The sequence below is a fragment of the Schistocerca nitens genome, chromosome 3, assembly GCF_023898315.1.
Source record: "Schistocerca nitens isolate TAMUIC-IGC-003100 chromosome 3, iqSchNite1.1, whole genome shotgun sequence".
Lineage (NCBI taxonomy): Eukaryota > Metazoa > Arthropoda > Insecta > Orthoptera > Acrididae > Schistocerca > Schistocerca nitens.
Genome location: NC_064616.1, coordinates 327,807,843 through 328,096,200, shown reverse-complemented (window position 1 = coordinate 328,096,200; position 288,358 = coordinate 327,807,843). Strand labels below are relative to the sequence as shown.

Sequence of the window (288,358 nt, the reverse complement as noted above, 5' to 3'; positions counted from 1 at the left end):
AAGGTTTCGTGAAAGTATGTCACAACGACCTTTATGAGTGGTTTTTATTTGTAGTAATGTATGTGTAATGAAATTAAGGCGTCAGCTCGAGGTAATGACTACAGCAGCGCCACTCAATGTCAGGCTGTCAGATCGTAAAGACTGGCAGCAGTGGTAATCCTCACGAAAAATTCTGAACTGTACTGAGGTGTCTTGAACAGTAATAGGTAATCAGGCCTCAAGAAGACTTAGACTGACTATAACTAGATCTTGGCCCTTGGGAGTTAGTGCAACGGGCAGTGTAAAAATCAAATGGCTCTGAGCACTAGGGGACTTAACATCTGTGGTCATCAGTCCCCTAGAACTTAGAACTACTTAAACCTAACTAACCTAAGGACATCACACACATCAATGCCCGATGCAGGATTCGAACCTGCGACCGTAGCGGTCACGCAGTTCCAGACTGCAGCGCCTAGAACCTCCCGGCCACACTGGCCGGCAGGGGCAGTGTAGCCCTTGGACTAAAATGTTTGGAGACTCCTGATCTAGAGCATGGTAAAGCATGTATATTTGTTGTAGCAATGGCGTACAAGTGGAATCCCACTTTTCACTACACCATAGTGAACGAAAAGGAAACTAATTAGCAAAAATGGTTAAAATGGCTCTGAGCGCTATGGGACTTAACTTCTGAGGTCATCAGTCCCCTAGAACTTAGAACTACTTAAATCTAACTAACCTAAGGACATTACACACATCCATGCCCGAGGCAGGATTTGAACCTGCGACCGTAGCGGTCGCGCGGTTCCAGACTGTAGCGCCTAAAACCGCTCGGCCACCCCGGCCGGCAAACTAATTAGCATATGTCACGAAACAGCACCGAAGAGATACATGTCGCCCTTGTATATGAGTTTGTCATATATGATCTAACAAAACCTGGCAGAAAAAGCAAAAGTCTCACGAAGCAATCTCCAAAGATTAAGCTTCCTAAATACAAAAATCTTCTGAACCTGCATCCATTTAATACGCGTCTCAATCAGCGATTCTTACGCTCGCTTCCATATGAAAAAGGACAGTCAAGAACAACAGCTAGGACTGACCCGCTTGAGGTACTGGAACCAGATGGTGAGAAAGACTTTCTGGAATCGGATTATGTATATAAACATCTGTATTTGGTAGCACTATATTAAATGCTGTGTCAACAAAATGCATTGTGTTCGTGTAGGCTCATACTGACATTTTATGTTGTATATTATGTAGATAACCTTTTTATGACACATGAGAAGAGGGAAGTAACCAGGATGTTGAGAAATACTTTCAGTAACGAGGTAAGGCGGTAACAGTATTCTTTCTTATTTTATTTCAATGTTATAAGCACAAAAAGCAATCATTCATGTAAGATTGTATAAGTGTTTTGTTATGATAACTGAATAGATAACAACTTATAATAAAGCATTATAGAGAAAGCATACATCACATTGTTCCTAATTCAAAATATTTTGGAAGCAAAAGGATACAAATGCGCACAGACTTTTGCGAATTATGATATAAAACTGATCGTCTATATTAACCTGTTATTCAAACATGCTAAGGGAAGATGCTACAAAGAATTTTTATCTCAAAAAAAAAAAAATGGCTCTGAGCACTATGGGACTCAACATCTTAGGTCATAAGTCCCCTAGAACTTAGAACTACTTAAACCTAACTAACCTAAGGACATCACACACACCGATGCCCGAGGCAGGATTCGAACCTGCGACCGTAGCAGTCCCGCGGTTCCGGACTGCAGCGCCAGAACCGCTAGACCACCGCGGCCGGCAATTTTTATCTCAAACATACACAAAAAAATGAATATTCACTTTGCGATCTAAAGGCAATTCTCAAACCTTATGAACTTTAACTTTAGTTTTCTCCAACTATAATAGTTTTCTCAAAACTACAAGAAGAGTACTTATACCACTTTGCTTCGGACTCCCATAGGGAGTGTCACATAAGATGTCACGCCCATTTTATTTCGTGAACGTTTCCCGATATCGAAATAAAGTTTTTGGCAAATGATAGTACTCTAAGGGGCACTACTTTGGTATGTGATATGGTGTTAACTCTAGTATCGATCGAAATATTGAAGCAAGTATGGTTTCTTTAAATAGAATGATGTATATTTCTTAACGGCATCCGAAAGCACTTGAAAAGACGAGTACGGTGATATAATGCTTGTTAATGTTGACGTTGAAACTTGTAAAGGAATCCGAGAAATATTCTGAAATTCAAGGGGAAGCCGGGCGGGACCGGTTATTACGTTGTAAACACGTTCATGCCAGGCTACGTAGTTGTATCAAGCCTTTCGACTGCACTTGTCTGCACTACAGAAATAGCGGGATTAGTCAGAGGAATGTCATTCGCATCTTACATCGACATAAATTGCACGCTTATTATATGTTACTATGTCAGGCACTCGGGGGATTTGATTCAGGAAAGTCTATAGAATTTTGTTGGTTTTGTCTGCATCGTTTTGGAAATGACACTACATTGTTGCCGACAGAGCAATGTTTACGAACCACATTAATGTAAATGTACCTAACGTGCGCTCTTGGGCAGCTGAAAATCCACGCTGGCTTCGTCAGATACAACAGCGACCGTGAAGCGTAAACCTATTGTACCGCATCATAGGAAATTCCACTGTGGGACACAAATTTGAAATAGTTTTCCTAAGCCCCGTCTGACACTCCAGAAGCTAGCAAATTCCTGAGTTCCATACACAAAAGCTACAACTGACCCTGTATCTATTTCGTACGGGCAATGAGGTTTAATGTTAGTTGCGTAGGTCTGTCTTGTTGCATATAACGACGGAACGTCACTTGAGAGCTCTGCTTAGCGGTGTTTACACCGCAATAGCTGACTCTGGCCACCATCGCTTTCCCACTGTAGTACATTTCGAGGTTCTTTTGCGAAGAGTTTCAGCCTCAGAATTAACAATCAAATTACTATATTCGGCCTTTCAAGCACTTTAGGATGCTGTTAAAAAAACTATATCCTCCTGTTTAAAAATTCATACTTGTTTCAATACCTCGATTGATACAAGTATACCAAAGTACATGCCTCTTAGCGTACTAAATTATTTGCCGAAAACCTCGTTTCGATACCGGATTATTCTAGTGTGATATTCGTTTTATCGATAGGTATTGACAGGGACAGTGAAACACCAAGAATAACCAGTACTTCTGCAGAAACAGCACTCTCCTGGCCTGCGCTGTTACCACCAACCATCCACAGCGCTACCGAGTTGTTGCTGGGGATGCTGTTTATTTTTCGTGTTCTACTGCCCCTGTTGAGACACATCGAGAAAACGAATATCGGACTAGACTCATTTGGGAGCGCTCTTTCGAACTGGCAGCTAAAATTCCGATTTAAAAATAGTTTTGTTTGTAATGGGAAACAAACCGACGCTTTCTGTTGTTACTGGGCGTCGCATGAAAGACGAGATGAGCAGCAATTTTTTGGGCTGACTCCAGCTATGCGATGTAAAAACGAAATTGCAAATATCTGCCGAAACACCAGAGAAAATGCGCCTCACAACTCTTAGGAGTGACACCCGGTGTATGTGAACTATGACTTTTATTCTTAAATTTTAATAGCACATGTCCAATATCATTTTAAAAGTTGTCCGTGGATGAATACGACAACAACTACTACTATTTTCTCTTTGACACTGTAGAACGCATGATTTTATTAGATTTACGTTTTCATAAATGCTCTGGCGTTCTTCGGTATGAATCTGTTGAATGCTGTTCCCAAATGTTCTGCGTTCAGTCTTAGAATTTTGTTATGATATTTATACTTTAATCTCTGATACCGATACGTATAAGTCTGTAACTGTCTAGATAAGTTAATTCAAAGATCGGTGGAAGGTTACAACATAGCATCTCAAATTTTATCATGGCTAGTAAAGCACTGCGATATTTCAACCAATCTTCCGTTTGAGAACAGCTTTACTTACTTCCAATGATGGCGGAGAGAAAATCTGAAATTAAACTTTCTTTTGCTCCCGATCTGTACTTCACATGTATCGCATGTCCCCATTGGTTCTTTATACTTAGTGGTTCAGTTTAACGGCTCTCGGCGTCAATACTTAAACGGATCTTGATCTTCTCTTCTGTGAGTGAAAGGCTTCCTTCAAAAAAATCTGCCCTCAATGAGAAAAATTGTATATGCATAATCATTTCACGCCCGTTGCCCAACTAAACGATACATTTTGCGGGAATTATTCGCAAATGAACGAGTTTTTGTTGTGTTGTTACGTTGTACGGAGCAGAACATCTGCGATGTAGAATCAATGTGCACTCCTTTTGGTTAGCAACACCTATTGCCGGGACGGGAACCGGAAGAGCAGAATCTTGATATCAGAGGCTTTGGCTTAACTCGAGCGACCTTACCACTGATCTGGCTTATCTGGAAGCCCCTGCGTGTTAGCGTGGAGTATATCTCGAATCGATCCTCGTGACAGGAAGCGTGCTGCGTGACACACGTTATCTGTCGGCGTGCCTCACAGGTGACGTTAGTGAGGTCCTATCTCCCACGCAAGTCGGATAATCACCGTTTCCAATATATTCTTCTTCCGGGAAAGGCCGCGAGACGTGTATCGAGTCAGACATCTAAGTACAATTATTTAAAGATTAAAACAACTATGACATCACTTGTACGACATTCGTAGTATTTTAAAAATTTGAGCGCGTAGGCTGTCGTTTTCGTAGTTTTTGGTAATAGTATGAGATTCTGCTAGAAAGATCCGCAATTCACGTAGTAAGCTGTTTTCTATTCCGCGTCTCAGAAATTTGATATCGCACTATGATGTGGAATGTGTTAATTTACAATTATAAGACACTTTATCAATAAAAAATATGGAAACAAGCTAACCATTTACGTGACTGTCTTTAGCAATATCTTAAGCTACGCACTATTTGCATACGACGATTTACATTTAACTCTATTTGCAAGCACACGATTCTGGTTCGATTTTTTAAGAAAAGTAGTCACTAAAAATATCTGAATTTTTATATGTGACGGGGTAACATTTTAACTTCGTAACGTACACCTTACATTATCATTGTTTAACATGGTCAGTATGAAATTTCACTGTAAGTAAAGCAAGCGTGCATGATACGCAAGTGCTGTACTGAAAATGTGTGAGTCCTTTTCAACTTAGCGCTCGCTAAGTTTTAGGCCATACATTACACCGTCGAAATTTAGCTGAAGGCTCGAAAAACGTTTTAGCTTCGAAAAGACATTGATGTCTATATCTGTTCATGAGTGGGGGCATGTGACGTAAAAGTGTTAGTACTGTTATGGGTGTCCGCAGAATTTGATCCAGGGGAGGAGGGAAGGGCAAGAGTCTAAAATTACCTTTGCCGTTTTTTATATAAATATTTGAATGTGGTTGGATGGCTGTATAATCAGCTGAAACTGGTTAACATTTAATGTTACTAATTTGCAATATTGACTATTAAAAGATTTTATTCAAACAATTTTTATAACTTTATGTACAAAATTAAGGTCGTTTGCCTCCATCCTGTCTGTGTCAGGAACTAACACGACACAACAACTCACTGCGATCAGCCACGTAATGCTAGAGTTGGCTACGTGAAAGATTTAGCTTCATCATGAGAAATCAGTTTTAGGAGTGAGTTTTGTAATGAATAAAAACTCTGCATTCCAGATTCCAGGGAGGGGGGCGGGGGGAACAGTGTTGCAGAATAACTGTTGGCTTCTGCTCTCCACAGCCATTGTAAGTTCAATGCCGATGGTTCGCCAGTGTTTACAAAGATAGTTGTTCGATGTTTTGCAGTTTCTGTTTGAAGAACTAAGTAACATCGTCTAGGAGATGATAAAAAAATCTCTTGGATGTCTGTTACAAGTTTCAACCAGCTTCTCTGTTTGTTGACGAAACATCTACAAACTGGATTAAGAAAAGCAATACGCACTACAGTTTCAAGAATTGAGAAGAATTTTAGCTTTCAGAAAAATACTGAATCGGAATGAAGAAAATAGGCCTAGATTTAAATAGCATACTGAAGTTACTGAGTAGCCGATATTGATGAATATGCACCCGTTTTTCTCTTGTGTCTAAACCTCAAATCCTTCATTAAGAGTTATACGCAATCCTTTCCAGGCATTCGCAGTGGCGATACGATCCATGTTATGTCTGTAGTCGTTTTCTGTACAATTGGCTTTTCCTGTATTAAAGCATTTAGTTCCTTTTGTGTCGATACCAACGGCAGTTTACCCACAAAAGCTATACACAAACAATAAAAAACACAAGTAGTGGCGAGTGTGTAGTTCGCCAAGTGCTCCTCGTCCAGCTTTCGCGGCGTTGCTAGAAGACCGCCACTGTCTCACATAGGCCATGACAGGCGAACACAGCTGTTTTGCCATACGAGGACCGGCCTCTGCAATGCCAAATCACGGCGACGTACGGTCGCCGCACGGCAATTGCTGTCTCCCCAACATGTGTCTTAGAGTGTCAAAGCTCCCATTTAACTTCGTGGGTTACCGAGAAGCCAGCGATTTGCCGTACTGGCTGAAACCGTAGCGTGTGAAACAGATTAACGCTAGGAGAGACTAGGTCAGCTGCGGTCCGAATGGAAAGTTACAGCAGATGTACGTCAGATGTTGTGTCCCATCCCAAACTATAAGAACCTAATACCAGACATAGTTTGACGAAATGGAGACCCTCGAAATTTTGCTGTGGAGAAGCCACACTAGCAGTTTTTCAGTATGTCACCACCAGTGAAAAATTTTAATCGCAGGGAATGGGTCATGGGAGGTGGCTAGCCCTTCCAGATAATCACATCTCGCCCCTGTAAGTGGAGATGGAGCGTAGTGGCGTGCTAAAGACATTTTGCACTTAGAATCGAAAGGAGGGGTTTGATAGAGATGGCAGGGGCAGCACTAACTCTCTGCGCATTTCTTTACTGTTGGGATTTAATGCGTGCCACATCGTGACGTGCAGAGATGAACAATATGCCCTCCGGGCCGGAGGAGCGCTGTGGAACGAGGCACCACCACATAGGTCGTTCCATTAGGACGCAGGAGCCGGTGTCCTTTTACAACCGGGACAGGGAACTCAGGGCGGAGGGAAAGCAGGGGAACAAGTTTTTTGTGGGCAGATGGACAGTCACCAGGCCAGCGCCATTCCACAGACTGGCATGGCCTATGACAATACGGCAGGACGCAGTTGCGGTGAAAATGAAATGAAATGCTGGTATGGCATTTTTGGTCTGGAGGTCCCATTCGGGTTCGGCCGACAAGTACAAGTCTTATTGCAGTTGGCACCACATTGGGCGACTTGCGGCCGATGATGAGGATGAAGTGATGATGAGGACAACACAACAGCTAAAACTAAACTGTAACCCTCCACTAAGTCCCCCCCCCCCCCCCTCAACATGCGGGCCACGTCGCGCGCCCTCAGATGGGTGAGAAAAACTTGTCAGTGTTGTGAGGGATTTCAGAGAATTCTGCTCTGGGGGTGCAAAAGCGTAGGCTCTGGGTGCATACAACCTCGTTAGAAAGCGTACCAAAAAACACCACCGACTGTGACCTTATTTCATGCAACGAGAAGAAAGTAAAATTTCTTTCGTTTTGGTTTTCACATGATGGCTAAATCGAACTGGTGAGAAATACACCGTCTGTCACTGTAGACGGTCTCTGCAGTAAATCATGTGTTCCACTTTTTAGACAAAGAACGGCAGTAAAGAATATGAATGGGGGCCGAGTTTTGATGGAGGCACTGAAGGGAAGATGAAAGACATTACAGAATTATATTATTGGCCAGTGTTGGCGGTAAATCAGGTGACTGGCTAGGAAATTTTAGAGGCACAGAGAAAACTGTCACCAGACATGGAGGAATGCACTTCTTTGACGATTCGGGTTTTTGGCATTGGAGTAGATACATTTGAATCTTAGGAATTGGGGAATGATATTCAAGTGGAACATTCAGCGTCGAACTTCAGACCTGGAGACTCAGAGACAGACGGATTCAGAGGAGCCTATGCCTGACCTGCAGACACGGAGGCCCCCTCGCGTTACGCCACTACAGTTCGACATCAGCCATTGATGCTTTTATAAGATTACCATGCAGCACCAGCACGATGCGGATGGATATGTGCAATAATTTGTTAATTGGGATGGAAGCGGTGACCTCTCTAATAGTCGCTCTGCCTCAGTACAATGCTTATCTTCATTCATTGTTAGCCTCACCCCTTGCAATCACTGCATACCTACCACATAACTTCGTGATTTAGTGACTATGACAGAGAATCCTCGTAACCAAATTGCCTACCCCGTCTATCTGAGGGCCTTGACAACAATTAGTTACCGCCGACCGGGGCGGCCGAGCGGTTCTAGGCGCTACAGTTTCGAACCGCGCGACCGCTACGGTCGCAGGTTCGAAAACTGCCTCGGGCATGGATGTGTGTGATGTCCTTAGGTTAGTTACGTTTAAGTAGTTCTAAGTTCTAGTGGACTGATGACCTCAGTAGTTAAGTCCCATAGTGCTCAGAGCCATTTGAACCAATTAGTTACCGTCATTGATGTAACTGCTGAAAGTACGAGTTCATGTTGCACACACTGGTTCAGTGAAGTGCGCCGGCGTCCCATCACTCTGGAACTACCTCCTCCGTCTGATAAGTAGGAGTACCTCCTCTGCGGCTGGTCCCAGCGGAAGTTCGAGTCCTCCCTTGGGCATGGGTGTGTGTATTTGTCCTTAGGATAATTTAGGTTAAGTAGTGTGTAAGCTTAGGGACTGATGACCTTCGCAGTTAAGTCCCATAAGATTTCACACACACACAATACCTCCTCAAATAACGTCAACAATTGCTCTTGCTACAAGAGCCTGTAAACTGACCACCTGGGACAAGGAGGCAACATTTAGTGCCCAGGCAGATGGCCGACCACAATTCTAGCCCACATATTTACCACAAACTGTACTAGATTTTCATCCATCCATACATACAAGTAAGGACAATTGAGCCTTGTCCATAAACAGAACATCAGGAAACTGAGGGTTTTCATTAGTCTGTTGCAGAACCCGGCATACAAATTCAAGCTGAGGTGTATTATCATCTGTTCCCAGGATCTATGTTCTGGTAGGATGAAAAGAATGAAGCAGCATTTCACGCAACACATTCTATACCAAACCATGGTGAAAACCGAACTCAGTAGCAATTCCTCGCATACTTGACAGGCCTGTTCTCAAGAACAACAGCATGTCCTCCTCAAAGACAGTTGTACAAACTATCTGTTAATAGCCTCCATTGGGCCTACATACTATCAGTGAGTTGTTATTGCCCAGTAGAAAGTGGATTGCAGCAGTATGTCCAATAACGCACACGGCTTCATGCAAGGAAACGTTCTCGGTACATTCGCTGGGCTCTTGCATCGTTGCTTTCAGCTGCAACGGTAAACAAAGTATATGTCTCGCTGTTCTCTCAATGTAACGTACTGCGACCGTAAAGCAGGCACCGCAGCGCTACATGCTGTTTACTGGGTCACAGCGAACGTCAGGACGTCACAAAACCACGCACCTCAAACCATCTTCGTTGCAACAGACTTTGAAGAAGATGATTTTTTTAAATCTCTTTCACCACGGCCATGTTTACACTTGCTTATTACTCATTTAATATGCGTTTTCGACACCTCGTTGCTTAGCTAAATATATTGTTGTTGGCTGCGTCGTAATATCTGTTGGTCTAGGCATTCAAATTTTGAACACCCTGTGTAGTACCTGGCCACTCGCCTGCCCAATACTACCGGAGGGTACATAAGCGGCCGGCGGGCTGCCGTATTCCTAAGTGTCCTCCACCGAACCGAGACACACAAGGCGATCCCAATTCTGGTCGTACACAACCCATGCTTGCAAACAATACAGACGACAACACCAATATTCCGCTCTGTGTGCACGTGAGACAACAGTAGCAACACATCGTTTTATGTACATGCCAGACTCAAGTGGGCTCCACGAGAGGCGCCAATGTCGCCGGCTACTAGCGTGTGCAGCCGATCGCGGCGTTGCGACCACGGCACTATGTTTTATCTGCACGCCATGAGACCTACGTCCGGTGCCACGTGACACTTACGGGAATTCTTCCGGTGGATTGTTCAAGAAGCTGCCCGACCACTATCTGACAGCACTTGCTTAGGTTCCGGGCTGAAGGGGAGACGGAAGGCAAGTGGGCTTCAAAAATGCGATTTTTAGATTTTAGCACATTTGAAATGCCTGGTCTTTCCTGTGTGAAACAGTTTTTGTTTTATATAAATACGACAATTTTTTCGTGAGATGTGGTGGTTTTCCTGACGTTCTGTGCAATCTGGGGATGGTGACAGCAAGGCTTATGACTGGGTATGTGCACAACAACCCTATGGTCCTAATGTCACAATTTCTAAATTGGAGTGCATTGGGCATGTCCAGAAGAGAATGGGGTCCAGGTTGAGAAGATTATTGAAAGAAAAGTCAAAAATAGTGTTGGGAGATGGTAAGGAGATAGGTGGCAAAGGTCGCCTGACAAATGTTGAAATAGATAGAGTACAGAATTATTATGGCTTGGCCGTAGGAAGAAATGTAGGGAATTTAGGAAACATGAAAAAAGCTGTATGGGCTATCTTTTTCCATAAGCTTTCCACAAATGAAAATCCAGTACATGGACTTTACTCGAATGATCCTGACACTTGGTGCAAGTAGAGAAGAAGTGCTAGATATGATCACAAATATTCTTTACCTGCATCAGTAATGAATGAAATTAAACCCATATTTAGAGACCTTTGTTGAAGAAATGTCTTCATTGGAAAACCCAAAATTTAAAAGAATGTGTGAAGTCTGTCATTTGGAACCGGTTACTGAAAACTATATTTGTTCAGCTTACAACTCTCAAATTTGGTGTTTGTGATACTATTTTACGCTTCAATGATGGTGTAATTAGAAGACGGGATGTTTTGGAATTATTGGGCATAAAATCTAGTGGAAATACTGCAAAATATTTGGTGCAAATAGATAAAGAGAGAATCCGCAAAGCAAGTATTGCTAATTTAAAATACATAAAAGAAGCCAGACAGAAAAGAAGAGGGACCAAGAGAAGAAAAGATCAGTATGATTCAGATGATACTCAGTATGGTGCAGGAAAATTTTAGTGGTAAGTAATTCTCATCAATAACTATACTAGAAATGCAATATTAAAGTTTAAATGAATTTTTCTCAAAACTACATTTTATTAATTTCAGGTACCATTATTTGATAAACTAATGGGGTCAGAAACATGAAATTTGGTCAATTTGTACTGCAGAAGGCAATAAGTTATTACAAGTAAATTGAGAACTGCCAAACAATCAACTGTTTTATAATAATTAATATGCAAAAAAATTAAATTTTACTAGTGAAAGAATAAAAGTTTTTTTTCTTCAAAACCATTAGAGGTATTATGTCCATTTTACTTGTAAATTGAGGCATATATGTTATATATATGCAGTAAAAATTTCATTGTTTTATCACGTATAGTTCTTTTGAAAAGTGTACCTATTCAAAGGGTAAAATAGCATTGGCGGAATAGGTATAAAAATTGCCTTCTGTCTCCCATTAACGCCGGCTGCTCCGTGCAGCTCATCTGTCGGTAGTGTCCTTCAGCAGCAGCCTTCAGCGCCGCCCAAATCTTCAATTGGATGTCGACCCAGCGCCGGCCATGACTCCTGCTATGACACTGACCTGTCTGCACCTGACCCAGCCACACGCCAACCCGGACCCCAGCCAGACCACCGTCTAGGACATCGACCACGAGTGGACCAGACATTGAATGAGGTCACCGAGCAGTACAATAGTGAGAGACTCAATCGCGAGAGATATTATCTTTTGTGGCGGCGTTCGTAGCGACAAACTATTCGCTGTAGAAACGGCTTACGAAGTCACCGCCACACTTATAATAGCGGGCCGACCGGTCCGCTGGAACAGTGAACAGAAAGATGAAAACCCAAACACTCTGATTAAATAAAAGTCGGTACTTATCTTTATTAACGAAGATACAGAAACACAGTAGTGAACTCCGTGTCTACAGAGATCTGTCTAGTTCGAGTCGGAGCGGCTAGTTCAGCGTCGGCTGACGACAAACAACAACTCTGCTGCGATGAACACACAACTGACCAGCAAGTACACAATTCGGTGGCGAGTATACAACTGAGCGGCGAGTACAGAACTGTCCTAGCGCTCGCGACTCCAGCGCTTAAGAAGCCAGAAGCCAGCGGTGGCGCGCGCAGACTTGCGGCGATTTCCTGTCTCGCTGGCGCTGCTTATGCGGACGGCGTCCGGACTTTGATGCTGCCAACCTTTTGGCAGCGGGCTCGGGTGGCATTACTGGCTAGGATATAACATTATCATTCTCCCAGAAGTGGGTATTATGTTCTGTTTCACGTCAGATGTGTGAACTATTCATTGTTATGTTTACCATCAAAAGTGTTTCTCTCACTGTAACCTAGGGGCAGACTTTGTTACATGCTGTCCCTGCCACCTCATAACGGACCAAGACATAACACCTTGATAACAAAAAAAAATGGTTCAAATGGCTCTGAGCACTATGGGACTCAACTGCTGAGGTCATAAGTCCCCTAGAACTTAGAACTACTTAAACCTAACTAACCTAAGGACAACACACACATCCATGCCCGAGGCAGGATTCGAACCTGCGACCGTAGCGGTCGCGCGGTTCCAGACTGTAGCGCCAGAACCGCTCGGCCACCAACGGCCGGCCCTTGATAACAGCTTCATCTGCGAAGAGCCTCTTCGACCTGTAAACGTTATCCTCTAGGTCATTCATATATATTGTGAAAAGTAATGTTACTAAATCACCCATTGGGGTATGTCCAAAGGTACTTTTACGTCTGAAGATTTCTGTCCATTAGGAACGACATGCTGTACACTGTTTGCTAAGAACGCTTCAGTCTAATAACAAAAATGGTCTGATATTCCATGCGCTCATATTTTATACATTAGGCGATAGTACGAAACTGTATCGAACGTCTTCAGGAAGTCATGAAAAACGGCATCAACCTGGTTGATGATTTCTATTGGCTTCTGGATCTCGTGGACAAACAGTGTGAACTGGTTTTCACATGATTGCTGTTAACGGAATACATGATTATTCCTACAGAGGAGATTTCCGGTCTGCAGAAATGTCATAACAGGTGAGCATAAAATGTGTTCCAGAAATATACAACTAACTAACGTGAGTGATATAGGTCTTGCGTCTTTTCGACGACTCTTCACGAAAACTAGAATTATCTCCGAATTGTTGCAAAAGTTGCAACACTTCTCTCCTACAGCGACCTACATTACACCGCTACTTGAAGAGGAACAAGTTAGTTTGCATACTCCATGTAGAATGGCATAGGTCTCCCTCAGGTCCAGTTACCTTTCCCCTGTTGAATGATTTCAAATGTTCAAAATGTTCAAATGTGTGTGAATTCCTAAGGCACCAAACTGCTAAGGTCATCGGTCCCTAGACTTACACAATACTTAAACTAACTTAAACAAACTTATGCTAAGAACAACATACGCATCCATGCCCGAGGGAGGACTCCAACCTCCGGTGGGAGGGGCCTCGCAATCCGTGACATGGCGCCTCTAACCGTGCGGCCACTCCACGCGGCTTTGAATGATTTCAGTTGATTTTTTATACCACGTTAACTTATTTAGGTATCTGTCATTTAGACGTTCGTACGACTATTTAAAGGGGGAATCGCTGTACGAGCATCCTCGGTGAAACCATTTTGGAAAATGGAGTATGGTATTTAGGGCTTCTCTCCGTCATTCTACTTGCATGGTGACGGGAGTCCGGACAGACCTTTGATCCGTTTACTCATTTAGCATGAGACCAACATTTCTTAAGCTTTTCTGTCAGATAAGTAGATATAATTTACTTTAATACTAGTTGAATGCTTCGCGCATGGCTCCCCTTACGCTAACTTTGGCTTCGTTCAGGTTCTGTTTGCCTGTGAGGCTATGTCTACGTTTACATCTGCAGTGAAGCTCTCTTTGCTTTCAGAGCACCTTCGTAATAACGCTGTTGAACCACGGTGGGGCTTTCCCAACACTCACAACTTTGCTCGGCATATAACTGTCTAGGAAGTGTTGTACAATATTATTGAGCTTTGTCCATTTATGCTCAACATGTTCATTGCTGGAGATTAGTGTTACTCACTTATACAATATTATTGGCATATACATTCATATACTTTTTAATCTTTGCACATACTGCAATATAAGGATTATTTTTTCAGAGCCGCTTTGGATACTACTTTATGCTTGTGTTTTTGTATCGACGTGGATGTAAAATGCCACATAGCTTTGCACAACAAAATCTTTGTACGGCTTTGAACTCTCGCTGAAGCTGTGTTGACTATCTGTGTAGTATTAAGCTATATGATGGTGGCCTAGTAAGCCGAAAGCCGTTTATTAACGAAATATTAAATAAATGTTATTGTGGAACATAAGTACTGTATATTCAAGTTTTTAATTGATATTTCATGTTCACAGCCCAAGTAGTCTGATATATGATTTCTGTCGACTTGCTACGTAGACAGTTCTTGCTACCTTTCTTTAAATTTCTAGTTGCAACCGTATTAAATGACGCTATAACGGCCTTATAATCACGGATTCACTGTTCTCAGTCAACTGAGTCGAAAAGTTTGGGTTTGTTTGTGACTAGGTGAGTTAACATGTTACCTTCACGAGTAACTTCTCAGATTAATTGCTCAAGGTAATTTTTGGATAAGGTATTTAGAACAAGTTCGCACGATTCACTGTCCCTACCACCTTTCGGAATCACTTGAGTCTCCCAGTCTATAGCTGTTAAGCTGAAATCTCCCTCTAATACTGAAATATGGCCAATAAATTTTCTCTCAACTTTCTCCAAGATTCTCCTCTAACGTACCGTCACTTCTGCTCCAGCTGCAGGGGGGCTCTGAACGTACCCAATTACCATGTTTCACCCACATTTAACACTTAATTTAATCCAAATTATCTTGCATTCGGAATCTATACTAACCTCACTAGATATTATCGTAGTATTAAGGCTATAAACACGCGGCCATAAACGGCATTCATACTATCGTTGCAATATACATTTCAATCTGAATTTACAATTTTATTCCTAAAGCATTAAATTTCAGCCCAGCACTATGTGGCCATTATTACCGTTTATAAACGAGGCAAGTGCGGGGGCCTTTCCACTGACACTTCTATTGTTGAATAATACTATATCAACATTTTATTTGTCCGATCTTCCATGACGAATGCTACGCTCTTTAATTAATGAAGCTATTATTCTTCTTTGCCTGAAATCACAACGTGTCCAGTTGGGCATGTCGAGGGATTTCTCTAGCCAAAAAACCCATGTGGTGTGCACGCCACATTACCCTGTTACCCTACGAGCCGCTTCCTGCACTACCTATAATGCACACCTGACCTATTAAGAGTCTTCCTACAATTCTCCTCCAGATAGAAGAGGTCAAGAAATCCGTATTCAAAGTCATTACGGAATCGTCTGAGCCTCTGGGTTAAACTTTCCACTAGTCTACAACCCAAAAGACAATGATCGGTTCTTGGAACGATGCTGTAAAACTAGCGCTGCTTCCATCTCGCAAGCGCAGCTAGTTTTCTTCATCAAAGCAGGCTGGCTGCCTCTACAGGAACCGAGGGTCGCCTGTGGACCCTAACGGTAGGCATCATTCGTGTCGATATGAGCCACGATTTGCAGCCGAGTGCACCCAATGTACTCAATTGCCGCCAGCAGAGCCTCCACATCATTTATGAGTCCCCTGGAAAACATATCGAGTGGGCAATGACCTTCGTTCCCGACCTGCCTGCTATTTTCCTAAGGGACCCCATCACCTGTAAAACATTGTAGCTCCCACTGACCAGCTAACTCAGTCTCTACCATTGTCCGGATTTTAAGGAACATCAGCCCCAGTCACAACAGATGAGGCGTTCAGTGATAGCTGTAGTGTAATTTCAGCAGTTGGCACTATCTCAAACCTGTTTTCAAGACATACTGGGCAATAGTGCTGCCAGTAGCTACTTTCGCCTTCCGCCCAGAGAATCGCGACCCCGCTCCTTTACGCCATTTACCATCTGGCAAGTGTCTACTGACCAGGACGAGCGAATCGAAAGGCACTGCTACATCAGGAATCCCAAGCGACGCTACATGCAGCAGAGGTGCCAAAGCATTCGTTTTAGGTGCTTCAACGCCAGCGCAGCCGGGGGTGGCAACCCGAAGCCAACACAGCTTCCAACAGTTTCTGGACAGTGGCCAATCCTCCTTGCATCGGTACAAAACAGACACACTCCCCCTCCATCTTTGAATTATGTTCGTCTATACAACGAGGAATATAACACTAACATACAGGGTGTTTCAAAAATGACCGGTATATTTGAAACGGCAGTAAAAACTAAACGAGCAGCGATAGAAATACACCGTTTGTTGCAATATGCTTGGGACAACAGTACATTTTCAGGCGGACAAACTTTCGAAATTACAGTATTTACAATTTTCAACAACAGATGGCGCTGCAAGTGATGTGAAAGATATAGAAGACAACGCAGTCTGTGGGTGCGCCATTCTGTACGTCGTCTTTCTGCTGTAAGCGTGTGCTGTTCAAAACGTGCAAGTGTGCTGTAGACAACATGGTTTATTCCTTAGAACAGAGGATTTTTCTGGTGTTGGAATTCCACCGCCTAGAACACAGTGTTGTTGCAACAAGACGAAGTTTCCAACGGAGGTTTAATGTAACCAAAGGACCGAAAAGCGATACAATAAAGGATCTGTTTGACAAATTTCAACGGACTGGGAACGTGACAGATGAACGTGCTGGAAAGGTAGGGCGACCGCGTACGGCAACCACAGAGGGCAACGCGCAGCTAGTGCAGCAGGTGATCCAACAGCGGCCTCGGGTTTCCCTTCGCCGTGTTGCAGCTGCGCTCCAAATGACGCCAACGTCCACGTATCGTCTCATGCGCCAGAGTTTACACCTCTATCCATACAAAATTCAAACGCGGCAACCCCTCAGCGCCGCTACCATTGCTGCACGAGAGACATTCGCTAACGATATAGTGCACAGGATTGATGACGGCGATATGCATGTGGGCAGCATTTGGTTTACTGACGAAGCTTATTTTTACCTGGACGGCTTCGTCAATAGACAGAACTGGCGCATATGGGGAACCGAAAAGCCCCATGTTGCAGTCCCATCGTCCCTGCATCCTTAAAAAGTACTGGTCTGGGCCGCCATTTCTTCCACAGGAATCACTGGCCCATTTTTCAGATCCGAAACGATTACTGCATCACGCTATCTGGACATTCTTCGTGAATTTGTGGCGGTACAAACTGCCTTAGACGACACTGCGAACACCTCGTGGTTTATGCAAGATGGTGCCCGGCCACATCGCACGGCCGACGTCTTTAATTTCCTGAATGAATATTTCGATGATCGTGTGATTGCTTTGGGCTATCCGAAACATACAGGAGGCGGCGTGGATTGGCCTCCCTATTCGCCAGACATGAACCCCTGTGACTTCTTTCTGTGGGGACACTTGAAAGACCAGGTGTACCGCCAGACTCCATAAACAATTGAACAGCTGAAGCAGTACATCTCATCTGCATGTGAAGCCATTCCGCCAGACACGTTGTCAAAGGTTTCGGGTAATTTCATTCAGAGACTACGCCATATTATTGCTACGCATGGTGGATATGTGGAAAATATCGTACTATAGAGTTTCCCAGACCGCAGCGCCATCTGTTGTTGACAGTTGTAACTACTGTAACTTCGAAAGTTTGTCTGCCTGAAAATGTACTGTTGTCCCAAGCATATTGCAACAAACGGTGTATTTCTATCGCTGCTCGTTTAGTTTGTATTGCCGTTTCAAATATACCGGTCATTTTTGAAACACCCTGTATGAAGTTGCTAGATGCAGTCCAAGTACTGCTGCTAGACTGGTTCTGATTACCATTACACTAGAAAGTCAGCTTAGGCGACACTACGGCTCAAAAAATATACAGACACGTAGAATAATTTAATCCATGCTATTCGACACAGTGAAATACACAGACACTATTCATATCTTCTCAGAAGCACGTGAGATCAAAGACTAAACTAAATCCTGTGTAGTAGCTGAAACAGCTGCTGCAGTTGGGGCGTTCTTTTGACTCTGCAGATGCGACTCAGCTGCAAGTCAACAACAGCTGATCACATACACACAACTGGACACGCATTAAACGGGATTGAGGAAGACTTTAAAATAGTTCACACTGAAAGTAAAGAAAAGAAGACTGAGCTTCTTGAGGAGTTAGAAATGGTTATTAACGAAAGTAATCACCAGACTGCCGTTTACATACAAACAGGGGACTCAATGCTAAATTTTAAAGACCTTTATAAAGTTTCTGTAACATGATTATGAAATAGCGTTCCTTTAGTGCTTGACAGATATAATGGACAATAGTAATAATCATAAAACTTCAACCCTTCGGGTGTTATCTGTAGGACTGCACAAAGGGCAAGTAACATGTTGGCAATAGCAACTCTGCTGACTTGAGTGTGCCGGAAACTTAGTGTATCTGCGACCGCAGCAACGTACAGCAGCTGCTGGTCGGTTGGAGAGCTTCCATGGTGGTGTGGTCCGAGCCAGCAGCTGATGAAGAAGTCCAGACTGGTGTGTAAGTGCGAGTTGCGGTGGGATTGGCAAAACGGACTAAATAGGACGATTACTTAGTAAGGCGAAGACGTTTTTCCCTAAATATTTTTATTGTGACGGCTGCTGTGAGTGTAATCGTAGTTTTGGTGAGATTATTTCAACACTGACGACACGAAGTTGGGAGTTATGAAATTCGAAACGACTTCTGTTATGTGAACATTGCTATAAATTGCATAAGTGCAACCGGAAGGTGGCACACTAAAAGTCTGCCCGTTTTGCATTAGAATCACGTCCTTTTTTCCCTCGAATATCCCATTAAACGCTCGTAAGATCGTTTCTTCTGGTATCGAAGTGAAGTGATATGCAACACAGAGGGTAGGATATCAGCAAACGTCGGCCCATTTCACAAAAAAGTTACACCGTTGCTTTCTATTGATGCTTCAAAGGCAATACACATATAGCGTACATTATTCGAAGCATGTACAGCGCAATGCGACTTCAGTACAAGTATGAATGCAACGTTAAAAAAATGTTCATTTTTTCGCACTTCGCCACGAATGTGACACCATCATTATTGATATTGTTCCTTTCCTGATAAGGTAGTTTTACTGTAGTGATACAAGTGTCTGGTAGAAAATCATCAGACGAAAGTGACATGACCTGAATACAGTACGGTGAGACATCTAATCTGTCATCTCAGCTAATTATTTTAACGCAGCTTCTCAACGACTGGTGCTCTGGTATGATGTTCAACAGTCTCGTAAAACTTTGAAGCTTCGTTCCTCGAAATTCTTGAGAAGTGCATCGTGCTAGAGCAGTGCTTGTTGCATATGACTGTCAGTACTGGGTGATCAAAAAGTCAGTATAAATTTGAAAACTGAATAAATCACGGAATAATGTAGATAGAGAGGTACAAATTGACACACTGCTTGGAACGACATAGGGTTTTATTAGAACCAAAAAAATACAAAAGTTCAAAAAATGTCCGACAGGTGGCGCTTCATCTGATCAGAATAGCAATAATTAGCATAACAAAGTAAGACAAAGCAAATATGACGTCATTTACAGGAAATGCTCAATATGTCCACCATCATTCCTCAACAATAGCTGTAGTCTAGGAATAATGTTGTGAACAGCACTGTAAAGCATGTCCGGAGTTATGGTGAGGCATTGGCGTCGGATGTTGTCTTACAGTATCCTTAGAGATGTCGGTCGATCACGATACACTTGCGACTTCAGGTAACCCCAAAGCCAATAATCCCACGGACTGAGGTCTGGGGACCTGGGAGGCCAAGCATGACGGAAGTGGCGGCTGAGCACACGATCATCACCAAACGACGCGCGCAAGAGATCTCTCACGCGTCTAGCAATATGGGGTGGAGCGCCATCCTGCATAAACATCGTACGTTCCAGCACGTGTTTATCAGCCAGGCAGGGGATGATGCGATTCTGTAACATATCGGCGTACCTCTCACCCGTCGCGGTAGCAGTTACAAAACCAGAATCACGCATTTCCTCGACAGTTCTAGGATTTTCGGTAGCCCAAATTCTGCAGTTGTGGGCGTTGACAGGCCCTCGGAGCGTGAAATGAGCTTCGTCGGTCCACAGCACGTTACTCAACCAATCGTCATCTTCCGCCATCTTTTGAAACGCCCACACCGCAAATGCCCTCCGCTTCACTAAATCGCCAGGTAACAGTTCATGATGCCGATGGATTTTGTACGGATAGCATCGGAGGCTACGCTTAAGTGACAACGAAACAGTAGCGTACGGAATGCCGGTGCGACGTGCGACTGCACGAGCGCTGACTTCCCCGTGCATAGACGAACCCCCTACAGTCTCCATTTCTTCCTGAACTGTCTCAGCAGCATTACGCCTTGTGCTCGGTCGGCCACTACGGGGTCTATCGTCTAAACAACCCGTGGCTTCGAACTTCGAAAACATTCTCGCCACAGCTGCATTTGTCAACGGACCTTTACCCGTTCGAATCCCCTTCCTATGGCGATAGGATCGTAACGCTGAACTAGCACATTCCCCATTCTGATCATACAGCTTCACTAAAAGCGCCTTTTCAGGGAACGTCAACATGCTGCGACTGTTGGTGCATCTGATTCTCTCTCTTTCTTCTTTATTGTATTTCAATTCCCCATCGGAGCGGGCTGGCAGCAGCATATGCGCTGCTCTTCAGCCGAAAGACATAGAACAAACAATAGAAGACATTTAAAAATAACAAGGGAGAGAATAGGGTGAACATAGATATAAAAAAGGGGAACATCATGGAAGGCAATAGACAAAAAACGGGGTGACTGTAAAATGGAGATAAAAAACTGTTTAAAAGTGGCACACACAAAAAGCCACACACTGTGACAATTAAAAGAACACAAGGCACAGTATGACTGGAGCATAAAAGGTATCGACGGATGGCGTAGCACATAACAAACACTGACGGCGAACCTCAAGGCAGCACACAATTAAAATTACACCTCTTGACGCATAGGAGAAACAGCACTAAACACAACACTGATGTGGCACACTGACGATGATCAAAACGGAGGATCTGCCAGGCGCAAGGAGATGAGGGACACTGGAAGAAGGGAGGGAGGGGGAGAGATGGGGGAGATGAGTGGGGGCGCGCTGAAGAGGGCCAGGTAGGGAGGGATGTGGGAAGGAAAGAGGTAAGTATGGGGTGCAGGGTCTCAGGGGAGGGGGGGGGGAAGGAGGAAAATGCGCTCGGGGAGAAGGAGGGAAGAGGAAAATGGGGGCTCTGGGGAGGGGGTGGAGAACAAGGCCAGGTTATAGTTGGAAGGAAGGGTAGATGTCACAGCGAAGTTCGTCATTCGGGAGGGGGAGGCGCTGGAAATTGCCCTGATGAAGGAGATGGAGGGTGTGGAGGTGGAGAGAGGGAGGGATACAGCGGTAGAGGCGCGGCAACGGGCGGGGGTGGAGAGGAAGGAGGAAACCAGATGGTGGGGGGGATCAAGCCTGCGGACAATGTAAAGGATTCGGAGATGTTGGAGGAACAGGAGGAGGTGGGGGAAGGGGATCAGTTCATACAGGAGCCGTGTGGGGGAAGGAAGGTGGATATGGAAGGCAAGCGGAGCGCATGGCGCTCGAGGATTTGGAAGGTCTTGTAAAAGCAGGCAACGCTGGCATAACCGAGGATAGGTCGGATGAGGGATTTGTAGGTGTGGAGGATGGTAGAAGGATGCAATCCCCATGTCTGGCCAGACACTAGTTTCAGAAGGCGGAGGCGGGAATGGGCTTTCTGCTGGACTGTCTGGAGATGAGGGGTCCAGGTGAGGTGTCGGTCGAGGGTGAGGCCAAGGTATTTCAGGGTGGGGGTGAGCTGGATGGCACGACCATAAATGGTGAGGTAGGAATCATGGAGGCGAAAGGAGCGAGTGATGCGGCCTATGATGATTGCCTGGGTTTTGGAGGGTTTGAGATGGAGGAACCGCTGGTTACACCAAGTGGTGAACTGGTTAAGGTCAGTTTGGAGGGTATGCTGAGACCGTTGAAGGGTAGGATAGAGAGCCAGGAAGGCGGCGGTGTCATCAGCATACTGGAGAAGGTGGACTGGTGGGGGTGGCTTGGGCATATCAGCCGTATACAAGAGATAAAGGAGAGGGGAGAGGACAGAACCCTGGGGGACGCCAGCCGTGCGATATAAGATATGGTAGTTGGTGTTGTGGAGGGTGACATAGGAAGGACGGTGTGAGAGGAAGGAAGCGACCAGATGGACAAAATTGATAGGCAGGGCGTAGGTTTGGAGTTTAAAGAGGAGACCGCGATGCCATACACGGTCATAGGCATTTTGGAGGTCAAGGGAAACAAAAATGGCGGAGCGACAGGAGTTGAGCTGGAGGGACAGAAGGTGAACGAGGTTGAGGAGTTGGTCTTCAGCAGAGAAGGAGGGTTGGAAGCCACACTGGGTAAGGGGGAGGAGGTGGTGGTGAGCAAGGTGCTGATGAATACGGTGGCAGAGGATGGATTCAAAAACCATACTGAAGCTTCTCTCTCTCATTACAGCTCCTTTTATACACGATTGTCATGCGCAGTCACTGACGATTTGCTGTCCAGCGCCATCTGTCTGATATTTTGTGAACTTTTTTTTTTGTTCTAATAAAACCCCATCTCATTCCAAGCATGTGTGTCAACTTTTTCCTCTCCATCTACATTATTCCGTGGTTTATTAATTTTTCAAATTTATACCGACTTTTTGATCACCCGGTATATAGTACAGTCGTGCGGAAGATGAACAAATCGGTGCTCTTTTGGGTTTATCACTCTCTTGTAAACTTTAATAGCAGCACAAATTCCATATGAAGAGGCAAAATTTAGTTGTAGTACTTGATTGCAACTATCCTAGAGGGTTGGATCCCCTCCTTCGAAAGCGTCAGATTGCAAAGCCTGGGCTACTCTCAGGGTGGAATCTCCGTCTTCGAAGATTGTGTCTGTCTCTCAGTCGGTCTGTCTGTCTGTCTGTCTGCCGGCCCACCGCTTGCTGCTGTAGCTGTTCGTCCGTTCGCCTGCCTGCTCGCCGTCCATCGTCGTCGTCGTCGTCGTCGTCGTCGCCGCCGTCGCTGTAGCCGCCGCCGCCACCGCCGCCTGCTGCCCGTCCGTCCGTCCGTCGCCGTTCGTCTGCTATGGGTACTCCCACCTCCACTGTCATATACACCTCCCCCTCCCCCTCTCTTACAGTCACTTCCTGGAGTGCCGCCCCTGGTCTCCCTCCTTACACCTCTCCTCCCCTTCCCCCACTTACCCATCCCCCTATCTCCTCCCCTGCTGTATACCCACACCTCTACACCCATCCTCCAACCTCCACATCCTCAACAGCTCCCACTACTACCCCCGCCCTCACGTACACCTCTGTTGCCGCTTCTGCTGCCGCCCCTCAGGTGGTCGGCTTCCCCTCTCTCACCCACCCCGTCGCTTCGTCATCTGCATCTCCCGCACGCATCAAGTCGCGCCGAGCCACCGTCACCACCACTGAACTGCCTGCTTCTCCCGGCACCTCCACTACGCCACAGGAATCTGCCACCCGCCACCTCCCTCTCCTCCCCGTCCCTCTCCCCTCCTCCCAGCCTCCAGTCTCCAAAAAACCCCAAAAGCGCGTCATTACTGACTCTGCTCCCGCCAGTTCCCACAAAAAGTCAACACCACCTCGCCCTCCTCCTGTCGTCTCCACGGACACCACCCCTCCTCCAGCCACCCATACCCCGGCCCCCAACCTCCACACATTTGTCCTGTCAACTCCCGGTCCTAAGTTCCCCGACGCTCGTACCCTCACCGTGGAGATACGAAAGTACGTACCTGGTGCTCACATCTCCCAACTCATTCCCCGCGGGGACTCAGTCCTTATCAAGTCCCCATCCACATCCTTTCACACGGACCCCCTCCGTAAACTCCCACGAGTTATATTTGGCCCCCACGCCTCTCTGACACCCTTCCTTTCTGCTTCCACTCCTCGTCAGCCCCAGCCTCCCCGTCGCCCCCCCCCCCCCCCCACCTACACCACTGTGATCACCGAGCTAGGGCCGGTGATCATGCAGGATGAAGTGCTGGCAGAACTGAACTCCCACCCGGACTTGGAAATCCGCTCTGCCCGCCGTATCCACAATGCCTCTGGTCCCACCTACCTCGTGTGGGTCTTCTCTGAGTCCGCCCCCTCCATTGACCATCTCCTCACCCAGGGTGCCTTGATATACCACCGTCGCCACCCTGTTGAATCCTCCAAATCCCCACCCCAATCCTACCGTTGCCAACGGTGCCTGATGTACAATGACCACCTGACTCCCAATTGCAAAAACCCCCCCACCTGTCCCCATTGCAAGGCCTCCCACTTTCTTAAGAACTGCCCCAACCTCGCAGCTCCTCCTTCCTGTAACACCTGCAATGGCCCCCATCCCACCTACTCCCACAAGTGTAAAGCTAAACCCCCTCCAGCCACCCCTGAGCTTACAGTCCCTGTTCATCCCGTCAATCCCCTGTCCATCCCAACAATTCCCTCCGTCCACCCCCCACGGCTGAGACATCATCCGGTTCCTTACCGTTGTACTCCAAAACATTCACCCTTTTCAGCGCCCCCACACCTTCCAACAAATCTCCCTTGCCGCTCGCTCCGTTTTCCACCTGAACACCTTCGCCACTTACTCCCACAACCAAGCCCACTTCACCTTCTCCTGCCTCGACACCCTAGTTTAAGCCTCTTCCCTTGCCCCCCTCCTTCCCGCCATGGCCCGGCACAAGTATCGCATCCTCTTCCAGAACATTCGCTCCTTCCACTCCAACAAATACCTCCTCATGCACACCCTCTCCCACCACCAGGTCGACACCTTCCACTTGAACGAAACCTTTCTCCAGCCCCACCATTCTATCCGCACCTCTCCCTATATCCTCCACCGCACTGACGCTCCTGGCCCTCGTGCGCAGGGTGGAGTCACGATTGGCCACCTTAAGCATATCCCCAACCAGCCACAACCTCTCCTCAATGATCCCACTGAACACCTTATCCTCAGCGTCTTCTTCCCCTCCCTCACCATTACCTGTGCCACCATCTACGTCTGCTTCACTGCTCCTCTTCCTTATGACTTCATATCGCACATTGACTGCACCTTCTCCACCTATGTGATTGCCGCCGACCTCAACATCCATAGCCGCACTCCTGCCCCCCTTCGGCGGTGGCATCAGTTCCTCTCCACGATCCAAGGTGACCTTGTTCCCCTTCCCCAGCACACCCGACCCGTAAGTGACACCACCCCCCGATGCTGTCATTGCCTCCGCCAACCTCCTTGGGCGTATTGCCGTCGCCGTCCTTGACCCCACAGGTAGCGATCACCTTCCTGTCCTTCTCAACATAACATCTGCTCACCGCCCCCCTCTGGCTCCGCACCCCGCATCCCCTCCCAAGGTCGTCCATGACTATCACCGTGCCAACTGGGATGCCTACCGGGACTCCATCTCCACCCAGGTCGAAAGCCACCCTCTTACTTATTGCCACCCTGACGACATCATCCACACTTCATCCTTCCTTCAGAAGGTAATTACAGATGCCGTGGAGGCCCATGTTCCTACTAAAACCATCCACCCACACCGTCCCACTCTCCCTCCGCGGGCTGTCCTCCTCCTCCGTGAATCCCGCCACCTCTATCACTCCTTCCTGTGCTCTCGTGACAGGTTCCTCCGTCTCAAACCCTCCAAAACCCAGGCAATCATCATAGGCCGCATCACTCGCTCCTTTCGCCTCCATGATTCCTACCTCACCCTTTATGGTCGTGTCATCCAGCTCACCCCCACCCTGAAATACCTTGGCCTCACCCTCGACCGACACCTCACCTGGACCCCTCATCTCCAGACAGTCGAGCAGAAAGCCCATTCCCGCCTCCGCCTTCTGAAACTAGTGTCTGGCCAGACATGGGGATTGCATCCTTCTACCATCCTCCACACCTACAAATCCCTCATCCGACCTATCCTCTGTTATGCCAGCGTTGCCTAGATCTCCGCCCCCACCTGCTTTTACAAGGCCCTCCAAATCCTCGAGCGCCATGCGCTCCGCCTTGCCTTCCGTATCCACCTTCCTTCCCCCACACAGCTCCTGTATGAACTGATCCCCTTCCCCCACCTCCTCCTGTTCCTCCAACATCTCCGCATCCTTTACATTGTCCGCAGGCTTGATCCCACCCACCCTCTGGTTTCCTCCTTCCTCTCCACCCCCCCCCCCCCCCCCCCGCCCGTTGCCGCGCCTCTATCGCTGTATCCCTCCCTCTCTCCACCTCCACACCCTCCATCTCCTTCATCAGGGCAATTTCCAGCGCCTCCCCCTCCCGAATGACGAACTTCGCTGTGACATCTACCCTTCCTTCCAACTATAACCTGGCCTTGTTCTCCACCCCCTCCCCAGAGCCCCCATTTTCCTCTTCCCTCCTTCTCCCCGAGCGCATTTTCCTCCTTCCCCCCCCCCCTCCCCTGAGACCCTGCACCCCATACTTACCTCTTTCCTTCCCACATCCCTCCCTACCTGGCCCTCTTCAGCGCGCCCCCACTCATCTCCCCCATCTCTCCCCCTCCCTCCCTTCTTCCAGTGTCCCTCATCTCCTTGCGCCTGGCAGATCCTCCGTTTTGATCATCGTCAGTGTGCCACATCAGTGTTGTGTTTAGTGCTGTTTCTCCTATGCGTCAAGAGGTGTAATTTTAATTGTATACTGCCTTGAGGTTCGCCGTCAGTGTTTGTTATGTGCTACGCCATCCGTCGATTCCTTTTTATGCTCCAGTCATACTGTGCCTTGTGTTGTTTTAATTGTCGCAGTGTGTGGCTTTTTGTGTGCGCTACTTTGAAACAGTTTTTATCTCCGTTTTACAGTCACCCCGTTTTTTGTCTATTGCCTTCCATGATGTTCCCCTTTTTTATATCTATGTTCACCATATTCTCTCCCTTGTTATTTTTAAATGTCTTCTATTGTTTGTTCTATGTCTTTCGGCTGAAGAGCTGCACATATGCTGCTGCCAGCCCGCCCCGATGGGGAACTGAAATACAATAAAGAAAAAGAAAAAAAATTGCAACTGTATCCGTGATTTCCTCTTGAAAAAGCCACAGTACATAACAATCGACGGAAAATCATCGAAGAAAACAGAAGTGATGTTCGGCATGACCAAAGGGAATTTTATAGGCTCTCTGCTGTTCCTAACCTACATGAACGATTTAGGAGATAATCTGTGTAATCCTCTTAATTGTTTGCAGATAATGCTGTCATTTACCGCCTAGTAAAGTCATCACAAGATCAAGACCAATTGCAAAATGACTTAGACACGATGTCTTAATGGCGCTAAAAGTGGCAATTTTTTCTCAATAAGAAAAAGTGTGAGGTCATCCACAAGAGTATAAAAAGAAATCCATTAAATTTCGATTACACGATAAATCATACAAATTTAGAGGCTGTCAATTCGACTGAATACCCAGGAACTACAATTACGAACAACTTAAGTTGGAAGGATCACGTAGATAATGTTATGAGGAAGGTAAACCAAGGACAACGTATTATTGATAGAAGAGGATGCAACAGCTCTACCAAAGAGACTGCCTACGCTATGCTTGTTCGTTCCTGCAGAATTGTGCTCTATGGGATACTTACGAGATATTACTGACGGAGGACATCAAAAAAGTTCAAAGAAGGGCACTCGTTTTGTATTATCGCGAAACGGGAAAGAGTGTGTAGCGGACTGATAAGCGAGTTGGGATGGCAGTCATTAACAAAGGCATTTTTCGTTTCGGCGATATCTTCTCACGAAATTTCCATTACCAACTTGCTCCACTGAATGCTAAAATATTTTATTGTCGCCATCATACAAAGGGAGAAATGAACATCCTAACAGAATAAAAGAAACGAGAGCTCGTACAGAACGATTTAAGAGTTCATGTTCCCACGCTCTGTTAGGAAGTGGAACTGTAAAAAAGGTGTCTGAAGGTGATTCGAAGGACCCTCTGCGAAGGATTTGAGTGTGAATTGCAGAGAAGTCATTTAGAAGCAGATGCACCTTATGAAGGTGTCACACTTGTTGTTCGAACTCCTGTAATGTCCCCAGAACGGTTAAATGGCATGTGCTACGTCACGAGTACTGATTAAAGATTTAATACTAAACCATTCTGTCACGACATCCTGAATATTCGGTGTTCTCAAAAGAAGATTTCTACCGCCAGCATGTTCAGGACGTCGTATCCGCGTTTCTCGGTGACATCGATGAAGCGCAGTGACGGTTACGTCGTGTATGTCTCACACATGCTCGTAAATACTACGAGCGTCTCTTTCATTGCCTCTCAGCTCATTGTTAAACTCATAACCATGTTGGTGAGCTCAGACAATTCATAGTCTTTAATGGACTCAGAAATCTCAAATGCAAACTCAAAACTAGTAAGAGACGCTGTACACTTAGGTTCAAGACGGCAACTAACTGCGAATTGGATACAGTGAGTACGTGCTGTGACCAATGTTCTTCACCCCTGCAAACAACACATAAGCGACGGGTAAGGAAGGACGCGGTACTTACTGTAAAATAAGAGGTCAGAGTATACGATACATGTGATTAGTGAACAACACAATACACTGTAATTTTATTATATGTCTTACGTGTTTGATGACGTCTTATTTTTCAACGTAGACCATTTATTTTTAATGACATTTGATACAGTATATAAAATACTGTAGTAAAATTTTGTTCAAGCTTTATTGTTCACGAAGTAATCATGAGTTAATCATTAGTTTATAGTATAAGATGGGATAATGTGTTTTGTATAGATTAATTAGAACTGATGAATGGAACTGCCAAGATTGTTGGCAAATAAAATATTTATTTAATTCTAATGGAAATATACATATTGGAAATTAATTGTTAAAAATACTCATCATGTAACATTTGATACTGAAAGACTATATTTTACGAAACTAATTGTGAAAGATGTATTTATGTGTTATGCTGTGCGTCCTATCAGGCACAAATGATTTTGTACAGATTATTAGTCACTGTAAGTTGTTTAAAATATCAGTTGTAATAATACCTAAGATTTATTACATTGTCGTAATGTTTTATAACTGACGGCGGCTGCGTCCACATGGCCTTGTCCTTGTGTGTCACTACTATTATTAGTAGCAGTGATAGTATACGGGTAAGTGCTGTTGAGTACAGTTTGTCTTAATAAATGAAGGAATGAGTTAGCTGGCAGGTGTGGCCTAGCGGTTCTAGGCGCTTCAATCTAGAACCGCGCGACCGCTACGGTCGCAGGTTCGAATCCTGCCTCGGGCATGGATGTGTGTGATGTCCTTAGGTTAGTTAGGTTTAAGTAGTTCTAAGTTATAGGGGACTGAAGACCTCAGATGTTGAGTCCCATAGTGCTCAGAGCAATTTGGACCATTTGAAGCAGCGAGTTATAAGTTGCCATCAAAAGTTTCTGTTTCTACACCGTACATGCAACATAGCGCGACTACGATGAGGGTATGTAAGCACCGACATGCCAACAATGGAGTAGAGTGGCTTTCGTGTCTTTCCAAAGTGTGTGCGGTAAATGCGGCAATTTGAGCTATGGCCACTAATAATAATCTTGGCTGCCGAAGGACAAACACAGTTAAGCATCTATCGGAAAATGAACAGTGTGTATGGGGCAGCATGACTGTCGAAAATCACTGTTATGGAGAGATGCGCGAAGTTCCGTGCTGGTCGCAAATCGACATAAGACGCCCACATCACAAGTGTCATAACGCAGAAGTTACGCCCACTCAAGCGGGAGACACTCGAGCACCCGCCCTATAAGGCTGATCTCTCCACATGCGTTTATCACGCCTTCGGTCCCTTAAAAAAGGTCTTCAAGAGTAGATGATTCCTGTCGGACGAAGATGTACGGCACACGATCTTTAACCAAACGGATAACTTCAACCGTGTGCTTCGATAGGATGATTGCCTCAATGCCCATGCCGATTTTGCCTGATTAGCATACCGATTGTAAACAGGACGGCCTTCGAACAGAAACTTTTTGATCACCCCTTATATTTGGAGGCTTTTGAGTTAAACAAAATCCTCACAACCAAATAAGAATATGAAAAATTCCGAAAAATTCACCTCAGAACTCTGGAGTGATATCGAACAATCTTCTACACCTCCTGTTTAACAAATATTTAGCAACATTTCACCACTCAAAATTCAATATATCATTCTTCAACAATCACGATATTAAGATGTGCTCACTGTAAATATTTAATATTTTTAACTGAAATTTTGACTAAGTCTCGACTGTTTCGTGGGTAAGAGCGTTCCATTACCAGTAAATGGGCCTCTGCTTAAGTTATTTAGTGAGGTTTTGAGACACTACATATCCACTGCAGCATAGTTCGTAATAAAAGGAAGGAAGATGAGGGATTAACGCCTCATTGATGACAAGATCGTTAGAGACGGAAAACTGGTTCGGATTGGGGAGCTTTGGGGAAGGAAATCGGTCGTATCATTTTCAAAGGCAACGTCCCATCTTTGGCCTGAAGCGATTGAGGGAAAGCACCCCAAACATAAATATAGATGTTCCCGCCCCAAATGCAAATAAAGTTCCTTACTACAGCGAAATCTTCCTCTGCAGCATCCTCCGTTACATGCGGAACTGCGACACAACAGATAAAGCGACAACTGTTGTTAGAATGGCATGCCAAGAAAGACGATATTTCTCAACGCAGGGCTCTTACAGAAAAATTCGACTGCGAGAAGTATTAGAAAATATGAAGTTTCACAGTCAGCAAGGTTTAAAGTATGCCTTACCCGTCGGAAATTAGCGGACAAAAGAATAAAATCAAAATTACGTGTGACATTTTAAAAAATGAACCAAAGAGTTTTGCCAAATTCAGAACATGTACGAAAATTTGGTTACTCTGTTACATGGAAACAGATTGTAGCGGTATCAACCGACAAAAGCGGGTATAGCGTCCAGATGTTGATCCGTTCCTCCTGGTAGTTTTAAAAATTATCGAGCTGTATTTGAGACTGTTGCTGAGAACTGTATCCATCGTAATTTTATATAAAACGTTCTTCCCAGTTTGACTTCCGTGAAATGTATTATTTAGCGCGGATTTCCAGATATTTTGAGAAATCTTTTGTTTACGTGAACCTCAATGAATTACTGGAAAAATTATGGCGGTATTCCATCAAGGAAAAGCGTCACGACTGATTGGGATGGTACTCAAATAACAAGAAATGAAGAGGTATCACTGTTTCATGTGCAACAGCAATTTCTCAATGGAAAGGAAAGTTCAGTGCAGAATATTTCAAGGATCGTTCTTGACCCACTACTTTTCTTGATTTACATTAGTAGTCTTCAGTTGTAACTAAGTGAACGTGCACATACGCACGCTGACAATACAAATAGAAATATTCTTATCTCCATAATGGGACACTAGCGAACTAACAAGAATACTGGTGTTCACAAAATTGATATGACATTAAATCTTTCAAACATATACCTTAAGGAAATCAGACAATCGGTAATAGCCTACTCGTAAAAGTCCCTGAAAAGGTGATAGGGGGGGAATGACATTAATGAAATTTTATATAAATAGAGAAAACTGCAACCAGTCACATTTTTGAAATTTTTATTTATTCCACAATCGGTTTTCGAACCTATTCAGGCTCATCTTCAGATGGTTCACAGTAAATTATATTACACGACTATTTCATAGCTGGGAATAAAACAGTTATCTAACTTTCTGTACACCATCTGAAGATGAGTTTGAAAATATTCGAAGAACGGTTTAAAGAACAAACAGGCATTTCAAAAAAGTGACTGCTTGCAGTTTTCTGTATATATATATATTGAATGAACAGTAAGGTCCACCTAATGAAACATTACCTATGAAATTTCTGGCATCCTGACCTCAGAAGCTGCGACATTTTAAATGATTATCGCTGGAGTAAGTATTGCCGAATTTCAGTTTTATGTCTACGTACTCTACCTCCTATGCTGCTTTTGTAAGAAAAATGGACAATGTTCCAAATGTTCCAAAAAGTTCTTAATTATCAAGAAGAAGATGTAACGAACATGACGTCGAGCACGGACAACGATTACTCAATAAGCTGAAATCTTCTATTTCCATACCTTTTAATTTAAAAGGCCCATATTACATAATTACAAAATACTTTTGGCGTTGGTAATTGAAAACAGTTTTTGGAGTTCTGAGGTTACCAGAAATAAAATCCAGGGCTCGAAAGGTTACCTACAACTCGTAAAAAAGCGAGACTGCAGTAGTAAAAGTCGGTCACGACAGGGAGGCATTAACTGCGTGGAGACCGATACAGGTTTATGGGTTTGTAACCTATCCCCAAGTTATCCAAGCCACATACTGAACAAGGAGTAAACTACGTCGCTGATGACATTGTAATTTTATCAGGGGTAGCAGTGGACTTGGAAGAACAATTTACCGGAATGGATAGTGTCTTGAAAATACATTAAAAATGAACTTGAATGAAAGTAAAATAAAGAGAATGGAGTGTGGAGTTAAGTCAGTTAATCAGTACAGGAAACGATAGCTCTAAATAATTGACGAATTTCTATATACACTCCTGGAAATTGAAATAAGAACACCGTGAATTCATTGTCCCAGGGAGGGGAAACTTTATTGACACATTCCTGGGGTCAGATACAGCACTTGATCACACTGACAGAACCACAGGCACATAGACACAGGCAACAGAGCATGCACAATGTCGGCACTAGTACAGTGTATATCCACCTTTCGCAGCAATGCAGGCTGCTATTCTCCCATGGAGACGATCGTAGAGACGCTGGATGTAGTCCTGTGGAACGGCTTGCCATGCCATTTCCACCTGGCGCCTCAGTTGGACCAGCGTTCGTGCTGGACGTGCAGACCGCGTGAGACGACGCTTCATCCAGTCCCAAACATGCTCAATGGGGGACAGATCCGGAGATCTTGCTGGCCAGGGTAGTTGACTAACACCTTCTAGAGCACGTTGGGTGGCACGGGATACATGCGGACGTGCATTGTCCTGTTGGAACAGCAAGTTCCCTTGCCGGTTTAGGAATGGTAGAACGATGGGTTCGATGACGGTTTGGATGTACCGTGCACTATTCAGTGTCCCCTCGACGATCACCAGTGGTGTACGGCCAGTGTAGGAGATCGCTCCCCACACCATGATGCCGGGTGTTGGCCCTGTGTGCCTCGGTCGTATGCAGTCCTGATTGTGGCGCTCACCTGCACGGCGCCAAACACGCATACGACCATCATTGGCACCAAGGCAGAAGCGACTCTCATCGCTGAAGACGACACGTCTCCATTCGTCCCTCCATTCACGCCTGTCGCGACACCACTGGAGGCGGGCTGCACGATGTTGGGGCGTGAGCGGAAGACGGCCTAACGGTGTGCGGGACCGTAGCCCAGCTTCATGGAGACGGTTGCGAATGGTCCTCGCCGATACCCCAGGAGCAACAGTGTCCCTAATTTGCTGGGAAGTGGCGGTGCGGTCCCCTACGGCACTGCGTAGGATCCTACGGTCTTGGCGTGCATCCGTGCGTCGCTGCGGTCCGGTCCCAGGTCGACGGGCACGTGCACCTTCCGCCGACCACTGGCGACAACATCGATGTACTGTGGAGACCTCACGCCCCACGTGTTGAGCAATTCGGCGGTACGTCCACCCGGCCTCCCGCATGCCCACTATACGCCCTCGCTCAAAGTCCGTCAACTGCACATACGGTTCACGTCCACGCTGTCGCGGCATGCTACCAGTGTTAAAGACTGCGATGGAGCTCCGTATGCCACGGCAAACTGGCTGACACTGACGGCGGCGGTGCACAAATGCTGCGCAGCTAGCGCCATTCGACGGCCAACACCGCGGTTCCTGGTATGTCCGCTGTGCCGTGCGTGTGATCATTGCTTGTACAGCCCTCTCGCAGTGTCCGGAGCAAGTATGGTGGGTCTGACACACCGGTGTCAATGTGAGTCTCACGGGAAGCGTGCAAGGGATAAGTCCCTGCAGTCGCGCTATTCATCTGTGTCCTCGGTGGCTCAGATGGATAGAGCGTCTGCCATGTAAGCAGGAGGTCCCGGGTTCGAGTCCCGGTCGGGGCACACATTTTCAGCTGTCCACATCGAGGTATAACAACAACACCTGTCAGCAGCTGAGGTTGTCAGTTAGTCATCATTTATTTCAGGGAAAAGCTGCACGGTCATCAACAATAACAGTTCTTTCGAGAACAAGTTACTGTCTTTGTATATCTATAAGGTACAATACATATGTAGAATTGTGGACAGTTGGGAATGTGAGTCTCACGGGAAGCGTGCAAGGGATAAGTCCCTGCAGTCGCGCTATTCATCTGTGTCCTCGGTGGCTCAGATGGATAGAGCGTCTGCCATGTAAGCAGGAGGTCCCGGGTTCGAGTCCCGGTCGGGGCACACATTTTCAGCTGTCCACATCGAGGTATAACAACAGCACCTGTCAGCAGCTGAGGTTGTCAGTTAGTCATCATTTGTTCTTTTTTCCATTTCCAGGAGTGTACGTACAAATGGCTCTGAGCACTATGCGACTTAACTTCTGAGGTCATCAGTCGCCTAGAACTTAGAACTAATTAAACCTAACTAACCTAAGGAAATCACACATGCGAACCTGCGACCGTAGCGGTCGCTCGGCTCCAGACTGTAGCGCCTAGAACCGCACGGCCACTCCGGCCGGCGATGTACGTACGGCAAAATAAAGAAGCAGAAGTACAGAAGATATAAAATGTAGACTATTAGTAACGAGGAAATATTTCCTGAGAAAATAAATATTTTGACATCGAACATAAATTTGAATGTTACGGAGTCTGATCTGAAATCATTTATTTGGAGTGTGGCCTTATGCGGAAATGAAACGTGGACTATAAACAATACCGTCAAGAAGAGAATAGAGACTTTTGTAATGTAGAGCTGCGGATGAGCACTGGAGGTTAGATTAGTAGTTTGGATGACTAATGAGGAGGTGCTGAATCGAACTGAGGAAAAAAAAATTGAGATATAACTTGACTAAAAGTAAGGATAGGTCCATATGACAGATCCCGAGCATTATAACGCTGTTAACTTGGTAACGGATGGAAGTGTAAGTTAGGGGCTTAAATTTTTTTTGAGAGAGGCGTAGGATTAAATAAATGAAACGGGTTCAAATAGAAGTTTGGTGTTGTAATTAGACAGATACAAAAGTAATTGAACAAGATAGAGTAATGTGGAGAAATGCATCGAACCAGTCTTCTGACTGATGACTACTCAACAACATCATCGTCGTCCACCTGAGTTTCGAAAGTTATGCTACATCTATGAAGGTCAAACTCTCTGAGAAGGTTGCATCTCAAGAATATAGCTTCAAAATGATTAGGCCCCTTCTCACATTCGGCACGGTGGACGTGAATGTCGTAATGTCGCATACAGTGGAAGGTGGTTACAAAAGAGAAGATCCTTTTCTCTTGTCTACGAGTCCACCTAATCTGATCTTTCTTTAGTTGTTGTAAAGGAATCTTGTACGAAGTCATATCTGTGAGACACTTCATCGTATTAAAAATTGAAAAGAACTACTGGCAATATCTTGTTCAAAATATGCCAAGGTTGTCAGAACGCATACAGCAGGACTTCTACGACACTGTCTTGCTTGCGTCTAAGCTCAGAGTTGCTGTGAATACAGGAAATAGTCTACTGATGCTGCGAGAAATGCTGTCATGCTCCACTGGCTTTCGGCTCCTATTTCGGTTCAAAAAATTTGAAAGAGGCACTTCTACACAGTGGTTTCGTATCTTAATTTGCTAAATTTGTTCCTCACAGTAAAAGTTTTCTGGGTATGGTACCACGTCATAATGTATAAAACTACTGCCGCCGGAGACAAACCAACGTTTCGGCCACGGTTGCAGCGGCCTTCTTCTGGCTCTGGCCGCAGGAACCTACGCAATTAAACTTATTCCTATTCACCATGACGAAAAGTTTGTTCCACCGTTGCTGACTGCTTGTGAAGCGTCAGGTAGTGTTTGTGTTGCTGTGGTTGAGTATCAAAGGAAAACATGAGAGATGAAGAAGTCCGATTCCAGACTATAAGATAATTGGAAAGGAGCGATTCGCAGTGCTTAGCGACCATATCTATTGGAAAGACCTTCATTAACATACACTAATGAACCAAAACACTGGCCACAAGTAGGGATATCCAGTGAGTTAAGCGACTCTGACAAAAGGAAGGTTGTTATGCTCCGGCGAATGAGAAAGAGCGTATCGGAAACGCCGTACGTGGGGTGAGTGGACTGCTGTGGCCTATTGTGGGGTCGTGTACCACTGCAGGCTACGGCGAGGACAAAGCCTCTGCGTCGTTTCTGGGACCCCAGTTCAATATAATACAATACCATGTTAAACTTCAGATAAACAGAGTATAGGTTCTGAAGAGCTTTATTCCGTATCGTTCGTTACCTCTGTGCTGTGACCTTGTACCTTGCCTTACAGTTGCACTGCTTGGTATATACTGATGAGCCGTAATATTATGACCTGATTAATACCATATTGGTTGACCTCTGGAACGCAATACAGAGCGAGTCTTCATCAAGTGGATCTGACAAGTCCTTAATAGTTTTCCGGGGGTATGTGGCACAAGACGCATATGCACAGGTCATATAATTTTCTTAAATTACGGGTCGGTGATTTGTGGACTTGATTCTGGCTCCCAATAGCATTCCAGATATACTCCATTCGCGTCAGACCATCCAAATTTGGGGTCCAAGCCATCAACGCGAGTTCAGTGTCATGCTTTCCAAACCATTACAGCACGCTTACGACCGTGTGACATTCGTTCCCAGCCGCTGGCTCATAAGCATTTGTTCATTTTCAAAGTCGTTTATGTCAGTGGCTTTCTCTATTTGTGACCTGTATCGTTGCTAGAATAATTCCCCGTCCATCTCTGCTGCGCTTATATACTTCGCTGATGTGTACTGCGCTTTCAGCGGTACTAGGGGGCATTCAATTTCGCTGTAGGTAGGAGTCAATAATGTATTGTCTCATCAGTGTATCTTATAAGCGGTTCCAACTAAGAACCTCAATCGTCACATCTGCATTTTGAAGCATGATACCTATTTAGCTAGATAAACGCGATCAGTATACAATGCAATTTTGCGCGCTTACTAGACGCATCAAAGAGGGGAATAAATTTCTTTAATGGAAGCCGTCGGTAGCGGCGAGAGGGCAGGAACGTGCGTGCGACGGCGAAAAGCCGGAAACTGAAGCCGCATGCCACGAACAATGGCCGCCTTTCATCACACGACTCCCTTCAGCTGGTTCATTAATCGTCCGTTAGTTAGACCGCACTGCTGCAAGGTGGCTCGTGACTGATTAATTCGCCACGTGATGCACACACAGTCGCACCGCAACACCGCACAAGTTGTGTTCGTTTACGCTATTGTGCTGTGAAGCGGCAAATTTCGTCACTGGAAGCAGGAAAGACTAGGGTTTCACGTCCCGTCGACGACGAGGTCATTAGAGGCGTAGTGCAGGCTCGGACGGGGAAAGGGTAGGGAAGGAAATAACACGTTCCCTTTCAAAGGTATTAGTGCTGCATTCGCCATAAGCGAATTTTGGGAAATCCAGGAAAACGTAAATCTGGAGAGCTGGATGGAGATTTGACCCGCCTTCCTCCCGAATAAGAGTGCATTGTCTCACCACTGCACTACCTCCCTCGGTTTGTCACTGGAAGTTGGACAATTTATGGTCAGCTCCATGGCAAGGAGCTGTGACGTATGAGAGCCTGCACACGAACTGCAATCATATTGGTTGCTAACAAGATGATGCCGTTAATAATGATGATGACAAACGTACCCATGTTGTATGGAATTTGTTGGGGTCAACGACTGTATTACAAATTGATGAAATAAATTTATTCCGCTATAATCACTTTAGTCACTTTTTACCAATGTTTATTAGCATGACCCGTTTCGGCAGCATGCTGCCATCATCAGGCACTTTACAGTTATATGTACATTACTCTGATGTGGGATGCGGTCTCTTTGCTGGGTGTTAGGTCATGTAGTGGAATTTGACCCCATACAGAAAAATTAATTTATTTTAGTATATATTTAACGTGAGTTTTATGTTTAAATCATCTCATTGATGTCCTTACTTACATTGATCAAAGTACACGTTATCAGGTTGCCAAATGCTAGGCTAGAAAGTAGTAGTGCACACTTCTTCAAAAATTTCGTTATATTGATATAAAGAGACTTAGTTAACAGGGAAAAAAGTCGTAACAACACGGAATAACAAAGAAATATTAAATAATCATACTACGTAATATATGACATACACAAATGTGCTTGTACAGGGTGTCCAAAAAAAGTGTCGAATACTCCAGAGTAAGGCACGACGTACTCTCTGAAGTATACGCGGTTGTTGTTGTTGTACCTGCTGGCACGCATTGAAGGCGCGACCCTGTAGTGTCCTTCAAGCGTCCCGATAGCCAAAAGTCTCGGGGACAGAGGTCTGGGGAACGAGCAAGCCAACAAACCAACAAACCAAGGTGTGCCCCCCACCTTCCCCCCCCCCTCCCCCCCCCCCCCCCGCCCCCCCTGGGACAAATCCAGCGGTCCTGCAATGTCTGCGTCAGATGTTTGCACACGTTGTGACGAAAGTGTGCTGGTGCGCCATCATACATGAACCACATTTGTATTCGTAGCTGCAATGGCACAGCCTCTAGCAAGATAAGCAATACATTAATGAGAATGAGCCCCACTGAATCTTCGTGGTAGCAGGTATGGCCCGATTAATCTATCGCCAAGTACGCCTGCCCATACATTGACTGAGTATCGGTGTTGACGTCCTCTTTCCTGAATTGCTTGGGAATTTACATCTGCCAACACATGCTGGTTATGGAAATTCACAACACCATCTTTTGTGAACCCTGCCTCATCGCTAAATAAAATCTTGGATGTGAACAGTGAAGCTGTGGCACACTTCTGCAACAGCCATTGACAGAACCGCCGTCTGCCATGATGACCCTGTGGCCTTAGGGCCTGAACGCGCTGTGGTAATCGTCGCATACTGGTCCCAGATGTTTCTTGTATAAAAATGGGTTTTTATTATTTCTGTTATATTAGCAACTGATGCAATATTAACAACAGTACAACTGAAATAAGTTTATCTTAGGGGTTAAGAGTCTTTGGAATGTACACGACAGAACGTGGAAGTGCCAAGTGATGGTGTTGTGCTCTCTATGTGCGAGAAAATACATATTTAGCAAAAATATAAGTGAGGACATCACTGAGATGATCTGAACATGCAATTCACTTTAGGTACACACTGCACTGAAATAAATTAATCTTTCTGTACAGGGATAAATTTCAGTACGTAACCTGTCCGGAACACCCATAGAATAGACTGTATCACACTTAAGATCAATTTACACGTAATTTTATTTCTGGTACAGGTTTAGGGTGCAGTAATAATTTATTTATTCGAAGTGATTATGAAGTTCCACAACGAGCTCGTTTTAGCGATTTTTTTTTTTTTTTTTTTTTGCCATTATCAAGCGTAGGTCTTAGCTGTTATGACGCAGTCCATGTTGCATCTTGGAGCGTATTTATCTGTTGTCTTTCCATTATGTTATGATCACGTTATTTCTATGTACTTTTATTTATTTGATCTCGGTAAAATTATTTTTGACATCTTTTCAACAGCTCCGGCACCATTGATTGTAACATAATTATAGCCTTGTAAATATATAGCACCATTGGTGCCGGAGCTGTCAAAAAACTGTCAAAAATAAATTTACCGGGTCACACAAATAAAAGTACATAACGTGATAGTAACTTGATAGTAAGATAACAGAAGGAAAACTGATATTTATGCTCCAAGATGCAAAATGGGCCGCGTCATATCAGCTAACACGTACGCTTCATAATAGCAAAAACGCCGAAACGAGCTCATCGTGTAGCTTTGTAATCATTACAAATAAATAAGTCAACAGTACAACAGAGACCTGTACGAAAAATAAACTATGTCGTTCTTCGACCTTATGAGGCCTACCCCCCCCCCCTCCCCCAAAAAAATGTACTTGTAACTTTAATTCACATAATGACAGTAGCACGCTGCCAAAATGTGTCCTGTTAATAAATATTAGTAAAATGTGACTTAAGGAGAAACAAATTTTTCATAAATAATAAATATGATACATTTATATGAATGCGTAGTGGCTGTTCTTTTGGACATATCTCGCGAACGTGTACATGATAACAAAAAAGTGTGAGAGAACGTAGTCGGCTCATAGGTGCCGAAACATGCCTAGATAACAAAAGATTTGGAGATGGACGGTAATTTATATTTCAAATTTTATGTGAATGTGCTCGGCAGTAATTTTTTCATGTCCATTATAATTATCCGGGCTGTTATGCCGTGGTCGGTTGATGAATTCTGTGATTATGTGTCAATTCCCAACGTTTCGTCTCCGGCTGCGGGAGACATCTTCAAGGGGGTCCATAGCTCGATGGGTTTGAATCCTTGTCCGGCAACCAATTTTCGCTCGGCGCCGCTGTTTCCTCATAATTGTCCTGATACAGCTGACATCAGTAGTTCCTTATCTTTCCTATCGTTTAGGCGCGATGGGTAGCCGCGCGGTCTGGGGCGCCTTGCCACGGATCGTGCGGCAACCCCCAGTCGAAGGTTCGAGTCCTCCCTCGGGCATGGGTGTGTGTGTTGTCCTTAGCGTAAGTTAGTTTCTGTTAGATGAAGTAGTGTGTAAGCCTAGGAACCGATGACCTCAGCAGTTTGGTCCCATAGGAACTTACCACAAACTTCCAAAAATTCCTAACGTTTCTGCGCCCTCCAACTTCAACTCGCATAAGATTATGATACATATTGCGCAAAATTTGTTGAACCTCAGTGAAAGTGTTTTTACACACACAACAAATGCATACATTTTCCGAAACTATTAAGACCGTTTGTTTATATCACTCAGGCCAACTATGGATGTAATTTATTCTTATGGTTTATTTTGTGCCGAATCCTAATACGGTAACAAATAAGCCATGTCGTCCACCTTTTATTACGATTTAAGAGAATGGTAAGACTGTCATTAATCCGAAGATTAGTTTGAACATCAGAGTGCTTTACTAGGCATAGTCCTGACGGAAGTGGCATGTCATTGCAGTCTTTTCCTGTTCCACTCGCAAATAGAGCAAGGGGAAACAACTGTCTATATCCCTACATACGAGCCCTAGTTTCTCTTACCTTATCTTTATGGTCTGACTTACCCCAGTTCGTTATAGGGGATTTATAGTTCAAGGTGAACCTCGAATCATGATGCAACTCGGCTTTTTCACGTCGACGAACATTGCCACAAGTGAAAGAATTGACAGATAAAACTCCTAGGACTGACTAGATATCGAACCCGACGTCTTCAGATATATATTCTGACACTTTACCACTGAGCCATTGACCCGTAATGTTTCTTTTAATTAACATTAAATACTTCAGAATCAGTTTTCTTTTAAAATTTAATGTTATATATTTCACACAATACACAGTCGAAATTTCGGTGGCAGTGATTGCACTCGTTGATGTATATCGTTACTACTATGACAAGCTTTTTGGCACTTCTCCTAGTCGAAGAACCTCACGGGTGACAAAATAAGTTACATTTAATGAAACATTTTGTGAAAATCTTCTGCATCTACATTTACACACACACTCCAGAAGCAACCGTATGGTGCATGGCGGAAGGTATCTTGTACCACTACCACTAATTTCTTTTCCTGTTCCACTCGCAAACAGAGCAAGGGGAAACAACTGTCTATATCCCTACATACGAGCCCTAGTTTCTCTTACCTTATCTTTATGGTCTTCACGCGAAATGTACGTTTGCGGCAATAGAATTGTTCTGCAGTTAACATCAACTGTAGTTTCCCTGACTTTTGTCAGTAGTATTTCGCGAAAAAAACGGTTCGTTCTCTGCAGGGATTTCTATTAGAATTCATGAAACGTCTCCATAATACTTGCGTGTTGATCGAACCTACCGTTAACATATCCAGCAGCACACCTCTGAATTGCTTAAATGTCTTCCTTTAAGCCGATCTAGTAGGGTTCACAAATACTCGAACAGTACCCAAGAATGCGGCGCACTAGTGTTCCATACGCGGTCTCATTTATATATGAACCACAGTTACTAAAATTCTCCAAATGAAAAGAAGTCGACCATTTGCCTTCCCTACTATCGTCCTTAGATGCTCTATCAATTTCTTATCGCTTTACAGAATTATACCTAGATATTTAAGCGACCAGACTGTGTCAAGAAACACACTACTAATTCTGTATTTCAATATTACGAGATAGTTTTTCTACTCATCTGCATTAACTTCCATTTTTTATTACAATTTCAGAAAAACTGGATGATGTATTCAAGAGATAGGGCATCACAAATTGAGCAAGTCGATAACGGGTTGGTCCACTTCTGCCCTCATAAAAGCAGTCATGCGGCTTGGCACTGATTGGTAGAGTTACTAGATTTTCTCCTGAGGCGTACTGTGTCAAATTCTGTGCAATTGGGGCCTTAGATGGTCGAAATCCTGAGATGGTAGGAGGGCCCTGCGCAGAAGTCCCCTATTGAAGAGAGAACCGACTACGTTGCTGGTCAAGAGTTTGGCAAGCACGCAGACAAGAAATGGAAACTCTCGCTTTGGTGGACAGGAATTATCTAGCTGAAATATAAGCCCAGGATGGCTTGCCATGAAGGACAATAAAATGAGGCATAAAATATCGCCGACGTGCCATTGTGCTTTAAAAGCGCCGCGGATGACAACGAAAGGAAAAAAAAAAATGGTTCAAATGGCTCTGAGCACTATGCGACGTAACATCTGAGGTCAACAGTCCCCTAGAACTTAGAACTACTTAAACCTAACTAACCTAAGGACATCACACACATCCATGCCCGAGGCAGGATTCGAACCTGCGAACGTAGCGGTAGCACGGTTCGAGACTGAAGCGCCTAGAACCGCTCGGCCACATCGGCCGGCCACAACGAAAGGAGTCCTGGTATGAAAAGAAATTGCACCCCAGAGCATCATTTTTGCTTGCTGGTCCGTATGGCAGGTGACAGTAATGTTGGTATTCCACCGCTGTCCAGGACGTCTCCAGACACGTATTCGGCCTGGAATCTCATTGGTTGGAATAGAATTGTCTTCAGTGTTGAGTCCCACTTCGAATCGAGCCTGGATGGTCAGCGAAGCCGTGTCTGGAGACGCCCCAGACGGTGATAGGATACCAGCCTGACTGTTGCCCAGGATACGGCCCGACAACCAGGAGTGATGGTCGGGGGTGTCATTTTTTTTTCACAGCAAGACCAATTTGGTGGTTATACGCGGCACCCTTCCAGCACAGCTTTACCACAAAGATATCTACGCCCCGTTGTGTTGCCCTTGATGGCAAACCATCCTGAGCTTACATTTCAGCAATTTAATACCACCCGCACACGGCGAGAGATTCTTTTGCTTGTCTTTGTCCTCGCCAAACCCGACTTTGGCCTCCGAGGTCACTGCATCTGTCTCCAGTGGAGAGCGTTCGGAGCATTATGTGCAGTGCCCTCCAACCGGGTCGGGATTTTCACTATCTAACGCGCAAGTTGAACAGAATTTGGCAATATATTCCTGAACTGGACATCCAAGAACTGTGTCAATCAATGCCAAGCCGAATAACTACTTGCATAAGGGCTAGAGGTGGACCAACGCGTTATGCACTTGTTCAGTTTGTGAAAATCTTTCTCTTGAATAAATCATCCGTTTTCTCTGAAATTGTAATCACCTGCTTGTCTGCACCTGTGCATCACATCTACTTATTTCTGTTCTATTCGGATAACTACTTCGTGGCAGGTCTTTTTTTTTTCTCTCTGACTGCATGTAGGAATAAGAGAGGTCTGATCACGGCTCCCTTGGGTTCGTAATAAACGTGAACATAGTCCGTAGTAGGCTGTAATGCGATTTTTGTTTAACTGTGCGATTAGCTAATTTCGACTACGCATCATTATCAAGCACATTTGTAACACCTGTATATCATGACATTTTCAAATCACTCTTACTTGCAAATAAAAAGTAGCCATATTCCGTCATTTATCAATATGGCTACTTTTTACTCCAAATTACAGGTAAAAAGTGGCCATATTCTGTCCTTTATCAATATGGGTAATTCTTACTTGTAATTAAGAGTGATCTGCAAATGACATGGTGTACTACAGATATTGCAAATGTGCTTGACAGTGACGCGTAGTCGAAATTAGGTAATCGCACAATTAAATAAAAATCTCATTACATCCTCCTACATACCATGTTTACATTTATTAAACATCTGGAAGCTGTGGATCCCCACAAATACAAAATTTTAAATATTGGGTTCTATTACGTAAGAAGTCTTCTAGCCACTCACGTACAGGTGTTGAACAGACTATGCAGACACCAAATACACAACACATTATCATGACTTACACAGTATAAGAAAACCATTGGCATTAAAAACAGCTTCCAGTCGTCTTGTAGTGGATAAATACAGGTTCCGTATGGTTGTTATGTGAATCTTATACCATTCTTCATTAAATTCAAGGTAGGTAACGATGAAGAAGGTGTGTAGCAATCACACACCCTTCTATTCAACTAAACCATAAAAGCCCAATAACAATGTGGTCTGGTGACTGATGGCCAGAGGAGTTGTGACATTTCATTCTCGTATTCACAGAAACAGTCCTGGACAATAAGAGCTGTCTGAAGAGGGGCCCTGTCTTCTTGGAACAGCATTTCCACTGGGGAACAAACACTGTACCACGGGATGGACCTGATCAGATAAAATGGCCGCATAGTCTTTGGCAGTGATGTTGCAAGCCATTACTTGCTTCAAACATAAATATATGTCTGAGTGAAGCTAAACGCTATTATCTTTACGTAAAAAAAATATCATCTTAGCAATAACTTTCAAATTGTGAAATACCCACATGAGTCTTCGATATGAATTAGTGAATTTGCTCATGGCACTTTTGTTGACCTATGCTTGTAACCACTTTCAGGAGTCAAATTAATAATCAAATTAATTAATTTAATAAGGTTGAACCTTAAATTGCTCGTGTACGCATATACCACCACAATAAAATGAATACAGTATATATTAGGGGGAGTGCAAATGAGAACATCAATGTATTTAAGTTTACAAAATTACGACAAGTTTTATTAAAGCTTTACTAACTACAAATTTCTGGCGCATTAGCTGATAAACCGTACACAAAAATGACAAACACAAATCAGTAAAGGAATGGTGTTTGATAGGCAAAGCATGCATTGGGGTGGAATTTATGCAACTTCTCCCCTGAATTAAATCCTTTTACAACGCAATCTGACTTTGTTCACATGAATCCACTGTTAGGTCCAGTTCTATTCAAATTGTAAGGTGTCAGGCAAATCCAACACCTTCCATGAAAACCCTGACATGATAAGCAAATCCAGTAGTTTGTCACATAGCTCCGAATAAATCGTGACATTAAATTAACCAAAGTAATACGAGTAATGAGTGAGCAAATGGAATACCACAGACTAACACAAGAATGCCTAAATGCATGTCATATCTTCCCACCGTGAGACAGACGCTGTTCCGAGGGGAGAAACGAGAACAGAAGCCGAGAGCAGAACCGTGTTAAGCTAGAAGGCCCTACGATAAGGGACGGACACCCACGTCTCCAGCTAACCACCAGGACCACCCCCCAGCCCATGTTAAAAGCTAGAGCCCTCCAGAAGAACAGTATAGATCTTACGATAACACAAAAAGGGCCACACCAGCCGCAAGTTTTAGTGTGAGACTTTTTCGCGTCTCTGTTACGTTGCAAACGTTAAAAACATTGCCCCACCACGAAAAGTAACCGCCAGGACTACCCCCCAGCCCACGTTAAAAGCTAGAGCCCTCCAGAAGAACAGTATAGATCTTACGATAACACTAAAAGGGCCACACCAGCTGCAAGTTTTAGCGTGAGGCTTTTTCGCGTCTCTGTTACGTTGAAAACGTTAAAAACATTGCCCCACCAAGAAAAGTATAATGTTTCTCATTGGATAGACAGAATTTTTGTAGGCGGAGCTTAAGGTTAACATTGAGACCTTGATTGGTCAGATGAAAACACAGCCAGACAGTTTTTTTTAAACCAACTTCGGTAAATTGTAATAAGGAGAAGTTAGAAGAGAGTTGCTTCCGAGACGGCGAGATGCGTGGAGCTGTGCCGACCGCCGCTCCCTGACGCTGACTAACCACCGACAAGGTAATGAACGCACGCGATGCCGCATAAGCGCGCATTAAGCTTCACTCAGAACTGCAGAAGTCTCATCTGTTACATCCCCTCTTTACGTATTACTAATGTCGATCGTCAATTAAATCTCATGGTGTTCACATTTGCCACTTGAAGTAAAAATCTGAAACGCGATGAGTTTTCTGTTATATAATTATTAAGAAGCCACATCAGCCACTGTAATTTACGACAAGACAGATAAGTGATTATAGATAATTGAGGGTCACTTTAGACCATTTTGATAGTTTTCTCTTTTGTGAAACTTAATTTAAACCTAGATTATAGATGTGATATGGCATAGGTCATCCTTCGATCCATTGTAGAACTTGGAAACCCATTCAGGGAATATTCGTTCACATTTATGTTGAACGCAGTTGGTTTTTATCATCCTGTATTAAAACATTTCCTTTTATCAATAGTGCAATTTATAAACAATGTTTTGTGAGTAGAATAAAATTTCCAATGGTAAACTTAACTGCTTTTTCGACGTTATTTTACCAGCTAACTAAAAAATAGGAAAGCCTTGAACCCCTTCCACTAAATTTAGTTAGTATTAAGATTCTTTTACAGGGAGTGCAGTGGAGCTGACGCTGAAATCATTAAGTATTTGGTTATATCATCGCTAGTCTCACTGAACTCTTCTGAACTCTACATGTCATGTGTGGTCTGGCGTCTCCTTACCAGCAATAGGTCCCGGGTTCAAACTAGTCAATTTCCTAAAAAACACGCTCAGAGCGTCGTTGCGCGAAAGTGGTAGGGAGACACGACATAGAACAACAGACACCACTCAGAATGTTAGAAAATATAATCAACTACGATCAGCTATACCACAAACTGTGGTTCAGTTGAGAACAGGGAGCTGTGAATATCATTTAACAACCCTACGATGGTGCAGCAGTACCTTACCCATTCATCTTGATTCAGGCGGCAGCAGAAAACGGTGCGCTGCGGTAGCTGTAATGTTATGATGTGTCCACGAAAGTATCCAAACTAAGCGGTCTGGCGTTACGATTATCAGAAAGCGGGAAACTTCCTTCTCAGAGCCCTGAAACCCCGGCAGATATCAGTGTGAGGTGCACCCTTTCACTATTCTGGCCAGATCAATTTGAACCACATGCACGACGTTACATGCTGGAACCGTCAAACGTCTGATGGCGACTCAGGACGAATAAGTTCACCCTCATGACGTGTGACATGTTCGGGATGATATGAGCTTCCACTTTCGGTATATTTGGAAACTGCCACAGGCTCTTAGTCCATCACAAGATACAATCACAAATCTCACCTACTACGAAAAGACCTGAAGTTCTCCACCAGAGGAGGACCAGAAGGCGAAGACCCCCGAAGAATCACAACCACTTTCCAACAAGACTTCGTACGGATGCCGAATTAGCAAAACGAAACCGCCCCCACATTGCACAAACCAATGAAACTGTACTCTACACATTGAATCTCGCCTCTTGACTGTTTTGTTGGCCTGGTAGCAAGACACAGCAGCTGTGTTCCCACGCGGGGGAGCAAGCCTCTCTTTTGTGTATGCTAAGAGGAGCCAATCAGTGCCTCCAAAGCTCTCATGTATGAAAAAAGAAGACTTTAGACTGGTTAAGCGTCGCTCTCAGGGTACGCACAGCCATGTTTCGGAAAGAAACATATACCTAGTCGGGACCACAGTCCCTCATTTGCAGAGTGATCTAATATTTCTGGGCCGACCATTTCCAATTTCTGAAAGAAGCTGTTAAGCTCCCCAGACAGGTGTGCCCATGAAAATACTGTTTTGCCGCTCACTAAAAGACCCTGGTGACTTACTAGCTTCAGGGAGGCGGGCTACTGTCCTACCTCCGCTAGACACGTACCAAGCCGCTCTGTCCATATCATCCCAGCTTCTAACATGAGACTGCACAGAGTTTGCACAAAATCTGTTTACAGCTGTCTCTCTTAAATGGCTTTTTTCACCCACTTTCACTCATCTGGCCATCTTCCACGACAAATTATCACCTGGCCCAAGTGAAATGTTTTGCTCTTCTATACAACTCTAAGTGGAAGGAGGAGAGAGCTTCGGACAGAAATCCCTCTACAGGTAAAAACCACCCAACACTGTTTCCCAGAATCGCTCACATGATGAAGCCACTGCACTCATCGTTTATGTCCCCCAATTCATCTCACTCCCTGTTCTCGGTCACCCCTGTTAGCCCCCCACCCCCCCGGGTACAAGCTCTCTACAGGTTACATCTGCAGTTACAAGAACATTCCGTCCACAATTTCCTAATCTAGAAAAAGTCATTAACTGTTGTTGTGGTCTTCAGTCCTGAGACTGGTTTGATGCAGCTCTCCATGCTACTCTATCCTGTGCAAGCTTCTTCATCTCCCAGTACCTACTGCAACCCACATCCTTCTGAATCTGCTTAGTGTATTGACCTCTTGGTCTCCCTCTACGATTTTTACCCTCCACGCTGCCCTCCAATGCTAAATTTGTGATCCCTTGATGCCTCAAAACATGTCCTACCAACCGATCCCTTCTTCTAGTCAAGTTGTGCCACAAACTTCTCTTCTCCCCAATCCTATTCAATACCTCCTCATTAGTTACGTGATCTACCCACCTTATCTTCAGCATTCTTCTGTAGCACCACATTTCGAAAGCTTCTATTCTCTTCTTGTCCAAACTGGTTATCGTCCATGTTTCACTTCCATACATGGCTACACTCCATACAAATACTTTCAGAAACGACTTCCTGACACTTAAATAACAAATGTAGTACCAGGGAACACCAAGACCACGACCTAAAATATGAATGCTAATCTGACTGACAATGTTGTCAATGTGAGAGAGCGGCATGACACCTCTCAATGTTACCTTGCAGAGTAACCATAGGGCCCATGGAATACCATGATATGGTTGCCCAAGTCACTGAACCCACACCATATTTCACTCTTAGGATTACAATCGGCCTAAAGTTGGAAACGGTGCAAAACATGACTCATTCGACCAAATGACTTCCCTCCATTGCTTCACAGTCCATGTTTTATGGCTTAGGCATCATGTTTTCCTGTTAAGAGTATTTATATTACTGATGAGTGGTTTTGGCATATCAGCTTCCCCTGCAATTCCCAGCTTATGGCGCTCCCTTCATGTTGTTTTGGCGCTGAAAAGGTTTGTTAGCGCAACTTCCAGTTTTGCAGTATCTTTTGCTACTGTAGTCGCTTTATTTTCCGTCACAATCTTCTTCGGTGACCGTCCTTCATGATCATTCAACACACCCTTTCGTCCACGTTGTTTCTTAGTGGATGATGTTTCTCCGCTTTCTCTATATGCGGTATAAAACTTCGACATGATGCCACTTGAAACACCACACACTTCGGCTCCCTTGGTTTGCAGAAGAATCCAACATATGAACACCAACAATTTGCTTAACTTCGAGTTCACTTAGCTTCGACATTGTTCTTTTTATGTATTTATTTATACAATGATCATCTCCCAATGATATACAACACACAGTATATATAACATGCTTTATGAGGGCAGGACAGGTAGCCTATAGGAATAGAATAGGTGGTGTGTCGAGTCCTTGATTAGTGAACTATCTCGTCATTTGCTTTAGCACTCCAGTAAAATCTAAATCGGGATGGCCAGACAGAGCAACTCCGTCCTCCCAAATATGAGGTCAGTGTCTTAACACCTGCACTGCCTCATTCGGTAAGTCCCTATCGTATAGTGTTCCTTGTTTTGCACACAGTTTGTTTTGGTAACATGCAGATAAAATATAGTTTCGTTCTTCATTGCCATACACACTGAGGACACCCACTTGTGACTCCTGCGCTATTTCCAGTCACTTCCTACGTAAAACGTAGTTCCGCTGTCCTCTTTCACATGCATTAACACACCCACCAGAGACTCCTGGATTGTGAAGACACTTCTGTGCCCCTTGCATCAACTCCAAACCCCACTAACCACCTGAAAAATTAAGACAACAGATATTACTATCACGCATTTTACGTCTTGACACATCATTTCCTTTGGAAAGCAGTAAACCATAAACATGTACTAAAACGTGTCAAGGTGCTGTAGTTACCTACTTACATTACTATTCACTACTCTGAGTCCTCTAAGTAATCTTTAACTGTGTAACACGCACTGCTTTTGAGGAACAACTCAGCTGCCATTTTAAACAAATGTATTTTAGTAAACTTGGAACAATTACATAGATAATGTTATGGCGAAAGCGACCAAAGTCTTCGATTTATGGGCAGAACTCCTAGAAAATGCTGCAAGTCTACTAAATGGACTGCATACACTACGCTTCCATCTTCTTCGGTAATATTGCTGCACGATATGGGATCCACATCAGATAGGATGGACGGAGGGTATCGAAAACGTTGAAAGAAGGGCAGCTTGTTTTGTATTATCGTGAAATAGGAGAGAGAGTGCCGTGGCAATCATTAAAACAAAGGCATTTTTTGTTGCAGCAGGATCTTCTCACGAAATTTAAATCACCAACTTTCTTGTCCGAATGCAAAAATATCTTTTTGGCACCCACGTACGTGGGGAGTAATTATCATCACAATAAAATAAGACAAATAAGAGCTTGCACGGAAAGGTTTAAGTGTTGGTTTTTTCCACATGCTGTTCGAGAGTGAAGCGATAGAGAAATAGCTTGACTGTAGTTCGACGTAACCTCTGTCAGGCATTTGAGTGTGAACTGCAGCCGGCCGGTGTGGCCGTGACCGCTACGGTCGCAGGTTCGAATCCTGCCTCGGGCATGGATGTGTGTGATGTCCTTAGGTTAGTTAGGTTTAAGTAGTTCTATGTTCTAGGGGACTGATGACCACAGATGTTAAGTCCCATAGTGCTCAGAACCATTTGAACCATTTGGGAACTGGTTTCTTCCGAAAGTGGAAAGACATCCGTTTGTGGTTGAATTGTTGGCAAATGTCAGTCAGACGTGTGCCGTTGGCCTAAGCGTTTCGTTGTGTTGAATTTCTACCAATGATTTTTCTACAGGTTTTTTTCTGTCCCAAATAAAGAACTGAAGTCTCCCATTAGTATTTTCACGTCATCTTGGTGAATTTTGCTCATAGTATTTTCGAGTATGTTCCAGAATTTTTCGACATTTTCGGTGTTTTTCTTATTTTCCATGTTGGTGGGGCCAGGTGCATTGATGAGTGTATATTTTTTACTGGGGTTCTGTAGGAACATAGTCATAAGTCGATTGTTGATGGGTGTGATTTCTTTGACAGAGTTGATGATAGATCTGTGTTCGAGAAATGCCATACCGAATATTAGTACGCCTTCCGCTACCTTTTGTTATATTTTGCTCTTGAAGATGCAATGGTTTCCGTAATGCAAGGTTTCATTGTCAGTTAGTCGTGGTTCTTGAAGAGCAATGATGAGAATGTTTTGTCCATCGATTTATTATGTGAGATTATTTAGTTTTCGTGCTTGGATCAATGTATCGATGTTTAGTTTTCAAATGCATGTTTTCTGCTTATAGGGAAATGTACCAGAGATCTTCGATATTCTCCGCCGTGCTAACCTGGACGCCCCAGAATCCGAAAATCCAACTGCCGCCTGCCGACAGCCGGGTTGTGTACCACCTGGGGTAAAGTTGACTTTGCTTGCACAGTTCATGTTTGCTTGTGTTTCATTGGTTTGGCTTGGGTGATACCAGGACCGGATAGAACCAGATGGTGTTGAAGCCTTTGGAAGCAAATATTTTCAGCCGAGCTCATTGAGCTAACAGACGGTGACCAGAGTAGCGGTGATTTTCACTCAGACGTGTCTGGATTTTGGGTTTAACGGATTGAGTAGCCGTTCAGAATTGTGTTAGTATTTGGTTCACCCCAAGTATTTGATTTCCTCGGTACCCCCCATATGGGGGAGGGTTTCCCCTATCGGGCACTCGGGATTTTTATTATTATTGTCACGATGTCATCATCAAATCCGATATGGTGTATCTTCCCACCACTGAAATAGATGTGTATTGTTCGATTCAGTATTTCCATCACATAAATATGGGTTATAAGCAGGACTTATTTATTTTCAGCTCATTCAGTTCCTTCTCTTCTCTACTCGGGAGATGCCCATTAATATGTCTCCATATGGCGATCTGTGCGACGGTCAAACGACGGTACGTATGTACGATCCTCGTGCTTAAATGGTTTCTTAAATGTTCGGTCAGAGGGTTAGCTGCCCTCTGTAATAAAAAACTGAGTTAATCGATCACCAACGAACTTAACGGATGCCTTACGACGTCCGCCCTGAGCAGATTCAACGAACGCGAAATTTAGAACTACTGATTTCCTTTCTCTCTCTTCTAGAGCCACACTACAGTAGACAACTACTGACAGAGTAGATGACTTCGACCCGCTTAGCGATTTACATAGGACCAGAATTTTCTTGAATTCTCGGCAAGATCTTTGGCTAAGGTATAATGGTAACAATATTTGTATGCTTCGCGCATCGATCTTTCTACACAAGCACGAATTTCTAAAAACTTTTGCCTGTTGGAATTTTCTTATTCTTTTTTTTTTTTCAACCGAGAATGGTAAGATGGGAAATGTTTCACTATTTCTGCGAGAAGTTATTTCATCTATCGGCATCGAAATTGAAAGAAGTTGTGTTTGCTAAACTTGACTTTCGAAAAATGACGTTCCATTTGTATTTTGAATAGAAATGACAGTGTATGAGAGGTTAAGTTAGGTAACATACAAGAAGGTTGTTACTAAGGTCTTGGGCAGCAACAAGAACCCATCTTATACACCGACTGACAAGAAAAGTGAAGCACTCAGAAGATATGGTCGAATATCAAAGTGACTTCGTACACGAACACACCATGTTGGGAGGGCGGGGAAGCATGAAAAGAACTATTGCTGCGATTCTCTGAGACAAGTAGACCAGCCACCAGAATGGGTTAGTGTAGTTGTCAAGGCACGGCACAGTAGATAGGTGTGAATAGCGTCAGATGTCAACTGACCATTCTGAAGGACACGGGGATGCCATGTACTCGTGTGAGACACTGTTATTAGCACCTGACAGAGTTTGAAGTGGCCTCATTGTGGATCCCCGTTTGGCTGGCTGGTCTTATCGTACAATATCTTGACTTGTGGGGCATTCGGATGTGACAGTGGCCCGAGCTGGACTACATAGGAACATGAAGACCGACATACTGCTCGTCAATGTTGCGATCGACCACAAGGGAGGGGTCGCCGTACTGAGGACTAAGCACTTCATAACCCCTTCAGATCTGCGCCTACCATCCGGGAACAAGTAATGGGCTCCATGCAATATTCTGGGTCTCCACACACACTGGTCGGAGACTAGCAGCAGACGGACAAGGGAATTACCATCATATTCGCTGGTTGTCTTTGAAACCACAATACAAACGCTGCGTTTGGATTGGTGCCGTGACCGGGAAGCATGGACTGCCAATAAATGGCGTCACATTGCTTTCAGCCAAAAATTGCGGTTCTGCATTATCCTGGATGACCATCGTCGGCGAGTATGGCAGTGACCTGGGGAAAGGGCCCATTCTTCCATTGTTTGCGAGAAACACAGCGGTGTTGTTCCTACAGTCATGATGAGGGGAGCTATACTGTATTGCTTCAGGTCACGGGTGGTAGTGATTGGGGGAACTCTGACGGCATAGCTGTACATCACGGACATCCTGTGTACTCGTGTGTTAGCTCTAATGTGACAGTATCTCAGTACAGGACAATACTTGTCCTAAAATAGCAAGTGTCTCTATGATCTATGTGCGTGTTGTTGAGGTACTCCTGTGTCCAGCAAGATCCAGAGATCTGACCGTCATAAAACATGTATGGGAATTGGACGTTAACTCCGTCCCAGCAGGAGTGTCCAAGATGTCAACGACCGGTTACACCAGTTGTTGGCTAACTTGTCTCTAGAGAGGATACAACAGCTTAACGACACTCTTCTCAAACGAATCAGTCCATTCATCTAGACCAGATTGGGCCCACCATTAGACTGGTAAGTGAGCTTGTGAGTGTGTGGGTTTGCTATTCCGTCATTCTGCACAACGGATTAATCTGAGATGTACCCTTTACCCTGTGGCTCCTGCAAGATGCAATTTCCACCGCCACACTGCTACAGAAGTCAGACAGACGTTCCTAACGTTCTAAAGAGAAATGCTTGAAAAACTTTCAGCTATAAATATCTTCTGGAGTCGTCCGCTGTAAGGAAATGACCCAAAAAATCACAAAATTTCTTACGTAACTAGTGGGATACTTTGGTACTGGAGTAGTGCTAGTTAGTGTAAGAAAAACATGAAACTAACAAAAATTACTATTTATTTTGCAAAAATTCTGAGAAATCACAATGGCACTTTTAGTTATGAATGTGAAGTTACATCTCAAGGATAGGATTCGCTAATGAAATTTCTATACAAAGTTTAAGATCATTATTGACTTGGCAGAATGGCTGAGAGCCGCGCCTACTCAACTTGAATAATTATCTGTTAGAATGTTGCTAGGTACGGTCGAGGCTGTCGCGTGTGAAATGCAGTGAAGTGTTCTGTTGTGGAGGAAATATGCGGCTCGCAAGAGCTGTAACGCACAATACCGTGAGCTGCAATGACTGCTGTCTGCGCCGCTCGCTGCTAACAAATAAGATAACTCTTGTTCTATCTGGATTGACCTTCGCCAATCAAACTCTCCCTATGCCTTGATGAAGTCAGGGACTCCTATTCGCCCCTAGTCTAACTATTGGCGTGGTACACCGGTCAGATAACCAGTCCACCGCGATGCCACTCAAAATTCGCTCGCAGGCGTTTAACTATAACTCTGTCCGTTCACACCGCACAATAAGTGTGGCGGCCAACACAGTGAACAATGCTTAATTGCAAGGACTCAATATAGAGTCGCACTTCGATTTGCTCTCGACAGAGGTGCTCTTTGAGTGAAGTACTGAGGAGAGACTTGTTCCTCGCTCTTTGAGTACACGTACGAGCGCACACGCTCTCGTTACGCGTTCTCGCTCCAAGAGTGACAACGGAATGGCCCCTCTCCACGCCAGACGTGAAGGGGTATATATTTCAGTCTCTTCCATTACTCCTTCAGCTCAAGGCGTCAGAAATATCGTCTGCCAATCAGCATTGCTCTTCTAAAACGGGAGAATGACGTTTCGTTTAAGGCGACCAATCTGGAAATCTGTAGCTTCGGCATTTGGCGTTTGCTGTCTCCCTGTGAAAATCTCTGAAACTGCATGCTATGTGTAAAGAATGCGTAGGCTTGGCGCTCCCACACAATGTAGCGAAATTTGCTTTTAAGCCGAACTCGGGGTCGTCCTTTCACTCGGGCAAACGCTGTATGCTCTATGGGCGGTCGCGCGCCCAGATAGATAGGTTGAGTCGTCCTCTGAAGGGACCGGCGTCCCGTTGTGCGGTTTGTGTCTCCCTCTGAAAACCTCTGAAGGGACCGGCGTCCTGTCGTGCAGTGTTTGCCTCACCCGAACTAAAAGCTTTTGTGACCGTCGTGTCTTGAATGTGCGTGTGTACGCCAGCCTCGAGTATTCCAACCACGGTACGCACTTGTGATTTATTAGTTATTTGCATATCGTTTAGATGAATTCATACAACATTGACTTTATATTATCGAGTTTGGGTTCGAATGAAGCGTCTTGATGTGCGGAATATGATTGTGAGGGTAGAACATGTAAGCAATGAAGGTCAGGAGACCACGACGTCTTACAAGGTCATATTGCCAAGTTATTTGAAAATGTGAGTCGGTATCGTAATCACTGAAATAACATCAGATACCCTCTCAACCCGTGAAGTTGCACTTCCATTTCTATTTTTTTGCAGGTAGTGCATTTTCGTTGCAGCCAAGATGCTGGATTTGGCAACGGCATTGCCGCAGTGGTACGCCGGTTCCCGTCAGATCACCAAAGTTAAGCGCTGTTGGCCGTGGCCGGCACTTGGATGGGTTTCCATCCTGCCCGCCATGCGCTGTTGCTATTTTTCGGGGTGCACTCAGCCTCGTTATGCCAACTGAGGAGCTAATCGACCGAATAGTAGCGGCTCCGGTCAATGAAAACCATCATAACAACTGGGAGTGCGGTGTGCTGACCACACGCCCCTCCTATCCGCATCCTCAGCTGCGGATGACACTGCGGTCGGATGGTCCCAATGGGCCACTTGTGGCCTGAAGATGGAGTGCTTTTTTTTTTTTTTTTTTTTTTTTTTGAGTGCAGAATGCTGGATTTGAAGTGAACCTGTTTTATGAGCCTCAAGATTTACTTTTTGAACAACACCCTAATTTTTTCTCTGAATAATTGGGTGTGTCAGTCAGAAACAAGGAAAGTGATTCAAAGACAGTATCAGAACCCGCTGATAGGAGAATACCATTGGTCACTTCGATGAGATGTAAAACAAGGAATTCATTAGACAAAGAGGTAGATTAAACGCTTTAAGGAAAACAGAGGAAGGAAATATAAGTGAATGGATAAATAACTTCTATATGGTAAAGACGCATTTATATTTTTATACTTCAATATAACCTTTGTTAACACTGAAGAAAGTAAATTACTTTCCTCCCTAGTTACACATGTTTTGCTAATTTTCTAATCTATAAGGAAGTCACATTCTGACAAAAGTGCAAATGACAGAAAAAACTGATTTCAGATGTGATTTCATTGGTAAAGGAGCATAATAGGAAGCTGTTATCTGACAAAAGGAATCAAAAAATATTGCATCGTTAGCCTGCATTAGCAGTCATTGGTAAGGTGAAATGATCTCACACATTTGTTGGAAGGGTTCGGGAAAAGTGCATTGCATCTCTAAAGAACATCTTATACGTGTATGTAGGGAAAAACCGAGTACGGTACCTAAACTTTTAATTCATATAAATTATTTTCTGTGATCAATAAGTTCGTAAATTAAGGCTATCAGATCTGTTATATCATCAACGACACGATATTAATCCACTTTCAGCTTAAAACAAACCATATCAGCACCAAAAACAATAACTCGTTAGGTACAAAACATCCGGTTTTGCGCCCCATCAATGGGGTAAAGTGGAGAAAAGAAACTCGAATAAAAGTTTCGTTCTCCTGCAAAAAGTATCTAAAAATATAAAGAAAACCATAAAAATGTTGCCAAGGACACAACAAATATATTTTAAGTACTAAAAGAGGTTTGTGACAGCATCCTTCGATTGGATCTTCTTCACCTGACAAAGTTGAAGACTCTCCTTTTTTAAATGTTTTTTAAGCTGTGTAGTCTTTCCAACTGTCGTATTCTGCTTCTTTACCTTCTTTACGGCTTGACCCTTTTGGTTCTTTCTCATAAAAAGCTTTGTTGTGAATTTTACTTTTCTTCTTTCTCTTTCCTTCTTTTTCTTCAGTTTCCAAATAATTTTTATATGGAAAGGAGGTCTGTATTGAGAGGTGGCATGAGCCCCCTCTCATATTTCTATCTTACGATTCTCCTCTCTAGTTGCATGCGGTGGAGGTTCCGTTGTTCCTTCACACGCGGACTTCCCATGTAGCGTCTCTCGCCACCCGGGTGGTCCAGTGACAGGCGGGCTCTTCTCACTTTGAAAGGGTAGGCTGACAGGTGTGGGGGCCGAGTGAATACTCTCCGGACGCCGACATTGTCAGGAGACGCGGCCGCGAAAGCCGGAAGTGGCGGCTGGGCTGGTGGTTCCGTTGCTTCGCAGAAGCTTAGCGAAAACACTTTCTGGCGGGCTACCAGCGAGGCGTGGGAATGACTTATGTACCCAGGCAGCTGGGGCGGGAAAATTACCGCGCTTGCTGCAAAATAGGAACTGTGATTGGCTTGCTAAGGGCATAGCTCCGTGACGGGGCAAAATCAGCACAGAAATTGGCGCCAAGAATCTCCATTGGTGGAATGGTAGTGCTCCGGCAATGGAGTGGAATTTCCGCCGGTTTTGGTGTTGCTGATTGGAACGTAACCACGACCACTGTCGTGGGGGCGGGAAGGTTGTGTGTTCGGCCTGTACGGGTGCTCTGGGGTAGTCGGCAGTCGCCTTTCGGTCGAGGACGTTGAAGCAGCCAGCCCTCGCCTGCGGTACGCCAGATCGTGTTCTGGGAGATAAGAAGACTGTTGGTAATGTACGTCCGCAGCACCGGCAGATAGGGATTTTCCTAGGTGATAATCAGAGCTCAGCAGAGCGCGCCTGTTCATCCTTTTCTAACTTTGTTCAGTTTCGAGTAACAGCAATTACCATTGGGTTAGCTGTGTGTCTCTCTTGAGATTTGAGTGGAAAGGAATTGGCTCCACATACCACTTCGTCTTAAACCTCACGATCTAAGTTAGGGACAACTTCACCTTTATAGTGTTTGTATGAATCTCCAATTTTAGCCAATTTGATGTTTTATAAATTTGCTGTGTTTCTTTTACTATTCTGTGTTTCATCTTAATAAATCATATTGTTAATTTGAACAGAACTTTCATTCTGTTAATCAATAGAGCAACCCTATCATTCCTCACTATGCTAATGAAACCTTTGTTTATTTAACTTATGTATCAAATTAAATTACTGCAGGTGCCAAACTCTCTTCTACTCCACTAGCAGGGTTGATTAGAGTCAGTTCGCGTATTTTTTTTATCCTTGTGCAACAGCAAAAGTCGGAGTTAGAATAGGGGGGGGCTTAGAGCATGATTTACACATGTGGATTCTAGTAGAATTTAGTGATAAATACACTACTAGCCCCGGCACCTCGCATAATATGGCGACCCTTGGCCTCGGATCTTTCCTGTGAATCTCTGATAAACAAACAGGATTCTTAGTAGGAACATTCAATTTTTTTTCTCTCTATTTTTTAATGATTAATACCCAAGTTTTTTTGGTAGTTCCGCGTTTAGTTTTAAGTAGCGGCGCATGACTACAGTTTTTGTTTTCAGTGTATATATTTTTGTTCAGTGTTTTTTTGTGTTTCGTTGATGTGGTGTCCGTACCACATCGCACTTTGTCGGATTTGTGTGCGGTTTCTGTACCACATCAAATTGTGTTTGTGATTACAGCGTTGGAACGGCGTTGTTGAAATTTTATGTCTATGTGAAAAAAATATTGGGAGTAGATGATTTTATTGTGAATTTTAGATAAATTTTGTTTCTCATGAATGATCACGAGAAGTAAGGCACGACTATTATCGATCGAAGCTAAAACAAAAGAGGATAGAATAATGGATAAGGGGCAGTTTACTGACGAGGATAGGTTCAGAGATGAGATGGGCACATTTTTAGCAGGACAGGACGCCAGGGGCATTGATGAGGAAGGTGATTTGGACGCGATCTCAGAGCAGCGTTGCGGCCGTGATTATGATAGTGAAGTAGAGGATGAAACAGAGACAGGCAAACAGGTCGAGACGGCAGCAGAAGTTTATAAGCAAACGAACGAGAGCAGACAGGGGCCAGCTCGGTCACGTCAGAGCTCTAGCGCCCAGGTGTCCAGAGTTACATCGCCCATGTGTGACGAGGATCAAAAAGATGACATTAACCCAATACTGAGCTTGCTACGATCAATGAAAGAAGAAGATGAGAAACAGCGTAAGGACACTCAGACTATAATTTCGCATATAGGGGAAATTCGTGGGGAATTAATAACAATAAAGGAAGAATGTAGAGAAGCAAAACAAATGTCAATGGCTGCACAAAAAGTAGCAGGCCTGGCCAAAACGGCAGCAATAGGGGCAATGTAAGTCGCGGAAGCAACTTCTAAACTCGCAGGGCGCTTGCGACGTACAACACAATCCCACTCAAAATCCCTAGCATTCTTAAAAACTCAAGGTAATATTGCGGTTACGAACATCACGAAACGAATGAAAGAAGTAGTGAGTCGGATAGCGAAACTAGAGCGAAACGGGCACACGAGCACTGCGCGTTCGGATACCAATGATGGAGTACACAGGAGTGTGTCTCCGAGGAAAAGCCCGCCGTGCTCTAGCCCAGTGACAGAGTGCGGAACTAATAATGCACACGCAGAAACAGCGAGTAATAGCTCCAATAATTATAGCCCACCTAGGAGAGTGAATTCTGAGAGCCACTTCCACTGTGATACAGAGGTAGCACATCACAGTTATCAGCAAGATAGAACAGGACACTCAGCAGACGTGCAAGTATCGGAAACGAGTGACAACACCAGTGCGAGGATCAGACAGGATTTTGATCACAATCACTTCCTGTCGATACTAAAATTCCAGAAGTTCAGAGATAATGGAGGGTCGATGCATCCGAAGAGCTGGGTGACGCAGTTCACTAATTCATTACCGTCATCATGGCCAACCCACGCAAAATTAGAATTCATGTGTGGACACATCGAAGGCCAAGCCGCGGAAAAGATGCGGGGTGTGGCAGCGACGTGTCGGACCTATCAGGAATTTGTTGGTGCATTCCTGCGTACCTACTGGTCAAAGGAAACGCAAGACAGGATTAAAGAGGAAATAATATTTTGTCCTGAACTGGAAGTGTCCGGGCATAGGAACGCAACCAAATTTTTTGATGATTTACTCAAGAAGAATCAGTTTTTAGATAGTCCATATAGCAACGGAGAAATCATTAAATTTTGCTTTTCCAAATTGCCTATTAGGTATCAACAGACACTTGTCGGGAAGTGTGGATCTGACATAGAAGCATTCAAGAGTCTATTGCGCGAACTCGAAGTAGTCTTCGATAAACAAGACGCAAAGGACAGGAAGAAGGCGCAAAATAACAAATACCACGGGCCAGCAAGGGCAGACGACAACAGATCGCATAATCGCGCTCGTCGGTTAGGAAACCGGGGTTACGGAAATCAAGGTTACGCAAGTCAAGGTTATGGAAACCAGAGACACGGAAACGAGAACGTTAGGGAACAAGGTCAATCTAGACAAGGAATCTGGGACAGGAGGAATGACGAACGGCAAAGCGACCGTAATTGGAGAGAGCGAAATCAAGGACAACAGGAGAACCGGGAGATAGAAATTAGACCTCCAAATCCTAATACACGTCAGAGGAGGGGGAGTCTAAGAAGGGATTGACGCTAGTCCATAGGACTCCACCACTTCTCTCACACAAAGAAGTTCGTGGAATAGTAGTAGTGTAAGAAATGTACATAGTAGAATAGGCAAAGATATGAACCTTTTTTCGGGGAACAATAACCGTTGCATTAATAGATTAAGATTGCTAAAGTGTTAACACGCTGCGTTGTCTTGCATAAGAATTTACTGCTGCTATCCTCTTTTTGTTTATGTTTGCGATCTCCAATGTCGATGGAGTAGGAGACACTACCTTTCCATGAGCAATGTTTTAGTCCTTTCCTATCTGGTGTCCATGTTAAGGGATAAGGATGAGTGACGAGACGTCGCACAAACGGGCGCATACAAGAACGTGCTCTTAGAAGCGTTCTGAGAGGTCGTGATACGCTCCATAGCGGCCACAACCAGTTCGTGAGACGTTCATACCAATGCTTGCAGGCACGCGTCAGTGCACTGCACGATTGTGGTATATTGCGCGATTTCGAGGGTGAATATGGGCAGTATAGTTTTTGCAGAGCTGCGCCGGTATCGTTGTCTTGCAAGTCGGGGTGAACCTGTGAGCATTTGACTCTAATGGTGCCCTAGACGAGAGAAATGAGGGCATAAAAGCCTACCATGCTAATGTGCTGGTTGGGGATTTAGCGTGCTGCTCGTTTTTGTCACAGATGAATCACCAAGGAATTGTACTTGGATATTCGTGACATACTGTGTAGCTGGCGTGTGTTGGGTGTCTGAATCCTCAACAGGAACCAGTCCTGGCTTGGTCATATTACATTGCTTCTGGAAAGGTGTACTTTGATCACGAAAACCGCTTCACATAGAGAAGGAAGTTGCAACTATAAATTTATTGTCGTGTATAGCCATGGCTAACCCAGTCTCTGGAGTTTCAGTGAGGCGTAATGAAAACTCGGAGGTCATGTCGTACGGCGCGCACATCACTGTCGTCAATAGCGGCGAGCAGCAAGACATCTCAGCGTAACAGGAACTATGTAAGGGTATTGTATAAAAAAAAAAAAAAAAAAATAAATAAATAAATAAATAAATAAATAAATAAATAAATAAATAAAATAAAATAAATAAATAAATAAATAAAAGGGAAAGTACGATACTAGGATAAGTTAAACTGTAGGATTTAACAATAACTAGATTAATATTGTGGGGGTTTTCTACCACAAGTGTGGCGCGCGCCTGTTGAGTTGCTATTTTTCAGGTCACCAAACCACAGACCCGAGATGGAGGGACGACGGGCGAGCGAAAGTAGCGTAGTTGCATGTTCTTTATAGCACAGTAAAACTTAGACCTGCATAACAACATAATTTAATTAAAAGACGTAGAATGTAGATCGTTGGGATATGGTAGTTAATTCTTGAAGCATGTCTACTGTCGATCTATATAATTAATAGTAATATTAGTGCGGGCCCGCACATTTAGTTGTTCATCCATTACAAAGCATCAGTTATCACACACCATGTACTTACTGAGATCGGTCTCTACACGTATATCAAAATAAATTATTTCCATGTCTAGATTAGATGTTATAATGATTGCCATAGATTAATAACTATAAAAGTAAAATAAGAGTGTCTGAAATGACAGACCATCAATGTTTCATTAGGTAAATTTATTATAACATAGAAGGTCATGGGAAAAAGTTAGGCATAAGACTTTTGTAAGAATTGTACAGATGACGAGGAACGTGGCAATGCAGAGGCCAGCCAGCGCAAAAACAAGAGGTCTTCGGCTACCTGCTAGAGGGCGAGCGTCCCGTCCTACACGCTGACAGTCACCCGGCTGCCTACCTGAGGGATTACACGGGACCCTTGCCCCGCCACAAGCGAAAGTGGGGCTGGCCGTTGACCCTGACACGCGACAGCCTGCTAGCTCTCCGGACGCGGCAGCCGCTTGGAGGGATTCCCTGCGGCAGACCACGTTGTCGTGAGTACACGAAGAAGATCACATATCGTGTCAGAACCTGCGCCTCATGTGCCTCAGAACAGAAAGGGACGCTCTATACTCACCTGTTTGGGTTTTTACAACTCACTAGCATTGGCCGATCTGCATACACAAAGCAGCATCGTGCCACACTAACAAATGTATGGTCTCATGTCTTACTTCTCCTCTCTATTAGAGAGCAGTTTTTAACAATAGTCGCTCCTAGTTCGATCCTGTATGGATGACCTCACACACTTGTGGAGTCACTCCACGTGCCATCATCCCTCGTCGAACTGCAATATTGGGAAACGTAAAGTTCTGTCCAGCGAGAGAAGAGACCTAGACTAGTGATGTATCCCAACAAGGAGATCTCAGAGACAATTAATCGACGTGAGGAGAACCTATCACTGTGTCTTCCTACCGTACTGCCGTGATCATATGCGTGGGTCTGACTACAATCTCAACAGCGTACTGCAGACACTCCAGAACTCCCTATTGCTGTTGCCACAACGTAGCAACTACACCCGACGTTGAGCCTTATGTGATGTCAGTACGGTGGAATTTGTGAAGTGCCACGGATATTTCTAACAATGTGATTTAGTGCCTCATTCTCAGCACAGTCGTGAACTTTGTGCAATGTGCACGCACAATTTGATGCCCCATGAACCTTGTTTTTTTTGTTTTTCTTAAATTTCTTTCTCTTATGTTGTTTCTGTAATGTATGTTATACCTTGTATGCGTTTGTGTTTTACACTGTAATTCTTATTACAGATTACTGTATTGTTCTCCACATCATGTTTTTTTTGTATTTTGTGTTTATTGTTGTGTGTATGCTAACAGTGTGCCTGAAGTCCCCATAAACTGAAGCAGATACCACCACTGTCATTGTGAATGGACCATCAGTTCAGGGAACATTTTGTAAAGGTTATTCTTGCTGCAGGGAGACAGAATGAATCGGAGGTTGTAACTAGATTCGGAAAACTCACAAAGAGATTGTTAACTTAAATATTACCATGTGTGAGTGAGGTCAGGTTAGTTTAATGATTAAAATTGTTGTAACATCTTGGGCATTTAATTGCGGAGCACTCCAACTCTGATTGTAAAGAATAAACTGCTCCATATTTGGCTCAGATGCCCGGGCCATGTTTAGAGCGTGAATGTCTGCGTGAATCGGTGTTTGGAAGGGGCTCCCTGGGTATGGATGTGTGATGTGAGTGTTAGTGTTCCATATTAAGAAGGTGAAGTTGGCTACATCATAAATAATCCTCCCTCTATGAGCTGCATTTTTCAGTTGCAGTGATTTTCTTTATAGAGTGCGGCATGTGGAGTCACTTTGTAAGATTGTTCTTGGGCGATTGACTCACTACCTTGCTCCTAAGTGAGCCAACCGCTCACCAATTACAATCTAAAATGGCGTAGGGGCAATGAGAGGTGGCATGAGCCCCCTCTCATATTTCTATCTTACGATTCTCCTCTCTAGTTGCATGCGGTGGAGGTTCCGTTGTTCCTTCACACGCGGACTTCCCATGTAGCGTCTCTCGCCACCCGGGTGGTCCAGTGACAGGCGGGCTCTTCTCACTTTGAAAGGGTAGGCTGACAGGTGTGGGGGCCGAGTGAATACTCTCCGGACGCCGACATTGTCAGGAGACGCGGCCGCGAAAGCCGGAAGTGGCGGCTGGGCTGGTGGTTCCGTTGCTTCGCAGAAGCTTAGCGAAAACACTTTCTGGCGGGCTACCAGCGAGGCGTGGGAATGACTTATGTACCCAGGCAGCTGGGGCGGGAAAATTACCGCGCTTGCTGCAAAATAGGAACTGTGATTGGCTTGCTAAGGGCATAGCTCCGTGACGGGGCAAAATCAGCACAGAAATTGGCGCCAAGAATCTCCATTGGTGGAATGGTAGTGCTCCGGCAATGGAGTGGAATTTCCGCCGGTTTTGGTGTTGCTGATTGGAACGTAACCACGACCACTGTCGTGGGGGCGGGAAGGTTGTGTGTTCGGCCTGTACGGGTGCTCTGGGGTAGTCGGCAGTCGCCTTTCGGTCGAGGACGTTGAAGCAGCCAGCCCTCGCCTGCGGTACGCCAGATCGTGTTCTGGGAGATAAGAAGACTGTTGGTAATGTACGTCCGCAGCACCGGCAGATAGGGATTTTCCTAGGTGATAATCAGAGCTCAGCAGAGCGCGCCTGTTCATCCTTTTCTAACTTTGTTCAGTTTCGAGTAACAGCAATTACCATTGGGTTAGCTGTGTGTCTCTCTTGAGATTTGAGTGGAAAGGAATTGGCTCCACATACCACTTCGTCTTAAACCTCACGATCTAAGTTAGGGACAACTTCACCTTTATAGTGTTTGTATGAATCTCCAATTTTAGCCAATTTGATGTTTTATAAATTTGCTGTGTTTCTTTTACTATTCTGTGTTTCATCTTAATAAATCATATTGTTAATTTGAACAGAACTTTCATTCTGTTAATCAATAGAGCAACCCTATCATTCCTCACTATGCTAATGAAACCTTTGTTTATTTAACTTATGTATCAAATTAAATTACTGCAGGTGCCAAACTCTCTTCTACTCCACTAGCAGGGTTGATTAGAGTCAGTTCGCGTATTTTTTTTATCCTTGTGCAACAGCAAAAGTCGGAGTTAGAATAGGGGGGGGGGGCTTAGAGCATGATTTACACATGTGGATTCTAGTAGAATTTAGTGATAAATACACTACTAGCCCCGGCACCTCGCAGTATTACTGTTTTGTCGTTTTTTCTACTGGTGATTTTTCTTTGCACTTGCTGCCTAGTCAGCTTTTGGAGGAGGCACGATAAGTTTTGGTGACATAGAGAATGACAGTGGTGTACCAGAAGTTCCAGCATCTGCAACCAATCCATCCGGTCATTTCAGAAGTCTCAAGAGCAACGACCAATTCGTCTTGTGATTCAAGAAATTTTGCGGTTACAGAAGATTGAGAATCTTTGTCTTGGAGTACATTGGTTTTACGGACACCACCTTGAAATGTCTCAGCTACTGTTACATCCTATAGTGGAGCATTGCCTTGTGGTCCCACATTTTTCTTCAAAGTGCGGGAGAAAACCGGGGTTTGCCGCACAGTGCAAAACTGAATAAGACATGGCTTTGGAAAGTTTGCATTTACATTATATTCACCGTATAAACACCGAAATGCACTGAAAAACACGCTTCCTTGATTTAATTACTGACTTATTTATTATCAGGTACGTTTATCTTAAGAAAAAAAAAAACTGCTCCAAGGAGCACCAACATCGGAGAAAAATTCAGCAAAAACATTGAAACAGTCTAGCAGGAAAAGTAACAGGCATTCGCTAGTGACGGTTATCTACAACACTGCAAGTTACGGTTGCTAATAGTTCGGAGCGTTATCAGAGCAATGTCAGCACTTGTCACAGAGCTCTACAGGTACCCAGTTCGATTCCCAACAAGACGCTAGTGTGATCAACTCTGTTACAGTCCGTACGAAAGTGTAACAGACATGCTCAGGGAACTGCAGTGTGAATGTTTAGAAGCAAGTCAACGTTGTACTCACGAAACCCTTTGAAGCAGGGTCGGCAAGGTCTTGCCGACCAACACGCCAGCTGGGTGTGCTGACTGAGTGCGGGCCGAGGCTCGACCCGTCTCGGCTTCGCTCGGCCTTTCTCGGAACTACACGGTACAGCTCCAGATGTCATTTAGTATTGCAGTGTGGCGTTTTTCGGTTGGCACAACTCTCTTCTGTTCATCACAGTCGTGGTGTCATCGCTGTTTACTCTTCGCTATTTGTTCGTGGTATGATGTTTGCTCACAGCCGAAGTTGCTGTTTGCACAAAAAGAGGCAATCTATTGATCTACCCTCACAAGCCTTTCAATCTCAATGGAAATGACAGAAGAGACGGAGGAAAATTCTCAGTATCTACTATTCAGTCACATAATCGACGAGTACTGCAAATTTACTATGAAACGAAATTACATTCCCACAAAGAGAAACAAAAGAGTTAGTTGACAGCGAAAGAGCAAAAAATTACAACTATCGGGAGACTGGATTCATTGTTCTGTGCATGAAGAAGCACTTTGTGCAAAATTTTCAGGCATGGAGCGCGTGAAGAAATTGCAGGTACGAATAGCAAAGTTACGTAAGTCGCACGCGTTATTTCACTGTCAGTTGCAACAGTTTTCGATGGAACTGAACGAAGAGAATAGAGACTTTATACATTACTACAAAGTACATTGGTTAAGTCAAGGGTCATGCCTAAAACGATTTCTTGATTTAAAATCCGTTATTGTTGAATATGTGAGGGGAAAAAGGAGTGCAGGAACGAAAATCAGAACATCCGGAATGGATTGGATGCCTCGCACTTTAAGTTGGGTTCTCTGCACATTGTTCACTATAAGACATTGCAAGGTGAGAAACAACTTCTTTCGGATTTGATGGGAATGCATTTAAAAAGAAAAACGAGTTGTAGAAGAGATAAATTCTGACAAACTCAATCTAGTTCCGTAAGCTCAGTGACATTTAAAAAAATGCGAAGTCTGAAGAGATCATTGTGGCCTTCAAAGAATTACAAGGATAGTTTCCTGATCCTTTTGAGGACACTGCTAATCTTAAATCCGTTTTCGAGCCATTTTAGAGACAGTTTGCCGTTTCAGTTGAAAGCTCCCCTGTGCATGTGCAGATGTAACTGACTGATGGGCAATGTGATTCCTGTTAGAGACAAGTCCTTTTACTTAAAAACTGTCCAGGCATTTCTGCAAAGAAATGTGCGCGGAGGAAGAACTCCCTTTCCGACAAGCGGCTGAACCCATCCCTTGGGACATTCCAGGCAACATTGCCATGCGACGTTTACATTTTTTAAAAGCACATGCAGACGCATATATACATTTTTCCCTCGCTCAGTACGCGAATGGGAATAGCTATCGTTTCATGCCTTTAGCTTCACAACGGTGCATCTCCGACCTATGGTTGTCTACAAAATTTTTCTCTACTCGATGTCCTTTACATTACCTTATTACTATTTTGATTTCTCCACCTATATTTTACGTGAAAAGGCGATATGGAGTTCTGTACTGGCTCATGCGCAAACTTTTTAATATTGCAAATTGGCTAGTGCACCTAAATTTTGTATAAGTTTCGAAAAACTGTGTTTGAAGCACAGCTCTGTATGCGTGGGAAATAAGGAGATTTAAGATTTTCAGCAGTGCAACGATTAGGAACGTGAGCTCTAAGGTTTTCTCGGCACGATTGATTAACAATGTGCTTCCGGCTGGAATCCAGGCGGCGAGTACATTTAACAGCAAAACACGTAGCAACTGAGGAGGACGGCTGCGTCGGTCGTCGAAATATTGTGCATAAAACAGAAATAAAATCTCAGCAGAACACCGGAAACACGCCATTAAACGATTGGGAGCGTTCGAAATGTGTGGTTGCAGAAAATTGTTGAATATTCGATGGGATGATCGAGTAAGAAATGAAGTTGTCCTGCAATGAGTCAACGAGAAAAATGCGTGATACTAAAATGTAAAGAACTGAAGAGACAGAATAGTTGCGTACATGTTGTGACATAAGTCGCTGTTAGAAACTGAAGTTGAATGGGATACTGGAATGAAAGAACCGCAAAGACTGGCCTACTTTGTAGTACATGAAGCAAATATTTGATGATTTTGAATGCAGTGGATATGCTGAAACGATAAGGACAGCAGTTAAATCACAGGAAAGGAACGTGAAGCAAATCAACCTTCTGGTTGATGACCGAAACACTAAAATCCTGTTAGTTCACCTGTGCTCTATGTTGGTAGGCAATGTTATGTATCATCGGTATTCCACCTGTGTGGCGATGTTTAAAAATAAAATTCTAAACTTATTTTGTTTCGGAACACTGTGGAGCTACCTTAGTCTCGCGAAATTTGTGCCACACTGCAGAATTTCTCTTTACTCTGCAAGAAACCGCACGGCGCACAACCATGACTGTTAGTGAAATGGCTGTGTACCGAAAATTAGGTGTGAAGGAGTCAAATTTTCTTTCATAAATAAAAATTCCTTTAAGAATTTATTTATTTATGCCTTTATTTCACCTCTCAAAATTAGTGTCTTCATGCCTCTCTTATGAATAACCGGATAGATATTCTTAGTGAGTCAACTTTACAATTTGTGTCTTACATGAGCAATAAAATAATAATAATTGTTATAGTAATGAATATGGTGATTTTAAGAACTTTAACTATTATTATTATTAAACAATTTCCTCTCTGCTTTCTTGTCGAATGTGAGCAATGATATTTAACAGAAGGGTGTGAGAACGCTACAAGAGGAACAAAAATGGAGAAAAGGTTGATTAATCGGAGGAGGAGTCAGAAATTATAGGTTAAGATTAACAAATGAGTTGGAAGGAAGAAAACAGAAACAGATAGGGATGAGAAAAGCGTCGATAGTTTACAATGTGACAGAGGTACTGTTTCTATGTTGGACTGAAATAATAAAGCTCGTATATGCCTAGCGGGAAGCTATACCGTTGATAACAGATAATTTTTGATCTCCTATTAAATGCAGAACGGTTTTGGGTAATATACAGGGTACTTTGATCCATAGTCATATGGTTGAACTGGAGACGGGTATGGAGAAAGATTTAGGATAATATGAAGGTACGGCCAGGATGCTCGGAGTATCCGATCTGGTATTGCAGTCATGAAATGATGACAGGTGTATGATATTCTAAGAGAGGTACTGGGGACTACAGTGACTAAGAAACCGATGAAGTAAAGAGAGCGTGAAAAAATCACGCCACCTGTCCGGTTGCTTCCAACCTAACCACGTGTACCAAAGACTGATACGATCAAACAATCGAAGTTGCACACATATCTTAGGCAAGCGTTCGTTGCTAGCTCCAGTTGTCTGGAGCTTACACGATATGTGAAGTACTGAACAAAACAGTCCAGTAGCAAATATTTTGCCGAACTGAGGACTGGACTAGTTTTTGTCTAATTTAGGCTGGAAATATTATTTTAAATTTTAGGATTGGATGTAGGCCCGGGAGAGATTATCTGCTTGCTCGAACAGTTTGTCCTTTCCAGTTTAGATGCTTATCCAAGATTATACGGAGGTCTTTGGATACCATTAAGAAGTCATTACCCGTCTGATTGAAGATGCAGCCATTATTCGTTAAACACCTGGTTGTTTTAAGCGTGTCAGGTAGTAATTAGCTTTGCAGGTGCCAGTTGTGCATTAAGGTAAACGGACGACATTTTCAGTAATATTGCTAAAACAATATTCATCACACGGCAGTTCGAACACCGTCTCTGAACACTTCCAGCCTCACAACGTTGATAGACCCTTCGCGGGGAAACGGCGCACCTATGAAATTTTTATCACATAAAAAGTGTTTCTTTTTATCTCTTGTAAACGTCTTAAAATTCTGTATAAGTAGTTTTTTTACACTCTCAATATAAATTATTATAGAAAATTTTTTTTAACGTTAGCAAGTATTTTCTGAAGGTATTTCTTTGGAGTGTTGCCTTGTACCGAAGTGAAACGTGGACTATATACAGTTCAGACAACAGGAAAACAGAAGCTTTTGGTATACGGTGCTACGGAAGAATGTGGGAGATTAGATGGTTTAATAGAGCAACTGATAAAAAGGTACTGGGGAAAAAGAAATTTAATGCACAACTTGACTGAAATAAGGAATCGGTTGATGAGTAACGTCCTGTGGTATCCAGGAATCGTCAGTTTAGTAATGGAGGGAAGTGGAGGAGGAGAGGGAAGAAACTGAGGTAGACCTAGGTTCGAACACAGTAAGCACTTTTAAACGGATGTAGGTTGCGGTCGCTATGCAGAGATGAACAGACTTGCATTGGATGTACTAGCCGGGCCAGCTTCAACAAACCAGTCTTCGATCTGAAAACCAGAACAACAACAAACTGTATTTGAAAAGCTCTAAAATTCACGAAGGAAATGCACACCATATTGTGTTAAATACAAAGTTTCTTCCCATCTTCTCGGAACTAGTGATCTCCAGTGAACTATCAGAATGAAAATACTTGAGTGATCAAACTACTTTTTCACACTTACATGTCGATGAACAAATCGTCAGTATCGTAGAATGAAATAACAGAATTTAACGTCCCTTCGATATTGCTACCGTTAGTGAGATAACCAGCTCAAAAAGGATGACATAAATTTTATGAATTCATGGGCAAAACAAGTCTTTTAGTATCAAACATTCACATTAATTGGAGGAATTTTGTTTAAAAATGTACGTTCGCCGCAGACATGTATGGATTTGACTCCTGGATTGTGGATAAAACAGAAAAGGAGAGAATCGAAGTTTTTGAAATGTAATGTTATAGAAGAATGTACTTCCATGGTACTCGAAGGAGCTGTGGAGTGTGAAAACTATAGGAGGAGGCAGAGACTGGAATATACATGGAACAAGTAATTGAGGACGTTATGAGCAAGTGATACTCCCAGATGCAGAGATTGGCATAGGACAAGAATTTATGGTAGGAATCGTCAGTTCAGTCAGAAGACTGACGAAGAAAAAAAGAGTAACGCTTATGAGTGAAAGTTCGTCGACTGCCTGTATTTAGTTTTCTTAAATTTTTATCTCCGGTACATAGTTCGGAATGAATGCTCCGTCATTAGGGTTTTGCAGATTCACAGGTTTCGTCTTGGCGTGGTGAAGCAGGCAGGCTACGTTGTTACACAGCCTGTAAAAACGTATGGGCAGTTAAATAAAATTCTATAGTGCTGTAAAATACCTGCGGTTCGAGATAATCTGCAATCTGTTTCACTAGTGGTTCATGGCGACAAGCTGAAGTACGTCAGGGTTTTAATGAAGCTCATACGTTTTTCCATTTATTTAACAACAGTACGTCCCTCACGTGTGATTGCTTGACCACGTAATGAGGGAAAACTTCAAATGATATTGTTAAACCCTGACGATGAAGCTTTCGCTCCTAAATGCGTAGCTGAAATAAAAAAAACGTAAAAAGCTGAAATACAGTCATAAATAAAATATTAATTTTTCAGTCGCTCTGTGTGCCACATAAGATCATTATGAATTCGTTGAAACAAATAATTGATGTCAGAGGAAGAATGCAACGGTGGGTTTCTTAAAAGATCCTATTTGACGTTCATTTCACCTAAATTAGGAAACCAGGAAAAGTGTACATCGGAATGGTGTGTAGTATATTCGGATCCGATTATTCCGAGTACGATTTCAATTTCTTCAACGCTGCTGTTGACTTTTGAAAACCGTTTCAGTACTAAAACTCTAGACGTAGTAAAAAACTTAAAAAAAATTCCTATGTGAGAACTGTTGTTTTTATTCTAATGACTGCCATGTTCCAGCAGGTCAACGTAAAATGAAACTTGCAACAAACACGGTACTCGATGTAGCTCTCATGTCGATACTAACTGATAAATGAGCCACACTTTCAGCTGGTGATACACTGAAATATTGTGTTTTGAGTAGTTAATGACATTTTCCATGGCACTGAGAGATGGCGGCTTTACTGTGAATATCTATTACCATAACAATGTCATGAAGTCTTCGTTCTCAGCATACGCAGACATTTGTGTTAGACGATGATGGGGTAGGTAGGTTCACATTCCGCGAATCTTTATTCATAGGAAGGCCGGAAACATCCAGAAATGGATCCATCCTGTGTGACGCGTTGTTTTGCGTAACTTGGGAAAAGCCAGCGCGCTGAGTAGAGCCTGTATACCTCACCGCCGCCAAAGAGATAATGCTATCAGGCTGAGTATCGTAAATCGTGTCTCATGAGCAAACAATTGGTGATTATAGTTGGCCCGATCGGAAGTGATAAGAACAGTACTTAGATTGCATGTACGTGAATCAGAACCGTTGAGAAAAAGAAGTGGAACATATACCAAATGTCAAAGTGCCTTGTCCGCCCTCTCGAAGAAACGATTATTTGGAGATTATTTGGACGGTAGCAGGCTAAGGTTTCATAAAATTTCATTGAAACTGATTCAGCGACATATGGTCATTCATCTATTACATTTGATTTTTAATAGTTTACAACTTTCACTTAAGATTGGCTTGGGTTCAAATGGCTCTGAGCACTATGGGACTTAACATCTATGGTCATCAGTCCCCTAGAACTTAGAACTACTTAAACCTAACCAACCTAAGGACAGCACACAACACCCAGTCATCACGAGGCAGAGAAAATCCCTGACCCCGCCGGGAATCGAACCCGGGAACCTGGGCGTGGGAAGCGAGAACGCTACCGCACGACCACGAGAAGCGGACACACTTAAGATTAAGGCGTGAAACCGTGAGATGAGGCATAGGCCACTCTTAAGTAGCTACGGGGTTTGTCATCTTTTTCTTTCTTTTTTGGAAACGAAGTCCTATACACATATTTCTCTGTGAAGGTAGTAGTCACATGAGTTCTCATAAACATAGCGTAATGCTTCGTGTCGAGGATTGGAATTTCAGGTTATTGATTCCCGGAACCCTGCTCTTCCTTTACTTCTTCTTACGTCTGTGTGGAGTTATATTGCAATAAGACCACGGACAGCCGACCAGGTTTATAACTTGCTCTTCCCATTCCTGTCCTCGCTCTATAGAAGAAATTTTTTAGTACAGACTCATGACAAACATTGAAGAAAAGCACAGAAAAGACGTCAAATGAAGTCTCAGTGATATGTGACAGTTCATGATCTCGTACGCCATAACATTCATTCGTTTTTTTTATTTGACCGAATACTTTGTGTTTCACTATATTCTTGAACATGTAATTCGTATATCAGTCCCATTTGATTCCAAAGGTCAATAATAAACTGCAATTACTGCAAACGTCTAAATTTGGAAGCCGGTGAATAATACGACGGCCGGCAGAAAACTAATGTCTCCAAATTTTTGTATGAAAACGTTTAAAGCTTTTTCAATTAAACAAACGATATTAATATTCTTCATATTTGTTCTTCATGTATACATATTTATTTCTCAGCACAATCACCATGGTGATGAACACATCTCTCTCAGTGAGAGACCAGTTCGTTGGCACTATTACTCTAAAATGTTTGACTTTATTGACGGAGCTACTACCCCACCTCAGCTTGCATAGCTTCACCACTATCAAAGTGAAGTCCTCGAAGGTGTTCTTTAAGTTTTCTAAACAGATGACAATTGGATGGGGCGAAGTCGGGACTGTACGGAGGATGATCGATGACAATGAACACAAGGCCGCGGAATGTTGCAGATATTGCAGCCCACGTATCTTGTCTGGCATTCTCAAGCTGAAATAGAAGGTCCTTCAACAGTGGACGAAGTCTTCCAATTTGAAACTCGATTTCACCACGCTATTTCTCATGCACCGACATACTTACGTTAATACAATACGGGGTCCCCTAGTGGCAGAGGGCTGCAAATATGTAGACATGAAGAATAAAGATATTGCAATGGTAATAACGTTTATTTTGTTTAAAAATCTTTAAGAGTTTTCACATAAGGATTTCGGAGGCATTACTTTTCAGCTCAGCCTTGTACTATTTCCAAAAGTGATTTAAATGTTTGCAGAAGTTTCTGAGTCTCGTATCTCAGCTCTGCACCATAGTGACTGACATCTTTTTAGTAATTCGCAGTAAAGTCAAATACAAGACAGATTTAACTCTAGATTTTGCACTGGGCTAAATAATGTAGTTTTTAAAGTACCATACTAGTACTTGGGAGGTGCGGGTTTGTAGTTCCCGTCTGTCCATTCGTATTTAGGTTTTCATAAACCAATTGCGGCAAATGCTGGAATAGTTCCTTTCAAGAAGGCGATGATCAACTGTTTGTCTCATTCTTGCACCCCGTCTTTAGCAACCTCTTTGATGGCGACGCATTAAGACCTAAGGCTCCTTCATTTCCTAACAGGTACTATGACATTGTCACTTCATTAGTACCTTTAAAATCATTTCCGAACCTGTTAATAGGATGTAATCACTTCATTTCTCATACTTCGAACACCTGCTAATCTCTTTCATATCTTTGCTTTCTCTGTAGTTTATTTGGAATATGTTAAGCCCATTCCTTATCAGGAGATATCCATGTTTCTTTCAGTTTATGTTCTCTTTTTTTAAGAAACCCCCAACCACTGTGCTGAAGTACTTTCTTTTGAGGGAGCTAAGCAGTTACAACAAACTTCTTGGAATTCTTTCATCCGAAAAGTTACCTGCTGTAAACACACTTGTCTATTCATGTGTTACTTTTCTGCAGATTTTACCGTGTGACTGAAATTGTAATGCATGTGACAGAACAAGTTAAAATAATCGGAAGGAAAGAGCTATTTCCACTGTAACTTTCTGGAATAATGTTGTTCAGAACGTGTCATTGGAGAGGCACATGGGAAATTTTCCATCGTACTATGCAGTCCAAAAATAAAAGAATCGATTTTGTGGAGAAAAGTTGAAACATTGACTGGACAAATTAAAGACAGCAAGCACAAAGCGATTTCTTTATTGTTATACATTTGTTGGAGGCAAATGATCAATTTGAAATTATACATTACTTGATCAAAAGTATTCGCACACCTATTATTTTGGATGTTAATTTAGAGTGCATGCATCCTTCACCTTTATGACAGTTTTACCCCTACTGGGGACACTTTCAAAGAGGTGTTTAAATGCCTGTGGAGGAATGGCAACCGAGACCACAGAAGGTAGTGATGCTGGTAGTGGGGTCTGGAACAAGGGTGACGTTCTAACTCGCCCCAAAGCTCCAGAGGTGGTCCATTGACTTCAGGTCGGGGCTTTGGGCAGGCCAGTATATTTCAGGATTGTTATTGCCCACCAACCATTGCCTCAGAGGTGCCGCTTTGTGATAGGGTGCATTGTGAAGCTGACACAAACAATCATCGTCTCCGAACTGTCCCTCTACTGCGATAACGGAAAACAGTCCCGTAGTCCAACACCACCCTATTCGTACTCCACTGTTGGCGCTACGTATGATGGTAGGGAATGTTCTCCAAGCATTCGCCAAACCCAGTTCCTTCCATAAGATTACCAACGGTATAGCGTGATTTACCGTTTCAAATCACTCGTTTCCAGTCGTTCTTTGTTAAGTGGTGTCACTTTTTACACCATCTTAACCGATGCTTAGCAATTGCTATACTAATGTGTGGCCTACGAGGAGTTGCTCAACTATTGTGCCTCGTTCTTTCTAACTCCCTATGCACATTCATCGTGCTGGCAGGATTTCTGGTAGCACTTTGGACCTCACAAGTGTTTCCTTCTGCTGATTCCATGCGATATTTCACAACCACCCTTCCCAGTGCTCGAGGATTTTGTCTGTCAGTGCATAAGGTCTGCCTGACCTTGTTTCAGTGGTGGTTGTTCCATCACGTTACCGCTTCACAGTCACATCACCAGCAGTCGAAGTGGGCAGCATGAAAAGGGCTACTCTGGTGACATTCAGTGATAAGTTCACATTCGAAGTCACTATACTCTGCTGTTACTGCTACTGACAACACAATACTCCTCGCCTCCATTTATTCTGGCGGGTCCGTCTTTGGTGACGTCTAGTGGTCAGTTCCGTATTACATATAGGTGTCCAGATATTTTTGATCAGACTGTGTAGTGATCACAGGATTCCACCACATAACCCTTTGGCGAAACAAACGGAAGTTGTTGCTGGAAAATAACTCGAGATAGAAACAAAAACGATACCTCTGAATGAGAATGAAGTTATTGTCATATAAACCTTAAAAAGCTGAAAAGAAGCAATTGCTCCAGCAGCCTACACAAAGAGGACCAAACATAACTGACAGGTAGTCCATAAAATTATAAATTTTTAGCACGATGAAAGTTTTAATATTGCTTCATGTCCTGTAGAAACATGAGTTATCAAACAGCGTGAAAAAAAATGTTGTGTATGAGAAATTTTAGAATGCTGTATAATGTAGGTTATTTAAAGATTTCACATACTGTCAAATGGAGGCATGCGACCTAATAAATGTTCATATAATAATTTATCATGTATAGATCGCCTAAGTGATACAAACGTTCAGATCAACGGTTTCAGCATATTACTTCTACCTTCAGATTGGACAATACGCTACTGGCCATTAAAACTGCTACACCACGAAGATGAAGTGCTACAGACGCGAAATTTAACCGACAGGAAGAAGATGCTGTGATATGCAAATGATTAGCTTTTCAGAGCATTCACACAAGGTTGGCGCCGGTGGCGACACCTACAACGTGCTGACATGAGGAAAGTTTCCAACCGATTTCTCATACACAGACAGCAGTTGACCGGCGTTGCCTGGTGAAACGTTGTTGTGATGCCTCGTGTAAGAAGGAGAAATGCGTACCATCACGTTTCCGACATGCTCGCGTTGGTCGAGATCCAATGACTGTTAAAGAATATGGAATAGGTCGGTTTGGGAGGGTAATACGGAACGCTGTGCTGGATCCCAACGGCCTCGCATCACTAGCAGTCGAGATGACAGGCATCTTATCCGAATGGCTGCAACGGATCGTGCAGACACGTCTCGATCTCTGAGTCAACAGATGGGGACGTTTGCAAGACAACAATCATCTGCACGAACAGTTCGACGACGTTTGCAGCAGCATGGACTATCAGCTCGGAGACCATGGCTGCGGTTACCCTTGACGCTCCATCACAGGCAAGAGCACCTGCGATGGTGTACTCAAAGACGAACCTGGGTGCACAAATGGCAAAGCGTCATTTTTTCAGATGAATCCAGGTTCTGTTTACAGCATCATGATGGTCGCATCCGTGTTTGGCGACATCGCGGTGAACGCACAATGGAAGCGTGTATTCGTCGTCGCCATACTGGCGTATCACCCGGCGTGATGGTATGGGGTGCCATTGGTTACACGCTTCGGTCACCTCTTGTTCGCATTGACAGCACTTTGAACAGTGGACGTTACATTTCAAATGTGTTACGACCTGTGGCTCTACCCTTTATTCGATCCCTGCGAAACCCTACATTTCAGCAGGATAATGCACGACCGCATGTTGCAGGTCCTGTACGGGCCTTTTTGGATACAGAAAATGTTCGACTGGTGCCCTGGGCAGCACATTCTCCAGCTCTCTCACCAATTGAAAACGTCTGGTCAATGGTGGCCGAGCAACTGGCTCGTCACAATACGCCAGTCACTACTCCTGATGAACAGTGGTATCGTGTTGAAGCTGCAAGGGCAGCTGTACCTGTACACTCCATCCAAGCTCTGTTTGACTCAATGCCCAGGCGTATAAAGGCCGATATTACGGCCAGATGTGGTTGTTCTGGGTACTGATTTCTCAGGACCTATGCACCCAAATTGCGTGAAAATGTAATCACAGGTCAGTTCTAGTATAATATATTTGTCCAATGAATATCCGTTTATCATCCGCATTTCTTCTTGGTGTAGCAATTTTAATGGCCAGTAGTGTAATTTACCAATATTTTCGTCGTGATATATTAACTCTGGTTATATGCATACTGAACATGATGAAACTGGTATAAAATACGTATGTCAATACGTATGTCAATAAAAATGCGCCATACCGTCGCGTGGTAAAGGAGACTCTTGCCGCTGGACTGCGATGGCTTTGGACCTTGTACTGAGCGCCTATGTGACACTCGACCGCGGAATAGGCAAGGCGTCGGAATCTTGCCTCAGGTCGTGGCTGCCCAACATATGGGGTTCCTCTGTTCCGATGTTTCCGAGGTTGTGCAAACGATCGATTCGGGAGAAAACGTCGCCGCTAGAGACAACTGTGGTGAGCGACATATGTTGATGACGGGTGTCACCGTAGACTATCGAAAGATCGAAAGTTACATACGTCGTCGTCTGCGACAACAGTGCCAGTGTTAATGTGGAAGAAACTGAGAGACGACACCAGAAGCGCTAACTGAAATGGGTGATCAAACAGTAAAAACGGAAACTCTGTTCCTGTGGCTCCCACCGAGTACAATTTCATCACTGGAATTGTCTGACTGGTCGGAAGCGCTGAAGACAGCTGTTACCTTTATCGACCGTTGCTCACGTCGAGGTGACACAGTCGTACGACGCCTGCTGTAAGTACGTGGTTGCTAACTTACATTTATATGAACTCGTAACCCAGCAATCTTCTAGCCTTGGGAACTTTGAGCAAAAGCTTTCAGGCGGGAGGTTCCCACTCCGGCAAAGGTGAAGTATCAACATTCAGCTACCCCCCCCCCCCAACCCCCCACCCACCCACACACACACACACAAACACACACGCCGTACAGTAAACAACTGTTAATATTATTTGTAGTAAAGAAGGCGAGGAACCATCTTTGGCAGCGACACACGAACGAAGATGATCACATTTCGGATAGTTCCGTGATGCCCTCGGGAATCCGTCACGAGAAATGGGCCACATATTCTTATCACAGAGGAAGGTGGGGAAGAGAGGTCCTATCCACAAAACCCCATCTATTTTGAATAGACTATTCTCTCGGTGTCAGTCATAGGTGTGTCAAATGTGTGACGATCGATTTCCGATCAGCGATGTAGAACTTGGCAGGTTTGCATCTCTTCTCCTCTCTGCAGTTAGCTGTAACTGTATACCTCTCGTGCAGTTCCTTTGCACTGCCTACGATCGTTTTGTATAAATGCTTATGTTCAAAGACACAAAATACACAGCTACTGAACTTCAATATTAGTTCCCTGGGGTATCTCTTTTTCGGAGGTTTTCTCAATTAGCTGCATCCAGTACAGGTGTTCCAACCATACGACACACTGTCGTGTCCTGACATAGGTGGGAGAGGGAAAAAGGGGTTGCTGGTCAGTTTGCGCTCCCGAGCGGTACAGAGCACAAGGCAGAAGGACAATTCACAGTGAAGGCACTTGATTGTTTTCTTCTATCTGACCCAACACTGGTACGGGCATTTACTAGAAATGCAGGTGGTGAGACTCGGTAGGGAACTCGTTGTGGAGACTCTTGGACAAATACGGTTTTGAAATAGTTGTTTATTCCAGACAAGACTAACTAATACACTGGAGGCTAGTTCTAGGGTTAGAAAAAGTATGAATAACACTGTTACAACAGGAGCCAGTGCAGAAGTGCCAGAAGTGGATGCTAACCACACTAGCAAACACTAGCAGCATCTGAAGGCAAAAACTTAGTTGCAAAACAAAACATAATGCATGTGACACTGTTCACTGATACACTCCAAGAGAGAGAGAGAGCAGACGTACGAGGAGCTGGACCGAGGCTGGAGTCGATGGACGCGTATTCGGCGTCCGGATCGTCTGACTGAGAACTCTGCCAAAATGCTGAATCTAGGGGTTTTAAAGAGTCGCGTGGGGGCACTGTTTTTCCCACTTAAAGCCACCCAGCCAATCCCGTAGGTCTCTTGCAGGTGCCTGCCAATCATGGTTTAGTTAGGTCCCTTCTACTGCTCCTAAGGCGGGGATGTTAATGCAGTTGCACTAAGTCCGTATTTGGTATCAACATCGTTCAGCTGAAAGCTAAACGTAACTGCTCTGCCAAATAAGGCTTGCAACATTATTGTTATACGTCATTTAGCCTCGCCTCTCGGGCCCCTGGAGGAGTTACTGCTAGGCCAACAATTTTTGGTGTTTAGCTCTCTTTCTAACCCTTGTGAGTCTACTGACATTGCTGTTCTCAGGCCTGGTATCAGGCTGACTTTATACACTAGTACGTGCCTGTTGGTTACAAGGTTATACGGTGACAACCTGCTACAGCGTCTAGACGACATATGAAGTTACATGTTAATTCCTTGAAGAGTAACTAGCGCCCTGGGACCGTCTCTGGGGCGTCTGCATTTTCGCAATGCTCTCCCCTTATGGTTTACTTCATGCAGCAATATCTCTCCTAGTTTCGTCTGTCCTCAGTATCGTCTCTGCTTCCGCGCCTTGGAACGCCTGTCCTCCTTTCTCACAGCTTCAAGATAACACTACAGTAGCAAGGAATAATCAATATATTACACCTACCCTCGAGGGAGAAATTTGTTGATAATCACTTGTTAACAAATTTGTAAACTGGGTTCTGTTTTGCTTAAAACGTCATATCACTAGAAATGATATTAATTATATTCAGTTTTTGCTAAACACTTCAGTCTTTGAACAGTCCTTTAGTGTCTTGTCACAAGATAAAATACCTTTCAGTGCACACATAGATCATCACTATAAAATGGTTCTCTTTTGCATGAAAACATCGTTGTCACATATTGTTTTACAAAATGTTCACTTTACAAGTACATCACATATACATATACTTCCAAAATTTAATACATTTACTTACTTAATTGCTATCCTTGGTTAATTGTTTTTATTTATTCCATAACTTTTTTTTCATCACAGATACACAACAATACAGAAGTTGTATGTTATATTTAATATAAGCAATATGAAAAGAGTATACATGTTTACATTATTCAGTTTATGTAGAGTGACATGAATTACAAAATTTGTTTCTTATGCACTGAGGGGGGTTTTCTGCAGTGACTTGTTTCATCTTTGATCCCTACACGGAACTGGCATCGGTAGCGGAATACTTTCTTCATTGCGTGCTGAAGTAGGAGAGTCCTCATTTCGCTCGTCACTACTTCTACCGCTGTTTCGGAGGGATCGTCTACTCTGTATGCGTGTCATTTCTCACCCTTCGCACGTATTTACTATTGTTGTTTGCACTCATATTCGGCCACAACAATAATGTCCAATACCTTTTCACACGGATTTGAAACAATCTCGGAAACATTTGCAATATCGGTACAAACAACATATAAACAAAATAGTCAGTATTACAACTTCTAGGTAAGACCAGAACGAATGATCATACCAAGAGATTTCCGAGAAACTGTGCTGTTCTTGGAATGCTATCTCTTCATCTATTTCGGCTAATTTATGACCAGTGACCTTGAGATCGTCTAAATGCTGTACTACTTGCTCTAACGGCATGTCTAACTTCAGCTCCGATATGTTTCTTTGTTCTTTGTTAATTATACAACAATCAATCTGCATGTTTAGAGCGGGCACTATATCCTCACTGGTGACGTTAGTTCTTATGATTTGTTTGGACTCTATGAACACTTGTGTTCCGTATCTCTTGCACCTGCCACAAAAGGCAAGTTTTCCTGTACCTTTCACCAGTACATCTGTGGGCTTGTTATCGTTACACAAATCTGTCAACCCTTTCTCTTTCGGGGCAACGAACAACCATTGATCGTGACTCAAGGGAGTCCATATACTATCATTCAATTTTACAAACTTTTTAATACAATCGCTAGGAATTTCTCTTATGGGTTGCAACATTCTAGCTTCACACGTTTCATGATCGTACGTGGACACTAAAACAAACTTTTGTTTAAAAATTTTTCGAACACGTTCTATTTTCTTACACAATAGTTGTTCGCTAGTCAGTTTTACATAGTGCCGCTTAGCTTCGTCAATTAACAAGTAATCTCTCTCTGGCTGTATGTACATGAATACATTCTGATTTCCATCAACTTCTGAAGCTAAACGTAACACTTTGTATAAATTGAACAACTCAGTTTCCACTAATGGAACATTTAATACATAACTTAGTATATTGCCTGACAAGAAAGAATCAACATCAGTTATACATGGCAGCTGGTACCTACTTTGTTCTGTGAGCGCAATTGGGAACTTCTTATTTTTAATGTCGTCCCGAATTAACTGTAAGTATTTAACTATTTGAACTGGATTAATTATATGAGATTCCAGTATTCCTTTTTGTGCGTTTACGATTACAGCAATTAACAACTCGTATTCCCGTTCTAATTTCGTAAAATATTGATACCAACTGTATCAGTTGTTCATTAACTGTAGTAAGAACAGCTAAGTGTTGTATTTTTTGATCTGTGTTATTAGCATATTCATTCATGTGTCTATCTAGTTTCTCCATGTTCTTGACAATAATTTATCGTTATGTGCAAGGCTAGATACTGTGTGACTGAAACTTGTCAAAGTGGCTTTGGCTACAGTAACTTGCTCTTTTGTCAGCTTAAGCAACTGCCTCAGTTCGCTTTCAATTAAATGAATCTTTGATTTGAAAATCGAGGCATCCTCTTCGTCTAAGGTTCCAGACAGAATTTTACTGACTTCTCCCACAAAATTCAAGACACTTCTTTTTCTACGTGTCTCATTCCTTGTTAATTGCCCAATTACCCCTTGTGCAGTTCTTACCTTTCGGACATGCCATTCTAAAGCCTGTTCCACTCTGAGCATTCCCGGTCACCAATTCCCAGACTGGTAAATTTCTGTTTACAATAACTTATAGATAAATGTGCAAATTTATCTATTTCATCAGCTTTAGCTTGGAGTTCTCCTAAATGAATATAACTTACGATTTTCCATGTCACATTGTAGATCTGTACCTTGCCATTGCTGTCCTAATACAAGCCTGGGGACGAAGGACATTTTTCCACACTAAAATCTTGATAGTGTCCGAGGGTGTACACGGCGGCAATACAGCTCACCATATACAACACTCCCGTCAGTTTCCTTTTCTTTAATTTCAAGAAAATCCGGTTTTAGTAGAATTCCTTTAATCTGTTGGCATTTACTGTTAAAAATTTTTTTCTTCTTAAACGGATGACTACATTCGGTCCTTTTGTCCTTACTACAGTGAAGGCACCACGCCACTGGGTGTCTAGTTTACGACTTCTACCTCTTCTGACACTTTCATCGTACAACAGAACCTGACCACCTGTTTTGAAGTCCTTTGGGTTCTTAGTTCTATCATCATAGTATTCCTTATTTTTCTGTTTACACTGTTTGTAATGATCCCTTTCGCACTGGTGCATGTGCCTCATTTTCTCTTTTAATTCAAGAAAATAATCATCGTAATTATACGTAACACCTGTGGGATCTCTTTGCAGTGTTCCAGGTATGTTGCATTCTCTACCGAAAAACAACTCATGGGGTGTATAATTGGTTGCCCTATGAGGTGTGGTATTGAAGACGAAGGACAGCGAATTGAAGCCAGTCGTCCCAGTCTGTTTGCTGTCTCTTGATATAGTGTCTTAGGAATTCTGTTATGATGCGGTGCGACCTTTCCACTGCGCCGTTCGACTACCGATGGTAACAAGGAGTTTGTACTCTGTCAATCCTTAACATTTTGCACACTCTCTTTAGCGTGTCACTCAAGAAGTTGCTGCCATTATCACTGAGTATTACCGAAGGCATTCCAAACTTCAAAATTATTTTTTCCACGAGGACGCAAGCCACAGCGTCTGAGTCCTGTTTTTCTATGGGTTCGGCCATAATGAACTTCGTTAGCGCGTCTTGAAATAACAGTATATACCTGTTGTTTTTCTCGGTTACGGTTAATGGGCCGACAATGTCAATATCACACCGATCAAATACACCTTGCGGCGTTGGTGTTATAACCAAAGGCATTTTTGTCTTATTCTGTGTGATTTTGTTTTTCTGACAACTGGGGCATTTTCTAATATAGTCCTCAATGTCCTTCATACCGGGCCACGTTCGGTATTTTCAAAAATGATTCAAATCGCTCTGAGCATTACGGGACTTAACTTCTGAGGTCATCAGTCCCCTAGAACTTAGAACTACTTAAACCTAACTAACCGTAGCGGTCGCGCGGTTCCAGACTGAAGCGCCTAGAACCGCACGGCCACTCCGACCGGCTCGGTATTTTCGTATACGATCGTAGGTTCTCACGATCCCCTGATGGCCACCTATGGGTGCGTCATGGAATTCACGCAAAATTTTCGCCTTTTCTGCATCAGTTATTTCCTGTTGTTCGTCTACCTGACCTACCACTGTTTCCTCGCTTTTGTTAATACCTTCCGCCGTAATTGGCTCCGCTGGTGCACGGTTTCCTTGTGAGTGCAGGACCTGCTCTATGGCTGCCTCTTCGGCCCTGCCCTGACCTAGGCTACTGTCGCCGTCCGGGCGGTTATCAGATGCCCTGAACTCTCTCACTCTCGAGAGCGCGTCAGCAACCACATTATTTTTCCCCTTTTTACACACAATTTCGTAATCGTACTCTTCTAATTTCAGTCTCATCTTCATTAAACGTGAGGACGGATCGCTAATATTTCTGATCCACTGTAATGGCTTATGATCAGTACAGATGGTGAACTTGCAACCAAACACATACGGTCTGAAATGTTTGACGGCCCAAACCACGACCAATATTTCCGGTTCAATTGTCCTATAATTTCGCTCTGCATTGTTTAGGGTTCTGGGTGCAAAGGCCAAGGGGAGGTCTTTGCCTATTTCTCCTTGTGATAGAACAGAGGCTATCGCTAATGAACTCGCGTCAGTTGTAATGACAAACTTTTTTGAAAAATCTGGATACTGTAGTATCGGAGGGCTAAGTAGCTACTCCTTTAGCATTCGGAACGCATTTATTGCTCTGCGCCCCATTCATACTTAACACCCTTTTTTAATAATTCATGGATTGGTTTTGTCACTTTGCTGAAGTCACTCAAGAAACGCCGATAATACCCTATTAATCCAATAAAAGATTTCAATTCTTTTGTTGTTTGTGGCTGCGGAAGCTCCGCCACTGCTTTCAACTTGTTGGGATCCGGTTTTAACGCATATGCAGTCAAAACATGCCCCAAATATGTGACTTCCTTCCTTTAATTCGCATTTATCAACCTGCAACTTCAAATTATGTTGTCTTAGTCTCTCGAAGGCTTCACCCAATCGGGAATTGTGCTCTTCCAGAGATGGACCAAAAAGTACTATGTCATCTAAATAAATATCTTGTCACCCTGCAACCCAGTTAATACGACATTCATCAATTTTTGGAAGGTGGAAGGTGCTGAACGAAGTCCCATGGGCATCCTTTTATAAATATAATGAGCATATTGTGTACTAAAAGCTGTAAGTTCTCTATCTTTTTCTTCCAATAACACCTGATAATACCCTTTTGCCAAATCAAGTGTTGAAAAATATTTCGCTTTGCCTAAGCCATCCACAATTTCATCAATTGATGAAATTGTGGATGGCTTAGGCAAAGCGAAATATTTTTCAACACTTGATTTGGCAAAAGGGTATTATCAGGTGTTATTCGAAGAAAAAGATAGAGAACTTACAGCTTTTGGAAAGTTTAGCTTCCTGAAGTCCGTAACTACTCGCCATTTCTTTTTACCTGATGCATCCATCTTTTTTGGAATCATAATTAAAGGAAAGTTGAAAGGACTTGTGGAAGGAACGATTATATCGTCTCTTGTTTGCAACGCTTCTTTCTGCACTTCCGGGATTCGATATGGGCAGGAAAAAATAATTCGCCCTTGTGCCTCAGGAATCAATTGCATCCTACGTCGAAGCCTCCCTGTATATATCAACTTGTCTCCAGGCAGATGGAAAATGTCATTATACGCAGAACACACCTCTACTACGGACTGTTTTTCTACATCATTTAAATGATCCAATCGTAAATTCTCCTTAAGTAAACTGATTCTAGACTTTTTCTTGCTCGAGACTTCTACGTTACGCACGGTCCGCTGCGGCCTAGTGCTGAACTGTGGAACTCCCTCCACTTTAATCCGAGGCATCTCAAGAGAAATCGCCTCCTCTCGTGTATTTAACACACTAATTAAACAAGAGCCCTTTCTTATTCTCACCAACGGTTCTGGTAGGTACACTCCTTCTTGCAATTCTTGCTTTTCCGCAATGCCTTCCTCTAGGCTAGCATCTGCAACATCTATCCTCAAAATCCTCTCCTCACGAGGACCTTACTCTATTTTTGCCACCTGGCGTGTCCTAGGCTCGGTAGCGACTTTTTCTTGTCGGCGACACGTCTGTCTATCGGTATCCTGTGTACTGCATTCTCTCTCTGCAGTTTCATATTCCATCGGCGGCCCCTTAAGCCCCGGCTCTTGTGTACATGGGCTTGGTGTCTCCACCCCCGTACACAGTTTAACGGATCTGCCCCTAATCCACAATGTTGCTTTTGCGTATTCAATCACTACGCCATACTTCGTAAAGAAGTCTCTTCCAATTAAGCCAGCATAGGGAATATCCAATTCGCCTCCTACCAGATGAAACTTATGTTTCACTCTTAACTCGCGATCTATTTCAAGGTCTAAGATTGCTGTCCCATACGTGTGCATGGCTGGGTTCGTAATACCTTTAATCTTTATTCTTTCCTCGGGTCTATACCCTACCTGGTCTTGCAGATACTTCATATTAAATAAACTAATCTGAGCTCCGTTATCTAGAAGCAATTTTAACGGACTTTCTGCACTCTGGGGGCGCCCCAATTGTACAAATTAATTTTTACTCCCACCGTCGACTTTAAATACCTCCCTAGTTCAGCATAAGACGATTGTAATCTTACGTTTTCCGGTCGTTCCCCTGCTTCTTACTTTTCTCAGGTGACCCTGAGTTCTCAGTACATTCTCTAGCCATGTGTCCTGGCCTATGACACGCAAAACACACAACTGATTTCGCTTTCTTGCAGGGACCTTGATGTCCCAATAAATTGCAACTTTCACATCTAACTGTTTTTGACGTCTCTGATTCTCGACACGCTTGGGCCGATTGGACTTTGCAAATCCGTTTCTCAAGTCGACAGTCTCGCGTTAAGTGGCCTAATTTCCCACAAGTCTTGGACCTGATATTACTCCTGCAATCCTTTGAGGTATGCATTACACGACCACAGTAAAACACTTGAGAGTAGCTTTCCCCATTTTGCCCTGCTGACTTCTGTCGTTAAATCCTTTTTCCTTGGTGGACATAATTGCCGACTCTTCCGTCAAAGCGACCTCGACCGCTTCAGTCAGAGTAATGTTTTCACGCTTTGCACGCATAATTGTCTTTATACGCTCGTCATAGATCCCCTGAATGAGTACTGCTCTGCTTAATTTTCCTACTAACGCCACAGATCCCGCCAGTTCTGAAACTGGCATGGCACCGTGTACAGCTTCACGAAATTGATATTGAAGCGAATCTACTTTACTAGCCCAATCTGCAATTGATTCTCCCTTTGATTGCCTACTCGAAAACATAGAGCAGGCATAAAAATCTAACGTGCGCATGGATGCGTAATTGTCTAACAAAATGGTTCTTACTTCCACCCATGTGGAAGATAGTTCGCGTACGAGCAATTTACTTCGCGCAGGATCCTGGATTCTTGTTTTGACAAATTTTAAAAGGTTACGATGATCTGCTTCACGTACTAGTTCAAAGGCTATGTCCACATTATTTATAAATTCATTTCATGTTGACTTAGTGCCATCAAAATCCTGAGGGATCAACTTTAACGCGTCGCTTATTGAAATACTAGCCGTAGCCAGTCCGTTCTCAGTAACGGCAGAGTAAAGGGTCGTCATGACTCACTGTGTTTGTGATGCGACGTGCAGAGTAGAAATGGTTCAAATGGCTCTGAGCACTATGGGACTTAACATCTATGGTCATCAGTCCCCTAGAACTTAGAACTACTTAAACCTAACTAACCTAAGGACATCATGCAACACCCAGTCATCACGAGGCAGAGAAAATCCCTGACCCCGCCGGGAATCGAACCCGGGAACCCGGGCGCGGGAAGCGAGAACGCTACTGCAGAGTAGAGGCGAGCTGGCTGTGCGCTGTTCTGGTAGGTGCAGATGCGTGCCGACGTACTGTCCTTGAAGACGAGTTGCTATCGCCTGTCCGGCGCTGCGTTATCTCGGGCCGGGCGTGGCGTCGCGTAGCCCCCAGCCGCCGAAACCGCTGCCGCTACTGGGGACGCCTGTTGACGCCTGAAGGACGTGTCTTCGCGCCGCCCTGGCTCGGTGTCGTGGGTGCGTTGCCCTGGCGGTCCTCCCAGGACCACGACGACCGGGGTGTCGGTAGTCGTGAAGACAGGCTGCCCTGGCCCCGTCTTCCGGCGTCCGGTTTCGACGTCTGGCCTCTTCTTCTTTCTTCTGTTCTTCTCGCTCCGTCTGCTCTCACTGGAGTGCCAATGCTGCGTCTAACAGTCTCAAAACCGTCAGTCCAGTCAAGACCTCGGGCTGAGCAGGAACGAAGTGTCTCTACCTATCTCAAAAATCAATTCCACCGAAAACAACCCCACACCTGGCACCAAAATATTGTTCCTATGTTGTGTCCCGTCATAGGTGGGAGAGGGAAAAAGGGGTTGCTGGTTAGTCTGCGCTCCCGAGCGGTACGGATCAGAAGGCAGAAGGACAATTCACAGTGAAGGCATTTGATTGTTTTCTACTATCTGAGCCAACACTGGTACAGGCATTTACTAGAAATGCAGGCGACAAGACTCGGTAGGGAACTCGTTGTGGAGACTCTTGGACAAACAGGGTTTAGAATTAGTTGTTTATTCCAGACAAGACTAACTAATACACTGGAGGCTAGTTCTAGGGTTAGAAAAAGCATGAATAACACTGTTACAACAGAAGCCAGTGCACAAGTGCCAGGAGTGGATGCTAACCACAGTAGCAAACACTAGCAGCATCTGAAGGCAAAAACTTAGTTGCAAAACAAAACCTAATGAATGGACACTGTTCACTGAGGCACTCCAAGAGAGACAGGGAGCAGACTTACGCGGAGCTGGACCGAGGCTGGAGTCGACGGACACGGATTCGGCGCCCAGATAGTCTGACTGAGAACTCTGCCAAAATGCTGAATCTAGGGGTTTTAAAGAGTCGCGTGAGAGCACTGTTTTTCCCACTTAAACCCACCCAGCCAATCCCGTAGGTCTCTTGCAGGTGCCTGCCAATCATGGTTTAGTTAGGTCCCCTCTACTGCTCCTAAGGCGGGGCTGTTAAATGCAGTTGCACTAACTAAGTCCGTATTTGGTATCAACATCGTTCAGCTGAAAGCCAAACGTAACTGCTCTGCCAAATGAGGCTTGCAACATTATTGTTATACGTCATTTAGCACCACTCCTCGGGCTCCCCGGAGTAGGGACTGCTAGGTCAACAGTTTTGGCGTTTTCGCTCTCTTTCCAACCCTTGTGAGTCTACTGACGTTGCTGTTCTCAGGGCTGGTATCAAGCTGGCTTTATACACTAGTATGTGTCTGTTGGTTACGAAGTTCTACGGTGACAACCTACTACAGCGTGTAGACGACATATGAAGTTACATGTTAATTCCTTGAAGATTAACTAGCGCCCTGCGACCGTATCTGAGGCGTCTGCATTTTCGCAATGCTCTAAAAAAAATAAAAAAAAGGTTCAAATGGCTCTGAACACTATGCGACTTAACTTCTGAGGTCACTAACCTAAGGACATCACACACATCCATGCCCGAGGCAGGATTCGAACCTGCGACCGTAGCGGTCACGCGGTTCCAGACTGAAGCGCCTACAACCGCACGGCCACACCGGCCGGCCGCAATGCTCTCCCCTTATAGTTTACTTCATGTAAAAATATCTCTCCTAGTTTCGTCTGCTTTCAGCATCGTCTCTGTGTCCGCGCCTTGGAATGCCTGTCCTCCTTTCTCACAGCTTTAAGATGACACTACAATAGTAAGGAATAGTCAGTATATTACAACATGTTGTTGGGATACTTGTTGTGGCCTTCAATCTGAAGTCCCTCCTGAACTAAACTGTGATCCCTGGATGTCTCAGAACGTATTCCATCATCAATCCATTCTTTTAGTCAAATTGTGAGTAGATATGTGGGGAGAGAATGAGCCGAAATAAGGATCTTATCTCACGGTCACTTCCAGTATCAGGTTACACAGTTGTGCTACAAGAGAATCCCGGTGCAGCCCATTCACCTTAGGAAATTGGGAAAGGTATATTCAAAGTCATGACGTAACTTGATATAAAATTGGAGGGAATGTCCTGGACTAATGGGAGCACATTAAATGGCGTCGTACCCCTCCCATTCCCTGTGGTCCAATCATCCTTTAGAGTTAGTTCAATTGTGTACACCTCTTCATTCGACGTATGTGCGTCAAGAGGAGATTGCCAGGTTTTTTACAAACAAATTACTATTATCAATAATAATTTTATAGTGATAGCGTTTCAAAATAGTAACAATGATATAAAAAATTAAGTAATGGTTTATCACTAGCAATTTCTTTGTTTGAAGTACATTTTCACAATAATTTTTGTCGTTTATTAACAATTTCTTTTATTTACAAAGCTATTTTTTGTGATAACATACATGCAGTGGTTTTTTAACAGTGCTATTTTTTCTTATGTACAATAATTTACAAAGATAAATTTTTACGATTTTTTGTTGGTGTATTTACAGAATCATTTTTTTTACATGTGTATGTCGGTTTTATTTAAAAAGTAATTTTTTATTTTTATGATGACTTATCAGGTAACTTTAGCTACACTAAAGCTAATATAAAGAAGGAAAACTTAAATACTGTGTTTCCATTTTGTTTCTATGTACAAATGGTTCAAATGGCTCTGAGCACTATGGGACTTAACATCTGAGGTCATCAGTCCCCTATAACTTAGAACTACTTAAACCTAACTAACTTAAGGTTCAAATGGTTCAAATGGCTCTGAGCACTATGGGACTCAACTGCTGAGGTCATTAGTCCCCTAGAACTTAGAACTAGTTAAACCTAACTAACCTAAGGACATCACAAACATCCATTGCAGGATTCGAACCTGCGACCGTAGCGGTCTTGCGGTTCCAGACTGCAGCGCCTTTAACCGCACGGCCACTCGGCCGGCAACTAACTTAAGGACATCAGACACATCCATGCCCGAGGCAGGATTCGAACCTGCGACCTAGCAGTCGCGCGGTTCCGGACTGAAGCGCGTAGAACCGCTCGATCACAGCGGACGGCTTCTATGTACACCTTTATACAACGTTAACATTTTATTTCTGATCATTCTATTTACAGTATTTACTTTTCGTTTCTGATCTTTCTATATTCAATACTTACATTTTAATCATTTCTGTTTGATCATTTTTTTCTATATACAATATATGGGTAATGGGGACCAGCAGCAACAGGTGAAGAAAAATCACACACACACACATAACTATGCACAATATTTACGCACACATATAGTGTACTGGTATGTACATAGTGCACAATATAGATATATGCACAGATAGTGTGCAAACAGGCAAGTGCATTCACGCACAATCAAGTGGTTCATCCCACTATTGTGCACACTCTCATACACACACCAACTGCATGCAAATAAATGAATACACAGCCACACACTTAATTACTCATTGAATAGTCTGAGTATGGGAGGGTGCCAATCGTATTCCCACACATGAATCCTTTGTCGACAGCCCTATTGTCAGCTGCAGTGCAGTATGTGCCTCATTGCTTTGCAATCGAAATATTATCTGTCGCACCATATGTGCACTGACGCCAATGCCCTCAAACAGGCACCTCTTGTAATTCTCGATCGAGTGAGCCTTTGAGAACGTACAATACACACCCTTAGTCCGCCTCTGGGCGCCACCTGCATCTATGCGGTAAGCATACACTTTCGATATGAGCCCCACAAACTCCATAATGTACGAACAACTAACCTCGTCTTCATCAGGCTGATAAACTTCTTGTTTTGTGTTGTTATTCCAAAAGGGTTATCGGCCGCATATCCAGACGTGCCGAATTCTTCGTGGTTGCATCTAATTACTTGATATGAATTGCAGCCTATCACTCAGTAGATGAAACTGTCTGTACCCATATAAAGTACCTTGGGAATTGCGAAGTTTGGCTTCGAAAATTTATAGTGGAATCGGTTCATGTGGCGTTTGGAGAGGTCCTGAACACACTTATCGATATAGACAGGCTTTGTGAAATACAATGAAACCTTAGCCATCTCCACAGTGATTAGTTTGTCATTGCAGATGGTGGTCTGCTTCAAATTTGGCCTGACCATGTAATCTCTTGCGACCATAAACCCCCACGTCTCCTCCCTCCCCTTCCCATATGGTGAACTAAATGAATTTCTGGATATTCACTAACATTTTCCATTGTTTTTCCGAAACTTGAATTATTCATTAACTTGTAAAAGTCTTTTTCAAAGGTACACGTTGCAAGAGCCCTCTGTTCGATGTTTACATCAATGTACTCCTTCAACCAGCAATGATACTTGAAGGAAATGCGGCGAGTGATTGTAACAAGTTGCATCCCTAAGGTGAGGCGTTGCTGAAGGTTTCCATAATGTAGAATATATCGCTACTAATTCCTGGTGTCAACAACTACAGGACGGAACCATTTCACGGGACTAGGCACTCCAGAAGCAGCGGCTGGTTGCTGTGCAAATCATGCTCGGGCAGGATATGTTAGTTCTGCCTTCAGAACAAATCCCTGACCAGAATCAGCAGGCACAACATGAATCTATTCATTCAATCAGACGATTTTCTTCCTAGAGAGCCATCTGAAGTCTCCAAATAGTGGACTTTGCTCCTTGGCTTACACATAGAGGTTGTTCAAATCCAAGTAAAGGACGTAACTTAAATCGTCAGCTGGCCTGTACCCCTCTTTACTCATTCGCTCGTTACTCGCCTTGGCCTACTTCTGCAGGCACTGGCAAAGTATCCTGCGAATCCCGCATTCGAAGAGGAGCAGCATGTCACCATTGACAAGTGGTGACGCATGTCCTTCTTAACAATGTGTCCCACAAAAGCCCTGGCGATGTAAAATCTACTGACAGAAGATAATCGCAACACCAAAAATAATTAATGTAGAGTATGAAATTTCGAGAATACATTTGTCAAGGTAACATATTTACCTGATTACTATTGCAAGATCACAGGTTAATGTAAGCGTTGCAAATGATAAATGGTGCTACAATAATGACAGCAATTGAAGACAAGCCTACAAACTGTCATGTAGTGTGTTATACAGGTGCCGGATGTCAGTCTGTGGGATGGAGTTCCGTGCCTGTTGCACTTGGTCGGTCAATACGGGGACGGTTAATGCTGGTTGTGGATGACACTTGACTTGTCGTCCGATGATGTCCCATATGTGCTCGATTGGAGACAGATCTGGTCATTGAGCAGCCCAAGAAAATATACTGACACCCTGTAGCGCATGTTAGGTTACAAAAGCATTTTGTGGACGAGCGTTATCCTGTTAGAAAACACACGCTGGAGTGCTGCTCATAAATGGCAGCGCAGTAGGTCGAATCACGAGACAGACTTTAAATTTGGCAATCAAGGTGCGTGGGATAAGCCCGAGAGTGCTCCTGCTGTCATACGAAATCGCACCCTAGACTCCTGGAGTAGGTCCTGTGTGTCTCGCATGCAGACAGGTTGATTGCAGGCCCTCACCTGGCCTCCTCCTAACCAACACATGGCCATTGCTGCCACTGAGGTAGAACTAGTTTTCATCAGGAAACAAAACAGATCTCCACCCTGCCCTCCAATGAGCTCTCGTTTGATACCATTGAAGTCACAAATGGCGATGGTTTGGAGTCAGTGGAATGCACAGTACAACGCATCTGGCTCGGAGCTGTCCTTGAAGTAACCGATTTGTAACAGTTCGTTGGGTCACATGGCTGTCTGGAGCCCACCCCCAATAAGTGAATCAAAGTCATGGGAGTACGTATCATTATGGAGTATATGGCTGTGCCCCTTACTGGACCCTATTTCTTGTATTTTGGAAAAATTAGCTAGTATGACGCTGTTGGAGCAGGTTCTAAATCACTACGTGACTGACTAACAACACGATGTCACAACATTTTTCTCCTAAATTTGGACGATGCTCTTCTCCTCACCAGTATCTCAGCCCTCTTTCAGGAGGTGCATGAGCTCACAGTAGAGAATCGCTTTGCACTTAATAGCGGGATATTGTGGCTCGTTGACGAGTCTGGAGAGCTCCTTTTTCAGAACAACTTCACAAGCATTAAGGAAAGAGGCAAGATCTCTGTAGTCCACATTCATGTTCTCAATGCGGGCCACTGAACTCCTGTCCTCAAATGCACCAGCAACCACAGAGCATTCCTGTGCGCCTGCACAACTTAGTGGTGATCTGTAACAGAGCAGATGGGGCCGCTGCTAGACTCCGCACGAGGTCGTGGTGATCTCCTACCTGGACAACATTCATGTGATGTTCCAAGGTGCAAGGAGCATGACCCAGACCACCTAAACAGGCCAGAGTTGTAATACTGTGCCATAACGTCAATAACAGACCAGCCTGCGGTGAATAGATCATCATCAGAGATGAGCTGGACGCCGGCCGTGGTGGCCGTGCGGTTCTAGGCACTTCACTCCGGAACCGCGTGACTGCTACGGTCGCAGGTTCGAATCCTGCCTCGGGCATGGATGTGTGATGTGCTTAGGCTAGTAAGGTTTAAGTAGTTCTAAGTCTAGGGGACTGATGACCTCAGATGTTAAGTCCCATAGTGCTCAGAGCAATTTGAACCATTTTTTAGATGAGCTGGACTGTTACATGTTCGGCTATGAGTACATAAATCGACCATGAGCTGGGCTGCGGCACATCGTGTTGCAGATACATCAACAGCATGCTGGGCTTTGACATTTCCAGCTGTGGAGCCACCATCATCGCCAATGTGACAGTTGTTGTTGCATTATCGAGCATATGCTGGGATGCAACACGTCCAGCTGCAGGTACATCATCAGTAACATGCTGGACAGTGACACGTCCAGCTATGGCAGCACCATCGTTGTCGATGTGACACTTGTTACTACAGGTGCAAACTTGTGTCTGCATAGCTTATCCGTATCATCTGCAAACACAGAAAATTTTTAAGTACTAGGCTGAAAAACTTGTAAAGGTGTGCAGGGTAGATTGTGTTGAAAAAGAATTGTTAAGAAAAATATTCGATACGTTGCGTCATTTACGACTTAATTAAAATCGAAGTTAGCCAATTAAGCTCAAATTCAAGCGGCACACCAGATACAATTAGCGTCAGTTGTTTTCATAGTATAGATGATAGTGTGCGAGACTGCTCAGCCTTTCGGGTTCGATCCTCACTTACGTCCCATGTCCAATTTTTGTATTGCTCTCTTATTTGGCTTGAGGAAATCAAATGAAGAATACATTGGGCGACACCATATCTGGTGGGCCACTTCAGGTTGCGCACGCAGTGGCTAACTCTAATTCGGAATGGCCCAATCCACTGAATTCTTTTCTTAACAATTGTTTCTCAGCACAGCCTACCCTGAAACACTATTACAAGCTTTCCGCTCTGTTTCTGGCCGCCCTGTATATCTGTAGTAGTTCTACTCACATTCAAACTTAGCAGTGTCTCTGTCAGTCCACGGGACATTCATCACACCATTATTGGCTGCTATCTACACTAAGATCACATACCCGTAGTATATCGGAGTTCAATCTGGGATACTCATTAACAGCAACACTGCCAGTATTTCACTTCATCGCTCGCAGAATGCTGACAAGGGGATGTCAGTTCCTACTGGGAAGCACTAGAAAGCACTCCAGCCAGTCTTCTCAGCGGTAATGAACGAAAACTGGGATTGTTACTGAGAAGCATGAAATAGTAGCTCTAGCCAGTCTGCTCATAAGCTAGACAGGTAAGTGACTCCTGTCAGCGATCATACCAGAATGACAGTCTGCTCATTTTATAGGCGAGACCCGCATTCCATTGCATATTTCAGCCAATAGGAATCGAGGATACTTGTTGCCGTGTTGACAGGTTGGATACTGTTTGCGTAGGGATGACCAGGCCAGAACCTGTCTGCTATTGCACTGGACCATCAGGTGAGCAGCGGTGGAATTCAGCTGCATCCTGTGATCAAATGAAAAGTAATTCCTTCCAATGCTTGTGACTCCCAGCTAACACCAGCTCTATCACCCTGCTGCTTTTATATTTCAGAGCAGGTGTGTGCTATATAACATTGGAGGTCACACGAAGACTGCGGCTCATACGGTGCTGATGGATAATCTTATGACACTTTGTTGGGACTCCCAGTTAACGGTAGAAGATCGATCCACGTGCGATTGTGAGCCGGCCACTGTCCACTACTGTGGAACTGTTATCTACAGAGCACTACCTGCGCTGCTGCTGCTGGACGATATTGCTAGCTGCCTGGTCAGATAGGGCCACTGCTGCTGTGTTCTGGCTGTACATTGGATGTGTGGCACACTAGCCATGGTATCTCAGTGCTGTAATTACATGTGACTGTATATAAAAAGGATTGTGACATAGGTGTAACAGTGATGGTGAAGCAAATCCACTTTCCAGATGAGGTGTGTACCTCAGTTCACCTATTAAATGATAGGCCACTTACTATGTACAGAGAGGCCCGTATGGATCCTTGTATGCAGGGAGCTGTAGACTATATTGAGGAAGCTTCTAGAATTACAACCACAATACTCAGTGAACTGCAAAGACAGTGTATAATGAATACTTACCTGAAGCCTATAAGAGGTATAGGAAGATGTGTATATATATTCTGAATAACTGGGAAGTAATGTTTTGCACCTTGAGGTGGCTTTATGTAATGCCTCTGGTGTGAAGCAGCATCATCACCTTTACATTAATCGATGTACAACTCATGAGTGAGGTGAGTAATAACATGATTTGTTCATGCAAAAATAATACATATATCCCTGTGGATGGAGGGAAATTGTCTGATGATTCAAATTCAATGCAGATGTCTATAGGGATTGTTTTAATTCTCTCGTTTTGCTTTGTGCAATCGATCATGACAAATGGTGTTAATGCTTTAAACTTCTAGGGTCTGAGCATGCAAATTCATCTCTCTCATATTATGAAGAGTACATACCAAACAGTAGACTGATATTGTCATTGTTCCAGACAATTTCCTTCTCCTGTCTGTCTGTATCTCCAGAATAATTAGTGAACATGTCTCTAATAGAACAGATGTGTTTATCGACCAGCTATGTCTTGGTGTTGTCATTAGAACTGGAGACTCATAGAGTCCCCATGAACGGAAACTTAGTGCAAGGTGAACTCAATAATGTGGCACACATAAAGGTATCTAAAGGTCATAGTCTAATACAGATGTGTGCGGTATGTTTCCACACCAGTTTATCCGAAATAATTTCATTTTCTGCTGCTTGCGCTTATTGAAGATATACATTATTACCTGTAGCACTTTGAACAAGAATCAGTTTTTGTTTGCTGTTCATAATGATACATTTATTATCCTCAAAGAACTCTGTAAAAGTTTTGAAAGGGATGCACATTCTAAAGTGATTATCTAGCTCATTATCACTGAATGTCAGGAAAGCAAAAGGTTTTTGGGAGATATATTCGTGATGAGTGATTCATTCATCATACTGAACTCGAGTTGATGTATGGAATGTTTCATTGTGAGGTTTCAATCCCATCGACTTGAGGAACCCATAATTCTGTGTCATCTTGTTGTCCTTCTGTTGCAGAGTGGGCCACTGACTATTGTGAGCTGGTTTTACAGTTTAGGATCACACTGCTGCTGCTGCTTCAAAAGAAACAGATGACGTTTTCCTCTCTTCGAAAATCAACTAGATTACCACGCATGTCGTCAATGTTCAGCTCAAGGTTGTCGAAAATCTGAACAGTGACCGGGAGGTATATTGGACTGCTTGGCACCTCATTGAGTTTCCATCCTGGTCACACTGTAGATAAATATCTGTAGATACTATGCATTAATCAGCCACTGAATGAATTCCTTGCAATATTACACTTTATGGAGATTGTACTAACAGGTAGAGTATATGCATAAGAAGTTCTTGGTTTACTTGCCGCGTCAAATTTGGATAACATCCCAAGCTTTCGATGACTACCTCCGTCATCTTCGTCAGGATCGGTGAGGCTTCCGCTTATATAAGCAGTTGACGGCTTCTCATTGGCTGGATGACGTCACGGTGAAAACGGCGCGTACCGAGGTGGCGGCCTCTATATCCATAGATTTTCTTTGCGCGCTTTATCCAGCGTTGCTTGCAGCGCCATCCATCGCAACAGGCGGAGAACTGCGAGGAATGTGAGAAGTCTCCCTCTGCGCTCTTTCTTTATCAATTGCGCATTTCCATGCATTGCTGAGTGCATAACCGGAGTCTCTGTTGAAATTATTTTCACAGAGTATATACTGGTTGATCTGACTTGTAAATTGTTTTGGTGTTATTAAACAAAACTTGACTCCTCAAGACTGTTCCAAAGTATGTTTTGTCGCTTTTATCACTGTTTCAAGTGTAATAACATTCGCAAGTAAGTCAAATCCTTTTAAAGATCGTTATATAACTGCGTTTAGACCATTGATGTCATACTAATCAGGAGGAATCTATAAAAATTTTCCACTTCATAGGTGAAGTTTATTGTTCTACTCGGTGATATATGGAGTACTTTGAATGCAGTACTCCATTCATCCTTTCTTAGATCAGTTTGGGGGAGGGGATGTAGAAGTAATATACATTTAGTATGGGCTGACAAAGTTTTAAAGTCAGAGTGTATGGCATCACACCTAAACCTGAACTGACATGGTTGTGTACATGCTACTTGCTTTTATGGGTTGGTCAGGAGAAACATAGACAGAAAAGATCATAGCGGTATGAACTGAAGCCTTGGTAGGATCCAAAATTCTAGAAAACCAGGCTATTGGCGAAGTAATGACGCAATTCCTCCAGTGGACACGAATCTCCGTACAAGTCAAAGTAGAACATGTTGTCTTCTTTTAACATATGCAATCCAATGCGTTCCGGATCCTCCTACAACGTCTAAATTTACGATCCCACATCCCTTGCATTTCTAACTCGTCTTCCGCAAAGTATTCCGTGTAAACCAGAATCGAAACCTTGGGATTTTGAGTTTCATAACGAGTTTAAGCAAAGCAGGTCTGCATTGCTAAACATTTTGTCCATTAGTATAGTTAGTGGACTTTTATTTTAATAAAAAGTTCAAGTTCTCTCTTGTATGGTTATAAGTTTAGTCCTTTAGCAATAGTCGCAACCTCCTTCACCCTATTACACGTTTTTGATTCCTGTAGTTACTCCTGTGTGTTTCGTGCATTTTTGGTGTTTGGGCTAAGGCAGCAGCTATTCCTGCTAATGACCAAATTGCCAATAGCCCTGATAATGCTGGAATTAGAAACGGGATAGCCGGCGTGGTGGCCGAGCGGTTCTAGGCGCTACAGTCTGGAACCGCGCGACCGATCCGGTAGCAGGTTCGAATCCTGCCTCGGGCATGGATGTGTGTGATGTCTTTAGGTTAGTTAGGTTTAATTAGTTCTAAGTTCTAAGGGACTGATGACTTAGAAGTTAAGTCCCATAATGCTCAGAACCATTTGAATCATTTTTTAGAAACGGGATAATTCTGCCAGATGTCTTTGGTATTGTCTGAATCGTTTGCATTTTAACACGGCTCCTTCATCTTACTTCTTTCTTCTTCTTGAAGACGCTTTTTGCCGCTAGCACCTGTCATTGGATACGTTTTTTTAAATACCTCGTAGGTTTAATCTTTAGTGTACAATGGACTGCATTTATAATTTGTTTGAAATTTATTTCCACACACGATTTAAGTTTGGTACACATTGCTTGATCAACTGCGAATGCCGTTACATGTTGTCCTATCCTTGTATTTCTTTTCTGACGTGTCTGCTTTGCTTCCTCGGTTAAAATTCAGTCTGCAACATGACACTTTTCCAAACCTTGATTTGCAGTGTATACTAAATCATGCTCTTTTCTGACTTCGTCAAGTAGATTAATACTCTTATCGCTATGAGCCAGAGACTTTTTTACTTTCATTTCAGGTACACAGAGGTGGTATCCAGGGATATGACGTTCTCCAATAATTTGTGGGAGAATGTCTAACAATGTGTATGAACCATAAAGATTAAATAGCAAACACATACAGGTTTTAGCGGTTCTGTTCACACACTCCACAAACTTGCTGTCGTGGGAGAATATCACTCCAGTACCGAATTGAAATACTCATTGTAAAACTCAATCCATGCTCAGTTTGTAGGTTGTCAGGATACCGATTCACCGCAGTCTCCAGCAGTTGTTCAAGCTCCTGAGCATCAGAGGCAGGGACAGTGGCGGCAGTGTGTATTTATACTGACTCCCGGTAAGATGCTATATGTTTTTTCAAGTCATTCGATAGGGCATGGTGGGTGTGAAATAACAACAAGTTATATATTTCGCGTTTTATTGTTCTGTATGTGTACGCAAATTTCAGTGTATAGTGGCAGTACAGAGTTTTGAAAATAGCTACCTTTTCCAAGCCTTAAATATATCTTGTATTGCGCTTAGTCCAATAGGCAGCATCAATGAACTCAACCCCTACAGACTTAACAGGTTCTACACCTATATACTTTGGTATGGGAAGAATACAGGCAATGATACACCTTCCTAATTGGTATGTAGTTACACTATTTACGCTCAGATAGTCAATAAGTACATAGTACAACCCTCTTACATCGATAATGAACATTATGCATCATCTAAATTCACAAACTTGAATGTTTTAAGTATATGGTTGTGCCCCATGAAGGTAATTCTACCACTGGCTCGTCATACATATCAGCTATTGAGACCTTAAGCCATAAATATGAATGTCTATAGTACTATGGGATGGATCATATCAATCCGTCATCATCTTGTTCTTTATGCTATGTATAGTATCAAATTGCACAGATATTCGTTCCTGTACAATGAATATTGAACTCTGTCACCAACACATTGTGTGTTTTGAACTTCAATCACCACACCAAAGTCACAGTCCAATAGCACTTTGTAAGTGCTGGCGAACATTAATACTTCTGAGGTACTTCCCCGCAGCCTGGTGAGCTGCAGTACTTCCAATGGTGGCTGCTCCTGCTGTTGCCACGGTGGCTGTGGTAGTGGTACAGTACAGTCGAACACCAGGTTCCGCATGCTGTGGCAGTGCGGCCAATAGTATGTAAGTGTCCTCATCCAGCAGTTCAGCCAATACCAGATCAGGGGTACGTTGCACTGCTGGAAAAAATAAGTACAACATAATGTATATTTATTAATAAGATTTCCAATAATTGTAACATTATTAGATACTTACCTTCAGATTTAACACTGTTATTCTTGTTATGCCTGGGGGCACTGGTTGGTCCCAGCTGGCACTTCCGTCTGGTCACTACAAAGATCAGTCTGCGAATGAGGGGTCTCAGGCAGCGGGACTCTTAATACATACAAGGGGAGGGAAAGGGAAGGGTCAACTCGATTCCAACCTTCCTATTGGTCCAGAGGGGCAGGGAGGGGAGTGGGTAGGAGGGTGTGACCTTGATCAATTCCCTGGGGGAGGGAAAGGAGAGGTAACCTTGAATATATATAGCACAAGAGCGTAACCTGAAACTGGAAGTGATCTTGAGATAAGATCGTTATCCTGGTTCATCCTCTCCCTGCATATCTACGGTTGTGCCACCCACCTAATCTTGAGCATTGTTCTTCAAAAGCTTCTATTTTCTTCTTGTCTGAACTGTTTCACTTCCATACAAGGCTACACTCCAGACAAATACCCTCAGAAATGACTTCCTAACACTTAAATCTATATTCGATGTTAATAAATTTCTCTTCTTCAGACACGCATTTCTTGCCATTGACAGGCTACATTTTATGTCCTCTCTACTTTGGTCACCATCTGTTATTTTACTGTCCAAATAGCAAAACTCATATTCTTCTTTTAGTGCCTAGTTTCATAATCTAATTCCCTCAGCATCGCCTGATTTAATCGGGCTGCAGTCCTTTACCCTTGTTTTGCTTTTGCTGCTGTTTATCTTACAACCTAATTTCAAGGAACTTCCCGTTCTGTTTAACTGCTCTTCCAAGACGTTTGCAGTCCTTGATAGAATTACAATGTCTTTGCAAACATCAAAGCTTCCTTCTCCAAATTTTTCTTTGGTTCCCTTTACTGATTGCTAAATGTGCAGACGAAATAACATCACGGTTAGGCTAGAACCATGTCTCACTCCCTTCTCAACCACTATTTTCCTTTCATGCTCCTCAGCTCTTACGCTTGGTTTGTGTACGAGTTGTAAATAGCCTTTTGCTCCCTGTGTTTTACCCCTGCTGTCTCCACAATTTCGAAAAGTATATTCTACTCAACATTACCATACGCTCTCTCTGACTCTACAAATGCTATAAACGTAGTCCTGCCTATCCTTAAACTGTCATCCAAGAGAGATTTTGGGGCTGCCTCGCTAGTTTCTACATTCCTCTGGAGTGTAAACTGATCTTCCATGGAGTCGGCTCTGAGCACTATGGGACTCAACTGCTGAGGTCATTAGTCCCCTAGAACTTAGAACTAGTTAAACCTAACTAACCTAAGGACATCACAAACATCCATGCCCGAGGCAGGATTCGAACCTGCGACCGTAGCGGTCTTGCGGTTCCAGACTGCAGCGTCTTTAACCGCACGGCCACTTCCTGGAGTCGTCTTCTACCAGTTTTTCCATTCTTTTTTTCAAATGGCTCTGAGCACTATGGGACTCAACTGCTGAGGTCATTAGTCCCCTAGAACTTAGAACTAGTTAAACCTAACTAACCTAAGGACATCACAAATATCCATGCCCGAGGCAGGATTCGAACCTGCGACCGTAGCGGTCTTGCGGTTCGAGACTGCAGCGCCTTTAACCGCACGGCCACTTCGGCCGGCTTTTCCATTCTTCTGTATAGAATTCTGACTTGTTAAACTGATGGTTTGATAATATTCACACGCGTCAGGACCTGCTTTCTTTGGAAATGTGATTATTACAGTCTTCTTGAGGGGTGAGGGTGTTTCATCTGTTTCATATATATTGTACTTTAGGTGGAATAGAATTCTCATGTCTGGTTCTCCCAAGGATATCAGTAGTTCTGAAGGAAGGTCGTGCACTCCAGGGGTATCATTTCGACTTAGGTCTTCAATGCTCTGTCGAATGCTTCTCGCAATGTCATATCTCTCACCTCATCTTCATGTACATCATGTACTATTTCCATAACATTAGCTTCAAGTTCCTTTCCTTTGCATAGGCTGACTGTATTCTCGTTCCACCTTTCAGCTTTCTCTTCCTTGCTTAGTATTTGTTTTCCCTCTGAGCTCTTGATAAGCATACAGCTGCTTCTTCTTTCTTGAAAGGCCCCTTGAATTTTCCTACAGGCGGCAACTATCTTTCCTGCAATGACATACGCTTCTACTGTATATCCTTACATTTGTACTATAGCCATTCCTGATAGACCATTTTGCACTTCCTGTCCATCTAATTTTTTAGACATTTGTAATCCCTCTTGCCTGCTACATTTGCTACATTTTTATCTTCTCGCCTTTCATGAATTAAATTCAATATTTCTTTTGATATTCACGGATTTCTACTATGTTTTGTCTCGTTATCTGTTTGATCCTCCGCTACCTTCACTATCTCCTCTCTCAGAACCGAGCGAGGTGGCGCAGTGGTTAGCACACTGGACTCACACTAGATTGGACGACGGATCAAATCCGCATCCGGCCATCCAGATTTAGGTTTTCCGTGGTTTCCCTAAATCACTCCAGGCAAATGTCGGCATGGTGTCCTTGAAAGGGCACAGCTGATTTCCTTCCCCATCTCTCACACAATCCGATCTTACGCTCCGTCTGTAATTACCTCGATGTCGACGGATGTTAAACCCAATCTTCCTTTTTTTCATCTCTCAAAGCTACCCATTAGTCTTCACTATATTCATTCTTTTCAGATGATATAGTCAATCGTTGCCAAAATGCTCCCTTTGAAACTCCCTACAACCTCTGGTTCTTTTAACTTATCCAGGTCCCATTTCCCTAATTTCCTACCATTTTGGGATTTCTCTAGTTTCAAACTACAGTTCATAATTTGTAAATTGTTGTCAGAGTCCACTTCTGCCCTGGAAATGTGTTACAGTTTAAAGCCTGGTTCCTAAATCTTTGTCTTACCATTATGTAATCAATCTGAAATCTTCCGGTATTTCCAGGTCTGTTGGATGTATACAACATTCTTTCATGATTCTTAAACTAAGTGTTAGCGATGATTAAATTATACGCTAGAATTATGTTCTACCAGGAGGTTTTCTTCTTTCGTTCCTTTCCGCCAATCCATAACCACCTCTAATTTTTCCTTCTCTTCCTTTTACTACTTTCAAATTTCAGTCCCCCATCGCAATTAAATTTAACTTAACGACACATAGCTGCCTAAATTTCCATTGTTAATGCCACATAAGGTAGGTTTTGAGCGCTCGCACCACCCAAACGAGAAGGACAGATATTCTGGTCACAATATATACCAGTGGATAGAGGGGGATAAATCACAACAAATCATTCGCGAATTCAGCGCTAAACAACAGCCAGCAGTTAGCCACCAGAACATTCTGAAGCACCTCGCTTTGGGGTTGGCAGCCACTATCGCACAGTGTGAATGGTGTCCATGTTGGCGTGCTAGCCATAGTTTCTTTTTTTTCTTCAGTGTTTGTGTCATCTTTCATCGCCTGGCAGCAGAATCATGGCTCTATAACATGAAGGGGAGTTTTCGTTATGGTTCCCGTTGCCAAAGTCTCGAATATTTATCTTTGCACCGTGATGCGGAATGTCTTTGGGCAACGTAAGATCGCGGAATTGCTTACAAGTGTCCCCAGACGAATTTTGGCCGTCTATGAGTTACGAGTGCTTGCGATCTTTTCACTACTTCTTTTCATTCTTGTAAGGTCATGTTGCACTCTTAGACGTATTATGAGAGATAAGTTACGACTATAGAGAGATGGTGTGTTAATATTTTATGGAGTAAACACAGTTCTGATTGACGAAATATCGTGTTTGAATATACTGGTGTATTACATCACGTGGCTACTCAGACGATTAGTCACTTTATATGTAAAAGCCTGAGTTCTGATATGCTCTTTAGAGTCTCTTCCCTACACTTCCAGCTGGTCGTGTAGTTTATTTTTACTTGTGTCACAGAAATGACGCCCACGTAAGCATCTTTATAAGCATGAGTGGCATCAGGTATCGAATCGAGAGCCGACTGCAATTTAGAAAAATATTAACCTTCAGCTAGCATTTATGAGTGAAAATAGACACCCTCAAGTGCAGTTCTGTCAGTCAAACATAACAGGATACAGAGATTTCGAGGTACGCAGGAACTCCGAACTGGCCTTCGAAGTATGGAAGGTCTACTACATTGATGAAGTGCGGCGCTCGTTTACACAATCCGATGGGAGGGTATACTTACACTGAAAATCGTACGAAGATAAAAGACATATAAAAGTTCGTAATATAAAATATTAACAATGAATTGTTTACATCGGTGCTTAGAACACCTATTTGGCATAACTTCCAAGAAACTGAAGTTCAGAAAAATACAGTATTTTGAAAACATTCGTCCAAAAATTTTGAGGTACATCGGTGGTGCAATTGACTTGAGAACTGTAATAGCGAGAAACTGTCACAACTTTGAGGACATCATAATTTTCATGGCATAAAATCGAAGTGTGTATGCGCGACTACGATTGTCGATAGTGGACTGCAGACTATGTATATGTGTGCATGTAAATGAGAGTAATTCTGTTTCTTTCCGTCTACACTTGGGAAAATCATTCTTTCTCTATTTTCTCCTCAGTGAGGAGGCTTTTCCTTTCTGTCTTGCTTTTCTCACCTTCATGTGGTTTGCTTGTCGTACCTGAGGACTCTTGAGTTGTATCGAATTTGTTGTCGGCAGCAGGTAGAGTCAGCTTGTGAATGGACGGCTTCACCTGGCTGGAATGTTCTCCACAGTAGGTCAGGACCCAAGCCCATCTACATGGGCAAGAAACTGAAAAGCATCCGGTGTCAGACACGGTTTGTAACTTTTTGAATTTTAGAGAGCCTTATATTCATGTTATCTTATTCTCTGAGAGTCAGCTCAGAAATTTAGAAACTAATGACTTTAAAAAAAGGGACAATTTTATCATAATGCTTTTTTCTGGCGGGGGATGCTTGACCCCTATGACCTGTTCCCGCCTCCCCCTTGGATCCGTGAGTGCAAACAGTACACACAGCGATGGAAAACTTTTGATATTAACCCTCATCTTAACGCGAAAAAAATACACAAAATATATACTATCGTCGCAAAATAACGGCCCTGTTTTTTAAATACATCAAAATTAGGAGAACAATAATCGTTATGGATTAACCACCAGCAGACTATGAGGTCATTAGAGATCGAATATCAGTTTGGTTCAATCGGGAAGGAGCTCGGCTGTAGCCCTTATAGTGGGAACAATCAGGTTTCTCCTATGACTGTTTGGTGAAAACCACCTAAAAGCTAAATTTGATTGACGATGCAGGGATTTGAAAACAGCTTCACCTGAAAGAATGGCCAGTATCTCAGACGGATCACCCACATCAGTCACTAAAATAAGTGTGTGAATTCCTAAGGGACCAAACTGCCTAGGTGATCGGTCCCTAGACTTACACACTACGTAAACTAACTTAAACTAACGTATGCTAAGAACAACACACACACCCATGCCCGAGGGAGGACTCGAACCTCCGGCAGGAGCGACCGCGCAGTACGTGTCATGGTGCCTCAAACCGCTCGGCCACTCCGCGCGGCTTAAAATAAGTAAGGCGAGTAAAAGAGGCTATATCTGTTTTCAGTTATCCCATTTCAGCTAGAAATATTATCTGTATTTTGACCCCTATTCAAAAATGTTCAAATGTGTGTGAAATCCTATGGGACTCAACTGCTAAGGTCATCAGTCCTTAAGCTTACACACTTCGTAACCTAAATTATCCTAAGGACAAACACACACACCCATGCCCGAGGCAGGACTCGAACCTCCGCCGGGACTAGCCGCACAGTCCATGACTGCAGCCCCCTTAGACCGCTCGGCTAATCCCGCGCGGCTGACCTCTGTCAGACGTCTGATCGTACTCAGCAACTTCCATCACCTGTGTAAAAATAAGTTAGAGCTCAATCCGTTAAGAAATCCTTAGTAATTTGAAGGCTGTGGGTGTTCTCTGGTGGAGACTGGTGAGGCAGTGTGACTGATAAGTAGTATGATAACAACAATAGTGTTTTTTTAAGTTCCAAACAGTTTATAATAACAGCTCACACCCACATCAGGTGGTGCTGGGTGGTACACATCGCCCCATGGACCTCGGTGGCGAAGCGTTGCTGTTAATACGCTAGTAGGTGCTACACCCAACCCGGCTCAACGGTGGGCCATCCTCGCGACGGAAACATTTTCTGTCGGGTGGCTGAGCTGCGTCACGGGCCGGCTTTGGCAGACAGATACAGTCAGGTGTAGTGCGGGATGTCCTGCCTACCTGCCCCTGCCGTGGTGGCATCGGGGGTATAAACCTCGGTCTGGCATCTTGCTGGAAGCAATGTACTTTCTTACATTACGCATGTTTTTTAAGACCAATTGTTTTTTATTAGCGATATCGGCTAACATATTCAAGTGTAAGCGCAGTCTCTCAATGTCTAGGTCATTTTTGAAAAACTCAGTTGATTTTTCCAAATTTGTTTCACCTCTGTTTACTATAAGCAAACACTCTTGTTCAACTGCAATGATCTGTGTGAGTCCAGTTGAAGCAAACCGATCAGTAATGCAAGATTGCACTGTTTCACAAACTTCAATGTAAATAGCTTTGTAGTATTCCTTTGGGGTTTTGAAAGTGTGCGGTGAGCAGGCTTCGTTGTTTTCATACTTCTCTGGTATACTTCGATTCCGAGGAAGCGAAGGATCATCAACTTGTGAAGGTTTTTCTTTTAAACGCAATTCCCAAAAGTGTTTAAAACTATCACGTCTTCCATTCAATATACAAATCAAGCCCTCATATATTTTTTCCAGATCAGCAACACTTAGACGAGGGCATTGGCTTTTTTCATTGACATCCTCTACTGGGTTCATTGTATGGCAATAATGACGTAAAAAGAAATAAGTCTTGAATTGCAATATTGACTCAAGGTAGCATGCACATTTGTAATCTGCCTCTGTTTTGTCCTCTGCAGAAAATGTTTAAAAAATTAGAAGTTCTTCGAAGTTTTTCAATATTCTGAAGATACTAGAAGCTCGCATAGTCCATCGAATCTGGCAAAGGGGTCGTAGACCAGTTTGGTCGTTGGCGCTCTCACAGCGTATGCTTCTGAAAAGTCCCATCTTTTGTGGCGGCGTTCGTAGCGACAAACAATTCGCTGTAGAAACGGCTTACGAAGTCACCGCCACACTTTTAATAGCGGGCCGACCGGTCCGCTGGAACAGTGAACAGAAAGATGATAACCCAAACACTCTGATTAAATAAAAGTCGGTACTTATCTTTATTAACGAAGATACAGAAACACAGTAGTGAACTCCGTGTCTACAGAAATCTGTCTAGTTCGAGTCGGAGCGGCTAGGTCAGCGTCGGCTGACGACAAACAACAAATCTGCTGCGATGAACACACAACTGACTAGCAAGTACACAATTCGGTGGCGAGTATACAACTGAGCGGCGAATACAGAACTGTCCTAGCGCTCGCGACTCCAGCGCTTAAGAAACCAGAAGCCAGCGGTGGCGCGCGCAGACTTGCGGCGATTTCCTGTCTCGCTGGCGCTGCTTATGCGGACGGCGTCCGGACTTTGATGCTGCCAACCTTTTGGCAGCGGGCTCGGGTGGCATTACTGGCTAGGATATAACACTCCTCCCCCCCAAATCGCCGCACCGTCGTTGAATAATGACGTGGCGAGCGTCGACGGCGGGGGAGGGGTCTGGCCGCAGGCGTAGCAGAAGAGACCAGGGCGGAGACTGTTGTCGGTGGCAGTCCCCGGTCCGCACCCCAGCATTGGCTGCGCGGGGCCTCGGGAAACACCGACTGAAAACCGAGGTCAGGGTGCACGCCTGTGACCACGGGCGCAGCTTCTGGTACTGGACGCGACGGGGCGTCGGGACCCACGAAGAGAGGCAGCGTCTCCTGACGCCGCGTCGACGGCTGCCGAGTGGGCGCCGGACAAGGCGCTGCGGTGTCAGACTCCTTGGGGGTGCCCAAGGAAAGCGGCTGCAGGACAGGCTGCACAGCCACCGCTTGGGAAGGCGGCCCGGCTGAGGGGTCGACGTCCATCAGCTCCGAAGGCGGTGGCGACTGAAGAGGGACCGCAGGCGCCGGAGCGACCACCTGGGGCGCTCCCGGATGAAGCTGCGCGGGAGGCATCAACGGGACGGGCTGTCGGCGTGGTAGCGGCGACAGCTGCTGCTGCTGCGCTGGGGGCGGCAGCGAAGTCGGAAGGCGCGGCTGGAACCCGCCGCGGACCAAATCTGTGGACAAAGAACGAGCGGCAGAATCCGGGCGGCCAGCGCGGCGCAACTGGTTCTGATGCCTCCTGTGCATCCCAGTAGCACCTTGAACAGTATAAAAACCGCGACCCTGGACACTTATCACGGTACCATGTTCCCAACGACGGCGACCGTGATAAACTCTGAAAAAAACGGCGTCGTTGCGCTGAAAACGCGTGCGATGCTCAGAAGCGGCGGGTCGATCCGGGGGGTGCAACAACCGTAGTAGGGTGCGATGACGACGGCCTTGGAGAAGCTCCGCAGGCGAAGGGCCGTCGCGTGGCGTGGTCCGGTACGACGACAGGAACGTGATGAGGGCCTGCTGACGAGAGTGCGTAGCACGAAGGCGGTCCATATGATCCTTGAATGTGCGTACAAAACGTTCCGCTGCACCATTCGATTGAGGGTGGAACGGCGGAGTAAGAACATGGCGAATGCCATTGGCAGAACAAAAACTTTCAAATTCACCAGAGGTAAATTGTGGACCATTGTCAGACACTAAAACTTCTGGAAGACCCTCAATACAAAAAATTGAAGTCAACGCCTGTATAGTTTGTGCAGACGTTGTAGACTGCATGGGCACAACAAACGGAAAATTACTAAATGCATCTATCACGATGAGCCAACGAGAATTCCAATATGGACCAGCGAAATCAATATGTACTCGCTGCCAGGGACCGGCAGGGCGTGCCCACTCAAAATAGCGTTGAGGCGGAGCAGCTTGGTGTTCGGCACACGTCGAACAATCTGTAGACATCTGCGTAATCTGCTTATCAATACCGATCCATGTACAATGACGGCGGGCAAGCTGCTTGGTGCGGACCACTCCCCAATGACCTTGATGCAACAAGTCGAGGACCTTGGATTGGAGCACTTGGGGAACCACTACACGAAGCTGGTCATTCTCGGTGCGTAACAGCAAAACTCCGTGCGAAACAGACAACAGATGACGTTGCGGATAATAGCGACGAACCACAGGATCCGATATGTCCTTTGCCTTGGACGGCCAACCACGTTGAACAAAACGTAATAGTAAACTCAGATGAGGATCCGTAGCTGTCTCACGTGCCACCTGACGATAATCAATCGGAAAATCCCGGAGGGATTGATGCTCATCGGCGTCAATCTGATGGCAAGAGTCGTCAGAGGAATCGAAGACATCATCCGCAGCAATCGGCAATCTAGAAAGCGCGTCAGCGTTTGCATGCTGAGCTGTAGGGCGATACAGTATCTCATACTGGTATTGTGATAACAAAAGAGCCCAACGTTGTAGTCTCTGAGCTGTCCGCTGAGGAACTGGTTTAGACGGATGAAACAGTGACGTCAGGGGCTTGTGATCTGTTACTAAATAGAATGGTCTACCATAGAGGTAGTGATGGAATTTTGTGACACCGAACACAATAGCCAACGCTTCCTTGTCCAATTGGCTATAATTACACTGAGCTTTGTTTAGCAATTTAGATGCGAACGCAATAGGACGTTCGGTGTTACCGACTCGGTGAGACAACACAGCACCGAGGCCGAAAGAAGAGGCATCACAAGCTAACACCAGAGGCTTGTTAGGGTCGTAATGGACCAGACAACGATCATTCAATAAAGCCTCTTTAAGCTGCTGAAAGGCTGATTGGCAATCAGCTGACCACACAAACGGAACATTCTTACGGCGGAGACGATGCAACGGTGCAGCAATCTGTGATGCATTAGGTATAAACCTAATATAATATGTCAATTTGCCAAGAACTGCTTGCAATTCATGCAGATTGCGAGGGGCGGGCAAATCACGAATAGCTGCTAAATGTGACTGGGAGGGATGAATGCCTTGAGCATTAATAACATGTCCCAGATACTCCATCTCCGTAAGGAAAAATGAACATTTATCGATGTTGCAACGTAGGCCTGCCTGAGACAACACTGTAAACAAACACTCCAAATTACGGAAATGTTCAGCAGGCGTCCGACCGGACACAACAATATCGTCTAAATAGTTGCAACACGATGGCACATTAGCCAGAAGTTGTGGCTGAAAAACAGCTGGAGCTGACGCACAACCAAAAGGCAAACGCAGAAAACGGAACAACCCCAACGACGTGTTTATGACAAAATACTGTTGTGATTGCTCGGCGAGGGGCAATTCAAAAAAATGGCTCTGAGCACTATGGGACTCAACTGCTGTGGTCATCAGTCCCCTAGAACTTAGAACTACTTAAACCTAACTAACCTAAGGACATCACACACACCCATGCCCGAGGCAGGATTCGAACCTGCGACCGTAGCAGCAGCGCGGCTCCGGACTGTAGCGCCTAGAACCGCGAAGCCACCGCGGCCGGCCGAGGGGCAATTGCAAATATGCTTCACGGAGATCAATTTTGGAAAAGAAACGAGCTTCCCCTAACTTATCCATCAGCTCGTCCGGTCTAGGCAAAGGAAAAGAATCAATGACAGTCTGAGGATTAACTGTCGACTTAAAATCAGCACACAAACGTAACTTGCCAGACGGTTTCTTTATAATAACTAAGGGAGAAGCCCACTGGCTCGCTGAAACGGGTTGAATAACACCGTTGTTTTGCCAACGACGAAGTTCATCTGCTACAGGTGCCCGGAGGGCGTGAGGCACTGGACGAGCACGAAAAAATCGAGGCTGAGCATTATCTTTTAACGTAATATGAGCGGCAAAGTTCGCAGCACAACCTAGTTCGTCTTTAAATATGTCACTGTATTGTTTACACAAATCGGTTATGCTGTCTTGAGGAACAACAACAGAATTAATTTGCAACACATTGTCTTGGATAGACAGGCCAAACAAGTCAAAACAGTCTAATCCGAAAATGTTTACACTGTCTGTAGCGCGGAGCACTGTGAATGAAACTGTTTTTGTATTGCCACGGAATGTGGCTGGCACGCTACATACACCTAACACAGGAATTTGTTCTCCACTATAAGTAGCCAAAGAATGTTTTGCCGCTGAAAGTTTAGGGCGGCCGATAGCCGCATACGTCGCACTATTTATGAGAGTCACAGACGCACCAGTGTCTAATTGAAAATTGAAGGTCTTATCCTGGATGCGTAGCTTCACAAATAGTTTATTACACTGTCTCTGGATCGGTGCAGCGGAGGCGGAAGACACAAAATCAGCGCGTTTAGCGCGTGTTCGCTGCTTACGACAACTCGTGGGTTGGGCGGGTGGAACAACAACTCCCGCTTCACTTGCAGTCTGTACATTACTTTTTACAGCGTTTGAATTACGCTTGGGTCGCATAGCAGAGGGCTGGGTGGGTGGCTTATTGCGAACAAGTTTATTACCCACACGAACCGTGGAAGAGTCTTTAAACGCGACCTTCTGGGCGGGCTGGCTTTGAAGAACATGAATATCCATGGGCTGGGCAGCACTAGAATTGTTCTTGCGTTTACGCAAACAAACAGTCTGGATGTGACCTTTCCTTTGACAAAAGTGAGAAACCGCGTTTCTTAACGGGCAACGTTCACGACGATGAGCAAGAACACACTTAGGGCAAGACTTAACTCTATCATTTTGCACACGCGGCTGACGAATGTGTTTAACATGACGCGGCCGGCTAGTGTTTACAGTGTGACTCTGCCGGTGGGGCCGCGGGCGTGACATAACTTGCTTAGCACAGGCAATTTGAGAAATACATGGCTGATCTAACTCACACTCAGCATAGTCAAAAGTATCTTGGGCTTCAATAATGTTCATCACAGTCTCTAAGGACGGGTCAGGCAACTTTAAGATAGCAGCACGAATACGAGAATCGGCAATGTTTTGAGTAATAGCGTCTCGTAACATGACATCACTGTAGGAAGCTCCACACACACAATTAAATCGGCACTGACGGGTGAGGCCCCGTAAATCTGTTAACCACTGTTTATTAGATTGATGTGGCAGTTTCTTTAATCTGAAGAACTTGAATCTGGCTGCTGCCACATGAACTCGCGACTCGAAATACTCAGCAAGCTTGTTAACAACAACGTCATAGTCTAAAGCTTCTGGCTTGGATTCCGGGAACAACTTACAAAGTAGTCGATAGACTTCCACGCCTGCAGTGGAAATTAAATAAAGCTGCCGCTCAGTACCCGTGATTTTGTAGACTGTCATGTGCGCCTGCAACTGCGCGAAATATTCTCGCCATTCTTCTCTTGATGCATCAAAAGCACGGAAAGGCGGTGCTTGTTCCTTTTGTGTTGGAGGATTAGCCGCTTGTTTGGCGATTGCTTCCACCAGACTTTGTATTTGCTGACTCTGTAACAAGATCAACTGTTGTAATTCGGCAGACATAGTGAACACAAATTAAACCAGCCCCCAAAATTTTATCGCTATAATTAGTATAACCAGAAACAAGTTGAACCAGCGCTGCACACTAGTTCGGAAGCCCTCGTCGCCAGTTTTGTGGCGGCGTTCGTAGCGACAAACAATTCGCTGTAGAAACGGCTTACGAAGTCACCGCCACACTTTTAATAGCGGGCCGACCGGTCCGCTGGAACAGTGAACAGAAAGATGATAACCCAAACACTCTGATTAAATAAAAGTCGGTACTTATCTTTATTAACGAAGATACAGAAACACAGTAGTGAACTCCGTGTCTACAGAAATCTGTCTAGTTCGAGTCGGAGCGGCTAGGTCAGCGTCGGCTGACGACAAACAACAAATCTGCTGCGATGAACACACAACTGACTAGCAAGTACACAATTCGGTGGCGAGTATACAACTGAGCGGCGAATACAGAACTGTCCTAGCGCTCGCGACTCCAGCGCTTAAGAAACCAGAAGCCAGCGGTGGCGCGCGCAGACTTGCGGCGATTTCCTGTCTCGCTGGCGCTGCTTATGCGGACGGCGTCCGGACTTTGATGCTGCCAACCTTTTGGCAGCGGGCTCGGGTGGCATTACTGGCTAGGATATAACACCATCCTTTTGTTGGATTCCCTTGCGGTGTTCATTAAGTCCTTGGCTAAAGCCATAATATACGTCATAGACGTAAAATGGCGGAGACTGTCTACAACTGCCAAGTCTAAACAGTGAGCAGTGCAGTGCACACAACGTGCTTTTGGTTGTATATCCAAAACTAAATTTTTTAGTCCTTTGAACTTACCACTCATATTCGAGGCACCATCATAGCGCTGTCCTCTTAAGTTATCCATTGACATATCAAGACGAGCAAACGCGTCTTTTAAAATACTAAACAGAGTTTGTGATTCAGTGTTGGGAGTCTCGTATAAGCCTATAAAGTCTTCATTGATGATTAAGGAATCATCGACAGTAGGAATACAAAATGACGCTTGTTCGTGAATCGAAGAATCACTTGTTTCGTCAACCATAACAGAAAAATGTTCAGTCTTCTTGAGTGAAGCCAATACATTTCTCAACACAGACTTTCCTAGTAGATCAATGATCTCGTTTTGACTATTGTGGGACATCCACTTATATCCCGAACGCCCTAACCAATCTTTAAACTCACATATGTCATTCTTTCGGAGTTCCCACAATTGAAAAAAATTTGAATTTACATCTTCATTCCCTCTAATTGCTAGTCCTTGTCGACATAGACATTGCACAGTAGAAAAAATTATCTCAAGAGCTAAACGGCCTTTCTTCATATCACTATCTAACTGTTCATTCAGTTGGGAGGCCACACTTCGGATAGTGATAAAATATAGTTTCAGAACACCTTCTTTATGCATAAACGTATTTTCATGAAGACGGAATTTTTCCAAAGCCTTTTTCCAGTTAGAAAACCCTACGAAAGTAAATGCATCTTCTGTTTTTGAAGAAAATTGTAATAGATTTTTAGCATCTGCCTCTTTGCAGGTTTTGCAAAAAACTTTTTCAGTAGATGCTTCATATTCTAGCCATGTATATTTGATCAAACAAGACTTAGGAAATGATCTTCCCTTACCGGTTTTGGCTGTGAGTGGTTCTCACCTGAAGACGACGAACTAATTGACGACACAGTAATTGTTGGAGGTTGACTTGCAGTATCATCAACTTCCAAGCGCGCCTTTTCGGCAACAAATTTCTCCATTGCAAACTTAATTCACAATACACTAAGAGACTAAAGTAAATAAATAAAATATAGTCATACAAAATAGTCCACTAGACACTAAAGTCGGAACACTAAACACATCTGCAGGATGCACTGAACGAAACTATCCACACTGAATGATTGCGACAGTAGGGTGGGCTTTATATAGCCATGGCGTCGTAATGTCTCGAAGCGTCAAGGCGTCACGAGGCGGAGGCTTCTGCTCCAGTCCTTCTCATGTCGCCGTGGCCGCAGCGCTGGCCCGCTGGCGCCAGACTTTACCCGAAGGTTCGCGCACCGGGACAAATTCTAAGTGTGCCCGCAGCACCATAACACTATCATGATTCGCGCCACTCGCTTTCAGTTAACCTGTTTACTACAGTAATAATTATTTGCTTTAACTCATTACTAAATGTATTTTTAAAAGGTAACTACCGTCAAACGAGGAAAATAAAAAAATTCCAACATAATTTTGTGATTTTACAAAGCATAATATAACTAATAATTTTCTTAAATTACTGGGGGGATAGGCCCCCCCCCACCCCCCAAACAAATTTTTCAGGGGGCTCAGGTCCCCCTCAGTCTCCATGAAGTCAGTACCTGTGGGAATATACAAAGACAGCACATGAGATGCTGGAACTACTCCCCAAAACTCACTTTCCTCAATATACTCTGCCGGACAACACAGACCAGAATGTGATACCGGAGAGACAATGGTTCTCAGGCACTCGAAGAGAGGACTGGGAATCGGACAAGAGTGTGTGGACTTCAATAAAATCCAATGGGCGGTGGGAACATTCCAACTGTACAAGTCACCTGGCCCAGATGGAATGTTTCCAGCTTTCCTGCAACAGGCAGGAGAGAATCTCATAAGAGTCCTATGCAGGTCATTCAGGGTTAGCTTAACAGTAGGAATCATTCCCCATGCTTGGAGGTCAGTGAAGGTTATTTTCATTCCAAAGCCAGGGAGAATTGATCATACCAATGCTAAGGATATGAGACCAATCAGTCTGTCCTCAAAACATTGGAAAAACTGGTAAATGATACGTTGGGGAAAGGAGGCTAATTAGGGCTCCTCTTCATTCAAACCAGCATGCCTATCAACCAGGTAAATCATGTGAGACAGCTCTCCATCAACTCGTTGGAAGGGTAGAGAAAGCACTTCACTTCCAAGAAATAGCGCTCTGCATCTTCCTGGATACCGAAAGGGGCCTTCAGTAACACAACCTTAGATTCCATGGTAAGGGCAGTAGAGGTACATTATGTAGGTGGCCCAGGGCCAGGCTTAGTGGAAGGAAGGTAGAGGCTACCATGATGAATGAAAAGATGGTAATTAACACCACTAGAGGTTTCTCACAAGGAGGAGTTCTGTCCCCTCTACTGTGGAATCTAGTGGTGAACGAACTCATTGAGGAACTAAATTTCAGACAATGCTTTTGCCAAGGATACGCAGATGACATTGTCATAGTAATACTTGGCAAATTTACTGACACAGTTAGAAATGTGGCACAAGGAGGGTTGGACATTGTGCAAGACTGGTGCATTAAACGGGATCAAAGGGTTAATACTGCGAGGTAACATCCGAAAGATGTTCGGGCTCACATGCGGTTCCTCTTCGTCGAAATGTCTTGGCTCAAACTCGTCTAGGGGGTGAATCGCACGTGTCGCATTATACCCCCTGAGTTATACACTGGTGACCCTTTGGTTAAATTGTCTGGCTGACGGCGAGTTTGCGAAATACAAAGTTAACATAACATATAATATCAGCAATAATAACATCAGGAGCGAAATTAACGACCCATAAATGATGTAGGCCATTCAGTTCCGATTTGGTTAGAATAATGTTTATTCAGAAAGAAAACTAATAGCGAAAGTGGTCCTATTTAGAAATACTATTACACTCGAGCGCATATCCATTTGACACAGTTCGATCATTCACAATCTCATGGCGAAACAAGTCCAATAGCCCGCGCCTTAACTGCAGCAAAAGTTAGAGTTCACACCAGGGCGCGGCTGCTGCCGACACCGTACAGGGGACATTGTTCGGTTTACCGATGGGTCGAAATCAGACCAAGACGTCGGGGCAAGGGTGCACGGGGTTCAGCCAAGACTACAGGGCATCATCTCTCTAGGAAAACTGGCCTCGACACTCCAAGCTGAAATTACTGCAATCAGGGCATGCGTGGAGGAGAATACGCGTAGGTGCTACAAGGACCGTAGCATCCGCATTTATTCAGGCAGCCAGGCAGCCCTGAAATCACTGGCAGCTCCTGCAACGAGATCTAAGATTGTTGCAGAATGCCACAGGGCTCTGGTGGAGCTAGGGAGAAGCAATAGGGTAAACCTAGTGTGGGTTTCTTGCCACTCAGGGATCTGTGGCAATGAACAAGCCGACAGATTGGCCAGGATGGGGGCAACGACTCCATTTATTGGACCGGAACCTATCCTGACAATCACCAAGGCTGTGATCAAACTAGAACTATGCAGCTGGCTCAGAAAACAGCACGTAGAATATTGCACCAAGGTCCATAAACAAAAACATGGTAAGGTAGTGATGCCCAAGCCATGTTTTAAAAGAAGCTCTGTAATCCTGGGATTCAACAGAAAAAAGATCAGACTCATGACTGGACTGATGACCGGCCATGGGAATTTCAAAATGCCTACACACAATGGGTATAACGGAAGAAGACCCTAAATGTAGGATCTATGATGAGGGTGAAGAAACTACATCACACCTAATCTTTGAGTGCATGGCACTGGAGAGCAAAAGATACGGAATCTTCGGGACAAGTAGACCTCAAGAAATTGTGTCTAACAAAAAACTGGTATAGGGACTCCTTGCACAATTTAAGGGCATTGGTTGGCTTTAGTAGATATACAGGGAGCGATACCGCACAATGAATTCGGTTTCGTGCGGTTCTAGGCGCTAAAGTCTGGAGCCGAGCGACCGCTACGGTCGCAGGTTCGAATACTGCCTCGGGCACGGATGTGTGTGATGTCCTTAGGTTTCATTAGTTCTAATTTATAGGCGACTGATGACCTCAGAAGTTAAGTCGCATTGTACTCAGAGCCATTAGAACCATTTTTGAATTCGGTTTCGGTGCGGGCAGTGGCGGGTTAGACCTAAGCTGCTTTAGCTTCCCTGTCAAAATCAAATCAAATCAAATCAACGTATTACGGCAAGCAGTTCTGTTACGGACACCAGCCTTTGCCTTTGACTTATGTCATTACAGTATTGTGCGACTCCGACGGCTCTTGAGAAAGGCTAGGCGTTATTGTATAATAAAGATAAATTACAGGTTGGTATATCTAAATTGAGGCCACTGGCATCAGTGGACGTGAGAGAAGGGATGAGAGAGGGAGAGACGGAAGAACGTGATGGAACATACGTGATAAACGGAGGGGGAAAGAACATGGTGTGAGGGACAGAAACGAAAAGGGAAAGAAGCGTAAATGGTAGATGTGAGCAATTGCATTACTGTTTCAGAGAGAGAATCGACTGTACATGTCACTCAATTACGATTTTGACAAAAAAAAGTGTTTCGCCTATTTCAGAAATGCAACAGGGCATTGAACTGTGTGCAGAGCTGGTCAGCTGCAATAGAAAAGGAGTTTGCGATTTTTTTGTGGATGGGCACAGCTAGGACACTAGAAAATTAGACCTTGTGCCGGGATTATGAGACGACAGGTGCTTAATCTGCGATGTTACGTACTGGGGTACATGCGCATTGAGATGTCGATAAATTAGAGATAGCATACGGTAATCGGCAACTTGTCTGGCCGTAATCATTCTAACTGTTGCGCATCTATACATATGGTCTGCAAAATCCTCACCCGTTTGTGAACAGAGTGCATATTATACAGTAAGAATTTCCAAGATGTTACACGACGTATCAAGAGAAAAAAAAGTGTTTCCACAATACTCGATATGATATGTGTCATGAAGTCTCTAAGAAATATTTTCTTGATTATTTTCCGAGTCGCAGCAGTTTTGTGACCGGGTACTGTACGCTATAACTGATAGCCCATTAAATCTTCCGCCCCATGGAGCTTCCGCAATATCTGCTTCGCACAGGAGACTCGAAGCTTCGTGAGAAAAATGGAGAGGTGTTTGCCCAGTGCGTTACATTGGCTCCGTTGCCTTACACAATAGGCCGTGTTTGAATCAGCTAAAAAAAAAAAGAAAATACCAGATGCAGAAATATGGTTTAGAGGCAAATATGTGGTGGTAGATGAGAACAATGGATAAAATTGACAGACATAAAAAAAGTTGAAAGCCGTATAATCATTTTTAGTAGTTTGGCCAGATGATCATACATGATGGCAAACACATGTTGAATCACTGAACAAATGGTTGAGTAAACACTATTATGTCTTAAGAATGCTTGTGGACTACTCTATAATTGAAGCACTGAATTTGCAAATGTCCGAAGCATGCTGGGATATGGTGTGATGATAGGTGAAAACGACAGTTTTTAAAATCATCATTTAAAATTCAAAAAAGAGAAATACAAATTTTGATTTTCTCAAACCTGTGCACAAACCTGCCTGATTAGCCGCTCGCCTTAGCACGCTGCTGCCATGATTCCACGAGAGTCACTGGCCCTGGTTCGAAACAGCCTGAAGGATTAATGCCGAGGGCTGGTGCGCCGACCAGCCTGGATGTTGTTTTTAGTTAGTTTCTCAGATCTGAATGTGTGAATACTGGGTTGGTACCCAAGTCCCGCTTCAGTTGTACAATTCACAAAAAGTGTTCTCACACTTCCACACGTGATAGCATTAGACGCAGTTGCGTCTCAGGGGGGAGGAAGGGATGGCTACAGGAAGGGTATCCGTCCATTCTCTACTACTAAAATTGTGAAATCGAGATTAACATGCCGATATCGTGAAGACGCGGAATACATATATACCGGGTGTCTCTCTTAAGAAACGTCAGGCGAATATTCTCTGGTGTTATGGCAGCTATTTGCACTTCTGTGCCGGCCGCGGTGGCCGAGCGGTGGCCGCGCGACTGCTACGGTCGCAGGTTCGAATCCTGCCTCGGACATGGATGTGTGTGATGTCCCTAGGTTAGTTAGGTTTAAGTATTTCTAAGTTCTAGGGGACTGATGACCTCAGATGTTAAGTTCCATAGTGCTCAGAGCCATTTGAACCATTTTGCACTTCTGTTTTCGCAATGCGCAGCTTGAGTCAGCCCAAACAAATACTGCTCATCATGTACTTTCAGTGTCGACCGAAAGCGTCGCCTTGTTTCCCGTTACAAAGGATTTTAAAGCGGAATTTTAAGTGCCCTTTCGATAAAGCGATCCTACTTCAGTCTAGGGCGATATTCGTTTGAGCGATATGTGTTATGAGGGACAGAAAAATACGAAAACAACCCTGTACTCTTGCAGTGCTACCACCATGCAGCAGCGCTGCTCAGTCACTCCTGAAATACTGATTATTCTTCGTGTTTTTACTGTTCATGTTAATACATATCAATAAAACGAATATAACATTAGACTAATTTGGGACCGCTCTATTGAATAGGCACTGAAATTTCTCTTTACAAATAATTTTGTTTGTATTGCATTACAAATCGACGCGTTCCGTCAAAAATGAGAATAATCAGAAAGACATGACGAGCAAAACGAAATTGCAAATATCTGCCGAAACTCTAGAGCAAATGCGCCTGACTACTCTTAGGAGAGGCACCCTACACAAAATTGTGCCCAGAAAAAAAGGTTCCACCATTTACAGAGGATGTAGCATGGAAAAATGAAAGACAAAAGTGTCTAAACATTGATCATAAACCTCATATCTTTGGAGTTATGGTCTACTACCACTACTGTTAATGACCATCATGTCTATGTACCGAGCGAGGTGGCGCACTGGTTAGGACACTGGACTCGCATTCGGGAGGACCACGGTACAAACCCGCGTCCGGCGATTCTGATTTAGGTTTCTCTTGATTACCCTAAATCGCTTGAGGCAAATGCCGGGATGATTCCTCTGAAAGGACACGGACGATTTCCTTCCCCATCCTTCCCTAGTCCAAGCTTGGCTCCGCCTCTAAGAACCTCTTTGTTGACGGGACGTTACACATTAATCTCCTCCTCCTCCATGTCTCTGCACTGGTCTTCACAACATATGCTCGATTTGAACAGGGTACTAAACATCTTTGCAGATGGTGTGCAGTATCATGGACATTTCGCGACAAACAGGTTACATACCTATAGGCTACTTCCTCCTGCTTGCCCTTAGCAGAAGACCTTATCTTCCAGCTCCTCTGTTCAATAGGAGGCTTCCATTGGGAGCTGTACACCGAGTGACGGACGTGAAAACAGATGACAGTAACGTGCTGCTGTGTCATAACAGACAATACGCCATATGAACGCTACGGGTACACCAGATGAAAATAATGTGCCTGACCAATACACTGTGTGCTCTAATTCACTGTGGAATACTGTACGTGTTCTTGTGTTGGCTATGTGTTTGATACCAACGCAGACACGTTGTGCTGCATAAACGTACAGTATGTATGCTGTTTCCTCATCCGTCTAGTGCCAAAGTACTTGGTGTGAAAGGAATGCTCCTCGTACACACGCAGGTCATAACTGCGAAGATACGAGGTTTATGACCAATTTTGACTGGAACTTTTTATCTTCCCTTGATGCATACTAAATCCTCTGTAAATGATGGATTCTTTCGGAACATTCTTTCCCGACATCCTATATATACAGGATGTCCATAATTAAAGTTCCAGTTTCAAAAACAACTGCTCAGAATGACGTAAAATTTGAACAGTATGTTACTGACGCAGAAATAAACTTTATGGGGAAAAAATAAAATTACCGAAAATTTTATCAATACACGGCGTTTTAAGATCAGGAAGTGCACACTAACAGTCGCGTGGCACACGGCTATTCTTCAGTTTGCGTCCGAGACGCGCAACATGATTGCCTCCATGAAGGATCGCGCGCTGCTGCTAAAGCTCTTTTACAAGAACGGTCTTTGGTGCCATTATCCCAGCAGAAGTTCTGGTCATTCAGGAGTACGAAAGAAATCATTGGTCCGATGCATGCTAAGGGTCTGGAGAAAATGATTACAAAATTCTAAAAATACAGGTTCTTTTGAAGTGCAGTGGGGCAGAGGGAAGAAAGCAGTTTGTAACCTCCCCACAGATAAAAAATATAATAACCCCGCAACAGGAAAAATACTGTATTTATGTATAGCATTCACATTCGGTGTAACCTCCCAACAGATAAATTTCGTAACCTACCAATAATAAAATGTGACTAATCTCTCAATAAAATTGTGGCTTACTTATAACCTTTCAATAATTAACTGACTGTGAATTTAAACTGGGAAATTTTGCACGTCATCAGTGCTGCGTCATGGCCCTGAAAGATCATTCTGAATAAATTGAAAATTCTTACCTCAATGAAGTCGCCGGATAACGCGTATATATCTGCTCCTATAAGAAATTTTTCTGGTACAGCCCAGTGCAATGCTGACCGATAGATTTGTCATGTATAACAAGAAACAACTGTTTTTTCTTTATAATAATCGGGATGACCATGGATTGGAGAAATTAGTAAATTCTTTAAATTGAGATGAATGATTGTCAAAAGTTAAATTTTATAAGAAAGATTATTCTTAAGAGTTTTTTTTAAAACATTTACATGGGGCTTGATATAACAATAGTACATATGCGCGAGGCTGCTTTTACCTTATATTACATCGCTCAGGCGCACCGCTCCCCACGACCGGCCCAGCCAACTCGATACACCAGACTCATAGCTACTACTTACTCCCACTGGCACACAGTTCCTACTGCATACAACACTGCTCTCTGGTCTGAGATTCTCTTATAGCTTACATATCGCAGGCAGCGCACGAGCAATCCATCGAAATTACATCTGCTCGAGTGCGCTAGCAATAAATTCCTTGGTCATGGACCTCTTACAAGTTGATCCGACGTTGTCAAAGATGTGGCCACTGCATTGCAGCAGGGGTCGCACGGTGGTGTGCAAACATGCAGTGCACGGGAAATTTCCCGAACGTTGGACGTGCCTGAGACGACGGTGCATAAAATCCTACGAAACATCCTGCGTCGCTATCTATACAAAATTACCTATGTTAAGGAATTGCTCCGCGCTGACCTGCCAGCAAGATAAACGTTCCTTTGGGATTTCTTACTTGCATGGAAGTGGGGAACGAATGGCCTTGCAACATTCTGTGGACAGACTAACCCCATTTCCATCTCCAAGGACATGTCAATATGGAGAACTGCAGATGGGCGACGGAAAATCTGGAGGCACATCGGCCGGTACCACTTCATTCTGAAAGCGTGACTGTGGTGCGGGTTGACGGTATCGTTTATTTTTTCGAGGAAATGAGACCTACGGGTCCTGTACCTGTCGGATGGTTGTTTGGGGAAGGAGACCAGACAGCGAGGTCATCGGTCTCATCGGATTAGGGAAGGGCGGGGAAGGAAGTCGGCCGTGCCCTTTGAAACGAACCATCCCGGCATTTGCCTGGAGCGGTTTAGGGAAATCACGGAAAACCTAAATCAGGATGGCCGGACGCGGGATTGAACCGTCGTCCTCCCGAATGCGAGTCCAGTGTCTAACCACTGCGCCACCTCGCTCAGTGCTCCTGTACCTGTACTGTCACTGGTAAACGCTATGAAAGTCCTCTTGCGCACCAACGTCATTCTATCCCTTCAGCAGCATGGATACATAGGTTGGACTATTTTTATGCAAGATGGCCCATTTCCGCACATTGCGCAAGCAGTGAAGAAACTGCTGCAGAGGCGTAACGCCTGACATTTCCCTAGATCTGGCCATCCAGATCACCTGAACTTAATCTGTGTGCCTGTGAGATTATCTGAAAGATGTTGTGCTCGGTGCTCCAATTACGGACGTAGCTAAACTGAAGGCATGCATTGCGCAACGCATTCTGACTGGACTCCCGAAACACTGCGATCTGCTGTGGAACATGCTTCTTCTCGATATCAACTCATAGTTGTTTACTGCTGATAGTGTACTGAACATGTCTTGGTCCAGTCTCACAATTGTTAGAAACCGATGTAATTTCTTTCGTGCGGTTTTTGGCCTTAGGACAATTAAAAACAGATTTCTACCATGCGATGTGGCACGACATTACCATGGTGGGTGGGCTTACCTAACTGACAGTTCCACAACTGTTGACTGCCGAACTTGTGCAGTCATGCACACTGAACAGTACTGATGGTATAATGTGCAACTCAAACCGTAGACGTCGCATTGCGATTCATATGTCGTTTGTAGCCGACACCTTTTGCGTTAAGACGCTTACAACGCCGCCTATTGCTAAATTTGCGTTAATTTTTTTGTGTTCCATGACATTTTCCCCTGCGCCAATAATATTCTGCTCAAATTTCACGTCATTCTGAGTAGTGGTTCACCTTCTACAGTATTGTGGAACTGGAACTTTAATTATAAAGGGTGAATAGCCTAAAACTTGCATAGCGAATATCGCTAAAATGCAAAGCATTATTGATGTGCGGTTTTCACAGAACGGCTTGGTAGTCAGGGGTCGTATTGTTAGCGAATAAACAGATTGTAATAATTATTATGAAGTGTATTTTCTGTGGCAACATGCACTTTTTTAAATGGAACAGTCCCTATTGACACTAACAATGTAAAAGTAGCGTAGATTAGAATGTCAGCGATGTTTGTTGCAGAATTCTTCTGCAACTTGTTTACGAGATATCGTATTTTCCCACACGAAACTGCCTGTGGTAGCACGCACCAAAGAACACCACAAGTGCATACACTAGTTATGTGGATTCTGACCAGTACTAAGACAACTCACCATCACAGGTTGTGTTCAAAATGACCACCAGCAGCGTCGGTACACACTCCCAGTCTGCCGTGGAACGACTGCTGCACATGTGTTAGCACTTCAGCGGAGATGTCCGAGCAGGCTGTAATGATACGTTGATATAATATCATCGGGTGCATTTGGTATTTCCTTGTAGACAGCGCCCTTCAGCTTTCCTCACAAAAAAAATCCATAGGTGTCAAAACCGGAGAAGGGGGCGGCCAAGGTACAGGTCCTCTGCGTCAAGCCCAACGATTTGGAAACAATTCGTCAAGACATACCGCAGTACTTCGTGCACTATGGACTGGAAAGCCATCATGTTGATAACACAGGTTCCTCCTAGCCTGCAGAGGAACGTCTTCTAGCATCCGTGGAAGATGGTCTGTTACGGGGCTGCGATACTTGGGCGCGTTCAGTGTTCTGTCTATGAAAGACAGGCCTATGAGCTGATGGTTCACTATCCTACATCACACATTTACACTCCATGGACGCTGACGCTCTACCTAACGAACCCAATGTGGACTGTCAATAGAGCAATAGTGCATGTTTCCTAGGTTTACCTAGCTATGATTGGTAAATGTGGCTTCATCACTAAACAAGAGCCGGCCGTGGTGGCCGAGCGGTTCTAGGCGCTTCAGTCTGGAACCGCGCGATCGCTAAGGTCGCAGGTTCGAGTCCTGCCTCGGGCATGGATGTGTGTGAAGTCCTTAGGTTAGTTAGGTTTAAGTAGTTCTAAGTCCCATAGTGCTCAGAGCCATTTGAACCATTTTGAACTAAACAAGATACATGATACATTTGGATTATCCTGTCTTAATGTCCACGTACAGAAGTTCACACGAGTCTCTTAATGGTTTCCATGCCCCTCTTGATGGAGAAAGATGTGATAGGGATGAAACCTATGCCGATGCACAATGCTTGACTCATGCCACCTTGTCGTGCGATTGCGTGGGAACTAACGTGCGGTTCAACTGCAACAACAGCAAGAACATTAATCTCCCCCTCTTCTATCGTCACTTGTTTCCTTCTGTTACGTTGTCTAGGTGTTATACTGGCACTTTCACGTAGCTGGTTGATGAGGTTGATAAATAATTGTCGAGATGGTTGTCGTGTACTGGAATATTTTGCCACATGCACCTTACAAGAACGAACTGCATTCTTCCTATACTGTCCATACACAATGAGCATGTCACCTTTTTCTGAATTGGTAAATCCCGTCGTCCATTCGCTACAAGTGTGCTTGGACTGTCACACACTGACTAGGAGCACACAAGTACACTGTAAGCAAACAACATCGTACCTGGCAATTACTTAGGTGGAATGGCACAGACAAGTGTCGGGGCCGGCTGCGGTGGTCTAGCGGTTCTAGGCGCGCAGTCCGGAACCGCGCGACTGCTACGGTCGCAGGTTCGAATCCTGCCTCGGGCATGGATGTGTGTGATGCCCTTAGGTTAGTTAGGTTTAAGTAGTTCTAAGTTCTAGGGGACTGATGACCACAGATGTTAAGTCCCATACTGCTCAGAACCATTTGAACCATTTTTTGAACAGTTGTCGGTGTGGGAACTTTCAAAATTCGATACTCGTAAACGACTAGCACTATAATCCGGTAACAAACACCACTGACATTCTAATTCACATAACTTTTAAATTTTTAATGTCAATAGGCATTGTTCCATGTTAAAAGGGTGTGTTGGCATAAAAAATACACTTTCTAAGTGTTATTACAATCTGTTTATTGACTAACAATACGAGCCCCTGAATACCAACCCATTCTGTGAAAACTGCACATCAGTAGCATTTTCCATTTTCGCAACATCTGCGGTGCAAGTCTTACGGGATTCGCTCTGAATATACTGTTTGGGCCATGAGTCACTTGTCACTGATAATCAGTTGTGAATGTGACTACTGCGTAGTACCCTTAAGTCAGTTGACACTAACGGTTAGAGGTTATGTTGTTTGTTGTTATCTGGGAAACGGGCTACAAAGTTAGGTTCAAATTGTTCAAATGGCTCTGAGCACTATGGGACTCAACTGCTGAGGTCATTAGTCCCCTAGAACTTAGAACTAGTTAAACCTAACTAACCTAAGGACATCACAAACATCCATCCCCGAGGCAGGATTCGAACCTGCGACCGTAGCGGTCATGCGGTTCCAGACTGCAGCGCCTTTAACCGCACGGCCACTTCGGCCGGCTACAAAGTTAGATACTGAAAAGCATGTACTTGTTTTGCAAACATGGTGGAAACATGTCCATAATTGCAATGATGTTTGTGATGTGTTTGTGGAACGTTTTCCGTACATGCAGTCTCCATCTCGACAAGATATTCTCAAGTTAAATAAGATTTGAAGAGAGTAGGCCTGCAGCGGAGCTTCCTCGCCCAGGTAGGCCACAGTTTGTTACTACAGAAGAGAATCTTACTGTTGTCACGCAACATTTTGTGCAATCGCTGACTAACTCAGAAAGAAAAGCGACCAAGAAGTATGGAATAGCAAGAAGAAGCCTACGGAGGATTCAATAAAAGCTGCAGTTGAGACTACAAAGGCCTACTTTACCTCAAGGTCTAAAACGAAGTTGATCCGGAGAGGCGTATGGAATTTTGCGAATTGTACAGAATCCGACGAGAAGCCAATCCCAAGTTATACTAAAGCGTTCTTTGGAGTGACAAAGCGTCTTTGAAGGTGAATGGGAGAAGTTGATATGACAAGAATATGGAGGATCACCGCATTCACCGCATTATATAGTTATTACGAGAAACTTCGTAAATGAACTATCTGATGTATGGCGGGGTAGTACCGAATGGCCTTACGATCCGCAAATATCACACCCACGGAATTTTCGATCTGGAATATAGTAAAAAAAAAGAGGTTTTTCCCGTCAAGATTAGCGACGTTGAACATTTGAACGAATGAATCGAATCCGACTTTGATAATCTTCACTCCCGGAAGATTCGCGACAATTTTTAAATCAGTATAGCAAAGATGCAGTGTTTGCTAGAACAGTGTGGAAACCATACTAGACATCTTTTGTAGGTCCACTGAACTCTTACAAGTATTTCTGACTTGATAAATAATTTTTTTCTCATTTGTTTAATATTGTTTCACAAAACGCATTGTTGACAACTCACTTATGGAACAGTCAATGTCTATATACAATTTGAACCAGAACATTGAAACACTGTTCAAGGGTACCTTCTGAATACTTTGGTATAAGGGACCCACGGTTTCCAGTAACTCGTTGCAGAGTGGTAAAGTAGGAGGTGCGTTCAATAAGTAATGGAACACATCTTTTCCTCGGCCAGTTTCAGTTAAAAAATGTAGAACTTGCTGTGAGACATCATGGAATGTTCCGCTTCAGCTCCTATAGTTTCATGAAGTACCGAAAGGTGGCGGCGCTATGTGCAGCTTTCAAAATGGCGTCTGTAACAGAGATGCCCACCCCATGAACCATGGACCTTGCCGTTGGTGGGGAGGCTTGCGTGCCTCAGCGATACAGATGGCCGTACCGTAGGTACAACCACAACGGAGGTGTATCTGTTGAGAGGCCAGACAAACATGTGGTTCCTGAAGAGGGGCAGCAGCCTTTTCAGTAGTTGCAGGGGCAACACTCTGGATGATTGACTGATCTGGCCTTGTAACATTAACCAAAACGGCCTTGCTGTGCTGGTACTGCGAACGGCTGAAAGCAAGGGGAAACTACAGCCGTAATTTTTCCCGAGGACATGCAGCTTTACTGTATGATTAAATGATGATGGCGTCCTCTTGAGTAAAATATTCCGGAGGTAAAATAGTCCCCCATTCGGATCTCCGGGCGGGGACTACTCAAGAGGACGTTGTTATCAGGAGAAAGAAAACTGGCATTCTACGGATCGGAGCGTGGAATGTCAGATCCCTTAATCGGGCAGGTAGGTTAGAAAATTTAAAAAGGGAAATGGATAGGTTAAAGTTAGATATAGTGGGAATTAGTGAAGTTCGGTGGCAGGAGGAACAAGACTTTTGGTCAGGTGATTACAGGGTTATAAATACAAAATCAAATAGGGGTAATGCAGGAGTATGTTTAATAATGAATAAAAAAATAGGAGTGCGGGTTAGCTACTACAAACACCATAGTGAACGCATTATTGTGGCCAAGATAGACACAAAGCCCATGCCTACTACAGTAGTACAAGTTTATATGCCAACTAGCTCTGCAGATGATGAAGAAATTGATGAAATGTATGACGAGATAAAAGAAATTATTCAGGTAGTGAAGGGAGACGAAAATTTAATAGTCATGGGTGACTGGAATTCGTCAGTAGGAAAAGGGAGAGAAGGAAACATAGTAGGTGAATATGGATTGGGGGGAAGAAATGAAAGAGGAAGCCGCCTTGTAGAATTTTGCACGGAACATAACTTAATCATAGCTAACACTTGGTTCAAGAATCATAAAAGAAGGTTGTATACCTGGAAGAATCCTGGAGATACTAATAGGTATCAGATAGATTATATAATGGTAAGACAGAGATTTAGGAACCAGGTTTTAAATTGTAAGACATTTCCAGGGGCAGATGTGGATTCTGACCACAATCTATTGGTTATGAACTGCAGATTGAAACTGAAGAAACTGCAAAAAGGTGGGAATTTAAGGAGATGGGACCTGGATAAACTGAAAGAACCAGAGGTTGTAGAGAGTTTCAGGGAGTGCATAAGGGAACAATTGACAGGAATGGGGGAAAGAAATACAGTAGAAGAAGAATGGGTAGCTCTGAGGGATGAAGTAGTGAAGGCAGCAGAGGATCAAGTAGGTAAAAAGACGAGGGCTAATAGAAATCCTTGGGTAACAGAAGAAATATTGAATTTAATTGATGAAAGGAGAAAATATAAAAATGCAGTAAATGAAGCAGGCAAAAGGGAATACAAACGTCTCAAAAATGAGACCGACAAAAAGTGCAAAATGGCTAAGCAGGGATGGCTAGAGGACAAATGTAAGGATGTAGAGGCTTGTCTCACTAGGGGTAAGATAGATACTGCCTACAGGAAAATTAAAGAGACCTTTGGAGAGAAGAGAACCACTTGTATGAATATCAAGAGCTCAGATGGCAACCCAGTTCCAAGCAAAGAAGGGAAGGCAGAAAGGTGGAAGGAGTATATAGAGGGTTTATACAAGGGCGATGTACTTGAGGACAGTATTACGGAAATGGAAGAGAATGTAGATGAAGATGAAATGGGAGATAAGATACTGCGTGAAGAGTTTGACAGAGCACTGAAAGACCTGAGTCGAAACAAGGCCCAGGGAGTAGACAACATTCCATTAGAACTACTGATGGCTTTGGGAGAGCCAGTCATGACAAAACTCTACCATCTGGTGAGCAAGATGCATGAGACAGGCGAAATACCCACAGACTTCAAGAAGAATATAATAATTCCAATACCAAAGAAAGCAGGTGTAACAGATGTGAAAATTACCGAACTATCAGTTTAATAAGTCACAGCTGCAAAATACTAACGCGAATTCTTTACAGACGAATGGAAAAACTGGTAGAAGCGGAGCTCGGGGAAGATCAGTTCGGATTCCGTAGAAATGTTGGAACACGTGAGGCAATACTAACCTTACGACTTATCTTAGAAGAAAGATTAAGAAAAGGCAAACCTACGTTTCTAGCATTTGTAGACTTAGAGAAAGCTTTTGACAACGTTAACTGGAATACTCTCTTTCAAATTCTGAAGGTGGCAGGGGTAAAATACAGGGAGCGAAAGCCTATTTACAATTTGTACAGAAACCAGATGGCAGTTATAAGAGTCGAGGGGCATGAAAGGGAAGCAGTGGTTGGGAAAGGAGTGAGACAGGGTTGTAGCCTCTCCCCGATGTTATTCAATCTGTATATTGAGCAAGCAGTAAAGGAAACAAAAGAAAAATTCGGAGTAGGTATTAAAATTCATGGAGAAGAAGTAAAAACTTTGAGGTTCGCCGATGACATTGTAATTCTGTCAGAGACAGCAAAGGACTTGGAAGAGCAGTTGAACGGAGGATATAAGATGAACATCAACAAAAGCAAAACGAGGATAATGGAATGTAGTCGAATTAAGTCGGGTGATGCTGAGGGAATTAGATTAGGAAATGAGACACTTAAAGTAGTAAAGGAGTTTTGCTATTTAGGGAGTAAAATAACTGATGATGGTCGAAGTAGAGAGGATATAAAATGTAGACTGGCAATGGCAAGGAAATCGTTTCTGAAGAAGAGAAATTTGTTAACATCGAGTATAGATTTAAGTGTCAGGAAGTCGTTTCTGAAAGTATTTGTATGGAGTGTAGCCATGTATGGAAGTGAAACATGGACGATAACCAGTTTGGACAAGAAGAGAATAGAAGCTTTCGAAATGTGGTGCTACAGAAGAATGTTGAAGATAAGGTGGGTAGATCACGTAACTAATGAGGAGGTATTGAATAGGATTGGGGAGAAGAGAAGTTTGTGGCACAACTTGACTAGAAGAAGGGATCGGTTAGTAGGACATGTTTTGAGGCATCAAGGGATCACAAATTTAGCATTGGAGGGCAGCGTGGAGGGTAAAAATCGTAGAGGGAGACCAAGAGATCAATACACTAAGCAGATTCAGAAGGATGTAGGTTGCAGTAGGTACTGGGAGATGAAGAAGCTTGCACAGGATAGAATAGCATGGAGAGCTGCATCAAACCAGTCTCAGGACTGAAGACCACAACAACAACAACAACAGAGATGCACTCCAAGCAGAGAAATGTCAGTGGGTTTCTTTCGCCGAAAACCAGAGCAGCGCAGATATTCATAGGCGCTCGCAGAATGTCTACAGAGAACTGGCAGTAAACAATGGTACGGTGAGCCGTTGGGCGCGGCGTCATCATCGCAACAAGGTCGCGTAAATCTGTCCGATCTGCGGCTTACCGGCCGGCTGCACGCTGCCGTAATTCCTGCAATTTTGGAACGTGAGGGCATTCTCATTCGAGATGACGGACGGTTCACAATCAAACACATCGCCGCCCAACTGAACGGCTCTAATGGTAGTGCTGACGCACTAGTCCACCAGTTGGGGTACTCAAAGATGCGTGCTGTGCTAGGTTCCTACCCGTCTAACAGAATGCCACAAAGAGCGACGAAGGACCATCAATTCGGAATTGCACGTTACGAGGCTGACCGTGACAATCTTCATCGAACGCCGTTACAGGCGTTGAAACTTGGGTTCATGACTTCGAACCGGAAACAAAACGGCAACCCATGGAGTGGCGCCACAGCACCTCTCCTTCAAAGAGTCCGCAGTTCGTGGTCTGGTGGCTAGCGTTGCTGCCTCTGGATACAGGCTCCCGGGTTCGATTCCCGGCCGGGTTGGAGATTTTCTCTGCCCAGGGCCCGGGTGTTTGTGTTGTCCCCATCATTTCATCATCATCATTTGTGAACGTGGCTAAAACTGGACTGTGTAAAGATTGGGACATTGTACAGGCGCTGATAACCGCGCAGTTGAGCGCCCCACAAACCAAACATCATCATCACCACCATCCTCCAAAGAAAAAGTTCAAAACCGCACCCTCAGTTGGTAAAGTCATGTCGACAGTCTTCTGGGACTCTGAAGGAGTTATTTTGTCTGATGTCCTCCCTCGTGGTGTAACGATGAAGTCTAAAGTAAATTGAAGTAGTGACTTCAGCGTACTCATCTCTACAAGAATGCAAACGAAGTTCTCGTTCTCCATGACAACGCAAGGCCTCACACAAGTCTGTGTACCCGAGAGTAGCTCACAAAGCTTCACTGGATTGTTCTTCCTTATCCACCGTACAGCCCAGATCTCGCACCTGCAGCGAGACGTTGCTCCTACTAGTGTGGCACCGTGCGGGCATTCAGGTACTCCCACGTCCGTATCTCGTGGTCTCGCAGTCGCGTTCTCGCTTCCCGAGCACGGGGGCCCGGATTCGATTCCCGGCGAGGTTAGGGATTGTACCTGCCTCGAGTTGACTGTGTGTTTGTGTTGTCCTCATCATTTCATCATCATTCATGCAAGTGGCGAGATTGGAGTGAGCAAAGGTTGGGAATTCGCATGAGAGTTGCTAACCATACAGTTGAGCGCCCCACAATCCAAACATCATCATCAAAGGACCTCCCAGTGGGGAAAGGCCGTCGCACTGAATGGACATTATGTTGGAAAATAATATTTTGCAGCCAAAAGAGTGGGTAATAATATGCGTATTGTAGTGAGAAATAAAACCAACCCGCTTTCAGAAAAAAATGTGTTGTACTATTTATCGAACACGTCTGGTACTTACGATTTATAAGGGGAGTTACCGCAGTCACCTTTGTTTCTGTTTCAATGAGGATGACTATAGTATGCAACCACACTAAAGCGGAAGGATCCAGTTTCTTATAAGTGCCCATGTACAGAACAAAACTACTATGGTGAGGTTGCCTCTCTGCAGGAACAGGTCAGCATAGCATCGTAATGCAGCACTAGCATTGCATTCTGTGTGCCCACACATGAGGCCTACTGTTCATCACTAAAGATGTATCTACTGCTGTGTATAACTGTTAACATGCAACTAGCATTGTCGAAAAAACAAACCTGAGACATAACCGAGTAGTACTGAATTCAAGTTTGAGGGCGTAGAGTAAAGGGGAGCATTACTGATGTCAACAGCAAGTACCGTGAGTGACTGTAACAACATTGTTCCCAGTAAAGACAGAGAGCACATCACGTCGACATTTTGACATTTGTGCACTATTTTAAGTGGACTACAAATACAAATCTAACTGGGGCGAGAAACTAAATCCAGTTACTCTGTAACGAGCAATCGTAGGCCGTGGGTTCCTTATACCAAAATTCTCAGAAGGTATCCCAGAAAAAACTCTGAAAGTTTGTCGACGGAGTTCTAATTCACGCTGTATATACAGGGTGAGGCAGCTACGACGAAAGCCATCCCAAATATATCCAGAATGAATAAATATATCGTGATGTGGTTTTCGCCGAGTTATAGCGGACAATATGGTGCAATTTCTGACGTTCGCAAGTAATTTTTTCATTTATAATCGTCAAATTACGACTCAGACATTTTTTCTAATGGAAGTATATACTTTATTCTGTGAAATTTGAAAGGAGCTTCTAATAAAACTTAAATGACATAACGTGTATGGGACGTGGATTAAACAGTAACAAGATAACGTCACAGCAACCCGCTGTACCGCCTCAGGGGAAGAGTTTCGGCCAACATCTGCCCTAATATAAAAAATGTGAGGAAGTACGAACTCAGATACCGTTCGTGTGTTTATTATTGCAACTATCATCCAAAAGGTCAAAATGGTGGTATTGAATTTGGTTGCACGCTATAAGGTGATTCTGGAGAAGTAATACTGCACGTGGAATTTCAACTGTCGTTAACGGCAGCACAGGCACCTGTTACAATACCTTCTGTGCCCTCGGAAGTCATGAGTGTGTCTCTTGTTTTCATTTTCGTCACAGCTAAAAGCGTACAAGTGTTAAGTTAGGTGAGTGTGCAAACCATTTTGGGTTTCCTGATCGATTGTTCCAACGCTCTTCAAATGCATCTTGAAAAGGTCTGCCATTAAATATGCAGAATGGGAGGGACAGCCGTCGTGTTGGAACCACACTGAATGCCTAATGTCCAGTGGGATGTCTTTCAGTAACAAATGGTTCAAATGGCTCTGAGCACTATGGGACTCAACTGCTGTGGTCATAAGTCCCCTAGAACGTAGAACTACTTAAACCTAACTAACCTAAGGACAGCACACAACACCCAGCCATCACGAGGCAGAGAAAATCCCTGACCCCGCCGGGAATCGAACCCGGGAACCCGGGCGTGGGAAGCGAGAACGCTACCGCACGACCACGAGATGCGGGCTTTCAGTAACAGCGGCAGCAGCATATCTTTGGATCTTGAGATACTTGAATGTATTTCGATTCCCATCAATAAAACAGGGGCCAATGATGCGGTTCTAGAAAAACACATACCGAACGTTCATAGCACAAGAGCGCTGCTTTTATCCACTTCTTTGAGTCAGCGTGGATTTTCAACTGATAATAATGCACGTTGTAAGGACTGATTTGCCCACGGTTTGTAAATGATGCTTCTTCTTCAATAAAATATTGCATAGATATGCTGCATCACTTTGCGCTTTTCGCTGATAACGTTCGGAGATTTGTAACCATCTTTGGATGTCATTACCATGAAGCTTTACATGTAGCGAAACTCGAAGAGGACGAAAAGCGATGGAGTGGAATGTTCGCAGAACACTTGTTTGGTTGATCCCTTTCGCACATTCGAGATGCCGTTTAGAGACATTTGCATTGTGTGTTATTGGTGCTAAAATGTTGATTTGATTTCTTTCATCAGTTACTTTTATTTTCCCTTAGCCTATTTTTCACTTCACATTTGCAGTTTCTAGAACTCTTTTTATGATATTTGCAAATAGAGATTGGGGTACTCTTTACTATACAACAGCACTCTGCTCTAATAGTTTGGCGACATTTGCTGTTCCGGCGTAACGTCAAGCTCAAGCACACCGGTTAGAGCAGAGAGAGCTGTGAGAGGCGTCAGCCAATGGTACGCTGACCGACCCCACTCTAGGACGACACCGAGACAGCAGCGGCCTCTAGGCGGAGAGAACATAAGCCGCGGCCCAGTTGAAGACTAGCCGTTCTAGTAACGCTACCGCAACGACTTGGGATCTGTTTTGTTTCGCTTGTGTTAGGAATTGTATATACTGAAGAGACTGCTTATGTTTCATGTCGCCCTTTCTAACATTCTGCGTGGTGTCTGTTTGTTCTAAGTCATGTCTCCCTACCACTTTGTATATACTGAAGAGACTGCTTATGTTTCATGTCGCCCTTTCTAACATTCTGCGTGGTGTCTGTTTGTTCTAAGTCGTGTCTCCCTACCACTTTCGCGCAACGACGCTCTGAGCATGTTTTTTAGGGAATTGACTAGTTTGAACCTGGGACCTGTTGCTGGTAAGGAGACGCCAGACCACACATGGCATGTAGAGTGCAGAAGATTTCAGTGAGACTAGCGATGATATAATCAAATACTTAATGATTTCAGCCTCAGCTCCACTGCACTTCCTGTAAAAGGATCTTAATACTAACAAAATTTAGTGGAAGGGGTTCAAGGCTTTCCTATTTTTAGTTAGCTGGTAAAATAACGTCGAAAAAGCAGTTAAGTTTACCATTGGAAATTTTATTCTACTCACGAAACATTGTTTATAAATTGCACTATTGATAAAAGGAAATGTTTTAATACAGGATGATAAAAACCTACTGCGTTCAACAAAAATGTGAACGAATATTCCCTGAATGGGTTTCCAAGCTCTACAATGGATCGAAGGATGACCTATGCCATATCACATCTATAATCTAGGTTTAAATTAAGTTTCACAAAAGAGAAAACTATCAAAATGGTCTACAGTGACCCTCAATTATCTTTAATTACCTATCTAACTTGTCGTAAATTACAGTGGCTGATGTGACTTCTCAATAATTATATAACAGAAAAATCCTCGCGTTTCAGATTTTAACTTACGTAGCAAATGTGAATACCATGAGCTTTAATTGACGATCGACACTAGTATTACGCAAAAAGGGGATGTAACGGATGAGACTTCTGCAGTTCTGAGTGAAGCGTTATGCGCTTTTATGCGGCATCGCGTGCGTTCGTTACCTTGATGGTGTTTAGGCAGTGTCAGGGGGCGGCGGGCGGCGCAGCTCCACACATCTTGCCGTCTCGGAAGCAACTCTCCCCTAACTTCTTCTTACTACAATTTACCGAAGTTGGTTTAAAAAAAGCTATTTGGCTGTGTTATCAACTGACCAATCTGGGTCTCAATGTTAACCTTAAGCTCCGCCTACAAAATTCTGTCTATCCAATGAGAAACATTATACTTTTCTTGGTGGGGCAATGTTTTTAACGTTTTCAACGTAACAGAGACGCGAAAAAGCCTCACGCTAAAACTTGCAGCTGGTGTGGCCCTTTTAGTGTTATCGTAAGATCTATACTGTTCTTCTGGAGGGCTCTATCTTTTAACGTGGGCTAGGGGGTGGTTCTGGCGGTCGGCTGACGACGTGGGTGTCGGTCCCTTATCGTAGGGCCTCCTAGCCTACACGATTCTGCTCTCGGCGTCTGTTCTCGTTTCTCCCCTTGGAACTGCGTCTGTTTCACGGTGGGAAGGTATGACATGCATTTAGGTGTTCTTGTGTTAGTCTGTGGTATTCCATTCGCTCACTCGTTGATCGTATTACTTTGGTTAATTTAATGTCAGGATTTATTCGGAGCTATGTGACATACTGTCGGATTTGCTATCATGTCAGGGTTTTCATGGAAGGTGTTGGATTTGCCTGACACCTTACACCTTTGCATACGGCGTCCCACTTTAACTTTCTCGAAGTTAAATATTGTCATTTATCTTACTGTAATAAAAATCTATTAATACGATTTGCTTGAATTGTTGACTAGCGATCCGAAAAAGCAGGTTTCCTAGGCACCCTATATCGGACGAGTGGGCAGGACACAACACTGGCGATGAGGAGGTCAACGGGTTCAATACTGACAACCCACAGCCTAGCTGCGAGAAATTTTCTTTTGTGTTTTGCTGGCGCCTTAATTCACATTTTCGTCTCTTTGCAGGGAAATGTTTTAATACAGGATGATAAAAACCAACTGCGTTCAACAAAAATGTGAACGAATATTCCCTGAATGGGTTTCCAAGCTCTACAATGGATCGAAGGATGACCTATGCCATATCACATCTATAATCTAGGTTTAAATTACGTTTCACAAAAGAGAAAACTATCAAAATGGTCTACAGTGACCCTCAATTATCTTTAATTACTTATCTAACTTGTCGTAAATTACAGTGGCTGATGTGACTTCTCAATAATTATATAACAGAAAAATCTTCGCGTTTCAGATTTTAACTTACGTAGCGTTGCAGAAATTTTCTTTGATTATGTTCTTATTTTTTTTTCTGCTTGCCTTGCCTACATTTGGTTCTTCGAACATGCCCACCCCACCTATCCTACAATCTACTCAGACGCCACAGCTGCAAGCATTAGATGCAACCAAGCCGACACAGGTGTTTCAGTCTCAGACGCAACAGATTGCACCTCTACTCAGTATGGTACAACAACTTCTGGCGAATCAAACGAATGCAGTACTGCAGGCTCCTAAAGCAGCTCCGAGTACCATACCGCCATTTCGCCAGTTACTCGCTTTAACCATCTCGTATAGTGTTTTTGCTAATCAGTGTTTCCAGGTGGACGTTGCAGAAATTTTCTTTGCTTATGTACTTATTTTTTTCTGCTTGCCTTGCCTGCATTTGGTTCTTCGAACATGCCCACCCCACCTATCCTACCATCTACTCAGACGCCACAGCTGCAAGCATTAGATGCAACCAAGCCAACACAGGTGTTTCAGTCTCAGACGCAACAGATTGCACCTCTACTCAGTATGGTACAACAACTTCTGGCGAATCAAACGAATGCAGTACTGCAGGCTCCTAAAGCAGCTCAGAGTACCATACCGCCATTTCGCCAGTTACTCGCTTTAACCATCTCGTATAGTGTTTTTGCTAATCAGTGTTTCCAGGTGGGCGTTGCAGAAATTTTCTTTGCTTATGTACTTATTTTTTTCTGCTTGCCTTGCCTGCATTTGGTTCTTCGAACATGCCCACCCCACCTATCCCACCATCTGCTCAGGCGCCACAGCTGCAAGCATTAGATGCAACCAAGCCAACACAGGTGTTTCAGTCTCAGACGCAACAGATTGCACCTCTACTCAGTATGGTACAACAACTTCTGGTGAATCAAACGAATGCAGTACTGCAGGCTCCTAAAGCAGCTCCGAGTACCATACCGCTATTTTGCCAGTTTCATGAACACGACGAGGAATGGCTCGAGTGGTTGCAACAGTTTGAAGCCCACATAATCGCTCACAACATACCAGGTACTGTGAAATTGCCTTATTTATTGTCAATGGTAGGAAGTGCAGTGTTTAGACTCATCCAGAAACTGTTTCCTAACGCCACTCTGATTAACATTTCGTATGATCAGGTTGTAGATTCGATAACTATTATGACCAACAAGCAAATGTGGTAGCAGTTGGGTATCAGTTCTTTAGTTTGCAAGAAAAGGTCAGAAAAAACTTATCACGAGTGGGTAACAGATTTGCAGAGTACGACGAGGAAATGCAAATGCAAATGTGTCTGTGGTGCTCTATATTCAGATGTTATGCTTCGTGATGTGATCGTCTACAGTGTAACTGTTGTCAAACTTACAGAAGAGATTTTGAAACAGTCCAGTCCACAATTCCAGCACGTAGTGCAAATAATCGATCAATACGATTCAGGTGCCATGTCAGCTGATAAATTTGAGCAGCCAGCAATTTGTCAGATTTAGTCCCTTACTTGCGACTGGCCCATTAGACAGCAACAGCTTGCACACGCCACACCACGTAAACAGTTCTCCACGCCATGTAAGCAACTCTATAAAGAGGCAAACGGAATTAAGTCAAGCCCTCTGTGCTATTCACTGCACTAACGCCACAACTGCCCATCAGAACAAGCACAGTACTACGCTTTTAGCAAGACAGGACATGCACAATCCATCTGTTTGCAACGAAACACACACACAGGAATTCTGCCAACTCACACAAGTCTAGTCACACGGCCCATGTCATAAATGCAGTTTATTCGACGCTTGCAACGGGCATTAGGAAACTAGTAAGTTAACAGTTTCTTCAGTGCTATGACAGTCCAACAAACTTTTTGTTCATTTGCTTTTTTGTGGGAAACGTGTGAAATTTCAGTTGGACGCAGGTGACTGTTATATCGCTAAATCGTAACACACATGAATTGTTAGGCTCCCCACAACTATCTAGAACTGGCACGCACCTGACAGCTTATAATGGACAAGACATTCCAGCTCTCGGAAAATGTACTTTGCCTGCCATGTATCGCTCACAGAGGCCTACACGAACTGTAACTGTCACTGTGCTACAATGACGCGATTGTGAGAACTTATATGGCCTTGATTCATTTGATTTGTTTGGCTTTAACATTCAGGACAATGTGTTGTCAGTATCTGCATTCAATGAAAAGACAGTGTAGCTAGCTTGCTGAAAGAATACCCGGAACTCTCTTCTAAAGGTTCAGGAAGGGCTAAAAATTTTGTTGCACATATTACTCTGAAAGACAATGCTCAGCTGAAATTTTGCCGATCCAGACCTGTTCCCATTGCAATACGTGACAAAATCGCTGCTGAATTACAAGATAGTGGAGCTATTGTGCCCATACAAGCTACTCAATGGGCAAGTCCACTAGTTTTGCTTCCCAAACCTTCAGATCGCATTCGACTCTGTATTGACTTTAAGTCTACAGTCAACCCACAAACTGTGATTGATACTTACCCATTGCCAGGCAAAGAGGACCTCATGGACAGATTAGGCGATGGTCGCTACTTTTCTAAAAGTAATTTGCGCGGCGCATATCTTCAAATAACACTAGATGATGAATCTCAAAAATTGTGTGTAGCGAACACTCATTTGCGCTTGTTTAAATATTTGCGTTTGCCTTTTGGCAGTGCATCCGCACGGCCATTTTCCAACGGTATTTGGAACAGCTGACTGCTCAAGTTCCACACTGTTCAAACGATTTGGACGGCACTGTCGTAGCAGATCGCACAACTGAAGAACACACTGCAAATTTGTGTACTTTGTTTCGTGTGTTATCGGATGCAGGACTAAAGTGTAGGTTGAACAAGTGTGATTTTTTTTAAACCTTAGTTGCAGAAACTTGGTCATGCCATAAACAGTCAGGGTGTACATCCTCTTCAGTCGCATTTGTTAGCCATACGACATTTGTCAATTCCTCGCAATGCCACAGAATTACAATCAATTTTAGGGAAAATGAACAATTATATGCGGTTCATACCGAATGCTGCTCAAATCGCAGCTCCATTCCATCGCTTGAGTCGCAAGAATGTCCACTTTGTTTGGGCAGATGAGTGCCAAGAAGCTTTACAGAAACTTAAAGAAGCATTGCTTATTGATCGATGTTTGTTGCACTTTGATCCTGACAAACCAGTTGTGTTAAAAGTAGTCTCTTCCTCTTACGATATCGCATAGAGTTGGTGACAAAGACAGACCTATTGCTTTCGCATCAAAAGTGTTGTCCAAAGCTCGTTGTAACTATTCACAAATACAGCACGACGAATTGGCTATTGTGTATGGTGTCTCCAAATTGCACCACTATTTGTATGGCAGAAAATTCTACTTAGCATCGGATCACAAGCCACTGCAGTCCTTGGTTTATCCGACGAAGCCGGTTCCTGTAGGAACTGCCCAAAAATTGCTAAGATGGGTTTTGTTGTTGTCTCAATACCAGTACGAGATTATGTATCATCCGACAGCTCAACATGGTACTGCGGACACACTTTGACGCTTCTGCAGCATCTTGTCACATCGATGCTCAAGATTCTGAGTTGCCTCAATAATTTTCTCTGAACTACAGGAAAATCGCACAGGCCACGGAAGCTGATTCAGATTTGAACATTTTGGTAAAATACATTGGCATACGTTGCCCTCGCTCATTGCCTAGCATCAAGAACTCTGCAATGCGCCGATATTTTGCACGTCGGCATAGCCTCGCTATACAGAAAGGTGTGATTCTTGTTCAAACAGACAGAGGACAGTCACGTGCGTTTATCCCCAAAGCTTTGCAAAAAGAAGTGTTGCAGTTACTTCACCAAGGACACTGGGGGATTACCCGTACGAAACAACACGTCGACAGTGTACTTGGCAGGGTATGGACACCCAAATAGAACAGATGACGTCACAGTGTCGGGCATGTGCGGAAAATCAGTCCGCTCCGCCACAAAAGTTCTCTGCTAGGCCTAAGTCGCAATCATCATGGCAACGTGTGCACATAGACTTTGCGGGGCTTTTTTGGAACACTCGTTGGTTGATTGTGGTTGACTCGTATAGCACGTTTCCTTTTGCGGTGCCAATGAACTCGACAATGTCACGTTGCACAATTCAGGTATTGTCCTCTATTTTTTCCCTCGACGGTTTGCCTGAAGTCATAGTGTCGGACAACGGCCCTGAGCACTATGGGACTTAACATCTGAGGTCGTCAGTCCTCTAGAACTTAGAACTACTTAAACCTAACTAACCTAAGGATATCACACACATCCACTCCGAGGGATGATTCGAACCTGCGACCGTAGCAGTCGCGCGGTTCTGGACTGAAGCGCCTAGAACCGCTCGGCCACAGGGGCTGGCACTGAACGTTTTGTCAGAACTTTCAAGCAGCAGATGGCCAAACTTCGCACCGCACACACCAGGGATCAAGCATTGCAATAGTTTCTCGCCTCCTATCGTTCGCATCCACGAGACAGACCATCGCCGGCGGAATTTCTTCACGGCCGCCGCCATCGGACACTGCTCCACCTGCTCCACCCTCCTCAGCATCCGGCGCCGAAGGAAGGCCGCAAGTATCGCTTCGCGCCGCGTGATATTGTATTTTTCAGGGTTTTTAGCGGCAGCAGACGGTGGGCGCGAGGCGAGATTCTTCGTCGACTTGACGCGTGCATGTATCTCATTTCAGGCCCCGACGGATTGCAGCGCCGACATCACACTCAAATTCACCACTGTCATGTGCACGGTGATCCTTCTGTGTCTCTTCCCCCAGATTTACGGATCCCGGGGACACCGCGGCCACAACAGGCGCCAGAGGGTGTCATCACGACATCGCGGGACGACCCCATGGAGAGAGAGCCTTCGCCACCTCCGCCTCCTCTCGTCCTACCGATGGAGCTGGACCCGCCCTCACCGCAGCAGCCGACGCCTTCTACATGTGTTTATGGGCCTCAGGAGGTGGCCGCGTACCCTTCTGGTCGTTCTCCAGGGGACGTTTCCGCCAGAGCGAAGGCCGGATGGTTGGGTACGATCGGAAGCCTGACGTCCGGCTACAGCTTCCGGTCCAGCTCAGCATCCACACGCCTACCTTCCCTGCCGTTGTCGAGCTCCCTATACGATGAGAATCCGTCGCTTTGGATGGGGGTGGGGGGTGGGGGTGGAATGTTCCGGTGTAACGTGAAGCGCCGGCACTCCGGTCAAGAACGTTAGAGCAGAGAGGGCTGTGAGATTACGCCAGCCTACAGTACGCTGACTGACCCCTGTCTAGGACGACACCGACACAGCTGCGGCCGCCGGCCGCTGTGACCGAGCGGTTCTAGGCGCTTCACTCCGGAATCGCACTGCTGCTACGGTCGCAGGTTCGAATCCTGCCTCGGGCATGGATGTGTGTGCTGTCTTTAAATTAGTTAGGTTTAAGTAGTTCTAAGTTCTAGGGGACTGATGACCTCAGATGTTAAGTCCCATAGTGCTCAGAACCATTTGAACCATTTTTTTTAATAGGACAGGCGTTTCTGGAACCTCTTCTGCTGATTTCGGGACAGTGGTTTGTGGCGCTGTTATCTTGATAACATTTGATCATGTCCCGTGCATGTTACGTCGTTGAAGTTCTCTTAAAAGACTCTTTCAAATTCCATAGAACGAAGTATACAGTTCCATTAGAAAAAAAGACGGTGTCGCAAATTCGCTGACTGCACACACATATTACTCAATCAGCTGTGGCACATACTCATTTCATGGTAATCTTCATATCAGTGCAGCTTCAGACGTGTGCTTTAGACGTATTGTTAATATCATATACTGTATGTATGAATGCGTGTGGTACCTGAACTTACGCAGGCAATTTTCACCGTTAAACAGCCAAGTTCACAATTACGAACCTACAAATATGAATTATTTTCACAGGAGAAGAAGGCAAGGCAAGGCCAGTAAATGTATACAGAGAACGAGTAAGTGTATCGCGTGCAGTTTTCGGTAAGTTACAGCGGACAATGTAAGGACGCTACTGGAACTTGTTTGATGGCACGGTCTGACTGGAGCAAAACAAAGAATATAACTGAATTTTGAACAGTTTAGTTTGAACATCAGTATTTAATTCAACTAACATACTTTAACAATAAACTTTGAATCCCAGACCGAAATTGTTCTGCAGTTTTAAGAAATATCAATAAATGAACGACTGACTCACCAAAACAGCCAAACGTAAACCCCTTTTTTACAATCAAAAGAATCCCTAACACATACTGCTCTGTAGGATAATAGTTACATTTCTTAAAACTGAATGCTCAGGTAAAATATTCTAATACAATAATAAGACAATAATAAATTTGACAATTACTTTTTAAACTAACACCAGCCACTAGCTGACTCATGAAAACCGACAACAACAAAGTCTTTCTCTAACCAGAAGATTTATTTGGCACCAAGTTTAAACAGTTATTTTTCTGACCTAAGATATCTCACAGTGCAATTCCTATTTTAAAACTGAGCAGTTCATTGACACATTGAAGACAACAATAGATTAAAACATTTGTTACACGGCTCGGCCGCCTAGCCGGTCCACTGCAACTTCCGTTTACTTTCCTTAAGTCTGGTAGCCGGGCAGCCGTCCCACAACCGCTGCTTATATGTCAACTGGGCTATTCGTACTCCTTGCCTATTCATTGAGACAGGGCTCTGAATTGTTTAGAGGATTCTTGGACTGCTGCTGTGGTAATAACCACCCCGGATTCCGCACGAGCGACGGTTCAGCTCTTCACTCCACTGGCCAGATTACTGATACAGCGTCCCATTTCGCAGTCATCATCAGATGGCACCGGCGCCTGCCCAACCGAACATCCAAAACTAATTCGCCTTTCCCCTCCAGTTCTTACGGCGTCCGGCAGAGACACCACTCTTTCTGTCCACACTCCTGCTATGCAAAGACCATCTGCCAACATCGTAGCATCAGCCTTCAATCACAGTGCCACAAATGGCTCAATATGATGAATTATCTGGCACATGCAATTTGTATTTAACGTATATTGCTCGCAAATTACTTCATCGACCTTGCTAAGGTCACTCGATGGAAACAGAGCCCTTAAAGTATCACTTTGTCGTTCGTCTGACTGTCTAACTGTTAAGAACCCTTTTTCTCAGGAACAGGTCGACACACCAAGCTGAAATTTATATCACATACTAAAGTCTGCCGTACCTTGGCGGTGTAAAAAATTTAAGCTTTAACGTCAGTGCAGTCGAAAGATTTGGTAAGTGGTAAGTTCCTATGGAAGCAAACTGCTGAGATCATCGGCCCCTACGCTTACACACTACTTTAACTTAAACTAACTTACGCTAAGGTACTCGTAAACTTACTCATTAAAACCTGTAGGTCACTTCTCGTTGACCTAGAATCATGAAATTTGACAGGAATTAGGGTTCCACAGTAGAATTAAAGGAAAAAAATCAGAAAATTGCTAACGTATAATTACATGAAACGAAAAAAATAATATAATGTTATCCTACTGTCCACCTGTCCGCTTCTTATGTAACATTTTTCTCAGAAACGAGTAAATGTATCAAGTTGAAGTTAATGTCACTTTATAAAGTCTAAGATCAAAGACAAACATCGAAATTATAGATTTCAGACTTGGGTAAAATATCTAGATACGTAATTACGTTAGCACGGAACCCTCGGTGCGCGAAGCCTACTGGTACTTACCGTATTTTGTTTTAGTAAGACTACATACGTTTTTCTGCGGCACCGGAAACAGCGTTCGAAGAAGAGTTCGACGAAAAAATGTTTGCCGAACTCGATTAAATAATACCTAGATAACAGCACTGTAAAGCTACTTCTCAACTATTTAACCTCGTTTCAGCACATCTCATGTCCTTTCATCACATGCATAAAATACGGGTTGGTAGTTTGTTTCTCCCTCTGTGCTTGAAAGTATCGCACAGTGACATACTGCGATTTTTGAAGTGACGGAGTCGCGATGTGGATTGATAATCTTTGGCCATTGTTTGAGATGTGTACGACGAAGATGCGGCCGGTAAAGAATTCTGGTCTGTTCCCTAGTGAGCAGAATCACTGGGCCCGTCGAGTTGACAAGTATTGAGCAAAATTCTAATTTTCGCTATTAGATAAAATGTTCCTTGCAATGCCGTTTCCCAAAACTTATTAAACCAAACCACAAGAATTGACACTGCCAACATGTTTACTATCCGGTCCATTGTGTAGCGGAGAGCCGGCCGCGGTGGCCGTGCGGTTCTGGCGCTGCAGTCCGGAACCGCGAGGCTGCTACGGTCGCAGGTTCGAATCCTGCCTCGGGCATGGGTGTGTGTGATGGTCTTAGGTTAGTTAGGTTTAAGTAGTTCTAAGTCCTAGGGGACTTATGACCTAAGATGTTGAGTCCCATAGTGCTCAGAGCCATTTGAACCATTTTTGTAGCGGAGAAAGGGAGAGAGAGAGAGAGAGAGAGAGAGAGAGAGAGAGAGAGAGAGGGGGGGGGGAATTGGTATTACATGTAGTTAATTTCATTGCCATGCTTACAGAATACGTGGTCAGGACTAAAGAATGGGATTAAAGTCACTGCGTTGTAATAGGTCATACACACTGAAGCGCCAAAGGCGTACGTGATCAAATACAGAGATACGTAAACAGGCAGAATACGGCGCTGCTGTCGGCAACGCCTATATAAGACAACAAGTGTCTGGCGCAGCTGTTTGATCGGTTACTACTGCTACAATGATAGGTTATCAACACTTAAGTGAGTTTCAACGTGGTGTTATAGTCGGTGCACGAGCGATGGGACACAGCATCTCCGAGGTAGCGATGAAGTGGGGATTTTCCCGTATGACCATTGCGCGAGCGTGCCGTGAACATCAGGAATCCGGTAAAACATCAAATCTCCGACATCGCTGCGGCCGGAAAAAGATCGTGAAGAACGGGACCAACGATGACTGAAGAGACTCGTTCAAAATGACCGAAGTGCAACCCTTCCGCAGATTGCTGCAGATTTCAGTGCTGGGCCATCAGCAAGTGTCAGAGTGCCAACCATTCAATGAAACATCATCGATATGGGCTTTCGGAGCCCAAGATCCATTCGTGTACCCTTGATGACTGCACGACGCAAAGCTTTTCGCCTCGCCTGGCCTATCAATATCGACATTGGACTGTTGATGACTGGAAACATGTTGCCTGGTCGGACGAGTCTCGTTTCAAATTGTATCGAGCGGATGGACGTGTACGGGTATGGAGACAACCTCATGAATCCACGGACGCTGCATGTCAGTAGGGGACTGTTCAAGCTGGTGAAGGTTATGTAATAGTGTGGGGCGTGTGCTGTTGGAGTGATATGTCTAGATACGACTCTGACAGGTGACACGTACGTAAGCATCCTGTCTGATCACCTACATCCATACCGCCCCCGCTAGCTGAGTGGTCAGCGCGACAGACTGTCAATCCTACGGTCCCAGGTTCGATTTACGGCTGGGTCGGAGATTTTCTCCGCTCAGGGACTGGGTGTTGTGCTGTCGTAATCATCATCATTTCATCCCCATCGACACGCAAGTCGCCGATGTGGCGTCAAATCGAAAGACTTGCACCCGGCGAACGGTCTACCTGACGGGAGTCCCTAGTCACACGACGTTTACGTTTTACCTACATCCAATCATGACCATTGTGCATTCCGACGGACTTGGGCAATTCCAGCATGATAATTCGGCACCCGAAACAGCTAGAATTGCTACAGAATGGCTCCAGGAACACTCTTCTGAGTTTGCACATCTCCGCTGACTACCAAACTCTTTAGACATGATCTTTATTGAGCATATTTGGGATCCCTTGCAACGTGCTGTTGAGAAGGGATCTCCACCACCTCGTATTCTTACCGATTTATAGACAGCCCTGCAAGATTCATGGTGTCAGTTCTCTACAGCACTACTTCAAACATTAGCCGAGTCCATGCACATCATGTTGCGGCACGTCTGGTTGCACGCGGGGGCCCTACACGATATTAGGCAGGTGTCCTAGTGTCTTTGCCTCTTCAGTGTAGTTTCATGTTGTTAACACAGATGTGCTTTATTTAACTCATGTGAAAGTGAGTATTATTGGATTAAAAAAAATTAACATACGTAAAAGTGTTGAGGCTTTCGTGGCCACTTGTAGAGTTATTGCCTAGTGGACTAAATGGCAAAATCTAAAGTCAACAGGCAATACTTAAATTAACATACGGTTTTACATTAGAAATATTTCATAATATTTAGTTTTTGTAGTAAATGTCTGAGAATACTGCAGCACCAAGAAGGATATTGTACCTTTTGTTATTTAGAAGCATGAGTTTAAAGTTTCTGATTAGATTCTTCTTCCGTGACAGATTGGCGCAATTTTCGGTCTCAGTACTCTCGCTGACGCGGAGGTTTTTAGACGTGCTCTGTAGTCACTCTTCGGTTTGACGTCAGAGTTGTCCTTATAGTGTGTGTATACTGGTTTTACGTTTGGCATGTGAATATTGGTTATGTGTTTGGCACAGTTACCTGTAACGAACTACGTCTTTTGAGTTTCCTCTGGGCGAAGACAAATCCACCCTGTATAGTGTGATATAGGGTGAAGGAGGTGGTGATTTCGACGCCCCTACAGGTCAACACGAGAAGAACATCAAGGTGTAGTTACCTTCCAGGTTTCTCCAGGAACTGCGATGAATACAGCCACCCGTTAGCTGGTGTTAGGAGTAAATGTTGAATACGTCCCAAAGACGAGAAGATGGAGACGTCAGAACAGGAGCCGTCCAGCGCCCCAGCACAAGAAATAAGCGGCAAAGTGAGATCAGTAAAAAATAAAGGAATTTAAAAACGTTCATTGCAGAAGCTAACCTCTTATCATTTTCTACTAGTATTTCAGATGTAGCTGTTGCCCTTGTAAATGTACCTTCGGCTTCGGAACCGCATCAGCGATATGCTACAGACATTCCTCCCGTCTAAACTGCAACTACTCAACGGTCTTCCAACTTCTGCAAACGTATAGTTAGTGGTCCGTCCGTAGTTGCTATAGAAATGTTAAATAAAGTCATAGGCCGCATATGTAACATATTTCCTTATCAGATCTAATGTATTCTGTCATTAATACATTTTTTGTTGAAAAAACCAATGTGAACATTGAATTAAAAACATGAGAAAAGGCCAATTTCCTAGCGATGCATTGAAATTTAAAAATACAGACGCTTACATTTCTTCTTTTGCTGTCCATAAACAGGGATTAATAACAAAATTTGATACAGAACTGGCATAAGAGAAAGTTTTGGAAGATTGCAATCTGTATTCCCTGTTATACGCATCAGAAGGTTTTCTAAGCAATATGTAACAGATGCTAAAGAACAAACTGAAAATCTACGGACGTGCTTGTTAACCTTAGTGTATCAAACTTTACTGGACACTGTGTCTATTTACGGAAGTAGATGTCCTGTAGATCCCCAAGTGCCAACTTTCGGGCAGTACATTATATGCCTTCGGCACGAACACACCAGTAAACGGTGACCAGTCGGTTCCAGATAAGCTGTATCAAATTAATGAGCCTTATTCTGTCGAATCATGCGCCTCACCTACTGATATTTGTGCTCACTGTGGAGAAGTAAGATAGACTGTGAAGAGCTCAAGAACTAGCTAAGTTTGATTATGTTGAATTCAGGAACGCGCTGAACATTACTCGTACTTTAACCTATGCGCCCGTCTCGTGCGACAACAACATTTCATGCCTGCGTCGATCGTTAATGCTTAAACAAACTCCAGCGCTCCAGATCCCCAAAATACACAACTCTTCCCGCCGCTATTCGCCACGAGCATACAGGGTCAACAGCTCGGAAATAAGGACGAAATTCAATATGTGAACAAGCTTCTGCAGACAAACATCGCTCACCGACCCTGCCGGCCCCGGCGCTCGCCGAAAGTAAGCAAACACTGTAACGTACATGAGAGGTCTCAATACCGAAACCTACTACACCCGACGAAACATGCAGCCGCAATGGTAAGCCAGAATCACTATCTGCCTGCTGCCCACAGGTTAGCAACTTCTCAAGTCTCAGATCTACAAAAGAGCCACTAGTACACGCTGAAATGATCGATAAAATAATAAATGTTATTGGAATTGTCATTGAGAATACGTGAAGAAACAGTGTTATAAATGAAGACAATATCAGCAATCTCGTAACAGGCATAATTAATTCTCTTTCATCTTAAATTATGAAGCCTATGAAAGTATTGCAGCAGTACACAAACAAGCTGACTCCCATAGAGAAAGCCTACAAAGAGAAATATTCATAAGTCATCCTGATTTACTCCTGTTATACGAAACTTGGTTCAGCCGCCAGTAGACTGTTTGCTTTAAAAATTATTTCGTAATAGGGCGAGACCGTCCCGGTGGGAAAGGCGGCGTTGCTATGTGTGTAACAAATTCACTGCGTTATAAAAATGCACAATCAGTGTAAAAATCAACGAAACCGAATTAGTCACTTTTCAAATAAAGTCTGCTCTCAAAATCTATGCAGCTGTATCGGTGTATAGAGCTCTCCACTAGAGTATCATGAACGATGGCTAATAATCCAGCTTTGGCAGCCCTTTATACAAGGCAGGGCCGAAAAGTAATGCCTCCGAATATTTTACGTGAAAACTCTTAAAACTTTTTAAATAAAACAAAAATTGTTAACATTCTACAACTCTACTCTCCATGTGTATAGATCTGCAGCCCTCTGCACTAGAGGGCTCAGAACTGTAGCGAGTTAACTGGCGGTGTGTAATGTAACTATGCCGGTGCGTGAGAAACGGAATGCTGTAATCGAGTTTTGAATTTAAAGAGCTCGTCCACGCACCATTACAGTGCCACAGCACACACGAGCGCTGCGAAATCTGCAACAATCCGACGCCTTGGTTTCACAATCATCGATCTTCCTTCATACAGTGCCGACTTGGCCCCATCCGATTTGTATCTGTTTCCAAAACCTAAGGAACACCTTCACGGACTTTAGTTTGATAGTGAAGAAGGGTGCAAGCACAGGTCAGGTTGTGGCTCCATCAGCAACGTCAAACATTTTACCGTGACGGTGTCAACAAATTGGTCTCTCGGTGAGAAAAACGAGTTCGTCGCCAGGGTGACTATGGTATGAAATAAATACACTACTGGCCATTAAAATTGCTACACCAAGAAGAAATGCAGATGATAAACGGGTATTCATTGCACAAATATATTATACTAGAACTGACATATGATTACATTTTCACGCAATTTGGGTGCATAGATCCTGAGAAATCAGTACCCAGAACAACCACATCTGGCCATAATAACGGCCTTGAAACGCCTGTGGATTGAGTCAAACAGAGCTTGGATGGCTTGTACAGGTACAGCTGCCCACGCAGCTTCAACACGATGCCACAGTTCATCAAAAGTACTGACTGGCGTATTGTGACGCGCCAGTTGCTCGGCCACCATTGACCAGACGTTTTCGATTGGTGAGAGCTGGAGAATGTGCTGGCCAGGCAGCAGTCGAACATTTTCTGTATCCAGAAAGCCCCGTACAGGACCTGCAACATGCGGTCGTGCATTATCCTGCTGAAATGTAGAGTTTCGCAGGGTTCTAATGAAGGGTAGAGCCACGGGTCGTAACACATCTGAAATGTAACGTCCACTGTTCAAAGTGCCGTCAGTGGCACCCCATGCCATCACGCCGGGTGATACGCCAGTATGGCGATGACGAATACACGCTTCCAATGTGCGTTCACCGCGATGTCGCCAAACACGGATGCGACCATCATGATGCTTTAAACAGAACCTGGATTCATCTGAAAAAATGACGTTTTGCTATTCCTGCACCCAGGTTCGTCGTTGAGTACACCATCGCAGGCACTCCTGTCTGTGATGCAGCGTCAAGGGTAACGGCAGCCATGGTCTCCGAGCTGAGAGTCCATGCTGCTGCAAACGTCGTCGAACTGTTCGTGCAGATGGTTGCTGTCTTGCAAACGCCCCCACCTGTTGACTCGGGGATCGAGACGTGGCTGCACGATCCGTTACAGCCATGCGGATAAGATGCCTGTCATCTCGACTGCTAGTGATACGAGGCCGTTGGAATCCAGCACGGCGTTCCGTATTACCCTCCTGAACCCAACGATTCCATAATCTGCTAACAGTCATTGGATCTCGACCAACGCGAGCAGCAGTGTTGAGATACGATAAACCGCAATCGCGATAGGCTACAATCCGACGTTTATCAAAGTCGGAAACGTGATGGTACGCATTTCTCCTCCTTACACGAGGCATCACAACAACGTTTCACCAGGCAACGCCGGTCAACTGCTATTTGTGTACGAGAAATCGGTTGGAAACGTTCCTCATGTCAGCACGTTGTAGGTGAATGCTCTGAAATGCTAATCATTTGCATATCACAGCATCTTCTTCCTGTCGGTTAAATTTCGCGTCTGTAGCACGTTATCTTCGTGGTGTAGCAATTTTAATGGCCAGTAGTGTATGTAGGCATGAAGAATAAAGATTTAGAATGTTAATAACGTTTGTTTTATTTAAAAAGCATTAAGCTTTTCACAAAAAAATTCAGAGGCATTACTTTTCAGCACGCCCTCGTAATAGATAGAGACATGGCGTAAAATGGGGAGGAGACATGGCAGATGGAAACACCACGGCTCTGGTGAATGTTAGCGAAGACAACAATTGTGATAGTCAACGATGAGCTACTACTAATATGTCTTCTCCAATCAGCAGAATTTCTGCTGTAGATGCAAGGCTTTGAACCTCTAGTTTTAGTGAATTTTGTAACTGGCAATACAATGAGATCATATGATCTCCGAACAGAGTTCTACATTATCATTAAGTTGGTACTAAACACATATTACGCTAACAGTAATTGTGCCGGCCGAAGTGGCCGTGCGGTTAAAGGCGCTGCAGTCTGGAACCGCAAGACCGCTACGGTCGCAGGTTCGAATCCTGCCTCGGGCATGGATGTTTGTGATGTCCTTAGGTTAGTTAGGTTTAACTAGTTCTAAGTTCTAGGGGACTAATGACCTCAGAAGTTGAGTCCCATAGTGCTCAGAGTCATTTGAACCATTTGAACAGTAATTGTAAAATTGCAGAAACCAACTTTGACAGATATCATGAAACAGGTTGAAGGAAAGTTGACATTATGCGGCACGACGTACAAGAAAAAGAAGCATATCAGGCTCTAATAAATGTTATCGAAGTCGCAACGGTGTCAGCATTCCAAAGAAAAAAGCATTATCTTTTATGGAGAAACATTCCCTTCCTTGATGGAATCCCAAATGCCCTGGAGAAATTGCAAAAGCGTAGACTTGCTTTGAAAACATATTGCCAAATTCTAATTTGTATGACTTCTTGGAAGGAAAAACGTAAATGCATGTTTTAACAAATTCCTGAAAAAAGGAAAATTTGATTAAATTTTGTTCTTCACTCAATAACGCAACAAGTATGGCGAGTATTTGGTACAAAGGAAAGGTTTTTAGAAACAGCCGACTGCCATTCACTCTCCCTACTGCGATGTCTTCTCCTTTCAGTAGAATTTCTGCAATAGATGCAAGGCTTTGAATCTCCGGCTTCAGCGAATTTATCGACATCCACTAAATCATACATCTCCTGTTGTAGATGACGATCATCATATCCTGATTCTTCCTTTCTCTAAAGAACTAAGTGATGCTATTAAATCACCGAATGACAGTTGTCCTGGTATTGATTACATTTATTGTTCCATGCTTGAGGTTGTGCTCGTGGACGCGAAAGATTTGCTCTTGTTCATTTTTAATCAATATTGGATAAAGCAGAACGTAGTGGTAGCATGGAAGGCGCAAGCTATAATTCCAGTTATGAAAACTGGGATAGAACCAAACGTCGCACCTAACAATCGACCGATCGTGTTGTCATCTTGTGTAGAAAGAAGTCTGGAGCGAATGGTAGAAATAAGAATGGAAAAGTGAGTTTAAAATAGTAATTTGGTGCCACGGAGTCAAAATGAATTCAGAAAAGCAAAGGGACTATTAGAAGTAAGTATTCACTTGCTAAGGATATCACCTGAACACAAACGAAGGAATAGGTCATCGCCGATTTTTGACGTGACGGTTTAGATGCCGATTCTCTTGGACAAGCTGGCGGAATTCTAATTCCTTCTAAGATGATACATGGTACTCGGACCTTTTCTTTTCTCTCAGGGCTTGCCTCAACGGTGCAGTTTTAAGTCCCCTATTGCATACCGTGTATGCTTATTATTTAGAATGAACAATCACTCTCCCACAAAAATATTATAGCATTTAGAGATGTATGTATTTATTCAACTGCAGACATGGGTCTTGAGGCCAAAACGGAATTACTCACTACCATAGAAGACACTGATGAATGGCTGTCTGCGAATGAGATGGAGATTTCAGCTGAGAAATCAGTGACCGTACCTTTTTACAAATCGTAGGCTGCTTGTACTGACAGTCCTTCTGCATGTGGAAAGTATACTTTCCAGCTAAAATATTGCGATCGGTTCCTAGCAATGATATTTGTCTCTTGGTTAACCTGGGTACTCACAAATAATCTACAGTCACCAAGTGCGAGGAAGAACTCTATGTATGTAGTGGTGAGTCCATCAAGGTATTCTACTCATCATGCAACGAGGGATTTTTTGAACTGGATGGACTATTCGTGTGGGCTGTATCGATATGCATGTGACAACATCCACTCGTAGTATGTTCCAAAACGCCGCTCATATAAAAAAGGGATTCTTCCGGCGCTCATACCTCGGACTAGGGACCATTTGTATACCCACCAGAAGGATCTTCTTAGTGTCACTGTATGACAGTACAAGTTCAGAGTATGAATATTGCAAACTTACTCCTGCGTAGGAAAATGGAGCAAATCGGTTGGTTCTTTTTGCATTTCATGTGCCCTAGGATGGACTTGATGGGAGTGGTGGAGTCACCATTACTTTATGGGCGGTTCCTCGGAAAACCCCATAAAAAGGGTTTTTTACTATATTTTCACCGTCACCAGCGGTCCAGAACACAGCCGGGGACGGCTGTACGCAGCAAATGCCTGTAATTTTTACAATATATTTCTAAGATCTCGATCTCAAAAACCCTTGAAAACGTTCTTCGTATCTTTATACGTTTCCGTGATATAGATATTCAAATTTATCCTGCTAGTAAACGTGAAATACGCACGCAAAATCCGGTGTGAGGCGGAAACGTAGTTTGTAAAGTGACGTAGCATGGAGAAATATGCTGTATAGTGTCTCCGTTATCGTCCGGGAATCCCATGTCGTAGTGATGAAGCACATGCAATTTTTTTTTTTTTCTTGTAAAATCCGGTCTGGGTTATAGAATTGCTTTTGAGTTATTTCAGTTTCACCTAGGTAAACTATCTAAATTTTACAGACCCATGCGTTTCTTTTCATATGAGTTACAATCAGGGGCGGGCAGGAATCCTGCACGTGTGCGGTGCACTTGCTCGTGTGCAGTTATCAGGTGTTCTGCGTGCACACAGGGGCAAGCTGGCCACCCGCTTCTCCCTCCTCCCCACCATACCGTCTCTCCGCTCCTTCCTCCGTAATGGGTTTTGTTTCCTAGTTTGCTTTATTGAATGAAGGAATAAGGTTAGTAGAAGATCTTGAAAGAAATCATGGTTTGAAAGAGTACCTATTACCTACGATATGTTTTATTTAATTATCACAGGTGGAGTTTACAATACGTTTAATGTCTGGAACAAAACTTCTACATACAGACAAACGCAAACAGTTACGTAAATTTTCATCACTGATGTTTGCTCTTAACCGAGACTTACTAATTTTCATAAAAGAAAAAAATCTCTCACAAACGTATGTCGAGCCAAACATTGACATTATCTTCGCGGCTTCACGATGGAGACGAGGAAACTCTTACTGTGGAAAGTCGTGATAAAAGTTTATTACACGTCTTACCAAAAGGAACTTGTCTCTCAGACGAGAATTACACTGTAGATCTATTAATTCCATTTGCAAATTGGGATGAATATCATCTACAGAAACAGCAAATGGTCTCGAGAACCATTCAAAAGCTTTACTGTGAGGAAAATGGAGACAGTCGGAGCTTTTAAATATTTAAATATTTATTTATTCACTTTCCCTATACAATTAAGTACAGTATACAGTGTAAATGTGTGTTTTATGTGGCTAAATAAAATACAAACACCAGATGCCAAATAAAACAGTTGCTTGCCTTTCCTATCACAAAAGAGAAAGCGTTGGCAGGCTAGCGTGAATTTGTCCCACTGCAACACCAATCAGCTGTTAGTGGTACATTGTTTTAGAGGCTCCTTGTATTTGGGTCAATTAGGGCCATTCTTTTTTTGATTTCGATTGTTCCCAAACAGCGATTTGGAATATTTATTTTGAAAAACAAACAAATCAGTCGCAGCAAACTGCACAAGGTGAACCAAAATTATGGTGAAATTCCAACACTACCCCATATAATTGCTTGAGTTCATGTGTGATGGCTGTCAATGTCGTGTTCACAACGGTGAATTAAATTAGCCCAGCCACTGACAACCTGCAACCGGGAGTAGCGTGTGGGTTTATTCACCAAGTTGCGACAATATTCCACTCTAACTTGATCGGGATCGGTACTTGGCGTTTAATCCTGAGAGAGTAGAAAAGCTGAGCACTCATAAAACGTTTATTATAAAAACAGCTCTCAAAGAAATGTTTCCAAAGTGAACAAGTATAGACCCAGAACGTTAACTCCTACTCCTGAGATTTGAAAAACGTCTACGACGTGGCTCGAAATCGTGCCCCCGTTTATACGACATAAACACTAAGTAGTTGACACTGATTAGCATCAAGTTAAGAAAGCTCTCGCCGCGAACAGCCCAGTTTAGAGCAAATCTCGCCTTGTTAGCGTGAACTCTCCTTGCGGCCAACCACCGCCCCAGTTACAAACGGAATGCCTCCCACTTTATTCGTCATAAAACTGTCAGCCAGCCGCCTTCAACTCATACTCAGTTCGGTAGGAGCTTCTAGAACAGATTTTGACCCCTCCTTTGTCTACAGTTCAGCCAAACAGAGACGTTTCTGTGTCTTTTGTTAGGAATATGCCCTGGCGTCTGGCATGAGAACTTTTGTGACCGTCAGCCAACATCTGCGGCAGGCATTCTACGTAAATTCATCGTGCTAAAAAAGGCTGGTCGCAGCGTTTGTAAGACGTTATCTCTACGATCCTATGCTTTCAGCATCGTCTCGCCCCCTGTCCTTAATGACCACAGGTCCGTCCCGAAAAGCCCCTTTCCACCTGCCTCACGATGGGGTGGCGATCTTATGCAGTAAACGACCGGCATTCTCCTTTTAGAGCCATAAAACTGCCCTCCTTATAGCCCTTGCTCCATTTTGATCATGGGGACTGTGAGGTTCCACACGTCCTCCCTGTTGTCAGTGCCAACGTCAAATTACACTCAAAGTATGCACCCCTACAGAAATGTTAGTATGAGGCTACCCAGTATCAACGAACAAATGATTAATAATTCGATAACCCACTTATAGGTTATGAATTGTAGATTAAAACTGAAGAAACTGCAAAAAGATGGGAATTTAAGGAGATGGGAGCTGGATAAACTGACAGAACCAGAGGTTGTAGAGAGTTTCAGGGAGAGCATAAGGGAACGATTGACAGGAATGGGTGTAAGAAATGCAGTCGAAGAAGAATGGATAGCTTTGAGGGATGAAATAGTGAAGGCAGCCCGGCTGCTGTGACCGAGCGGTTCTAGGCGCTACAGTCTGGAACCGCGCGACCGCTACGGTCGCACGTTTGAATCCTGCCTCGGGCATGGATGTTTGTGATGTCCTTAGGTTAGTTAGGTTTAAGTAGTTCTAAGTTCTAGGGGACTGATGACTTTAGAAGTTAAGTCGCATATTGCTCAGAGCCATTTGAGCCAGTGAAGGCAGCGTGCGCTGAACCGCCGATCCTGTCGCAGCAACTCAGCAACGATGTCTGCAGCAGGGCAAAGAAAGGCAATCTGCAAACCAACGCCGCGCGGGATTAGCCGAGAGGTTAAGGTGCTGCAGTCATAGACTGTGCGGCTGGTCCCGGCGGAGGTTCAAAATGGCTCTGAGCACTATGGGACTCAACTTCTGAGGTCATTAGTCCCCTAGAACTTAGAACTAGTTAAACCTAACTAACCTAAGGACATCACACACATCCATGCCCGAGGCAGGATTCGAACCTGCGACCGTAGCGGTCTCGCGGCTCCAGACTGCAGCGCCTAGAACCGCACGGCCACTTCGACCGGCCCCCGGCGGAGGTTCGAGTCCTCCCTCGGGCATGGGTGAGTATGTTTGTCCTTAGGATAATTTAGGTTAAGTAGTGTGTAAGCTTAGGGACTGATGACCTTAGCAGTTAAGTCCCATAAGATTTCACACACATTGTTTGCAAACCAACAGGCTTCACAACAGCCTAACTGTGTACCCAATATCGACAGTCCGCCGCAGATCAAATTATAAGTTCTTTTCCCAGTTACTTGAAAAACCCATAAAGCAAAACATTGAGCTGTAGCAGATTCAATCTAGTAGATAAGGATAGACGCAGCAAAATTCACCAGTTCCTGTTGTAGACAAGTTTTATCGTAAAAAAAAATTTCGACAGAATAAATTGAAAATCTTCTGATTTTTCCTTAAATAATTAATGAATGTCACTAAAGAATCAATCCTGTTCTCATTCAACGAAATATTCCACTTTAAAACCGATCCTCCCGACCACAATCGCCGATAAAGTTTCAAAGCAGAATCCTAACACACTTCACAGTACCGATTATTTTCAAAATATCAGTACGTGTCGACCTCTCACCAATAAAACTTCAAACCAGTCAACCATTGAAGATCGTCCACCCTCTCGACAGAACCCTGCCAGAACCTCTTCAAACAGTCTGAATTTTAATAAAATTTGCAAATTTTACACATAAGTAATATTTACGATGTATGTCGTAATAACAGAGTCAACTAACTGTTTTAACTTCCAACTCGAAGTTTATTTAACAGTTGATGACCAATTGACACCCACTTATAAACTTTATCATTTCACATTGAACTCCTTTTTATTTTATAAAAAAACATAAAACATATTTTAATAATGGTCAGCATGATCTTTCAACGGTTCTTTCAGCCGCCGGCCGTCGACTACGATGCAATAGTGGTTAGCTCTCGTAGTCCGCCGCGTCTGGAGTCCTCACTGGATCATCTTGCCGCCACGCTCGACATGAAAGAAAAGAAACAAAATCTTTTTAAATAATAAGTCTCCACTTAACATACTATATATATATATATATATATATATATATATATATATATATTAACATTTCTTACCTGGCGTCGCTCAAGCGGTAAAGAAACACGATATTTCCTGATTATACTTTTGAAACACCACAAGCAGAGAATTAAGTAGGTAAAATGACGAGGGCTGGTAGAAATCCTTGGGTTACAGAAGAAATATTGAATTTAATTGATGAAAGGAAAAAAAATATAAAAATGCAGTAAATGAAGCAGGCAAAAAGGAATACAAACGTTTCAAAAATGAGATCGACAGAAAGTACAAAATGGCTTAGCAGGGATGGCTAGAGGACAAATGTAAGGATGTAGAGGCATATATCACTAGGGTTAAGATAGATACTGCCTACAGGAAAATTAAAGACACCTATGGAGAAAAGAGAACCACTTGCATGAATATCAAGAGCTCAGATGGAAACCCAGTTCTAAGCAAAGAAGGGAAAGCAGAAAGGTGGAAGGAGTATATAGAGGGTCTATACAGGGCGATGTTCTTGAGGACAATATTATGAAAATGGAAGAGGAGGTAGATGAATATGAAATGGGAGATATGATACTGCGTTAAGAGTTTGACAGCACTGAAAGACCTAAGTCGAAACAAGGCCCCAGGAGTAGACAACATTCCATTAGAACTACTGACAGCCTTGGGAGAGCCAGCCATGACAAAACTCTACCATCTGGTGAGCAAGATGTATGAGACAGGCGAAATTCCCTCAGACTTCAAGAAGAATATAGTAATTCCAATCCCAAAGGAAGCAGGTGTTGACAGATGTGAAAATTACCGAATTATCAGTTTAATAAGTCACAGCTGCAAAATACTAACGCGAATTCTTTACAGACGAATGGAAAAACTGGTAGAAGCTGACCTCGGGGAAGATCAGTTTGGATTCTGTAGAAATGTTGGAACACGTGAGGCAATACTGACCCTACGACTTATCTTAGAAGAAAGATTAAGGAAAGGCAAACCTACGTTTCTAGCATCTGTAGACTTGGAAAAAGTTTTTGAAAATGTTGATTCGAATACTCTCTTTCAAATTCTGAAGGTGGCACGGGTAAAGTACAGGGAGCGAAAAGCTATTAACAGTTTGTACAGAAACCAGATGGCAGTTATAAGAGTCGAGGGGCATGAAAGGGAAGGAGTGGTTGGGAAGGGAGTGAGACAGGGTTGTAGCCTATCCCCGATGTTATTCAATCTGTATATTGAGCAAGCAGTAAAGGAAACAAAATAAAAATTCGGAGTAGGTATTAAAATACATGGAGAAGGAATAAAATCTTTGAGGTTCGCCGATGACATTGTAATTCTGTCAGAGACAGCAAAGGACTTGGAAGAGCAGTTGAACGGAATGGACAGTGTCTTGAAAGGAGGATATAACGTGAACGTCAACGAAAGCAAAACGAGGATAATGGAATGTAGTCGAATTAAGTCGGGTGATGCTGAGGGAATTAGATTAGGAAATGAGACACTTAAAGTAGTAAAGGAGTTTTGCTATTTGGGGAGGAAAATAACCGATGGTGGTCGAAGTAGAGAGGGTATAAAATGTAGACTGGCAATGGCAAGGAAAGCGTTTCTGAAGAAGAGAAATTTGTTAACATCGAGTATAGATTTAAGTGTCAGGAAGTCGTTTCTGAAAGCATTTGTATGGAGCGTAGCCATGTATGGAAGTGAAACATGGACGATAACTAGTTTGGACAAGAAGCGAATAGAAGCTTTCGAAACGTGGCGCTACAGAAGAATGCTGAAGATTAGATGGGTAGATCATATAACTAATGAGGAGGTATTGAATAGGGTTGGGGAGAAGAGAAGTTTGTGGCACAACTTGACTAGAAGAACGGATCGGTTGGTAGGACATGTTCTGAGGCGTCAAGGGATCACCAATTTAGTATTGGAGGGCAGCGTGAAGGGTAAAAATCGTAGAGGGAGACCTAGAGATGAATACACTAAACAGATTCAGAAGGATGTAGGTTGCAGTAGGTACTGGGAGACGAAGAAGCTTGCGCAGGATAGAGTAGCATGGAGAGCTGCATCAAACTAGTCTCTGGACTGAAGACCACAACAACAAACAACCCACCTAGAAAATGCGATCTGATATTAAGTAAATTAAATATGAATTATCTAAATTATTCATGTATGGTGCAAAATCTAGCCGTCTTACAAAATGGACTACCTACACTAGCTCATAAGAAAATTGAAGCACCCAGAAGACATGGTCAGCTGTCAACGTAACTTCGTAGACGTACCCGCCATCACTGGGTATGTAAATGAATAGAGTTGCAATTCTCTGTAGCAGGCAGAACGACCTCCAGAGTGAGTTAGTGTTGTTCATGCTTAGTACTGCTACCAGGCGTAGTAGGCTATAGAAGGAACGTGAACAGTGAAAGTGGTCACTGTGAAGCACACGAAGGTGCTGCATGCCCTTCGAGGCAACGTTATCAGACCCTGACAGAGTACATAAGGGACCTCACTGTGGGAGTCTGTTTGGCCTGCTGAACGAATAGTGTAATATCCAGATTTTTGGATCATTCGGAAGTGAGGCTGGGCCGATGTTGCACTGCATGGGAAGGTGAGGGCAGGCATACTCATCGTCAATGGTCCGATCGACCACGTCTGATCACCACAAGGAAGGATCGCCGTATTGTGAACCAAGCAGATTTTAATCTCCTCTCGCTTGCCATCCAAGAAAATAATCGACTTCCTGCGACTTTCTGTTTCATCCCAACACACAACCGGTCACAGACTATCAGCACCTGGACTAGCGAACTACGGCTCAATGCGTAGGCTGCCGCTAACATAACAATGGAAACGGCTGCATTTGGAGTAGTGCCATGAACGGTAAGAATGGACAGCTAATAAATGGTGTCGCAGTGTGTTAGGCAATGAATCACCATTCTGTGCTAGCCCTGATGACCATCTTCGGGGAGTAAGGCGGCGACATGGGTGGAGGTCTCAGCCTTCCAGTGGTCTGGGGAGTGTTACTTCTAGTGTCATCGTGTGGGGAGGGATTGTGTGGATGACTTCAGTACATGGCTAATAGGGACTTCGTGAACTTTGATGGAGCAATGATAAGTCACGGACATTCTGCGTCCTCATGTGTTGCATCTCAAGCAACAGTATCGTAATGCCAATTTTCAACAGGACAATGTTCGTCAAGATACGGCATATGTGTCTCTGTACTGTATGCATGATGTTGAGGTACTCTCATGGCCAGAAAGGTCTCCTCATCTGTCCTCAATAGAACTTGTGTGGTACCAGCTCGGACGTCAACTCCCTCGCAGTTCTAGTAGCTAGAATGTCTACGACCTGTTTAGACTGTTGTGGGCCAGCTTGCATCAAGATAGGATATAGTGACTTTATAACACCCTCCCAAACTGAATTAGTGAATGCATCCAGACCACAGCAAATGTAATCTCATACTGACAAATACTACCAAGTTCTTTGTAAATTTGACTCGATTTTGTAATCACTGAAACAATATTACATACATTCTCAACCAGTGAAGTTCTGTTTCGATTGCTCCTCAACTTCTGGGTGCTTCATTTTTCATGTCAGGCAGTGTATTTTGGTAGCCGTGCTCGGTAAGGCACGTCTATGCGGTGTCGCTCGATTTATTTCATCTCATTTCATATCTCTACATTGCGCATACGCCCATCGCTCTCAGTGTTTTGCTCAGTATTTTACAACCTGTGTTTTCCGCTACAATTTATGTCGTCTGTGATTCACTCTGGCACCATGGCAGTTATTGCCTTACATACCAAAGGAAATAAAATAGCGCAGCAGGCTTGCGACCGTGATGTTAAGTCGAGGTAGCTTATGACAAAGCTGAATAGGTCGCAATAGGGTAACGTTCGTTTACACACCACACGTGTTTCTGTGCGCAGTCTGCGTGACGCTGAGGTACTCCTGTGCTCAGCAGCATCTCCAGATCTGCCCCCGACAGAGCCTGTTTGGGACCACTTTAGGTGTCAATGGCTTTGCAGTACAAGTATCCAGAATATCAGCCAGACTTAGTTTGGTTTATTTTAAGGGCATTTCAGTTTATATAGAAGGTTTTTTTTCAATGTTCAAGTTTTGTTCTTTCTGTTACACTAGTTTTCTATTTAAAGAAATTGTGTTTCTGTTGAAAGAAATAAGACTGTTTTACTGATGGTTGTCCAGTTTTGCTAGCTTCACTCATCGTGCTACTTTGCTGTAGCTGGATGGCCACGCATTTCAGCTGATTCTTCTGTTCCCTAGTGTCTCTACATAGGATAAGACATAATAAATTTTTCTCCTATAAGTGCTATATCGGTAGTGAAGTGGCCAGTATTTATAAGAATGCATCTACCAAAATGTAATGCATTTAGAAGTTTCTTTTCACTATGCACACTTAATACACTTATATTGTAGAGCTATACGTAAATTTGATTGCTATAGGTTCGTCTGTGGTACTGAGTTGTATACAAATGATAGTAATGTTATACGCATTAACAAACGGCGCTGCTGGTCAAAATGGACTGGAGGCCGCATAATTTACAACATAAGATTTCCTGGCTTCATTTTTCCAAGTGCGAAGTATTGTTGTTAACAAAGCTGACAATGGATGACAGTGCTATGTGTGGAACTTTCAGTTTGAAGAAAACGTCCTCGATATGGTTGACGCAAATTCTGAAAGTTGGCAAGTCACTCTATCACTTTAACTACTCTGTCGGTCAGATTAACATTCTTATTTTAGGTCATGATCCCCGAGTTCCCCGTTACTACATTTGGTATGAGTGGCTTATGACTTTTTTACATGAGGAAATTGTGAGCAGAATGTTCTTATAATTGCAAGTGTAACCTGTAGAGAACTTGTACACGAGGGGCCGTAGTGGAGGCGACGGAGAACAGGGAGAAAGTAGGACCGTGGGCCATAAACGTTATGTACAATGCCCAGGCTGTGCGAGTGATTCGGGGAAGCAGTGCACTGTGAATTTTACTTGCAGAGGGACCTCAGAGCGTGGCACTCCACTCTTCCCACTTAGGTTTGGAGCAGGAGGACGCCGGCTCGCAAAACATTTTACCTGTGCCAGGTAACAGTTCATCGTGAAGCTGGCCAGATGGCTGAAAGTGGGTGGAGGAAGCTATTTGAGGGAGACTGCTGTAATCTGAACTTTTGTGAAAACGGCGAGTCAGTCATAAAACCATAAGCATTCTCATGTTAGAAGCTGGGATGATATGACCAGAATTGCTGGTGCACACGTTTAGTGGAGTCAAGACTGTAACTACCCTGACGCCAGGAAGTCGCCAAGTTCTTTTAGCGAGTGAGAAAAATACACATATTTCACAAGCACGACTGTCTGGAAATCTTAACAGCCTTCTTTCAGAAACTGGAAATTGTTGGCCTGGAAAGAGTAGATGTCTTCGTAAATGAGGGACTGTGATCCTGTTTAGGTAGACGTTTTTTGCCGAGACATGGTCATTCTTACAATGAGAACGACGCCTCCCTAGTCTAAAATCTCTTTTTTCAGACAAGAGAGATTCTGAGTCGCTGATTGGCTCCCCTCATTATATGCAAAGCAGAGGCTTGCTTTCCCAGTGTGGGAACCCCGGCGCTGTGTTTGGATTGGCTACCAGGCCAGCAGCACAGTGAAGAGTGATCGGTTCGATTGGTTTCTACAATATAAAGGCACGTTTTTTTTTCTGCTGATTCAGCTCCTGTACATGACTTGGTGGAAAGTAACTGTGATTCTTTGATTTCCTCGTCTTATGGTCCTCCCCTGGTGGGGAACTTATCCCACTAATTCTGGGACCTATCCCTGGATGCTCATGCAGTTGCCTTGTAATAGGGGTTAATTCTACATTTACATCTACATCTACGTTTATACTCCGCAAGCCACTCAACGGTGTATGGCGGAGGGCACTTTACGTGCCACTTTCATTACCTCCCTTTCCTGTTCCAGTTGCGTATGGTTCGCGGAAAGAACGACTGCCGGAAAGCCTCCGTGCGCGCTCGAATCTCTCTAATTTTACATTCGTGATCTCCTCGGGAGGTATAAGTAGGGGGAAGCAATATATTCGATATCTCATCCAGAAACGCACCCTCTCGAAACCTGGACAGCAAGCTACACCGCGATGCAGAGCGTCTCTCTTGCAGAGTCTGCCACTTGAGTTTGCTAAACATCTTCGTAACGCTATTACGCTTACCAAATAACCCTGTGACGAAACGCGCCACTCTTCTTTGGATCTTCTCTATCTCCCCTGTCAACCCGACCTGGTACGGATCCCACACTGATGAGCAATACTCAAGTATAGGTCGAACGAGAGTTTTGTAAGCCACCTCCTTTGTTGATGGACTTCATTTTCTAAGGACTCTCCCAATGAATCTCAACCTAGCACCCACCTTATCAACAATTAATTTTATATGATCATTCCACTTCAAATCGTTCTGCACTCATACTCCCAGATATTTTACAGAAGCAACTGCTACCAGTGTCTGTTCCGCTATCATATAATCATACAATAAAGGAGCCTTCTTTCTATGTATTCGCAATAAACTACATTTGTCTATGTTAAGCGTCAGTTGCCACTCCCAGCACCAAGTGCCTATCCGCTGCAGATCTTCCTGCATTTCGCTGCAATTTTCTAATGGTGCAACTTCTCTGTATACTACAGCATCATCCGCGAAAAGTCGCATGGAACTTTAGACATTATCTACTAGGTCAATTACACATATTGTGAAAAGCAATGGTCCCATAACACTCCCCTGTGGCACGCCAGAGGTTACTTTAACGTCTGTAGACGTCTCTCCATTGAGAACAACATGTTGTGTTCTGTTTTCTAAAAACTCATCAATCCAGCCACACAGCTGGTCTGATATTCTGTAGGCAATTCAGGGGAGAACTTGTATAGTTTCACCCCAATGAATGTTTTGCCAATCAAGCGCCATTCCTTACCTGATTTATGTTTGTCATTCTTTTTGTAAGATTTATCAGCTCGATTGTAGTTATAAAAGAATGAATAAAATCTTATTATTATTTTTGTAAACTTAAATACGCCACTGTTCTGATTCATACTCCGCCAGCCATTCACTGTTTCTATTTTATTGTGGTGATACGTGGATACACCAGCAATTCAGAATGCAGTCGTACTAAGTTGGTTAATCTGATGATTAATCTGAGTCCTGAAAGTAATCGCAGACTAAGGCAACAAAAGTGCCATGAGTAAATTCACTAATTTCATATACAAAAATTAAGGGTGTAGCTCACGATTAGAAGATTGTTGAGAAGATAATACTTTTCTATATGTAAAGATAATAACATTTAGCACCACTTGGACATACATTTATGATAGAGCGCCACTGGCAATGCTTTGGGCGTAAGTAAAGTTAATTCGATTTTCTTAAATTATGACTGAAAACTAAACTTAGTAATATGCGTGTGTTTGTTTGTCGCTATAGGTTTCGCGCGCTGTAGTATCGGACGTCCTACGCGACGAAAACTTATTTCCGCAACACCTACAGAAAGTGCAACATTTGGTGGAAGTGGACTACCCTTCTCGAAACCAATATTGCTTGCTGTACTTAAACCAATGGTTCGAAAATCCAAATTTCGAAAGCTTGGTGTTGTTGACAGACGACACATGTTAAACCAAATAAGGGCAATTCAGCTTTCGAAACAGCCACATCTGAAACGACAAAAGAACGCATGGAATGAAAGTTGATTCAAATTATCATACGTTTAACGTTAGGCCCGTCGGGTAATGTGGTTTCAGCTTGACGGCCCTCGACCGCACTTCATTATTACGGCACGTGAGCATTAAGATGCTTTGTTTCCGGATAGGGGGCTCGACCGAGGTCGTTCAGTTCCCTAGCGAGCTTCAGTTTTTGTCTTTGGGGGCATGTGAAGAAAATTGTTCACGCGACTTCAGTAGACACAATCGAAAAGCTTCTTGCGAGGGTGAGCTTAGCCTTTGATGAAATCAGGTGAACCTTTGATTTCTAAAGATACTTGCGGACTCCACGACGCGGTGTTGCAATGCGTGCAATCAAGCTGTACGAGGACACTGTGAGCAGCTGTTGTAAGAATTATTGTACTTTTCATTTTTGATCATTATGTTGTTACATTAAGGACTAGCAAAAAAATCATCATATTTATTGCTTCATAATTATCATTATTTTTCCTGTACTTGTTACGTTTATGGTTCTTCGCTAAGTATGAAGTTTACTGCTGTTTCATAAGTATGTCCAAAGAGTTCTACATTAATGGAGCCTTGTAGCGTGAAATTATAAGCACTTATTGAACGTTGTAAACACTGTAGCTTTTGGAATAAACGTAAGCGTTTGTGGTCATCTTTTCTCTAAATCAGTCACCCTTCAAAAAACGAAAATAAACAGAAGAAAAGAAAACGAAAACTCTTTCACAAAACAGATAATGAATCGTACAGTCTCATTTGCTATTTAAACCTATGATTACGATTTCCTTTTCTCGTGGAAGCCATATTTAAATACTAACTTACATATTTTTAAGAAAAATAATGGAAAGATTTAAGCAACTGAAATACATGAACAGATCATAAGATGTTATTCTTCTGGAACCGTCGAGAAAGAAACAGTTCTTGTTCTAAGTTTAGAAGATTAGGAACATTTATCAGGAATTTAGGCCAAATTTCCTACCATTCCCAAAATTCCTCTCGTAAGTTAGCATATCTGAAAGACGTAACATTTTCTGATCTAGCTTTTTCTCTCCTAGCTGAACTTATCACTTCTGAAAATGGCACATTTTAAGTGATAATGAGCTTATGAGCAAGTGGTAACCGACAGATGAATATGCTTCACTGTGTACAACTGCGGTTCACAATGACCGATTTTCGAAAACAATACGGTACATTGTTTTAATAGGAAAGTTATAGAGACAGCCCGTGCTCCTTAAAATGTGCATCAGAAGTAACAGTTTAAAAACACAAATTACCGGTTTCAGGTACCCTAGAAGCAAAGATCAACAACTGCGTGAATGCACGAACTTAAGCAAGGCAACAATAAAATGCCCCCGTTTTTCGATTTACTGCTTCTGTTCGGCACATCTGCTATATAAGCTGATACAATTGGTGTCAGTAGTTATCATAGTGTAGATGGTAGCGCACTAGACTGCTGACTCGTTGGCTGTGAATTCAGTCCTTGCTACCAAAAACGCCGAATGAAGGCAAACTACAAGAGTAGTGGAGTGTAGTCGAATTAAGTCGGGTGGTATAGAGGAGATACTGAAAGAGGTAAGAACGTTTTGCTACTTGGGCAGCAAAATAACTGACTACGGCAGAAGTAAAGAGCATATAAAGTTTCTTATTAAATGTAGGATGGAAATTGTAAAAAAAAATCCTGGACAACAGAAATACGTTAACATGCAGTATAAACGTAATTGTTAAGTAGTCTTTCGTGGAAGTATTGTGTTGGGGTGTAGCCTTACATGGAGGGGAAACATAGACGATAAACAGTACAGACAAAAGGAGGGTAGAATACTTGAAATGCAGAGCCACAGAAGACGGCTGAATGTTGGATGTCTAGATCGACCAAACCAATGAAGAGATACTGAATCTTATTGGGAAGGAAAGAGCTTCATGGCATGGTTTGATTTAAAGACGGCATTACTTGAGAGGACATGTCAAATGACGTCGAGAAACAGTTAATTTATTAATGGGGGTAAGTACAGAGGTAAAAATTGTATTTGGAGACCAAGACTTGAATACAGTTAATCGTTTCAAATGCATGTATTTTGCAGTAGTTATGAAGATGTAATGAGACGTGCATAGGATTGAGCAACGTAAAGACCCGCATCAAACCAGTCTTCAGACTGAAGACCACAGCAACAACAACAAGTATGAAAACAGTACATTAGTCAACTGACGCATTCAGTGCCATTACTCACCCGCAAAAAATATTCAGCCTACTTGAATGTAAAAAGCAACTAGTCACGTAGTATATTTTTGTTTTACTTATATACCTCATACAGGATTTCAGATATCGGTTCAAATGGCTCTGAGCACTATGGGACTTAACATGTGAGATCATCAGTCCCCTAGACTTAGAACTACTTAAACCTAACTAACCTAAGAACAGCACACACATCCATGCCCAAGGCAGGATTCGAACCTGCGACCGTAGCAGCAGCGCGGTTTCGGACTAAAGCGCCTAGAACCGCTCGACCACAACGGCCGGCTCAGATATCGTCATCGGCCATTTTATATACTCTATATGACTCTAAACGTAAGTCGCACGCCCTTTGTAGTTCAGATTAATTTATGATGAGCAGATCTCTGTTACAAAGTAGGCCCACTCAGTAAAAGTACACATTAAAATACGAATAGTTCAGAACCGCAAAACATGAAGAGAGAAAGTTATCAATGATAAGGTTTGCTGATGACATTGGTATCATCCGTGAAACTGAGGAAGAATTATTGGACCTCATGAATGAAATATACGGTCTACTACGTATATAATGTGGATGGAGAGTACACCAAATAATGACGAAAGTATTAAGGGAATGGGATTAATGACAAACTTCACAGAAAAATTGGGTTCCACGGAGCAGACGAAGTGAATACATTCTGCTTACCTTGCGAGTTAGTTCATGATGGATGAACTAAGGATGGCATAAAAAGCAGAAGAGCACAAGAAAACAGAGCATTCCTCACTAAAAGAACTCTAACAGTACCGAATGTCAACCTGAACTTGTGACACAGTTTCCTCAGAACGTACATCTGGAAGACAGCATTGAATGGGACTGAGTCACGGACCTTGTGAAAACCAAAGAAGAAGAGATACAAAGTGTATGACTTGTTGCGTTGAAAATTATGTGGACCCACAAGATAAAAAAGCTGACTTTTCGCAAAATCAGCCAGGAAAAGAATATGCGGAAAATCCCACCTAGCGGTACGGGCAATATGAGTGAACGTGAAGACATTAGGGAATAACCTTTTTTTGTAAAGCTAGCTACACTGTTCTAATATGCACTGACAAACAAAAATGGCAACACCATGAAGGAGTTGTGTGACGTAAACGAAAGTTGGTAGGCGATTTTCCTCATCTGAAAGATAATGCCTGTTCAAACTTCTCGCCAGTTGCAGAAGTGTGGCGCTAGTAGCGCCACTATGAGGATGTATATCAGCTACTCTTTAAATACATACTGTAATAGCCTCTGTACATGATGACTGGCACCGATGTTCACGAAAACGTACGGTCGCAAGAAGACTGGGCTGCGGACTGCCGCATGACATTACCGAGAGGGAAGGCTATCGTATTCGGCGTATGTTTCTGGCTCAATGTACTGCGTCTTCAGTAGCAATTTGAGCAGCTTTTGGCACCACATTGACACAACGAACTGTTACAAATAGGTTACTTGAAGGAGAGCTCGGAGCCAGACACCTTGTAACGCACATTCCACTGGTACAAAATCACCGCAATTTGCGACTTCAGTGGCGTCAAGCGAGAACTCATTGGAGAGCACGGTTGAATATCAGTTGTGTGTTCTACTGAAAGCTGATTGTGCCTCGGTGCCAGCGATGGCCATGTGTTGGTTACAAGGAGGCCAGTTGAGAGCCAGCGACCAACCTATCTGCGTGTTAGACACAATGGACCTGCACCCGGAGTTATGGTCTGTGGTGCGATTTCGTATGACAGCACGAGCAGTCTACTGCTTATCCCACGCACTCTGACTGCCAAATTGTACGTCAGTCTGGTGGTTCGACCTGTTGTGTGGCCATTCATGAATAGTAGTCCTGGGGGGGGGGGGGGTTTCCAGCAGGATAACGCTCTCCCACATACCGCTGTTGTATCCCAACGTGCTCTACAGAGTGTCGACATGTTGTCTTGGCATGATCGATCGCCAGATCTGTCTCCCATCAAGTACATACCGGACATCATCGGATTACAAGTCCAGTGTAATCCACATCCAGCATTAACCATTCCTGTATTAACCGACGAAGTGCAGTAGGCATGGAACTCCAAGTCACAAACTGACATCCGGCGCATGTAAAACATAATGCAAGCACGTTTGCATGCTTGCATTCAACATTCTGACGGTTACACCGGTTATTAATGTATCAGCATTTCACATAAGTAATGGCTTGTCTCGCGCTTACATTAACCTTTGATCTTGCAATGTTTATCACTTAAAAATCTTACGTAGACAAATGTATTCTCGAAATTTCATTACTCTGTATTAATTCTTCTTCGACGTTGCGATTTTTTTATCCGTCAGCTATTTAAAGAAATTAGTGTTACCACCGTTAGACGCTTTTTGTGAATAATACTTTGTTGACGACTAGTTTCGGTACCAACTGTCATTTTCAAGTCGACGTATATAACTGAAATAACCTTCCTTTGGAATACTCGAGGACACTTACGCCAATGCTGGATAGGTCGCTAGAATGAGCTGGTCACTTGTTCAAAATTTATTTTATATAATGACGCGATTTGAACGCAGCCCGTCTTCAGAACGCCTCCCAATCAAAAATACACAGCCACAAATATACATTACAAAAACCAAGAGTGTACTCAGCAGTGCGTAATACACAGGGTACAGTAATGGCTGGTAGGTGAAGGGAAGAAAGAATAACGGTGGAGAGAAAGAGGGATCAGGGACAGTAAAGTGGTGAAATAAGAGACTACTCAGAATACAAGGTTCGTACAAAGAATCAAACGCAAGGCAACAAGATTATTATGAGCGCCAAATGACCACATGTGTCTTTATTACGTAAGTGGTGCCAGTTCACCAACTGAATTTTCGATGCATAAATGAGCTTTATATTATTAAGTGGCTCAGTAACCAATGTATGCATTCAGTTAACGATAAGCGTCACATGACGAAGTGCAAAATCAATACAAAGCATGAGAGTAATCACAAAGATGTTACCGAGTTAACCGCCACCAAATTCAGAAAATGAAAAACTGCCCATCTTTTATAGCCTAGCCAGGCTTAGTGCGGTACCAGCAGCATCTACGACGACCGTAGCCGGCGTGTCGCCGCTCTCAGCTACGTCAGAGACGACACTTCTGAACCTCCCTACTCCTGTTTTATTTTCATTTATGTTCATCTTATAACTTATTTTCAAGAAATTATCTATTCCGTTCAACTGACCATCTAAGTCTTATGCTGTCTTGCTGAATTGCAGTGGCACTGGAAAAACATTATTTTCCAGTTTGCTCGTCACTTCCCTTTATTGTATCTCATTTCCTAATGCAGTTTCCTCTGCCTCATCCGACTTAATTCGACTACACTCCACTACCCTTATTTTATGTTCAGCTTATAACTTATTTTTAGGATATCTATTCCGTTCAACTGATCATCTAAGTCCTTTTCCGTCTTGCTGAACTGCAGTGGCACTGGAAAAAAATCGTTTTTCAAATTGCTCGTCACTTCCCTTTACTGTTTTTGCTCAGTGGGGAGACTGAATAACATTGGAATAGGCTACTATCCTGTCTCAGTTTCTATTTGATTTCTGCCTTCCTTTCGTGTCCTGCGACTCTTAGAACTGCAGTCTAGTTTCTGTAAAATTTGCAGATAACTTTTCGGTCCCTGTGTTTTATCGCTGATGACTTTACCGCTCTGAAGAGTGTAATTCAGTCACCGTAGTCAAAAAATATGTGTGCGACTGACGACTGAATTTTATTCTGAAATGGTCAAAATGTTTTCTACCCTCATTCAGTTGAATTTTATTTGACTGTAAACTGTTTACAATTTCTTTTTTAAATTATGTACTTCAGTTTTAGGAAGCGTAGACGTCATGATTAGCTATTTCGACTTGTTAACAACCCATCTGGGTTGAATACGTTACATAGTAACTCAACAAAGTATAGTTGAACAGGCAAGGAGAGGAGGTGATAATCACTCCGATTTAATCTGTTTGCAAATATGTATACGAGTTTCAATTCTGGAAGCGATTCAGTAACGTGCGACACTACTTCAAATTTCGTCTTCAAGTTATAAGTGAATAATGTGGCGTTATCTACAAGAATGTTGTTCTAGATTGAGACTAGAAGGGTGAAAAAGAAGACTTGTCGTGCCTGCAACAACTCTTATGTAAGTATGTTGGTCAATTACTTGCCAAGAAATGCTTATTTATGGAGGAGGAAGCTTTCTGTTGTGAAAAAATCTGCACAGCGAGTTTAAGCAGTATTTACAGTGAGAGATAGCGGCCACACGAGCGGGGACGCCAGCGGAGAGCAGTGAGCCGGTCTGCGCGCTCCCACGGAAGCCCCATGACCGCCCACTATCCATCACACACCTCCGAAGCCTCGAATCGCCCGCCGTCCACTGAGGCTTCACGCAACTCACGCAACACGTGCGGCCCACGATGGTTTTGTCTGTTTCTGTCTTCTTCTCTTTAACATCTTATTTTACAATTATGTTTACGACGTAGATAAGAAAAATTCCGTCTTTTTCAACCGCATGTTAACTTTGTCTTTAACTAAACATGTTTCGCCAATCCATATATTATGAAAAAAATAATTTACTTATACATATTTTGTTGGGAGACTTGCAGTGTTCTCTGAAAGCACATTTAAAATACCTAACTATTTACAAACGTACGGTTGTGATTTATTTCTTACTTTCATTTTTATATTGCTTTCATATGTCCACTTGTTTTTCTTCATGCAATATACATGCACAGTACAGATTTCCAATTGATAGTAGGTCACAGTCATATATTTCACTACAAATAACCTTTCCTGTTGCGCACTGCATTGCTCACTTACTGCAGTATTGCCCTGAGATATCATGGGAGCTGTAAAGGGAGTGAATGGAATGGTGTTGGGGTAGTGATTGTGTGTGTGTGTGTGTGTGTGTGTGTGTGTGTGTGTGTATGTTCAAGCAAGTTTAAAGGTTCTGTTTAGGTATCATCTTTATTTTTTAATTAAATATTGTTGGTAAATTTCTTATAAATTTTAAAAACCTACAGAAAGTAATTAAAAAATCAAAAATTAAAAAATAAAACTCCATCTCCAGCCCATCACCCCACTCCACTCTCACCCTCTACTTCTCGCGTGATCCCTGTCAGACCTACAGCAAGTAAGCAAGCCCATGTGTAGTGTCCAACACGAAAGGTTATGTCTAGTGAAATGTATGACTATGACCTATTATCAATTGGAAACATGTACTGTGTGCATATGGTGCCTACAAACAGACCAATGGACACATGAAAGGAATAAATTCAAATGGTTCAAATGGCTCAAAGCACTATGGGACTTAAAATCTGAGGTCATCAGTCCCCTAGACTTATAACTACTTAAACCTAACTAACCTAAAGACAGCACACACATCCATGCCCGAGGCAGCATTCGAACCTGCGACCGTAGCAGCAGCGCGGTTCCAGACTGAAGCGCCTAGGGCCGCTCGGCCACAGCGGCCGGCTGAAAAGAATAGAAAAATAGATAGATAGACATATGTATAACCAAATAATTTTGCAGACAGCCTTGTAGGTAGGGCAACCACAAGTATGAGTAATCATCTTGGGTATTAATAAACTGCTTCAGCTTTATTTTTATATCAATACCGGATTCGTGGCACTAAAAGCCAAGTCTTCCGGTGAACATCTGTATAACAACAAATCCAGAAGGAATAACAACCCTGAGACATTCATTGATATGATAATTTTTTAAATTTATTTTATGATTTTAAAAATTTGTAAGAACATTGTTAGAAACCTTTTCAAAATATTTGTACTCACATAACTAAAACATTAGAGCTAAAAAGTTCAGAACTTTGTACCCAACATTCGTTGCCGGTCAAAAAAAAAAAAAAAAATCACAGCTAAAAGGCGGTATTTTATGGTATAAAACAGCAGGATTCCAATCCAGTAAGGTGGATTGGTCCTAAACAGATTACACCCCAGTGATCCATCGGTAAGGTGAATCTTAAAATAATTGTAGAAGATTATCATATTAATAGACGTCTCAGGGTTGTTACTTCTTCTCGATTTATTGTTATACAGATGTTCACCTAAAGATGTGACTTTTAGTGCCGCGAAACCGGTACTGATCTAAAAGTAAAGGACTAAATACAGATGAAGCGGTTTATTAACACCGAAGACAAATAATTTTCTTCATATTATAGATCACTGATGGTGCCTAGTAAGAATAGACGACACATCATTGACTACAAAAAAATCGGATGCAAAAACGGGATTTTTCGTAGTTACGTGATACTCGTAATTCAAGTAGCAACTGAGGAAGAATGGCTGCAGAAAACATCAATGCTACTTTATACTTCTAAGCAAATTTATATGTTGCCCAGTAATCAAGATAAATTACGCTACAGGTCCGCTAACAATTACTGCTGCTATCCGTCCGTCTGTTATTTTCTATACTTGCCTTAATAATACTCTGTGGCCCAAAAAACAATTACTTTCGAAACGTTATGTGGAAAAATAACTTATGGAAGATTAGGTTCCGACATACCGTCGACAAAGAGGTGATTAGAAAAGCAGCACAAAATTGGATAGGGAAATAAGGACGGATCAAATCGACCGTGTCTTTTTCAAAGGAAGCATTCAGGAAAATCACGGAAAACCTAAATCTGTACGGCAGTCCGGGGATTTAAGCCACTGTCTTCTCGAATGAGAGTCTCGTGTCTGACAACTGCGTCTCCTCGTTCGGTGTGATGCGGCAGCCATTTGCAGTTAGTAGCAGCACCCAGGATAGCCGTGCGTGTTAACACGCAACACGCTCACTACTGGGGCGTGTAGGCATGTTGACCTTGATTCGAATCAGCTTTCTTATTAACGACGGTAGGCCAGGCTGGATGTGGTTTCTAGCAGGCTTTTCGCATACTTCTTGATGGATACAGGCATGGTATTTAGGTTCCGTCTCAGGCACACGCTAGGAAAACATTTTGAAAACTTGATCACATTTGCACATAGAATTAACGGAAGACAGATGGGGTACACTGATCCCATCAAGGGAGGGAAGGGGGGAGGGGCGGAGGGCGGGCAGATGTCAGGTGTCCTTAAATCAGCATCAGAGGCAGAATTTGATATCACTTCAGAAGATGTTCCTTGAAATACACAACTTCGGCAATTGGTAACCGTGGAGTGTTGAACTCTATGCTTTCAGATTTGTAGATTTAAATGTTCGCACATTTGTTTCCCTTTATTTTATGACCGTTTTCCATCTATGTTACCAAAACTGAATGTGAAAGTGATCAGTGAGAGCCTCATACAACAGTATTGGTAGTAGCATTTACGTAAATGAGCTGAGAAACGGCTAAAAGGCAACATATCTGACTTCTGTTGTTTTTGTAACAAGCGATGGTAAAATGTGCGTGCAGGAAGCGACACCTAGCGCCCACGCCTGTTCAGTTGCTCACTTGCAGCTACGTGTATATTATACTGACATGCTTATTATGTTTTTATATTTTTGATGATGTCTATCTTGGCTACAAGATTATGTTTCGTGTACTATTTTATGAAGACAGGTATGTTGCCTTTTACCTGTTGCTCAGGTTATTTACGTAAATGTTAATCCAATACTGTTCAATGCTATTGTAATGCTCTCAGTGAAAAATCTATACATTCTTTTCGTATTTTCTAGACATACCTGATGATGAGATCATAGATCGAAACCAATCATAAAATAAGAAAAGAACTTTTAAACATGGGGGCCGGTCGAAGTGGCCGCGCGGTTCTGGCGCTGCAGTCTGGAACCGCGAGACCGCTACGGTCGCAGGTTCGAATCCTGCCTCGGGCATGGATGTGTGTGATGTCCTTAGGTTTAACTAGTTCTAAGTTCTAGGGGACTAATGACCTCAGCAGTTGAGTCCCATAGTGCTCAGAGCCATTTGAACCAAACATGGGGTCACTATGTACTTCAGTGTGATTATGTCACACTTTGTCTCAGCTTTCATATTAAAATGTTTATTTTTCCAAAAGTAGCGAGAGCGTGTACGCTGTGCAGAGTGAGTTATAACGTTTCTTTCCAGTCACGTTGTTAACCTCTTGCACCCTCTGTAACGTGGTGTATCACATATAAGTGTACACAAATGAAGAGCATAGTTAATTCAAGCAACAGTTAGTTCTAGGAATCACAGCCGGATTAGTGCCTGCAAAGCTAGATTTCTAGCTTGTGGTAGATAAATTTTGCTTCGGGGTGACGTCCAGATTCCCGTCCCCTCGCATAGGCGAATTATTCAAATAAACGCTCATAGATTATCTGTGTCTGTGTAGGAGACTGAAGTCATTGAAAATCTGTTAAAAATGTGTGTATAAAATTAGTTCGCGGTTGATGAAAAATGGTTTTCCCACCTCTCGATCACCAGTGTATGATGTTTTCTCCGTTTTATTAAATTATAGATCGTTTAAGAGATAAATGTACAGAGGTCCTACACGGTCTATATTATCACACAATATTTCAGTTTATATATTTATATTGAACGTGTGTGGGTTACGCTGAAAGACCGTGAAATAATATTCAAAATACTAAAAGTCTTTGAGTATACTGCGCTACATGAGAAATATTATGCCCTCTGAGGGCAGTACTGACAATATCCTTGGCCATCCACTCACGTGCTTCTTTGACCTATCGTCTCTCGGCTTCTTCGTACTGTTATGCTTATCTACTAAGATGAGTTCGAAAAGAGAACAGAGAATATTCACACTAGATTGCATCGAAATTTGAAAATCATTGCCGATATTATGACATTATAGAATGTGAGGTATATAAATCGGTAAAATTTAGAACGAGTCTTGTAAGTTGCACACAAAATACAGAGAGCGGTACTCTACAGCTACGAGAGAAGACTTTTCATTTAAGGTAATTTCTTAAGAATAAACATAAACGGAACTACATTGAGGTGACAAAAGTAATGGAATACCTCCTAAAATCGTGTCGGACCTCCTTTTGCTCGGGGTAGTGCAGCAACTCAACGTGGCATGGCTTCAACAAGTCGATGGAAGTCCCATACAGAACTATTGCGTCAGCCTGCCTTTACAACCTTCCATAACTGCGAAAGTGTTGCCGGTGAAGGATTTTGTGCAAAACCTGACCCCTTTGTTAATGTCCCATGAATGTCGATGGGTGGCAAAATCACTCTCTCGAATTGTCCAGAATGTTCTTCAAACCAATGGCGAACAATTGTGGCCCGGTGACATGACGCATCGTTGTTTGGGAATATAAAGTTCACGAATGGCTGCAAATGGTCTCCAAGTAGCCGATTAATAACCATTTACAGTCAATGATCGGTTCAGTTGAGCCAGAGGACCCAGTTTATTCAAAGTAAATACAGCCCACACCATTTTGGAGCCACCACCAGCTTGCACAATGCCTTGTTGACAACTTGAGTCCATGGCTGTGTGGGGTTTGCGCCACAATGGAAATCTATCATCAGCTCTTACCGATTAAAATCGGAACTCATCTGACGAGGCCATCGTTTTCCAGGCGTTGCTGTTAGCAAAGGCCGGCCGCAGTGGCCGAGCGGTTCTAGGTGCTTCAGTCTGGAACCGCGCGACCGTTACGGTCGCAGGTTCGAATCCTGCCTCGGGCATGGAAGTGTGTGATGTCTTTAGGTTAGTTAGGTTTAAGTAGTTCTAAGTTCTAGGGGACTGATTACCTCAGATGTTAAGTCCCATAGTGCTTAGAGCCATTTGAACCATTTTTTTTTTTTTTAGCAAAGACATTCGCGTCGGCCGTATGCTGCCATAGCCCAGTAACGCCATATATCGCCGCTCTGTCCAAACGGATAGGTTCGTCGTACGTCCCACATTGATTCCTGCGGTCACGTCACTTAGTGTTGCCTGTCTGTTAGCTCTAACAACCCTACGCAAACGCTGCTGCTTTCGACCGTTAAGTGAAGGCCATTGGCCACTGAGTTCTCCGTGGTATTCTCGGCACAGTCTTGACACTGTTGATCTCGAAATATTTAATTCCGTTACGATTTCCGAAATGGAATGTCCCGTGCGTCTATCTCCAACTACCATTCCGCGTTCAAAGTGTGTTAATTCCCGTCGTGCGGCCCTAATCACGTCGGAAACCCTTTCGTATGAATCACCTGAGTGCAAATGACAGCTCCGCCAGTGCACAGCCCTTTTGTAGCTTGTGGACATGATACTACCGCCATCAGTATGTGTGTATAACGCTATCCCACGACTTTTGTCATCTAAGTGTGTTTCCAGCAATGTATCAAATTCGTTCTGATAATTATTTATTTCGTTTAGCCTCAATTCTCTCAACAAGCTTTCGTAAGTAAATTTTTGACGGTCCTTACACCAAATTTTCATTTACCTTTTTCTTCTGCTTGAAAGAAAGTGGGGCGAAGTATCACCACAGCTACCGCTTGACCGTTCAAAATTTCAAACACGACGAAATTTGCAGATTGTTATTGAGCAGTCTACGGAGACCATCAATAATATTGCACAATATTCTTGTACAGTAATATTGTTAGTCTAGTAACCGCTCATGGGAAGACGTGTAGGGAAACAGTGCCCTTGGTTGGGCAATTTTAAGCACCTTAAGAAAACGTACCCTGTGAGTTGAGGGTTTTGTCACTTGCTTGCCGAGCAAGACTTGATCTCGATAGAGCCTGGAAATGCAATGATTTGAGTGTTCATTTACAGTCAGAATTTTGCTGTTAATGTTACAAAAGTAATAAGTTGCGTGGCATTTGAACTGTAGGAGGTTGTATAGAATAGCGCACGGTTTAAGTAATACTTTTGTGTGACGATTTATATACGGTGAACCAGAACTCCGGGGACAAACTTTCAGATGTTATTCGGGGATACTTCCTGCGCATTTTGGTGTAAGAGATCCACGTGCTCATCGCCTTGTTACAGAGCAGAAATGTGATAATGATTTATTCGCCTCGTTACCGCAATTATAAATGTTTCTGTGAAAACATCTTCACAACAGTCAACAAGCCTTAATACACACTAACCAAAAGGTACAACACACAACAATGAGTAATGCAACAACCCTCAGACAGATGGTTCAGTACTGTGATGTGGTTGCTGTCGTTGAGGGAATAGCTAAGCATAGCGTCGTCATGCCGGTCTTCCATTGCATTCAGTGAATCCGTGCACGACGTGCATATCGGCCAACTCTTCATCAGTAAGCCTATCCATAGTACTGCCGTAGATCACTGTTAAAGGACAACTAACACTGCCGGAAAACAAAACCCTAGACGGAACCGAGCAGTACTCGATGCAAATCTGAGGGCAAAGAGATAAGAAGGGGATTACTGTACACACAGGACATACCGGCGACATCTGCGCTGTTGTGCACTGTTTTCAGTGCAATAAAGATACAAAGATAACAGGGGCAGAAAACCAGAGGAAATGCAACAATCCGTAACGAGCCGCCAGAGACAGTGGGTCCGTTATACCAAAATTTTCAGAATGTATCCCTGAACAACGTCGGAAAGGTTGTCGTTGGAGTTCTGGTTCACCATACAGTACAGAAATTTCGCGTGCTTTCGCGTTTCATACGCGATATTAAATAAATGTGCCGCAGGTGAGAATATTCTTATAAATGGCCTCCCAGTGACGACCTTATGTTGTAACGTTCGTTCACTCTGCTCAGTAACGCTTCTTCTCTGCAACGTGGTTGCTGTAGGAATCAGACCTCATGTGAGCCCCTCTCCAACTATCACATAATATATTCTTAGAATTACTCGATGAAAAGTGTACTAAAAACTTCGAAAAGAATCGATCGGCCTTGAAATACTTAACGACACGACGATCAAAATGTGGACGTACTCCACAAGATGTATAGACTCTATGTTTTCTTAACCTTTTCATTTAATAATAAAGTAGCTGCAATCACATTGTCACCAGAGTGTATCTTTCTTATTGTCTATGTTGGTTTTTACCTGAATCTGAACAAGCTGCAGAAGGTACAAAAATGAAGAGAGAACAATGAACAGTAGCGATGACATCCTTCCAACGAATGAAGCAACACGCAAATGAGGACGATGAATTTCTGACCAGAACGTGGTAGTCAGATGAGGCACAGTTCTGTTGCAGAGTTTGTGAGATAGTAGAACTATCGATAGTTGGTACATGACGACTCTGATACAGTTCGTGAAAGAACTTTAGACAGTGGCGTGGTAACGATATGGCGTGCAATGATAACACAGAGTTATCGTGCGAGCATCTCACTTTCTTACAAAGTGGAGAGCGCATAGCAGTGAGTTAAAAACTTTTATTGCGCATACGCTGTACAATTTTCCTGGAGTCAATAGAGCGGAGTAACGTTGCGCACCACGAAGTAGTCAGTGACAGTTGTGCCAGAGTTATTCGATAACTGTTATCTCAAGTTTCGGTGACACTCTCTTGCATTAAATCAAAGAGTTTATCCCGTTAAATGTTTTCCTTGTGGAATTACCTTAAAAGAAGAAGAAATATGAAACTGAAATGTCCCATCGGTAGGGAGTTAGAGACGCAGAAAAATACCCGATCAGGCAGTCGGTCGCAGTACTTCGAGGAGCCAACCTAGTATTTGGTGACATAGATTTAAATATACAGTAACAATATAAAGCCTAAATCAGTTGGAAAGAGGATGATTTTCTGGAATGGGATACCATTGCTTTCGCCGTTGTTTGGAAAATTGGAAATTTGTGTTAAGTTCTTATGGGACCAAACTGCTGAGGTCATCGGTCCCTAAACCTACACACTACTTAACCTATCTTAAACTAACTTACGCTATGGACAACACACACACCCTTGCCCGAGGGAGGACTCGAACCTCCGACGGGGGAGCCGCACAGACCGTGACAAGGCGCCCAAGACCGCGCGGCTACCACGTGCTACCAACTGTTCCACCTAGCTTGGTTAAAAAAAAAAAAAAAAAAGGGCGCGGCGCGCGTGACACATTACATAAACACATGATGACAAAGGTTGTGAGAGATCAGTAAGATTGTAAGAAAGCAAAGAAGGTTTCATCCTAGATTTAAATGAAGCCAAAATTTTGTTGGCAAACAAAAGTTCCATTAATTGAAATGAGAGTAAGAAGAATACCGCAAAAAGCGTCCAGTGAATCTGAAAGTCAAATTCTGTCTACCGGAATGAAGAAAATTATTCAGAAATTGTGGTCTTATACATAAACAGTAAACGGGGTAAACATGTACGCAACCATATAGTGAACACACTGGCAAGGCAACAAAGGATGATACAGAGAAAGCGGTAAAGAATTAAATTGTTACAACCTCGTACTAACAAGGGGAGATCCCGACCTGGGGATCACGGATTTACTTCAAACTTTGTACACCTTTTGTGGGCCAATAATGTGCAAGTGCTAAGGTGCACTACTCTGGCAATTCCGAGAAAATCACAAGAGAAGTTTCACGCGTCTATGATGTAACTGATGTATCTGCGCGAAGGTGACGGTCGTAATAAGTCGTCGTGGTCAAACGGGCAGTTGGCCGTTACAGGCTTAGCGGCGAGGACGTGTGCTTACCGTCCCGCCGGTCTACTGGCGTTCGCAAGTTTGTTTACTTGCCGCGAGCGGGAATCGCTTACCGCAAGTTCTTTGAAGTAACATGGCGAACTCCTATAGGAAGAACACTATCAAGATTACGTTCCAAGCCGAATAACCAAGACCGCGAGCATTTGAGATACAAAGCTTCTTGCGTGATTAACTATGTCTGGATCCACAGCGCATCATTGGTATTCACTTTTCGATCACGGCTAGTGTAGCCAGTGTTAAGATGATTAACGAAGAGGCATGCGCGCAGGTGGTTACCGGTGCTGGCGGTAATCTCCAGTTTAGGCACTCAGATGGACATATCGGCGCTGTTACCGTTGAACATGCAGGCGTAGGGATGAGGACCCTCCGGTTCTCGAGCTACCTTTTAAAGTACTCGCCGAGTCCGTTATATCCGCTCTTATGCCGTACGGGATTGTCATTAGCCACGTGGCTGAGAAGTGGCAGACTTTTACAACGTATTCCGTACTCAACTGAGTAAGAAAAGTCAAAACCGAAATCACAAAGCATGTTCCTTCATACTTAAACATTGCAGTTATCATGTACGATGGACAACCGCGCACTTCTCAAGATGTGCGCAGGAAAGTCAGGTTCACTCTGATTGTTTGCAGCGGCGGATCGCTCAGATTTCATCAGGAGAAGCGGTTACAACGTGTCCCTCCATCGATTCTACCAATTACCTATTCACAAGTTATGGCACCTACGACGTCTGGCAGTGGGGATCGGGATAGGTTGGTTACCACTGCAGACAGATGGACACGTTATTGATGACACACATACCACCCGCTCAAAAATGGTTCAAATGGCTCTAATCACTATGGGATTTAACATCTGAGGTCATCAGTCCCCTAGACTTACAACTACTTAAACGTAACTAACCTAAGGACATCACACACATCCATGCCCGAGGCAGGATTCGAACCTGCGACCGTAGCAGGCGCGTGGTTCCGGACTGAAGCGCTTAGAACCGCTCGACTCCAGCGGCGGCTTATCACCCGCTCGCTGCAGAAGGAGTATCCAGATAAACCCGAACAGCAACTGCCCCCGTACAACGAAGGTATGGATGTTAATCCACGAGTCGTGCCAACCCAAGCTTTCCTCTCGAAAGGCGCACAGCAGTCGGATCTACACTCACATTTTGACACGGAGACGCACGTTCGGAAGAAGCGTTCGCCCCGTAAGCACAAGAAACGCCAACGGACGCCGTCTGACGACTGCCTCTTGCGGAAAGATACACACTATCGCATCGATTTCGACAGCGTTGTGGACGCTCCTGCTACGGAGCCGTGTACTGCTCCATTATTCGCCTCCTGGACACCCGTTCGGAGATGAAGGGAGCGATGGAACACCATCGCAACCGCGAGGAATCACGACAAGGGCCTCTTTGGTAACAGACGCACCACACCGACAGCCTCTCTCCAGTGACTTGCGGGCGGACGGCATGGAATACGACTCTCTGGCGGACACGTCACTTGCAGAAGAGAGGGAGTTACACAATCCTCTCCCCCCCCCCCTCCCTCCATCTCCTGCATAGTAACAGACGTCAGAGCGACGTGCAACGTTCGGGTGACTAAACCCGTCGCCACTGCGTACACCGATGACTACCGCTGCCTTCGAAGGCGAACGACAGTCATATTGATTCGCGACTATCATCATCAATAACATCCGGTCGTGTGCGAAGCTGTCATTGCTACGCGACACACTTTATGTGGCCGACTTTGACTTGGCCTTATTGCAAGAGGTGTACGTCCTTGGCTTCCAGGACACCTCCGGATACACGACATGAATATCACACGCATCGGATACGGGTAGTGACGTCACAGTACTTCTCAAAGAAGGTTTAATAGCCATCGATATACAGTACATATACAATACCTACAGAATGCCAAGGCCATGGCGCTTATGGTCCAAGGAATACACTTCCTCAATGTTTACGCACCGTCCGGTAGCAGCAAGAGGCGTGAACGTTCGCTAGTCTTTAGTGGGTGACTGACCCAATTATGCCAAGGCAGGGTAAAAGATATGGTGATTGGGGGCGATTTTAATTGTACACAATCTGCCAAGGACCAAATTCATCAGCATTCACCATGCCCATCACTCGGCGCTGTCATTCGAGAGCTCGGTTTGGTAGACATTTGGGGCACCATCTATGCCAACAGATAAAGTTTCAAGCACTTTGCGGAACGTTCGTCTTGTAGAATTGATAGGGTATATACTTCCCGCTCTCTCAGGGATGCGGTCACTGCAGCCGAGTTGCAGCCAGCAGCATTTACTGACCACACTGCTTACATCTGTACCAGCACGCTTCGATACCAACAAGTGTGACGCAGCCGTAGACCGTGGAAATTTAACACCGTTCACCTGACTTCACCGGGATGTCAAGCGGCGGTGGGTGACACGTGGAGACTGTGCTTACGACGACGAGGAGCGTATATGTCTGCTTTACAGTGGCGACTGGACTGTGCCAAGACGAACCTTCGACGCACTTTGAAGACGTTTAGCAGGGAAACTGGGGCATGGAGGCTCAGAACTACAGAGTTCTATTACGCCATCAGGGGGTGTTCCGTTATGCCCCCATTCTCGGACCGGCAGATGATCGTCAGTCGAGAAAAAGTGAAGATAGGAACGTTGACACGTCAACGCCGGGAAGGGACCATCATTCGTACACGTCAAACGGCCGGAATCCCCAATGAACGGCCCTCCATGTACCACATAGCCATGGAAAGAAAGCGCAGACACAGGACATTGATCCATGAGATGACGACAGAAGATGGCATCCGTCACGTCACCTAATGAGACGTAAGTAATGCATACTTTACCTATTATTCTCACCTGTACGCGGAGAAAAGATCTGATCCAGAGATAATTACTGCTGTCGCCGGTTTCAAGCGCGCCATGGTTACTCCGGAACTCCAACGGGAACTGCTAGAGCCGGTAACTGAAGAAGAAATGTTGGATGCCATAGGAAAAGGGGCATCTAATAATTCACCAGGACCGGATGGGTTACCATTGGAGGTTTATAGGACGTTCCAGAGTCTACTGGTGCCCTGTTGCACTACTATATGTCAAGAGCTCATGACACCAGAGATGCAACTTCCGGCTGCTCCTGTGGGAGGTATCATCATCCCAATCCGTAAACCTTCCGGAGGATCACGTATTACGGGCTACCGACCATTAACTTTGTTGAACTATGATATGAAAATTTTCACACGTCTGCTGGCAGTTGGAATTCGGTGTACGACATCTCGTGTCCTATCAATGGATCAGGCCTCGATGGGTGGGACGCATTATATCCGCGCCGCCCTGTGCCGCTATCGGGACCTGACTGCTCTCGCTAAGGTGCGTCGTGTACCGGGAGTGCTGGCTGCGACAGACTTCATTCAAACATTTGATCAAGTCAGTCTTATGTATGAGGTTCATTCTAATGAAACCTGGTCAGCGCGTCTACCTCCGACTTACACGTAAGGTGGCACCACGTAACTGCAGGTATGGTGGCGCCATCTACTAGTAGAGAGACTGACGCGTGCGCACCGTTTGATGTTGCATAGTGCCAGTGTGGTTTCACGCCAAAGAGGTCACACAAGTCATCGTCCACTGCCGAACATGCAGGCGAGTAAGCAGGAACAACGAGGAGTGATTCGATGTTTGGCAGCGGAGGGAGTTGGAGGCCTTGAAATGTATCGACTGGTGAAGACTGTGTACAGTGAGTACAGTCTGAGTCGTTCAACTGTTGTGGAATGGCGCAAACGATTCCTTCAGGGACGCGAATCACTGGAAGACGATGCTCACCCTGAACAAGCTCGTAGTGTCATCACGCCGGAAATGGTTGCGGAAGTGAATGCGTAAGTCTTGGACAGTCGCAGAATCACCGTGGACGAGACCCATCGGTTACTGGGTATTAGCGTGGGCACCCACCCCCGTCCAGGTCTGGATCCGACAGCAGCCTACTAGCTTCTTCAAGGATGGAATCGACCGGCTAGTGTCGCAAAGGGATAAATGTGCCAACAGTTTTGGCCCTGTTTTTGAGTAGGCGTACTGTGTATAACTACATTTTTGAGTTAATAAAATGGTTATACTAGTGACCGGGTTTCATTTGAATACCCCTTATAATTAAATGCTGTTCTTCAGAATGTGCATTGCCCGGGCGCATTCGTCGAGTTGGAACTACGTGTCCTATGTGGCGCAACATGGAGAGTGCTTGTCAGCGGTAAATTGTCGAACACCTTACACATTCGCCGCTCTGTTAGACAAGAATGCCCATATCGACAATACTGTGCGCTTTAGCTTTGGAACCGTTGTGCGGTCTGCGACAAAGCCACACGGGCTTGTCTCTTGGTGGCTTCGTTTTTAGGTGTACTGCTTATGAAGATGATCTGATGCTAGCTCTTTGTGACGAACACGATGTACGCAGAGCCTTGGATTGGTTAGCCACTTATGGTGAAGCTTCGGGGAGCCTTATAAATGTACATAAATCGATGGCCTTGAATACTGACACTGGGATGACACCTGAGCGTATCGAGCGATAAAATCCGTTATCTTGGTATCACCCTCACGGACAACATGTCACGCACAACAGCCCTTAATTGTCGGAGCCTCTTGCAACACATCGTTCTGGACTTGGACCTTCATCAACGGACCGAATTTATTAATATCTATCAGGCATCACGAATTCCGCATGTAGCGCAAAAGCTACCGATGCCAAAACACATAGCTCGGAGCATCATGGCGGCATTAGGTTCGTTTGTCAGCGCTGGAATGATATTTAAGGTTCAATACCACACTCTCACTTTTCCTAAAGAACGGGGCGGACGTGGCCTTTTCAATGTTCACGATCTAGCAGTGTCTCTATACGCTAGTATGCACCACAAGCTTTGGCGGCAATGCCCCACCAGCGAACAGGCTTACTGATGGAGTCTCTGGCGCCTTTTTCCCTTGACCCTCCGGTGGCGCTTACTGAGGTACCGGTGCCATTTGCCTACTTTGGGAGGTTTTTATGGAGTAGAGCTACCTAAAGGACTCTCTCCATGTCTCTCGCTTACCAACGGCCAGCGACAGCTATCGCACACTACTTCGCCGCCGGTCACCTAATGTCGTCGAACTGACATGGTCCTACCGTGCGTTGGAACTTATTATGGCGCACTGACAACACGGTAACGCTAGGTTCAGACGTACGTTCAACCTGGCATTTGACGGTGAACAGAGAACAAATTACCGAGAGAGACTTCATAGGATCCATCTTGCAGATCCGCCTCTTTGTCTGAACTGCAACGTGCAGGATACAGACGAACACCGTCTACATAGTGAGCCACCGGAAGAGATCCAGTATTTTGTGCTCTAATTTTGGCTCTATTTCTACGGACGCCGCCCCTTATGTCGATTCCCGCACTTTCCTCTATCCGGACGCTGTTTATTACCGGAGGACGAAACACAACACTGTCACGTGTATCAGAGGTCACGCGATTTATTATTTATTTGAAGGTGGTGTCATAGGACTCGTGGATTTTTGGAACTACTTACACGATTGTCATTGTACTATTGTGAAGAATCATAATTACAGTCAATACTTTTCGAACTTCTTGCGGAGCATCTTCTACGATCAACCCCGTAGCTGGATTATTCGTCACAGGAGATAAATTTGATACATTCACACACAGGAGATTGAGCAGATAATGGTACCTACACGACATTCCATGAAGATCGGGTGGCGGCGCCCATAGAGTACCGATGCCGCATGCGCTTGTTACAGAAGTGTAACTTTGTGTTTTGTTTTCTCTTTTTTATTTTCAGAGGTCACGGAAAAGGTGCATTTATTTTTAGTCAATAAATAAGTGAATGTCCTCCTGGACCATGCACCCCTTTCATAGGTTCCTTTTTGGCAAAGGAGACATCGTGGCCAGGCCTTGTAAAATGACTCCTTCCCACTTTGCCAACTGTTAAGGCCGGTTCCCACTAGGGCTGCCGCGCGTCAAAACCGCGCGTCAGCGGCGTGGTTGCTATGGAAACGGCGTCAGCGGCACGGCGCGGTGGGCTCTGCGTCGCGGTTTGACCATGTCGAACCGCTTCCGCTGCCGCGTGCCGCGCTCCAGGTCCACGCCGCCAATCACAGAACGCGCTGAGCGTGACGTCAGGTACGGAACCCCGGGCCAGACGACCTTTCGCCGAACCGCTGGCGCGGACGCGGCGGCAGCTATGAAATACTTACCAGACGATTCCAAGGAAACTATTCGGCAGAAAAATTTGATTCTTGGGCATGTTACAGCCTGATATCTTCTCTCGATACAGGACCGAATTTCTTTTCGTTATTCGTCGTGGTTACTTGCTGTATCGCATTTACGTAAACCATTACACGAAATTTTAATGAGTGTGCAGAGGTAAAATCGCATCGCGTGGACTTTGCGTACAGTTCATTTTAGGTAATACATTATTGCGCATGAAATTTAGTCAACATATCGAAATTGTTTTTAAAGCTGAGAGCAGATCGATAGCTATCACCGTTCTCGAGATATTGAAAGATATGTCGGCGGACGGGCTGTGCGGTGACCGCGCGCGGGTTGTTCGCGACGCGACCGGGACTTCGTCCTGCTCGTCGTAAACCATGTGGTTGTATCAACCGCAAATTTCGTAAACGGTTCAAGAAATCGAAAAGTGTTTTTTTGCAAACGATAACTTGTAAAAAGTCATGTATTTCGTCACATGATAAATATCCTAAATCTGTTTATCTACCTAGATATGAAACTAACTACAGTTTCTTTGAAGGGATAGATGAATTTTTTTAAACGGTATTTAATAGCATGTGGAATGAGAAGTTAAACCGAGACTAATTTGCTGGTATGTCATAAGATGTAATTTGCTAAGTATCTACAGCTATTGATTATTTCCTTTGGAAGTAACAAACGTTTTTTTCTTTATCCAGTGTACTTTATTGGTTCAAGATGTGTTTCGCCTTTTACTTTAAGGCATCTTCAGTGGAATCTAGAATGAATCAGTTTTGTTTTGATATGTGATACTTGCAGATTATAAAACAGTTCACATCTTTTTTTACGTGAATAACTGATTACTTACAGTGAATCGAATTTTTGGGGGACATCTGCGTTTCCCCTCACCTGATCACATGCTGGAGGTAGAACTAAAACTTAGATTATGGAACATAAGCACATTTTCATGTTCTTTTTTTTTCTTCTGTCACTAGCTGTAGACATTTTACCGAAAACTCTGATTTGAAGTCGTAACTACAGTGTGTTCACCTCATGTCCCTTCCTGTTTGATTTGTTTATGTACATGTTGCCAACCTAAAGAATTATATGCTGAAAACTAATGTTTGTTTATTTCTGTTCTCCTTATATCTGTATGTGTGTGTGGCTAGCCAGTGATAGTTATAGAAAGTTGAAAGTCAGACAGTGGTTGAAAGATTTGGTGTTCAGCTGATTTCAGTTTTGGTTTAAATGTTTTGTGAAGGTGTGCATGGAGGAGTAAATTCACTGCTTACATTAATAGATAAAATAATAGAATAGCATTTCAACAGATGATTATTATCAGAATACTATCACCCAACCCCTTTGTCCTCACTCTTTGACGCCTCATAATATATCCTGTCAACTTACCCCTCTTGTAGTCAAAGTTGTGCCATAATTTCCTCTTCCTCCTCTATTTAATTCCTTACCTCTTCTTTAGTTACACGATCATCATATCTAACCTTCAGCATTCTTATTGATCACCACGTTTTGAAAGCGTCCATTGTCTTTTTGGCAGAACTGTTCATCGCCCCGTTTCACTTACATACAAGGCTGCACTCCACACAAATACCGCACTCCACACAAATACACTCCTGGAAATGGAAAAAAGAACACATTGACACCGGTGTGTCAGACCCACCATACTTGCTCCGGACACTGCGAGAGGGCTGTACAAGCAATGATCACACGCACGGCACAGCGGACACACCAGGAACCGCGGTGTTGGCCGTCGAATGGCGCTAGCTGCGCAGCATTTGTGCACCGCCGCCGTCAGTGTCAGCCAGTTTGCCGTGGCATACGGAGCTCCATCGCAGTCTTTAACACTGGTAGCATGCCGCGACAGCGTGGACGTGAACCGTATGTGCAGTTGACGGACTTTGAGCGAGGGCGTATAGTGGGCATGCGGGAGCCCGGGTGGACGTACCGCCGAATTGCTCAACACGTGGGGCGTGAGGTCTCCACAGTACATCGATGTTGTCGCCAGTGGTCGGCGGAAGGTGCACGTGCCCGTCGACCTGGGACCGGACCGCAGCGACGCACGGATGCACGCCAAGACCGTAGGATCCTACGCAGTGCCGTAGGGGACCGCACCGCCACTTCCCAGCAAATTAGGGACACTGTTGCTCCTGGGGTATCGGCGAGGATCATTCGCAACCGTCTCCATGAAGCTGGGCTACGGTCCCGCACACCGTTAGGCCGTCTTCCGCTCACGCCCCAACATCGTGCAGCCCGCCTCCAGTGGTGTCGCGACAGGCGTGAATGGAGGGACGAATGGAGACGTGTCGTCTTCAGCGATGAGAGTCGCTTCTGCCTTGGTGCCAATGATGGTCGTATGCGTGTTTGGCGCCGTGCAGGTGAGCGCCACAATCAGGACTGCATACGACCGAGGCACACAGGGCCAACACCCGGCATCATGGTGTGGGGAGCGATCTCCTACACTGGCCGTACACCACTGGTGATCGTCGAGGGGACACTGAATAGTGCACGGTACATCCAAACCGTCATCGAACCCATCGTTCTACCATTCCTAGACCGGCAAGGGAACTTGCTGTTCCAACAGGACAATGCACGTCCGCATGTATCCCGTGCCACCCAACGTGCTCTAGAAGGTGTAAGTCAACTACCCTGGCCAGCAAGATCTCCGGATCTGTCCCCCATTGAGCATGTTTGGGACTGGATGAAGCGTCGTCTCACGCGGTCTGCACGTCCAGCACGAACGCTGGTCCAACTGAGGCGCCAGGTGGAAATGGCATGGCAAGCCGTTCCACAGGACTACATCCAGCATCTCTACGATCGTCTCCATGGGAGAATAGCAGCCTGCATTGCTGCGAAAGGTGGATATACACTGTACTAGTGCCGACATTGTGCATGCTCTGTTGCCTGTGTCTATGTGCCTGTGGTTCTGTCAGTGTGATCATGTGATGTATCTGACCCCAGGAATGTGTCAATAAAGTTTCCCCTTCCTGGGACAATGAATTCACGGTGTTCTTATTTCAATTTCCAGGAGTGTACCTTTGTAAAATAGTACCCAGTCATTAGAATTTATATTCGATGTGAACAAATTTTCTTTTTCAGAACGCTTTTGTTGCTATTCACAGTCTTCATTTTATATCCTCTCTACTTCTGCCTTCTCAATTACTGCTTCCCTTTCAAGTCATTGAAGTCTTAGAAATGCAGTTTGGTTTCTGTACAAGTTGTAGATAATCTTGTGACCCTGTGTTTTATCGATGACATCTCCAGAGTTTCAAAGAATGTTTTAATTAAGATCGTCAAAACCGTTCTCTAAATATGCAAATGCTATAAACACAGTTTCGCAGTTCTTCAGTGTGTCCACTTAGCTAAGTGGTAGGATCAGTATTGCATTGCGTGTTCAGACATCTCACAGGAATCTAACATTGTGCTTATGTTAGTTTGTACAACCCCTCCCCCTCTCCTCTCTACATATTCCTTCCACTTTCTAGCCTTCTCTCATTTGCTTAGTTCTGGCTTTGCCAAATGAGTTCTTGACAGTTGCTTCTCCTTTGAGCAAAGTTTCCTTTGTTCTTTCTCATTTTCATTCCCCTATGCTTTCCAAGATCAAAATCGCACTGCAATTTTGGACTTTCTGTTAACGTCATGTTTAGCCATTTCTATTTCCGATGGCCTACTTTATTTGCTACATTTATATTTTTCACTTTTGTCAAATTTAATATATCACGTTTTATCTAACGATTTCTACTGTACCTTCTTCCCGTTCATATATTCTGCTGCATTCACCACATCTTCTCTGAAAGATATCCATTCGTATTCTAGCGGATCCCTTCCTCTGTTTCTGTCAGTCGTTGCATTACGGTAACTTTAAGGTTATAGAAAAACTGTGGGTCTTGACTTTTTCAAGTTCCATTTCTTTAATTTGCTACCGTTTACTGTCTCTTTAGTTGTAATCCGCAGCTCGTAACCAATAAATTATTGTAGGTTTGCGTCTGCACCAAGAAATGTCTTATAATTTAAAATCTGGTTTCGAAAACTTTGTTCCAAAAATATAATAATCTTTCATGATTCTTAAGCAAGGTGCTGGCAATGATTACATTATGCTCTGTGCGAAATTCTATCAGGTGGCTTCCACTTTCATCCCTTCCCCCAAGTCTTTGTGTTCTTACTGTTTTCCTGTTCATGCTACCGTATCACATTTTAAATTTTTGTCTTGCTTAAATATCTGAATAATCTCTTTTATCGTACATTGTTTCAATGTGTTAGGAGATAGTGAACAATCATGAACGGTAGTCGCGAAATATGTTTTTGGTGAAATGAGAAAACATGAAATATGAAATATGTGAAAGAGTACATTGTACAGAAAATGAAAAATTGGTATGTCTTCACCCAACTTCGTCTTTCCTTCATGTAAGTGCACGATATAGTCAATCAAACGCACCGGGCGTTTCAGTGGGTCCTGCCTCGTACCTCAGTGGCTCTCCGTCATTGGCTACCGCTAGCGTCTGCCGCTTCCAGATGGGAACGCCAATTCCGCGAGCCGCCGCGTCAAAGCGGTAAACGCTTGCCACTGCCGTTGCCGCACGACGCGCTGCCGCGCTCTAGTGGAAACCGTCCTTTAAGGGCAGACGCTAGCGGTAGCCAATGACGGATGGCCACTGAGGTACGGGGTGGGACCCACCAAAACGACCGGTGTGTTTGAATAAATATATCTTACACCTACATGAAGAGAAGACAAAGTTGGGTGAAGACATACCAATTTTTCATTTTCTGTACAATGTACTCTTTCACATATTTCATTATTCATGTTTTCTCATTTCAACATAAACAGATTTCATGACTAACGTTCATGATTGTTCACTATCTCCTAACACATGGAAACAATGTACGATAAAAGAGATTATTCAGATAGTTAAGCGAGACAAAAATTTAAAATCTGATACGGTAGCAGGTACACGAAAACAGTAAGAACACAAAGCCTAGGTGGAAGGGATGAAAGTGGAAGCGACCTGAATTTCCCACAGAGCATAATGTAATCATCGTCAGCATCTTGCTTAAGAATCACGAAAGAATAATACATTATTGGAAGAAAGTTTTCGAAACCAGATTTTAAATTATAAGACATTTCCCGGTGCAGACACAAACCTACAATAATTTATTGGTTACGAGATGCGGTTTAAAACTAAAGAGACAGTAAACGGTAGCAAATTAAGGAAATCGAACTTGAATAAGTCAAGACCCACAGTTTTTCGATAACCTTAAAATTACCGTAATGCAACGACTGACAGAAAGAGAGGAAGGAATCTGCAAGAATAAGAAAGGATATCTTTGAGAGAAGAAGTGGTGAATGCAGCAGAGTACGTGAACGGGAAGCAGGTACAGTAGAAATCGTTAGATAAAACGTGTTATATTAAATTTGACACGAGGGAAAAATATAAAAATGTAGCAAATAAAGTAGGCCATCAGAAAAACAAATGTCTAAACATGACGTTAACAGAAAGTCCAAAATTGCAGTGCGATTTTGCTCTTGGAAAACATAGGGGAATGAAAATGAGAAAGAACAAAGGAAACTTTGCTCAAAGGAGCAGCAACTGTCAAGAACTCATTTGGCAAAGCCAGAACTAAGCACATGAGAGAAGGCTAGAAAGTGGAAGGAATATGTAGAGAGGAGAGTATAAGGGGTTGTACAAACTAAAATAATCACAATGTAAGATTCCTGTGAGATGTCTGAACACGCAAGGCAATACTGATCCTACCACTTAGCTAAGTAGACACACTGAAGAACTGCGAAACTGTGTTTATAGCATTTGCATGTTTAGAGAAAGGTTTTGACAATCTTAATTAAAACATTCTTTGAAACTCTGGAGATGTCATCGATAAAACACAGGGTCACAAGATTATCTACAACTTGTACAGAAACCAAACTGCATTTCTAAGACTTCAATGACTTGAGAAAGGGAAGCAGTAATTGAGAAGGCAGGAGCAGAGAGGATATAAAATGAAGACTGTGAATAGCAACAAAAGCGTTCTGAAAAAGAAAATTTGTGCACATCGAATATAAATTCTAATGACTGGGTACTATTTTACAAAGGTATTTGTGTGGAGTGCGGTATTTGTGTGGAGTGCAGCCTTGTATGTAAGTGAAACGTGGGCGATGAACAGTTCTGTCAAAAAGACAATGGACGCTTTCAAAACGTGGTGATCAATAAGAATGCTGAAGATTAGATATGATGATCGTGTAACTAAAGAAGAGGTAAGGAATTAAATAGAGGAGGAAGAGGAAATTATGGCACAACTTTGACTACAAGAGGGGTAAGTTGACAGGATATATTATGAGGCGTCAAAGAGTGAGGACAAAGGGGTTGGGTGATAGTATTCTGATAATAATCATCTGTTGAAATGCTATTCTACTATTTTATCTATTAATGTAAGCAGTGAATTTACTCTTCCATGCACTCCTTCACAAAACCTTTAAAACAAAACTGAAATCAGCTGAACACCAAATCTTTCAACCACTGTCTGACAACTACTGCATTCACTTTCAACTTTCTATAACTATCACTGGCTAGCCATACACACATACAGATATAAGGAGAACAGAAACAAACAAACATTAGTTTTCAGCATATAATTCTTTAGGTTGGCTACATGTACATAAACAAACCAAACAGGAAGGGACATGAGGTGAACACACTGTAGTTACGACTTCAAATCAGAGTTTTCGGTAAAATGTCTACAGCTAGTGACGGAAGAAAAAAAAAACATGAAAATGTGCTTGTTCCATAATCTAAGTTTTAGTTCAACCTCCAGCATGTGACCAAGTGAGGGGAAACGCAGATGTCCGCCAAAAATTCGATTCACTGTAAGTAATCAGTTATTCACGTAAAAAAAGATGTGAACTGTTTTATAATCTGCAAGTATCACATATCAAAACAAAACTGATTCATTCTAGATTCCACTGAAGATGCCTTAAAGTAAAAGGCGAAACACATCTTGAACCAATAAAGTACACTGGATAAAGAAAAAAACGTTTGTTACTTCCAAAGGAAATAATCAATAGCTGTAGATACTTAGCAAATTACATCTTATGACATACCAGCAAATTAGTCTCGGTTTAACTTCTCATTCCACATGCTATTAAATACCGTTTAAAAAAATTCATCTATCCCTTCAAAGAAACTGTAATTAGTTTCATATCTAGGTAGATAAACAGATTTAGGATATTTATCATGTGACGAAATACATGACTTTTTACAAGTTATCGTTTGCAAAAAAACACTTTTCGATTTCTTGAACCGTTTACGAAATTTGCGGTTGATACAACCACATGGTTTACGACGAGCAGGACAAAGTCCCGGTCGCGTCGCGAGCGATCCGCGCGCGGTTACCGCACAGCCGTCCGCCGACATATCATTCAATATCTCGAGAACGGTGATAGCTATCGTTCTGCTCTCAGCTTTAAAAAAAATTTCGATATGTTGACTAAATTTCATGCGCAATAATGTATTACCTATAATGAACTGTATGGTAAGTCCACGCAATGCGTATTTACCTCTGGACACTCATTAAAATTTCGTGTAAAGGTTTACGTAAATGCGATACAGCACGTAACCACGACAAATAACGAAAAGAAATTCGGTCTTTTATCGAGAGAAGATATCAGGCTGTAACATGCCCAAGAATCAAATTTTTCTACCGAATAGTTTCCTCGGAATCGGTTGATAAGTATTTCATGGCTGCCGCCGCGTCCGCGCCAGCGGTTCAGCGAAAGTTCGTGTGGCCCGGGGTTCCGTACCTGACGTCACGCTCAGCGCGTTCTGTGATTGGCGGCGCGGACCTGGAGCGCGGCACGCAGCAGCGGAAGCGGTTCGACATGGTCAAACCGTGACGCAGAGCCCGCCGTGCCATGCCGCTGACGCTGTTTCCATGGCTACCACGCCGCTGACGCGCGGTTTTGACGCGCGGCAGCCCTAGTGGGAACCGGCCTTTAGTGTTCGCGCGTTGCAAAAATGGTTCAAATGGCTCTGAGCACTATGGGACTTAACTTCTGAGGTCATCAGTCCCCTAGAACTTAGAACTACTTAAACCTAACAAACCTAAGGACATCATACACATCCATGCCGGAGGCAGGATTCGAACCTGCAACCGTAGCGGTCGCGCGGTTCCAGACTGCAGCGCCTATAACCGCTCGGCCACCCCGGCCGTCCTCGCGCGTTCCAAGTGTGTTGTAGACGAGGCGGCGGTTCGAACCACTCTACCACGAAAATTTAATCTATATTTTTTCATCACTGGTTTCATTATCTGATTTATGTAACGTTTGAGAGGTAATACAATGATAAAATACGACATGCATTTTTATAAAGTTATAGTGAATTTTATATTTTAATAGACTATTTACTATTTATAATTAAATTTTCAAAAACGAGGGATAGGCTTGTAAAGCCCAAGTCAAATCTCGATAATTAATAATACGTAGAATGTTATTGACAATTAGTAATATAGTAAGTCAAATTGTGCTAGAAGACAAGAGTAATGTACCATTACTCGTCGGATGTGCTTTCGATATCACACGTTGCGGGATAGTATTTGTCATACAGACACATCAATTACAACTTCATGCAAATACATGAGTTCTTTTCATTACATTATCTGTCAAGCATCATATAAATTAAATAATATGACCAGTGATGAAAAATGTAGATTAATAATTAAGTCTGAGCGGAAGTCTAACCGTTGCCTCATACACGTTCGTCTTACAAGGCTTGAACTGTAATCACTTGACCACCGCGACCTATGATGTTCGCCATCTATGGACAGATCTATAAGCCACATAACAGATGTGCAAAACTTCTCTTGCGATTTTCTCGGAATTGCCAGTGTAGTGGACCTTACTACTTGCATGTTAAGTTGTCTTAATGGTGTTTTGGTTGGCAGGAGAGCCAACACCGTGTTACTAGAGGAGGCCGAAAGGCACGCGTCTTAGCTCACGCAGGCTGGCATGAGGTCTGGAACAGGGCAAGGAAATTAGAATTTAGAAAAACGTACGTAGCTGGTGGAATACTTAACTTTAATCCGTTAATGAAGAACGTCGGTCTTGACGGTACATGATTCAATATCAATAGTAACTGATAGTGGCGCCTTGCTAGGTCGTAGCAAATGACATAGCTGAAGGCTATGCTAAACTATCGTCTCCGCAAATGAAGCGTATTTTGTCAGTGAACCATCGCTAGCAAAGTCGGCTGTACAACTGGGGGAGTGCTAGGAAGTCTCTCTAGACCTGCCGTGTGGCGGCGCTCGGTCGGCAATCACTGACAGTGGCGACACGCGGGTCCGACGTATACTAACGGACCGCGGCCGATATAAAGGCTACCACCTTGCAAGTGTGGTGTCTGGCGGTGACACCACATTCCTCCCCCGCAAATCGGCGTACGGTTCAAATGGTTCAAATGGCTCTGAGCACTATGGGACTCAACTGCTGAGGTCATTAGTCCCCTAGAACTTAGAACTAGTTAAACCTAACTAACCTAAGGACATCACGAACATCCATGCCCAAGGCAGGATTCGAACCTGCGACCGTAGCGGTCTTGCGGTTCCAGACTGCAGCGCCTATAACTGCACGGCCACTTCGACCGGCTCGGCGTACGGTTGTGGCTTAAGGCTTCCGCCCGCCGTGGGGAGGACCCCATGTTGACGTATGCGACGAGGTGGGGAGCCTAACAACAGGCGAGGCTGTGCCACCCGCACCCTGCCATTCGGACCGCGGGGAGCTAGGAAACGACTGAAAACCTGCTCCAGGGTGCACGCCAACATGCGGTGTATGCGCCCGCAGAGAGACAGGAGGGGCCGAAGGGTTGACCTCCATCGGGCCGCGGCACCCGACGGGCGAAGACGACATGTGGTCCGGAGCGGGCAAGAGTTCCATGTCGGAGGACATCCGGTCACTGTGAGCGATTGGCAGTGCGTGACCCAGGGAGGCGTCCGGCGGTTGCAGCGACGCATCCACTGCGGACGTGGCCGACGGGAGAACAGTCGGCGGCGGCGGTGGCGGCGACGCGTCGCCATGGGGCAAAATGGAAGGCAGCGTCGGTAATACCTGGGGCTGAGGCGAGCCAGTAGATGGGTCCCCAGGGCGCTGACCGGACCGCACCGTCGCTGAAAGCAGACGGCGAGTGGCAGATCCCATGCGGCGACAGAGGCACAGCTGGTTGAGATGCCGCCGCACCTCACCAGAGGCCCCCAAAACCAGATACATAGCGCGTCCGAGGCAGCGAAGAATGCGCCCCACGAGCCAACGCCGTGAACCTCGGTAGTAACGATACTAGACAACGTCGCCTGGAGCAAAAGCAGGTGTCTGCCGCTGCACAGGAACCTGATGCGGCCGATGTAGCAAAGGCATCAAGGTTCAATGATGACCGTGGAGCAACTCAGCTGGCGAGCGACCATCTCGGGGCTGAGAGCGATACGAGTACAAAAAGAGCAACAACGCGTCCTCCCGAGAATGCGACTCTTTCAACTCATCTGGGACTTGAAAGTCCTGACCAATTGTTCAGCGGCACCGTTTGACTGTGGCGAAAACGGCGCGGACGGCAGATGTTGAATACCATTGGCCTTGCAGAATGACTGAAATTCTGCGGACATGAATTGTGGGCCATTGTCGGAAACAATAGTCTGTGGAAGACCTTCAATGCAAAAGATAGCAGATAACGCTTGGATGGTGGCAGATGACGTAGTGAAGACATCTGGACAACAAAAGGAAAATTAGTGAATGAATCTACCACAACCAACCATCGAGCATTCCAGAATGGACCAGCAAAATCGATGTGTAAGATTGCGAAGGGGAAGTGGCTTTTGGCCATACAAAGAATTTCCGCGGTGGGGCTGATTGTCGTTCGGCACACACCATGCAAGAAGAGCACATATTCGTAATCGCGCCATCGATTCCGAACCAAGTACAGTGCTGACGAGCAAGTTGTTTCGTTCTCACTATACCCCAATGTCCTTGGTGGAGAAGCTGTAAGACAGAGGACTGTAACGAACGTGGGACCACGACCCTGGACTGATCATTATCTGAACGCAACAGCAAAACACCACGTCGAACAAAAAGTCTCTCCTTGTGAGCAAAAAATCGGCGAACCAACGGATCCCCGATCCGTGACATTGACAAGGGCCATTGCGTAGCAACAAAACACAGAACGGTAGCAAGGACAGGGTCGGCAGCTGCGGCAGTAGCTACACGACGAAAATCAATCGGAAAGGATTCGACCATGTCATCGGTTGCCGAATCAATGAACATGCAAGCAAGCTTGGAGGAATCGAATGCTCTATCCTCAGCAACAGGCAAGCGGGACAACGCATCGGCGTTTCCGTGCTTAGCAGTGGACCGATACAAGATATTGTAGCGGTGCTGCGAGAGGAAAATAGACCACGAATGAATTTCTGCACTGTGCGTGGAGGTACAGGCTTGTTCTGATGAAAAAGCGATGTCAATGGTTTGTGGTCTGTGATGATGGTAAAGTGACGACCATACAAGAAATCATGAAACTTTGTAACACCAAATACGAGATCCAATGCTTCTTTCTCGATCTGTGAATAATTTCTTTGCGCAGACGAGAGCAATTTGGACGCAAAGGCAATAGGGCGATCGTGCGATCCAACTTTGTGCGCAAGCACAGCAGCGATCCCGAAATCCGATGCATCCACCATCAACAAAAGGGGCTTCTGGGGATCGAATGGCGTAAGGCAAGTAGTGAAAAGCAACGCCGATTTCAACTGGCGAAAGGCGCGTTCGCATTCCGTCGTCCAGACGAACGGAACACCTTTACGGCGTAAGCGATGAAGCGGAGCTGAAATAGAAGAGGCGTGTGGGATATATTTATGATAATAGTTGATTTTTCCCAGCACACACTGTAGCTGCTTCAAATTCTGCGGCGAAGGCAAGTCTTGTATGGCACGGAGGTGCTCGGGACTGGGATATATGCCTTGGGCATTGATTACATGTCCCAGGTAGGGCAAGTCACGAGCAAAAAACACACATTTGTCCTTCTGCAAGCGAAGACCATTTTGCCACAAGACCTGAAGTAGTGTTCTGAGATTGGCTAAATGTTCTGCTTCCGTCTTTCCGGAGATCACAATATCGTCCAGATAGTTTGCTGCAGTAGGGACTGAGGCACAAACAGTTTGTAGATATTGCTGAAACAATGCAGGGGCGGATGCACACCCGAATGGCAGACGTTTGAATCGATACAAACCAAGATGCGTGTTAACCACCAAAACGCACTGGGATTCTTCGTCCACCGGTATTTGCAAGTACGCATCTGTTAGGTCCAACTTCGAAAAATATTTACCCGGGCACAGTTTGTCAAATACCGAGCGAGATGGCGCAGTGGTTAGACACTGGACTCGGATTCGGGAGGACGACAGTTCAATCCCGCGTCCGGCCATCCTGATTTAGGTTTTCCGTGATTTCCCTAAATCGTTCCAGGCAAATGCCGGGATGGTTCCTTTCGAAGGGCACGGCCGACTTCCTTCCCCGTCCTTCCCTAATCCGATGAGACCGATGACCTCGCTGTCTGGTCTCCTTCCCCAAAAACCAACCAACCAACAGTTTGTCAAAAAGACCTTCTGGGCGGGGTAAAGGAAAAGTGGCAATCACTAGTTGTGGATTCACTGTTGCCTTGAAGTCCACACAAAGTCTCAATTTTCCCGAAGGTTTTGGCAAAATTACTAAGGGTGATGCCCAGAGAGAAGCCTGCACACGTTCAATTACACCTTGTGATTACAAATCGTGTAATGTTTTTGCGACCTCATCACGCAATGCTTGGGGAACATTGCACGCTCTGAAAAATTTCCGTTGCGCATTTACTTTCAGTTCCAAATGTGCTTTATAGTTCTTAGCGCAACCAAGGTCCGGTGCAAAAATGTCTGCAAATTCTTCAAATAGACGAGAAACACTGTCTGAAGGCACAGTCTGGTTCACTGATAGGACCTGATTTACTATAGACAAGTTAAACAACTGAAATAAATCGAAACCAAACAAGTTCACTGCAGAAGAAGAACGAAGGACGTAAAATGACACAAGTTTTGTGTGTCCTTTGTATGTTGCAAGAAGGCTGCACTGTCCTAACACAGGGATCTTTTGACTTGAATAGCTAGTTAGCTTAACATTTGCAGCACGCAACGGAGGTGTGCCCAGCAGTTTGTAAGTGTCTTGATTGATCAGTGAAACTGCAGCTCCAGTATCGAGCTGGAATGGTATCACTTTGGCATTAATGTCCAAGTCTACAAAACGTTTACTGTCCTGCTGACGACAAGAGCGACTGTCTCGTGCAACGTGAACTGACACTGGTACATAATCACTTGCGACTTGACGGGATTGCCAGCGATGTCGACGCACACTATTTGTGGGATGAACACAGTCACTGTTAGAGAGAGTGGCACTGGGCAGAGTGGAATGAACTACATGAATTTCCATGGGCGAAGTTTCACGAGCCTGAGTATCCTTGGTTCGAATTCGGCGCGAAGCAAAGGGCCTGGAATGGTTGGGAGTGTCCGATCTGAGCTTTTTCTGGAAAACACTCTGAACATGTCCTTTTTTATTACAGAAAAAGCAAATAGCCTGGCGTGACGGGCAATTCTCACGCGAATGTCTAGTAGCACACCATGACCATGATTTTAGCTCTGCATTTGCTTGCCTGCGTGGCACACCTGACTGAGAACCTGGCGGCAGCGGCGCGGCCGGGCGCGAGGGCTGTTTACTGCTCCGTGCAGCTCGCCCGGCGGGCCGGTTAACCTGACACATGGCTGCTGAAGTTTCAAATTATTCCTGAGCAAAGTCAAGTGTGTCCTGCTGATCCAATATGTCCATCACTTGTTGAAGGGAGGGATTGACTAGTTTTAAAATCTGTTCCCTTATACGAACATCAGAAACATTCTGTGCAATTGCATCACGTACCATAGTATCTGAATAAGGGAGTCCACATTGACACTCAAAAGCACAATCCCTAGTAAGACCTTGCAAGGTTGCAACCCACTCCCGATTAGTCTGACCTGCCGTACGTTTTGTACGAAAGAAGGTATACCTTTTCGCAACTACATTGACTGAATCTTTGAAATATGCATCTAATGCAGACAAAATTTCGTCGTAGGACAGAGTTGCTACGTCGCGTCGGGGAAATAATTTGACTATCACACGGTACGTGTTCACCCCGACTGATGATAACAAAAAAGGCTGCCGCTCGTTACCTTGAATTCTGTAGGCAGCGAGATGGAATCCAAATTGGTGTGACCACTCCGTCCAGCTTTCCAGTGCAGCATCAAAAAGTCGAAAAGTTGGTGCAACAGCGTGTTGTGGCTGTGTTAGCGGTGGAGCGGCGGCTGCCGCATCGTTTTGCATTGCCCGTTGACCCTGGACGAGCTGTCCAAGGGCATCCAGTAAGGCCTGCGTCTGCTGATTCTGTAAGCGATAAAATTCGGACAGTACATCTGGCGATTGGGGCGAAGCCATTACACAAGTAAATCAGGGCAATATCGATAAGAACGCGGTTGTGCCTCGTTCCCAATGTTTTGGTTGGCAGGAGAGCCAACACCGTGTTACTAGAGGAGGCCGAAAGGCACGTGTTTTAGCTCACGCAGGCTGGCGTGAGGTCTGGAACAGGGCAAGGAAATTAGAATTTAGAAAAACGGACGTAGCTGGTGGAATACTTAACTTTAATCCGTTAATGAAGAACGTCGGTCTTGACGGTACATGATTCAATATCAATAGTAACTGATAATGGCGCCTTGCTAGGTCGTAGCAAATGACATAGCTGAAGGCTGTGCTAAACTATCGTCTCGGCAACTGAGAGCGTATTTTGTCAGTGAACCATCGCTAGCAAAGTCGGTTGTACAACTGGGGGAGTGCTAGGAAGTCTCTCTAGACCTGCCGTGTGGCGGCGCTCCGTCGGCAATCACTGATAGTGGCGACACGCGGGTCCGACGTATACTAACGGACCGCGGTCGATTTAAAGGCTACCACCTAGCAAGTGTGGTGTCTGGCGGTGACACCACAAATGGCTCATTAAAGGCTTTCAAAGTTTGAAGAAAATCTGTGATTCCAACGATGTGGTCTCCCCTTGTAAAGAAATGGGGGAATGTTGGAAGACAGACATGTGGGCCCGCCCACATGCTGTCAAGGTTGATCCGAGTACGCTGCAGAAGTTTCACTGGGAAGCACTTACACATTATTCATAGAGTTCCGATCTCTTCTCATGCGAAAATGAATGTAAGCAGAGCAATGAGGGAAGTATTCAGTGATTTTGAAAGTAAAATTTTCTTAACCGATCTGATAAAACTCTAACGGTTTTGGTCTCCGTAAATTACGTAATCGGTTCGAGAGCATCTATTCAGTCACTCAGTGACCATACTTTCACCAAATCGAAAGATAACAGAGATAAGGCCGAAATACTGAATTCTGTCTTCCGAAACCCTGTCACTGCAGAAGATCGTAATACGGTTCCTTCTTTCAACCATCGTAATAACACCGAAATGGCAGATATTGAAATAAACGATCGCGGAATGGAGAAGCAACCACAATTGCTTAGAAGTGTAAAGGCATCAGGACCAGACGTGATACCCGTGAGATTCTTCAAGGATTGTGCGAAGGAACTTGCTCCCCTTCTGGCAAAAAATGGTTCAAATGGCTCTGAGCACTATGGGACTCAACTGCCGTGGTCATTAGTCCCCTAGAACTTAGAACTAGTTAAACCTAACTAACCTAAGGACAACACAAACATCCATGCCCGAGGCAGGATTCGAACCTGCGACCGTAGCGATCTTGCGGTTCCAGACTGCAGCGCCTTTAACCGCACGGCCACTTCGGCCGGCTCCCCTTCTGGCAGAAGTTTATCGTAGTTCGCTGGAGTAATGAAGACATCTAGCTACTGGAAAAAGCGCAAGTCATTCTCGTTTCCAAGAAGTGTCGTAGGACAGAAGCAAAAATTATTAGCCTATATTGTTGACGTCAACCTATTGTAGAGTTATGGATCATGTTTTATGCTCAAGAATTATGACGTTTTTGAAGAACGAAATCTCCTCTATACAAATCAACATTGATTCCGCAAATAGAGATCTTGCGAAACTCAGCTCACTCTGTTCCTCCATGAGATCCAAAGCGCCGTAGATAATGACACTCATGTTGATGCTGTGTTCCCTGATTTCGGGAAGCCATTTGACACCGTCCCGCATAGCAGTTTAGTGAAAAAAATACGAGGTAGCCGAGTATCGGTCCATATTGGCGACTGAATACAAGACTTCCTTGCAGACAGATCTCAACACTTCGCTCTTAGCCGAACGATATCAACAATGTAAAAGTAATTTGAGGAATACCCCGGAAGTGAGATAGGACCGTAGCTGTTTACAAAATGTATACATGATCTGATATTAAGTGTTGAGAGCTCTTTAAGACAGCTCGTAGATGATGTGGTTATCCATAAGAATGTAGCAATCCCAGATGAGAAGATAGTATCGATTTGGAGAATGACCTACAGAAGATGGATGAATGCTACAGGATCTGGCAGCTGACTCTGACTGTAAATAAATGTAGCATATTGTTCCCGCACAGGAAAAGAAATCCGTTGCTGTACAACTACGGTATTGATGACAAATTACTGTAAACAATAACCACCGCAAAATAACTTGAAGAAACTACCTAGAGCGACTTTAAATGAAATGACCATAAAGCTGATGCCAGACTGAATTCATAGGAAGATTCTTAAAGAAATGTAACTCATCCTCGAAGGAAGTGGCCTCAAGGCGATTGTTCGACCGATCCCTGAATACTGTTCGTCGATATGGGACCCTTACCATTTAGGGCTGATAGAACACATTGAGGATGTCCAATATATAGTGCGGCGTTTCGTCGCGGGATCGTTCATTCCACGCAAGTGTTACAGAGATGCTCAACAAACTCCAGTGGCAGACGCTATAAGAGAGGTGTTGTGCATCATGAAGAGGTTTATTATTGAAATTTCGAGAGAATGCTTTCCGGGAAGAATCGGACAACATATTACTTCCTCCCACATACATCTCGGGAAATGACTACGACGACAAAATTCGAGAAATTATAGCTTGTACAGAGCCTTACAGACAATCATTCGCGAGTGGAATAGTTAAGGAGGGATTAGTTAGTGGTACCAGAAGTACCCTCCGCACACACAGGTGCGGAGTATTGATGTCCATGATTTCCATATTTTTGGAGGTCTGAAGAAAGACATATGTGGCCGTCGATTTGCTTCGGACGAAGAGGTGCATCCTTGGGTACAATCATGGTTCTTAGGCAACCACAAAAATCTGTCAGTGAAGGCATTGACCACCTTGTCTCACAGCGGGATATATGTGTTAACAGTTTATGATGTTCCGCTGGTTCTTTACCGTGACATCAGGTGGCGAAGTAAAGCCTGATCGTGAGCTAAGACTTCTTATTATTCATTCTTTCTCACGTTACTATTTAAACATGTTCGCCAATCTATTATGATCAAACTTCATTTCTCGAAGTGCTGCAATTACTGCTGGAAGATAAGAGCACAAATCTAACATCCAATTCTCAAAGTAAATACGACACTTCTGATAAACGAATCGTCGTATATTATAATCTTGTGTACACTGATTATTCGATACAAAAGTGCTTTATCAAATGGTTGAAATGGCTCTGAGCATTATGGGACTCAACATGTGAGGTCATCGCCCGCATCTCGTGGTCGTGCGGTAGCGTTCTCGCTTCCCACGCCCGGGTTCCCGGGTTCGATTCCCGGCGGGGTCAGGGATTTTCTCTGCCTCGTGATGTCTGGGTGTTGTGTGTGATGTCCTTAGGTTAGTTAGGTTTAAGTAGTTCTAAGTTCTAGGGGACTGATGACCATAGATGTTAAGTCCCATAGTGCTCAGAGCCATTTGAACCATTTTTTTGTGAGGTCATCAGTCCCCTAAAACGTAGAACTACTTAAACCTAACTAACCTGAGGACATCACACACATCCATGCCCGAGGCAGGATTCGAACTTGCGACCGTAGCGGTCGCGCGGTTCGAGACTGAAGCGACTAGAACCGCTCGGCCACAACGGCCGGCAAGAATGCTTTATCATTCGGAACATCGCAGTTATATTAACAAGGACAAAGTCCAAAAACCGTCTGCCTCATTTTATAGATTTCAACTCAGTGAATGTATAATAAATTTTTCCTTGTCCTCGTGACATCTTAGGCTTACGGCAGAACGTGATACGATATCTATTGTCATCCCGACTTACCACCACGCTGCATCCATCCATTTCATGATACACGCACATAAATATAACACACATCCAAACAGAAGATTATCTAATTAATTACGGAAATAAACATTTGATAGTGGCGATCATCATTCTTACTTACAAAAATGATGTGTTACACTGCAAGTTATGGCGATTACTTTTGAAATAATAAACAATTTACTTACCTTTTTTTACATCTCTCTCGTTTTCGTTTGACTGTCACTTATAGATTATGCGAATTATTTAGCTCCCACCGTAACAGCATTTCGTCGTGACTGAATGGAACAAGAAAGCATTCCACGCGATTGGAGGAAGCCTCAAGTCATTCACATTTTCAAATAGGGTCGTCCGGCCGGGTCGGAGATTTTCTCTGCCCGGGACTGGGTGTTTGTGTTGTCCTCATCATCATTCGAGAAGAGCCGAGGCTGGAAATGGAAAGACTGGAACTTGTACGGGTGCTGATGACCACGATGTTGAGCGCCCCACAAACAAAACATCATCATAATCAAATAGGGTCGTCGGACAATCTTTAAAGTAGAACCGTTATGTTGAGATTATTCAGTCATTTACTGCAACTGCCCTGCGAATTCTACAAGGAAACTGGCAGCTCTAATAGAATGGTTCATATGTCGGTCTACATATGTACTTTGTGAGCTATTTTCCGGCGAGTAGCTGAGGCCAATTCTGGCACCACTATCATTTACACCCTTTACTATCATTCGTTGATGGTACATAGGAAGAAACACTGCCAGCAAGCCTTAAAATGTGCTCTAATTTCCAATTTCCACTTCCTTGTAATTTCGTGAGACATTCGGGGTGTGTTCAAAAAGCAATGGGATTTCGTAATCTTGCGTATTGTATTAGTCGTATTTTCACGATCTTTTCGTTGTATATGTAAACATGTATGAAACGTATCTGGACAATGTTATCCAAATCAGATATTTAGTCGAATGCCAGCTGTCAACATTGTTACGTGTGTTTTAGTAGTATCGGTGAGTCTTTATTGCGTAAAAATGCAATAAAGTGCTGTAAATTTTACATTTCATTAAATATTGTTTTCGGTGAGTATCCTATAAGTAAAACAAGGGTTTATGAGTGGTATAAGTGTGTTGAAGAAGGCCGTGAAGACTTTGAAGGTGACGAGCGCTCTTTAAATACAAGCACTTGATAAATCGATGAAATAGTGGGAGAGTGAAAGACATGATTGTGAACGATCTACGAATCACAATAAGAGAAGTCTCATATGATGCTGGCTTATAAAGTGGTTCATGCCCTGAAATGTTTTGCGTATGGAACCTGTGGCAGCAAAATTTGTTCCAAAAATTTCTGATTTTCAAATAGAAATAGCGGCGAACCTAAGTCGCTCAGGATTGCTAGATAAAGTGAACAACGATGCAAAATAATTGAAACGTGTCATGCATAACAGGTGATGAAACATGGATTTACGGATATGACATGGAAACTGAGGCTCAATCGTTGTAGTGAAAGCATTGTGGATCACCAAGACAGGAAAAAAAGCAAGAAAAGTGTGGTCAGATATGAAGACTGTGCTGACTGTGTTCTTTGGTTAGTTCATCATGAATTATTGCCACAAGGTCGAACGACCAATAAGGAGTACCATTTGCAAGTTCCACGCCGTATGTGCTAAGCAGTCCGAAATAAAAGTTCAGATTTGTGACAAAACAATTCACAGCTTTTGAGCCACGGTAATGCACCTGTCCACATTTCATTGCTTTATCGCGAATTTGTGTCCAAAATCAATAAAGTTATGGTGTCACGGTCTCCGTATTATTTTTTCAAAAGTAGAGAACTATGAACTTCTAACAAGCATAAATGAGATTACAAACGCATCGCTATCCTAAAGCTCGAATTCCAGAGATGTTCAGGGATTGTGAAAAGGGCGTAATATCTAATGGGGGCTATTTTGAAGGACAACTTTGATGGAGACGAACAAACAATTTTATCCCAAAAAAAAAAATCCCATTGATTTTTGAATACGCCTCGTGTGGGGAAGGAAGTAATACGTCGCCAGACACCTGGAGCTTGCGCTCTGACAATATCAACAGTAAAGCTCCCCGTGACGCAGAAAGGCACTCCTGTAGCTTCTGCCCCTGGGGTTTCTTGGGCATCTCCGTGACGCTCCCGTGGTTACTCAACGATTCCGTGACGAAACGTGCCGCTCTTAGTTGGATCATATCTGTCTCTTCTATTATTCCAACCTGAAAAGGGTCGCTGACTGGTGATCAATACTCAAGAACCGGCCGGGAAAAATATTTGTTTAGTCACTTCTTTCGCGAATGAACTACATTTCCGTAAGAGTTTTCCTATGTCGCTCGGCCTGGCACCTGATGTTAGTGTTTCCATTGATTTATGGGCAGTAGCGTAATGGAACAGTAACGAATCTCTTCGCCCACTTATGCACAGTATGTTAAGTTCATTTAGGTTCAACGTCAACTGCCAGTCCTTGCAACAACCGTCGATCCTCCACAGAACTTTCTACATTTCGCTAGTCTTCTGGCTTAGAAACCTTTCTATAAATAACAAAATCGCCTACATACAGCCACTTGGATCATCCGACGTTAGGCACTTCATTATGAACAGTAACGGACCTTAAGACCCACGAAATTATCGTTACAGCTCAGATTGTTGCAAAATTGTGGAACACGTTTAACCCAGTGACATCGTCTTTAACCTTCATAAGGTATTAGGGCCTATTTTGAACGCAGCTTTAGTTTTGCATTCACAGAAACAGTAATTCTCAAACTGTTGGGTCATTTCAGACTATGCGTATTTAAACTTCATTATTACAGCAAATTCTGGCAGCAGTCAGTTTATCAACAATAGAACGCATGTGTGTACCATAAGGAGGGTATATAGAAATCAATTCATTGTTGTTTTGAACAATGGAATGTCTATATCGGTAGAAAGAAGAGAAAGTGGAGTGCAAGTCATTCCTTTTCCTGTAACCAAATCGGTTTATGAACCTACTACGCAGGTCACTTGTTTTCTACGTATAGAATTCATATAAGCTGCAAATGTTTCTTCTCAAAATAATGGCCTCTTTGCAAGACGATGAAACAACAGAAACGCTCCTGGACATAATTAATAGAGATGAAGTATTTTCGGAGGATGAAGATTATGTTTCGGAATACAGCTCTTTATGTACACTAAAAGACTCAGAAGATGCACCGGAACAGCTAATGGTAAGCAGTGCAATTCTGATTTCAAAATACAAATGAAGTGAATGTAAGAAAGGACCCCTCCCTCAAATGGGACAGCATGCACCATGCAATACAGTTCATCTGACTCCAGGACCAACAACGTATGCCATTACTCACATTACAAGTGAATAATCGGCTTTCAAATTTTTCGTTCCTCCATCAACTGAAAATATTATGCTTACCATTTCTAATGCTGAAGGGACGCGTTTATATGGAGGTCAGCGAAAAAAAGTAGATTTTCTTGCCCTATATGCTTTTGTAGTTCTATTGTTATGAGCAGGAGTTTATAAGTCACATAACGAGTCTAATGAAAGTTTACGGGATGAGTTCAAAGGTCACCCAATTTTCAGAGCCTCTAGAAACGTTCAAAAAGATATCAAGGATTATTTGATTAGATGACCATGTGACAAGACAACGAAGACGCGAACAAGAAAAGTATGCATCTATAAAGGATTTATGGGAAAAATGGATAGAGGTACAACCTAAGTTACACAATCCCAATATATCTGTTACAGCAGATGAAAAACTCGTTGCATTCAGGGGAAACGGCCCTTTCCGCCAGTGTCTTTCAAGTAAACCAGCAAAGTATGGCAACAGTTTTTGGATATTGCGACAAAGAAAGAAGTTATGTATGTAATATTCAGTCATATACTGGGGAACAATCGGCTAGCACCGTCGAACAAACTAATCTTACGGCTTGAATGGGTATAAAGTTACCTTTGACAACTTTTTCACCTCCTACGAACCAGGACAAATACTGACGAAGAGAAATATCACTGAAAGTGTGCGAAGAAACAAGCCTTTGATCCCACTGAAACTGTTGAAGACGATGGGATTCTTAATCATATGTCAACATTTGCTTCCACAAAGGACACAACACTCTTATCGCAAAGAAAAACAATGGTGTTACTCTACAAAGTACTCCGCTCCTCGATGAAAAAGTCAGTGACGGCACCAAAAAAAACCTCACATTATTTTAGACTACGAAGGGAGCTGAGGGCACAATAGAAAATGTGGTGGTGAATTACACAGTAGAGAGGAAGATAAACAGTGGCCCGGTATTGCGTTCTAACATATCATCGACATATCTACATGTAACTCTTATGTGCTATTCAGGCAACTATCCCCCAATTGAAAGCAAACACCCTACAGCGAAGAAGAATGTTTCTATAAACTCTAGGCGAGCGCCTAATTGATGGGCAAATGAAGATATGAGGGTATCTTCCTTGTGCAAACGATGCAAGGGAAGCCGTAAAGAGAAGAACATCATTCGAATATTCACCCTCCACGTCGGAAGTAAATGGTCCTAGGAGTAAGAAGGGAGACAGATGTCATTCATGTGGAAAAAGTGATCACAGAAGTTCAGTTAAGTGTGCTAAGTGTAAGAAATTCACTTACAAAGAACGTCTCACATACACATGTAAAAACCGTTAGCGGAAGTTAGGCACACAGCAGTAAATTGAACACATACATTATTTAAATATTCGATTATTGTATTGCTGTACTGTTCTGTTATGCACTTTGAATGGTCAATACATTTACTTATCTAAATAGTAACTTTATTTATGATTTTAGTACACGAATGTGCAGCCGCGCGGTCTAGGGCGTCTCGGAGGTTCGAGTCCTCCCTCGGGCATGGGTGTGTGAGTCGTCCCAGTTTAAGTTAGGTTAAGTAGTGAGTAAGCGTAGGGACCAATGACATCTGCAGTTTGGTTCCATAGGAAAAAAACGAATGTGCAGAAGTATAACTAACAGGAACAGAGAAAAAACCTGGACGTTCTTTGACCCAGACCTCTTGAGCGCCCGTGCCAAATAAACACTGTAATAGGGTTAAATACGCTATTGATTGTTGAGAAATTAAATTTCGTACATATCGGAAAGTGTGATTATCTTATAGTTTATCAGATAATGTGATTGTTCTGGTTCGAAACCCTCAAAATAGTCTTCTAAATGTAGAGCAACATCACACATGTTATACTGTCATGAGCTTCCACCTGTTTTTCCTTTGTGACTACAGCACGTGATCTGACGCGCCTGGGTTAATACTCGCCTATTGCGATCTTTTTGGAAACCGTAAAGCTCCGCAGTAGGAATTGTAGTGAATTACGCAAACATCTCTTTTGTGACACCCAGCTTTGTCTGCATGTCCATGATATCCGGAAGGCAGGAGACAGTGGTGTCTATATTGGCCACTCCCTGACACTGTCGTTTGGTGATCAAAATAGGATCACCGAAAATGTCAGACTAACTTTGTTATTATACTGATGTTTTGTAGTAGACTCAGTACTCCGTTCTTAACGGGAAGAAATGTCAAATGTGTAATTAGTCTCAGGTGTACCCCGATGGAGTATCATAGCTCCGTACTGTACACCTGGTAAATAACGCCGGGAGGGCTTTGAAGCTATTCACATACCATACTGTAACACATGGAGAATTTACAACGTCACAAAATTGTAGCGAAATATATAAACACTTGCTAGCGATTTACGCTTGATGCAAAGAGTCACTAGGAGTTGGCTATCAGTACAAACAAATGTGTATGTAATTGGAAAGAGCCAATATTGTTTGAATACATCACTGGGGATCAATCACCATAATCGGTGACTCCTGTACGGTATCTATGTGTATGCGTCTGGAATTTTTTAAGATAGCACAAAAACTTCAAAAAAGCTGTGGGAGAGAAAAATACCCAACTAAAATTCAATGAAAGAAATCTTTGGAAACAATTAATTCATCGACGTATGAGGTACAGGTGCTGGACAAAAATATGGAAACTCCAAAAGCCCAAAACATTACCATGCTTAATACGGTGTAGCAAAACGGTTGGCGTTCAAAACAGCTTCCAGTCGTCTTGGACTGGATAAATACAGGCCCTGTATGGTTTTCAAGGGAATCGTGTATAATTCTTCTTGCAAAATAATCGAATGTTCAGGTAACACTGATAGTCGTGGGTAGCAATCACGCACGCTTCAATCCGAAGCAGACCACAAAGGCTCAATAATACTGAAATCTGATGACCGTGGCGGCCAAGGAAGATGCGACAGTTCTTCCTCACGCTCACAAGAAGAGTCCTGGACGATGCAAGCTGTGTGAACAGGGGACCTGTCGTCTTGGAATATAGCATCGCCATTGGTGTACCATGATATGGACCTGATCATTCAAAATGGTCACAGAATCATTTTCAATGCAATACCTCTTGAAATGCTAAACACTTCGGTTACCTTACACAGAGCCGGCCGCGGTGGCCGTGCGGTTCTAGGCGCTGCAGTCCGGAACCGCGGGACTGCTACGGTCGCAGGTTCGAATCCTGCCTCGGGCATGGATGTGTGTGATGTCATTAGGTTAGTTAGGTTTAAGTAGTTCTAAGTTCTAGGGGACTGATGACCTAAGATGTTAAGTCCCATAGTGCTCAGAGTCATTTGAACCATTTGAACCTTACACAGAACACTGACCACGACTGACACTTACAACGAATTGAAGACACTGAACAGATGCTCTTCGTCGTCAAATGCAACAGTGCAACCTGCAGGCTTGGCTAATGCTCAAGCACACATTTCTCACGATGTTTGGATATTTTTGTGGAGCCCCTGTAGCTTGTAAAACTTCCGTTCGACCTACTATGCAATATTGCTCGTCAGTCTGGATCCCTTACCAAGTAGGATATATAGAGAAGATACAAAATACCAGCTGTTCCTTTCATGTTCTCCTTTTCAGCTGGTGTGGTACTCATCCACCATCGCGTTCTGCATCATACAAAGACTTATAGTTCAACTTCTGGGAACGCATATTCTAAGAGAAAGAAACAAAGGAAGATAGGATTTAGCGACCCGTCGACGACGAGGTCATTATAGACGACCTCCAAGATCAGCAAAGTATCATATTACTTCGACCTGAGGTATCTCCTGAAATGACCACAAGGATAAAAGCAGAGAAGTTTATCCTTTGCTGATAGTCGTTCTTTACGTGCATCATTTTGCCAATGTAACAGAATAGGTGGAAGGGGGGAGGCTGATATTGGTAGACCATGTTCTCCCCACCAGAAAACGTAAGCTGACTTGCAGACAGTAGATGTAGGTGGAACATCATCAGTTTTGTTCAGGTGTACTATTTGCACCATAAACAACGGTCACAGTTGTTCATTATATTGTTTATAACGAAAGTTTTAAAGTACACCCTCTCTGTCGATTTTGTATATAAAATCGAATCGTGGTTTGATGACAAAAGAAACAAAAAGTAGCTCGTCGTAGACGTCAAGTCCCGAGTAGTGGTTCCATAAGGAGTAACTGATGTCCGCATGTTGCCCATAAATTTAGTGACGTTTATTTTCGTCCTGATTTGTTGGCAGGCTGTGATTGTTGTCCTCAACTTGTTGCCTGCACTACAGCTTGAGTAGATGACAAATAATTCATAATTTTGTGTACCATAGTCATTGTAATTTGTCTATTACTATTGTTGTTATTATTGTCATTATGACAGTCATAAACTATTCTCAACACGGGTCACAACTAAGATATATCTTACACGCACTGAGTTGCACGTCTGGTGATAATATCATTGACCATGCGAAAGTATTCGGCATTAACGACCTTCTACATTTTGGGACAGTTTTTGTCAGCTAACATAAAAGATTACTTTACTGTCTCTCGTCGTTGCGTAACGTCTGCCTGTTGATCATGTTTGTGGTCTTTTTCTCGTAGAAGTTATTGCAGAATGTAAACACAGTATTGATGCAAATACCTGCCTTGAAACCCGGCACAGTATTGATTTCTGCAGTTGGTATATGACAATCCACCGAAAGAAGATGCTGTATTAAACAGGCTCGTCAGTGGTGTATGTAGTGAACTGTATTAACAACTATCTACGAGTACATTAAACACACAAGCTGACGACGTTCATACCATAAGGTTTCTGTAGCACTATTAATACAGATCGAAGCAAATAGAATTTTCATTTCTGTCGTTAAAAGATTAAGCCGAAAGTTGGGATGTTTCCTTTGGCATGAACACGACCGATCTCCTCCTTATATCTGTGATTGAGGTTTATATCTAATGACATAGTGTACAGGACCTTAAAACCTAATCTTCATTCATTCATCTGAAGCACACACTTTGTGGGATTAGTTGGACATTAAGTCTTCGTCAGATACCTTTTATGTATTATTTACGTTTGGAAGTTTTACAGTGTGTCCAAAACGTCTTTACCTTTTATTTGTAGGGTAAACATCACATAAGTGAATCTCCCATAAAACTTTTGCCCAGCTAATCATGTTTGATAAACAACAGGAAAACACATAACAGAAAGTCTAAATGAGCAATGTTGGCAGCACATAGTAATCCAATCGGTAATCAGTTTGATTCCATGTATTAGCCGACGTCATAGAAGGGATATCTTGTGGTTAAGAGTTTCACTATTTAACACAAGATCTCAGTGAAATTTGTCCTTGACATGGCTCCAGAGAAAAAAAACTGTAATGGGATTGTGTCAGAAGGATGTTGAAGTCATGACGCCGGGCTACCACAGCCGATGAACCAGTAAAGGTTTATTCTTCTTGTACTTTTCTTTGGCACAATGGATGTTTATTTTTCTATATAAAATTTTGTTTCTCAGCAATTAGGACATACATGCTTAATCATAAATAACCTTTTAATACTGAATAATTAGGACAAGAATATTTAATTCTCAATAACTTTTTGTAAAGGCACCTTGTGGCAGCATCTCAATAAGGCAACCTGTGCGAAAGTAAATCTTTTAATTTGATATGGAGGTCGGGGGAAAACTGATAATCAGTCGCGTCAGTGCTGAGTGATCGTCGTGATATGAGTTAGTAAAGGAGAGAATCGCAGGAGGAAACACATAGAATTATGGAAGATACTACCTCGCACCTGTTGCAGAATTTGGAAGCAAGCGTTTCATGACTTTACAAGATAAATCATTAGAGTGAAACTCTAAGATATTACAGTTGTAAAGCAATATGACTCTCTTGACATCTCACGCTGAAGTTGCTCACTGTCACCATTTTGTGGCTGTTGGTGGCAGAAGTGCTACAGCCTCAATCTGAGATAGCGCCGGGCACCTTCCTTCTAAGTCGACTGGATTCTTCAAATGGTTCAAATGGCTCTAAGCACTATGGGACTTCACATCTAAGGTCATCAGTCCCCTAGACTTAGAACTACTTAAGCCGCGCGGGATTAGCCGAGCGGTCTCAGGCGCTGCAGTCATGGACTGTGCCGCTGGTCCCGGAGAAGATTCGAGTCCTTCCTCGGGCACGGGTGTGTGTGTTTGTCCTTAGGATAATTTAGGTTAAGTAGTGTGTAAGCTTAGCGACTGATGATCTTAGCAGTTAAGTCCCATAAGATTTCACACATATTTTTTTAGAACTACTTAAACCTAACTAACCTTAGGACATCACACACATCCATGCCCGAGGCAGGATTCGAACCTGCGACCGTAGCAGCAGCGTAGTTCCGGACTGAAGCTCCTAGAACCGCTCGGCCATTGCGGCCGGCTGATTGGATTCTATTTCTTGCGAGCTCCGACCACTAAAAATGCGTGTCCGGGAGCACAGGTCCCCTCCCCTGCTCTATGTCTAACCAGTGAAATTTTTCCTAACAGTATTCTCGGAAAAACTCGTTCCTTGCTCTTTTTGTCTCTTTCTTCAGCCAATAAGGGAGATTCCTTTCGACACTGCCGTGCTCATAGTCACTCTGACAAAAAGTTGCATGTGAACCAATGTCCGTTCTCCTTACATTCTTAAACAATTTTTTTCTGTAAGAGCGGCCCATGTAGCGGTGTCCCACTGTTTCGAAGACTCGAAACTTCCTTTCATCTGCCCAGCAATATCCCAAAAGTCGTTCCTACATTCGGCAGACAGTTGCACCTTCCTCTAAGATTCCTCCTCACGCCATCTTATTAAACATTTTCGCATGTGGTCGCTCCAGGAAGTTCTTTCTGTTACGGAATCCTTCCGGTGGCACCACAGGGAGCCAGAAGTGGCCGTTGGCCATTGTGTACCTTTACCTATCGTCTACCGTTCTCCGTCCAGGCTTTCGGATCACTAACACTGTCGTCCAGTTTGCTCTTAAAACATTTTCCTGCTCCCCAATAGCACATAAATCCAATTTTATATTACTGCAAATAACGATCACTCGTACATCTACTATCAATTAATTACGCAAGTCGAGGATGGTTCTCTAATTTAATATGATGAATCTGCGGATGTTACGAGTCGGTTCAGGAAAACGGTCCCGTAACACACCGTCGAGGAAGAGTGGTATCTACGAGGGCGTATTGAAAAGCAACGCCTCCGAATCTCTGATTCTGCTCGCAATATTGGTTGAGGTATTACATGCCATGCATATTACTCGGTCGATTTCCTCGCTTCGGAGACGCAATTTGCGACTCGCTCCCGCTAGGTGGCTTCGAATAGTAGCATGTAACATGGCGATGTACGTATCTACGCCGGTGCCCAAGGAATAGTATGCTGTAATCGAGTTTAGAATTCGAAGGGATCGTCCACACATGGAGGGCTCCCTCCTTCATCAAGACAATGCCAGACCACACACGAGCACTAAGACTTCTGCAAAAATCCGAAGCCTTGAGTTCACTGTCATCGATCATCCTCCATACAATCAAAATATCCACGGGTGTACTGCCGGTCTACAGTGTCCAACGGGCACAATATTTCGGCGATCACACATGTCGCCATCATCAGGTGAACTGACGGACTGAGCTCCTGTGCTCACAGGAGCTCAGTCCGTCAGTTCACCTGATGATGGCGACATGTATGATCGCCGAAATATTGTGCCCGTTGGACACTGTAGACCGGTAGTACACGCGTGGATATTTTGATCATCAAATACGCCGGGAGAAACTCAAGAATCACATCCTCCATACAGTCCTGTGCTCACAGGAGCTCAGTCCGTCAGTTCACCTGATGATGGCGACATGTATGATCGCCGAAATATTGTGCCCGTTGGACACTGTAGACCGGCAGTACACGCGTGGATATTTTTATCATCAAATACGCCGGGAGAAACTCAAGAATCACATCCTCCATACAGTCCCGATTTGGTCCCATCCGACTTTCATCTGCTTTTAGAACATGAAGAACACTTTCGGGGGCTTCACTTTGTTAGTGATAAAGTGGTGCAAGCAGAGGTGAGGTTGACGCTCCGTCAACAAAGTCAGTGACGGTATCGACAAACTAGTCTGTCGTTGGGAGAAATGTGTTCGTCGCCAGGGTGACTATGTTGAGAAATAAACATGTAGACATGAGAAATTAAGACGTATAATGTTAATAAAATTTGTTTTATCTCAAAAGCTTGAAGAGTGAGTTTTCCCATAAAAAATTCTGTGGCATTACTTTTTAGTACACTCTCGCAGATAGGAATTCTACTACTCATTGACACAATATATCGTTTTATTGAATTAATGCCCGTTGTGGTGCCCAAGAAAATGAGAACTTTTTTTGAGTCATCATATTTTTGAATGGTTTGATGCAGCCAGCAAGAGTACCTCGCCCGTACTAATTTCATCTCAAAGGAGCACTTACACCCAACGTCCACATTATTTGTTGGATATATTTCAGTTTTTCTTTCCCTACAGTTTTTGTCCACAGCGGCTCCCTCTAGTACCATGTAAGTTATTCTCTGATGTGACCTATAATCCTGCCCTTTAGCAGCGCGGGGTAGTCGCGTGGTCTATAGCGCCTTGCCACGGTTCGCACGGCTCCCCCCGTTGGAGGTCTGAGTCCTCCCTCGGGCATCGGTGTGTGTGTTGTCTTAGCGTAAGTTAGTTTAAGTTAGATTAAGTAGTATGTAAGCCTAGGGACCGAAGACCTCAGCAGTTTGGTCCCGTAGGAAATTACCACGACTCCTACGTGGCCCTTCTTCTGTTCAGTGTTTTCAACACATTCCTTTCCTTGCCGATTTTACAGAGAAACCTCTCATTTCTTATCTCATAAATTCAGTTAATTTTCAGCTTCCCTCTGTAACCTGAAACACTTTGATTCTCTTCTTTTACGGTTTTCCCACAGTCTATACTTCTCTTCCATACAATGCGTTGCTGTAGATATACAATCTGAGAAACGTCTTCGTTAAATTACTAGTGGAATTCTCTCAACGAGAAATGTTTTCTTTGTTGTGCTAGCCAGCTTCTTACATCCTCCTTACTTCATCCGTCATTTTCCTTCGGGTGCAGCATAATTGCATCACTTGGTCTACTACGTGGTGCAAATTTTTAGTTTTAAGGTTATCGCTAATCTCATTTCTGCTAAACCCTCATCTTTCTTTGGTTAACCATCAAGCCATAATATGTGCTCATCAGACTGTTTATTCCACTGAATAAGCTCTGCAATTCAATTAAACTAAATATTAGCAAAGAGTAAACTGGAGTAGAGACAAAATACTGAGAAAAAATAATAATGCAAAGCGTGCAACAGACACAGGTTTTTATCTCTGTTTGTGCATTCTATGGCCTCAGGTTCAACATATCAGTTTTGTAAAAGGTCACCTCCTCAGAGAAATACTAACAACACATTTCAGATAGTCATTATCGACCTCAAACGCAAAAACTTTTCGACGGCTAAGCCTTACTTAAACTTGGTGTCACTATGTACAACCATAAATAACAGTCACTTTGAACGAAAGGAAGAATAAACCTTCGTTTTAAATATTATGTACAGAATAATTTAGAATTTGTATTTCGGGTGATGACTTACCAAACGATTTCTTGAGACCTCGCACATAAGCTAGGTCACTGACCATGGTTTCTGCTGAGATCAGAGCCTGCCCGTTTCCGGTACATGAGTAGGAGATCGTGAGTTCATGAACTCACCTTACAGGTTAATGCCCTTGACTTCTGGCAGCTTATCTGGAAACGCTGCCCGAAAAAGACTGTCTATTGTTTTACTACGAACAAACAACTTTTTCCTCATTTGTGAACGTTCCTGTTTATTGGTCACTGAAACAGCTACACAAAGGAAATGTTAATGAAACCTGCTACGTTTGAAAACTCGTTTTGTTTTCTATTTCCGCAACTGTTTCAAATAATCCCACGTATAACAAATGTACTGAAAGGCCAAAAGTAGCAAGATATACCATTGTATGCACTCTGTGGATAGTCATGTTATGCATTCCAGGATATGTAAAGGACCGTTTACACAAGGCGTACTTTACGGTAATGTGTGGCCGCAATATTGTTTCCGTTACAACTGCTGCAACTTGGATGCAGTAAAAAGCAATGTAATGGTATGGTTCGGCAACACACCTGATGGAACAATCTGCTGTAGGTAGCTGCCGAGGTACTGACGAGGTGTTGCCGGTGTTGCCCACCAAGGGTGGAGTATATTTCGTATAGGCGGATTATATCTACGTTTGTCCTTGTTTGTAAACCCTTCCATGTAACTCTGAGCCATTTTTCTTCTTTGTCACGTGGGCAGCGCTGCAGTACAAAGTCACGAAAACTGAGCGGTGAAGGAATATTACTGCGATTCAGTTGGAGAGATGGCGTACGTACGTAGACGTACTAAATTTGTTTCTTGTCTACAGGAATGAAGAAGTGGGCATACGAGAGAACCATGAATTTCGTAAGTGTGATCCTTACATCTACTCTCAGAGTTATGGAAGACATAAAGTAATACATACAAAGACCGCAATCTGAAAAAGGACATTCTCGCTGCTACCATCGTAGTAGAAGATCTTCAGTAGTGCGCCATAATTATATTCTACCTAGGTTCTTAAAAATTTTAAACTTTTTCCAAGGTTCAATCACCTGCGTTTTCGCCTTCATCACCAGCAACTTGCCAACTGTACCTTTATTACTACGACCTTGGTATGTACTACTTTCTACGTACCATAACTTTGCTAATAGGTGTATCGCATTTATGGAATTCGTAAGTTTCTCGCTGTCCTGTTGAACTACAATAAAGTATAAACATAAACATTTGTTTGTTATTTCAAAATACTTAATGAATTCTTAGAGCGCTTCCATCAAAGAGTCGCACATATGTGACACCAAGATATGAACTGCACTATAAAGATGTACATAAAATTTATTTATGATTCCCCAGTAGCCAAAAATTGAAAGAAGACTTGCTTGTAACGGGTATACAGTCTTTTTTATTATGCAGGTCATAACAGTTCTAGGGCTAAATACTTTTTTCATATATTGAAAATCGTGTTTCAGTATGCTGGAAGAGGTATGTATTCAGTAGCCGTTCACGACTAAAAGTTTCGGAATTAGTTCGCGTACATAACGAAGAACGCATCCTCAAAGACCAATTTCTCTTTTTGTTGGAAACTTTTTTCTTTGTGAAAAGTTAATGCATGACGTCAGCACTTATTTCGCTTACGTCCATTTCGCGGCCATACTTTAGTCTACGTAAACACTTCGGTCATGGAAATGTACTGCTGCAAACACTAACACTCTCGGGCAACAGTTCAAAAATGTGTGTGAAATCTTATGGGACTTAACTGCTAAGGTCATCAGTCCCGAAGCTTACATACTACTTAACCTAAATTATCCTAAGGACAAACACACACACCCATGCCCGAGGGAGGATTCGAACCTCCGCCTGCACCAGCCACACAGTCCATGACTGCAGCGCCTGAGACCGCTCGGCTAATCCCGCGCGGCTCGGGCAACATTGACCAGCAATATTGCCAAACATGAGGCTGCAATTCGTGTGGCTGGCATTATTGCCGGACAACATTACGGGACGATATTGTAGTCAATGTGCAACTCTTATTGCCCGTTTAAAGGTACTTTAAATTCTCGCACAAACAGCTTCATTAAAGAGGTGTTTCCGGTAGCGTTGTACCATCATAATACGTTAAAACTCATGCAGATTTCTCGCTCGGCTTTTCCTACCAATGTGCCGAAGATCTTAACACACTGAACCCCCTTTCACGAGGATCTCAGTTTGACTAAAAAAAATGGTTGGTTCAAATGGCTCTGAGCACTATGCGACTTAACTTCTGAGGTCATCAGTCGCCTAGAACTTAGAACTAATTAAACCTAACTAACCTAAGGACATCACACACATCCATGCCCGGGGTAGGATTCGAACCTGCGACCGTAGCAGTCGCGCGGTTCCCAACTGAAGCGTCTAGAACCGCTCGGCCACCGCGGCCGGCGTTTGACTAAAACTCTAAAGACAAATGCCAACATTTCCCCTTTAAAGTCAACATGGGTGATTTGTTGTGCTCCTTCTAAATGATCTCGTCATCAACGGAACATTAAAATCCAATTAATATTCCTTCCTCCTTGAGCCTTTCTGGCATCTAGCGTATTAGGCATGCAACAGCAGGTAAGCTGGAACGGAGAGAGGCGGTCAAGGGAAAAATCAGTCGTGTTCTTGAAACGCAAGCGTCCCTCGATTCAGCTGAACAGGTCAAGGAAAACCACGGAAAACCTAAATCAGGGTGGACAGACCACGATTTGATACTAATTATTCTCTAGTCCGGAGTCTCAACCATTTGGCTATTTTGCTCAGTCGATGCGAAACATTGAAGTTAAACCTACGTTTCGTTATTTCGCTAAATCTGCAATAATTCAATAGAACTTTATAGGTTAAGAACCGGGATAGGATTTTAGCACATCGGTATAACCCATACGGAAGAGCAAAAGAGATTCTTTGGATGGAAGGCGACGTTCTAATAGCGAAAACTTGTTGGGTATGTTTAGAATCGTTATTCGAGGAAGCCTCGCAGCAGTTCTGCTTGTTCCGTCGTATATCTCGTGCAGGAGACGTGAGAATAAAATAAGAGAGCTAAGAACACGCATGGAGTAACGTCCATGGTGGCCAAAAGAAAACTAACTCAGAAAATTTTTACAGTAAAATGGGTGTTTCCTGAAGCATAATGGCGCATGTTCTGTGAGTTCACATACCTTGACGGGCTGAATCGCACTTCATCTGAAAAATGAAGAACTGAGTATCCAGAAGTCCTGATTCCACTTCACTCACAAAGCATAGGCAGAACTCAACTCACGTAACTTCGTCTCGACGTGTTAACTCATGCACAACAGTAAATTTGTAAGCGTACAGAAGCAGGTCCTTTTTGATAATGTTTTAGACACAACCCTTTTTTAATTCTCACTTGCACGGATAAACGGCGTTGAGGTTTCGTGAACTTTATTCCAGGCTGTACTTCACTTAAGCAATATTTTCTTGCGTTCGAACTGTTCTGGACAGTTACGTTTTTTATTCGCCACCGAGTCCGTCTCGCACCATTTTGGCACTAAGTTCCGCACTGCAGACTTTTCCAGTCTTAAACTCTTGCGCAAAAAGTTCTGCACATGTTTTCCACGAATTGTGCTTCTCATAAAACTCGGCAATGCACACGCGCTATTTCATCGTGAGCATGATTTGGTGTTGCATTCAACTGGTTACCTTGCTCCTCTCATTTACTCAAACGTAATGACACAGTGAAGTAGCCGGGATAGAGTATACGAGAGATGAGCACGTGCAGGTCGGAAAATAGTAGACGCAGAGTTTGATATCTAATGGTAGACAGTTTGAGAACAATTCACCTTGTTTGTATCTGAGCTGCAGTCATTTTCATTAGTGTACCACTGTCATGACTTTCTAATACCCTTCTCTGTTGTGAATAGGACGTGGAAAAAGACACAGCTATAAAACATAAGATACAGTAGAACTACGGAATATTAATTCAGTACGTAAGTCGTAAATCATCTGATTCATTAAAGGTAACCTGTGCTCATGCTACTCGACATATACTGTGAAATTTGTTCGTCACACACTGATTGGAATCTGCAGCGGATTTCCTGAGGACTGTGTGGTAGCTGGTCGGCGGTGTTGGTGGCTACGTTATCTGCCGCTTCGCCGAGAGAGAGCGATGTTATCTGTTTGTCTGGCTTCTCTTCAGATCACATATTAGCTGATAAGGCTTTCGAAACGGTCTCGCGATGAAAACATGCACAGGAAAACAGTACGTAGGGCATTAAGAAGACAGAGACCTGCACAGTTAGCGGGTATGTCTCAGATTTTATTAAAACGATAATTAATGATGTTACCAAATCATAGATAATAAAAGAATAAGTAAAAATCCTATCCTCTTGTGGTAAGGAAGAAGGCACGAATATTTATTCACGTGTAACAAAATTGTGCCTGCTCTTTAATGAAGAAGACGGCGTCGGTATCAGCACGATTGTAAACATATACCTTTGAAAGCAAAAGAGAAAAAGCAGCTGCTGTGAATTTTAAACTACAAAAAACAGGTGGTACTGGTAATTTCACATTGTGTACCGAGTCCGAGAACGACTCGGGCAGCGGCAGTTAGTCAGACAGCGCCCGAGTACATTGAGCCTCCTGCCCTCTATTGGTAGCTATGTAGACTGCACTACCACGTAGTTTTCAAATTCTGATCTATCTGTGCGCGACAAAGGTGCTTTGTATGTTTTTGCTCTGTGTTGAGGCCAATACTTTTTTCGTCCGCTACCTGTATCTTTGTTGGCCCATTACTCAAGCGGTTCAAATGGCTCTGAGCACTATGGGACTTAACAGCTATGGTCATCAGTCCCCTAGAACTTAGAACTACTTAAACCTAACTAACCTAAGGACATCACACAACACCCAGTCATCACGAGGCAGAGAAAATCCCTGACCCCGCCGGGAATCGAACCCGGGAACCCGGGCGTGGGAAGCGAGAACGCTACCGCACGTCCACGAGCTGCGGACCCCATTACTCACACACTACATAATTTAGACATAGAGAACTTCGATGACCGTGATGTTTTCTATGACTTGGAAGAAGAAATAGACGATTCCAATTCAGAAGTGGAAGTAGATGATTCCGATATCTATTCGGATTTCAGTATGACTGATAACTTAGGTGAGAAATAAATAAACGAAATTAGTGTAGTGAAGCGTTTGAATTATTATATAGCCTATACGATCAAGCGTGAAACAATTCTGGCAATAAAACGTATCACAAGAAAGGGACCCAACGCGTATCTGCAAAGCGTTTCCCGCGTCAATACGAGCCACAAGGAAAACATTTGCAAAAGAAACATACTGGTGGTTTCAAAATTGTGATGTATCCCTTTGTATCGCTGAATCTTTCAAAACATAACTCCCTTAGGGAACTAACTTATGGGAAGGGCGTGTGTATATTTTTCTTCGTAATAGGAACTTGATTCAGTAAAAAGTTTATTATTTCTGAGAATTTGAAAATTGGTAATATTATTTTTTAAGATAAAATAAACCAGCTTTCATTATTTCAAATGAAACATCATCCATATTTATTGGATTCAAGTTACGAAGCTATGATTTTCGAAAAATGTGTTAAAACCGTCTATGAGTTGCCCCATCCAGGGTGAAGGAGGCTAGTCTTGAATATGTTAAATTCTTTGTAAACATTGACTACTCTATGCGCAATCGTATTGCAGAGGACTCTTTCGTCTGCAGCACGTGGGACAGAAAGAGTGCCTGATTTTCCGTCGTGTCATTCCTGATCCAATTTATTGCGACGAACCTACTGTGAATCTGGATCGTACGTCGGATTCAGCAGCAAGTTTGCAGTATGCTGGCAGAAAGTAGGTTATCTGACGGTGACTGTTAAAGTGGGGCGCTTCGCCTTCAGAGCAGAATCGTTGTCGTATTAGTGTTACTTGCCGGTTACAGCAGTGCGTTTATTTAACGAGTCTTCGGCGACATGCATATCAGATTACATGCTGTGTAATTGTACGTGTGAGTGTCTATGACGTTTTCAGTGTTATGTTGTCTGGGTTCTTTTGGGTTAAAGCTGCAGCGCTATAATGGCTTGGAACTACAACTTAATACTTACAAATGAAAACATAAACAGTAACAAACTTATGTTAAGTATTATTCTGTTGACGAAATCTTAATCAGACAATAACTAGTTAACGACGTGAAATAATATTCCACGCTGGTGAACAACTTTGGCAAAGATTATAGCTCAACCGTGCGCTACAAAATATCACTGAAGAAATAGTTTTGATTGTGAAACCATGACACAATAACGACACGGGTGGAGATGGTCGAAGGAAGATTTGGGGGGGGGGGGGGGGAGGGTAGGAGGGGGTTGAAAGGGTGACCGAAATTAGGGTATAGATGAAAACTGTGCAGCTTTATAAAAGGAATATACCAAACGCCTAGAATAAAGCTGCCGAATTAGTTCACAAGCACGTTGACATCGAACTACTACATCTACAGGGCGGGAAAAATAAAACTTGCTCGGAATATATTTTATATGCCTTAAGATAGGAAATCCAACTTACTCCATCCGAGCCGGCCGGTGTGGCCGTGCGGTTCTAGGCGCTTCAATCTGCAACCGCGTGACCGCTACGGTCGCAGGTTCGACTCCTGCCTCGGGCATGGATGTGTGTGATGTCTTCAGGTTAGTTAGGTTTAAGTAGTTCTAAGTTCTAGGGGACTGATGACCTCAGAAGTTAAGTCCCATAGTGCTCAGAGCCATTTGAACCATTTTACTCCATCCGCATGTGGGGTTTATGATGCTGGGTTGCCTGGCTTAAAGTGCATGTAACGTTTTCTGGGCCAGATTTGTTTTCCTGACTCGTATTCGGAAGGACGACGGTTCAGGCCCGCGTGCGGCCATCCTTTTTCTAGGTTTTCCGTGATTTCCCTAAATCGCTTCAGGCAAATACCGAGATGGTTCCTTTGAAAGGGCACGACCGACTTCCTCCCCCATCCTTCCGTCATCCGATGGGGCCGATGACCTTGCTGTTTGGTCCCCCTCAAAATCAACAAGATTTGTTTTGCCCACAGTGGTCCGATGTAACAGAGAGCCTGATGGCCCTAATCAGATCATGTTAAATAAATGGAGCAAGATGACTCCAGAGGTCAAGGGGTCTAAGTGACAAAATCATAGTTTCGAGAAAACGCAAGTCAAAGTCTAGCGGTTTTCGTAGGATGGGACATGAAATTTTCACCATTTCGAACATTTCAGATGAATACTCTGGTCCTTAGCCTTTTAGTACCAGTGATAATAAATAAGTAGAACACCCTGTTTATAGTTGATAGGTAGAAAGAGTGTACAATACGCAGTTAGACACCTTCACCTCTCACAATAGAATAAAATAATAATGCTAAGAGTACATACTCGAATAACAGACATTTATTGTTATAATAGGATACAGTATTGCATCAATAGTGTACTGACTGATTTTAAAAATACAAATATTCGGGTTTAGTACGTAACAACATGTATCACAATCATCATCTGTGTCATAGATATTGTTACCCAAGTCCGTAGCGACATCATCATCGTCATCCAGATGAGTACTAGGTGCAAATGGTTCACCAGTCTATGTTTCTTGGGATAAACGTTTATAAAATTGGTGGTGTATCAGTGGCACAAATTGCAGAAATCCCATCAGGTCTTTATATTTGGTGCATTTCAGCTTTGGCTTCACAGCAATCGATTGAAGACTGGGAAGTTGTTTAGGCATTTTTTCCTGTACATTGTTTTTTCATTGGCAGTTTCTGGTACCTGATGTTGTCTTATAGAAAGGGTATTCAGGTTTCCCTTTTCAAAATGAAGTACCTGCATTCCTCGTATCAAATGGTTCAAATGGCTCTGAGGACTATGGGACTCAACATCTGTGGTCGTAAGTCCCCTAGAACTTAGAACTACTTAAACCTAACTAACCTAAGGACATCACACACATCCATGCCCGAGGTAGGATTCGAACCTGCGACCGTAGCAGTCGCGCGGTTCCTGACTGAGCGCCTAGAACCGCTAGACCACCGCGGCCGGCCATTCCTCGTATCCCTGGCACAGTGTTCCTGAAGTACCGGTTTAGTGGTTGAAGATCAATGAAGTCTTCATCCGCCATTTTAGTAACAACAAATTTTCGACTTGCAGCGGCAGCCACATTCATCCAGTCTTCCGGTATGTAAATGTCACGTTAGTTCCTCTTTCTTTTAAGTTCAACGACCCCGAAGCCCTGATCACATTAATTGTATGAATGTCCAGAAACGAAGAAATAGTGATCAACAGTTTCAATTTGGGTGTTCGTAACAAATTAACACCAAAATTTTACTATTAGATGGCTCTTGTTCCTGGCCTCCACAGTTGTCACTGAAGGCTGACATGTACCTCACAGTGTGAGGAAGACTGTGGATATACTTCAACAGGCAAGATGCTATCTCCTGGCAACCCCTACTTGCCTGTCCAAATGGTTCAAATCGCTCTGACCACTATGGGACTTAACATCTGAGGTCAACAGTCCCCTAGAACTTAGAACTACTTAAACCTAACTAACCTAAGGACATCACACACATCAATGCTCGAGGCAGGATTCGAACATGCAACCGTAGCGGTCACGTGGTTTCAGACTGAAGCGCCTAGAATCGCTCGGCCACACCGGCAGGCACTTGCCTGTCCTTGATGCCACATAAACATATGGGCTGTACGACTGGTTAAGTTGTGAATATTGAGGTTGTAAAATTGTTCAAATGGCTCTGAGCACTATGGGACTGAACATCTGAGGTCAACAGTCCCCTAGAACTTAGAACTACTTAAACCTAACTAACCTGAGGACATCACACACATCCATGCCCGAGGCAGGATTCGAACCTGCGACCGTAGCGGTCACGCGGTTCCAGACTGAAGTACCTACAACCGCTCGGCCATATTGATGTTGTATGTCCACAACTGTTGCATAGGCTGTCAGTTCGTCACATGTGGTGTCGGCAACATCTTTTGAAGGTGGTGGTGGTTAGTGTTTAACGTCCCGTCGACAACGAGGTCATTAGAGACGGAGCGCAAGCTCGGGTTAGGGAAGGATTGGGAAGGAAATCGGCCGTGCCCTTTCAAAGGAACCATCCCGGCATTTGCCTGAAACGATTTAGGGAAATCACGGAAAACCTAAATCAGGATGGCCGGAGACGGGATTGAACCGTCGTCCTCCCGAATGCGAGTCCAGTGTGCTAACCACTGCGCTACCTCGCTCGGTAACATCTTTTGAAGATCAAAGCATATTGCAACACGGTTGTCGTCCGTTAATTCCTTGCAGTTACTTTTGGCTTCTTTTCCTGCTTCTTCCTTCCTGAGATGAAATTCTTTTTCAACTTCAGCTGCCTTTTTTCCATCAGGAGTACGACGTACAATTTGGATTGGCAACCTGTCACAAGTTACACAGGTATCAGTATGAGGCCTGTGAAAGCTATAGAAACTTTCGCTTTTAGGTTTCACTTTTTCGTCTTCGTGGCAAAATGTTTCATACATTTTATACGTTGTTGCCACACTTAAATTTGAATGTGAGTACTTTCGATTTGGAGCTTTTGCTCTACTATAATGGCTTGAGTACATCGTGAATCTTCTTATATGCTCCTTGATTACTGCAATTTGGTTTGCTGGAATTTTATTCGAGGTCTCCTTCCTTCCCCGTTTGTCGCATGGCGAAATACCAGATGGGTTTGATTTTTTGTTAATGATAACGTTTCCTATACTTTTGTTAGATGTGTCAAGCGTTTTTACAAAAAAGGTTTTGCACACTCTAAGACCGTCCAGTTTATAAATACATGATACGTCTTTGTGCGTAACAGCTGTGGTTTTCTTCCTCAACACAGGCTGTACGTCTAGGCACCATTCAAGAACGATGTCTGAAATTCCCAGCTACCTAGTTTCCAATAATCTCTCAATATTGTCGCACGGGGTGGCTGCGCGGTCTCAGGCGTCTTGTCACGGTCCGCGCGACTTTCCTCGTCGGAGGTTCGAGTCCTCCCTCGGGCATGGGTGTGTGTGTCATCCTTAGCATAAGTTAGTTTAAGTTAGATTAAGTAGTGCGTGAGCTTAGGGACCGATGACCTCAGCAGTTTGGTCCCATAAGACTTTGCCACATATTTACAAATTTTCCAAATATTACTTCCCTCTGCTCATGGGGAATGTTTTCATTGCATTTGTACATACACAGCTGATTGTATTCACGTAACTTTTTAGAGCCATGCAGCGACATATTACAATCAACATAAGTCTGTCCTGTGTTCTACAATGTCTTCCTCTGTTCAGATTTCCAGGTGTGCTCCATTATTACCCTTTTTTCCCTGGCAGAGGTTCAAGAGGAATAGCATTGGCCGACAAGTCCTCAATTTGACCAGGTCTTCGTTCTGCTGCTTCTTCTGTGTCACTTAAAAATAATGTATACTAAATCAGGGTTTTTGTAATGACGGCTAACAACGTTTGGTATCTTAAATTGTATTAAAATGTAAACACAAAAATAAACAAGCTAGATATCTAGCTTCAGACGTATACAACTTACAAATGTAAATACCTGAAGAAGCCTCACTGGTTTCATCATCGTCATCACTAGGATTCCAATCACTGTCTTTATCTGAATCATGACCATCTCCAAACAGTGGTGCATCACTGCTAGTACTTGTATTACTGTCATTGCAATTATTGCTATCGCCATGACTCTTTCTATCACCAGCCTTGGGCATAGGATCTGGAAACAAGTACTTTTTTAAAACAAACTCATACACACTTTCATTGTTTGTTGCTACACTGATGAGAGACCTAAAGTTTCCGTACTTCTACTATTAAACAAATAAATTGTTACCTAGATATAAATACGTAAGCAACTAGAAAAAAATAGTGTTATAACAAAACGTACCAATCATACGCAGCTTAGGTTGAATGTATCATTCATTGTATACAAACGATGAATCTACAATTACTTTGTATGAAACGCCCAAATGTGACTAAACACAGCACGAAATGGTGATGTGTCAGCTAGTCTTGTTCGAAAGATAATGTGGTGACACGCTTTGTCACTAGAACTGATGTCTGCTTTCACGAGTGGAATCTATTGCACTATGTGAGTGCAGGCTTTCTCGGCGAATTTCATATATGAAGTCTTGACGGGTTGTCAGCAGAGTAGCGTCGTCGTCTCGTAACAACGTTGCGATGGAATACGTCTCCATCATCTTCAGACGAAGTCGCCTGAAGATGACGGAGACGCATTCCATCGAATCATTACTACGAAGCGACGACGCTACTCGGCACTCGGCTGACAACCCGTGAAGACTTCATATATCTAGTGCAATGTTTGGTGGTAAAGGGGTCCTAGTGATATTGGACCTCTAGTGCGCTACTGTTTAACTACAACCAACCAAGTAGTCAAGGGGGTCCACGCTAGATGGCACGTACTGTCGATAAAAGCACTAGGATCCCTTTATCACAGAACAGGTTAGTATTATCACGTCCCATTCCTGAACTTAACCCATTTTGGTCAAAAATGTCATTTAAACCCCTTGACCTCTGGGGTCCTCTTTGTATTCCCCAGCCGCTGTGCGGAAGGTACACAGAGTAGTCTCATTTCCTTTCCCTCCCCATATTTCTGGAAGAAAGACGGTCGGTACCGCTCCTTACGGGCCCGAATTTCTCTCATTTTTAGGTATGTTGTCATTACGTGGAAATACAGCTTACCGGTTGGAGCAGTACGTTTCATGATTCACGTTGAAGCATAGGTTCGCACAATTTTGTGAGTAAGGCTCTCTTTGTAACGTCTCCAACTGTAGTTTGTTGAGCATTGCTATAATATTATCATGCTGACTCAGAAAATCCGTGACGAATCGTGCATCCCTTCTTAGATTCTTTTTCTCTTTCTCTTTTTTTTTTCATGTTGGTAAGGGTCTGAAGCTGATGAATACTGATGAGGAATTATTCGAACGAGGGTTTTGTAAGCGACGTCTTTCTTGCGTGAATTGCACATCTTCGGAATCCTTTAATACATCTGAACCCGGAATCTGCCTTCCCAATGGCCAGATTTATGCAGTCGTTCCGTCTTACACCGCTCCGGAAGGGAACTCTTAGATGCTTTCAGTCTTTGATTGAATCCAGTGAGTTTTCGTCAATCACATAGTCAACGGATATCCGAACTTTTAGTCTATTTACGCAGATTAAATTACATTTACACTAGACTATCGCTAATTTGGCCATTCCTGGCTCATATGGGTGCCGTATAAGCGGTAGTGCCGGATTATTGAGTGTCTGAAATTTATTTTATTCATTTATTTTGTTTTTTATTTATTTTGAAAACTTCAGGGAATAGTGTACTGTACTTTATTAAACCGAAGGATACAATTTTAAAACGTAGAGGATATACTTTATTAAATCCAAAAATACATTAATTTTGAAAGAAACCTTAGTCTTTGAGTGTACAATATACTGTACATAATTATACAGTCGTATCACTCACTATGAAACATATCCTTAATTTTTAACTGTTTCATTGATGAAATGCGACGGTGGCATACTTTCTCATGCAACCTCTTTACAACCATACATCGGTACTGCATCCAGGAAGACCTCGGCAGCTTCAGTATCAGCAATGTGAGAAATCTTCATGCTCTCTCCTCTTCTTCATCACTTTCATCATAATTTTCTTGCACGCTTTTGATTATTTCTTCATCTGTTACAGTTTGGTCCGTATCACAGTTCTCCTCATTCATCATCAATTTCTTCTCCTCCTGGAAGGTTGCGGAGCATGTCAGTGTACAAAGTAATTGATAATTCCGAATTGACTGGCTCATCGCTGTCACTCACTACTGGACCCAACTCGGCATCAATGGATGGCCACAATTTTCTCCAGCTCTTCGTTATGGTAGCGCCCTCCACTTTATCCCATGCTTTGGCTACTTGGAAAACAACATCACGTATGTTAATTGCTTTCCACGGCTTCAGCATAGTCTCGATAAGGTTGTTTCCACTTTCGTTGAGCAAGGAGACGAGAAGCGAATGTCGATAATGATGTTTAACTGATTCCAAAATTCCCTGCATGCATTAGAGCTGTCACATTGAGTGGGAGAAAGAATGCTTGTATGCCATCTGACTTTAGAGAAACATCTGAAGAATGACTGGCAGCATTGTCAATTATAAGGATAGCTTTCAGTGGAAGCTTTTTATTCTTTAGCTATTTTCTCACTGCTGGTACAAACGTTTCATGGAACTACCGAGAGAATATTTGTCTGTCCATCCATGCTTTCTTCTGAGCGCAATACTGCACTGGTAGAGTATTTATGTCAGTGTGTTGAATACAACTTGGATGTTGGGATTTTCAAATCACCATAAGCGGTAGTTTATGACTCCCATTTGCATTACAACACGCCATTAATGTTACGCGATGTTTCTGTTGCTTGTAACCACGAGCTTCCTTTTCGTTGTTGGCAGCTGATGATTTTGAAGTAAGCATCTTGTAAAAGAGTCCTGTTTAACCAGCATTATACAAGGCATCAGCAATTAAATCTTCTTCCTCTATTATCTTCCGTTTCTTGCTTACAAACTTATCGATAGCTGAGCTACTTTCCCCGGTGACTTTCCTGGTGCACTAATTTACCAACAGCCGTATGTATTGTAGAAATTTATTTTATGAACTTCTTATATGCTACCAGTTTCGGCATTACATTGATACCATCTTCAGGTCCCACACGTCATAGTCTATACACGGAAGGAGCCATATAACTGGATCCGTGAATCAAATCGCTATGCAACAGCTCTTGGTGGCATCAATGTAATGCCGAAACTGGAATATATAAGAAGTTCACAAAATAAATTTCTACAATACATACGGCTGTTGGTAAATTAATGCATCAAGAAATACATGCCAGCCGTTGTCCTACAGTCCATAATGGATCAACAAAGATTCCCCGGTGACTGTCAGCTGCCGAATGCCATGTCGGTTTTTCCAGTTTGATGGTCAACCTTCGCTCGCTGCAAACAAGTTACTACCGCCAAGTTGTTTGTTTAATGCAGCTGCTTTTTCCTTTATAATCGGACCACTGCGTAGAATTCCTTATTGCATTGTTGTATGAACCAACTATAAACAGCTACGTCCAGTTCTTCATTCTCACTCTTTTGAATAACCTTCCGTTTTCCAAACTCAATATCCTTTTTTGTTGAGTACTGTCGAATAACATCTTCTTTCTTTTTGATGTCATAAATAGTTGCTCGTCCAATATTGAATTCAGCAGCAATGGCTTTCTGCGTAGAACCTCGATTTAACTTATCTAAAATTTCGAGATTCTGATTATTTTCAGCCATAATGACTATGTTTATGAACCGTGACTGAGTGGGATAATTATTTATTTCAAGTTTCTGCTACCAGTCACTTTTCATTTTATGCTTAATCTAACATAATGCAACGCGTTTCGAACATGTTCTGTTTATCTTCAGGCGTTTATACATATATACATGCATGCATAGAGAAATGTTACTTAAAAATAAACAGCCTTAAACTAGATTAATCTAGAACACTTCGTCCACTGTTTTTTACTGTAGCTGATGGTGTGGCATTTGGGGAAGGAGGGGGCAGTGTATGGCTAGAAATCGAAATCAGTGATGTCTTCTGCTGGTTTTCTTCTTTGTGGTTGACTATGTATACCACAGCCTGTATAGGATGCAGATAGATTTGCATCAGTTATGTGTTAAAAAATAGTGTGGAAGGCTTTTACATGACAATTGATCATTTACAGTTTCATCATCTTGCTGCTTCACTTGCATCACTGGTATAATGACGAAGCTGTTGACCGACATTACACTGTTGCACATTATATTTTGTCACTGATTTCCAACGTAATATACTGCGTATAACATCGAAGCAATTTGTGCAGTGAACTACGCTGGAAATCAGTGACAAAATATAATGTGCAATAGTGTAATGTCAATCAACAGCTCCGTCATTACACCAGTGATGCAAGTGAAGCAGCAAGATGATGAAATTGTAAGTGATCAACTGTCATATAAAAGCCTTTCACACTATTTTCGAAACACATAACTGATGCAAATCTATCTGCATCCTATACAGGCTGTAATATACATAGTCAACCACAAAGAAGAAAACCAGAAGAAGATATCACTGATTTCGATTTCTAGCCCTACTCTGCGCCCTCCTTCCCCCCAAATGCCATCCCAGCAGCTGCAGTAAAAAACAATGGACAAAGTGTTCTAGATTAATCTAGTTTAAGACCGTTTATTTTTAAGTAGCATTTCTCTATGTATGTATGTATGTATAAACGCCTGAAGATGAACAGAACATGTTCAAAACGCGTTGCATTATGTTAGATTAAGCATAAAATGAAAAGTGACTGGTAGCAGAAACTTGAAATAAATAATTCGAGATTCTGCTTGAGGTCTAGGTTAAAGTGTTTTCTTTTAGAAGACATGATCCCGATCTGTAAAGAAAGCTACAATTTCAAATACAGTACATAAAACATTTTTTTAACTAAGCACTCTTGCGCACGATAATTCATTGTGCGCGTGTTTTTGGATGTGAGCCGGATTACTGAGAGGCCGGACTACTGAGGGCCGGATTAGCGAGAGGCTAGTGTATTTATTTTTAAAGCCAGTATCCAATCTTTACACCAGACACTGATAATCTGTGAGTCGATGGTCACGTATCGTCTGCTGAAAGCCCTCTGAGACTGAGTGAAGAAAGTGATAAATAAATTGCAATAGAACATCCACTCTCTGAGTTTTCATTCACAGACACTAATATTTGTGGCATTCACAGACACTAATATTTGTGGAAAAAGAAACATCAAGAAGAAGTGTACGTGGGACTGAAACAAACTTAATGCTACATATTAGGCTCATGACAGGACACAGACAATAAAAATTAGAGACGTGCACATGGTTTCTGACTTGGAGATGTGGATGTGTTCTTCTGGAAATTCGCATCATGCAGTTTGTACAGGAGTCCACAAAGAATTAATAATATTTGCTGGAGGGCCGTAACGAATACGTTACCGATCAACCGTACCCCAGACGTTTTCGTGGAGCCCAGAGAAGCAGTGATACCTGTCGTTCTTCCAAGAGGCTTGTATATTACTCGCCACACGTTCCCAGGCATTACCCTGCTGAAATATTGCCTTTGACGTTGGTTGAAAGAGAAGAAGTACCACAGGCTATAAAACTTCTGTGAGGTCAGCTTTCTTCAAAAGTACATGGATGGAAGTTATCGCGGATGAGTAAGAGAAGCATTTCTGCTATGTTAGAATATAGAATTAATGATATGCTACTTTCCTCTGTCACGTCGATCAAATATCCAGGCATGACGTTCCGAACGACCTGAAATACATGAAATAGAGTGAGCGCAAGCAGTCAGTTGTAGAGAAGGTGAATGCCTTACAGCAGTATATTGGCAGGGTTCTAGGAAACTCCAGAGCACCTATAGACGATTTCACGAACACAATGCTTGTGCGAACTATTCTTGAGTGATTTGCGATTCCTACCATGTCGGATAGAAGGAACGCACCGAAGCATTTTTGAGGTGTGCTGCTAGATTTATTATCTGTCGGTTCCAGCAGTACGAGAGAGCTACCAAAATGCTCCGTGAGTATAGATGGGATCTTTGAAGGCGAGAAGACAGTTTCTTGCAGAATGACTATTGAGAAGGTATAGTGGAACAGCATCTGGGATTGACTGCAAAACGATTGTTCTGCCTCCAACGTTCACTTCGCACAATGACCGTAAGGATAGGACGGGTAATTAAGGCTCGTATGGAGTATGCAAGCAAGCGTTTTCACCTCGCTCCATTTGAGAATACAACTTACCCCCCGCCATCCATTTACAGTGGCTTGCGGAACAAGTATGTAGATGCATATGTTCGAGGTTTATTCTAATGAAAATTTTTAAAGTACAATAAAATTTCTAAAAGTTATGCCATCGATCTGGCAGTTAATAGGTGTTATCCTTGTGTTTCGTAAAATAACCTACAGATGGAAGCCTTTTGTTGAATCATTGAGAGGACGTTGCGTCAATAGAAAAATGACCCGCCATAGTCGACCTGCGCCGCGTTAGAGCAGCAATATGTAGTGTTTATTGAGTAGAGAAGCTGCTAAACCTGCGGAAATGCATCGCAGGATGAAAGCACAGTATAGTTATTCGCTTTTGTTTCTGCAGCAAGTGTAAGAATGGTGCAGAAAGTCTAAAAGAAGCGTAACTTCTGTAGAAGAGTCTCCACACCTGGACACCACGTAGTGACGGATGAAAATATTGCCTCGGTGGAAGAGCTTGTGAAGAAAAACGGGGATATTAATACAAACGAAATAAAGACTGTTTAAACCTTGGTGTAGATGTGGACATAATATTGCCCATGATTTGCGGCGACTCAGTAAAGTGCTCGCAAGACGGATGCCACGTCAGTAGACAGCTGAAATGGAGATCCCCGGACTAATGCCTGTGAGGAGCTTTCGCGTCGTTTCCAGGTAGAAGTCACTGAATTTCTGGACATAATTGTTGTTACAGGGAATGAAAACATTGTGCTTTGCCACGAACCTGAAACAAAATGATCGAGTTTCGCTGAAACCAAAACAATTGAAAGCGTTGCATGAAAAGGGGCTAATATTTCAACCTAAAATCTGTTGTGAAATCGCCTTCGCCCTGCAACCAAGAATAAACGACGAGGACTTTTCACTGCAGGTGTTTTGTTACAGCACGACAACGCTCGTCCCTGTACCGATCGCTTAACGGTGGCACCAACACAGGAAATTAAATGTTCAAATGTTCAAATGTGTGTGAAATCTTATGGGACTTAACTGCTAAGGTCATCAGTCGCTAAGCTTACACACTACTTAACCTAAATTATCCTAAGGACAAACACACACACCCATGCCCGAGGGAGGACTTGAACCTCCGCCGGGACCAGCCGCACAGTCCATGACTGCAGCGCCTTAGACCGGAAATTAAACCTGAATACCTCTAACACCTACCTTGCTCACCAGATTTCGCCCCGAGTGGCTTTCACGTGTTCGGATGGCTCAAAGACGCCTTGGGAATTTAACATTTCAGAAGGGGTGAAGAAGTTGAGTTGAGTTGTTTAGAAGAAGACACCAAACTGCGAGGTCATCGGTCTCATCGGATTAGGGAAGGACAGGGAAGGAAGTCGGCTGTGCCCTTTTAAAGGAACAATCTCGACATTTGTCTGGAATTGTTTAGGGAAATCACGGAAAACCTAAATCAGGCTGGCCGGGCGCGGGTTTGAACCGTCCCCCCCCCCCCCCCCCAAATGCAAATCCAGAGTGCTAATCACTGCGCCACCTCGCTCGGTAGGTTAGGAAGTGAAAACAGCTTTGCACGAGGTATAAATGTACTTCCGAAGCGGTGGAAAGCATGCATTAAGCATCTTGGGGCCTATGTCGAAAAATGATATACCTATAATATTTATGATTTCCTCATTAACGTAATAATATATCACTATGGATTTAATCTGAATCACACTCGTAGATACAGTGTGAGAGTTGTTGAACTATATGAAAGAAAATCGCCATAGCGTTTGGACGGTTTGCTCTAGGACGTTCAAACTGCACGATTGGTCGCGAGGTGTGACGTGAAATACCATGCGCATGCGCACGACGAAGTGCGCTTTCATTTGGATGGGTTCATCGACAAGCAAAAACGGAGCATTGGGGGGACTGAGAATCCGCATTTCGCGATCGAGAAGTCTCCTCACCCTCAACTGGTGACTGTGTGATGTGCAATGTCCAGTTACGGAATAAGCAGTGCGATATTCCTTGATGGCACAGTGACTACCGAACTGTACGTGAATGTTTTGGAAGATGATTTCATAACCAATATCTAAAGTCACCCTGATTCGACAAGATGTGGTTAATGCAAGACGGAGCTCGATCCCATTGAAGCAGGAGAGTGATGTGCTGGAGGAGCACTTTGGGGACCGCATTCTGGGGCTGGGGTACCCATAGGCCACTGGCATGAGCCTCAATTGGCCATCATATTCTCCGGATCTGAACACATGTGACTCCTTTGTGTGGGGCTCTATTAAAGACAAGGTGTACAACAATAACCCTAAAATCATTGCTGAGATGAAAAAAGCCATTCAGGAGATCATCGACAGCATCGACGTTCTGACACTTCAGCGAGTCATGCCGAATTTCACTATTCGGCTGTGCCATATCTTCGCCAATGATGTAGTGACATTTACATGTTGAATAAAGTGTGTGCTCGCCGTAGTTTCTAACTAATTTACGTTTTTTTTCATATAGTTCAATAATTGTCAACCTGTATGATGTAATGGTTGCTGTTCAGATTGTGGGAGTCGAGAGAGTAAGATATGTGAAATAGAGCATCAGGCTAAGAAACCTGTCATTTTTCCGCTATTTCGCTCAACATATCGAGCAGCCATATTGCTGTCACCACAGTAGAACCAAATAGTTACGCAACCGTCAGTCACTAAGTTGACGTGGGCTCTCAAATCAGTATAACCGTAAATCGAATTTCCAGTGTTGCATCTAGTTGGCTGTGTAAACATTCCAATATCGATTTTGGAAACACATTTCAGTTCACACAATCGATTTGCTCTCTATGTAAGCGCTTTATCATATTTGAGTCGTAATTGGGTAGTTCCGTCGTTACTTCCTTTTCGAAATGTTGGTTAATGTGAACGAAGTGATTTTTTGGAGTTCAGATAAAGAAGTGTAAACTGAAGGACGTAATATATAGTCCGCCTGCTTAGCTGAATAGTAACGCATTTGACTACCATGCAGAGGGCTCGGGTTCGATCCCTGACCGGACTGGATATTTCCTCTGCCTGTGGACTGGGTGTTGCGTTGTGCTCATCATCATCGACAAGCAAGTCGCCAATGTGGCGCCACCTGAAATACGATTTGCAATCCGGCCGCCGAATTTACCCGGTTGGGGCCTGCTGACCAACCATACCACACGATAATTTAATTTAATTTTCCTTTATTTAATTAAAGGAAAGCACAGTTTGTCTTTACTGGGGGGAAAGAGATATATCAATGGTCATAAACAATGAGTTGTCAAAAATCATGGGAAGTCATTGCATATGATGTCTGCTGTCAGCTGCTGAAGCCTACTCTTCTCTTCGTACAGTAGTTGCAAAAATGGGTTCATGAAACTCCACAACCAGACTGATATGTAGCGTGGTTCGCAGTATAGGTTATGTTTAAAGGTGACATTTTTGTTGAGAGTTGGTGAAGCCAACTGATGAGTTGTAGTACATGACTCGTTTATTGAGCACAATACGCTGGTTGCGCGGAACACATGTATAATACTCGGAACTGAGCTGCAGGTGAGAATCCAGCTGAGGCATTGAACCTCAAAAACTTCAAGTCCGTTACAGAGGTTGTTGCATAAGGAAGAGTCGAATCAGATCGTCTGATCATCGATCGAGAACAACAGGCAAGTGGTTCAACCACTATACGTGTTGGCACCACTGATCCTATGTAGCACTGGAAGACATGTTACTACACTACTGGTCATAAAAATTGCTGCACTAAGAAGAAATGCAGATGATAAACGGGTATTCATTGGACAAATATATTATAATAGAACTGACATGTGATTACATTTTCACTCAATTTGGGTCCATAGATCCTGAGAAATCAGTACCCAGAACAACCACCTCTGGCCGTAATAACGGCCTTGATATGCCTGGGCATTGAGTCAAACAGAGCTTGGATGACATGTACAGGTACAGCTGCCCACGCAGCTTCAACACGATACCACAGTTCATCAAGAGTAGTGACTGGCGTATTGTGACGAGCCAGTAGCTCGGCCACCATTGACCAGACGTTTTCAGTTGGTGAGAGATCTGGAGAATGTGCTGGCCAGGGCAGCAGTCGAACATTTTCTGTATCCAGAAAGTCCCGTACAGGACCTGCAATATGCGGTCGTGCATTATCCTGCTGAAATGTAGGGTTTCGCAGGGATCGAATGAAGGGTAGAGCCACGGTTCGTAACATATCTGAAATGTAACGTCCACTGTTCAAAGTGCCGTCAATGCGAACAAGAGGTGACCGAGACGTGTAACCAAAGGCACCCCATACCATCACACCGCGTGATACGCCAGTATGGCGATGACGATTACATGCTTCCAATGTGCGTTCACCGCGATGTCGCCGAACACGGATGCGACCATCATGATGCTGTAAACAGAACCTGGATTCGTCCGAAAAAACGACGTTTTGCCATTCGTGCACCCAGGTTCGTCGTTGAGTACACCATTGCAGGCGCTCCTGTCTGTGATGCAGCGTCAAGGGTAACCGCAGCCAGGGTCTCTGAGCTGATAGTCCATGCTGCTGGAAACGTCTTCGAACTGTTCGTGGAGATGGTTGTTGTCTTGCAAACGTCCCCATCTGTTGACTCAGGGATCGAGACGTGGCTGCACGATCCGTTACAGCCATGCGGATAAGATGCCTGTCATCTCGACTGCTAGTGATACGAGTCCGTTGGGATCCAGCAGGGCGTTCCGTATTACCCTCCTGAACCCATCGATTCCATATTCTGCTAACAGTCATTGGATCTCGACCAAAGCGAGCAGCAATGTCGCGATACGATAAACCGCAATCGCGATAGGCTACAACCCGATCTTTATCAAAGTCGAAAACGTGATGGTACGCACTTCTCCTCCTTACACGAGGCATCACAACAACGTTTCACCAGGCAACGCCGGTCAACTGCTGTTTGTGTATGAGAAATGGCTTGGAAACTTTCCTCGTGTCAGCACGTTGTAGATGTCGCCACCGGCGCCAATCTTGTGTGAATGCTCTGAAAAGCTATTCATTTACATATCACAGCATCTTCTTCCTGTCTGTTAAATTTCGGGTCTGTAGCACGTCGTCTTCGTGGTGTAGCAATTTTAATGGTCATTAGTGTAGTTTTCATCCCCACTCACGGTATAAATGTGGTGATTTGCACGCCGCTGGTGACGGGCTTGCTAAGACCCGATTGGATGTTTCGACATCCAAACGGCTGATTTCAGCATCACCTCCCACTCACCCCCCCCCCTTCCTCTCGTCCCCCCCCCCCCCCCCCCACGCCACCAATCTCCCTCGAGACAGTGTATAGCGGCAGTATCGGCCCAACTTAACACCGATTTTGATGTGGAGGGGACCGAACAGATCAGAAGGAGTTTGTGATCTGTCATCACGGTATACTCTGTCTCATATAGATATGTGAGGATCTTGTAAACAGCATTGATAATAGCCAGAACCTCATTTTCTGGCTGAGCGTACTTTCCTCAAGCTAAGTTCATAGTCTTCAAGGCAAATGCAATGAAGTATTCAGATCCATCTTGCTCACAGTGGGATAAAACTGCTCCAGTATCATAAGGGCAAGCCATCTGTAGCTAATTGTTTTCTGGGGCGTATATGACAAAACAACGTGCTGACCTGAGTGCCTGTTTAAGAGATCTAAATACGTTATCAAACTCTGAAGAGTAGACAAATTGAGTTTCCTTCCTTTGCAGTGCGTTTAGAGTTTGCAAAAAGTTTATGTGTATCCGCTCCTGTAAAAGTTATGTCGTCTAGGTAATTGCAGCAAGCCAGACTTTCGGGGATCAGCTGCTCTAAATAGCGCTGAAAAATAGTGGGGGCACTGGAAATCCCAAATGGTAGTTTCTGATATTGGTGTAAGCCGAGTGGTGTGTTCAAGACGCACATCCGTGAACTTGGTTGTTTACCAGAACTATCCATCAGAGTGATAAGCACCTCTGCCGGTCGTGATGGTTGTATGACCCTTTTAGGTGTACCCAACGTGGCAATCGCCGAGTATATTTGCCAATTTCATCATTTTCTTGTACAAATTATAAACCTTTTGTAGATCTAAGCACTTCTTCTAAGGAAGGATCTCATGTCTTTTTGAAGCCTGATTGCGAAGTACTTTGTAGGGAGCATATCGAATAATTACAGAATCTACATACGTCAGCTTACACTGTCCATCAGTACATACTGGACTACAATGAAGACTTAGTTCTTTAAGATTAACTACCTGTGACAGTATGATTTAGTTTCTACTTCCCGATTATGACAGAATTTTAGCTTGGACAACATCATATGCAGTTTTCGTTTGGAATATTCTGAGAGAAATTCACAAATCCTAGAGAATGACAAACTATCAACATCTACTTGAATAATGAGACCTAGTTTGCTGAGAAAGTACACTACTTTCTGAGACGTCCATGACAGGTGAAAAGATTTCTGCAGATCAGGATCTTTTTCGTTGCAAAGAGTGAAACGATGAAGTAATGGATGCAGGTACTTTTCCTGGTCATCAGCTCCACCTTGTAATGACCGGTAAGGTTTTGCCGCTATAACTGCTGTCAACGTTGCTATCTGCTGTTGCTGCATGGTCATCTGCTGCTAATATCGCTCCTCGATAAAAGTGCGAGTTCCAGTCATAGTCGACTATGAGCTGTAGGTGAGAATACGGACTCCACAGTAAACCTCGCAATGTCCAAGTCCATCGCAGTGGTTATCGTACAAATAACGGATGGACCAAGGGGTCTTAGCATCAGTCTAGAACTAAATGCAATTGATCCTCCGCTACACATGTCGGCACCTTTATTGCAATTCAGAAGAAGCTGATGGTACCACATGATTGTAATCAGCCCTGGGATGCGTGTTGCTAGCTTTTAATGCCGCTCGCTGTGTAAACGCCGTGATTCGTACGCCGCTGGTGGTGGGACCGCTGCAAACTCGATCGCACGCATCGATATCCGACTCACTGGATACAGCACAAACGAATGTGAATACGAAATTCTAGTTGTGATGACATACTGATCTGTAGCGTTACGTAAGGTTATGTTGAATGTGACAGTACAACGAGTCAATTGGATCCGTTTCATAAATGTTAACAGCTTTTCTCATGTTAACATGCTAGTAGTATCTGGTTCTTCGTAATTTTCGTGCAGCCACAATGGCACAAAGCCTCCAGAGGTGTTTCTTTACCCATACACAGCCAGTTTTGTACCTATTTTTCCTTGTATTTGTCTGTGTGTGGATGAACGCGTGCGTAACGATGTTTCGAAGTTGCCTCCACGTGGTCAGAGTTGGTAGAATTGAAGGTTTACATTTCCAACCTAACCTGACAGTATGAAGTCGTAGAATCCAGAGTTTGTCGAACGCTGACAGGGCGAGGGCTGGATCAGTGCAGCCCCACAAAGCAGTTCGTATTCCGGCCCTCGGCTACGGCTGTTCCACCTCCCCCGGCCACTGGTTGAATAGTCTGAGCTTGTTCGCCATCGCCGGCCGGAGTGGCCGAGCGGTTCTAGGCGCTACAGTCTGGAACCGCGCGACCGCTACGGTCGCAGGTTCGAATCCTGCCTCTGGCATGGATGTGTGTGATGTCCTTCGGTTAGTTAGGTTTAAGTAGTTCTGAGTTCTAGGGGACTGATGACCTGAGAAGTTAAGTCCCATAGTGCTCAGAGCCATTTGAACCATTTTTGCTCGCCATCTGGCAGTTGTGGCTGAAGTCTGGATTGTATGTGATGGTGGCTTGTTTTGGCAATCCACTGGTAGAGAGGAACAAGGGTATTAGTGTTACTTAAGTTGATTCTGGACAGGATCACCAACCTTTTCTTTGAGCCATAATGTTAGGGTAGATGTTCTGTGTGTGTTTGTGTGGTAAAGTGCGGTAAATTCCTATGGGACCAAACTGCTAAGGTCATCGGTCCCTAGGCCTAAAAACTACTTAATCTAACTTAAACTAGGTTACGTTAAGGACAATACACACACCAATGCTCGAAGGAGGACTCGAACCTCCCACGGGGGAGCCGCGCGAACCGTGGCAAGGCTCCCTAGACCGCGCGGCTAGCCCTCGCGGCGATTTTCTGGGACCTAATTTTTATTTTCAATTTTTACCTGTATATTTGCTCGATTTCGCGTGGTTGAGTGAACTGGAAATGGGGTCCTTTGTATCGTTGGCAGTTCCACATGAGTTATCAGTTTTGCTATAGACTGTTATTGTATTCATAATATATCAGTTGATCATGCATTCCTCTTCCCCTAAACCCGGGTTATTAATTTGAGAATCGTATTTTTTTTCAGTTTTGCTATAGACTGTTATTGTATTCATAATATATCAGTTGATAATGCATTCCTCCTCCCCTAAACGCGGATTATTAATTTGAGAATTTGAGAATCGTAATTTTTGGATATTTTTGACGAGTTATCTTTGTGTTCACCACAGTGCTACTTGACCATTAACCTGACCACGTTTCCAGAAGTTGCTTACTATAGTAAAGCTGTTTTGTGAACTGTGCAGATTCAGACAAGTACCTATACGAGGCAGAAGTTTCCACTACTTTTCTGTTTTTTGGATTTTTCTGGAGTTAGAATAAATTGGCCTTCAGGCCATGATGCATTTCTAGAGACGTTATTTGAGCAAAACTGCACTGTTCAAAACAAAGATTGTAATGTGTAGAGTGAGATAGGCGCCTACACAGTGGGCATGTTGCCATTAGTTTCCTATATCTCAGATTTTCTCAGAGTTAACGCAAATTTGGCCTTCAGCTCACCACATGATCTCAGTATAACGCTAGAGCCAAACCACCTTGTTCAAAGTGTAGACCACAAAACACTGAACTGAAGAACTACCTACATACAAGATGCACTTTACCTACTTTTCATACTTTTGAATTTATTCGAGAGTGTGCGTTTTTCATCCTCCACCCCTCCAAATGCCCTGAATCAAAATTTTTCGGATCTATGCATTCAATCAGGCTAACAGGGGTATTATTTTGAGTAAAACGATTAGCTGTACTTATTCGAAAAACCTCTCAGTAGCCGATTTAGAGATTTTTTTCGATTTTGGTATTGGCTATGGAGCTACTCCTGCAAGCCCAGTGCATGTTCTTGACACTGTTGATTGATCTCTGACCTCTAGAATATGAATAGTTAGTAAAGTAGTATCTGCAAAGTTTTTGCATGAAGAGATATTGTGTGATTTGATTACTTCCTGTCCCTTCCTTTTTGTAGCCTCCTGTAATCCAAAAAGCTGGGCTGTATTAATTTACATGTTTATAACTATTTCTTCAACTTAGTTACATGAGGGATTATGATTGACACTGTTCATGAGAAGTTTGTTTTTGAAGCACAAATGCTTATGAAAGAAATGTGCTTTCTGAACCCCATGAATGACTTCTGGCAATATGTATAACAGCGAATCACCTTTATCAAGTAATAAATCCTTAGTTGATTTCTGAATCTATTGGTGTTCTAAAGCACATTCAAGCTGCACCTCCTTAATCCCAAACCAACTCATACAGTGCTCAGACCTCTTGAATATATGCAATGCCTATTAAACTGCCAGTTTTAAAAAAGAAAGTAAGCGACTCAACACAACTTAGTGTATTCCATTGTCATGTGCATTCGTACGCCAGCCTCCCATCTCATAACATGCCTGTCACGAAGTTAATCTTTACTATCTGAGTTTCCACTGCGCATAATAAATACTAAAATTACCTTAATTTATGGGCCGGTTCTTACATATGAACCCATGTTACTGATTGACAGGCATATTGGGCTGCGAAGTTGATGGAGACGACTATGTATTTTATATTAGATGACTCGGTAAGTCCGGATATCATCCCGTGATAACAGCGAGCGAGAACGGCCCCCATACCCCCATACGAGCACGTATGAAAATAAAACGCAACAAAAAGTAATAAAACACCCACTTTCCACAGTCTGACGTGAGTTAGCGAAACATTATTGAAAGCTTCAGTCAATTCGTGATTGACTTGTAAAGAAATATTGTGTCTGCGATATTGACGATAGATATTGTTGACACAGGAAGCCCGAAGTTTTGTTTACTTCAAATGGCTCTGAGCACTATGGGACTTAACATCTGAGGTCATCAGTCCCCTAGAACTTAGAACTACTTAAACCTAACTAACCTAAGGACATCACACACATCCATGCCCGAGACAGGATGCGAACCTGCAACCGTAGCGGACGCGCGGTTCCAGACTGAAGCGCCTAGAACCGCTCGGCCACAGCGGCCGGCTTTTGTTTACTCTCCAGTATGCTATGATCCATGCATCTTGCCCCGAGTGTCACACAACGTGGAAAGTCGGTTACCTCGTGATATGCTGCCATGTTCACTACAGTTGTCTGTAGTAGACTACTCAGACGCTGTGTCTACACTGACACCTTACGCCGCATCCACCCACAACATTCAGGTGTCACGTAAGACATATCTTCCAATGGAAAACCCCTCCCAGTGACTTTTGGTCACCCAGTTTATTTGTTAAATTAACAAAATTGATGTTCTTTACAAAACTCCTATACTTGGATAGCTAGCTAATTTGTGTGCTGCTATATCCGCGCTCTCAAATGTTGGGAAAGGCACATACACAATCAATAGTTGATGATAAAACATTCGCGAATTTTTCCCCTTGAAGAGGTATTCTGAAGAGTTGCAGCCATTCAAAGTTTCTAAAATGTTGGAGTACAAAACTACAGTATTTCACGAGCTACCACTAAGCACTTTGTTACACCGTGTGTGTGGTCTAGGAGGGAGCAATGAAACAACATTTCACAGATCAAATAAGATTTTACAACATCTCTTCTTCAACAATTTACTCCTTTCCCCTCGTACACATAAACAAATAATACTCAATTTTTATTTAAAAATTGATAAGGTACTTACAACGTCGTTTTACGGTGGTGCCCAAATCCGAAAAGATTATTTACAAACACCACTTGTGAAAAACGGTATTAGATCGTATCAACAAAACAGGTTCAGGGTTAACATTAATCACAACAGCTGAAATCAGTTTTCTAAATTCGATTTTAGTCTTCCGAAATTTGTGGCGCATTTAACTACAGAAACTGTAGAGCAATATCGAAAAAAACTCGTCCGAATACACTACATTTTGCCACCCAATACGTTAGCTATAGAATTCAATTACCCACTTGCAGTGCGAGGCGTTTCTGCTTTGTCGACTGTGAAAGCGGACGTAACGACTTCCAGCTGGATTCGAAAGGTCGACGCACACGTAGCAGTGCACAGCGTCATATCAATTGTGTGTTGCAGCCATGCTGCTGGGGTTACATTACGTGCTAATATCCACTCTTTGCTGCGTACGGTCCTCTTGTGTCCACTACCGATACAAGCGGCGCAGTGATTTAGCACACTGGACTCGTATTCAGGAGGACGACGTTTCAAATCCCCGTCAGTTCTCTTTACATTTTCCATTCTTCACAAAAATCGATTAAGGCAAATACCGAATGGTTCTCTTGGGAAGGACACAGCCTAATCTCTTCCCTCAATCGTAGCTTGTGTAAACACCAATCTTCCTTTCATCTTGTTATGTTCACTCTGTTCCACACACGTATAACTTACGTAGCAGCGTGAACTGTACGAACAAAAACCTGGCGGTATTCCAAACATATTTTTACTTCGACGTAGCATACCGAAACTTACTTGCATATTCCTACTTCCTTTCACGGCTCTAAGCTTGGCGTAATGTTTATCTTCCCATTCGCAGAAGATAAACTATTGCTCCATATCTCTGTAAAGTCATCAATATACGCTAGTGTGCTGCTCGACGTGTTCAAATGGCTCTGAGCACTTTTGGACTTAACTTCTGAGGTCATCAGTCCCCTAGAACTTAGAACTACTTAAACCTAACTAACCTAAGGACATCACACACATCCATGCCCGAGGCAGGATTCGAAACTGCGACCGTAGCAGTCGCGCGGTTCCGGACTGGGCGCCTAGAAGAACCATTTGAAATATGACTACAATATCACCGACTCGCAGTTGGGGTCAGTTAATTCGTATAAATATCTGGGTGTAACTATTGGTGACGTAGTGAATAGAAAGATCACACAGGCACAGTTATAGGTAAAGCAGATGGTAGATGGGTTCTTTGATGGGTTACTGGGAAAACGCAGTTAGTCTGCATAAAAGATTGGTTACAAAACACTTATGTGATTCATCCTAGAACATTGTTCAAGTGTGGAATCCCTACCAAATAGGATCAAGGAGGGATACTGAACATATACAAAGAATGTCAGTACGAATGGTCACAGATTTGTTTGACTCAAGGGAGGGCGTCTCGGAAATACTGAAAAACACGAACAGACATCCATTCGAAAATAGACGCAAACTATCCTACTAAAGCCTAGCTTCAAAGTTTCATGAACAAGTATTATGCAAGGAACTGGGAATATATTATAGTCCCCTACGTAACGCTCTACCCCACATATAAGGTTAGATCCACGCACGGAGGCATTTAAGAAGTAGTGTTTGCAAGTCATACGCTGAAAGGTGGCTACACTGAGCCACAGCGCCAGAGATCGCTAGAGAGCATTGTTCCGCTGCCTCCACTGGCAGTGATTATTGAGATGTCGTAGTGGGCAGTGCTTGTCGAGGACTCGTAGTAGTCAGTTCGTGTTCAGATGTGCTAGTAGGGAGTGCTTGCTGAGATGTGATACTGAAAAGTTCTTGTTGAGATGTGGTAATAGCGAGTCGGTGTGGAGATATATTGTAATGATTAGAGTGATTTTGGTCAATATATGAAGGTAACGAAACTTGATTTATTTTTCATTATTTCCATGTTTTAAATAATGCGTCATTACAGGTTCAGTCAACAAAGCATCTGGCTTGTGTTCTTGTATTAGAGTGTAATTCTGGTTTTCTTGAGTAATTATGGTATTTTTATTTTCTTTAATTAATTCAGTATAAATGATATTTAAAATTTCTTGTGTTATTGAAGAAGAACCCTGCCAGATGCGTACGTTGAGTCATACTTCCACACACAGAACAGTTACACTTGTGCTTTGGTTTCGTAGGTTTTATAGTTGCTGGGGACTTAATTAATTAATTGTGTTAATGAAAATTTCCATTTCATTCTTTGTTGTTGTTCTATGCAGTCAGATTGCGTAATAATACTAGTCAGGGCCAACCGTTACGAGACTTCGTAATCGGACAAACAGCTACTAAAGCAGAAATTAAAATTATTTTCATTTCATTTAATTAAGCCCCCATGCACGTGGCGACCGCTGCTTCGGATCGTCCCTTGGAATTCTTCTGATTGTAGAAATAGTAGACAGTAGGATTGTTGTAGTAATTTGTAGTTTAGTAATTGTAGTCTATATTGCATGTGTAGATTTGGTAATTGTCATTCTTCTAATGGTATTTTTTTTTTTTTTTTGCAAAATTTCATTTCTGTTGTCTTGTCTACGGGTTTGACAATTAGTGCAATTATTTCAATTGTTCGATGATCGTGTTTGAGGGAAACATCTCGTGTGAATGATATTGTTGATGATAAAGTGTCATTGTGTGTAATTTTTTTTATAGTGACGAGTTTTGTATATTTTGTAAATGATCACGCGATCAATGAAAAAGGCAAAAATGATGGATAGTGAGAATGACGAAATTGTTAACATGGCGAACTCGCATACAGAGGAAAACAGTATGACGGATAATGAAGTGGAAAACAATGTAATAAGTCGGGAAAATAGTCCGGAACCATTTCAAAATTTTTCTCAATCAGAAAATTCACAGAATAAGAGATTAACGACAGAAGATTCTGTAATAGTATCGAACACAGATAGCTTTACAGCTATGACGAAGGAAACTGGTTTTGCGAGAAATGTTAGGGGCGAAAAGAATTTCGAACCAGATCATACGGAACAGTTGATGAGTGCAATATTAAATTTGGGATCACAGTTACGATCTGAATTAAAAACAGAGATGGGAACTTTGGCAACACGGTTAGACTCACAAATGGAAACACGGATGGGAACAATGGAAACTCGGTTAGGATCTCAATTAAAAACAGTGGCAACACGTTTAGAAACAGAGTTGGAAACAATGGAAACACGGTTAGACTCACGAATAGGGACATGTTTCAAAAATATGAAAGATGAGTTAAAGAAAGAAATCAGAGAAGAAGTACAACCGATTTTGAATTCTCACAATAATAGATTAATTGCAGTAGAGATTAGACAAAGGGAACAGGATAGAGAACAGGAAGAAAGAGATCGCGTGATAGTACAGAAATTTTCAGAGTTAAATTTACAACGTGCACACGATAAGAAAGAAATATTTGAGAGAATCGAGGAATCCGTACCAAATGACAGAATAAATAATCTAACACAACAATATGAACAGTTAACTACCAAATGTGTCAACACTGAAACCCGAGTCGCGACACTTACGGAAGACGTAAATAAACAGAAAGAAAAAATAGGTGACTTATCGGAAAGAGTTGAGGAGATTTCAGATAAATTGACAAATCTTAGTTTACATGGGGACAGAGATTCAGATGATACAGCACCATTGCCATTTGCAGAAACCGAAGAGTATCAGAACATAAATAAGCATGTTGAAAATCAGGGAAAATTTAATGAACGCGTTAAAAGGGAAGTTGAGGCATTACGAAAGCAAGTCAAACAAATTGAAGGCGAAATCGTAGGAAAAGACAGCAGAAGAAATTTAGAATCACAGATAGCAGAGGGCTTTGAAGAAGATAATTTGTTTCATTTACGGGACGCAACAAGAGAGCGCCAGGCGCGCGAACTTGACAATAATCGACATTCAAACTGGGACAGACGCGGTAGGTCTTTGTCGCCACGAGGCGAAAACTTTGACTATAAACACTTTTTGACTGTTCGGAAATTTAAGATCTTCCGCAATTCTAAGAATGACATACATCCATGTGCATGGTTAGATCAATTTATGTACGCACTCCCACCAAATTGGCCACTAAATCACAAACTGGAATTTATGTGTGGATATTTAGAAAATGAACCGGCGACGCGGATGCGCGCACTCATTAGAGATTGTAATAATGTGAATGATTTTTATCATGCATTTCTATCGGCATATTGGTCCGAAAACACGCAAGACAGAGTCAAACACAGTCTTATTATGCAGCGTAATTTCAAACAGTCTGAGTTCCGCACGCCAGCGGAATATTTTGAAGACATGATTCGAAAGAATCAGTTCCTTTCCAACCCCTATAGCCCGACTGAATTAATTCGCATTTGTTTAACTAAGCTGCCACAATTCATAAGACAAATTGCTTTAGCTGGAAGATGTAAAGACGACATTGAGACTTTTAAGACTTTGTTACAAGAACTTGAGTATGACAACGACGACGGGACTTCTTGTAACTTTTTCAGTAACAGTAATTACAATAGATTTTCAGAGAAAAGGGATAGTGATCGGAACGGGCGTTATATGGGTAATTTTGAGAATGACAGACGTAACAGACAGGACAATAGATACCAGCCTTATGACAATAACAGACGTTCTAACAGAGATTACACAGACAATTATAATAACGGTAATTCTTACCGGAATGATCAATCATACGGAAACAGTAATCGGTATCATCAAGACAGAAATTATTCATACAATAATAGAAACTCTTACTACAGAAATAACCAGGGTAGTAGGTCTAACAATAATTTCAGAAGTGACAGTCGAAATTATACAAGAAGTAGTTATGCAGACAGACAGGAAAACAGAAATTTTAATAACAGACACAACCAAGAATTTGCATCTAACAGACAGGAAGGACCTAATTGGCATCCTCCGCGTGACAGAAATTCAGAGAGACAAGTGGAAATAGTAGAAATTGATCCGCGAAATGTCGGGAATAATCAAAGACGTGACGCAAACAATCGACAATGACTAGCAGCTTCGGCTTCTGGCAGCAATATAGACGGTTCCCGTAGTTTCCTTGGTGTCTGTAATTTTCTTAGACGCTTTGTTAGATTGGATGATTTGGCCACACCTCGTTTACACATTTCAGTTATGCACATTTTGGTCCCAGAAAATGCTTTCATAAATTACGAGAAAATTGCTACTTCAGTAATATGGAAAAACGTATTCGTTCTGTTCTTGCCAAATGCAAATTATGTCAACAGGCTAAGCCGCCAACTATTTCTCACAGAGCACCGTTGTTTCCTATCATTCCAGCGAAATTAAAGGACATGGCTGCAGTCGATTTGTTCGGTCCAGTGGTTCGTTCTACTAATGGTTTTGCGTACATTTTCGTAGCAGTGGAATTGACGTCAAAATATGTGTGTTTTACACCTTTACGCAAAGCAACAGCTCGTTCAGTATCTAACGCTTTCATCAAACATTTTCTTAAAGAAGTTGGTCATGTTGATAAGGTTATATCAGATAATGGATCACAGTTTCGCTCTAAAATTTGGCTTCGTACTCTACGGCGTCGTAAGATTAAACCAATTTTTATTTCACTTTTTCACCCTCAATCTAATGCTTCAGAGAGATGGATGAAGGAAATCAATAAATTGTGTCGTCTTTATTGTCATCAGTATCACAGAACTTGGGATCAGTATCTTCATATTTATCAAAACATTCTGAATGAACTTCCTAATTACTCAACTTCTTTACCGCCTCTATTGATATTAAAAAATAAAGTACCAACAAATCGCATTTCTGAAATCGTTCCTTTTCCGCCTTCACGGAAACTGCGGCATTCTGAAGTTGTCAACCTGGCTCTACAAAATATTGCATCTGCGGCTGCTAGAAGAGAGAAATCAGCTAAACATCCTGGTCGTTTAAAAACCTTGTCAGTTGGCCAAAAGGTGTTAATTAAGTCTCATCGTTTGTCTCACAAAGGAAAAGGCTTGTGTCGCAAATTTTTTCTGCTTTATAACGGTCCATATAGAATTCGCAAAATTATACATGATAACACTGTTGAAGTAGAAACTCTTAAATCTCGACGCTCTAAGGGAATACGTCACATATCTAACGTTAAAATTTTTGTGGAATGACATACTTCTGAGAAACCAACAGTTGTACGTAAACACACGGAGAATGCAAGGATACCGCGCAGTGTTCCGGCGGCGGCACATACTCAAAGCAACAGTCAGTCTGCGCACCGCACAAGGCAGTCGTCGACCGCAAACAATTACTTCCTACGTCACGCGCCTACAGCTGATCGAGCGCTCAGTGCGAATGCACTGACAGACGTAAACAAATACACAGTCTAAATTCTCCGAATAAATTCTGTATAAAGCTATGGTGACTTTATAAATCATGTTATTAACGTTCAGTATTTTTCAGGATACGGTTGTATAAAATATTTAAGACCTTCAGGTAAATTCTATGTGTGTCCGACGTTAAGAGGACTTGCTATGGAGAAAATTTCAGGAAGAATGTAATTTCGAAGAAGAAACTAATAAACTAAAAAGGGTAACTATTAATTGAGTTTATTTTTCAGGTAACATATTTCCACTTAGGTACGTACTTTAGACGTAATTTGCTGCTCGCGATTACGTGATTCAGACTTTGTGCTAAATTTCATGTTCCATGAATTTACTTGTGAAGCGACGTGCTTGTGTACATTTACTGATTTTGACAATTATTGATTAATGAACAGTGCTGTTACTTATGTATATTATGCATCGCTTGGCTGCTCTGCTTTTTCACTGATGTCACATTTTTTTTTATTATGTGCCTGTTGTGCTTATTTATTTAAATTATAATTGTCACCTGATTAGTTGTGCTGTTATGTATGTAAGTTATACTTTGTGATTTATCTGCTTGCGCCTTCATGTTTACTTATTAAGATTACGTATGAACATTTATTTGCTTATGCTGATATGATAATAATGGCCTGTTTATTATGTAAGATACATATTTGCTGCTTTGCGTATGTATTGCGTATTAACACATTTCTGTTTGTTGTCATAACTACTCTTTAATTTGGTGTATAGAAATGCTGATATACTGTGTACGAACATAGAGTTTAGGTTACACTGTGGTATTAATTATAGATTGTTTGCTTGGTAGAGCCTCGTTGTAAGGATTCTGCTGCATCCACTTGTTGACATTCTGTTCTCTACTGGTGTACTTACTCGCTATTGCATGTTTTGCTTATGCTCAGTGCCTTATATTTTTAAGATAAGAAAATGAACTGCTATAATTCGACGAACGACATTAGTACAAGAAAGTCATAGAAGTCACATGAGCTGAGGTTTTATGGAAGCTGCATAAATTTATGCTAATAGGAAGGAAGCTAACGACATGACATACCAACACTAGGTTAGACCATTGACAGTTATTACACTGCATTTTTCGTGAGTAATTGAAATAGGAAGTGACACGACACAAGAAATACTCCACATGTTTGCTTCTGTTTGCCATAATTCTTGAAGTGGTGTACACACTGTGAGAGGTGGCATGAGCCCCCTCTCATATTTCTATCTTACGATTCTCCTCTCTAGTTGCATGCGGTGGAGGTTCCGTTGTTCCTTCACACGCGGACTTCCCATGTAGCGTCTCTCGCCACCCGGGTGGTCCAGTGACAGGCGGGCTCTTCTCACTATGAAAGGGTAGGCTGACAGGTGTGGGGGCCGAGTGAATACTCTCCGGACGCCGACATTGTCAGGAGACGCGGCCGCGAAAGCCGGAAGTGGCGGCTGGGCTGGTGGTTCCGTTGCTTCGCAGAAGCTTAGCGAAAACACTTTCTGGCGGGCTACCAGCGAGGCGTGGGAATGACTTATGTACCCAGGCAGCTCTGGCGGGAAAATTACCGCGCTTTCTGCATATAGTAACTGTGATTGGCTTGCTCAGGGCATAGCTCCGTGACGGGGCAAAATCAGCACAGAAATTGGCGCCAAGAATCTCCATTGGTGGAATGGTAGTGCTCCGGCAATGGAGTGGAATTTCCGCCGGTTTTCGTGTTGCTGATTGGAACGTAACCACGGCCACTGTCGTGGGGGTGGGAATGTTGTGTGTTCGGCCTGTACGGGTGCTCTGGGGAGTCAGCAGTCGCCTTTCGGTCGAGGACGTTGAAGCAGCCAGCCCTCGCCTGCGGTACGCCAGATCGTGTTCTGGGAGATAAGAAGACTGTTGGTAATGTACGTCCGCAGCTCCGGCAGATAGGGATTTTCCTAGGTGATAATCAGAGCTCAGCAGAGCGCGCCTGTTCATCCTTTTCTAACTTTGTTCAGTTTCGAGTAACAGCAATTACCATTGGGTTAGCTGTGTGTCTCTCTTGAGATTTGAGTGGAAAGGAATTGGCTCCACATACCACTTCGTCTTAAACCTCACGATCTAAGTTAGGGACAACTTCACCTTTATAGTGTTTGTATGAATCTCCAATTTTAGCCAATTTGATGTTTTATAAATTTGCTGTGTTTCTTTTACTATTCTGTGTTTAATCTTAATAAATCATATTGTTATTTTGAACAGAACTTTCATTCTGTTAATCAATAGAGCAACCCTATCATTCCTCACTATGCTAATGAAACCTTTGTTTATTTAACTTATGTATCAAATTAAATTACTGCAGGTGCCAAACTCTCTTCTACTCCACTAGCAGGGTTGATTAGAGTCAGTTCGCGTATTTTTTTTATCCTTGTGCAACAGCAAAAGTCGGAGTTAGAATAGGGGGGGCCTAGAGCATGATTTACACATGTGGATTCTAGTAGAATTTAGTGATAAATACACTACTAGCCCCGGCACCTCGCATAATATGGCGACTCTTAGCCTCGGATCTTTCCTGAGAATCACTGATTAACAAACAGTATTCTTAGTACGAACACTCAAATTTTTTTTCTCTAATTTTTTTTATTGATTATTACCCAAGTTTTTTTTTGGTAGTTCCGCGTTTAGTTTTAAGTAGCGGCGCATGACTACAGTTTTTGTTTTCAGTGTATATATTTTTTGTTCATTGTTTTTTTTGTGTTTCGCTGATGTGGTGTCTGTACCGCATCGCACTTTGTCGGATTTGTGTGCGGTTTCTGTACCACATCAAATTGTGTTTGTGATTACAGCGTTGGAACGGCGTTGTTGAAATTTTATGTCTATGTGAAAACATATTGGGAGTAGATGATTTTATTGTGAATTTTAGATAAATTTTGTTTCTCATGAATGATCACGAGAAGTAAGGCACGACTATTATCGATCGAAGCTAAAACAAAAGAGGATAGAATAATGGATAAGGGGCAGTTTACTGACGGGAATAGGTTCGGAGATGAGATGGGCACATTTTTAGCAGGACAGGACGCCAGGGGCATTGATGAGGAAGGTGATTTGGACGCGATCTCAGAGCAGCGTTGCGGCCGTGATTATGATAGTGAAGTAGAGGATGAAACAGAGACAGGCACACAGGTCGAGACGGTAGCAGAAGTTTATAGTCAAACGAACGAGTGCAGACAGAGGCCAGCTCGGTCACGTCAGAGCTCTAGCGCCCAGGTGTCCAGAGTTACATCGCCCATGTTTGAAGAGGATCAAGAAGATGACGTAAACCCAATACTGAGCTTCCTACGATCAATGAAAGAAGAAGCTGACGAACAGCGTAAGAAGGAGAAGGAAGAAGAGGAGAAACAACGTAAGAAGGAGAAGGAAGAAGCTGACGAACAGCGTAAGAGGGACACTGAGGCAATAATCTCGCATATAGGGGCAATTCGTGGGGAATTATTAACAATAAAGAAAGAATGTGGAGAAGCAAAACAAATGTCAATGGTAGCACAAAAAGTAGCAGGCCTAGCCAAAACTGCAGCAACAGGGGCAATGAAAATCGCAAGAGTAACTCTTAAACTCGCAGGGCGCTTGCGACGTGCGACACAAGTCCACTCGAAATCCCTAGCGGCCTTAAAGACTCAAGGTAATATTGCGGTTACGAACATCACGAAACGAATGAAAGAAGTAGAGAGTCGGATAGCAAAACTAGAGCGAAATGGGCACACGAGCACTGCGCGTTCGGATACCAATGATGGAGCACACAGGATTGTGTCTCCGAGGAAAAGCCCGCCGTGCTCTAGCCCAGTGACAGCGTGCGGAACAAACAATGCACACGCAGAAACAGCGAGTAATAGCTCCAATAATTGCAGCCCACTTAGAAGAGTGAATGCTGAATGCCACTTCCACTGTGATACAGACGTAGCACATCACAGTTATCAGCAAGATAGATCAGGACACTCCGCAGACGTGCAAGTATCGGAAACGTCTGACAACACCAGTGCGAGGATCGGACAGAATTTTGATCACAATCACTTCCTGTCGATACTCAAATTCCAGAAGTTCAAAGATAATGGAGGGTCGATGCATCCGAAGAGCTGGGTGATGCAATTTACTAATTCATTACCGTCGTCATGGCCAACCCAGGCCAAATTAGAATTCATGTGTGGACACATCGAAGGCCAAGCCGCGGAAAAGATGCGGGGCGTGGCAGCGACGTGTCGGACTTATCAGGAATTTGTTGGTGCATTCCTGCGGACCTACTGGTCAAAGGAAACGCAAGGCAGGATTAAAGAGGAAATAATATTTTGTCCTGAACTGGAAGTGTCCGGGCATAAGAGCGCAACCAAATTTTTTGATGATTTACTCAAGAAGAATCAGTTTTTAGATAGTCCATACAGCAACGGAGAAATTATTAAATTTTGCTTTTCGAAATTGCCAGTTAGGTATCAACAGACACTTGTCGGGAAGTGTGGATCTGACATAGATGCATTCAAGAGTCTACTGCGCGAACTCGAAGTAGTCTTCGATAAACAAGACGCAAAGGACAGGAAGAAGGCGCAAAATAACAAATACCACGGGCCAGCAAGGGAAGACGACAACAGATCGCATAATCGCACTGGTCAGTTAGGAAACCAGGGTTACCGAGATCAAGGTTACGCTATTCAAGGTTATGGAAACCAGAGACACGGAAACCAGAACGTCAGGGAACAGGGTCAATCCAGACAAGCAATCTGGGACAGGAGGAATGACGAACGGCAAAGCGACCGTAATTGGAGGGAGCGAAATCAAGGACAACAGGAGAACCAGGAGATTGAAATTAGACCTCCAAATCCTAATGCACGTCAGAGGAGGGGGAGTCTAAGAAGGGATTGACGCTAGTCCATAGGACTCCACCACTTCTCTCACATAAAGGAGTTCGTAGAATAGTAGTAGTGTAAGAAATGTACATAGTAGAATAGGCAAAGATATGAACCTTTTTTTCGGGGAACAATAATCGTTACATTAATAGATTAAGATTGCTAAAGTATTAACACGCTGCGTTGTCTTGCATAAGAATTTACTGCTGCTATCCTTTTTTTGTTTATGTTTGCGATCTCCAATGTCGATGGAGTAGGAGACACTACCTTTTCATGAGCAATGTTTTTGTCCTTTCCTATCTGGTGTCCATGTTAAGGGATAAGGATGAGTGATGAGACGTCGCACAAACGGGCGCATACAAGAACGTGCTCTTAGAAGCGTTCTGAGAGGTCGTGATACGCTCCATAGCGGCCACAACCAGTTCGTGAGACGTTCATACCAATGCTTGCAGGCACGCGTCAGTGCACTGCACGATTGTGGTATATTGCGCGATTTCGAGGGTGAATATGGGCAGTATAGTTTTTGCAGAGCTGCGCCGGTATCGTTGTCTTGCAAGTCGGGGTGAACCTGTGAGCATTTGACTCTAATGGTGCCCTAGACGAGAGAAATGAGGGCATAAAAGCCTACCATGCTAATGTGCTGGTTGGGGATTTAGCGTGCTGCTCGTTTTTGTCACAGATGAATCACCAAGGAATTGTACTTGGATATTCGTGACATACTGTGTAGCTGGCGTGTGTTGGGTGTCTGAATCCTCAACAGGAACCAGTCCTGGCTTGGTCATATTACATTGCTTCTGGAAAGGTGTACTTTGATCGCGAAAACCGCTTCACATAGAGAAGGAAGTTGCAACTATAAATTTATTGTCGTGTATAGCCATGGCTAACCCAGTCTCTGGAGTTTCAGTGAGGCGTAATGAAAACTCGGAGGTCATGTCGTACGGCGCGCACATCACTGTCGTCAATAGCGGCGAGCAGCAAGACATCTCAGCGTAACAGGAACTATGTAAGGGTATTGTATAAGGTAAATAAAATAAATAAATAAATAAATAAATAAAATAAAATAAATAAATAAATAAATAAAAGGGAAAGTACGATACTAGGATAAGTTAACTGTAGGATTTAGCAATAACTAGATTAATATTGTGGGGGTTTTCTACCACAAGTGTGGCGCGCGCCTGTTGAGTTGCTATTTTTCAGGTCACCAAACCACAGACCCGAGATGGAGGGACGACGGGCGAGCGAAAGTAGCGTAGTTGCATGTTCTTTATAGCACAGTAAAACTTAGACCTGCATAACAACATAATTTAATTAAAAGACGTAGAATGTAGATCGTTGGGATATGGTAGTTAATTCTTGAAGCATGTCTACTGTCGATCTATATAATTAATAGTAATATTAGTGCGGGCCCGCACATTTAGTTGTTCATCCATTACAAAGCATCAGTTATCACACACCATGTACATACTGAGATCGGTCTCTACACATATATCAAAATAAATTATTTCCATGTCTAGATTAGATGTTATAATGATTGCCATAGATTAATAACTATAAAAGTAAAATAAGAGTGTCTGAAATGACAGACCATCAATGTTTCATTATGTAAATTTATTATAACATAGAAGGTCATGGGAAAAAGTTAGGCATAAGACTTTTGTAAGAATTGTACAGATGACGAGGAATGTGGCAATGCAGAGGCCAGCCAGCGCAAAAACAAGAGGTCGTCGGCTACCTGCTAGAGGGCGAGCGTCCCGTCCTACACGCTGACAGTCACCCGGCTGCCTACCTGAGGGATTACACGGGACCCTCGCCCCACCACAAGCGAAAGTGGGGCTGGCCGTTGACCCTGACACGCGACAGCCTGCTAGCTCTCCGGACGCGGCAGCCGCTTGGAGGGATTCCCTGCGGCAGACCACGTTGTCGTGAGTACACGAAGAAGATCACATATCGTGTCAGAACCTGCGCCTCATGTGCCTCAGAACAGAAAGGGACGCTCTATACTCACCTGTTTGGGTTTTTACAACTCACTAGCATTGGCCGATCTGCATACACAAAGCAGCATCGTGCCACACTAACAAATGTATGGTCTCATGTCTTACTTCTCCTCTCTATTAGAGAGCAGTTTTTAACAATAGTCGCTCCTAGTTCGATCCTGTATGGATGACCTCACACACTTGTGGAGTCACTCCACGTGCCATCATCCCTCGTCGAACTGCAATATTGGGAAACGTAAAGTTCTGTCCAGCGAGAGAAGAGACCTAGACTAGTGATGTATCCCAACAAGGAGATCTCAGAGACAATTAATCGACGTGAGGAGAACCTATCACTGTGTCTTCCTACCGTACTGCCGTGATCATATGCGTGGGTCTGACTACAATCTCAACAGCGTACTGCAGACACTCCAGAACTCCCTATTGCTGTTGCCACAACGTAGCAACTACACCCGACGTTTAGCCTTATGTGATGTCAGTACGGTGGAATTTGTGAAGTGCCACGGATATTTCTAACAATGTGATTTAGTGCCTCATTCTCAGCACAGTCGTGAACTTTGTGCAATGTGCACGCACAATTTGATGCCCCATGAACCTTGTTTTTTTTGTTTTTCTTAAATTTCTTTCTCTTATGTTGTTTCTGTAATGTATGTTATACCTTGTATGCGTTTGTGTTTTACACTGTAATTCTTATTACAGATTACTGTATTGTTCTCCACATCATGTTTTTTTTGTATTTTGTGTTTATTGTTGTGTGTATGCTAACAGTGTGCCTGAAGTCCCCATAAACTGAAGCAGATACCAGCACTGTCATTGTGAATGGACCATCAGTTCAGGGAACATTTTGTAAAGGTTATTCTTGCTGCAGGGAGACAGAATGAATCGGAGGTTGTAACTAGATTCGGAAAACTCACAAAGAGATTGTTAACTTAAATATTACCATGTGTGAGTGAGGTCAGGTTAGTTTAATGATTAAAATTGTTGTAACATCTTGGGCATTTAATTGCGGAGCACTCCAACTCTGATTGTAAAGAATAAACTGCTCCATATTTGGCTCAGATGCCCGGGCCATGTTTAGAGCGTGAATGTCTGCGTGAATCGGTGTTTGGAAGGGGCTCCCTGGGTATGGATGTGTGATGTGAGTGTTAGTGTTCCATATTAAGAAGGTGAAGTTGGGTACATCATAAATAATCCTCCCTCTATGAGCTGCATTTTTCAGTTGCAGTGATTTTCTTTATAGAGTGCGGCATGTGGAGTCACTTTGTAAGATTGTTCTTGGGCGATTGACTCACTACCTTGCTCCTAAGTGAGCCAACCGCTCACCAATTACAATCTAAAATGGCGTAGGGGCAATGAGAGGTGGCATGAGCCCCCTCTCATATTTCTATCTTACGATTCTCCTCTCTAGTTGCATGCGGTGGAGGTTCCGTTGTTCCTTCACACGCGGACTTCCCATGTAGCGTCTCTCGCCACCCGGGTGGTCCAGTGACAGGCGGGCTCTTCTCACTATGAAAGGGTAGGCTGACAGGTGTGGGGGCCGAGTGAATACTCTCCGGACGCCGACATTGTCAGGAGACGCGGCCGCGAAAGCCGGAAGTGGCGGCTGGGCTGGTGGTTCCGTTGCTTCGCAGAAGCTTAGCGAAAACACTTTCTGGCGGGCTACCAGCGAGGCGTGGGAATGACTTATGTACCCAGGCAGCTCTGGCGGGAAAATTACCGCGCTTTCTGCATATAGTAACTGTGATTGGCTTGCTCAGGGCATAGCTCCGTGACGGGGCAAAATCAGCACAGAAATTGGCGCCAAGAATCTCCATTGGTGGAATGGTAGTGCTCCGGCAATGGAGTGGAATTTCCGCCGGTTTTCGTGTTGCTGATTGGAACGTAACCACGGCCACTGTCGTGGGGGTGGGAATGTTGTGTGTTCGGCCTGTACGGGTGCTCTGGGGAGTCAGCAGTCGCCTTTCGGTCGAGGACGTTGAAGCAGCCAGCCCTCGCCTGCGGTACGCCAGATCGTGTTCTGGGAGATAAGAAGACTGTTGGTAATGTACGTCCGCAGCTCCGGCAGATAGGGATTTTCCTAGGTGATAATCAGAGCTCAGCAGAGCGCGCCTGTTCATCCTTTTCTAACTTTGTTCAGTTTCAAGTAACAGCAATTACCATTGGGTTAGCTGTGTGTCTCTCTTGAGATTTGAGTGGAAAGGAATTGGCTCCACATACCACTTCGTCTTAAACCTCACGATCTAAGTTAGGGACAACTTCACCTTTATAGTGTTTGTATGAATCTCCAATTTTAGCCAATTTGATGTTTTATAAATTTGCTGTGTTTCTTTTACTATTCTGTGTTTAATCTTAATAAATCATATTGTTATTTTGAACAGAACTTTCATTCTGTTAATCAATAGAGCAACCCTATCATTCCTCACTATGCTAATGAAACCTTTGTTTATTTAACTTATGTATCAAATTAAATTACTGCAGGTGCCAAACTCTCTTCTACTCCACTAGCAGGGTTGATTAGAGTCAGTTCGCGTATTTTTTTTATCCTTGTGCAACAGCAAAAGTCGGAGTTAGAATAGGGGGGGCCTAGAGCATGATTTACACATGTGGATTCTAGTAGAATTTAGTGATAAATACACTACTAGCCCCGGCACCTCGCAACTGTGAAATATTATGATCATTCACACTCCGTAATCGTACTTAATTACTGAGAGTTATTCGAACTAAGTCTGTTAGAGGTCATGTATGCATTTCTTTTATTTAATGATGGACAAGGAACCAAAATGTATCTTACAATTTATAATGAGTAGAAAATTTGGGTCAGATGGATTACACAGAGGTTGTGTGTAGACACTGTGTCTTCGGATTGTATGGGATGATGAACTGAAGTTGCACTAGGATTTTGTCTGTACTTGTTCGAGGAGACTGACTAGAGGAAAGAGTTGTTATGGAAGTGAAATGATATTGGTGCTGAGGTTTATATATATCGACGTAGTGAAGAGGTATTATTGAAGTATTAAGATTAAGTGATGATTATTGGAGTTTTCGTGGACAAGAGGTAAGGTAAATGATATTGATGATAAGGTTTATATGTATCGACGTATTGAAGAGGTATTAGTGAAGTATTGAGATTATGCTGATGATTATTGGAGTTTTGGTGGATAAGAGGTAAAGTAAGTGAGGAGCATATTTTTTTTGTTGGTCTATATGGAACAAGGAGGATGAAGATAGCAGACTAGAACACTAAAGTAGAAGGAAGATAGTCTATACACACACTTTGTTAAATCACTAAGCAGTATATACTTTTTTTTGAAGAAAGGAAGTATTTGCATATCTTGGCTCACTGACAGTTGTTCAGCAACAGTACATTTGATCTGGCTTGGCAAACATTGGTCTTGACATGATGACTATGACGTTGACTTAACTATTATTGACTGTTATGCATTGCTGCCACTACTACTTGATACACACGATGAACATAAAATTTTGACAGAATTGCATTTACACAGTTAACACTATTCAATTACACAGTAGCATTAATGTGGATGAAAGATGAGTGACTGTGTTTTGTGTGTTTTCCTTTTATAATCCCAGAGAAGTGATCCCAACCTATCTCCTAAATATTATTTTACTTGTTTATTGTGGCTTGCACTGACACCCATAAATATTATAGGTTTACTGGTATTTGTGTATTGTAATAGTTAATAGGACAATTATCTGATATCATTTGTGTGTTTGTTATGATTTGTATGTTTAGTGTAAAAGCATTGTATGTGTATTCAAACTATTGTTCATGCCTGAACTGTCTGATTAGTGATGGTGCTGCACTTTTCAACATGATGTGTGACATTTAGTCATGTTTAATTTCTGCTGATGAACTGTGTGATCAGTGATTGTAAAAATTATGGACTGTTACTTGTACCTTTTCTACATGACTGGTGCCACTAGGACATGTTTAATTTCTGCTTATAAACTCTGATGAACAGCGTGATCAGTGATACTGAATTTTATGGAACTGCTTCTGCTGAGAAATGTGACTTGTTGCTGTGTGTACCTGCTCAACATTGCTGGGTACCACTGATGGACTGCTTCTGCTGAAATGATGTTGCTTCTTGCTGTCTGCACCTGGTCAACATTACTGGGTGCCACTGATGGACTGCTTCTACTGAAATGGTGTTACTTGTTGGTGTCTGCACCTGCTCAACATTGCTGGGTGCCACTGATGGACTGCTTCTACTGAAATGGTGTTACTTGTTGGTGTCTGCACCTGCTCAACATTGCTGGGTGCCACTGATGGACTGCTTCTACTGGAAAGATGTCACCTGTTGCTGTGTGCATCTGCTCAACATTGCTGGTGCCACTAATGGAACTGCTTATACTGAAATGGTGTTACTTGTTGGTGTCTGCACCTGCTCAACATTGCTGGGTGCCACTGATGGACTGCTTCTACTGAAAAGATGTCACCTGTTGCTGTGTGCACCTGCTCAACATTGCTGGTGCCACTAATGGAACTGCTTCTACTGAAATGGTGTTACTTGTTGGTGTCTGCACCTGCTCAACATTGCTGGGTGCCACTGATGGACTGCTTCTACTGAAAAGATGTCACCTGTTGCTGTGTGCATCTGCTCAACATTGCTGGTGCCACTAATGGAACTGCTTCTACTGAAATGGTGTTACTTGTTGGTGTCTGCACCTGCTCAACATTGCTGGGTGCCACTGATGGACTGCTTCTACTGAAAAGATGTCACCTGTTGCTGTGTGCACCTGCTCAACATTGCTGGTGCCACTAATGGAACTGCTTATACTGAAATGGTGTTACTTGTTGGTGTCTGCACCTATTCAACATTACTGGGTGCCACTGATGGACTGTTTCTATTGAAAAAATGTTACTTGTTGGTTTTTGCACCTGTTGACCATTGCTGGGTGCTACTGCTGGAACTGTCAACTGCTTATTCTTGAGCTATGGAAAGCGTTTATGTGAATATTTGTATAAACTGATTTTTTGTGTATTACTGGTTGTGAAAAGTTATGAGACTCTTACCTGCACATATTCGTCATTGCTGACGCTATTGATTGAATTGTTTAACCACATAATACTTGTGTAAACTATTATGTAAAGTCACATGTATGAAAGAATTTGTATTGCTTACTGTATTCTATATAATAGGTTATTGAAAGGTCAGTGCAAAGCCAAAATTTTATCTAGTTATATGATATTTACGTATTAATATTATTTTTTATTTTTGTCTGTATTTTTTTGACGAATTTGGTGGTATTTTCACCACCAATGCTGGCAAAAATACCATCAAATTCTAGCCGTGGAGGAAGGGCATATGAAAGGTGGCTACACTGAGCCACAGCGCCAGAGATCGCTAGAGAGCATTGTTCCGCTGCCTCCACTGGCAGTGATTATTGAGATGTCGTAGTGGGCAGTGCTTGTCGAGGACTCGTAGTAGTCAGTTCGTGTTCAGATGTGCTAGTAGGGAGTGCTTGCTGAGATGTGATACTGAAAAGTTCTTGTTGAGATGTGGTAATAGCGAGTCGGTGTGGAGATATATTGTAATGATTAGAGTGATTTTGGTCAATATATGAAGGTAACGAAACTTGATTTATTTTTCATTATTTCCATGTTTTAAATAATGCGTCATTACAGGTTCAGTCAACAAAGCATCTGGTTTGTGTTCTTGTATTAGAGTGTAATTCTGGTTTTCTTGAGTAATTATGGTATTTTTATTTTCTTTAATTAATTCAGTATAAATGATATTTAAAATTTCTTGTGTTATTGAAGAAGAACCCTGCCAGATGCGTACGTTGAGTCATACTTCCACACACAGAACAGTTACACTTGTGCTTTGGTTTCGTAGGTTTTATAGTTGCTGGGGACTTAATTAATTAATTGTGTTAATGAAAATTTCCATTTCATTCTTTGTTGTTGTTCTATGCAGTCAGATTGCGTAATAATACTAGTCAGGGCCAACCGTTACGAGACTTCGTAATCGGACAAACAGCTACTAAAGCAGAAATTAAAATTATTTTCATTTCATTTAATTAAGCCCCCATGCAACGCCAATGAACTAGAAGAAACTAAATACAGTATGTGCTAAAATGGAAAGTACCATAGGCCAAGCACTTAACAGCTGTTTGCATGGTATGGATGTAACTGTAGATGAAATAAAAATTAGAATACAGGACGCAAATAAAACAATTATGTCTTGTCAAATATCTTAAAGCCAATAAATATCTCTTGGAAAAACTAAATATGAATCTATAAGCGACTCATAAATTCATTTCTAACATACGCATGTAAAACCTGGATTCTCGTAAAATAGATAAAGTCCTCAGCCTATTCGAGAGGATAGTGCTACGTATAATTTTAGAATTAGAGGACAGTGTCAGTGGAGGAAAGCAAAACCGAAAACACATGGAATTGTTTGACCTGTCTAGTGAACCCTACACTGCAGCAAAAAATTATCTAATGGAAGTTAAATGGATTGGTCATGTTGTAAGATGCAAGAAAACAGATTCATGAAGATTGAGGCAGAAGACCACCACGATGGCCGGGAATGAGATTTTTAGATGATGTAGGAAAGGACTTAAATTTTTGGAAATTACTGTTTAAGCGGAGAATATTGTAAAACCAGACAATCATTAAATCATCAGCAAAGGGATTACAAAGCCTGTAATCACGCTCATATAATAATAACAGTTATAGTTATTAGTGTAATTTTTCAGTGTTGCAGTTTTAAGAAATTTTAATGGTTACATCGAAAAGAAGGACGAAGGGAGCCGTGGCTATGGAGCACCTTACTGCAGTAACACCAAAGTATCGTAATCGCATGTCCCAATTCAACGTCCCACTGTGGCTTCCCTCCGTAAGATATTATGGAAAGTATACTGTCGCATAATGTGATGATTATGAACAGTCCACAGTCACCACTATTGTGTTTGTAGCCAAAACCATTGCGTAGTAAGCCGGCCGGGGTGGCCGAGCGGTTCTAGGCGCTACAGTCTGGAACCGCGCGAACGCGACGGTCGCAGGTTCCAATCCTGCCTCGGGCATGGGAGTGTGATGTCCTTAGGTTAGTTAGGTTTAAGTAGTTCTAAGTTCTAGGGGACTGATGACCTCAGAAGTTAAGTTCCATAGTGCTCAGAGCCATTTTACACCATTGCGTAGTAACCCCTCCGCCACGAGGATTCGGGTTGTGGAATTTTCGATCGAGCACCACACCAAAACTTAGAGTTACAAAGAGTGTAACTCAGTTTCTCGTCCAGCCGTCTGGTTTACGTTTCTCGCAGTTTATTTAAAACTCTCAAGACGGATTGCTGAAGCAAGATATCAATGAACATATCCTTCCCCCATTCTGTCCATAACTGTTGCCCAGCTGAACTAGCACTCCATCAATAACGGTTTCGATGAGAACAGAACGTAAAATCCTGACAGGGAAAAACGAAGTTTCAAGTAGTAACCACAGCTGAAACGTTATGTGCACTTATCAGGTCTCTGAATTTACAGTGGCATGTAAATACGTCACTCACTTGAGGCTTCTTACTTCCATACGTTATATTATTATGGGGGTGGAGCCTGATAGCTTGTTTGTTCCTGTTTATAGAGTCTTACGGGAATCGCACCGCACGGGGTGCCGCGCGGCCTGAGGCGTCTTCTCGCGGTCCGCGCGGCTCGCCCCGTCGGAGGTTCGAGTCCTCCCTGTGGCATGGATGTGTGTTGTCCTTAGCGTAAGTTAGTTTCAGTTAGATTAAGTAGTGTGTACGCTTAGGGACCGATGACCTCAGCAGTTTGGTCCCATAAGATCTTAACACAAATTTCCAAATTTTCTTACGGGAATCGTTTTCCCTGCAACAGAAACGGCATATACCATTTGCTAGTATTAATTTATGAGAGATGCAGTCGATTTAAATTTCGGGACACAATGTGTAATACTACATTCGCTGATGTAAATACTTACAGGAGCATAACCATTATCATATTGCAAAGCCTGTAGAGAACATCGCTTAATTTCAGGTGGAGGGGATGTGCAGAAATTGTTTATATGCTACGATACCCCGAAATGACGCAAAAATTGGCAGTTGACTCTAAACAATGAAAAGTTTGAGATCATCCACATGAGGGCTGAAAGGAATCCGTTAAACTTCGGTTACACGTAAGGTCAATTAGATCTAAGGGCCGTAAATTCAACTACATACTTAGGAATTACAATTACGAACAACTTAAATTGGTAAGAACACATAGAAAATGTTGGGAAGGCGAACCAAAGACCGAGTTTTATTGGCAGAACAATTAGGAGATACAACAGATCTACTAATGAGACTGCCTACAGTACGCTTGTCCGTTCTCTTTTGGAGTACTATTGCACGGTGTGGGATCCTTACCAAGATAGGATTAACGGAGTAGATCGAGAAAGTTCAAAGAAGGGCAGTACGTTTTGTACTATAGGAAAATTGCGGAGAGAGTGTCACGGGTATGATACAGGAAATGTGGTCGACATCATTAAAATAAAGGCGTTTCTCACTGCGGCGGGATCTTCTCCTCTGAATGCGAAAATACTTTGTTGACGCTGATCTGCATAGGGGGAAAAGATCATCATAATAAAATAAGGGAAATCGGAACTTGCACGGAAGGATATAGGTGTTCGTTTTTTCCGCGTGATGTTCGTTAGTGGAACAATAAAGAATTATTGTGAGGATGTTTCGAAGAATCCTCTGTCTGCCACTTAGGCGTGATTTGCAGAGTATCAGTGTAGGTGTAGATGGCTGAATTAGATGCGCTACAGTGTTCGTTCAACAGAGCCGCAGTGAGGACGACCTTGAGGATACCCAATGCCGCAGAAAAACAAAAATCGATAATACATATTTACAAAACAACTGGGATGCTAATGTTCGTTCCACTTATGCTTTGTAAGACAGTCCTCAGGGCTGTGGAAAAAGTCAAACATTTTTTCATTGACATAATGAAAATCAATAAATAATTAGCAAAGCTAACAGCACCGAAGTTATGCCGAAGTTAGGTATTATGCAGCACTCACATTATGTGGTATAGTTAATAATAAGTACATCACTTAACATAAATGATACGTAGTCGCTGACTACGGCATAATCCAATGTCTTGTGTATGCCAGTTTCAGCTTTGGTACATCTCTCGCCTTCCATTCATTATGTGATGATGTCTGTAATTGAAGTGTTAAGTATCAATATTGGCGAGTTGTTCGTTCTATTAGCAACGAATCTTATTGCTTTACTTGTTATAGAACACTAAAGTGAACGTGGAACAGTATTTAGGTGGGAGAGACACTGACGAGTGACGAGCAATTTAAACCACAACACAACGCGCTGACAGCATTATAAACTCTTGACGTGCGCCCTGCCTAAGTTAATGACAGCTAACCTACATTTGTATTTCCGTAGAGGCCCTGTTAGTTGCCGAACTTCGTCACACAGTTCAACGCAAGACCGCTACGTTAATCAATTTCATTCGTCAACAGAGGTTAGAGGAGTATCTTAAGCTTTATTTCGTGCCGTAACAACTTTCAGACTTCGTGCGAAGAAATTGTTTGCTAACCTAAACATACTGTTACAGCAAACAGAGCATTAAAGATAATTTCCGACTCCAATGAGAAACCGATTGCCGAGAAAGTGGCAGAGATATTCATTATGCATTAGAGAACGTGGATATCAAGTAAAAAACTGTGACTAGGTTAGACAAAAACATTTGTGGTTAATTTTCTACTGACAAACGTATTATGAAGAAGGTAAGGGGTACAAGATAAGCGAAACCTCGCCGATGGACCAATGTAACGTGTGACGTGGCCCTACACAACTAGAATTACACAGTTAAAAGCCGCAGGACGCGTTTACATATGGTGGACGTTCTGGGGAAGCATACAAGTCATACTATATATTTCTAACTGACAAGCTAGTGCATGTTATATATTGCTTTGGGAGGTCAAATAATGTAGTTGTCTATGAGTCCTATGTTCACACTGGATATAGAAGGAGTCATTAAAGTCTAGTTTCTGGGTTATCGATCAGCAGACTGGATTGATGCGGCCCGTCACATTTTCCCCTCCTCCGTCATTCTCTTCATTTATGGGTACCACTTTAACGCTCAACGTCATCAACCATTTGTTGTATATATTCCACTCTTTGTCTTCCTCTACAACATTTGTCTTTGATGCTCTCTGATACGGCGCGCGCCGCTATCCTGTGATCTAGTTTAGGGCGCGCGCTATAATCGATTACAGTTCATTGTTGTGGTGCGGGTGACGCTCCGGTGGTGATTTGCTATGACGTTGCTGGCGTGTGTTTGCGGTGGCCGGCGGAAAGCGAGAGGGTAGTCGGTTTCCGGGTATTGCACGGAACGTGAAGTTCGCTCTGCCTGACCTGCTGGTGACTAGCGCTAAGGTTGTTGTGCCTCGCAATATGAGCAGAGTGGTGTGGGGCGGAGGCGACTCCCCGCTGTGTTGGCCATGCGGTGATGATTAATTGGAGTCGGCGTACTTGTTCTGCCTGCCTGTCCGATGTGGAGGTCCGGTGGGGTCCTCTGATACTCTGTCCCGGAGACAACTAGTTGCTGAATTTTGGAGTATTCTGCCAGGTTAGGGTTTGGGCTCGGTTGGCTCGTCAGATTTTCCGCTGGAAGCTCCAGCAGCGGTTTCTGAACTTTATTCTGATGTGGGACGGTGTTGTTCGAAGTTTTTGCTGTGTGTGTGGCATGTTACGATATTTGTTGGTACTAATTTATTTGCCCAACTGGAGTATCTTTTGGTTGTCCCGCTGAGTGGGTCGTTGCCCACCCCGTCTGCTCAGCGTTACCTTAGGTGGTACCTCTTTGTTCCTTTTTGAAGGGATTCACATAGGTGGTTCCTGTTACCTGCCCGGAGTTGCGTTCATGTATGATATATTTGGCATTTGATGCGTTAGGTAAAGTCTGCCTAAGAAAGGCTGTTTTGGACAGTATGTGGATAGTGAATTACTGCTGCTTGGTATATGCGGTCTTCTGGGACCTGAACAACACGATCTCGTCAATTTGGTTTGTGTAACAGCATTTAGTGGTATGTTCTGTATTTTTATCTCGCTGCGTTATTATTAACTTGGTGGAATAGTCACGTTTGGTGTCGTTAAGGCACTTCTAAGACTGTGGCTTGACCATTCATGTGCGCTTGGCTTTTATTGTTTTGTTTTAAGAAGCGAGAATTGTTTATTAAGATTTGTGTGTGTTGGCTTCCGGCACTTGTTAAGAGCGCCCGAGTTAACGGCGCCGTGGTTATCGTGTGCTGTCGGGATGTTACACTGTTATTTGATTTTTGAATTTTCTGTCGTGTGTTACAGAACATAACCAAGGTGCGTAAGTGATGGGCAATTGTGGGAGGCATGTCGGGGAGCTCTCAGCGGTTTATTTCGGGGACCGTTTCTAGTGGGAAGGCTCCGAAGTGTTGAGAGCTCGCTCGTCTGTGAATGCGTTGGGAGTTGCCCTTGTCCTTTGGTTGTATCAAATTATTATTTTGTTATTATATTTACTGGTTGTGTGTTGCGCTTCTTTGATTTTATGGTGGCAAGTGCCATTATCTTTCTCAAAGTTTTTCTTATATAAATGATTTTAAATGGTAATGCCAAGTCAACTTATTATTGGATCTTGGTATGTGGAGTAAAATCTTTTAAAGCACCAATGTAATTTGTTCTTGGAGAAGAAATTTCTGTTATTTTATGGTGCCAAGCTGTCATTATTATTATTTTTTAATGTGTATTACTGCTCTTAATGTTATCCGAGTTTATGGTGCCAAGTGTCATTATCATTCTTAAAGGTTTTTGTAAATGATCTTAAGTTGTATTGCCAAGTTAACTTATTATTGGATTTTGTCTGTTGGGTAAACTCTAAAAGCACTATTGTAAAAGGTTATTTGATTTTATAGTGGCAAGCCGCCGTTATTTTTTTTAAAGCTCATTCTTTTAACCATTTGTTAAGTTCTGCAAGTTATATGAATTTGTTGTTACTTAAAAGAGTTTAGTATTGGCAGTTTAATAAATTGTTTACAGAGTCTGCTGTTTGGATATTACTAGGTGGAAATCCTTGGATAGTTGTCCTATAAGAACACGCATTCCACTCTCTCTAGTACCATGGAAGTTATTCCATGATGTCTTATCACATCTCCCATTATTTTTTACCTTCTTCCCGGTAGTGTTACCAACATACACTATCTGACGGGAAGTATGTAAACACCCATCACTAAGTATTAATATGGGCCGTCTCCACCCTTCGCCTTCAAAAATGGTTCAAATGGCTCTGAGCACTATGGGACTCAACATCTTAGGTCATAAGTCCCCTAGAACTTAGAACTACTTAAACCTAACTAACCTAAGGATATCACACACACCCATGCCCGAGGCGGGATTCGAACCTGCGACCGTAGCCTTCGCCTTCACGACGGTTGAATTCTGCTGGTGACATTTGCAGTGAGGTATCTGAATGTCTGCGGAGGAATGGCAGCCATTTCTTCTCCAAGAGCTGAAGCCAGACATGTTAGTGATATTGGACGCTGGGGCGAGGAACGAAGTCGACATTGTAACTCACACCAAAGGTGTTACATTGAGTTCAGGCCGGAACTCTGGGCATACCAGTCCGTGTTTTTGTCCGCAGACCATTACCTCACAGATGTTGCTTTAAGACAGAGTGCACTGTCATACTGAAACAAACAATCACCGTCTAAAACGGCTCTGAGCACTATCGGACTTTACAGCTGAGGTCATCAGTCCCCTAGAACTTAGAACTACTTAAAGCTAACTAACCTAAGGACATCATACACATCCATGCCCAAGGCAGGATTCGAACCTGCGACCGTAGCGGTCGCGCGGTTCCAGACTGAAGCGCCTAGAACCGCTCGGCCACTCCGGCCGGCAATCATCGTCTCAGAACTGTTCTCTACTATACACAATACACATGGCTGTATACTTTCATATCTTTCCACATTTAACGTTTTCTTAAGAGCAGTAAGGGGCCACACCCTAACCATGAAAAATACACCCATACCGTAACACCACCTTTTCCATACCTTACCGTTGTCACATCACATGATGGCACGTAACGTTCTTCAGATATTTGCCTAACCCAAATCCTTCCTCTGAATTTCCATAGAGTATAACGTGGTTCATCATTCCAAATCTCTCTTTCTACTCATCAACTGCCCAGTGACGTTTCTCTTTACACCACCTGAAGCGTCGCTTAGCGTTAACTACAGAAATGAGTTGCTTATGAGGAGCTACTCGACCATTGCAGGTCAGTATTTTTGACTCCCTGCTCACAGTCATCATCCTAGATGGACTGCTGGTATCGCTTCGGAACTAACGAGTGTTCTCTCCTGCTGATTTCGTACGAATTTTTCAACCACTTTCCGCAATTCTCGACGGTCCCCGTCCATCAGTACGTGAGCTTTGTCTAGTCTCAGTTTAACTGTGGATGTTCCTTCGCGTTTCAACTTCACGATCACATCACTGTTACTCGACTTGGACAGCTTTAGAAGGGTTGAGATGTCCCTAATTGATGCCTTACTAGTCCAAATTCAATGTCACTGATTTCTCTTCGCCGGCCGTTGTGGCCGAGCGGTTCTAGGCGCTTCAGTCCAGAACCGCGCTGCTGTTAAGGTCGCAGGTTCGAATCATGCCTCGGGCATGGATATGTGTGATGTGCTTAGGTTAGTTAGGTTTAAGTAGTTCTAAGACAAGGGGACTGATGATCTCAGATGTTAAGTCCCATAGTGCTTAGAACCATTTGAACCATTTGAGTTCTCTTCACCGACATATTCTGATATTATAGTTTCTCTACTGACATCACAAGACTTCCCATGACCTTTTATTTACTTATATTACCTGATCAGATTAGGGCCTTCAGTCGCTCACTTGCATCGGACCAGGCTTTCACAGACACCATAGTTAGCTAAGAAAGAACGATAATCGTAATATGACACGTAGCAATAAAATAACATTAATATAGTTAAAGGTGAAATGAATGTATCTAGAGACCATCTGAGTAAACAGTACTGGGTAAGTACTATCACATTCGTGTCCGACTCTTGTGACGTCTGTTGGCCAATAGCGAATACATAGGGGTGTCCGGATACTGTTGATGAGACACTGCATTCCCTTTCTCGCACATTCTGCGGAGGATTCACCCCCCCCCCTCCCTCCCCGCCACTGCTTGTCTTATCAGTCCACTTAATTTTCAGCAGCCTTCCGTAGCACTACAACTCTTCGGTTCTCTTCTTTTCCAAGTTTCCACAGCCCATGATTCACTCCTATACAATGCTGCGCTCCAGACTACGTTCTCAGAAATATCTGTCTCAAGTTAACGCCTATATTTGACAGTAATAGACTTCTATTGGGGACGAATACTCTCTTTCTCTGTAATAGTGTGCTTCATATGTCCCCTTTATTTCGTCCGCCATGCTTTAGTCTGCTTCCAAGACCAACAAAATTCCTTTAGTTCTTCTACTATCCGCCCCAATTTGAATGTCAAGTTTATCACTTATTTCATTTCTGTAAATTTTCGTATCTTTCAAAGATTATAGCAGTGCCATCAACGAATCATATTATTGATATCCTTTCACTCTTAATTTCGATCCTATTTCTAAAACATTGTTTCATTTCATATTATTGATATCCTTTCACTCTTAATTTCGAACCCATTTCTAAAACATTGTTTCATTTCATTCATTGCTTATTGGTTACATAAATTGGATTGTAAAGGAGAAAGTCCGCATCCCTGCCTCACGCCATTTTTAATCCAATCCGCCCGCCAGGGTGGCCGAGCGGTTCTAGGCGCTACAGTCTGGAACCGCGCGACCGCTACGGACGCAGGTTCGAATCCTGCATCGGGCATGGATGTGTGTGGTGTCCTTAGGTTAGTTAGGTTTAAGTAGTTCTAAGTTCTAGGGGACTGATGACCTCAGAAATTAAGTCCCATAGTGTTCAGAGCCATTTGAACCATTTTTTTAATCTAAGCGCTTATCTCCTGTCTTCCATTCTATATAGCGTGTACCGATTTCGCTGTTGATTTCAAACATATTGCACCACTTAACATCGTCAAACGCTTTTTGTAGGTCAATTAATCCTAAGAAAGTGTCTTAATTAGTCTTAACTCTTTCTTCCATTATCAATCGTGATGTCAGAAATACCTCTGCTGAAGCCAGGCCGATTGTCATGCAACAAATAATCCTCAGTTTACTTTTCCGTTATTCTGTTATTATTCTGATGAGAAAAATGGAGGCCGGCCGGTGTGGCCGATCGGTTCTAGGTGCTTCAGTCTGGAATCACGCGACCGCTACGGTCGCAGGTTCGAATCCTGCCTCGGGCATGAAGTGTGTGATGTCCATAGGTTAGTTAGGTTTAAGTAGTTCTAAGTTCTAGGGGACTGATGACCTCAGAAGTTAAGTTCCATAGTGTTCAGAGCCATTTTTAGAAAAATGGATACATGAGCTGTCAGGCTCTTTGTGGAATAGTGTTCACACCGATATGTCCTTGTTATCTTCGGAACTGCGATATTCTTGCGAAAGTCCGAAGTCTATGAAATCATTTCAGACGATGTTTTTTCAACGATGCAGATACTGTTACCAGCATGGCATTGCATCTGGGAACTTGACAACACACTTTCTTATTATTTCGATGAGCATGACGCTGGAAATGTCTTTGCTGCCTCAGAAACTACTGGATCTAATCGAATCATTCTTAATGTAGTCATATGTTACAGCAATATATTGCACCACTTTTGTCCTCTACATGTTTCGATTATTGTTTCAAATATATGTTTTAAATCTTTATTACGTAAACTGTTTATCAGCAATTCCTACTGAGAGAGATATGACGTCATAATACTGTTCTTCTAGATGATATTAGATATCACTAGTTAATTTACAATTACTTAATGTAAAATTATGCCTAAGGCCATATACAATATGTGGTGTCACCGCTAGACACCACACTTGCTAGGTGGTAACTTAAATCGGCCGCGGTCCTGTAGTACATGTCGGACCCGCGTGTCGCCACTGTGTAATCGCAATCCTAGCGCCACCACATGGCAGGTCACAAGACACGGACATGACCTCGCCCCAGTTGTACGGACGACATAGCTTGCGACCAGACCTACCAAGTCTTCCTCTCATTTGCAGAGAGACTGATAGAATAGCCTTCAGCTTATTCCATAGCTACTACCTAGCAAGGCGCCATTTGTATAAGTGCTTATAGCTTACTACTATTCAAGAGATGTATTCCAACAAGAGAATAAAGTTAAGTATATTATTCCAGCTACGTACTTTTCTTCTTATTCATTAATAAGTCTCATGTTCCAGTACTTCACGCCCGTCTGCGTTAGTTTAGCGTGCACTTTCAGCCACTTCGATCTACAAGGTGTTGGCCCCGCTGCCGACACATCACATGGCGACGAGGATGGGATCCGAACCCACGCGTGCAAAGCACATTGGATTAGCAAGACACACTTGACTTTGCTCAGGACTCATTTGCAACTTCGCCAGCAGTGTGTCACATTAATCAGCCCGCCGGGCCCGCTGCACGGGACGCTAAGCGGCCCTCGCGCCCGTCGCAGCCTCGCTCGCAAACACGTGCGCCGCGTAAGCAAGCAACTGCAGTGAAATCATGCCCGCGGTGTGCCACTAGACATTCGCGTGAAAATTGCCCGTCACGCCAAGCTATTTGCTTTTACTGTCAAAAGAAAGGACATGTACAAAGTGTTTGCCAGAAAAAGCTTCGATCAGACAATCACAATAATTCCAGGCCTTTTGCTTCGCGCCGGAATCGAACCCAGGACAATCAGGCTCGTGGACCTTCGCCCATGGACATTAATGTAGTTCATTCCCACCCGTCCAGTGACACTTTAGCTAACAGTGACTGTGTTCGTCCCACCCAAAGTGTGTGTCGACGTCGCAGGAAATCCCGTAAAGTCGCAAGTGCTTCTGTCCCTGTATCAGTTCAATTTGCACGTGACAGTCGCTCTTGTCGTCAGCAGGACAATAAACTTTTTGTGGACTTAGACTTTGAAGGCAAAGTGATCCCATTCCAGCTCGATACCGGAGCTGCAGTTTCATTGCTCAATCACGACACGTACAAACAACTGGGCCAACCGCCATTGCGTGCCGCAAATGTTAAGTTAACTAGTTACTCAGGACAGCCGATCCCTGTGTTAGGACAGTGCAGCCTTCTTGCAACATACAAGGGACAAACAAAACTTGTATCATTTTACGTTCTTCGTTCTTCTACTGCAGTGCACTTGTTTGGCTTAGATTTGTTTCAATTGTTTAATTTGTCTATAGTAAATCAGGTCCTATCAGTGAATCAGACTGTGCCTTCCGCCAGTGTGTCTAGTCTTTGTGAAGAATTTGCAGACATTTTTGCACCGGGCCTTGGTTGCGCTAAGAACTATGAAGCACATTTGGAATTGAAAGACAACGCGCAACCGAAATTTTTCAGAGCGCGCAATGTTCCCCACGCATTGCGTGATGAGGTCGCCAGAACATTGCACGATTTAGAATCTCAAGGTGTAATTGAACGTGTGCAGGCTTCTCTCTGGGCCTCACCCTTAGTCATTTTGCCAAAACCTTCCGGAAAATTGAGACTTTGTGTGGACTTCAAGGCCACTGTGAATCCACAACTTGTGACTGCTACTTTTCCTTTGCCCCGCCCGGAAGATCTTTTTGACAAACTGTGCCCGGGAAAATATTTTTCAAAATTGGACCTAGCAGATGCGTACTTGCAGATACCTGTGGACGAAGACTCCCAGCGCGTCTTGGTGGTAAACACGCATCTTGGCTTGTATCGCTTCAAAAGACTGCCATTCGGGTGTGCATCCGCCCCTGCATTGTTTCAGCAATATTTACAAACTATTTGTGCGTCGGTCCCTACTGCTGCGAACTATCTGGACGATATTGTGATCTCCGGACAGACAGAAGCCGAACATTTGCAAAATCTCCGAACATTATTTCAGGTATTGCGTCAGAATGGTCTTCGCTTGAGAAAGGACAAATGTGTGTTCTTTGCTCGGGACTTACCCTACCTGGGGCATGTCATAAATGCCCAAGGTATACATCCGAGTCCAGAGCACCTCCGTGCCATACAGGACTTACCTGCTCCGCAGAATTTGAAACAGCTACAGAGTGTGCTGGGTAAAATAAATTATTATCATAAATTTCTGCGCAATGCTTCTTCCATTTCAGCTCCGCTTCATCGCTTACGCCGTAAAGGTGTTCCGTTCGTCTGGACGACGGAATGCGAACGCGCCTTTCGCCAGTTGCAATCGGCGTTACTTTCACATACTTGCCTTACGCCATTCGATCCCCGAACACCCCTTTTGTTGATGGTAGATGCTTCGGAATTCGGGATCGGTGCTGTGCTTGCGCACAAAGATGGCTCGCATGATCGCCCTATTGCCTTTGCGTCCAAATTGCTCTCATCTGCGCAAAGAAATTATTCACAGATAGAGAAAGAAGCTTTAGCTCTCGTGTTTGGTGTTACCAAGTTCCATGACTTCTTGTATGGTCGTCACTTTACCATCATCACAGACCACAAACCGTTGACATCGCTTTTTCATCCGCACAAGCCTGTACCTCCACGTACAGCGCAGAAATTCATTCGCTGGTCACTTTTTCTCTCGCAGTACCGCTACGATATTTTGTATCGGTCCACTGCTAAGCACGGAAACGCTGATGCGTTGTCCCGTTTGCCTGTTGCTGAGGATAAAGCATTCGATTCTTCCGAACTTGCTTGCATGTTCATTGATTCGGAAGCCGATGACGTGGTCGCATCGTTTCCGATTGATTTTCGTCGTGTAGCTACAGCCACAGCTGCTGACCCTGTCCTTGCTACTGTTTTGCGTTTTGTTGCTACGCAATGGCCCTTGTCAAAGTCCCGGATCGCGGATCCTTTGGTTCGCCGTTTTTTTGCTCACAAGGAGAGACTTTTTGTACGACGTGGTGTTTTGTTGTTGCGTTCTGATAATGATCAGTCCAGAGTCGTGGTCCCACGTTCGTTACAGTCCTCTGTCTTAAAGCTTCTCCACCAAGGACATTGGGGTATAGTGCGTACGAAACAACTTGCTCGTCAGCACTGTACTTGGTTCGGAATCGATGCTGCGATTACGAATATGTGCTCCTCTTGCGTGGCGTGTGCCGAACACCAATCCGCACCGCCGCGTACATTCTTTGCATGGCCGAACGCTACTTCCCCTTGGCAACGCTTGCACATCGATTTTGCTGGTCCATTCTGGAATGCTCGATGGTTGGTTGTGGTCGATGCTTTCAGTAATTTTCCTTTTGTTGTCCGGATGTCTTCCACGACGTCTTCTGCCACAATCCAAGCCTTGTCTGCCATCTTTTGCCTTGAAGGTCTTCCGCAGACTATTGTTTCCGACAATGGCCCACAATTCATGTCCGCAGACTTTCAGTCATTCTGCCAGGCCAATGGTATTCAACATCTGACGTCCGCGCCGTTTTCGCCTCAGTCAAACGGTGCCGCTGAACGATTGGTCCGGACTTTCAAGTCCCAGATGTTGAAATTGAAAGAGTCGCATTCTCGGGAGGACGCTTTGTTGCTCTTTTTGTCATCGTATCGCTCTCAGCCCCGCGATGGTCGCTCGCCGGCTGAATTGCTCCATGGTCGATCTCATCGCACCCTGATGTCTTTGCTACATCCGCCGCATCAGGTTCCTGTGCAGCGGCAGGCTCCTGCTTTTGCTCTTGGCGACGTTGTCTATTATCGCAATTATCGCGGTTCACGGCGTTGGCTCGCAGGGCGCATTCTTCGCTGCCTCGGCCGCGCGATGTATTTGGTTTTGGGGGCCTCTGGTGAGGTGCGTCGGCATCTCAATCAGCTGCGCCTCTGTCGTCGCCTGGGTTCTGCCGCTCCCCGTCTACTTTCAGCGACGGAGCCGTCAGGTCAGCGCCTTGGGGACCCATCTACTGGCTCGCCTCATCCCCAGGTGTTGCCGACGCTGCCTTCCATTTTGCCCCATGGCGTCGCGCCGCCGCCGCCGCAGCCGCCGCCGGCGCCGCCCGCAGTGGACGCGTCGCTGCAAACGCCTGGCGCCTCCCTGGGTCACGCGCCGCCGCTCGCTTCCCGTGACCAGCCGTCCTCCGCCATGGACCTCTTGCCCGCTCCGGACCAGATGTCGTCTTCGCCCGTCGGGTGCTCCGACCACATGGAGGTCGACCCTTCTGTCTCATTACGTGCGCATACACCTCATGTTGACGTGCACCCTGGACTAGGTTTGCAGGCGTTTCCTAGCTCCCCTCGGACCGAATGGCCGGGTGCGGGTGGCACAGCCTCGCCTGTTGTTAGGCTCCCCACCTCATCGCATACGTCAACATGGGGTCCTCCCCACGGCGGGCGGAAGCCTTATCTCACGACCGTTCGCCGATTTGCGGGGGAGGAATGTGGTGTCACCGCTAGACACCACACTTGCTAGGTGGTAACTTAAATCGGCCGCGGTCCTGTAGTACATGTCGGACCCGCGTGTCGCCACTGTGTAATCGCAATCCTAGCGCCACCACATGGCAGGTCACAAGACACGGACATGACCTCGCCCCAGTTGTACGGACGACATAGCTTGCGACCAGACCTACCAAGTCTTCCTCTCATTTGCAGAGAGACTGATAGAATAGCCTTCAGCTTATTCCATAGCTACTACCTAGCAAGGCGCCATTTGTATAAGTGCTTATAGCTTACTACTATTCAAGAGATGTATTCCAACAAGAGAATAAAGTTAAGTATATTATTCCAGCTACGTACTTTTCTTCTTATTCATTAATAAGTCTCATGTTCCAGTACTTCACGCCCGTCTGCGTTAGTTTAGCGTGCACTTTCAGCCACTTCGATCTACAAGGTGTTGGCCCCGCTGCCGACACATCACAATATCCAAATAGGAAAATGATCCCGCTCTCAAAAAAAAAAAAAAAAAAAAAAAAAAAAAAAAAAAAAAAAAAAAAAAAAAAACATAAGCATACATCCTGTCACCGGAAGTGGATCCTTCAAATAAATTCTGTGATTAGCTCAGACGGTTCTTTCTGGCTCCCGATAAAACCCCTATTGAGGAACTGAGGAGGCTTTTACTTGTGGCCAGGACTGAGAGCAGCAAGTTCGTAGCTTTCAAGCTGTTACAGTTACCTGTGCTGGCCGCATTAGGAAACTGGTAACGGAGATACTAATTTCCGTATATTTCAAAGAAGGGCGAGGTATGAAAAAATCTTGATGCAGTCATTAGTAACTGGAACCGCTCTTGATCCAATGCAATTTCATTTCAATCTGGTCGTGTTTGTTGAACGCCAGCTGAAAGGAAGACTATGTCGTGATCTGCGACAACATGTCAACGTAGGCGAAATCGAGAGCCGAAACCAGAACTGCGAACTGATACCGATGAACAAACAGTAGAAACGCAAACGCTCTTACTCTGAATCTAACCGAGCACAGTTTGATCTCTGGAACTGCCAGGTTGGGTTTCTTGGTCAGAGCCACTGGTGACAGCTGTTACCTTAAGCGACGTTCCACCTTTGGTCACTTCGAGGGTTCAATGATAGAGTGGTGTATGTGTGTGAAATCTTATGGGACTTAACTGCTAAGGTCATCGGTCCCTAAGGTTACACACTACTTAACCTAAATTATTCTAAGGACAAACACACACACCCATGCCGAGGGAGGACTCGAACCTCCGCCGGGACCAGCCGCACAGTCCATGACTGCAGCGCCTTAGACCGCTCGGATAGAGTGGTATCATACCGCTGTAAGCACGTGGATGCTAGCTGACATTCCTGCCAACTCATAACCTTGCAGTCTCCTAAGTTTGGAAAAGCTGAACAAAGCTATTCCAGCAGGAGATCCCACTCCGACACACGAAAAATAACAACAATCATCCCCACCCCACACCAAACGCCGTACAAGCGACAATTTGTACCATACGAGGAAACGAACCTTCCCTCGCGGCTGTACACGAAGGGAGAGGAGCGCATTTTGGATAGTTGCGCTATGCTCTCGGGAATCCGTCACGCTGGGCTGACTTATGGATAAGCCATATTTGTTTGAACAGACAATTCTTTCGGCTTCATTTGTAGGTGCCCTGAACTTGTGATGGGTGATTTCCGGCCAGTGATGCAAATTCGGGTCTCGGCTGTCCACAATTAGCTCTAGCAGTACTGTACCTCTCATAGGACTTGATTTTTTTAATGCAGGCTTTTGTGCACCACCTACGTACATTTTGTATAGATCTTTACGCCCAAAGACAGAAAATAGGTAGCTACTGAACTTCAGTGTAGTTTCCTTGGAACTTCCTTTTCCGAAGATTTCCTCAATTATTTAGTCAAATACAGATGTTCCCTATTACTGTATCACACATAGCCACCTTAAATTTCAGTCTTAGCTTTAAAGGAGTAACGCCTGAAGGTGAAGCAGAGACTAGCGGGCCGCAACAGTTTCTTTGAGAAATACTAATTTTCTGGTATCGCGGGAGGGTGTGCGAACACGATCAGAAGAAACGAGCTAACGAGATTTACAGTACATTACGATTTTGCGATCGCAATCTTCATTATCCAGGTAGAGACGGCTTTCTCGTTGCTACAGTCAAACACGTAAATAGGACTTTGAAATTTACGTTTATTCGTTTCAACTAATGATGCAAATATGATTATAAACCTGTGAACAGGATGCGAACACATTTAAGGTTCACAAAACGTTAATCTTTCGTGGCCTATTATCACTGACTGCGTAATGATACAGAATGACCAAAACGACACTAGCTCAAAAGCGTTTTCGGTATTTCGTGTTCAGAATTTGTTTAATGCATGTTGAATCAACTAACAGGTGATGAACGACTGAATGGGTATTTGTTGGAAGAGGGAGCAGCAGCACACACAACACATGCAGTCTTGGCATGAATCACGATGTATTCCCTGAGGAGAGGACAGTTCGTAAGGGTAGTAAAATCTAATTGCCCATAAGATCGCCTCGTCTCTCTCCTTGTGGAGTGGGTTTAAGTGTAGGTGTACTCAAATACTCCCTACAGCTAATACGCTTGTGAGAGTCCGATCAGATGCTGCACTGTTGCCAGATTTCGCACCCCCCCCCCTATTCCCTGCCTCCCCCATGACGTTATTCAAGTTGCCAAATTTCCTCCACTCCTGCCCCCCTCCCACTCCTATGACCTCATAGGTTAATTGCTCGATGTATAAAATGGCGGAAGATTCAAATAATGGCGGGATATTCAAAATAGCGCAATTATGCTAAAGGTTTTCGCCCCACCCCTTTGATGTCGCTATGTAAGGGGGACAGCTGTCCGGACTGTAAAACAGCGGGATATCAAAAAATTCTAAATGGGGCACTCTTGACTGAAAATCGAAAATAGCTGACCTGGGATTACGATTACAGCTGTATGATATCACAGCCCAAGATATCGATCCAAGAGGGCAGATCCGATAACACGAGCACAGGCTCAACGATGTCACACTCCAAGTTGGTGCTCGAAGATGACTGACCTGTGAATAGGAGCACAGACTTATGACACCACAATTCAAGACTGCAATATGAGCATAGCCTGCATGGTTGCCAGATCACTTTTGTTAAGTATAGAATTCAAGATGGTGGAACTGAGCATACGAGCACAGTCTTCATGGTTGTCAAAATGGTTCAAATGGCTCTGAGCACTATGGGACTCAACTGCTGAGGTCATTAGTCCCCTAGAACTTAGAACTAGTTAAACCTAACTAACCTAAGGACATCACAAACATCCATGCCCGAGGCAGGATTCGAACCTGCGACCGTAGCGGTCTCGCGGTTCCAGACTGCAGCGCCTTTAACCGCACGGCCACTTCGGCCGGCCATGGTTGTCAGATTTCATGTATATTCTAAGTTTAGAGTTCAATCCCAAGTTTAAAATGGTTGGAAATTTAAAAAAAAGTCATTGGTTTTCCGTAATGCTATGACATTGCAATTCGCTTGCCCTTCGTGTAGCCTTCTGACTGCTGCGGAAAAGTTACCTCGTGATATTCCGTCGCTCGTCAGGTGCTGTGGACGCATTTGCGCGGCCTCTTGATTTTACTAAAGCGCTGTTGAAGCGTCATACGTCTCGCTTCCAGTTCCTCTCAGTCCAGTGGACGAGTTTAACATAGAGAGCTGAATTTCTGCACTATTCTTCCAGAGATTTTTAATTTTTAAAGTTCCGGTTGCACTGTTCGAGAGTGCGTCTATGTTTGCTGCTATGGTCCATCACTGAGGTCTGCGACTTCGCTTGGCATGGATTTGTCAATACCGACATCGCATTCTTCTGTTCTACGAGAGAAATGTCACGTCACAGTGGTTGGACAGGTAAAGAGATCCTGGAGATGCTCACTAGGAGCGACAGTGAGTGCGAATTCTCTAGTGTCGGTAGCAGTGATGAATCTCCAATGGGATCTCGAATTAATAGTCTACACAGCAGCTGGTGCATCACACACGATTGATGTTTCTACAAGAGGTGCAGTTGGCAGATATTCACAATCCGAAGAATCAGAAAAGGAAACGAAACACTTCCGAAAAGAACACACGTTACAATATGTTGATGGTGCGAGTTTATTTTGGTAATGTGGGGGTAGCAATCCTTACTTCTACATGTCAGGTGTCTGTGTGACACAACCACCCTTCGGCTACATCATTATAAAACCATGTGAAATGGCGATCTGGCTCTTTGTAATTAATATTTGGGCCTTAACAGTGAAACTGAAGTGGATGTAAAGTAATAGATATTCAGCTACTTTAAGTGCCTCTCACATAATTTAATTTAAAAAGGGTTATAAGGTCTGATTTCTATAGAAATTAAAGCTGTCCAGTATGATTGCCTAGATTTATCGTCGAAAAACACAAGGGTGAAATTCAGTGTGCAAACATATATAAGTCAGAATAAATACAACAAGTGCTGAGTGGGGTTGTCAAAGTTGGAAATCTGTGGAGTTCCTACACCTCGATTCTCATTTCGAATGTGGATAATACTATGAAACTATAAATCACTGGACTGACGGAGATTGTGCACGGCAAATTACTCGCAAATGTGCCATTATATGTGGAGCTATTACTGCTGCTGTTTGCAGGGGAGCACGTCGTATGCAGTGAGCAATTCACATTCGATACTTCTATGAAGCCAGACCAGCGCATCGCTTACTATGCACCATCGGGAGTCTGCAAAGCGGTGAACTTCACGCCACAGCTGTAACTCCATAGCCTCTTCTGCTCGGTAGAGGACCTGGAACTATGTTTCCAAACCAGACATGAAACTGCGATGCCATGCGAACCAAGACTCTTGGTCAGGAAATTCGTTCAGGTTTGCCTCACGGCAACAAACCGAAAATCGACCTGAGTTTCCTAGCACCTAACACTGAATGTATGGTTGGCCTTGCGGTTACCACACAATACTGACAACTCTATCTGACTGCAAGTCTTACTCTAGCAGTCTAATTACGACTGTCCTCTATCTCCGCCTTCCCGCTACTTACTGCCTCTTACACTGGACTCGCATTCGGGAGGACGACGGTTCAATCCCGCGTCCGGCCATCTTGATTTAGGTTTTCCGTGATTTCCCTAAATCGCTCCAGGCAAATGCCGGGATGGTTCCTTTCAAAGGGCACGGCCGACTTCCTTCCCCGTCCTTCCCTAATTCGATGAGACCGATGACCTCGCTGTCTGGTCTCCTTCCCCAAAACAACCAACCAACCAACCAACTTACTGCCTCTACTCCTCCTGAGTAGTCTCCAAAACCATACACTCTACGTGGAGCTGCTTCAAAAAAGCACAATCAACGAATGGCGGGACATGAACTATGTTTTTGCCAATGGCACATTTTTTAATACCCGTTACTGATTCCCTCCAACAGACAGACAGATCCTTTCTCACCAATCCTCTCTCTATTGTGGCATCGAACAGGCGCGCTCTGGTACACGCCTCAAGGCCACAGTCAGCTAGCCAATCAAGACCTAGATTCACCATTTGCATAAGAACACTGGTGTGGGAGGCTACATGTCCCTAAAAAAAATTACAGCAATCCTTGGAATGCCTGTGCTGTGGACG

General features: G+C 43.6%; 2 non-coding genes across 2 annotated transcripts; both read left to right on the top strand.

The window, feature by feature from the left end:
- The first annotated feature begins 34,228 nt into the window (after positions 1–34,228).
- On the top strand, positions 34,229–34,302 carry Trnat-ugu (transfer RNA threonine (anticodon UGU)). Its single transcript has one exon. It is a non-coding gene; the product is annotated as a tRNA-Thr (tRNA).
- Positions 34,303–34,552: 250 nt separating this feature from the next.
- On the top strand, positions 34,553–34,626 carry Trnat-ugu (transfer RNA threonine (anticodon UGU)). Its single transcript has one exon. It is a non-coding gene; the product is annotated as a tRNA-Thr (tRNA).
- Positions 34,627–288,358: the final 253,732 nt, after the last annotated feature.